The sequence below is a fragment of the Camelus ferus genome, chromosome 14, assembly GCF_009834535.1.
Source record: "Camelus ferus isolate YT-003-E chromosome 14, BCGSAC_Cfer_1.0, whole genome shotgun sequence".
NCBI classification, from domain to species: domain Eukaryota; kingdom Metazoa; phylum Chordata; class Mammalia; order Artiodactyla; family Camelidae; genus Camelus; species Camelus ferus.
In genome coordinates this window covers 9,045,336-9,286,926 of record NC_045709.1, presented here as the reverse complement: position 1 = coordinate 9,286,926, position 241,591 = coordinate 9,045,336, and the positions used below count along the sequence as shown (strand labels likewise).

Genomic DNA, 241,591 nt, shown 5'->3' with positions numbered 1-241,591 from the left:
GATATTTGGGATCTGGGAGAAAATTCTCTGAAAATAGCCAAGACTCTTGGGTTTTTGTAAAAGCATTTAGAGGAGGAGTTTGCATTTCTCTTCCTGTGCCTTTGAGATGTAGGTGATGTACCTGGGCTCTCAAGGAAAAAAAAATTGTTTTAATTCAAGCAGAATTAAACAGATCTCTGGTTCTACCTTTACGTAAAAATTGTAAGAGAGCTCTATTTAATTGACTTAAAAGTAAGCACTTACATAACAGGGAAGAACAAATCTGACTATTAAGTCTGTTTCTTTTATTTTAACCTTTGTATTCTATTACTTGTTAATCACTAAAGGGATGTTGCTTATAAGCTTGAGTTATGCACAGTGGCTCATTTCTGGGAACCCGGCCTCCAGGTAATGAGAGTTAAGCTAAAATACCTTTGTTAAGGAAACATCCTGACCAGGCCCACCTGTGAATGGCTGCAGGGAGGAAGAAATGTACGTCTCCCCTCCCTGGAGTCTGGCCAGAACCAGGTCTGTGCTCCCTCTTTAGTCTAAAAGAAGCCTGAATTCAAACTCGGGGGTAGATGGTTCTCTGACACATTAGTCCACCATCTTCCTGGTCTGCTGGCTTTTTGAATAAAAGTCATTATTCCTTTCCCCAACACTTTGTCTCCCGATTTACTGGCCTGTCGTGCAACAAGCAGAATGAGTGTGGCTTCAGTAACACAAATTAAATATGTCTAAGTATAAAAAAAGCTAGACAGAATGAATTTCAGGCTCGTGTGATCTAGGAAATAGTCAACATTTAATTAATATCTGATATTAAAGCTAGCTTAAGCTTGTTGGTATAATTAATTCAGATATGTTTTTCATTGTAACTAGGTTTACTGAAGATCAGCGAGTTTTTTTTATTTCTGTTGCAGAGTTTATCAGGAGAAACAGAAAAAAAAATTAACTTGTATGATGAAATTTTTGAAGGTAGATTAGATGCAAATGAGATGGGAGCTTTTGGGTGAACTCTTTGGAAATAGTTATGTTTTGGCAATGTCCACTTAAAAAGGATCTCTCCAGATATTTGGTGACTTGAAGTTTTAGAGTTGTGCTGGACTGGGTTAAATGATGGTGGTTTGTCATCCCCAAACAGAATAAATTACTGAAATATTAATTACTGAACGTTGGCTTACCTTTGCAGAGACTCTAAAGGTATTTAAGACTGTTGATGATAAATGTTTGCCACCCTGAGATATTTTCTATAAAAAGCGCATGCTTTTGGAAATTATTGGTATTTGTGTTTGCCAGTCTACAGAATGCTAATGTAAAGGTCAGTTCGTAATTGCTTACTTCTTGGTTTTTACTGGAAATTGAGGTTTTTAATTCTTGGTTTTCACTGGAAATTGAGGTTTTTAAGAGTCGAGGATTCTAATTTAAATATGTAATTAAAGCTACCAAAAGTAACAAAGGGAACATTTCAGTATACAGTATGAAAGTAGGATATATATTTTGAGTAAAAGACAGTATGAGGAATGGAATTGGGTTTTTTTTTAAGAGGAGGGAAAAAACATTTTGCTCTGAAGTTGGTTGTTTCTAGATGAGGAAAAAACAAGGGACAAACTAATGTGTATACAGAGGATTGTGGAAGGTTGGGGGCTGGGGGCAGCTCTGGGAAAGGAGTTTTGTGCATGGTTGGGCTGAGATTGAACTTGGTTGGGTAAATGGATTTTGTTATTAAAGGTAGGCTGGTGCAGGACTGGATTTGGTTCCTCTCTGAAGAGAACAAGTTTACTTTTTATGCTGCTTTTGATAACAGATTATGTGACTTCCTTGCATTTTAAGTGATCCATATTTGCTTTTGAAATCTTTGTCACTTTAAGTGAATAAATATTCACAGTGACCTATGATTCTATCTGACCAAATATTTTTAAAACTTTTTTATTTTATTTATTTATTTTTTGACAAACTTCCTATCAGATTCTGATTATTAAAGTTCTTTTAACTCCCAGATGACTTTGGGATACTTCAGGGGGTCCCTGAGGCATCTCAGAGAAAAATATTAAACTAACTAGGATTGGCTGGTGTGTTGGATTCCACAGGAAGCATTGTCAAATGAGTGATAAGCTGCCTTAGATTGTACAATATGAATAAATGTTATTAATATAGATATTCTAGAAATTATATAAAGTTTCTGAAATTTGGATATGTCCTGATAGAATGCTGTTAATCATGGTTTTGGTTGTCATCTTGAGATGTTTTATGTCACAGCAACTTGGTGAAGCTTCTATGTCTAGAGCATTGTAGTCAGGTCTTTTGACCTTGCTGTTTTGGCATCTTCCGTCGTCCATGGATGGTTAAGCTGATGCTTTGCAGGGTTGCTTCATCTTCAGGAGGGTTTGTAGAGAGGACTTTTTGAAAAGTGCAAGTTTCTTTTGAATCATAGTGCTGAACTAGGTAAGATATTTAAAAAGTTTTAATAGAGACTGATTTTGTAGAACTATTAGTAAAAAGGGTTGGTTACATGGCATTGAATGAATTGGTGAATATAGTTTTTTGGTTTTGTCTGGAATGATGATGGTTTCTAATCTGTTTTCTAATTGAGCTGTTTACCAGGTGTTTGTCTCTCTATCAAAATATCTCCCAATGTTTGGGATAGAAAGAGGATTCTCTAATGAAGTTGTCACAGAATATAACTTCTCATGATGTATAACAATGCTTGTTTCAAGTCTTACTAACCTCAATGTTCATAGCAGCACTATTTACAATAGCCAAGAAATGGAAACAACCTAAATGTCCATTGACAGATGACTATATAAGAAGCTGTGGTATATTTATACAATGGAATACTACTCAGCCATAAAAAATAATAAAATAATGCCATTTGCAGCAACATAGATGGACCTGGAGAATGTCATTCTAAGTGAAGTAAGCCAGAAAGAAAAAGAAAAATACCATATGGTATCACTTATATGTGGAATTTGAAAAAAAGAGACACAAATGAACTCTACCCTACGAGTGCCCTATGCCTGGACCATGGTACATACTGGTCCCAACCGGCATCCCAGGTGCAGCCTCCCCTCACCCTGCTTGGTCTGCTTTGTGGGCTCCAGCTCCTGGTTACACCAGTGCCCTTGCCTCCCTCTTCTCCTCTTCCTCAGAACCCCATTCTCTGTCCCCTTCAGCACCCGCTCCCCACATGTGTCATTGTCCCTCCTGTCCTGTGCTTCCCTTGAGCTGTCTGGTGGCTCAGGATGGACACTGCAGTCATCTGCTTACTCAGCTTCCATCTCTGTCCATCCACTGGGGTGCAGATCCCGTCCAGTTGAGTTCAACACATATTGTCTACCTGGCAAGAGATGCCAAGGGGAATGAAACAAAAGTCTGTCCTTAGGGAGCAAGTTACAAACCCTGGGAACCAGCCCCCATGATGTGCTAAGTCTCATGGAAAAGATTCCCACAGATCATCACCCTACTGTCTGTCCATGCTCAGTTCTTCAGGTCCAGCTGGCACTTTTTAGCTCTTATTACACAAGAAACTTAATCTTTAAAAGTTTGTTTTCCTAAGCAGGTGGCGAGTAGCTTCTGCCTCTGTCACGTCCTTGTAGCTTACACGGAGCAAGGGACACTGAGTGACAGGGCACGAGGTGTGTCCACAGAGCACACGCTTCTCAATGAGAAATGTTCCTGTGCTCCTAGAGGGAGATGCTGGTTTTGGAAGGTTGCTCAGAGTTGACCAGGGTCTATGTAATATTTACAGTTCGGCTTCTATAGAAAGTTGGTTTACAGTGGAAAACTGCTTCACATATCTGCTTAAGAAAAGCCCTTTTAAGGCTCCACTTAAAACCCTCGACCTGTACAGTCACTAACATTTGTACGTGAAGAGCTTCTGCGTAGCAGCAAATGTTTCTGTGACATGAGTAGAAATGTTGGGAGAGGCCGTGTTCAAACTTTCAAACATCAGCTGCATGTTGCTCTTGCATCCCTTAAGGACCTTGTACAGGGGACTCCTGGTCCTCGGAGGGGCTGCACAATCCCTTCTTTGAACATCTCCTTCGGAAGTGGAGACGTCCCCTGTGGGAAGGGGAGGAGTGTGGTGTGGATGACACTAGCCTGATACCCTGCAGGCCTGTTGGATGCGAGTGCTTCCATGAGCTGTGAGCTGAGCTGTGGTTAGTCTGGATAACGTATCACATGTTTCAAGGCACAAAGGCCATTAGGAAGTTGATTTGGATACCATGACATGGACTAGTGTTTCCAGGGTATTTTGTCATAGACATCTAGCACTTAGCAGTTGCTTAGTAAATATTTGTGGAGTGAACGAATGAAACACAAACCTTTCCCCAAGGTTGGTACCTCACTTACTAAAAGCCACTTGCCGGCGCAGAATCGAGGGACTCAGCACATGTCTCCATCCGGGGGCAGCGAGGGCTCCAGGTCTCAGCATCCATGATTTCATCCCCAGGGAGCGGGGAGGCCCAGGACTGAAACCACAGCCCAACTGTCCCTCTCCAGTGATCCCTGACTTGGCCACCCAGGTCTTCCCAGGATAACCTCCCCGCCCCTTTATAGCCAGCTGTCCACGCAGGAGGATGCTTTCTGCCAAGGTAGAGAACAATTTTAGGTCTTAGAACAACTTTTCAAATATTTTTTGAAATGTTGACTTACAATAAGAGCACATTTTATTTTATGAACCAGGAAAGATAACCAAACAATATATAGTTAAAAGTTTCACAACACAACAGTTAGCCTTACTACATGTGATGCACTGATTTTTCTCTTCCAGTTGCGTCCACTCATCCCAGTAAAGAAACATATGACACCCCACTCATCTCACAATTCATACTGGTTGAGACTGGTATTTTGAAAACAAGCACACAGTGATCCAGAGGAGGGATGGAATTCAGACACTCCACCTCAGGGCCCGGCAGCTCAGGATGGTGGTCTCCCCATGCGCACACCAGGGAACACACTTGGGTCACAGGAAAGTGTGATGTAAATCCCTCTCCTCTAGAATCTGAACAAGAAAGGTCAAAGGAGATATCTTTGCTTCTATATCTAAAATACTATAAATAAAATACCAGTAAGGTTCTTAACCATGACCTTCCACAGGAAAGCGGTTGCTTCTGACTGCCCAAGAGGAACTCTCGAGAGCAGAAAGACTGTGTGGCTGCAGTTCCAGCCTGTCCCCACTTAGTGCTACCAAGCAGGGGAATGGCTGGACCCTGGGCCGTGAGCCCTCTCCATCAGTGTCCCCACCAACAACTTCTCAGCCTCAGATGTGATATCTTGTGATGCTTGGGGAAGCGGGTAGAGTGTGCAGTGTTCTGCTACCATATATGACCACTGAATCCTTTTTAAAAATACTCCCTGAAAATCTGCAGAACACAGTGTCCGGACTAACCCAAGTGAGCATTGTCTGCTTCTTCCACGAGTCGGAAGAAACATGGTATGGACCGGAGATGGCAGGACCAGGGTGTTAGGATGCTTCAAGGGGACTTGAAGGCATCACTGTGTATAACTCTTCACACGAAAAAGTAACAGAACCTTGTCAGCACGTGGAGCGTCCCTTTGTTTGTGGAGCCACCATTTGTAGTTGACAACTGAGCAAGTTGTATCCTGCCCACCTCCTGGGGGTGCCATTCATACACACCCTGGCGTGACTGAGGCCCTTTGGAGTTGAGCGAGGCAGCAGCAGCCCTCTGAAAACAGGTTTATATTTAACACTGTAAAACAAAACAGAGTTACAGAATTGTTGTTCAGAATGCCCAGCACAGTCCTGTCACCCTTGACTACATCCATCGGCTTGGGCGTTTCTCAGGGTGGGAGTGGGTGAAGCTCTTAAAGACTGGAGTTCAGACTCAGACCCAGGACTCGGTTCCATCACCATTGAAACGGGAATGATGAGAACCCTTATCCCACGAAGCCGAGGTGAGTAAGGCATGTTCAAGCTCTTGTCATCAGCAGTCACTTTGTTGGGAAGCTACGTCCGCTGCAGCTCCCTGCCTTCACACTTGTGACCATATACCTTCAGCCAGCGGTGCTGAGAGAGCCCCAGGGGCAGTGTCAGCGAGAAGTGGGTTGCAACACACTCATTCATACACAGTAGTTCTGAAAGAGGGTATTGTGCCTAAACTTTTTGATTTGTTCTGAACCTGAGAGAGGTGGGACCCCTGAACACTGGGCTCTACCTAGAATTCCTTTCACTTGCTTCTAAACATTTTTGCTGCCAAATATAGACATTAGGTAGTTTTTGGATCAAAACTCTCATCCTGGATTCCTTGTATATGTACCATCACACTTACATCCAAGACATAAAACCAAAATACACCCCTGATCTCTCACATGACCATTTTTTTGGCAGCATGTCTCTGGATCACTTGTTAACCAGAATATGAACAGTCATATTTCCCAAGAGTAGGAGAATGGGGACTTACGAAAGCTCCCCAGAGCACGTTTTGTGATGTGGGATTTCAGGAGAGTAAAATGAATGTCCCCAAGGAGGTACATGAAAGGAAAACCAGAGAGATTGATAGGTACATTTCCTACCTTTATTTTGTTTGTTTGGTTTTGTCTTTAAATCATGCTAAGTTGTTGACCAACCTGCAAAATATCAACCATTTTTTCCATTTCTTCCTAACAGCATCTGGTTCCCCTCTTGCGGTTATCTCCCTACAGACCAGTTTTCCCTTAAGTCCCAGCACTGTGGGACGAGGCACGGTGCTTGGCCGCGCTGGTTGCCGATGTCTGTGGGTTAGCGCTGGTCTCTGTGCAGCCAGCCGTGTTGCCTCCGGAGTCCTTCTCAGCCTCCCCGCTTCTGCAGAAACCTTCGGTATTTATGTAAATGATTCTGCCCACGTGGAAAGGCAACCAGCAAACTAAACGCCAGAACCACCACCACTGCAAAACAAGACACAGGCACCAGAAATTAACTAAAGCATCCAAAAACAAATAAGCGTCCCTGGAAACTATCTGCAGTAATAAATGACAGCAAAATAAATAAAACTCTTACCTAGCCAAATCCCCACCCCAGAAATACTGTCAGTCTGCAGACAGCATTGATATTTGCTTTAGAACTGATATGCTCATACATGTGCTATCAAGGCTGGACATAAACCAGAAGGAGCGGTTTCTACTAACAAGCTGTTTTGGCCGGCTTCCTTCCACAAAACCACTTCAGAGACATGTTCTCTGTTTTCCGTTGAAAAGAATTCTGCAACAAGTCTGCACCACTTTTTATTTTTTGACTTTAGTCTTGGGATAACTTAACAGTAAGTAAACTTTATCTTAACGTGATCTACCCCAACTTCTCCAGGGGACTGTGTGTAATTCCACATCTGCTCCATCTAACAGAGACAGGCAGTTGGCTTAGGATCCTCCAGTTACCCATTTTGGATCAGCTCAGCCCGCTGATCACAGTTGCTTTGGAAAACCGTTGTTTACCGGAGCCGAGTATCTCACCCTCAGAGAGTGGGAGGCTTGAAGTGACCCAGACCTCCTGCAGGACGGGAGATGGTTTTCTCTGGAGACTAGAGGGACAGACAGGTGGAGGCTGGGGTAGAACGACAGAAAGAAGCATGGCTAGAAAAGGTGCCCAAGTGCTGGGAGACCAGGGGAAGGGGGCACAGCCTGGACCGCGAGTTGGGATGTCAGAAACAGGCAGCGCCACTTACGCAGGACGCGGACCGTCTGCCGGTGACCCTTCTCCCGCCCGGAGGCGGCCGAGCCTCGCAGACGCCCACGGCTCCTCCACAGCTCCCGCCCGATGAGCCCGTAGAGGACGCTGAGGCACAGGAAGGCAGGAAGAAGTAGGCGGTGGTGACCCACAGCATGATGCGCAGCGCGCCCAGCTGTCCGGGGTTCAGCCGGCACTCGCGGCTGAACAGCGCGGCGGCCACCGCCGCCTCGGGTCCCGACGGCGGGAACAGCAGTGGAGCTCCCGAGGACCCGAGGGGTAGCGGCGAGGTGCGGGGCGAGGGGATGAGCTGTGTGGTGCCGTTGAAGTCCTGGACTGCGAAGCGGCTGGGGTCCTGCTCGACGCCCACCAGAAAGAAGAAGGGCCCAGCGGAGAGCAGCGCCACGGCCCAGAGCGCAACGATGAGCGCGCGGACCCGGCGCCGGGTGACGAGGACGCCGGCCCGGAGCGGGAGACAGATGGCGAGGTAGCGCTCGACGCTGAGCGCAGTCATGTGCAGCAGCGTGGCGTAGGTGCAGCCCTCGCCCACGTAGAGCGAGAGGCACCCAGGGCCGGGAAGCGCCAGAGGCGGTAGAGGTCGAAGGGGAGCCCGAGCAGGATGAGCAGGTCGGACACAGCCATGCTGCCCAGGTACAAGTTGGTGGTGGTCCGCATGTCCCGGTAGCGCCCGGTCAGCAGCACCGTCACCACGTTCCCGCTCACCCCGACGGCGAACAGCCCTAGGCACACGGCGGTCACGGGCACCAGCGCCCGCAGGGGGAAGGGCGAGCAGCGGCGCTCGTCGCACGGCAGTAGCTCTGCCCACGGCGGCTCCACCGCGCCCTCTGCACCGCCGCTGCGGTTCCCGGGGCTGCCCATGGGTGCGCCGCGGGGGGTCCCTCTGCGCCGCCTCGCCCCCGGGCTGGGCCGGGAGACTAGCCCATGGCCCCGCTGCAAAAGCGCTTCCTTTGGCGGAGGGCGCGCCCTGCCCCTGCCCCTGCCCGCCCGGGCCAAGCCTTGTGGCACCGCGCCCCGGAACGCGGCTCCGCAGGGTTGGCTTTGAGGATTCCGGAGCCGAGCGGGTGGCGCGCAGTCCCCGCCCCCCGCCACCTCCCTGCCCGCCCCGGCCCCGTGCCCACTCCCAGGCTCCTCCTATTACAGGGCTCTTCCCTTCCCACGAACCGAACGCAGGAGGCGAGGCGGCCGCAGCGCAAGGGCCCTGTCCCGTCGCGGGAAGCGATTTCTGAACCCCAGCCAAGCTGGTTACTAGAGTGGAGCGCGGGCGCCTTTGTTGGTCAGGTTCAGAGGGGGACCTTCTAAGGGACCTCAGCTGGTTACTGCGCCCTGGTCCTGACAGTTGGAAGGTGGTGCGATATAGGAGAGGAGCTTAGGCCAGAATCTAGAGCCCCTCCCGAGTTCCGGTCGTGGCTTAGAATGGCATGGCCTTGGATCGGTCCCAGCCTCGCCCAGCCCGGTTCTCCTCTTCTGTAAATTCTCGAATTTGGAGTTGATCGAATGATTTCAAGGCTCTCTTACGACTTTTTTATGTGTACATTTGAGCACCAAAACGTGTGTTACATTGTTCCTAGGTACAAAACATTTTATAAACTTGATAAAGCAGAGAGCATTGTCCAACACCAGAAAGAACTAAAATTCTGGGGAAAAGACTAAAACTGATTTATAAGTCAATTCATTATTATTTTAATGACAGTAGGTGAGACTGAGGGCTCAGGATGTGTTTGGCGCTGTGCTTTCCATTTAACGCTCATGTCTTTGGGACTGAGGGGTTTTTTTGTTTGTTTGTTTGTTTGTTTTATCTCTGTAGGTGGACACAGGTCTAGCAGTTTTTCTATCCATCCTACTGTGGTTTAAATCCTCATCTTCTTTTCCCAAGGTTCCCTTCCTCTTTCTGAAACTGAAACGAGGCTTTGCCCTAGGGCTGGCTTCCCCCAGTCCTGTCTCACAGGCAGAGTTACGGGCTTGGAGGAAGGGTACCCGTCAACCTTCCTCATAGTCACCTTACTCATCATTGCTGCTCCCAGCCATCCTAAAACCTAGCTTTGAATCTAACTTCCTCACACCCTGCCCTCTCCACCCCTCCCGCATCACTCATCCTCATTTTTGAGAATTTTGATGCCTGCCCCTCATTCTCTCAAGCACTTCTCTTGAAGTTTACACCCTGACACCATTCCTCTGCCTCTTCTTTCTGTCAGTGATCTTGTCCTCCACCCCATCTCAGGCAGTGGCTCCTGTGGACATCCCTTACACTTTATCATTACCAGGACCTGGGAGCCCTCCTTCATCTCAATTCCAGCCCTCCCAATCTCTGACTTCCACCCTTTGTCTTTTTAGCTCACTTTCTCCCAGGCTGGGATGTTCTGGAGAAAACTAAAGCTAACATGTGCTGTGTGCAAGGCGCTGTTCTGAGTACCTGCAGATGGCAACTCACTGAGTCTTTGACAACAGCCTTTTGAGTGGACACTTTCAGTACATCCATTTTATGGATGAGAAGACCAAGGCCCAGAGAAGCTGCCTCAGGTCATGGAGCCAGGAAGTGGAAATACTGTCTGCGTCCCAAGGCCGTGGGCACGACCTCTGTACTGCTGTGTAGACCCTAGCACGACCAACCTTAGGAGTGCTTGGTGTGATCAGCTTTGCAAGGAAAGTGTCTTTCAGCTCAAATTCCAGAAACCAGCTTTTGTGGACAAATGGAAGGATACGGAAGTAAGGTTGTAAAGGGCATTGAGATACACCGTAATTTTCCATGTACTTGTTGAAACTTGCAAAAACTCCATCGGTTTTACACTTTTCTCTCCACGGAAGAGCAGGATGTGAAGAAGTTGAAAGTGAGTTTGCACAGCAAATGACCCACATCTCATAACACCTTGAGCCCACCTTATATAGTTGGGACATTTCACCTCGAGTTCTGGAATGCCAGCTTGTCTTGCAAAAGGGGAAGATCTGGTCCCTCTAGGCTCCCCCCCACCCCCACAGGCCATGGAATCCAGGCTGAGGAGCGGCTGCCCTGGTGGACAGGCCCACACCATGCACACTCCTCATGGCCCTCCTCACTCTCAAGGTGCCTGTGGGCTGCACGCCCAGCCCCTCCTTCCTTGGCACAGCCTGCTGGTGCCTCGAGACTCCAGGTGCCAGGAAGCAGCATCTTATTTAATCCAACACTGAAATGGCAAAGCTAGCCCATGGCAGAGAAGACCAGGGGCCAGTTCTGGCCAAATCTCACCTTCAGGGCTCGACGACTACAAGGACCCAGGCTTTCCTGGGTTTCTCTTTGCAGAGCAGGGACATGGCAGAGCAAATTCAGGCTAGACTTGGGGACTACGCAGATTCCTATTACTCTGCAACTGTTGCTTTAGCAGTTTTCTTTTGGTCTCCATTTCTCCGGAGAGAGAGAGACAGAGACAGAGACAGGCTCACCATGGCAACAGTGATCAAGGGTAGCAGTGGACAGGGAGCAAGGCCCTGAGAGGAGGGTTTAGGACCTGGAAATACCCTCCTGGAGATTCCAGGACCCTCTTCTGGCCCCAGTTGACAGTCCATGGTCAAAAATGACCATCTTCCTCCCACAAGACAGCGGCTCACCCTGGGCCCAGTTTAAGCATCCCTCACATGCCCTCTCTGCCATCAGGGGGTTGGTGGCATCTTCCGCAGCCATCAGCCACAGAGACACACTTAGCTGCCTGGATGCCGTCACATCTAGGTTTGGAGAACTGGGCCGCCGCTGCTTGGAGTGTAGCGCTGCCCTCAAAGTTAAGGAGGTGGGGAGATGTAAGCCTTAAGTCTCTCTGCTCTGTAGTAGCAGAAATCTCAGAGTGTTCTGGAAGGTGAAAATAAAAAACACTATAACCATTGTTTATGATGCAACTGACTTGAATTGCAACATGTGGAAAGACCTCCAAGTGCTCCCCCTGAGTCATCTGTTCCCACCTCCCCTCCTTCCAAGTTTGAAAAAACACCATCTGCCCTTCAGACCTCAGTGGAGGCCAGTGGGAAGACACCCCAGTGGCCATGCACACACAATAAGGAATACTTGCATAAAGTAACAAGGAGAGATTTCTGGGCATCCTTGGTCCGATATTCATCTTCTAGGGGGACAGGGTTATTGTTGATTATTTCTACCTTTTAAGGGGGCCCCTTGGGTGTAGCTTTCGGTCTCAGGAACTAGGACTATGAGTGTGCTCACTCCATTTCTGGGGGATGAAACGGAGACAGAAGCAAGTTTGTTGGTGGGGAATCCCCCATATTCCATGCCGGGGTCAGGGTGGGGTGTTTCCTCAGGGAACCCTGAACAGAGTGATGAAGAGTGTGGATGCGAAAGTCCTCCCAGGAGCAAGGTCCACCACTTAGTATGTGAACTTGGGCAACTCACTTAATGCCTCTGAGTCTCCTACTCCTTGTCTGTAAATAGGGGTGCTGACACCAGGACCCATCTCACTGCGTTGCTCCAGCGAGACAACACAAACTCCTTAGCATGGTGTCTGGCACATAGCGAGCCCTCTATAATTGTTAGTTCTTATTAGTCATGATAATAGCAAGAGAAGGAAGAGTTTGTCCTTGGGTTGAAACTACCCCCCATGTAGTTCTTTCTCTGGCCAAATCTTATGCTTTCTGGCCCTCGTGCCTTGGCTCCTGCTGTTGGCTCTCCTTCCTTCTCTCTGTGTCAAGAGCCCAACCCATTTGCCCTTCAAGGTCACCTAAAATGTCACTCTTTCCAGGTCACGCTTCCCAAGCCCCTCAGTGGGATGAGAGTGTGTCCCCGATACTCCCAGAACCCTTGTTGCCTCCCAACACCGCTGACACGTATGGTTGAGGAGGGTCTTACCGCTCACTTTCGCCTCCCTAGGGAGCTGCCCCTACGTCCAGCCCCTCACACCTGCGCAGGTGCTTGGGGGCGGGGCCACAGTAACCTGGCCAGGTCTGCAGGGGGAGCGCGGGTCAGCGCGGAGGAGAGGAGAGAGATTCCTCTCCCCATACGTCCCTAGCTTTCTTGCTCCCGCAGCCTGCCTCGAGCCTGGGGGACAGTCCAGAGCAGCTGTCTCCCCTTGATGGCTCAGTGTTCCTCCAGTTCCAAGGCTGTTTTGATCACATGGCATCTCCATGAGAGCAGATGCTCCCATAATCTCTGAGGCAGGGGAAGAGAGACAATAGAGGCCACCTCTTAAATGCTCCCACAGAACCGGGGAAGCTTTAAGCTGTTGTGTCTGGGCTCCAAACCCTCCCTTCTGGGATTCTGTCAACTGCTCGCCTCGCCTGCCTTAGGCTTGTGAGTGGGGGTGCCGGAGGCCAGGGATCAGAGAAGGCGCCTGCTCCTTCCTCTCTGTCCTGTGTCCTCCCAGCAGCATGGGCTCCAGTCTCCAGCTCCTTTGGGCACAAACAGAAGCCCCCCAGCAGCAGCCAGGCAGCAGCTCTACCCCAGGGGTCTCACTCCCAGTGTTACTGTGGCTTCTCTTACCATCTTTTAGGCTGGAAACCCTCAGCATCTTCCCTTTGCTCCCAACTCCCAAAGTGGCAGCTTTTTAGTATGGTTATTACCTCTATGTCAGCCTAGTGTCATCTGATTGCTTTTTCAGTCTTCTAACACTTGCTGCCCTATGCCCAAAGTTGAATGATCTGTGTTGAGTATTGTGTTGAATAACTAGCGTCGCATCTGTTTTCCTGACTAAATCCCAGCGAATACAGGGACGAGTGTCTTTTCTGCTCACATTTCATTGGTGAAAAGACACCACCTGGCCTCTTTTCAGCCTCAGTTGAAAGAGGGTGGGGTGGGTGGGGAATGCCCTGAAGGAGGAGAACCAGTATTTGGCCAAGGACTATGTATTAGGAATTTGAATCATGTGTTCTAGTAACTACTGCTACATAATTTCTGACCACTCTGTGGCTTAAAACAACCATTTTATTTGCTAATTCTGTGAATCAGGAATTGAGGGAGGGTTGGTGTCTGCTCCATGATGTCTGGGTCCTCAGCTGCCAGGACCCAAAGGCTGGGAGACAGCGGGGCTGGCATCATCTGAAGACTCATTCATTTACCTGTCTGGCCTGGGTCCAGGAGACGTGGAGAACAGGACACCTGACTGGAGAGACAGCATTATTCTGCTCTTTGTTTTTTAACTTAATGATGTATCTTGGCGTTCCCTCCAGATCAGTAAATAGAAGGCTACCGTCATCTTTTTGCTACAGCTGCATAGTATTCCATTGCACTGAGTGTGCAGTTTATTGCACCGGTTTCCCATTGTTTCTCATTTAGGTGACTTCCAGTCTTTCGCTGTTACAAACAGGTCTGCAGTGAATAGTGTTGTCACACATCACAGTGGGTGATTAGATCTGTAGGATAAATATTTGTCAGTGGATTTGCCTGATCAAAGAGCCTGTGTAGTGTGTAATTTCTCTTCACAGGGGTGTGTCTTGTTTTTCTATAGTGTTACCAGCATAATATGTGATCAGTTTTGCATTTTTGCCAATGAAAGTGAAAAATGGCTTTTCGGTGTTTTACTTTGCATTTCTCTTGCGTGTGAGATCGACCATCTTGTCATATGTTTGAATTCCTTGTATAACCTTTTATTCATTCATTTATTTTTTGGTGGTGGGAGGTAATTAGGTTTCCTTATTTATTTACTATTAGAGGAGGCACTGGGGATTGAACCCAGGACCTCACCCACGCTAAACATGTGCTCTGTCACTTGAGCTATACCCTCCCCCCTTGCATATTCTTTTCTGTGAACTGTCTGTATCCTTTGCTTGTTTTTGTACTCTGTTATTAGTCCTTTTGTCTCCATAGTTCAGAATTTATTACATTTTCCTATATTAGAGAAATTAGATTAACCCTTTTCTGGGATGAGTGCCAATATTTTTTCCCTGTTTGCCATTTGCTTTAACTCTTTTTTTAAACTGCTGTACAAAAGTTTTTTTTATTATGACATTAAAATGATTCTTTCCTTTTGTGGCCTCTATATTTTGAGGTGTGACTTAAAAGGCCACCACCACTCCAAGATTATAAAAGAATTATCTCCCATCTTCTAGTTTACTGTTTCATTGTTTACATTTAACTTTATTTTTATTCATTTGGACTTCATCCTGGTGTAAGCTGTGTTTGAGATATGGATCCAACTTTAATTTTTAGGTGGCTACCCAGTTGTACCAATATCATTTATAGAATTGTTCATTTTTACTCCATTGACTTGAGGTGTCAGCTTTATTAAGCACTAAATTGCTGTATGTACTTGGGACTCTGGGCTTTCTAATCGATTCCTTTATTATTTCATGCTGGTATTATCAGTTATCGAGGCTTTATCATATAGTGCAGTTAGTCCCCCTCTCATTGAGCTTTTTCAGAGTTTTTCTATTTTTATTTTCCCAAATGAATGGCAGTACCATACTAATTTACTTACAGTATCTTTTATAATTTGGTATCCCTTTAAAAAAAAAATCTTAATGATATTGTCATGAACTGTGTGTGCTTTTTCTGGAAATGGGTACTCTCTGGACCCTTTGCAGTTTTATACTCTTCACCCCTCTGAGGTCATTTTGAGCCATATTTATATGAATGGACTCCAAGTTTTTTTATAGCATGAGTGGATACTAGACTTCATGCTGGTTTTAATGGTCTGAATAAAATGTAGAGAATCATACATTAATTTTATTAGTATTAGCACTTGAGCAGCTAATACACTAATTTTTCTCAAATGTTGTTTTCTAGATTGCTGTTGAGAATATAGGCTGTGAGGAAAAAGGCCTTGTACTGCTTTACATGAACAGTCTTACTGTATAGCTGCTGTCATTGATAAAATGCAGAACTGTCAAATATAATTTCTTCTCCAAGACAAGCGGGTCATCCTAGAAGTGTTAGGAGTCAGATAGAGCTGTTAACTTAGGCCTGGGCAGGCCAAGTCATTTACTAGCTATCAAAGACATCCATAAAAGATTCGGTTGTGAGCCAGGCACAGCCCAACCACAGGAGGTGGGAACACCCAAGGCAGTCTGGGAAGTTTGGAAAGGAAGTGAGAAGTTGGTCTGTGTCCTCAGAAACACGGATTTAATGACAAGCTAAGTTTATCTTATTGACTTAATGATGTCCAGGATTCTCTTGTCCAGTGCTGTCTGTATGTTGGTCTTCAGGTCTGTCTTATAGTCCCTTTTGGAAATTGAGGTGAACACTCACATAAAACTAACCATTTTAAAGTGAGTATTTCAGTGGTATTTAGTGCATTCACGATGTTGTGGAGCGGCCACCTGCCTCTATCAAGTTCTAAAACATTTCCCCTCAAAACCTCATACACATTAAGCACTTTCTTCCCATTTCCTCCTCTCTCCAGCTCCTTGCAACCACTCATCTTTCTGTCTTTACCTAGCCTCCATATTTCCTATGAATAGAATCATACGATGTATGATCTGCTGTGTCTAGTTTCTTTCCCTTAGCATGTTTTTGAGCTTCATCCACATTGTAGCTATATTTCCCCTTTAAACATGTTAGCTTGTCTCATTTGTGGATGAATGAGTATTTAAGAGAATGGGTTATTTCCAGGGCAGAGTGGAGGCTCAAAATGGGAATCTTAAGTATCAAAGGATAAAATTATATAGGAAAGAAATTGGAGCTTCACATTTAGTCTAATATGCTTGTACCAGATTCTCCTTGTCTGACTTGCTTCTGTTCAGTCCTTAGGGGGCTGTGGGTTGTTTTGGATATGAGGAAGTATTTAACACAATGCCTGTCATACAGTAACTACTCAATAGTAATAAAGGCTATCATAAATGCAATATTAAAGTCAATTATTATTTTGATTTCCTTCCTAGAATTCAGGACTTCTCCGGGAGATAGCAGAGGATGGTGGTCAAGGTGGGGGGGCACCAGACCAATCACGTGGTCTCAAATCTCAGCTCCATCACTTGTTAGCCATGTGATCTTTGGCAGGTGCTTTTCTATGTGCTTTAGTTTATACTTACTAGAGCAATTAAGAGGATTATATGGGATAACTAGGGTGAAGCCCTGAACATAATACCAGCACATACTGAGTGGTCAATAGATGCTATTATGATTTGAATGGGTCATGTGGCTTCAAAATCTATCCAGTTTTGAAACTTTTCTCTTGGCAAATTTCCCATAGCATCCTGTTTATTATATAAGATGAAAAATAGTCCTTACAGCATCTAAACATTTGAAGGCACCACTCCAGACATTGAATGTTTGATGATCATAACTATTAAAATCTTAGTTCTTCTCTCAACTTCCAAGAATATCAGGGAGAAAATAACGAATGAAGAGCATATGCATTATCCTAAAACTGTATGTGAAAATGGAATATTTAAGAAGAGTTAAAAAACATGAAGCACTATCATCACCTATATTGAAGGTAGGTGATTGATTAGACTGTAGGATGACTGGTTTTAGGTTTTGGGGACCCATTTCCTTTTGCAGTCTGTTTGCCTAACTGAGCCACCATACACATGGGATCCTCTTCAGAGAAGCTGCTTGTGAGAAGATACTTGTGTTGGAAACCAACCCACAGAATGCTCAAGCACAGTATGTAACATTTCCTATTTCCAACCAATAGAAAAAAAATGAGGTGATGTGCACCATTGTAAATCAGTATCATGTTCTTCTCAAGGCTGGACTCCAACCTGGTTGCTCCCACGGAGTGATGCTCCTACATCCATAGTGTCTCCTCTTCCCCGGGATAACATTTTAGATCTTTATGTGGTGTCTACAGTTGTAGCAATGAGAGATCCACTTGGATTTTAAAAAGCAATGTATCCCTGGATGAGGTCTATGGAACAGAACTTTTAACGGGGTGAGAGGGAACACTGAAAGTCCAGGTACAGGTGAGAACTTTCTTGCATGGTTTAAGTAGGAGGGAATGTTGACCTGTCCAGTGGAGGGCAAACCTGGGGGAAGACGGCAGGGCCGGTGACAGGAAGGTTCTGGGCCCCTGTAGGTGGGAGAAAGAAAATAATAAGAAGTAGGTGGAGAATGAAGGATAGGTGAGGAGAGGTCAGAGAGTTTCTTTTCAATGGGATGTTTACCTCATCCTTATTCTTTATATATACATAAAAGCAGCAAGGTATCTAATGAATTCCACAAAGTCAGGTCACTAGAATAAAACTTGACATTCTTGAATATAGATCCTTTCATACTGAAGATTAAAACATTTTGGGAAAGTTGTTGTAAGTCAGTTGCAAGAGGGGAGACCTTAACATTTCATTTTCCAAAAGAGGCAGCAAATAATTAATGTATATGAATACAATAAACAAATCTCACAAAAGAATGATACAACTTTTATTTTCCATGGATTTTAAAGATACTTTTGCTACATAGTTTATGTATTTTTATGAGATTATATTTTTTCATTTGTATGAAGTTCAACCTTATACAATTTTAAGGTGATATGTTTGGTAGTGTATCTATAATCTTTAAAAAGTTTAGAGTTTTTGGAATGTACAGTATATGAGGTAAAGTCAAGATTACATTAAAAATTGTTTTCTCCTCTGCACTAATTTTGCAGTGAGGCTCAAATGGCAAGTACACTATTAAATGACATTTACTATCAAAAATAGGAGTTCATTTGAGTTACTATGAAAAACATAAGCCACTGTAACTGCCATAGTGGCACATTTTACCATTTTAGACATTCAACTATATAGAAATCTCTGGGCTATTACACTCAAACTCATTTGTACTGCCAAATGTGGCACTTTTAAGAAGTTTCTAGAAAACAATCTCAATCACTGTTGTTCTGGGGGAAAGTCATCAGCCTATACATAAGAGATTAAATTTAAATAAAATGTAAACATACAGTATTTTATAGTGACAGATCATTCTTAACCACTTGGGAAGGCCAAGTTTATCCATTTCTTTTTTGAACAAAGGTTAATGTTTTTTTCTACAGCACAGATCATCTGACATAAAACAATTACAATACATGCCCATTCTAATATAAGAGAAATTCTTCAGAGATCTTCAAAGCACAAAACATATGTCCTTTTTTCAAAGACTGACAGAAGTGCTTAATAATCACTAAAATGCTAACCTCAGCAACTAAAATTAGTGATTCACTATCCTAAAATTCAAATAATAAATTAAAAAGGCTAGTTACAAGTGTTTTACAGATAACAGATGTGATAAAACAAGAAATTTTAGATAGTTTCATTACAGACTGTATTATTACTGGCAGTCATGGACATCTATGCCAGATGTACAATGTGATACCTGACAAAATTCAATCTGATCATCTGATAACTCACAAATGCAAGCTCACAAAACATTAATGAATTATGCAATTGCAAAGTGCTCTAATGCAACATTAACCACATGCAATCAACAACTGGAACGGTATCCAAACAGACATTACATTAAACATTAGTTTTTCAAGAAAGAAAGCAGCTCAAAGTTTACTGGTGCAAATTAATTTTGTCTTCAGATTTGGTGCCCCAAACAAAAAGGTTAGGTTTGATTATGAATTCTGATGGTGATGGCAGTAGTTACGGGAGAAGCAGCAAAACTTATGGGAGTTTTTCAAAATTAGCCTATACCAGATAGATGGAGTAAGAGAGAGAGTGTGTGTGTCTATATATATATATTTCTACACTTGATATATATAAAGCCATATATGTATGTGCATGTCCTTATACCCATACATATAGTTCAAAGGCTCACAAAACCAAATTAAATAGGATTTGAAATTCAGAATTGATTATGATTACTTTAAAAAAGTAACTATCTAAAAAGCCCTCCATTCTTTTCCATATTCTCAAGACCTGAAGATGTATTTTTTGAGTAAACATTAAAATATTTTTAGGCCAAGTAAACTGTGCTTTCTTTAAGTGACTTCTCTGTGAATTCATGAATATATACCTGTAATGAAGAACTCCACATTTATCAAACAAAACGCTTCTTTTTTCCATGCATATTCTTTCATCCAGTTTTTGTTTGCTAAGCCCCTCCAGTTATTCATCATAATCCCACTTACCAAATAATTAAGACAAATGAGGAGGTAGAAATATAGCACTAGATTGCTTTCACAGCATCATACTTTTAACATTTTTATGTAGCATGTTAGTGTAAATTTTAATCGTTCTGAAATTTTCACTAGGTAATAATCTTTAAAACAAACAGATCAGGTCGTCACTGTTACACTCATGCTGACTGGTCAAAATATCAATTATATATTGTTGCCTCTTAGAAAGTTTGTTTCACAAGAAGCCGTGTCAAAAAAGAAAAGAAAAAAAAAAAAAGAAAAAGAAAAAAGAGGAAAAAAAAGAAAGAAAAAAGAAAAAAAGAGAAAAAAAAAGAGCCCCAACCAAATAAAAATTCAAAAATTGCTATTTCTGTGGCTTTCATTCTAATAAGGTGCCAGCCTCTACCTAACAATATAAGCATTGAAAATGGCAAAAATGATGTACTATAGTCTCAATGCCAGTGCTAAATGTCACTGTTTTTGTAAAAGCAATACAGAAATAATTTTAGTACATGACAAAATAAAATGTAATACAGTATTAAAAATATATTTTCACTTGATTACAAAGTACTGAATGATAAAGGCAATCAAAATGGAAAAGAAAGCAAACAGCACAAGGATGACGGCTGCACACAGCTCGTCACTAAGTGCCCCCCGGGTCCTTGTGCTTTCCACAGTGTCTCTGTTGGTGCTAGCTGGTGGGTCCGTCCTCTGAGAGATGAAGAGCACTGTTGTGCTGTAGGGACCTACGAGGTCCTGATGCCCCACAGGGTCTTGGCACTGGCGAATGGCACACACACGGAAACGATATTCACAGTTCAGCTGAAGGCTTGAATACCGGAATGAAGAGTCAGGACCTTTGTAAATCTGACAGGAAGACATTAGAAAAAGAATCATATGTGAAGGCTGGGCATAAAATCTATGTCGAAACTGGCTAGTTTTAGAATTATTTTTGACATGGAAGCTAGTGAGTATCACTGCTTGTATCTTCAAGTGGTAATTTAAAAATATCTATTCATTAAGAAACTCATCTGTCTGCTGTATAACGGCAAACAACTCTCTTGAAATCACAACAGTAACTTAATAATAATGTAGCCCCTCCAAATTCTTTATGTGTAGTATTTAATACATGTGTGTTGAATATGAAGTAAATTTTAAGTAAAATATTAAATTCCATGAATAAAATTGAACTCCTAAAAATTGACCTTCAAACTTCTGGAATATAACTTGTCAATAAATTGTAAAATTTTATCAACATTTCAGAGATTTAGATGAGCATATATATGATGAAGTTCTAAGGAAATCAGTTTAAGTTTTACAGTATGCTTACAATGTAAAGTAAGGGTGATGATAGGGTTAATTTAGCTTTTAAACTAAATTAGAATTAACACTGCTGTTTCATGTAGTGATATGTTTATTAAAATTCATACACTACTCAAATATGGGGTCCCTACTGCCTTTAAACATGTAATATAATTACATTTTCTTTAATATTAACTTTGCTTCTTCCTTGGAAGGAAACCTGCTTATCTGTAAATTATATTCAAATCTAATTATCATGTCAATTTGCAGATGGCTTAATAAAGAAAAACAATCACATGCCAAATTTAATGTCTCTGGGGCCTTTTGTAATTTCAGTTAAGAAATTATGCTTCCATACCTAGCAAAACTTGAAAGAAAAATATTATACCTGTATTGAAAAATATTAATAGTTATAACAGCATAAGAGTGAAATAAAACAGATGAATGACTGATTTCTCTAGTGGTTAAAGAAAATACAAGATAAGATACTAAAATGAAAACAACCCATCTTAAAAGCCCTCAAATTCAAGAAGGTTGACAGCAAAAGAGAGAAGCAGATGAAATGCTTATAGAAATAAAGCTTCTGAGTTACATAAAAGCTTCTGTATAAAAGTTACAATGAACACTGCCACTCCACACTTCATTGCTTATTCACCCTCTGCCAGGAACCTATCTGAAATTTCTCAGCCAGGAAGGTGATACTTCCTCTAGGCGTCCATAATAACTTTGTCTGTTGTCATATTTACAACACTGCATTATAACTATGACTATTACTATCCTTGTAAAAGCCTCCTCAATGGTCTCTCTGCTTCTGTCCTTGTTCCACTAGTCACAAGAAGCCATACTGGCCTTCTTGTTGCCCATTAAATGCCTCAGGGCCTTTGCAACTACTGTTTCTTCTTCTTGAAACACTCTTCTATTCACTTCCTTTGGGTCTGTGTTCAAATGTCACCTGACTGCTCTGTATGAAACAGTACTAACTATGCCTTGCCCTAGTACTCCCTATTCCTTTTATCCAGGTTTTTATCAATTGTGGTTATCACTATCAAACACATGATACACTGATGTGTTTATTTGCTTTATCTCTTTTTCTCCTGGAATGTAAGCTGTATGGAGGCAAGGACTATTTGTTCAGTGCTGTATTCTGAGTGCCTGGCACAGAGTTCAATAAATACTTGTCAAATGAATAAATACTCTAAGTGCAGTTCACACCCAAAAGATTATGAATCCTGAGATACTATGTAGTTACTAATCTCTGGAACACAGTAAGCAGTGAACAAATATTTTTGAATTAGGAACATAAAGGTAGTCAAATCTTGCATTGAAAATACATAAAAATGAAAAAGGTAAAAATATGTATCTATAGAATTGTTATCTTGGCACATACCTGTTTGAATTCTGAATCTTTTCCCACCATAACTTGAAGACTGTAAATAACTGGATCACCTTTCATTGGCTGTAGACACTCCCATGTAATTTCACAAATGTGATTTACTTTCTCTATTTTGGGGGCTGTAGAGAATACATATAAATAAAATATGCTTTACTTGAATTTTAACTTGGCACAAGACACTTGTTTTAGCCAAAATCAACAGATTTTAAAACCCAGTTATAAACTTGAAATAAGTATCAGTGAATTTTTGAAGTTTGCAGAGAAATGGTCAATGTCTCACTCTTAAAATCGCCAGGCCTTACTATCTATAAGTGCTACAATGACCAGACTGATTAAAAGATACATTAGGGTAAGCACTATTTTCACTGAGCTAAAAAGCCAATGGTAGTTCTAAAACATTGTTTATGGTACTTCAAAGAGCATAACTGAACATGAAATTTTATAATTTAAGAAATCTAAGAGAATGAGTTGAAAAATACCCCTAGCTGCTTTACCACATACTACTGCTTCACTCAACAGTGGGGTACAAAGGTGTTAAAATCAGCAATCGTCTTAAGGCTAAGAGACACTTAACCAGATAAAGGAACAGAAAAATAACTCAGTGAAATGCATCAACATTATTAGAAAGACTATTCAAGAACACTCTTATACTAATTATGGATCTGCTTAACAAATGATACATTAAAGTATATGATCCAGGACACTGTACTAGCAGTCTTTGTGATTTGTCCTCAAAGGGTAAGAAATTTTATTATTTGGGGCTAAATGCACTAAGTGAAATACCTACCAGGGTCTTTTTAAAATAAGAATCCTGCTGAAATTAATTTTAAAGATATATGTATATACAAATGTATGTGTAAATTTGATTTAAAAATTCAAGTTAGCTAAGTATTTATTTATGTTTTGCTCAACAGATGACCTGGTTCTTTCCCTGAAATCCAAATGAATGAAACAGCAACAACTCAAAACAACCAGAATTGTGATCTTTTTAAAGTAACAATAGTGGAAATAGCAAATGAACCTATTAGAAAACCAGGCTGTCTACTTAAGTTAGATTATTAAAAGATCAGTGATAAAAAAAAAACAGCACTTGTCTGACTATCAGTGTGCCAGATACAACAGCTATTATTATTAAGTGAAACTCCCAGAAGGTAGGCTTGTCTATACAATTTCCTTCTTATAATTTAAATGTTGGACACATACAGGATAAAATTTTAATAATAGTACAAATAAAGTACTTGATGAAAATACACTGAAAATAACTTAAGGATGTATACCTTACCTTTCAAGGCAGCTGGGACAGATTTTGTAGTAGTGAAAATATATTCTTGGGAGAGAGGACCCTCCCCTGCTTCATTACAAGCTTGAATACAGAATTTATAGGATGTCGACTCATTAAGTCTTTGGACTTTGTATGTATGACACGGACCTCTGTACAAGGATACAAACCTAAAATGGAAATGACTCTTATGAAAAATAAACCTTGATTATGTTATGAAAAATGTTTAAATACTAAAAAAGTATAGTTCTGGAGGGAGGGTATAGCTCAGTGGTAGAGTGTGTGCTTAACATGTACGAGGTCCTGGGCTCAATCCCCAGTACTTCTGTTTAAATAAATAAATACACATAATTACCATCCCCCTAAACAAAAGAAAACACAACAAAAAATTTAAAAAATAAAACAAAATATTAAAAAAAAGTATAGTTCGGTTATTATTTAGGAGTAATAAGTTACTCCTAGAATTTAATACCAGCAATGGTTTGTCACATCTCATCAGAAGATGAAAATCACAGAATTAGTAAATTTCCCAATTTGACATGGTTTCCTAAATATTTATTGCTAAATATCATATCCAACCATAGTAACTTTCTTTTTAGGCTTCTGGTATAGCTTTGCTTCTGACCACTGTCTTTGTAAAGTACACTTTTTACTCTAAGCATCACAATTTTCATTATAAATTATTTCTAACTAGAGTCAGAGGCATATAATTTGTCACATAAAAAAAGAGAATTCCTCTTCCCAGGCACAATTTCAATTGATTTGGTGAGGTTTTCTTAAGATTTACACAACAGTATGAGATAATATATAATTTCCCATAAATTATCCACTTGAACTGTTCAATAGAAAATTTAGTATCATGTATGTTATCTATAAGCTGACTGTTCCCCAGTATTTTTGATTGGCTGTTTAAAAAGTTTTTGGAAATTGAGAAATGAATAATGAATACTCATGTATTCTTATAGTTTGAAAACTGTAGTTAAGTTAAAAATGAAGAAATATTCAATGACTGGAAGTAACAGTATATCCAAGAAGCAGTGACTGGATAAGCCTTAACTCTTGATTCACCAATTTTTTTTTTTTTCCTTTAATGATAGGAAAAAAACCAGTGGCAAAACCACTGTTGAAAAAAACTGAACAATGACAAAACCTGTAGTCAGGGAACAGCTGAAGTAGCATCCTGACACTATCCCACAGCAAGTGAAAAGAGTTGTGAAAAATCAAAGGGAAGAAAAGTAACTAAAGATATTAAATTGACTTAATTAAATTTTATAATAAACTGATAATATTATGAAAGGTTTTAATTTCTTTATTTTCCACAGCCAAAGGCCACTAGCCATACCCTACAATTCTCTAGATACTAGCTAAATATTAATTATACTTGAAGTACTATAACAGAATGCAGACTATAATATAATCTATATTTAACAGAATCTTTGTTCTATTATCTTTCAACCAAACACCAATTAAACCTGTTTCTAGTAAACCTTGCACTACCCCAAATGCAAATGACAGAAGGATAACAATAACTTAAAGAATTAATTCACCTAATAACACATATTAAAGATAAATGGCTATACCAAAAACTTGTGAAAAGGCAAACAACTTCCTTCTAGAGATAAGGCTACAAAGAGTACGTAAAACTCTGCCAAAATAAAAGCTAACCCTCATAGAGGCGCAGATTTCAGGAAATGATCAATACTTTTGCTCTGTGTACTGTTTACTGTTGATATGGTTATGTTTAATTCTGTATGCTATTTTAAATGTGCAAGAATTTTTTTTTAAATTTTTAATTGAAGTGTAATTTATTTTTTCTTCCTTTTTTTTAATTGTCAGTTTACAGTGTCCTATCAACTTCTGGTGTACTGCATAATGTTTAAGTCATACATATTCACATATATATTTGTTTTCATATTTTTTCATTACAGGTTACTACAAGATATTTAATATAGTTCCCTGTGCTATACAGAAATGTAGTTGATATACAGTGTTGGTTTCAGGTGTATAGCAAAGCCATTCAATTATACATATACATATTTTTTTTCAGATTCTTTTCCATTATATATTATAAGAAACTGAATATAGTTCCCTGTGCTATATAGTAGGTTCTTGTTTTTTATCTCTTTTATATATAGTAATGTGTATCTGTTAATCCCAAACTCCTAATTTATCCCCCGCATCCCGCCCTTTTCCCTTTGGTAACCATAGTTTGTTTTCTATGTCCATGAGTCTATTTTTGGTTTGTAAATAAAATTGGTATCTTTTCTTTTAGATTCCACGTATAAGTGATATCATATGATATTTGTCTTTCTCTGATTTACTTCACTTAAGATGGTAATCTCTAGGTCCACCCATGTTGCTGCAAATGGCATTATTTCTTTCTTTTTTATAATAGTAATATTCCATTGTGTGTGTGTGTGTATGTGTATATATGATATATACATGATATATATGTATAAGTATTTCTGATAGAGAGTACTTGTATACAAGCACCTTGAATATTCCATTATTGAATACTTGGCTAAGATACAAACCCAACACAAAAAGCAAAGTAATCTTGGGAAGAATCACTAGTACTCTGAATCTATCAGATATACAAATTATTTCTAATACATAGAGTGAAAAGTAAAAAACAAAAAAACAAACAACCCTAAAAACTCAAATTCTTAAAATATCATAAGAGTAACATCTGTGGAAGATATATGGCATTGTTTATTTTGGATATAATATCAAAAACAACTGCCCGTGATTGGAATTGAGTAATTTACATCACAATTATTTTGAGTAACGTTGTAATTGAAGTGTATGATGTAGTGGGCACTGTGTGGCACGGATGTTTGAACCTGCAAAGGACGGCAGCACAGATGAGAACCTGAGTATCGGGGGTTCTGAACTAAGACCTGGTGGTGAGGAAGTGAGCTACTGTATTCACTTGGTGTGCAGGCCCTGTGAGGCTGTGGAGGAGGGTGAGACGTAATTCCTGCCCTCAAGGATCTCAAAAGCCAATCAATCATTTACTGCACATATTGCCTCTTGCTGGAAATAAGCATTGAAGAACTTATTTTGTAGCAAAGGTTATGTTCTTTTACTAGCTTGAAGAGAGTAAATGGGTTAGAGATGAGAGCCAAAGAAAAGCTCACTTAATTTTTTCTCTCTTGTATCCCCCTCACAGTTATAAACAGGAAATCTTCATTATGTCTTCTGATGTTTCAAAACAGCATACTTAAATTATTTCTTACAAGAACGCCTTTTGAAAACTTAATTCTACTGTTAAAATTTTTTATATATTTAAGACCTATGGAACTATGTAAAGAAGCAATTAAAAACACCTACCTTCCATTCTTATCCTCCATCTGAAGGTGGTACTGAACAGAATCTGTTGACAGTGTCTTTGGGGTTCCTTCTCCCCATTTCAGTTTAAGGTTCTGGTGGCTGAAGGCAACACATTCCAGACGAGGTGGATCAGGAGGGAGGGGTTTAGTTTTCAATTTTATCATATGGCTGAAAGGACCAGCTCCAAGGCTATTCAAGGCTTGAATTCGTATTCTAAGTGCCACATTAAAAAAAAAAAGTTTAGTTTATGATTATTCTATTTAAAGTGTCTCTCTGGTCTAGGCAAAAATTAAAATAGTTTTTACTGTGTACCTGTATGTTGTATCTGGTTGCAAATTGTCTATAATGTAGCTTGTAATTTTTCCCACTGTCAAGGGCTGTTTTTCTCCAAAGTCTATGCTGTAGGCAAGGATTTCTGAACCATGATCACAAGGCTTTTCCCAACTTATTGCAAGGCATGTAGAAGGTGAATAATTGGGATTTTCTATTTCATCGTCACTTATTTCTTGAAGACAAGTCACAACAGCAGGGACTGATGGTGGAGTCACACAGGCTACTACTTCACTGAAAGGGCCTGCACCCACAATACTCAGAGCCTACAAATTAATAAAGCCCATAAGTTAGCAAAGACATGACCATGAAAATGCTCATAAAACACAAAACTCTGGATATATAAGTGACAAGGCCTTGATCATCTTTACCTGGACTCTACAATAATAGGTAGTTGCTGGTGAAAGTCCTTTTAATTCATAACTGAGACCTGGCCCACAGTAACATATCTGCATACTTCCTTCAACTCCTCCCCACTCCAATCGATATTCAGTGACATCAGTTCCATTACTCAAAGGGACCTTTAAGAAAAGGATAAAGGTCTTAGGTCTTGACATTGATTAAATAGCTTTTGGGCAAAAATGTTCTTTACCTGAGCATATAAAAAACTGGATTTTTGGGGGGGATTTCTTTAAAATGTTTAATAGAATCAAAACTGTTCAATATTACATTTTTGTTTATTAAGGCCACCTGAATTTAAGATTGGTCAAAAAATATAACTTAGTTTTCAATTAAAAGTAGAAATATGACTGAATCACTTTAGAAAGAGAATTTTAAGGTAAATATACTTCAAAATAATTCTATTAAGTAATATAAAATGTTAAATAATAAAAGGACATTTTCTGTTAAATTTCAAAAGGGAAACTGGAAATGTAATTATTATTGATTATTACTATAAGCAAGAAATGCAGTGAAGATAAGAGACATAAGAGAAACAGTATTATACTAATTCCTATGAACGTCTGAACATTAAAGCTCACCAGTGGCTGAATATCTCAATACTGAGACAGAGCCTTTGAAAAAATACAAAGCACATCATGAACAAGAATCTAAATACTTGTAAATACACCTTATTTAAATGCTTCAAAGAGAAAAAAGAATTCACTTTCTACCAAGTGGATTTAACTAGGACTTACTCTTTGTATAATTTATGGAGATGAAATGAATAGTATTTTTATTCTTTTATATAAACTATTCTAATCAGTTAAAGTAAATGTAAGTCAAGGAAGTTATAATACCTCCCAATTCACTTGTGCACAAGTTGCAGATCTGCACATCACTTGAGGGGGCTTGCACTGATCTGGTGGTCCAGGGGCTGTAGTAATATCACATTTTTCCGAAAATGGTCCAAACTAGAAAAACAAATATTAATCAGTGTTTTCATTTTTCACTTACCAATTTCAGAGCTCTCCATAAATATTCACAAAAAATTGAATGCATCATCCCTCTCCTTTAAGACTACTTGGTCATAAGAAAATTCTGAAAGCAATCACAGAAAGCTAAGATAGATCAAGGACATAAATATGTAGGGTATTTTAAAATTTCATTCACTGTTCTTCTCCTGCCCCTTATTCCTTCATGAATTGGTTTTTGTAAGAAGGGCAAGGCATTCAGAAATTAGGTAGGTAGAATATGTGAGAAGAAATTATGTGAGGAGTAAAGAAATGGATACCAATTAAATACATGAGAGACGGTAGGCATAAATTATATCTTAAAACTTAGGATAGCTTTAGAAGGGTCTAAAATGTATATTCTCTGGAAATATGAAGAGCAGATATTTACTTAAGATTTTGACAAACTATTACAAACCTGAAAATATATATTAAAGACATTAGTATTAAAGATGCTATCCCAGTGTACTACAGACTTGTGGGACTGACAAGATGATGGCTTCAGACAGGAAGGAATGACTTATATAATGACTGCCAACAAAGGATATGATTTGACATATAGGGAATTTAAAAATAAGTTTACAGATAATAATTACTTAATTCAGTTGGAGAATGGGATGTAAAACATAGCACAGTTTACTAAAATCTTAAGTAATGGGAGAGGAGAGACTTGGCAGTTTAATTTTATGAAATTTTAATTATAGAGTAGTTTAAAGAAACACAATGTTACTCAATTAAAGAAAGAAATTACTGCTTTGTCCTTCAAGAACTTATAATTCAGAGAGATGAGAGGTGTCATAGTTGAGTGGAAAAGGCTTTGGCTCTGGAGTCTGACAAAGTGGCTTCTCTCTACCTGTTTGTGTAACCGTTGGGGCAAGACATTTAGCTTTTCTGAGCCTTAGCTTCCTCAGCTGTAAAATGGAGCTACCACTTATTTTGTCCATTTTATTATGGAGCTGTACAGATACACAGATAATATTTAAAAAATAACCCACACAAAATCAGCCTCAAAACAATTATTCCAAGTATTTCATCTTATGACCTTGTTTCTACTCTTGAATTTGGTAAGTATACCCTATTAGCACTGCCTGAAAGGCAAACTAGCTCAGCTGAAGTCCAAAGTGTCACATATAGTAAGTGGTATTTGAAAATACTGAGATTCTGTAACAATCAAGTTACAGTATGACTTTCCCCATTTATCAACACAGGCTAATTAAAAATGGTAAAATTTGGAGTCACATGTCAAAATCAAAATGCTCATATAAATGAATGGGTACAATTATACATGTTACATGAAACACCACTATGATTATAATTCAGTCAGCACAGTCTTCCTACCCCCATTTTGTTAGCTGCACGGAGTCTGAAGCTGTAAGTCTTTCCAGGAAGAAGGTTGCTCACTGTACATTCTACTTCAGAACCTTGGTAAACTTCTCTGGGTTCATCTTTTTCTACAGTAGACATTTCCACACCATAGCAAGAAATGGGTGATCCACCATCGACCAAAGGGGGTCCTAAAAGTGGAAAGATTCATGCAATTTAACAAGAGGAATATATTTAGTACTAACTTAATTATAATGTATTACCAGAATGAAAATTACCCCATCGTAACTGTACTTCTTTTGCTTTGGGTCTGCCCTGTAATCTGGGAGGGAGGCATGGGCCAGGAGGCACAGCTGGAGTCTGCACAAGTAAAGACTCTGATACCTGCCAAAACAAAAGCAAAAACAAAACAAAAATGCCCCAAAACAAATAATCAGGCTGCTTTTGTTAAAGAAAAATAAGACAAACATATAGATTGCACCAATAATTTGAAATTGTACTTGAATATCAACAGAAAAGGAATAAAGTTCTGACTAAAACCAAAACCCAATTAAATCACTGAAACTCAAATTTTATATAGGCAAATAAAGACACGTACTATGTGACTATCAGATACAAAGAAAGTTACCAGAAACCACCCCCACCCAAATCTCCCCCCAAAACCCTTTTCCTTCTTTCCATAATTTAAAATACAAAACCTCCAACATAACCTAATTGACATTACTTTTGGTCATGTCCAAATGAATCTACAAATACCTTCTAGAGAAGGATGTTTTAACATTCTGTAAATGCTATTTGCTGTGTTTTCAGGTTTAGTCTATTTTGGCTACTTGACTACTGAATACTTATTTACTTATTTATTTAAAAAATCTTTCCTTCTTCCTTTCACCTGAAAAGTAATTTAAAAACCAGGTACATTTTTCCAAATATTTGCCATTCCAGGTATTTGGTATTACTTTTAGTTTCTGTGCTATTTTAAAAAAATCTTTTATTTTAAAAGACATTCTCTTAAAAACACTGACACAACTCAGTGCCATATTCCTTACTTGCACTGTAATTAAAGTTTATACTTAACATTTTTTCTAAACATAAACAAAATATTTGGTCATCATCTTATTCAGAAAGGTATTCATATATGCTATAATGCTGTATTAGACAGTTTGTTTTTTTTTTGGTGGGAAGAGAAGGGGGAGGGTTTTGTTTTTTTAATCTAGAAAGATTTTTTATTAGAGAAAATAAAGCAATTGGATTAAAAGTCTATTGGGCAGGACATGTAACAGTTTTACAATACTCCCATTTTCAACAAAATGCTTATAATTCATTAAAAAATTACTTCTACTGCATTAAATCCCATTTGAAAAATAGTAACAATTATGAGTGATCCAAGAAACATTCTGGTTGAATTCATTTAAAAAAAAATCACTTCTATTAAAAAACATACTTCTCTATAACATTACAAATGTCTTATATAATCAATGACACATTTAAGTCTATTTTAGTTTTTGGGTCTCTAATAAGCAAAATAATTGCCAAATGTTTCTGAAATAAGTGGATATTAGAATTTGTGTTAAAATAGTAAATGGTATTTTATGGTTTGTCCTAATACACATAATTTATGGTGCAGTAAATCAGTCAACAGTTATTTTGTTTCTATTTCTGTTAGGTAGGGTTATTAAGCATCATCCTAAAATTTATCTTTATAAAATTTTCGGCAGTGTTTTCGTGTATTTGTTTCTCCAAAGCTAAATAGCAACCAGATAATAGCTATTCGCTGAATTCTGACTATAAGCTAAGTACTATGTTAGAATATTCTTAACTATAAATTTAACCACCTGGGTTAACAGAAATGACTTTTTATAATTTGTGGATACATTTCAATATTTGAGGTGGTACCTGGTGATCTCATCTCATTTGACCAAACTTGGAAAAAAAAAAATCTACATTACCGCACTCTGTCCTCCATCACTGATGCAGTAAACTCGAAAACGATAGAAACAGCCTGGATTCAGTCGATCACAAAGATATTCCCTAGTAGCTCCACTGTATATCATATCCCATTTGTTTCCTGTAAGGTAAAGAATTATGTTCAATCAGCTGCAATGTAATGTTTAACATTTTGGTATCACAGACACGGCAGGTATCCTAGATTTACTAAGTAAGTGTTTATGTAATTTGTTAGAAACAACTTAAGCTTGTTTTGAGTTTCCTGGAAATGATCTAATTTTCTTTTCTTGTGCAGCTTCCTAGACAAATTTGCGTGGCTTGGCTGAAGTGAAATATCTCTGTAACTCTGTACAGACTGTGGCTCAGATTGATAATTTGCTTTTAATTAAGTGTGTTTACTGTCCAGTAATAACATTATAGCACACAAAAAGTAGAAAGAACCAATACCATAGGAAGTTTAGTCTTAATTAAAGACATCCTTATTTTATGCAAGGAAATAGGTCATTTGATAGAAATAAAGATTGTTACTTGTGTGACTCAAGAATAAGGCATAGAATTTATTACTAAAACTAGTATAATAGATATTTTAGAAGATAATTTTCCTCTGATACATCTGGGTATAAATCTAACTGAATAAACTAACCTTCAGAAGACTTAAGATATGCTGGAAACCAAGCAATGAAAACAAATGAGAAAAAAATTAGAAAACGTAAATATAATATAATATAGGTGTACAGCAGTCTTACATTTGAGTCACTGTTATTTCTGAAGATTACAACTTAAAGTGGGTCATAAGAGGCAAAATCTTAACTGCTACAAACAAAGGAAAAAACAAGAGGAAAGAAAAGAGATCATATAAAATTTAAAATAATGAAGAGGACAGGTAGAATGACTGGTACAAATCTATCAATTTTTAATAGTTATTCTTACCATTAGAACCTTCTGCCATCTCTACCACATATTTATTGATGGCTGCCCCTCCACTGTCTTTTGGTGGGTCTATCCAAAGAAGCAAAAGTGGTATTAGGCAAAGTACAATTAAAAACTGACATAAACTCATAATAAACAGAGTATCAAACCTAGGATTGATTTAAAAGAAAAAAGAATCACCTGCAATAATTTTTAAAAATTAATTCCAGCATCTCATTTACACTCTCGTTTTTGCATAAGGTAATACATAAACAGATAGATGCTCAATAAATATTTTAAATGAGTAAGTAATTTTGGTCTCTTGTGAACGCCCGGATGACCCAGGAGACTTTAGCTGCAAGTTCAGTAACCTTTCATTTCACACACTGCTGCCCCTGTTCATAGTTCTACAGTAGACCCCAAGTTCTTCCTGCATCAAATCTGAGTTTAGCATATGTGAGTACAATGCTTTCCACAAAAAAAGATCCTCAAACAATGAATGAGTCTTACATTTCTTATTGAACTTACTTGAGCTAACAAATTTACTCAAATATCTTAAAAATTATCTAGATATTCAAATCTTTTAAATTAAATATAAAAGTAATGATGTACAAATATGCATATTATCTTACCCCAAGTTATTTTAAAACTATGTGAATGTATCTTTCCTTTAACTGAGGGCTTTATAGGTACTCCCGGTTTATCAGGGCATGTAGTAAATTCTACTACTTCACTTGGATTACTTTTACCTTCAGAGTTGTAAGCAATAACCTGTGATGAGAACACAAAGACACAAAATAATTAACATTTGAAACCTAATGATACTGGCTTAATGAACAAAGTGATGAGAGAAAACAGTCTCAATCAAATGTGAGAATTGTTTGTCTTTAAAAGGGACTCAGTATATATGAAGAAAATTGAGTTATGATCCCCTTTTAGAGTCAGCCCTGGGAAGACGAGTACAAGTCTAACATTTTGATACTAAACAAGAGTCAGCACAGGAACAAACTATAATCTGGTGACACTTGATGGGCTTTAGGTTTGCTTTACTTATTCTTTTAAAATTCTTCAGGGGTTTAAAAAAAAAGTCCACAAATTCTCTGAATTTCCTCTCTTCAAAAGATAAAGAAAGGTTAATTCATCTTCCTTTTGAATTGTACCTAATGACTTGCTTCTAACAAACAAAATGCAGCAGAATGATGGTGTGTGTAGCTTCCCTATTGAGAAACCCACGTGGTGAGGAACTGAAACCTCTGACCAAGAGACAGCAAGGAACTGAGGGCTCCTGGTAACAACCACTTGATTGAACTTGGAAGCACATCCTCCAGCCAGTCAAGCCTTCAGGTGACTGTAGCTCCAGATGACATCTTGATTGCAACCTCATAGAAACCCTGCATCAGAACCGCCCAGTCAAGCTGGTCCTGAATTCCTGACCTATAGAAACTGTTGAGATAATAAGTGCTTGTTTGTTTTTTTCAAGCTATTAAGTTGTACAGCAAGATACATATGATTTTATATACAAGTATTATATTTGACTTTAGAAATTTAATATTTGTATGTTTACCTATCTCTTCGACTGAACTTAAAGCTCAAGTCCAATATTAACTTGATATACTCTTCTCTTAATCTGATTGCTCCATCTGTTCTTCCCATCAATGAAAAGCACTACTACCATCCACCTAGTTACTCAAGTCAAAAATCTAGAAGGATCCTTGATCCTTTCTCTAAACATATTTATCAAATCTATTAGTAAATCCTGTCAACTCTACCTTCACTTCTCTGTTTTTCACTACTACCACCATCTTAATCAAAGTCTCCTTTATCGTATCTTTACTGAATTACCGTAATACTACTAATTAGTTTCCCAGCTTTCCCAGATTTCCTCAGTCCCATCTATTCTCTACATGGTGGCCACAGGGACTTTATCAATTCTCAGCTTGGAACCCTCCAAGGCTTCTCATCTTACCCAGAATAAAATCTAAATTCGTCATCATGGCCTACAAAGCCCTATGTGATTTCACTTTTGGGTCTTTTACATTAGCAGTTATTTCCCCGGCCTGGAATGTTCTTTTTGATCATGACATGTTACCTCCTTCTTTTATTCATATCTGTTTAAATGTCATTTCCAAGAAGACTTCCTTGACTACCCAGTCATTCTGTCAACTTACCATAGTTTAGTTAACCTGCATAGCACTTATCACTAATATTTGTTTGCTTGTTTATTGTCTATTTCTTCCACTACAGTATTAACTATTTTAATCACTACTGAATTCTTATTGTATAGAACAGATGCTCAATTATTGGTTGAATGAATGAGCCACAGATGGGGATCTCCATCACATGACATGATACTAAATCTAAATAGGATCTAAATAAATCTATTACCCCAAATAACTCATGCAACCCATGAAAACTCAAATCCAATTGTTCAGTTTGCTCAGGCTTCCTCAGTCCTCCCACATATTCAGACAGATTTGCAGGATGTTTTCTCACTCTGCTGCTTTATAAGTTAGACTACAAAGGGAATCAAAACATTTCTCAACATGGTACAGTGTGTACTTAAACCTCCTAACAAGATGAAGCATTTTTTTTTTTAAAAACTAAAGTAAAGCTGATGTATAATATGATATATTACAGGTGTACAATATAGGGTTCACAATTTTTAAAGATTATACTCCGTTTATAGTTATTATAAAATATTTGCTATATTCCCCATATTGTACAATACATCTTTGTAGCTTATTTTATACCTAATAGTTTGTACCTCTTCGTCCCCTACCCCTATTGTCCCTCCCCATCCCTTCTCCTCTAGAGTAGCTTTTAAAGTAAAAGCAGACTCCCTAAATACCATAAAGATGCACTAATTATGTGTTTCAGGCTATATATTTCAGCATTGCCTCCTTTTACTTGAGTTAGCCATTAAAGTTTTAAAGGTATAAAACCATTATTTCCCCCCAAATTTTACAAATAATCAAAGCATTCATTTAGTGCCCACCACAGAGTGTGGTGCACTTCTTACCTTCAAAGAGTTTAGAATTTTTATGCAGATTCTATGCAGACAGGCAATACACAAATCAAAAGAATCAGGCAACAGAAGAAAGATTACTCTGGCCTAAAATTGTCCAGGAAGGCTTTGAAAAGGCAAATTAAAGTGATAATGGGGTCTTCAAACAAGAGCAGTGAAAAAAGGAAGCTTGGGTAAGAGAGAAAAGAAAGCTCTGAGTACAAGAGCAGAAGGGAATAATATATAGCTCTGCTCAGGGAAGGATGAGTATTCAATCTGGTGAGGCAGCCAGTTCAAGTAAGAAGTGAAAGGCAGTACATTTAAAAACTGAATAGGTCAGAATATAAAGAACCTTGTATCAAATTAAGAAAATTGTTCTTTGGAGGAGAAGCTGTTTCAGAAAGATTAATCTAGGTATAAAATAGACTTGGATTAGAAGGTAAGAGAATAGCCTGAAAGTGATAAAAAGAACAGGTTGGAGATTTAGTACTCTTCAGGGCAGAAATGACAGCTGGTATAAGGCAAACAGATGATATATCCAAGGGAGAGAGGGATATACCACGAAGAACTAAGGACTAAACTTGGGCACACCTAGACAGGGCAGAGGAGAAAGGAAGAAGTCATAAAATGACATCAGACAAGATGAGAAGGAAGAGGGAACATGACTATGTGCTGTCAGAGATGCTGACATATGTGTAAATTTCAAGGATGGAAGATAACAGAAGTTGATGGATCCAGCTACTGTTTTGATTTTTTACCACCTTTCAAAAGGCCTCAAAAACAAGTAACAAGCTAAAGTAAAGGTATCTAAGAGCTCAAGGTACTCAGACCTTGACTTTAAGAAGCCCTGCTACTTGAAAACCTATTTTTCAAGAACTTCAGGAAGTAAGGCATCAGCTTTCTATTGTCCCAGAGTCATAGTGACTGGCCATTGGTCTCTGAAACCTTCAATTCTTTTATTAAAAATTTGGACACTAGGTCCTAGCCCAGGTTCCAAGTGGCCCATCTGGTGGAATTAGCATTGTTTGCTTGTTTATCCCTCTGAACTTTTAAATGATTTTAAGAATTCTGATTGCTTTCTTATGCTTTAAAGTTTTATTTTCATTTTTCTTTTGTCCTCTAAAGTTTTTCATTGTTTCAGTATTCTGAGTGTGCTAGAATTGTTCTTAGTGTAGTGCCTAGAACTCTGGCATTTGGTAAACTTGGTCATATCAAAATTTTATGTTAAATCATACCTTTATTGTTTCTTTACAAACAACGATACACTATTTAAGTCAGTACTTTCTGCATTATAATATTTTTATTGCTTTTGCTTAGTATTCTAAGAATTCTTTATAGAGTGTTAAGATTTTATTATATACATTTGCTTGAAAGAGGAGACTGCAATGTCAAGCTAGAAAAGAAAAACTTAAGACATGGAAATAGGATTTTATGATTCAACCCCACCTCAGCTGGCATTCAGTACATGGCAGATTCAAAATAAATATCTGACAGAGAAAACAAACATATGGTTACCAGGCGGGGAAGGGGGTGGGATGGGATAAATCGGGAGTTTGAGATTTGTAGATACTAATATATATAAAATAGACAACCAGTTCATATTGTATAGCACAGGGAACTATATTCAGTATCTTGTAGTAACTTAAGGAGAAAAGGAATATGAAAACGAATATATGTATGTTCACGTATGACTGAAGCATTATGCTGCACACCAGAAATAGACACAACGTCAATAAAAAATATATATATACAACCCCCCCAAACCCCAAAATAAATGTCTGAACTTCTAGAAAACTTCACAGTCATCATTTTCTATTTCCTAATATTTTTTCCCCTCCTTTAGATCAGTTCTCAAATTTCAGCAAGCATCAGAATGACCTGGAAGGCCTACTGAGATACAGATTGCTAGGCTTTACCCCCAGAATTTCTGATTCTGTAGATCTGGGGGCGGGGGCAGAGGATTTACATTTCTAAGTTTCCAGGTGATGCTGATAGCATGCTCTGGTGATCACACGTTAAAAACTACTGCTCTAGATCTTCTCACTATTTTAATTTGTTATTTAATAAACCAGTATATAATCCCTTCTTATAATCCTATAATCCAGTGATTTGTTAAGAGGTAGTTTAGGGACATATTGTTTCCCACTTCCTCTCTAGTTACTTGGGGGTGCTTTTTTGGAAAAGCCTATTATTGTCTCCTTGGAGATTCTAATTCTATACCCTGCATTGAGAGTGACTGCCACAGTGGGAATTTTAAATAGAAATTTGTGATTTTTTAAAAAAAGTGAATCAGCAAGGAACCTAACTCCTATTGGTGTGTATACATTTTTGTTTGTATGTGGCAATAACACCATGGTGTTACACGGTAGAATTCTAAGAATTTGAATAAACTTACCAAACTATAAAGACCTGAACAACTTTCCCTTAAAAGACCTGCTGGTATGATAATCACTACTGAAGCGAAAATGCAATCCAACATCATAAGAGGAAAACTGGAATAAATGTACCTACATACTTCTTAGGTATTTTATAAATCTTGTCAATATAAAAGTTGTATTAGAAAATTGAAATGACCCAGTGTTATCAGTTTTAAAAATGACGCTAATATACAAACCATAACACATATGATGATTATGTACTGCATAATCAAGTTTTCCATTATCATAAAAATTTTCTTTATTAGGTTCTTGAGGAGTAATAAAATTTATCTTTGCTTTTTAATGGTGAAAACAATTTACAGTGGCTTTGATCATTTATTTGGAAGAAGCTGACAAACAAGCACTGGTAGGGAAATTCATATGTTGAATTTAATCAACTAATAGGCATCCTGTTATATTTTTGGAAAAACCTCTGCAGAAAAATGTAGGCTGGCTTATATTACCTGGTATATTAACTAATTCACACACCATTTGCCAAGAAATAGCAGTATCACCAAGCAAGTCAGAGCTAAAATATATCCTAGAATGGATGCTATACTAGGAAAGATACAGAATTTCAGCAATATCCATAGAAGACTTTTCAAGCTTTCTACTGCTTCAGGTGAGGAAGAATGATACATAGAGTATCCCCACTTTTCTCCTGAAATAATTCAGTCCAAAGGCCAACAGGAAAACTATATGAGGCAAGTATGTGTGCTGAGGGATGGAGGTGGGTTGAACAGAGGCAGCAGCATTTCCTAGTAGAAACTTAAGTACCCTGAATAGGACTTTAGGGAAGGATATGAGGGAAGGAGGAGTTTCACCCAATAAGTATTTTGAACATAAATAGGGCAAAGTTTCTCACTGATGATGAAGGGACATAGAAATAAGGAAAGGGAAAAAATTAGAATTAACCTGTGGCACTGGATTAAAATGGAGGTATTTGGTATGAACCCATGATTTAAAATATATATATATATAGGAATAAGAATATAAATGTGTTGTGCATGTAAACTGCATGTGTGTACACATGCACATAAAACATACATACATACGTCTAACTCTTAGCTTTGTCTACTGAGAGGATGCCCAAGAATAGCACCATTATAGCATTAAGTATACTTACAACCCAGATCTTGACTTCTAAATATCACCGTCCACCTTAAGGACCCAGGTGCTTTGAGAAAAGGCCAATTCCAAGGTTGAAGAAGGGAAAGTACAAGATGAGAATGGAGTATCATGTGCCAGAAAGGGCGGGCTCTAAGAATGACTGGGGCAGGGGACGTCAAAAGGATTCAGAAGCCAGCTTGACAGGGCTCCTAAATCTGAGACATCTGAGCCTCATAATTGATAACCACAGCAACAAAATATAACCCACTCAGTAAACAGGAGTCTATGAGTTCATACTGATATAAATGAGAAGAGAAAGCTTTTCCTTATAGTATAATGCCAACTAATAAATGTAGAAGGAATGACACAATTAAAAAAATCACCACTTGGCAACCATTAATCATAGTAATAACTGATTCAGGCAAGAATTATCAATGGGTGTTTAAACTAGTGGGTGAAAATTTGATGAGGAAGAAGTTTACAAAATACTTATTACCAAGGGAAAACAAACAACTTTACAGTGAAGAAACATGCTAGATATCACCTTCATCAAGTGACTACCAGTAATTGGACAATTGAAATTGTATATCCCTTGACAGAGCATTTAAATATCATTACTATTTTCTGATATACCTACCAAAAAAAGCATATTCTGACTATGTTCAATAACATCTACATTTTAAAAGATGATTTTGCAAGAGTTCTATAAAACATTAAGATTGTTTTGAATTTAGGTACATAAAGTTTTGAGAAACATTATCATATAGTAAGAAGTAAAACAATAAAGCTCATTAGAAAGGCCAAAATTTAAGATCTGAAACCAAGTGAGTGAGGCATGTGCTTGGCTTTAAAACAGGAACAATGAGAACAACAAACAAATCTTTCAAGGGCTTTCAAAGCTTACCTTAAATTTATATTTTGTACTACGTCTGAGATTTTTCACTGTGTAAGCAAGGTCTTCTCCATCATATTTAGGTTTAAAACCATATCCCTGGAAAGGGAAAATAAGTCTTCATTAGATGTCTGACAGCAGAAATATGAGGAATAAGGAATATGCGAAAAGACCCAGGTCTTCTTCATCTTCTACTGTGTGCAATGTAGTTGATGCTTGGCTGAGTGTATTCTGCACCTTGATACTTCTACCTTGAGTAGATGGATCCAGAAATGCTACTGAACATTTGTAGGAGGATGAAGACTACTTATTCTTAGTAAGTACAGTAGCCAAGAGAAGATCTTCGTGTTGAGGGTAAGTCAGAGCCAATGGTAACTCCACCATCAGTAAGCTTATCCCTAGAACGGGAATTTTCCAGACAGATGTTGCAAGAGCTATACAGAAACTATTTAACATATTTAACTTTCCTTGAACACACAGTTGTGTTTGGTGAATAGCTAAATGGTCGGTTGTGCTAGCAGGTAGGGATGTCACTTAGGTTTAGCACTGTTATTTATAGCTCCAGGGACAATGCTTCACTACTTTCCCAATGTTATTTAAAAAATTTTAAAAACAGACATAATTCACAAACCATAAAATTCCCGTTTTAAAGTATAAAATTCAACAGGTTTTAGTATATTTACAAGCTTGTGCGACTATCATTTAATTCCTACTTCCAGAATAGAGCCTATACTTTGTTTTTGGTTAGCAGTCGCTTCCTCTCTTCTCTCATACACTAATACACTCTCTGTCTCTATGGATTTGCCTATATCCATGTAAATGGTATCACACAATATGTGGTCTTTGTGACTGGGTTCCTTTATTTAGCACAATGTCCTTAAGGCTCCTTTATGTTGTGGCATAGGTAAGTACTCCATTCCTTTGTATGGCTGAATGATATTTTACTGAATGGATATATTACATTCTGTTTATCCATTCATCAATTGATGGCCATTTCAGTTTTCCTGCTTTTTGCTTATTGTGAATAATGCTGCTACGAATATTCATGTACAAATTTTTGTACAAATGTGTTTTCAATTCTCCTGCGTATATACCTAGGAAGGACCATGCTATTTTTGACTCATATTGCTTCAAAGTAACTCTGAAAAGCTATGGAACTACATGTAACTATATATAACTAACAGAAACAGCCTAACTCTTGTTTAGCTTAGGTTTAGCTCATAAGAGATGAGCCACTGGTAACTAGATTCAGGCTGAACTATATATAGTTTCATGTGACGCTCTTCAAGTTTTCCGTGGCACTTGGGGAAGCAGTGTATGAACACAGCTGGAGGAGACAGACATGCTTTTTTCTTATCTTTTACAGCTGCTTAGTCTAAGGCTGTGGTGATCCTCCCCTTTCTTAACTTTTCCCAAAGCATACATATTTAAAATGTAGTCTGTGTTGTTCCCAGCTTCAAAATGCATTCAAACACACATAAAAAACAAAACCCGTCCAATGTATCAAGAAAACAGAAGACTGAGTTCTCCCTCACTTCTAGTCCTTCCCAAACAATTACCAACCAAGGTTTCAAAGGATTTGGAGAAGGATTTAACTATTGTGACAATATTTAACTGTGTTATGACTAATATCACACTGAAATATGTTTTAAATACCCTATTTAAAATACATATTCATACTTACTGAAGTTTCTTCCTCCATCTCTAAAATGTAAGAAATTCCTTCATCTGATGGTGTTCCTGAGGGTTTACTCCATTGTAAGGATAACCAAGTAACCCCTGCTTTAGTTAATACAGGACTTGCTGGCATAGAAGGGGCACAGCCTGAGGTGTAATATAAGACTTCTTCACTAAAACCACTGTTGAAACAAATGGTTTTTAAGAAGGAATGAAAAAAAATTATTTTCTATAGCCAAAGACATTTTTTGAGAAATGACGTATTTTGGGAAAATTACAACTAATTATAATCCAAATAATAAATCTTGTATTTGATAATATCTTTATGGTAACCAGGTCAGATATCTAAAAAACTGAATTACCATTCTTTTAAAACTGCAGTTTATGTAATTAACAAATTTTCTTATAGCTTCTGCTAGGCTAGTAACACATCTTAACTATATTAACAAAGTGGTAATTAAGGAAAATTTTAATGGGTAATTTGGACTGTGAGTAATTTATACAAATAAATGTATATAAATAGTCTAAAATATCTACATTAAAATGTGTCTTACCTTGTACCATAGTCATTCTTGGCTGACAGTCTAAATTTACAACCCATTGCTGGTGACAGTTTAGTAATTTTAAATTGCTTCTGTAAGCCCATATAACACTGACAAAACTCTCCATTTCCTTTTCCCTAAAAGAAATAGCTGGTTATTATATATTATGTATATTATTGTAAAAAGAGGAATCCACATTAATTCGTACTTGATAGTAACATGTTAGCCTAGTATACATTAAAAAGTTATCTTTATTTTATATGCATGTCATGAATCTCAAGAGAAAGTTGAGATAACATATCTTTTATATGATACTCAGTGTTCATTAATGCAGAATTCAAAAACTGAAGGGTAGGCATCTCTGTATAGCTTCTTGAACTAAGCACCCTTTTTTACAGCTGACGCTAAACCTCTCTGGCTTTTAGTAGAAGAAACTCTTTCCTGGTATGGACCCCACAATCTCTATGGGGGAACTGGTAGTGGTGGAAATAGAGTTATCTCTGATATGCATAACTGGCAGCATTCCTCAACCTATGAAAAGTTCTATGCAACGGTTTTAAGAAAAGGTCCCTTACCCACCCCCAAACCACCTAGATAGCTGCTAAGCTTCTTATAATAAAGATTTTAATAAAGAGCTACTACCACTTAGATTTAACACAGAAAGAGTATAAACAGAAAGGAAAAACCCAAATTACAGGCATTAAGATGGGAGAGAGAAAAGTCTGTAGTTCAGGACAATTAAAGAGTTTTAGAAATTTAAGGTGCTACAGAAAACAGACAAGTTTTTCATTTTCTACCCATTTCTCTTTATTGTATTGGTAGAGGTAAAGGGCAGTCAGGGTGACCTCTGCTTCAGAGAAAATCTTTAGTCTGTATCTGGTTGTTTTATTGAACTCTCTTGCTAGTTTTAATAGTGCTTATAGTTGGTTCTATTGGGTTTTCTAAACAGAAAATCGTATCATCTCTAAATAATAATAATTTTGCCCACCAACCCACCCACCACAGCTCCACCTTTTGTTTTGATTCCAAATCATACTGTATTAACCATATTTAATTAACCATTATTCCTGAATAATGTCAAATAAAGGTGGATGTAACTGGCAACTTTGACTTGTTTTTGCTTTGACTAGAAATGACATTATTTAGTGATGGTACTTCACTTAATATAAAACTATCATATAAGGAATTACCTTTCTATTTCTAATTTGTTTTGAGTTTTAACTGAGATGGGTGATAAAGTTTATCAAATACCTTCCATAATTTGTCAAAATGGTTAAACTAAGGCTCTTGAGATGGAGAGATTATCCTTGATTATTTGGGCGGGTCCTAAATGGAATTACAAATTGCCTTTTTAGAGGGAGGTAGAGAAGGACTTGAAAACAGAAGGGGAAGAAGGCGATGTGCAGCAGGGGGAGAAAAGGCAATCTGATGCCACCATGAACCAAAAAATGAGGACAGACTCCAGAAGCTGGAAAGGCAAGGAAATGGATACTCCTCTAGGAAATGGAAGCAGGGCTGTGGTGACACCATGATTTTGGCCCAGTGAAAGCCATTTTGGATTTCTGGCTTCTAGAACTATAGGAGAATAAAAGTGTTGTTTTAAGCCATCCAGTTTGCGGTTAATTTGTTAAAGCAGCCACAGTAAATGAACATCCTTGCCTTTAAAGCTGATGTGAAAGAAAATATTCCTTCATCAAGGTAATTAACCAGTTAAAAGAGGAGGGTATAGCTCAGTGGTAGAGTGCATGCCTAGCATGCATAAGGTCCTAGGTTCAAACCTCAGCACCTCCGTTAAAAGTAAGTAAAAAAAAAAAAAGTACCTCCCCCTCAAAATAAAAACTAATTAATTAAGGTAATTAACCAAGTGACAGCTCTGATGCTGGTTTAGTTGAAAAAAACATAGGGAGGTTCAGTCAGTAATGTTTTCTAAACACAATCAATCGACACATACCACAGAAAACCATTCATATTGTTTTTAAAGAGGAAAAAACCTATTAAACAAAAATGTTATTTCTGCCTGATGATATGCATACATTTTTAGCCTAACTTAAAAAGTTTAAATTTACTTACCTCATCCCACTCTAAAATAAAGCTTTGGATTTTAGAACCATTGTCACTAGGTGCCTAAAACAAACACCAAAAAACAAACAAAATGAGTACAAATTAGTACCTTTATAAAAGACATTGTGATGATCTAATCTAAGGCATCTATTGTGTCACACATATTCTCTGGGATTTAGCCCTGGAAAAATCTGCACAGGGAATACAGAAATACATGTATCCTCCCATAATCCTTTGAATGCAAGAAAACAAAGCAAGAGGCTACACAAACTTTTCTGAACACTGAACAATCTCTTTTATTAAGAACTATCTTAACTTTTATAATCCTTTTTAAAAAAATCTTTTTGCCTTTTATCAAAAGGTCTTACAGCTTTAAGCTCCTCAGGTTGATCCTGTCATTTTCATTAAAACTCAGTTTACAATCTGAAAGTAATATTACATAATACAACCAAAGAGAAAGAACTAGGATGCTGAAAGGAACTCCAAGAAGGCATACAGTCTGGATCTCTGTTTCTAGACTCCGTGTGTCAACTGCCCAAGATTGCTAATTCATCAACCTGTTAATCTTCAGTGGTAACAATTTCAGTCTTTTTGTCATTTTATTCCAGTATTTAATCACTCTAGAACTAAAGAATTTCACTTTTATTTCAGTGCAATGAAGAATTGTTCTTTTCCTCTATGACTTTTGAATGTGCTCCTGGACATCCACATAGGTGAAATATGTTTATAATTATTACAGTCTAGAACCTAATTCTATTTTACAAGGTATTTTTGGTATAATTTTAACAGTTATTATATTCCCTCAAATGCAACTACTGTGCAAGGGAAAGACTGTACTCAATTTTGTTCAGAAATTTACCAATATCTATGTATCATTTCAGAAAATCATATCACCAATGACAATGATTTTTGTGGTATTTGAATTACCAGTTCTGTCTAGTGTCTATCCAGTTCATTACATCTTCCTGTGTAGCTGGGCCCAAATATCTATATATTACAAAATACATTATTCTGTTAAAAATAATTTTATTCCTCGTTTACGGCATCATATTAATGTTTTTAGAACTACGAGTCCAGTTAAGTTATTATTAATCTCATTTTAGGATAAAACTCAGGATATAAAGGTGTCATTATAAAATATTAGAGAAAGCAGTAATGAGCTTGAGAATTACTGTTGTGACCTGCTGTGTTACCACATATTCAGTATAAAGACTGCTAATTATAAATCAATCTTTTCTGCTATATTTACATAAAACATGGAAAAACTGATAGAGTGTTATTTTAAGGTATAAGAAGCAAATGCCTATTTACCATATGTAAAGAACAAGAACAAATTAGGTTAAACCTCTTTTGACTCCAAAAACAACTGAAGTTTAATACTACAGGGAAAAAAAAAAAAAGGAAACAAATATCCAGTTGGAAATACTCCATAGAGAATATTCTTACCTTCCATTGCAAAGTGAGTGAATTTTTGGTCCGATTGGCTATCCTCGGAGGATTAGGTATGTCAGGCTCACAGCTCAAGGTAGTAAAGGTTTCAACTTCTGAAGGAGTTCCCTTTATAGAATTGTATTCTGCCTGAACTCTAAGGTGATAAAAAATAAACATTTATCCTGCAGAATCACTATATCCTACCGTTCTACAGTGTTACCTTTAAGTACCTGCAAGTCAGTAAGGTGCCCTCTAAATGTTCTATTGAGAAAATATGCATATCAGAAATAAAAGGTGACCCTTAAAAAAAAAAGAAAAATAGAACAGACCAGTGGCTTTCATCTTGTTCTTTTCTTCTTAAAATTTTTGTCTTCTTTTCTTTTTTCTTGGGGGGGGACAGTAATTTGGTTTATTTTTTTATTTAATGGAGGTATTGGCGATTGAACCCAGGACCTCGTGCATGCTAGGCATGCGCTCTACCACTGAGCTGAGCTGTCCGCCCCCCTCGGCTTTCATCTTTTTCTGACTGCCCCAAGTGAGAAATTCATTTTAAACTGTGACTGTGTTTCTGTGATATGTATTTATACACACACACACACACACACAAGTATCCTGAAACACTATAAGAAGGATAATATACTGATACTTTTTACTCCTTTTGATTATACTTAATTAAAAATTCTGAATATAACTCACAAAATTAATTTCATGATTCAATAATAGTTGCAATCCACAGTTTGAAAAGCATTAAGTTGGACAATACTTTGGGTTCATTCATAGGCTGTATAATTGAAGACTTAATTTAATAGTTCAATAGGAATAATCCCAACTACAAGTGTTCTTTTTATAAACAGAGGTGACTGACTAAATCATTATACTGAGTTACAGCTGGGGAGGCCCTAGAGTCTACAAATAATTTCAGTAAATTATAACAGAAGAATTGTGCAGAGTAAAACAGCAGTTTCTAAGTTACCCCAATTAAATGTTATGAAATTCTAAGAGTTTTAATATGCCAAACTCTAACAAAATAGGATGGAGTAAAAATACATAAGTAGGAACCAAATATTATTTATGATTCTATTTTATAAAAATTTCTAAAGCTGGAATAATTTTCCAGCGCTAAATTAGATCCTACAGACATATTATACACATTATCTGTATATTCGTTCTAATTCCTATATCCTACAAACAGGGTGATTAACCCTTCAATATAACATTTGAGTTAAATGTTTTTGTTTTTTGGGGAAAGTACTGATATTTACACCAAAAGAAAAATAAAAGTCCACAAAGTCCATGTTTTCAATCCGAAATTAATATTTAAATTATATCCTAGACTTTTAAAGAAATCATTAAAAACAAACAATCTCTATGCTATATTATATAAAAGCAACATATAGGAATTTCTTACTTTGCATGGTAATCTGTAGCTGGTTTGAGATCATTTAAAGTGACATTTGTTTCTTCTCCTCTGGGGGAAAAAAAGGTAACATTTCATTGTCTGATAAACAAAGCATTTCCAGAGGATATGTATTATATACACTACAGTTGTGGTACTTTATAAAATTACACTGCTTCTTACTTAACCAACTGGAACCACATCCAGATTGTACTAATACGGAATTTGTGTAATTAGGATATGTGACAAACTTAAGTATGTTCCTGTATACCACTTTAAAACAAAAAGGTGTGCTAAACAAATCAGTTGTGTAAGCCAGATTTTTTTTTTTTTTGGTAGAATTAGGGAAGATAGTTTATTGGAGAAATGCAACTATTTTTAATTGTTTTAAAATCCATTTGCATATACTGAAAACACCAAATAACATATGTACTACTGAAATAAAAATTACCAAATTTTTACAAGGAGTCTGCCACTACTGAATTTTATTTAAAATAGAACATAGAACTTTTAAAAAAATGTTTAATGACTAGGTAAGAAAAAAAGTGAATCATAATTTAAAGTAAAGTATTTCCCATGGCCACTATTACATTTTCAAATATAACAGCATACATTTTCTTAAATAATCATTTGATACTACTATTATTTGGGTAAGTAGTCAACAAAACAGCCTCTTTTCTCTTTTTTTTTTGAAACCCTTGTTCTCTGTTCCATTTCCTTCAGCCAAGTTCCTCTCCTCTCTACTTTACGGACTTCTTCCTCTTACCTTCTATCCCACTCCTACTTGCCTTCCAGCTATCCTGTTTCTCAAATCAAAACCAGTGATTATGAGAAAGAAAACATATCTCATTGATGGAAGTACACCTTAATGAATTGAGCAATTGTAGCAGCAGCCTCAGAGAGAGACCTTAATTGGTGTACAGTAAACCAGGTGACTAAGGTTGATTAATGTTCCTCTTGTGCTCTCTGGTCAGGCTGCAAATGGAGATAAATCCTTCTTCTTAGGAAGCAGCCATATCGAACTAGAACAGCCATTTAACATCAAAAGAAACCTTTATTTTGATGGACTTTATTCCCTGGTTTACCCTTTAGGTAGGTTTGCTTCTTTTAAGAAAAAGAAACAGAAGAAACACAAGGAAGTCTCAATAGAGAGAAGGAGATGTGGTATTTTTATAACCTGTTACTAGATGACAGTCACTGGAGCAGTTTCACTTTCCTTTCTTCCCCATACTAGCTATTTTTTTTGAAAAAAGGCACCAGGAAGTCTGATGTATCTAGTGTTCTGTGTTAATTATGATCATTCAAATGGCTAACCACCTCTTTTACAATCTTCCTGGGGCTGAAATTATACCTAGTAATTGACTTTACTCTTTTTCATCAGAATAAGCAATTCCTATATGGATAAGAACAGGAAAATACTTTACAACTGTTAGTCATGAATGTCATAATTTTAGCCACTGACACTTTCTAAGGCTTCTTGGTATATAATGCACTTTTTAACCAAGAAAAGAGGACTATGATGTTTTCAAAATATTATTATTAACATACCAATACACAAATGAAGAACAATGGTACTAAATTCATTTTACAATAGGACATGAGCTTGTACATATAAGAATTAAGTCCAACTCCTTAAAGGAGCAATACCACACTGCATGAGTTCACAATATAAGAGTTCTCCATTTCTGGTCCTAGCTTCTACATGATACAATTTAAATTTATGTCTTTATTTAAATTTATGACTATTAGGAAGCCTACTGAAAAATAAAAAAGTTGAATGTGGCTGATGAAGGTGATTAGTCCAAGGGAGTGTAGACAGAAATGTGAACCAGCTGACATTTGGACTATTTACATTGAAATTACTATCACCGGTCAATTTATAGATGCAAAACAAAAGCATGAAGAGGGAAAATAGCACAAAATCAGTATTAAACTCTTTATTAACTTATATAACGGGAAGGAGTAAAACATAACAAATACCTACGCATATACACTTTTATATTTCCCATCTTTTCCAGTACTTGAGACCAGAATTTCATAACCATAGACCTCTGGTACAGTAGTCTCATCAGTTTCACCATTAATGAGGCTGGAAGGAGGTGACCAGGTAAGTACTACTGTCCTTGCCTGGATGTCTGAGGCCTGCAAAAACATAACATTTAAAAGCTCTTTGAAACAACTGAAATGTACACAAAAAACTGAAAAATCAAGTGGGGTTTCAAGATTAAATAAAATATATCTGTAACTACCTACATAAAATGGCCACAAATAGAAACCTGTCCGTTTGTAGATGAGATATAATTTACTGTGAAAGGGCAGATGGGTTCAACAAAAGTTTAAAGACCATTTTGGGCTATTTAAAACTATTAGAGTAAACATCCTATAGTCAAGAGAAAGAATGGCAGAAAAAACCCACTTGTAATATATCTGAGAGGGTTCATTTCCTCACTTTAGAAAGTGTCCAACAGTAAGAAAAAGACCAAAAACTCAAGAGAAAAATGAGCAAAGAACGTGGACTGTCCAAAGAAATAAAATATAAATGAATAATATTTAAAATAAAAATATATAAAATAAAATAAATCTAACTACATTCATAACTAAGTAAATATAAATTAAAACAAGATGCCACTTTTCATCCACTGGGCTAGGGAAGATTAAAAAACTGATAATATCCAGCGTGTTGAGGGTTTGGAGAAATGGGTACTCTCTTAAACGGAGATAGGAGTATATACTGGTACAATCCCTGCATAGAGCTACTTAGGAACCACTATAAAAATTTAAAATGTGTTTACTTTTTGACTCAGGAATTCTATTTTCAGGAATTTTTTTCCAGGATAATATTCCATAAACTTACATCAGTACATAAATATATGCAATTAAGAATACTCATCACAGCATTGTTAGTAATGGTAAGAAATCGGAAATATTGGTATAGCTTAACATTACTATGCAGCTACTCACAAAAGAATGAGGTAGACATGTTATGTGCTGACATTTTAAAGATGCCCTCAATATATCGGTGCTATGGCACTATTTACAATGGCCAAGACATGGAAACAACCCAAATTAATGTCCGTTGACAGATGACTGAATAAAGAAGATGTGGTATATACATGCAATGGAATGCTAATTGGCCATAAAAAAGAATAAAATAATGCCATTTGCAGCAACATGGATGGATCTGGAGACTGTCATTCTAACTAAAGTAAGCCAGAAAGGGAAAGAAAAAATGCCATATGGTATCACTTGTATGTGGAATCTAAAAAAAAAGGGGATACAAACAAACTTATCTACAAAACAGAAATAGACTCACAGACATAGAGAACAAACCCACGGTTACCAGGGTTAAAGGGGGTTGGAAGGGATAAATTGGGAGTTTGAAAATTGCACCTCTTGGGGAGTGTGGAAATGTTAGCTACCTTGATTGTAGTAGTGGTTTCATGGGTGCATACATCTATCAAAATTCATCAAAGTGTACAACTCAAACGTGCAGTTTACTGTACAGGAACCATACCACGATAAAGGTGTTAAAAAATTAAAAAAATATATATGCTATGTAATAGTGGGAAAAAAAGTTGCAAAGCAGTATATATGCTATGATCTCAGCTGTGTTAAAGAAATTTAAAAATACATACAAATATCGGAAAATGTACTGTAAAAATGTACTAATTCTTACCTTTGAGGATTTTGTATGTATATGTAGTAGGATGCAGGGAGAATTGTGAGAGAAAAACAGGTTTTAATAGTGTTCTATAATATTTTGGATTACTTTTATAATAAAAGTCTAATTAAGAGAAAAAAAAAGTCTCGGGATTAGATTTAAACTAAAATTTGGTAACAAAGGTATCAGATTATACCTGGACATTAATGTAAAAGCATACTTTAAAATTACCTTCATTTAATGGCTATCTTAGTCAAAGATAACAAAACAAACAGAAACAAAATAAAATCACCAACCACTAGGATGAAGAGCACCCTATCTTGAATCTGTACACAAGCATAACTTTCTCTCCTTTTCACAGATCCTAAAGCTTGAATAAATTCAGAAGACTATTACTGTATTTAATCTGCTTCTATTGAGTCACAGGAAATGTAGTATTTACCATCATACTGTCTTTAAAAAATCTTAGTACAGCACTATGTTTCATTTATAGTGGACTTAAAAATGATTCCTTGTTTTAACCAGTGTCCTCTGGCTATTAACCTGTAACTGCAAGATTATGTTTAACGTTAACATATGTGTGTATGTATATATATGCATACCCTTTAGAGTTTCTTGATTTTATGGGAGGATCATAACTGTGTTAAACTGTGAAAATACGTAATTGAACAGTACCCTGAAGATAAGTCAGTCAGTAGCATTAACTGGTATCTACATTATAAAGCTTATTTTATTAGGCACTGTGGGTACTGACTACATCATCAGAAGTATAGGCGGTAGAGACAAGATTAAGTATGGAGGCACCAGACTTGTCGCTAATTTGCTTGATGATACTAAACTCTCAACCTTTTAGGTTCCAAGTTTCATCTATAAAATAGGTGAGATGATCTGTTTACCATAATTAATCAAATACAGTATTTTTAAAAGGCTTTTTAGAGGAATAAATCTAGATTTACAGAAAAGTGGGGAAGATAATATATACAGAGTTCTTGTATACTTTTTACCTGGCTTCTTCTAATGTTAACATCTTATATAACAATGTATTTCTTTGTCAAAATTAAGAAATTAACACTGGTAGAATATTGTTATTAAAAATTTAACTAAACTATACTTTTAATTATTAACTAAATAGACTTTTCCAGGATACCATGTTGAATTTACCAAGTATAGTTAAAAAAAATTAGGACACACTGTTAATTTCAACTTTTCTAGACAATCTGTTTTTACAGAAAACTCTTAGTCTCAACTCATTCTATAAAAAAGATATTTTGTTACTTGCAAATAAATGTTAAGGCACAAAAGAAGTGATTACACTGGGGATGCTATGGAAAACTTCATGACAAGTGAATTTTGAATAGAATTTTAACGATTTTGGGATGGGATGGGATATAATTTGGCAGAAAAGAAATGGGTAAGCTGTCGGAACATGTGTGAGTGTGTATTTTAAAAAGTTCCCTAGTAATTTCATGCTCATGAGAACAACAGATTAAGGGAGAAAGAGAGAGAGAGATAATGGACCATTAAAAGGATCATAGGAGAAAAAGGAAGTGATCAACAGTGTCAAATACTGCAGGGAGAAGGAGAATTAATGTAGTCTCAAAAATGCCTCAAAATGCTATTTTCTACACCATACAGAAAAATAAACTCAAAATGGCTTAAAGACAATATAAGACAAGACACGATAAACCTCCTAGAGAAAACACAGACAAAACACTCTCTGACATAAATCTTAACAGTGTTTTCCTAGGGCACTCTATCCAGGCAATAGAAATTAAAGCAAAAATTAATAAATGGGACCTAATTAAACTTATAAGTTTTTGCACAGCAAAGGAACCACAAGCAAAACAAAACAAAAACCTACAGCATGGGAGAAAATATTTGCAAATGATGTGACTCACAAAGGTTTAATTTCCAGAATACATAAACAGCTCATAAAATTTAATAACAGAAAAACAATCCAATTCAAAAATGGGCAGAAAATCTAAACAAGCAATTCTCCAATGAAGACATACAAATGGCCAACAGGCACATGAAAAATGCTCAATATCACTAATTAGGGGAGAAATGCAAATCAAAACTACGAGGTATCATCTCACACCAGTCAGAACAGCCATCATTAAAAAGTCCACAAACAATAAATGCTGAAGAGGGTGTGAAGAAAAGGGAACCCTCCTACACTGTTGGTGGGAATGTGATTTGGTGCAGCCATTAGAGAAAACAGTATGGAGATTCCTTAAAAAACTAAAAATAGATTTCTATCATATGATCGAGCAATCCCACTTCTGGGTATATATCCAGAAGGACCTTAATTCAAAAAGATACATGCACTCCAATGTTCACGCAACACTATATGCAATAGCCAAGACATGGAAACAACCTAAATGTCCATCGACAGATGACTGGATAAAGAAGTTGTGGTATATTTATACATTGGAATACTACTCAGCCATAAAAAATAAAATAATGCCATTTGTAGCAACATGGATGAATCTGGAGATCGTCATACTAAGTGAAGTAAGCCAGAAAGAGAAAGAAAAATACCATATGATATAACTCATATGTGGAATCTAAAAAAAGAGAAAAAGAGAGGACACTAATGAACTCATCTACAAAACAGAAACAGACTCACAGACATAACAATCTTATGGTTACCAGAGGAAGGGGGGTGGAAAGGGATAAATTTGGGAGTTTGAGATTACAGATGTTAGCCACATATATAAAAATAGATACAAAAACCAAGTTTCTTCTGTATAGCACAGGAAACTATATTCAATATCTTGTAATGACCTTTAATGGAAAAGAGTATGAAAATGAATACATGTATGTCTATGCATGACTGGAATATTGTGCTGTATACCAGAAACTGACACACTGTAACTGACTGTACTTCAATTTAAAAAATGCTATTTTCTGGTGCTGGTTTCAGATGGATTATAATGAGTTGTAAAGAAGCGGACTGCAATACAGCTACTGTGAAATTCCTGTGAATTCCTTTGACATTCCTGTCAAGTTTTATTTCCTCTGTTAGTATATATTCTTATAGCACTAAATCACTTTGTTCTGGTACTTCACAGACACAACTTTATATTTATTGCATTATGGTGACTCCTACACTCTGCAGGCAGGGGCCATGTATGTCCTTTGCTTTCTAGACTGTCTGCAGCTTCTACGCAGCATCTGACATTTTGTAAATGGTCAAATATTTATGGAATGATTAAGTGAATGAATTCATTTAATTTGGTGCCCTAACTGAACTAGAGCATGCAAAAACAACCATACACACAAAAATAATATAAAACCCTGACCTGTACTTCACAGTTCACAAGAAATTTAATAAAAAAGACATAGCTACCCAAACTGTAAAAACAAACTAAAACAAAACAAAGCAAAACAAAACCATCAGCATTACTTTGTTTTATGACACAGGGCTTATTCTTTTACTAAGTTATATCTTCCTCATAATATTGAGCAAGAAATTCTTTAAAAGAATTATTTCATGCTTTATGTGTCTGAAAAATTATACTTTTAATATTATAAGTAACTATTATAACAAGTAAATGCTACTAGCATTAGCTATTATGTCATTCAAGTATCATTTCTATTAAGGCTACCAAATTCCTTTTGTTCCAAATCTAGTGATACACGTTTGGATATACAGAGATCTTGGAAGGATACTGCCTGAATTTCAACCCCAGTTTCAACACTACTTAGAGAACCTACTTTTGCTTCAGTTTCCTCATCTGTAGGATAGGGAAAATAATATATAGAGAGGGTTGTTGTAGGAATTAAAGAAAATAATGCACATAGGTATTCAAAGCACTTTGAACAAAGTCTGACACTAGTAAACTTGTGTTAGCTATTACTGTGAAATAATTCTGTATATGTTCATATTAATTTACAAGCATATGCTCAATCTTAAGAGAAAACAAACTGGAATGAAAATAACTAGAGCATCCAAATCTATTATTTAGGGTTATCAGAAAAAGTAGGACCATGGGATATTAATGGGCTTAAAAAAATTCAGTTTATATGAGCACTTTACTTAATATTAATCCTTTGTCTTACCTGATGTAAATACTTTTCTTATTAGAATGACAGCCTTTATTTAGGCTATTTTAAAAATACACAAAAAATTTTATGTGCCAGTTTTGTTGTCATACCTTTTTCTGGTTTTCTGATTTCTTCTATTATATCTACACTTACAAAAGGACTGGGGAATATTAACTTTCTTCTATGGTTTGATTTTGACTCTTTTTGCATTTGTAGTTAACTGGACATACTTTATATGGAAATAATAAAAATGGGTTTTGAAAAAACTGGTAATCAGTCATGCCTCTTTATTTGATCTTTACTTGGTCCAATGATTTTCAATGTCATTTAGAATATATTAAAACCTTGTTTTAAAAACGAACTCTTGGCTGAGCATTCTGCTTCAGTAATTAACCTATTTCTCCTTATGTCAGATATGTATCGATCCATTACTAATCTCATGTTCCTTACATATAGTTAAGTTTTAAGTAAGGCCTGAATATACCGAAATCCTATATGAATATATTAAATATAAATGTCAAGAAAATACATGAGCTACTTACCACCGGTTTGACAATGTTGGAAAGAAGTGCTTCAAAGGCTTTAGTTTCTTCATCTTTTTCTTACAAAAAAAAAAAAAAAAAAAAAAAAAAAAGGACTTAAATGCAGTCATTCTGCTCCCTTCACAATATGTTGTCTAAAACAAATACCAATAGGGTTCATATTTGAGATTTTTATTGTCTAGCTTTACTCCTTAGTTCATATTCAGCAGTTTGTGCCTCTTTAGAGTTCTTCTGCCTCAGTTTGTTTCCATTTTAGCCATGATTACTAATTATAATACCACTATATATATCTGAACTAGTCAGTAAGTTTTTCTTATAGAAAGTGTTATTTTTTATTCATAGTTGTCAAAAATACTCTCTATGGAAAGTTCTTATTTGCCAATCTCATACCTCTTAAAATGACAAGTTAACTGAGTATTTGTGTCATGACATGCCTTTAAATGTGGTTCCCAAAATAGGAATATAATTGACTTGACCATAACTTATAGCTACCACTGATGTATCTGAAACTTTAGCTTAACTCTTCTGAAACATTAGTGCTGGAAAGAATGATCAGGAGGTCTCAAAAACATGGGAGAATATTTTTATAAACGTTAATATACAAGCCATGAGGTTGTTAAAGCATTACATTTGTTGACGGGGAATGGAAATTTTAAAAAGTAGTGCTCAGAGTTCATATGTGGAAGTCACAAGTTAGCGGAGGATTCCAAGGGAAACATGGGGATTTTAAGAGAAGAGAACTTTTGAACAAAGGAATGGGCAATACTGTATCCTAACTATAGAGTATATAAATAGACTGGTGAATGACATTAACTAGTTACTATCAGGGACTTGCATATAATGAAACTGGGAGAAATAAAGAGTTTTGATAAAAATCGACATAGCCTTATTCAGGTCCAGAAAGAGAAGAAAAGGAATCTGGAGGAACTTTAATTTTAAGCTCTCCTATCTGGTAGAAATTTCTCTTTGTTAGTAAAATTTATGATATAGGTGAAATTATTAATTGAGCTTTCCTAAAATGTAAAAAGAAGTACCCTAGTAAATAGTTAGGTTCTCAAACTTTGCCCTCACATTTAGAAAGTGTTAGGCTATTAATCAATAGTTTAAACGAAGCATGATGAAATGACTGAAAGGTTAGAATATACTTTTCATAGGTTAAATAATGATGAAAAGCACTAATTATAACATATTTTATTTTAAATAGTTACCTTCTATTTCTGTATCAATTTGTGCACCACCTTTCCCTTTTCCTGACTTGTTCTTCACTGATCCTGTGTTTCCACCGCTAGCATTCTGCCCTTTTATAAGTCCATTATGTTCATTTATGGGAGAAGGGCATTTCTGAGGTGATGATGGTGGACTGCTCACTTTATCTTTCTGTGTTCCTTGGCGATCCTTTAATTTTTTCTGCAAACGTTCATATGTTTTACTAGATCTTTCATCTCTAAAGTTGGACCTTCCATGTGTAGAGTGAGCATCTAAGAAGAAATCAGAAAAAATATTTTAAAAGGTTACTTTCTCCAAACACGTTTATGGCATGAGAAACGAATACGAAATAAATCTATCATTATATTATATAAAACTTATTATAAAATATTTCAAAACATAACTGCACAACAAAGCAAAATTTCTGTGTCTCTACCAACTGAGGGAACTAAACTTTGTAACTTGATTATAATTATAATCTTACAGACATTTCTTTCCTTCATTTTTCATCAACTATTAATCTTCATAGAAACAGCTTGGTGTGGTATACTAAGACTATCACAGGTCGGTGATAAGATCTGAACTAAGCTGTGCACAGTTCTTCTTTCACTTTTTTGTAGCCATCACTTTTAGCATCTCTTTCAACTTCAAACATATAAAAAAGATAAAAAGAAAAATCACCACCTGCCTAAATTCCCTCATGTGACTTAAAAAAGCAAATCATCACTAAACTTACAGGGTTTTAAGTTAGCAAAAAGAAGTGAGTGTGATTACTTACTACTGACAGAATTTAGGTACAAAGTATTACATCTTCAGATATTGTAAACTCAAGGCTGTGACTTAGAAGAATGTATTTGTTCTAATAAAAAGTCATACAGCAATATAATAAAATCAATACATTCGTAAATACTGTTACTCCAATTGTCCTCAGTTTTTCCTTTTAAATTTAAAATCTGTAGTGAGGAAAATATTTCTAAAAAGAAGCCTCAAATATCTCAATAAAAAAGTCTTATTTTACTAGTGATTTAAGAAAATTAATATTCTTAACATGTATAATAATATTAAAATATAAACATAGGAATTTGGATATATACAAATAAAAGAGTAAGTTTAGAGCCTTACCTAACATTATATATAAATATTAACTCAAAATGATTCAAAGACTTAAATGTAGAAGCTAAAACTATAACACTTAAAGAAGGAAACAGGTACAAATCTGCGTGACTTTGGATTAGATAAGTTTCTTAGATATTATACCAATAGTAAGAGGAATCAAAGAAAAAGTCAGGTAGACTTCATCAAAATTAAAAACCTTTCTGCATCAAAGGATATCATTAAGAAGGTAACAAGACAATATGAAAGAAAATATCTGCAAATCATTTATCTGATAAAGGGCTTGTATCCAGAATATAAAAACTCTTTACAACTTAACAATAAAAAGACAACCCAATTAAAAACAGGTAAAGGATTTAAATAGACATCTTTATAAAGAAGATTTAAAAACTGCCAATAAGCAAATGAAAAGATGCTTAACACCAGTAGTTATCAGGGACAATTAAATCAAAACCATAATGAGATAACACTTCACACTCACTGGGATGGCTAGAATCAAAAGACAGACAGTAACAAGTTTTGGCAAGGATAGGGGAGAAATCAGAAGCCTCATACATTGTTGGTGGGGATGTAAAATAGTGCATTCACTATGGAAAACAATTTTGCAGTTCCTCAAAAAGTTAAACACAGAATTACCATGTAAGCTGGCAATTCCACTCTTAGGTATATATCCAGGAGACATGAAACCATACATCTACACAAAAACTTGTACACAAATGTCACAGCACCATTATTCAGAATAGACAAAAAGGAGAAACAACCCAAATATCTATCAACTAATTAATGGATAAGCAAAATTACAGCCACATAATAGAATATTTTTCAGCCATAAAAAGGAATGGAATACTGATCATGTTACAAGCTTGAACTAAACCTTGAAAATAATAAGCTAAGTGAAAAATGCTAAATACAAAAGGCCATATAATGTATGAATGCTTACATGAAATGTCTAGAATAGACTAATCCACAGAGGTAGAAAGTAGACTAGGAAATGGGTAAAAAGAGGGAATTAGGACTGACTCTTAATAGACACAGTTTCTTTTTTGGGATGACAGAAACATTCTGGAATTAGATAGCCATAGTGAAAATGGTACTTAGTGAATATACTAAAAACCACTGAATTGTACACTTTAAAATGGTGAATTCTGTTACATGAATTATTGCAATAAAAAAAGAAAAAACATAGGAAATGTAATTAGTGCATACTTTTAAAATGTGGTTGTCCAAATGTTTTAGTATTTCATTTATTACTCAAATATAATGATAAACTAATCATGCAGGGGAAATAAAAATATGTTGTAGTAAAACAGAGCAGGAAATTATCAAACAGATCTCAAAGGGTTAAAATTCTCAGCAATGAACTAGCTGTGTCCCTACAGAAATTACTTATTTAACATTCCTGAGCTTCAGTTTCTTCATCTCTATTTTGCAGGTTTTTATTAAGTGAGGTAATACATGTATGAGCACAGTGTGTAGCAAAGTTCAGGCTTAATAACTGTAGTAGTTGAAGTAAAATGCTGGATTAGGTCCCACTATGGGAAGCCATACAAAATATGCATGGAAAAGGGGTCATGGAGACAGCTACTGGTTATAAACTATTGTAAGTCATTAGGATTCAGTGGTAAATTCCTTGGCTTATAACCTCAAATACAATATGACTCTTGTCTTCCATCGTTGGGTAGCTGGTTTTTAGATTTATGCTCTTTGTACATTTGTATGCTTCACTTTCCTTCTCATCACTGTGAATCATACTCACATATTCTAATGCATATCCCTTTTGAATTAATAAAGGATTTTAACAATGAAAAATAGTTGTAATTGTACTATTTAGCTTTTCCTTATATTTTTTAAAACTATGTTTGAGAAAATTAAGTCATACTTAGGAATAAAAAAATGGAAGAGACTAATTTATAATATAAATGCTTGCTACTCAAAAGTATGCTCATTGGACCATGGCATGAGCCTTACCTGGAAATTTGTTAGAAATGCAGAAAACCAAACCACATTTAGACCTGCAGAACTGATAAGCTTTACCTGGGTAATAGAAATAAGCTTGGAAAAAATTATAATGTATGAGATAATATATATATCTACTACTTACAGGTTGTACTGAATAATTTAAATTCTGTATTGAGAGTTATTTTTTCTACAAATTTACTAAGCATAGATGATAGGTATTGATTAAGTGCAAGAAAAACAGTGATGAATAAAACAGATTCAGTTCTTAGGGGGTTTACAGTCAAATAAAGGAGAAAGACATACAAATAAACAACAAAAAAATCCAATTGTGTTAAGTTCTATGAAAGAAACAGGTTTCAGTGCTAGAGACTGATAAGGAAAGGTTACAGAAGGTCTCTCCGAAACCTAACGGGGAAAAAAAGGCCTTCCATTCCACAGGAAAAGGGGAAGAGCATTTCTAGCAGAGAGAACATCATTTGTAGAGGCACTGAAGCAAGGAAGAGCTTGGAGGGTCTGAAAAACTGAACGTGGGGGCGCGTGTGTGGAAACAACTGAGACAAGGCAGTCTGAGGCCACAGGGCAGGATCTTGTTGAGGGCAGTCAGTTTTGGCCCCCAGGAATCATTGGGCAATATCCAGAGATATTTTTAATTGTTGAACTGAGTGGGGGTGAGGGGAAAGGCTGAAGTTGTGTGCTACCGGCATCTAGCGGTAGATGGCAGGGATCCTTCTCAACATCCTATAATGTAGAGTTCTGTCCTCCACAACAGACTTGCCCTTCCTCAAATATCAAGAGTGCTGAGGTTGAGAAATCCTGGTCTAGGGGAAAGGTTTACGATTTCATTCTAAACGCAATGGAAAGTCACTGAAATCTATTAAATAGGAGAATGGTCTGATTTATATTTTAAAATAATTACTCTGGCTGAGCCTGGATGGTTGGGGGCAAGAATGACAGCAGAAAACTAACTGGAAGGCTGCTGTTGCAGTTGCTCTGACAAGAGGTGATGGTGGACTAGATGTAAGTAGCACTGGGAAAAAAGTAAATAAATCTGGGAAACTTCTGTAAATAGATACCAATTGATGTGGGGGTTGAAAGAGGAGGAATCAAGTTTGGCCATCTAGTTTTCACTTGCCAAATTGAGTGGACAGTGGTACCACCTTTCAAGATGAAGATGACAGAGAAAAACAGGTTCCATAATTGAGATTTGTTTTCAAATGCTGTAACTGAGATGCATGAGACACTTAAGTGAAGTCATCAAGACAGCAGTTAGAAATGAAAGTCTGGGGCTCAGGAGACGTTTGACTGAAGATACAAATTTGAGAATATTGAAGGTATTTAAAGCAATAGGAAAAATAAGAGTGAGAGTGAGTGAGTGAGTGAGTGAGTGAGTGAGTGTGTGTGTGTGTGTGTGTGTGTGTGTGTGTGTGCGCGTGCGCGCAGTTAGCTATATCAGCTTCCTGAGGGCAGAGGTTATGTCTTATTCTGTTTTTCTCGATCTCTTACGGAACCTAACAACTTTGTAAGTGGCACCAGACCCTTCACGATTTAACAGTAGCATGATTGTTCCAGGATAAAAAATTTCCTCAGAGCCTAGAGAGCAGCAGGACAGAGGAGAAGACCTCTTGTTTGAATGTGTCCCCACTAAATATTGCTGCATGATTACGTGTCCTATTTGATATTCTGTTTACTCATCTGCCTTGAAGGGTGATCATGAGGATGAAAACTTTAACATAGTGTTTGAGTTAACAGAAAATGATTGTGATATTGTTACCATTTTTTTGTTTCTTTTATATACTATAACAGCCTCTATTATACCAAGCAAAGAATAGTCAACTCCATGAAACAGGAATGTTTTTAGATGTCTTACCTACATCTCCATATACTTGTGAAGACGGATACTGTGGCATATACTGTGTTGCCATGTCTCCAGCTCCAGCTACTGGTGAGTACATATGGCGTGGCGGAGGGGGCATCATGGTTGGGACAGGAATAAAACCAGGCAGAGGAGGATGTGGAGAACGGTGGATGACGGTGTGACCACCAGGATGAAACTCTGGTGCCTGAGGAACCACAACAACTCTTCGAACACCATTGTCTTCAATGACCTACAAAATGAACAACAGATTAAAAGTTTCTTTCATAGGATGTAAGCATTTTTTCTGAAATATGTTGAGTAAGAATTTTTACACCAATATAAGTTAATTAAGAAATTTTAAAGAATCAACAAGAAAAGATTTTATTAAATACATTGCATACATATGAGTCAGCACTGACCGACATGAAATAGTTTTTGTTATACAATGGAATATAAATCTTAAAATGCTGATGAGACTAGCTAAATAATAATATAAACAATGAGTATGATATTTGATATTTATCTTAGGTGTTACATGCATTTAGCAATACAGTAAAAATGAACAGAGTCTCAAAGGAACTTTTGGTTTGAACATAATAGGAACAGGAATTACCTTTTCCAGATTACGGTGGGTGGGGTGGGAGAAACAAGATGTGGAAACAACAGAAACCGTGAAATAGAAATGGGGGGAAAAACCTAGATCCAGACTCCTAAGATCAATCATATATTGAATTTATGTATAAAACTCTTAGGATCATGACCAGGACAATTTTAATATTGAAGATCATTTCAAGAGAGGCAAACACCTAATATACTAACTCTCAGGCAAGAAGAATATCTGTGGCTCTGAGCTTTAGAAATTACACACTTTTAAACAGGGGTCACACTGTGGAAAAGGATTTTTTTAAATGACAGATTTATTCCCTTTGAACCTCACTGGAACAACAAGGACAACAACAAGGTCTAGAAAGATACAGAATTTTATCTTAAAATTAGAACTCCTTCTACTAAAATAGGGCCCTTAACCTTGTAGACTCAAATGCTTACTACTGAGGTGTAGTAGCAAATGTATTAGCAAATGGCTAATAATGCCTTTCCTATGGAAATAGAAAATGGTCAAAGTGTAAAGTGCTAACTTAAAGGCAGATCCCGGTATTTTTCAGGCAGGACACATCTACCATGCTTAAAAGAATAGTAAATTTTGTATATAAACATATATGCTTGGTAGGAATGTTAGAAAACACACTTATCTGGGTACAGATAAGCATAAATTACAAATAAATTACTGCTTTAGAAGGAATATGGTTGCTATTAAATAGCCTATTAAACTAACCTTACCTGCTGGAGTGTGAGATGACTTGTCTGTAATATGGGACCAGAAGAGCAAATGAATCACTGTTTGTATACACTAGCTCTACAACTACAATGCCTTGCTTCTAGCAAAATGGATGCCTCATATGCCACCTCTCTTCCTATGTAACTCAGTTCTGGATTCAGGCCTCAGACAAGTGCATATATGATTTAGTAGAAACTAAATCATATCTGGAACCCTAGCTGAAGGTAATCTGAAAACTGTTTACAGCCTCTAATCTATAGGAAGGGACATTAGAAGGAGTTTGGAATGGATTTTGAGTAAGCCAAACCAGTGTCTGTCATAATATGCTACTTTCACCTTTATCAACTCTCTAACTCACAAATCTTAAATGATTCCCCCGCATTTCTGATTGGCTTGTGTAGTCCATACTCTCCAACCTAGCATCCCATCTGGTTCCAACCTATCTACAGCTGTATCTCTTCTACACCGAATCCTGAACCTTTAACTCCATCTAGCCTTTGTATACTAAAAAACCTATCTTCATACTTATCTATACATTTCTTTATCTTGTACTTTTGTTTGTGCCATCGAATTTCCTCTTCATTTTGCTTCCCCTTAATTTACAGCCATGCAAATCCCATCTATCCTTCCAAATCTAGCTCTAACCTCCTCCATTCATTTAAAAAAAATTGTTTTTGAATAAAACAGAGACATTGGTAATTTAGAAAAGAAAAAGGAGTATGTGTTTGTGCGGGCACAAATACTAGTAGGGGCAAACATTATTTAGCATGTTGCACAGTGATAAACACTACGGAAAGCTGTAGGTAAGGCATACTATGTTTGGGGCACAGGTTGTAATATAAAACAGAATTATCAGGATAGGCCTTACTGGCAAAATCAAATTTGAGCAGAGACTTGAAAGAACTGAAGGAGTCAGCCATGCAAAAACCTGGAAGAGTGTTCTGGGTAGAGGGAACAGTTAGAACAAAACCTCTAAGATAGAAGTGGCTAGAAGGAAGCTGGTGTGACTGGATTAGCATAACGGAGGAGGAAGGACAGAAGCAGATGAGATCAAAGAGGTACAAAATGGTAGAGGAGGTGGCCAGGTCAGGCAGGGCTATATAGGCAATTAAGGACTTGCATTTACTCAGTGAAATGGGGAACTATCACAGTGTTTTGGGCAGAAGAGTGATATAAACCAGTGGTTCTCATCTAGGGGTGATTTTGCCCCCTAGGGGACATTTGACAGTATCTGGAGTCATTTTTGTTTGTCATACCTGGAGCAGAAGGTACCACTAGCATCTAGTGAGTAGAGGTCAGGGATGCTGCTAAATACCCTACAACACAGAGGACAAACCCCCATAACAAAAAATTATTGAGCCTAAAATCTCCATAGTGCTGAGACTGAGAAATCCTGACATACCCTCACGTTTTAATAGGATTACTCTGGCTGCTGAGATGTGAAGAGACTGCAGGGCAAGGGCAAAAATGGGGAAACTGTTCAGGAAGTTACTGTAGAAATCTAGGCAAGAGATTAAGAGATGGTGGTGGCTTGGACCACAGTGGCAGCAGTGGAGGTGGTGAGAAGTGGTCCACATTCGGGCAGAAACAATAACATTAGCTGATGATTCTATCAGGAGAAGTGTGAAGAAGATGTTTGGAAAGATGGTATTTCATTAACGGTGATAGGGAAAGCTGTAGGTTAGAAGAAATTATTTTTGGAGGGGGGACATTTGGAGTTTTAGGTTTTGCACATGTGAGTTTGGTAATTTGTACATGTGAGTTTGGTAAGTCTATACAAGACATCTAGGTGGAAATGTTGAGTATGCAGTTAGATATAGTAGTCCATGGTTCCCAAAACACTGGGAAAGGACAACCAAATGAGGGCAGGAAGAAAACTGAGAGTGTGGAGTCTAGAAGTTTGGTTAAGTGTATCAGGAGGATCAACTTTGTCAAATGTTGCTGACAGGCTAAATAAGATGAAGACTAAGGACTGATCACTGGATATAGCAGTGTGGAAGTCACTGGGATCCCAATGATAGCAGTTTTACTGTAATCACAGGGGCAAAGCCTGACTGAACTGGATTTAAGGAAGAAAGTGAGGAGGAGAATTAGAGCTAATAGTACAATTCTGGAAAGTTTTCCTGCAGAGAAGAATACAGGAATAGGGTGGTGGCTGATTAATAGTGGAGTCAAGAAACTTTAGAAGTTTGTTGTTTTTACTGAGAGCAATTACAACATGCTGATACACTAAATGAGCATGATCCATCAGAGGGTGAGAAACTGATGACGTAGGAGAGAGAGAGAGAAGAAAAATGCTAAGAGTGATGACTTTAAGCGGCAAAAGGGAACGAAATCCAGGACTCCAGTAGGGGCACAGGATCTAGACAGGAGCAGGAAGGTTTAATCTAGCTGAAAAAAGTATGGGTTGATGGGATGAGAAGGTACAGTATGTAACTCCAGATGCTGGTAGAGATGTGGGGCTAGGAGTCTCAGGAAGGTTTCATTTGACTGCTCTCTGTGAACATTTTCCCAGGCACCACAAACTCACTGATTTCTCCCTCTTATCGATTCTACTGCATTATTCTCTATTACTTGTTTGATATCCATAACACTGTAGTATTTGTTAATTTTCCAGATGCATGTCTTCCTCTATAACTTAATCGAAAGTTTCTCAAGGGACATGTATTAACTATTTAATCCTCAGAAACAATGCTACAAATAGGTAGTATTATTATCTCCATTTTTAGATGGGGAAACTGAGGTGTAGAGACGTTAAATAACTTGCTAAGGTCACACAGGTAGTACGTGGAGGAGCTAGTACTTGAACTCAGGTTATCTGGCTTCAATTCTATGTTCTTACTCACTTTGTGGCACAGAATCCACAAATACCTGCCTTCTAGTGCCTTGTAAAGTTTCACAAGCACAAGTGAGATCTCACTGATTAAAAAAGAAATGGCTAAATTACATATGAAATTAAAACCACTATTCTCCTGAAAACGAACATTTCAAATATAAAGATAAGCTGAGGGAAGGGACATTGGGAAGTTATTTTTTAATAGGTTGTGAGAATGAATAAAATTAAGTCAGGAGGCCCTGCAGGGGCAGCTCTCACACACTGCCACTTGCTGCCCCTTGCTGCCCCTTGCAGACACTAGCAGGAAGAAGCATACCAAGCATTCCCCACCAGGAGAAGCTTACTCTACATACCCCAGCAGGAGGCAGGAAGACTTTTCTCCTTGCCCAGCAACTGCCCAACCAAGTGAGAAGCCACCACAACTAGCCTAATGAGAAGTAGCCACAACCCTGAACTCTCTTTCCAATGGACTTTGCTCATAAATCACCAGTTCCCAACTCCCCCCTTTTCTCTATAAAAGAATGGTCCTCTTCTTTGAGTTTGGCATTAGCCTGTGGTTTGTAACAGTTAGCATGCTCTGAACTGCAATTCCTCTGCTATTCCTGAATACTCTCATTTTGCTGGTAAAATAACTGTGTATTTTATTTTTAAGGCTGCCAAGGTACAGAGTTTCAGTTTTGCAAGATGAAAAGAGTTCTGCAGATGTATAGTAGTGCAACAGTGTGAACGTACTTAATGTCACTTAACTGTACATTTAAAACAGTTGTGATGGTAAATTTTTAATGTGTATTTTACCACAATTAAAAAAAAAAGCTAAAATGCAGAGATTAAAAATAAAAAAATTAATCAGACCAGGACCAAGCGAGTGTGGAGAACTGCACCACTTTAAGTAACCATCTGATCAGCCAGTGACTTCAGAGTAAGGCCAGAGACCTCAAAACTATCTGAGTCTCTAGCCTCTGAGAAACAGCCAAGACATTGACTTTTACACAGACAGGGTACGCCGATGGTGATGATTAAAATAAAATCAACAAGTTGTGAAAAGAAAAGAAAAAAGGTAAAATATAATCCCAATTAGTCTATGTTAATAAAAATAAAAGACAATGAGATAAAATAAAATAGATCTATCAGCATAGTCTGACTACCTAACCACATATGCCACACAATTTCTAATTAGCCAAATTCCTGTTTTCTTTTCTTTATGGAACACAGACATAATTGAGAGAGGCTACAGAGAAAGGAGGCTGTGTTTACTGTTTGACATTTTATACTGTGCACCAGAATATACATTCTATGACAAATCTGTTCTGTATGTTTTTTCTCCCCAGTATCTGGTACTGTACACGTAGCAAATTACAGATGCTCAAAAAATATTTATTTAATGAAAGCTATGACCAGAGATAAATTCTATTAGTTCTACTTGAATGCCATATTTCCTTCCCTGCTCTTAACAACACTGAACTACTAGGGTTTTGTGCCTTCTTTAATTCCTACAACCTTTTACTTTTAGCAACATACTTCTATTGTCTCACCTGCAACCACTCCAACTTTAAGCTATTGAACAATACTATAGATATTTCTGGCCATTCATCCAACAGATTTTCATTTTATATATCTAATCGTACACACATCTTCAGTAAGTGACTACATTTCTCTCCAGCTCTTACTGTGATGCTTCATCCTCATCTAAACCTCTAAGTCCCCCTATCTCCCAGTCTGTTACACTGCTGCATGTGTTTCTGGCTGTTCTCTCCAGAAAAGACAGAGAAGATTGAGATCAGCCTGGTTTGTACACTCTATAAAACTTACTGACCTCACTGCTGTGTGCTGACATAAAGGCACAGTCAAATACCAAGCCAAACTCGAAGGAGTAATCTGAAACTTTTCATAAAGTTGATATAGGCTCTTCCCCCACATTATGATATCTGCAATCCCCTCCATTAGGTACCCTCTCATTACAGTAACAACCCACATTCCATAGAAAACAGGGGAGCCATTACAAGAAAGGCAGGAGGAGAGAACTTTTTATTATCTTTCAGGAGTCCCATTCAGGTAATCTGTATTTTCTTGGTAATTCATTATCACTAAAATATCAACTATTATTCTGTGCTGCAATGCCCTTAGGGACTGTAAGTTATTATCATTTGCTAGGAAATTAAGTTCTTTCTACCCTTGTCACCTTTTGTTTTCTGTGTCATCATTTGCTTTGTGTTTGAGTTTTACAATTTCTGTTTGATTCTCCATTTGACATCTCAGTTCAGCTGGCATATATTTCTGCTTCTATGCAGTATGTCAATCTCTCACAAATCTCCCTCTTACTTGTTAAACTGCAATAATAAAGTTCATTAAGGTTATGTCTAAGATTATGTTTGCAATTTTGTAATTAAAAAAAAGGCTAAAGGGAAATATACTAAATGTTTACAGAGAGTATCTCTGGGTTATAAGATTCAATGTAATTTTTTCCCTACCCTTTTACATATTTTCCAAGTTTTCTACATAATAATGATTAGAAAAATTATTTAAAATATACTGTATTTGTTCTTTATCACATATGTCTCATCAGATTGTTAGCAAAATTAATATTCCTTTATATTTAAGTTTCTTGTGAACAATTTCATTTTGCTTTATGCATATCACTTTAATTAGCTTTAGGTTTCCTTATCATATAGGACAGTATCTTATAAAGTTTCATGGTTAGTAAAAATTATTTTTTAAATGATCATCCATTTTTCTGATCCAACAATAAAAGTTATGCTTGTAACTAAAAAATCTTATGTCTGTAACTAAAAAGTCTGACTAGTCTCATTATTGCTGAGTAAAATGCTTAAAGTATCAGGGCAATAAGGTATAAATACTATAAAGTAAACAATACTGCAGAACTCTTGAATAAAAATGCTAAGGAAGTACAATTGGTGATTTTAATGCCAAGTTTGGGCTTTGCAAATTGCAAAGGAGAATCAATTACTCCCAAAGTTACCCAATGTATGATACCCTGACGGTTATTCTCAAAAATGAAGTTAGAATATATGTATGTGTTAATGATGAGTTCACATTTGAAGTGCTTCTTCATGGGGACATGTCATTAGTACAAACATAAAAAATTTAAAGGTTGATTTATCCTAGGTAAATCATGATTTCTTCATGTTTCTACTAATAAGTACTTTTGTTAAATCTCGATTTTCATCTTAAATAAAGATCTATTTATCTTTTGGATCTTTCATTTTTCGGCCTCAATATTCTCTTAGGTAGTAGTGTTATTATTTCCTCTGTGGTAGAATTAAACAGACCCAATACTGGATTTTAATTTTTGCAGTCCTTCCTTGCCTGACCAAACTTTTTAGGATGCATACATTTGCTGAATCCTATTAGTATGTACTGAACTACATGATCATACAGCAAAAACATTACTTGACCCTCTTTGGATCACTGGCCTTCAACAACAGATATACATAAGGCAGGGATGGAGGTGATTAATTCTGTTGCCATGAAGGGAGATCAGTGTACAAAAGTCTAAAAGGAGACTGCAGATAACAGCTATTCATATGGATTTAAAGTGTGTGTGCTACTTGGTGCCTGCTGAGCCAAACATAACTTGCACTTTATTACAGCCATCTTTGTGTCTTAACATTTGGTTCAACCCCTAGCTTCTATATTTGCTAATATAATTATGCTTGGTTATGTGTCCAGTTCTGGACAATTATCAAGCTCTTAGCTGTGTCTAGAACTTGGCTTTTAATAAGTATTTTCCAACATCAGAAATCGTGTGTGTAAGGCAATGGGGGATGTATTTCAAAAGTGATGTCAAAATGTTAGACAGAATCCATTATTACATTTGGGTACTTGAATTATTTCAATAATGATAAGACTAGATTTTAATCTTTGGATTACCTCTGTGTACTTAAAACTGATACATTTCCTAGACATAACCTTAGATTAAGGCTGATTAATAGTTAATAATTAGCCTCACATAATCCTTCCAGTACGATTATTGTTATAGTTACTTGACAAATATTTATGAAACACCTACTATAATTGAGTTACCATGGAACAAAAATAAATAATTAAAATATCTCCATACTATGCTCAAGGAACTTAAAATTTCATATAAGAAAGAATATATATACACACAATTATAATAACCACTATCAGCACAAATAACTTGACCTAGGTTCTCAAGGAAGGAGAGAATTTCAAAAGGCAGAAATGAGGGAAGGAATAACATTCTCCACGTAACAGTGTTAACAAAACCACAGAGAAAGAAAAACATCAAGTGAGCACATGAGTAGTCACGTTTGGCTGCAAAAATGGAATGTGATTAGATGTATCAAGAAAAGGGTACAAAGACAAACTAGAACAGAACTATGTAAGGCCTTATATGTCAAGAAACCTAGACTTCATTGAGTGGACAAGCCAATTAAGGGCTCTTTATGAGCACAGAAGTGAAAAGATCAAAGAAATAATACAGGAAGATTATTTTAGTGGCTCTTGGCCTAAAGATACAGAACCTCAACTTGGATGATTATTTGATTGATTTACTAATATTTATTGAGCCCATACTATAGGATAGGCACTATACTCAGTACTGAGGAAATAAAGATGCATAAGAATCCTATATGATCTAGTCCCATTACCTCTCTGACCTCTTTACTTATTACTATTCTGCCTTGAGGCCTCGACGGTCATCTTGTTGTTCCCAAGCATGTTCTATCGTCTTAGGCCTTTTGCATTGGCTATTCCTGTTTTCAGAATCTTCTTTGCCCAAATAAATGAATGGCTAACTGTCCTTCAAGACTTGGTGCAAATGTTACCTTTCCAATGAAGCCTAGTCTGACCACCCTATTTTAAAATGTAACCAGCTCTATTTTCTTTCTTTATTCCCCATATCACTTACCACTTAATACATTATATAATTTAACAACTTATTATGCTTATTGTTTGGTTTTCCCCTCAAGAATGTAAACCACAGAAGTACAGAGGTCTTTGCCTCTTTTTATTCAAACACCTAGAAGAGTGTCTGACATATATGAACTCAGTATGTATCTGTTGAACACTGCTGAGTATAGGAACTGTAAGAATTCACAATCTTCTCAGGAAGGAGGATTTATTACCGAAACAGTGTGATAAATTCATTAAAAGAGGGATATACATAATGTGCCATGAGAACCCAAGGAGAGACACCTGAAAAGGTTCAAGAAAAGCTAATTCTAGAAGGTCATGATTTAGTGAAATAAGGAGAGAAATTTGCCATAAGAATAAAAATAAAAGGTACTGTTAGCTGAGAAAATAGTAGGACACCCTATAATTGCACTGAAAGATTTTGTCTTAATCATCTTTATGTCACTAGAACCCAATACAGAGCTTGGCACATGGTGCCATTCAACACGTTTGTTAAATTGAGCTACGCTAAAGAGAAAAGATCAAGTATAGTTTTTTTGTAAATGGAAAAAGGACCGACAAGGAGCAACCAGAGAAGCAGAAAGAATCAGACCAGCATTACTTCAAGGAATAGTGTCAAATGTTTAGAGGTCAAAGAGGATCAGGCTGGAAAAAAAGGCCTTTGGTTTGGTATATACCAGGGAGCAGATTTTTTAGTAGGGTGAAAAATGCAGAATACAGGCTAAGGAGTCAATGTGCTAAACAAAAGTAGAAGTGGTGAGCAGATTATTCTTCTGAAAAGTTTACAAAGTGCTTTCAAACATGTTATCATCTTATCTTTCAGTGAAGACACTGAGGCTCAAACAAGTTGATCTGTCCAAGGCCATGTAGCCAGCAATGGTCTTAAACATGATATGGATTCAGCTTTTCTGACTCTAATTCTCATACCACTTCTATTCTCCCCACCATCGCAGTCTTCTTTTACTGTCATTCGTATAGTGGTGGGTTTCACAGAGTGGGCAGTGAATCCACCACAATATCCTACCAACATTGGTATAATGGAGGAGGAGGTAAAAAATGGCCTGAAGAAAATTTCAAGTATAAATTCAGTGCTAGGATAAGAAACTGGATGGAAGAAATGAGTGCTGACTACATACAGTCTCAGTAGCAGAAGACAGTGAACACCACTAGATGTAACAGTTTAATTCAGTTTGCCTGTGCAAGTAAACTAGCTATACTTTTTTCTTTAAGCCAGAGCTTCCCAACTGGTATGCAGGGAAGGGCTACAAGTGTGCAGTGATATTGATTCCCTTAGCCTTTAGTGCTGCAGTTCTAAATTCTCTTCTGTTGACCACAATGTGCCATACAATTATCATAGGTGTCAGTGAACCACTGTAAGAATAAAGTTGGAAGCACTGTCTTGGATTACTCTTAAACAAATGATTAACTTAAAAAAGTTAGTGTAGGTACCTGTAAACCATAAGATATTACTTACATCATTCACATATTCAGAGAGAAAATACTCTAAAATTCATTCTCTATTATAATTTAACACCCAAAGACAAGGCCAAATGATGAGTGATGCTAATTTTTTTTGAGTGATGCTAATTTAATTTTTCCTCCTTTCCAAATATACTAAATGTACTAAAATATTTGAAATAGATTTACCAAAGATATATTGTCCTGATAAACTTCAGCACTTAAATGGTACTTTTTATCTGAATTAAACAGTAACATTACAATCAATATTATGTAGATATAAAAAGAAAAATAACAAAAACATACCTGTGGGGCATATCCAGGAGGCACATAAATAGGAGGCACAGAACCATTTGGGGACATCATTGGAACCTGAGCAGGACCTGAATGGGTCACAGAAATGATGTATTAATCCAAGATTACTTAGCAAGGTAAATTGAAAACCATTTGAATTGTACTTTGAATTCTTCATCCAAACTAACATTCAAACTAAGAGCGACTGTATTACTATGAAAAGAAATCCAGATGATTCACCTGTTATACAGTAGAAAAGGTTATCTTGTCAAGTGCACTGATTGCTTTTTACTTGCATTTGTGTTTCTCAAACTCATCTAGTGATCATAATAGTCACTGAGGTATCTTTTTAAAACACACAGATTTCAAAGCTCTCCTACAGGTTCTTATTTAGTATGCTTACAGTAAATAGAGGTCTTGAATCACCATATATACTTCACAAATATCTCAGGTAATTCTTAGAATCGTGCAAGTTAAGAAACACTGACCTATGACACAACATTGTAAAATTATTATAAATCAATAAAAAATGTTGAAAAAAAAAGGAACACTGACCTAGAGGAAAATCAAACTAAACTTTGCATATAAAATCAATGAAAAATATAAAAGGCAAAATTTTGAAAAGCAATAGGAAAAATCAAGAAAAAGTCAAGAGGGAAAAGCAGTAAGAGGAAGAACAGTTAGAAATTCGGAACTTGCTTAGTTAGGGTTAAAAGCCTCTTGTGTAATGTGTAACTCATGTTTGTGAGGGCTTGAGAACAAAGTCTGAGAAATTATGTATGTATATTTACCCAAGGAAAATTTTTTGTTTCTTACCCCAAACAGTTCTTAAAAACAAACATACAAAACCCTCAGCTTGTCATACTCTGCATTAAAAAAATTTTTTATAGTGATATCCTTTCTAAACAACTTTAAAAATATTATCTCTTGTCTGCCTTCTCCTAATCAGACACTCCTAGAAGGTGTGTTTTATTCTTTCTAGGAACTAAAATCTTACTTGTTTTATGTAACTTAAAAAAAAGAATATCTTACCTTCAAATCCCTTTTTCCCCTGTAACTTTAGACTGCATTGTTCCCTCACCCACTAGTTTTTAATAAATTGAAATGAAACCTTCTCAGAGAGCTTTACTCATTTCTAAGGAAATAAAGGTACCCAAGAGTCTGATAAAGAATGTAATGGAGGAACAGTTCCCTTTATATGTAGATTTCAACCTGCAGAGTATATATATTTGATCTCAGTCATAAAAGAAACCGAGGAAGAAGAGATAAATCGTAGAACAAAAAAGAAATAATGGTATCATTATACATACTTCAGAAAAACAGAATAAAGAGCATGGAGACTACAGCAAATAGAAATTACAGCCACTCTCCTCTTACTAGGGAAGGAGGAGGGGTGAGGACCAAACAACAAAGTAATGATAAAGGTACGGGGAGGAAGGTGAGAGGTGGGGAGGAAAGAGAATGTAGGAAAAAGGAGGGTGTGGGAGGGGAAATAAACAGTGGTATGGAAATGGGGAAGAGAGGAGAGTGAGAAGGAAGGGAGGAGGGGAGAGAGTACAGGCAAGAGTGGCAGGAGCACTGGAAAAGGAGGAGAAATAGGAGAAAGGAGAGAATAAGAGAGAAGACAGGAGGAGAGTGAACAGGGCTGGAAGGAGGGTGAGAAGGGGAGGGGAAAGAAAAGGGTGGAAGAATGGGGGTGGGGTGGGGAGGAGGAGGGTAAAGAAAGAAGAGGCAGGTAGGGGAAGGAAGAAAGCAGGAAAAATCCTCAAGTGGTTAAGAGGAAGTAAGGAGTGATGTCTATGTGGGCAGACTACCAAATTATGCTATATATCACTAAAAAATAAATTTTCAACAAAACTCTTCCCATCCAAAACAAGCCCACCAAATATATGAAGTTTTTCAGAACATTACCTTACAACAGCTAATTATGCAGATAATATTAACTTACTATGTGCCAGGCCTTTAATGTAATTTTTTCTCCTCATAATCATTCTATTAGGTAAATGTTATTATTACTCCCATTATTGAGATGTGAAAATTGAGGCAGAGAGGTTAATATTGACCAAGCAGTAGAACTAGGATTCAAAACCAGGGAGTTACATTTCTAAGGCTGTATCTCTACTATGTATTTAGTAAACATTAAAATACTATGCATTTTTGTCAACGGATGTAATTTGAGCCTTAAGAACTATGCTCTGATGCTTCTAAGGAAAACCAAGGCCTTCTTTATTTTCATATACTTGAAAAACAAGAGCGAAATGAATAACAAAATTTTCCTACACTGAAACTACCATTATCTATAAATTTATTAAATAAGACTTGTGAGGTGCTTTATAGCTTTAGGCAAGAAAGGCTTCATTCCAAAACTCACCTTTTAACTTCTATACGGTGGACTCAAGAAAAAAAAGACAATGGTTTTAAACTAATGTTGGTTTACTTCTATTAGCTAATTTATATAAAACTACAGTATATTAGCTTTCTGAACCCTGAGAGCTGGTTTAGAAATTACCCAGAATATGTAAAATTTAGCTGAGAATCAGAAAAAGAATTCACTGAAAATCATATTAGTAATCTTAATAAAGGAAATTATTTTGTTGAACTTCTACTATATATGCCAGAGATGTGGTTCCTCACACATTCTGTCAAATCTAATTCCTATTTCAAGTCATCAGAACAGGTTTTTTAATCCTGTTTTTCAGCCAACAGAGTAAAAAATAAGTTACTGCTGATTACATTTAAACTTGTAAAACTACATAACTGCTTCATGTTGCCCTTTGTTTACTAAAAATTTGAATATATAAATACTATGTAGTTATAATTCAAACCATACTGTACTTTGAAAGACGCTAAAATTGTTTATAATTTAGTAGTACAAAATTCTACTTTATCCTTTAATTATATTTAAGTGTGATAATGAAGAGGGAACAAAACAAACCCAATCTAAAATAAACCATCCGTAAATCCATTACGAGTTGCAGTCCAGAAATAATGATTAACTCATTCCCCTATGAAGTAATCATTTCACTCTAGCAAGTGAATTTTCTTATCCTGAGGCAGAAATGGTACAAGGTTAGATTTTTTAAAAAAGACAATTCATAGATATCATTATTTAATATTTAAAATACTGGTGTGAAGTAACGTTCAATACTGAACAAAAACTGCCACCATATAAACATAGTAAATACAAGTATTCACATTTAAAACTGCAATATTTACAGCACCATTTCTGTTGCTATTCCTGTCTATAGCAGCAAGACTCTAAAACCTTGCATACTTAATGCTGCAAATATTCAATTACCTCCTTAGTTCCAACAATACTTTTTAATTTAGAAAGTACTGAAAGATTAACTATGAACCCTGATTAAAGGCAGCCAGGTGATTCTGTCCCAATGAAGAAGCTAAAACTGTTACATATTGTACCATATTGTACATCTGTTCAGCTATTATCTGAACAACTGTAGATACCTCTAGTGGCTCCTTAAGAATCTACATGATCTGAGCAAAATCTACCCTAAACCATACAGCTATTGATTTTTAAGGGCATATTTCCTTCTCCAAAATCTTGCAGAAGAGTAAACAATTCTATTCACCAATTGTCTTAAGAAATTTGAGAAGCCCCTCACCTCAATTCCTTAAAAAGTGCTGTCAATGATTAAAAAAACAGTATTTTATCTAGTACTTTCTTTATTAGTAATTTATTAATAATCTTCTTTATTAGCATACATTCACAGTTGAGCTTTTTAAAAGACGAAATTAGAAATCTGAGTTTAAATTCTTAAAATGCAACGGCCTGCTGACGTGCCACACGTTCTCTTTACAACCAGGCTTTCACAATGGCTTCCAAATAATCTGATGTCAGTTTTCAGATTTTAGTTGTAAAAAGAAAAGCCTAGTAAAGTAAAAGCGCTGGAAAGGAAGATTCTGTGGAATATAAAATCAGCCCAACTCTATTAAACAGAGTCTGATCTTTTTATAACTACACGGCGACAATTTAAAATATTTTTACAGCGACAGATCTGGCATCTATTGAAAAAAACACACAGCATGACTTTAGATTAATACAATGCTTTCTATGTTTTAAAACAAAAGCAGAATGTTCAAAACAGTCAGCAAATCTTACCACTCATTTTGTTTTTACAGTAGCAGCAGAGAACAAGAAAATCCAACAAGGAAACAGCGTAGTACACGTTAACAGCTTTAATTGGAGAACGGCAGCTACGGTTTTTTTTTTTTTTTTTTGGGGGGGCAAAGCTATGAGAGGAAAAGATCCTTTGACCGAGTCACGTGACACCTATCACATGACCTGCTGTGACCCGCGGAAAGGGGGAAAAAAAAAGCAAACGTTCTTGCTGGCAGTGTTTCTCCGATATAGTAAATAATTAAATGATTTCTACTGCTGCTGCCTTCAATTTGACCATTTTTTCAGACTCCCTTATGAACAAATGAAAAAGCTCATCAAACTATATAGTTGATGTAAAATGATTCTCTTTGTTTTCACTTTCCTTTGATAACATCATGGGCACTGTGTACTAACTGAAATTTTATTACCCAGCCAGTTGCTTTTCATTTAGAGTTTAGGATACATATAACACTAATTGAGAAGATTAGGTCTGAAATGCCCTTCTGTAACTTTACCCACTCTCCATACTCAACCCTTAAGGAATGCCCACAGTACACAAAAGAACTGTCTATAGAATACACAGGCTTGGTCAATGTGTTCCTCAAACATGGGATTTCTATATCAGGCTGGCATTTAACCTGTCGAGCTAATAAAGACTACCACTTTCATTGCTGGTTTTTCTTTCTTTTTATTTTTTTCCTGATTTTGTTGTCGTTTCCAAAGATCTAACCTGGACATCAATACAGATACTTGGTGATGGCATTCTCACTCATATCCATGAAATCTGAAAAGACAGATCATAACGCAGGCTTAACACTGTACTCAAGCATGTGTGGAACCCAGGAAGGAGACTAGAGATGTTCAGTTACAAGGGAGGGGAATGAGACAGTAAGAACTTTTGGGGGTCTTTTTATTACTTTATGGTGGCTGTTACGTAGTTAAGGCATTTATTAATAGTTAATACAAATATACAGGTAATGATAATGATTGTGATTTGTAACAAGCTGCACAGTGGAAAGAAAATGGATTTTGGTATCGAAATACGTAAGTTTTAATAACAGCTTCAATATTTGTTAGCAAGACAATTTATTGCTCTTCTGTGAGTCTGTTTCCTTCTGTAAAAAGGTTAAAAGAATCAACCTCATAGCATTGTTGTGAGAATCAAGTTAGATCAATTTAAAGTACCAAGTACACTAGTTGGCACCACTCAATAAATGATACTACTATAAGTAAAAGTATGATCACTGTATGTTTTCAAAAATAATAATTACATATACAGGGCACTATTCAGGGTTTTACATGTGTTAACTCACTTACAGTCCTCACAATAACTTAAATAGGCATCATTTATGGGTAAGGAAATTGAAGGAGAATGCAGTTAAGTAACTTGCCAAGGACACACAATGAGGCAAAGCCAGGATTATCTAACAATAAGGCAAAAACCATGTTCAAAGGCCCAGTCTCCCCAAAAGGTGGAAAAAACTGGCAAGGGATAACCTGGAGCAGTGAGTTTCAATAAATACATGCCAGATACCCCGGAGGAGGTAAGACACTAAAGGACCATTCTCACAAGTGGGGAAGGGTAATTGTTACCTTCTAAGTTCCTACTAAAAGGCAAGACTGCCCCGAAGAGCATGGCTTAACAGCAAAGTCTCCTGGTCTTAACAGAATCTCCTCATAAATGTTGGACTCAGACTCCCAGTAAATCCAACCATGCCTCTCATCTTCAGCCTCTAAACAAAAAGCAAGCCCCTGCAGCCCACTTCCTCATTTTGGCTCACGTTCTCACACAGCTGTGTTTCCATTTCTTGACTCTTTCTTTAACTGATCTCCTCAATTCTTTTCATTGTGCTCACTAGAACCTTTTCCCTGTTATAAATAAATTCCCTTCTATACTCAGCCTTTTCAGAGAACACCTGTTCATGTGCTTTCTTTAAATGAAACCTGTTTCTCCAGCAACCACAGGGAGCAGAGGCTTCCCATTCTCTTCTGAGGCAGTCCTCAGATACCCCAAGGCTGCTTCCCATGACCACTGTTGTTTCTGTTTCATGCTTAAGTTTCTTTTTCCTTGAGATTATGTCATAGGAATGTACTACCCTCTACCCCTTCTCACTGCTGTCATGCTCAGTCCTCATTTATTGAGAACTTTGGCACCACATTCACAGTGTTTTCTCCTCTATTCCAACTCTCGCCCACCAGCACAATGACTTTATGTCCAAAAAACCCCTAACCTCAACCTTTTTTGAACTCTCCTCTTCCATTATTTTTAGTAACCCAGGTTCAAAGACAAATCTTGGAATTTATCACTTAGAATTCCACTATCTCATCTTTGAAATATTAAACTTTCATGTTTCAGATTCTGGACACCATATCTATCTTTCATCTCTTCAGTTCTCTTTCTTCTACAACATTTGGTCTTCTTTATAATGATCTCCCTTTTCTCCTGATTGAACACTACCTTCAGGGTCTGATTTTCTTTCCCATCTATGTCTTCCTTTTACTTCCCCTCCATTAAAAATTCCTAATTTTAATCAGTCAGATAATTATCTTCTCTTTCCATAGACTGGCACTGTAGAAATCAAATGGTACTCAGACTGAGATGTTTATAAATTCAGTTATACCCAACCTTAACTTAGCCACTAGCATTGCTCAGGAATCTTTTCAGGAATTTATCCCTGGTTAACAACTTACTCTGTTTTCAGAGTGATTATGAGAGAGCCTCACCACTCTTTTAAAGACCTTCCCCAACCCAACCTCAACTACTTATCTCAGTATGAAACTGAAATTTTTCAATGTTTTTTTACAAACTTTTCATACCTCTTCCTTCTATTTTCAGAAGAATCACTGTTCCTTCAATATGTCAAAGCTATTTCTCCACTTCTACTCTTGATCTGATCTCCACTTCCTCCTCTACTGGGTCTTTGCCTTATTAGTCATTTCTGTCCTGTTCAGTATTTTCAACTGCTTTCAGTATCCTTCTAACAAGACTTAGCTCTATACCTTTACTATCCTCAACTATCCACACAATTGCCACAGAGTTCTATCGCCCAGGATTAGTGACAGAGTCCATATTTCCAGGACCCTTTAGTTATAATAAGGAAAATATAAGTTAAATGTATTTTACGTTTCCTAAAGAACTTGTTAATTCAAGAATGTGCATCGAACAATTTTCCCATAGAAATAAACAAAGTGAGAGGATAATTGAGAACACCACAATTATAGGGATGCATTATACAGCAATGAGTGTATTTTTAATTTTTCCTTTTGTACCTGATTATATGACAATTTTAACAAACTTAAAATACCCCTGCTTTTTATTTTCACAACACTGTCTCAAATGTTTTGCAGAGGGCTCTCTTAAATTAGGAGCATGGCATGTCACAGTAATCATATGGACTTCTTGGTAACATTTTAACACGTTATTAACATTTCTAAACTACTGATTTTCGGGTAGACTTGTCAATATAGCACTATACTTGGGTGATGTTTATAAGCACTTAGTGGGTACTAGACACTGGTCTACTATACGGATATTAACTCGTTTAATCTGCATAATATCCCTATGAAGTAGAATAACTATTATTTCTATTTTATAGCTGAGGAAACTAAGACAAAAGAGGTTAAGTAAGTAACTCACAGTCACAGCTAATAAGCGATCAATATAATTAAGTGGCCTAGCTCTGAAATCCATACTTTTCACCATGACATTATGTTACCTCTGTTGTTTAGGATATAACAAATATTACAAATTATAAAATGAATGAGAAAGTTGCAGCACAATAATACTAAAATTCTCTTAAAGATAAACCACAAATAGAAAAGCAATGAACATTTGGATAGAAGATCCCTCCACACAATACACCCCAAATATGTTAGTTACATATAATGGTAACAAAGCAAAATGTACCTAAATTATCTCACTGAAATTACTGAGAAAATCCTAAAAATTTCTAGTAAGTGAAGGGTATCATATGGAAAACAGTGAATTACTTAATAACCAAACCTGTTCCAAAATATAATTTAAGGAGATTTAAAAGACATACACAGCACCAAAACCAAAAGCTAAAAAAAAAACAAAAAAAACTAAAAAACTAACCAACCAAACAACCAAACAAAAAGAAACCAAAACAGATGACAAACTGAAGAAAAGGGAAAAGTAACATAGAGAAAATTAAGATAGAAAATAATAATATAAGTAAGGAGTAAGGCTTGTATTATATGCCCTTTCTAGAGTTGGGCCACAAAACATCTCTGATTTGTATGAGCTGAAATGTGGTTAAGATATCAAGGACCAACACTATCAAGCTAGTCATCATTTTCTGTAGCTCAAGTACATCTCAAACTGCCATAGAGCATGGTCACAGAGATTTGGTCTGAAAAAGACTAAAGAAGGTATAAGCTAATGCTGACTTTTGCCATATGTGAAAATTAATAAAGCATCAATAATGTTAAATTTAAGCAATGTATCCTCAAAAATAACTATTAGTTGCAAAATGAACAGCTAAGCCAGTAGGAGACACAACTGATTTGCAGAAAGGGATTATTAGCTATGAGGCAAATTAAAAGTTGGAAGAGTCGACTTTGATTTTATAAAGTTCTTTTTGGCAATAAATAAGATCAGTTGCTTATTAAGGCTGCTCTTAAATTGTAATAATAAGTCCAGGTCATTTGCATGTCAGAAACTTTAAGAGGAAGACTCATTCAGCTCAGCAAAAAGTGGTTTCAAATCATTAAGATGTCAATTCAAAAGAACAGGGATGTGAAATAATGTCCCTCTTCTACTCCTCTACAAATAGATATCTAATCCTCCAAAAGACTGACTCTGACCATGACAGTGATCCTGATTCCTGCGGCAGTATTAAGGTACAGGTTCTGAGTAAGAATCTAAAGAATGTATGTTAAGCTTATGTGGCTCAGGCCATAACTAGTGCACGTCCATAGAGTCAAGGGACCAAGGAAAGATTAATGAAATCTGTGACTAATCAAGTACTCTGTGGGAAGGAGTCTATTAAAGGGGAGTGGCTGACGATGATCTATGCAAATAATCTCAGGAAGATAAGGGAAGCAAAGATTAGAACCTGTAACTTTTTTCTTGGGTACAAATCAAAACTTGTTTATACTGTCTCGCTTATTTGCTTGCCCATGTTTTTCCTTTTTCGCCTTTCAGGGGCCTTAGTCACCTTACAGATCCAGCCACACAGTAGCATTTTCTTTATCTAAAATTTCCCTCTTTACATATATTAAGGTATCAATTTAACAAAAGTTTTACTCTATATGATGCATGCCAATAGGAAACAAATGTGAGGATCATCCTAAGACCAAGGCATGTTTTGAACTGATTGGGTTGTGAGGGTGGCTGGGGGTTAGATACTAGACAGGGAATGGTCAATTCAGACATCTGTGTTCAGTGTTTAGATTTATGTGCCAATAAAATTTCAAAACAAATTCTGGGGACTCATTAAGGTAACCCCAACTTTTTTATTAGACCAAGTAAGGACATTAAAAGGAAAGAGGAGGGAAATGAAGGACAGGTGGAAGAAAGTCTATCCTATATTATCACATCATTTCATAAAGAAAAGATACTCAAAACAGAAGGAATTTAACTTCAGAACTTGGAAAAGTCTTTAAGGCAAATAAATTTAGCTTAACAAGTAACAACTACATTATCCTTATTTTTGCATTTCCTAGACTGGTGAAACATCCCCAAATCTATGGACAAGAATTTGGGAATAAGTCTTAGTAGTAAGAGAGAGAATTTGTCCTCAAGGCTGGCTATTGCTAGCTCTGGTGAGGGAAGAGGGAGAAAACAGAGCAGAAGTAGGGCAATCATATTATCATCACCTGATCTGGAATACTTCTGAAAAGTGAAAGAGGTAGCTGAAAAAAAAAATTAAAATTATATAATTTGGAATTATTCTTTACTGATTGACAATTTGCTTTTATTATATTGAGGAATAGGAACAGGAGTTTTAAAAAAATTTTTTTAAATAAAATGCTTTATTAAAATATATATGCAAGTACATTAAAGAATATTTTACAGATTTTTTTAAATTGAATATTTGAATACTAAAGAGTGGTGTAAGAGTAATTATTTAGTACATACATATGTATTTTAATCAATTTGTTAGCTGTATCTGTCTGTATCTCCATATTTAACTGAATTTTCTTTTTTCAATGTAGTCATTTTAAATTTTTTCACAGAAATGCCTGCGACTGTTGTATTTTATGGTTAATAAATTTGAAGTTATTCATTCCTTCACTCAACTCTTTTCTATAGTATTTAAGACTATGATGTTTATATTAAGAAAATACTCTGATTCTGAGGTTTGGTAAGCTGGGAGCAAATTCTGTTAAGTGGAGGATATTCTCAGTTCTATTTCTTTTCTTATTGTAACATTCAAATATTTTCACTGGTATTATAATACCTTAAAATATTTTTACAAACAAAATTCACTGAATTCTCTCTATGATTTTTTGAAAGCTTCACCAAAGTTAGTTTTTTTTTTTAGCTCATTTTTGCTGAAAGGGCCTACTGCAAAATAAAAAAGCACTGCCAATAATAAAGTTATAGATTTATATAATAAATGACAAAACCATTCAGACTATTTTTAATATATTCTGAGGCAGGGGTGTTTAAATTTTATTTCCTGCATATTATTTCACATTCATCTAACCAATATGCGTCCCACTGATCCCTCCAATTGGTGGCCTGGTGACACCAAGTGGCTATCAGGGACATTAGCAATCACCACCAGCAGGAGTCTAGAAGGAGTCTGCAGTCCCTAGTCTTCTTTATCTAAGAGTACTTTGCTCTACTACTAAGTACCTTAACTACTATCTTTGATTTGCTTCTGGCAAGGGTCAGGGAAAGAGAAATGGTTTATTCTGGTTGCCTTTAAGTTTAATCACCGGCTAAAGTGAAAACAAGAGATGGGTAAACTGCTTGCCTAGAGGAGATTGTGGCAAAGCTGGAAATACAAAATGATGGCTGATGGTATACATCAGAGCTTATTTTTAATGGAACTAGTAATTACACTCTGTCAAAAATGAAAAGTCTGGGACAAATGTTAAACCGGTTAGATACCAAGATGAGAGGCATAAACTGGGACTGCCCTAGACAAAAATGGGATACAAGGCCATCCTATTGATAAGAGCTGCTTATTTGTTAAGGCTACAAACACCTGGCAGCATTTATTCACATGAGGCAGGCAATTAGCACAGTCCTTGGGTCTAGGAATTTAACAAGCTGGCGATCGTAATTCGGGAACAGAATGAGGCAGGAAGTTACAGAAGAAAGAAAAGATCAAGGTTATTATTCATTGCTTTAGGGGCTTTTCTTTCCCTTGAAAATTTATTTTTCATTTTTAAGGTTGGATAAAGCAGACTGTTTCAATCAGGGGCCTAAGTATGATTCAGAATTATAGGTGATTTCATTTATTTGTATACAGATAATTGAAAATTTCTGTAATTAGATCTGCTAAGTATTTACATAGATCAGCAATAATAAGCACACTAAGTAGAAAAAGGGTGAAGAGTGACTATCATATTATGGTTAGAATCTACCTCTAGCACTAAATCGAACTGTATATAGATAGAAAACTTAAAGAAGATATGTTTATCAAGCACCTGCTTCTAAACAAGAGTTATTTTTAGTGCTCTTGTTTAGAAAGCTGCAAAGGCTCTGGTATTACCATGCATGGAAGCAGCAGGTTGTGAACATTACTATCTTTAGTATCATTCTTTGTTATCCTAGTAGGAAACAGTGCTTGGGATTTACTGCAGCACATTAGGTTAACTATGTCTCACTAACTGCACACCCACATGCTGACATCACACAGGCAGTGATATGGATCAATGACGCAAATCCTGTCAAGAACAAACATTAAGGCCACAGGGGTTGAAAAAAAAGTGCCCACATGACAGGGCAGACCAGTCATCCAACATGCACAGACTGCATTATATCAGCATTGCTGATGTTGAAAAGGGTTGTTTTAGATTCTTTTTATATAATAACTAAGGTTTTTTACTTTAATTATAGATTTCCCACATACAGACTCTACATTTATCTTTAAGTTTCCTCATAGCTTCTGTGGTTTAAGGTCTGGACCTTTAGAAACATGTCTTAAGGCTCCATCAGCCCTGTGAGTTATCTGGAAAATGGCCTCTGTAGCCAGGATCTTTAGACAAATCTTTGGAAGAGAATGCCACCATTGATTAAGCATTTTATATAATATGTTGTGCTTGACAAACAACATTTAGATTTAGATTTACCATACTGTGGCCTCAAAACATTGCTACCTCAGAGTCTTCTTCTATCGTTACCTGGTTCTTTGAGCTTTTACTGTTTTTAGTTTTATTGGCATCAAAATATTAATTTTTACGGTTACAGATAGATCAGAGAAGATGGCTTATTATAAGTAACCATCTACAAGGTTTCAAAGTATCCTCACCTTGAATTACATGTACCTGCCTGGAATTAGAGATTTCCTGTCCTTAACAGGAACAGAACCTATCCCTGGAGGCTTGCCACAGAACATTCACATCCTGCTGTAGGTTCTTCTGAAAGGAAACAGGGTCTGCGCTTAAAACGTTACCCTTCCTCCTAGTTACGTTCTCCTCAAAGACTATCACTTCCCAGGAGAACTCGAAAGCTGGAAGGAGAGGTGTTTTATTCTATCATTATTCTGACAGAATCAAACTAACATGCTCTCAGGCACCCGCTTTCATGTTGTTTCCTTAACGAGTGTTGTTTCTTATGAGAACTTGAAAATAAAGAAGGAAAAGCAAGGGTTTACCCTCATCCTAAGGTTGGTTAGTTTTTTTAAACTGTTAATCATCTTAAAGAAATACTTGGAAAACATAAAAATTACTGAGATAGTTGTCTTCATAGTTTGTTTTGAGGGATAATCTTTAAATCTAGATTTTCCATAGTAGAAACCAAAATGCTATTTCACAGTTGAAAATATTTCTATACTTTTCACTGCACATCAACTTTCATCAGGAGACTGAACTGCAAGGTCTTATTTTTCTCTATCACGATTTATATATTTTTATCATCTGCTATTAGCTTCTATTTTACCCTACTCATTTTATTTCAGCCTTCTCAGGGCAAGTCCCTATCAGCTAACACAGTTTTATATGGAAAAAAGGAGATTAAAAACTCACTGTGTTGATGGCATGCTAAAGACTTCAAAGAGTTAGGAAAAAACTCCACAAAGTCAAAGACAGACAAAAACAGAGGCATTGTCTCCCTCTCATTCTCTTCAGGTTCAAACATTACCAGACTGGGAAGTAGAATCTTGTTTATGTAGATCATTTATAATAAGATTAAGCAGAGAAAGGTAGAAGACAGGGCTTTTCCCAGGCTCTTTGCCTGTGGCTATGAAGCATTTTGAAGATATTTAGATTGCAGGTTTGAGGCTTTCATTTTCAACCCTGTCCCACAGCTATAATTTCCCTCCCCAAAGCAATCATTCTTTGTTTCTTATAAATCTTTTCTGAGGTATTCTATGCATACAAAAGCAATTATGTGTATATTCTTTTAAAAATATGTGTATATTCTTTATGTGATACTATACTATATACACACTGTTCTGTACCTTTACATTAATATAGCTTAGAGATCTTTCCATATTGGTCCATGCACAGGCTGCTTTAATCTCTAAAGGATGCATGGTACTCCTCTATAACAACGTATCATAATTTATTTAACTATTCTCTTATTGGTAGATACTCAAGTTATTTTCAACTTTTTGCTATTACAAACAATGCTGCAATGAATATCTGTATAAAAATCTTACAGATATGTCAGTATGTCTGCAGGATGAATTATTAGAAGCAGGACTGCTGTATCAAATTTACATTTTTTTTTTGAAATTAGCAAACCTTAATGTTGGTACTAATATATATTCTCACAACACACCCTCACTAGCAGTTACCAAACTTTTTGATATTTGCCAATTTGAAAGAGGAAAACAGTGTCTCTGAGTAAGGTTGAATATTCATATTAAATGTTTAAGAGCCACTTATTTTTCCTCTTCTGTGATTTGTCTGTTCTTAGCCCTTGCCTATTTTTCTACTGGGTTTGCAAGGACTCTTTGTATATTTAAGAAGTTAGCTCTTTCTGATAAGCTGCAAATATTTCTCCTATTTCTTTGTCTTTTACCTTTATGTTGTTCTTTCCTCCCTGCTCCTTTCCCAAGAATATAATATTTATATTCTTGGATACTAAGAGGATAGACTAGGGTGGCATTGGGGATGAGTATCAAAATGTTACAAGTTGGAAGCTAAAACTCAACAGTTTGCACAAAGACAGTGTTTTTGAAAATGTGTTTTATAAAATCTGATTTCATAAGGTGTCTCTAAAAAAGGATTCAATGTTCAGAAGAATTTAGAACATGATGTAAACAACAAACACCTTCTTGAAAACTCATGATGAATATTACTAGCATGGTAGTCTCTTCATAACTTTATATAAATGTTCACTGAAGATCCTAGCCTCGCCTTATCCCAGCTATGCTTTGGGAAAAAAACAGAAAGGTTTATGCCGAGGTTAGATCGCTTAATTGGTACTTCCCTGAGTCCAAATTGTGGTTGCAGTTACTACAAGGCTAAAATAAGGTAAATCTCTGTATATCTGTAATTCAGTTGCTCTTCTCACCAGGAGATCCTTCTAGTGAAGCTAACTTTAGAGTCTGGTTTTTGTTTTTAATAAGGAAAATGATCTTTCTAGATATTCTTACATAGGGTTATGAAATATATAGGTTTGTAGTAAATAGTGGGTTTCTTTCCTAGCATCCCAATGGTTTGGTTAGAGAAGATCCAAACAAATACATCTTTTTTCATAAATACAGGCTCGCTTATACCGGTACTTTTTGAGGTTGACAAAATCTTGAACATCTAATGTTTTTTTGCCTTAGGGTTTTTATCTGTCCTTCGGAATGTTAGACTTCTTTGAGCCATTTCTAAATTACAGTATCTATACATTTCTGCTTCTTCTACCCCCCTTGATTTCAAATATTGTCAAACTACTATTTTGTACTTATAAGCTTGGTATAACCCATTTTTTTTTTTAGTTTTCACTAGTTAAGAAAAATCTACTTATCTGCACCAAAATACATTGTATGGTCCACCATTTTCCTTAGTGACCCCAGGGCCTCAGCTTAAAAAAATCAAGAAATTTTGTGAAATAAAATTGGGACTAAATTTAAAAGAGGTTAAAACAACATTTATATGATTATTTAAGCAATTAATATTTGTCAAAATTATCAAATTATACAGAAAGTATACAGAAGGAAAAAGATTCCTGTAATCCTACCATACAGCAGCAAGCATTTGAAGGAAATGTGCTCAAATAATTTTTGATGCATATATATTCATTAAAAGTAATATTTTTCCTCATTACAAAAAGAGCTAATTCTGTTGACATCCTTGGTAATGTATAATCAAATAAACAGTCTTCAAGATTCAAGTTCTGATTAAATCAAACCACTAATTAATACAACTTTTAAATCTTCCCTTTCTGGGAGGTGAAAAATAAAAAACAGAACTCATCTTTGCGTGTCCTCTAGGAAGTAGTTCCTCATCCCTGGCCTGGTCTGGATGTTCCTGCTAGAGCTTCTATAGTTTCCTTCGTGTTCTCTCTAATCACAGCACTCTTCTCACTTCACTGAATATTTTCACTGTCTTCCTTATGAGATTGTAAACTTCACGGAGCGCAGGAATCAGGTCTATCCTACTCATCACTAAACCTCCAGAGTTTTGGAATAGCGACTGTACATATTAAATTGCAGTAAGTATATGAAAGTACTTTAGACAGAAATATGTGGTTGATAGGAACCAATTACTGTTAAGCTATGAATAGAGTGCCACCTTAGGTACTTTATGTTTGAGAAGCAGCTGCAAAGTGTGGACTCTGCAGCCAGACTACCAGAGTTCAGGTCCCAGGTCAGCCACTCAGTAACTGGTAACTCCAGGCAAGTTATTAACCTGTTTCAGTTTCCTTATCTATAAAATGAAGATAGTAATAGGTATCTCACAGGGTTGATGGGAGAATTAAGTAGGTTAGTTACATGTAGAATGTTTATAAAAGTAATTGGTACAGTGATTATTCAATAACCATTAGTATCATATATGTTAATTAAATTACAAAAAGGAAGAATGGAGAAATACTAATCCCAAAGGGACAGGTGAAATGTGGCTGAGAGAAGGCAGACAAGTATCTTTTGGATAAAAAGAAAGGAGGGAGAAGGAAGTTTCTTATACACAGCCCTTATTTTTAATAGGAAATACATGTACAAGGTTCAAAAATTAAAAAAATACAAAAAGGTAAAGAGGAAAAACTTTCACTCCATCCCTGTTTCCTATTTCATGCACCATCAACCCGTAAGTAAACACTGTAATTACTTTTTGGAGGGTCTTTCAAGATTTTTAATTACCATTATCATTTAAAAAAATAGTCTGTGGCACCTACTAGTTACCTTCTAGTATCTGTTCTTCCCTTTTTCCACAGTAATAATCCCCTGAAATTCTGGTCAGAACAATGGTCACCCCAACCAAAGGCATTTTTAGCTCTCTTTTCTAGCTATAAGCAGTCAACTAAGCTATGGCCAATAAGAAGGTGAGGAGAAGTGATCTGTATAATTTCCAGAGTGTGTCCTTAAAGAAAGAGGGCATATCTTAGAGCTCTTCTTTTCTTCTTTTCCATTCTGTCTGGGACATGGACATAGTGGTGAGCCATCTTGGATCATGCAGATGAGTGTTAACATCCTAGAGATGGCAGCTCAAGACAGAAATGACCTGGGTCACTTTATTACCTGTGGGGCAAACAATTCCATACAAGCACTAACTGACCTTTGAACAAATGCGTAAGAGAAAAAAAAGTCGTATTACAATTATCTTAGTTTTCTATTGCTCTGTAACATTAGCACAAACTTAGTTATTTAAAAAAAAAACCCATTTGTTAGCTCACAGCTCTGTAGTTTATAACTCTGATAATAGTATGAATTGGGTTCTCTATTCAGGGTCTCACAAAGTGAAAATTAAAGTACTGGCTAGGGTGTGTTCTCATTTGGAGTTCTCTTCCAACCTCACGTGGTGGTGGCAGAATTCAAATTCTTGTGGCTATAGGACTAAGACCCTCATTTCCTTGCTGGCTGTCAGCCACCAGCTATTCCCAGGTCCTAGAGGCCACCCACATTCCTTGTCATGTGGCCCTAAATCTCTTACTTCCGAAAGAGTTCAGTCCCTTTTTAAGGGCTCACTTGATTAGGTGAGGTTCACTGCAGACCATCCTTCTTTCTTAAAATTCAACTGCCCCATATAATATAACTCAATCATGGAAGTAAAATCAATCATAATTACAGTCCTAGTGATTATGTACAGGTGTGTACAATAGGGGGCAATGATCTTGAGGGTCATCTTAGAATTCAGCCTACCACATCATTTAGGCTTCAGGTCTCCCCTCCATATCTTTTTTTGGGTTAAAAATAAAAATAAAAATTTAAAACTTATTTTTTAAAATCTTAGTTAAAAAATATATACACATACACACACACACTTAAAGTTTATCATTTTAACCATTTTTAAGCACACAGTTTAGGGGCATTAATGCAATCAGGTGGCATTGTCACAATGTAACAATGGTCACACTGTTGTGCAACTATCACCACCTTCCATCTCCAGAACTGTTTCATCTTCTAAATCTGAAACTCTACCCATTAAACAACTCCTCATTTCCCCTCTGGCCCCTAACAATCGCAATTATACTTTCTGTCTCTGTAAATTTGACTACTGTAAGTGGAATCATATAGTGTTTGTCCTTTTGTGACTGGTTTTCACTTATTTGCTAGCACTTTTGATCTTAAGGTCTTAATTAATACACATCAAAAACACTGAGCAGGAGTTGCCAGTGAAACAGGAGAAAAACCAAGAGAGTATGTAAACTATAGAAGGAGAAGTGAAGAGAACAGTGTTCCAAGAAGGAGGGAATAACATACTGTGTCAAATGCTGCTGGAGAGGTCAAGTATGATGAGAACCAAGACCACTCATTTTGGCAACACTGAGGTCACTGGTGTGTGACACAGTAATTCTCCAGAAGTAGTAGTATTATATGATCACCATGGCTACTACTGTTATGAATTATTTTCCCATAGTATGAGAATCCCAGAATCAAGCTGAGCAGTATAAAGCTGAGTAAAAATCAATATAGTCCAAACAAAATCCCTTTAGCCTCAGTTTCTAAGTCATTCATGATTGGATGGAATTTTAAGAGAAATATTTCAAGTAAAGACATGGGTAGTAGAAAAAATAAGTGTTTACCTATGTTGCACATACCTATCTACTGAGATCATTTATTCAATTAACAAATACTATTCACTGAATGCTTACATAGTGCCAGGAATAGACTTCATTATAATTGCACATTTCCTTGTTTTAGATATAAATGTTTAAAAATGTCAAGACCTTCAAGAAATTTGAACGGTCAGTAAAGTCAGTATATCTCTTGGGCTAACCTTAACCTAAGCAATTAAGTAATGATGCTAATTCTAATCAAAGGCCTTCAAAAAATCTGACTCTAATAAAAATTCAATTATCACAATCGAGGGATATGCAAGTGTCTGAGAAATTAAGATCAGAGAGCAAAATTTTTCTTCTATAGAAAACAGATTATTTCTAATTTTCTATCCATTACCTAGAATATAACAACTACTTAAAAAAAAAAAAACCTGACCAATGTATGGTCATTTAATTTTGAAAACCAACCAACATCTCACTCACGAAAACATGTTACCTTTTTTCTTTAACTAAAACATACTTACAACTGTTTAGTATTAGACATTCAGAAGGGAGCTTTAACAATCAAACTAAACAGAAACTGTACTAGATATATAGTTTTTAAGAGTTATTAGCTTAAAATCTGCTTAAAATAAAGATCTTTTAGCTCTTCTTTTATTTTTGACTCTCCTAATTACTTAAAGCATCCAAATTCACTTTTCTTTCTTGCCTTTAAAATTATTTAATCTTCCCATTTTTTCCCATTCTAAGTCAATCTATTTTCCTATCCTCATTTCTCAGCTCTTACCTGCCTTTACTAGATGGCTTCTTTCCTAAAAGGAAAAGAGACACTTGAAAGGAAGAGAGAATTGCACCTCAAACAAAGATTTTATATTCATGTTTCTGCCTACTTAATAAAATACCATTTTGTGAAGCCAGTTCAGGAAAGATATAGATCCTGATAGGTCCATTTTAGTCTCTAACCAATATAAAAAGTGTCAGAATGCAATAGGTTTATAAATGTTTACTGAAAAGTTAATACAAGCTATTTTACATACTCATATTTCTAGGTCTTAATTTCCTTTCGTCATCACTCATTAAAATTTTTTAATTGAGATTTTTATTACTTATTTTAATGGAACTCACTAAACTGGTTTAGATTTCCTATTTCTAAGAGAGTAGCTTTAACAATGATATTTTATTCATTAGAAACGTAAAGAATTGAAGACAGCTTAATTTGCCTATATTTTCCTTTTTAGCACAACCAGTGCAATTTTCTCTTAACTAAGTCATATTATATTGAAAAGTAACATTCAATAGTGATTTAGGGACAACCTGAGACTATTACACAATGTACTCAGGATGAGTCATAGTTATTCACTTAACCTAAAATGGACTGAATTTATGAATGGATGATCTATTATGATTCATTTTCACAAACAAGACTTATTAATGTTTCAAAATGAGTATTTTGAGCCTCTCTACTGGAACTGATATTTTCATCTTAGAAGGAGAAAGTGTAAATGGCAAACTTTTTAATATAATAATGTGACTTCCACCAGTATGAAAAATAATTACCCATGCTTTTAGAGCATTTTCTAAGGGTAGTTAAGATTTTCTAAATAATGTATAAAGGATATAATTTTTCCATGGTTCAGTTTGATAAAATTTTGAAAAAAACTGAACAATGGCTATTCACAGGCAATGAGAATCTACTACATATGATTTTGACTTGAGTTACTTATAATTTCTGTAGAACATACAGAGCTTCAGTAAGTTCAGTCAGATTTGAAGCAATGGAAAGTCATTAGTCCAAAGATAACCAGTGGTCTTATAAACAATTCTTAGAATATTAATCCCTTTAATATTGTTTTTAAAAAATTATTTAATAGAGGTCCCGGGGATTGAGCCCAAGATCTTCTGCATGCTAAGCACGCACTCTACCACTGAGCTATTTCTCTCCCCACAAAAGATCTCTTTATTATTAATAAAAATCTAAGATATAGCATAAGATATTAGCATAAAATATGAGCATAGTTGTGAATACCTAAAAACTAGAGAGCTGGTGGAAATTTGTTGAATTTCATTCACACTAGCCCATCCTCATTTCACATATGTGCAAAATAATGGCCAGATTTAAGTAATCTACCTCAATGATATAAAATTATAAAATTTTAGACTTGTGAAGAACTTTAAAAGGGCATCAACTCCAACCATCCACTCAAAAGAAATTAAACCTCCTAATGGCACCATCAAGTAGAGTCAGCATATGTATTATCACCTACAAAAACATTGTTCCTGAGCCTCTTCAACAGTTCTGTTTATTACAAAGTTGTTCCTTATACTGAACTAAATCTGTTTTCCTGTAACTCCCACCCACTAGTCCTAGAACCCAAGTTGACCTACTCCCAGACCCGTACCTTTAAAAATGTGCCATTCACATATTTTGTTATTTCTTTAATGCTTTATTGTTGTGAATTTAGGAAGAAAAGTTATATTTTATACTGCCAGTAACTGTAACAATGTAGTAACCATGATATATAAAACAACAGACATTTAACTTGTAATAAATTTTGAGAGGTATTTTTAATATCAAAGGCCTGACATATCTAACAAGATTCATGGGGCCTAAGGTGCAGTTTGTATATATGTCTCAGAGATTCCAGGACATTAGAGCAGGTCACAAGAAGTCCTACTTGCATGAAAACTCCATCTTCCTCTCCTATCTCCAATAATGGACATCCTGGGATAAAAGGGCTTTGATAAGATCTGATGAGCATAAGTATTCAGACTAGAACACAGAGAAAAGCAAGGCCAGGAGTGCCAACTTTTGGAGTGCAAAGAACTCACTCTGAGGTAACACAGCTGGGATTAATGGGATACAGGGATTATAAGTATTTAACAAAATTTTGTTTTATTAAGGACCTTAAAAGTCATCTGGCTCAGTCTAGGAGATTTGCTAGTAAAATACTCTGCAAAGGAGATGGCAAATATGAAACAATAGACCAATTGTGGGAAGGAGGACAGACATGTGGGATTATATACATCATGTTCCCAAAACACACAGAGACGGACAGAGCAGTACTTACTGGTGGGGACAAACTTTCCCTTAACTTCAAAAACCCCTACAATGGCTGAAGAGTCAGGATCACGTGCATGAGGAGATAAGGTAAGAGCAGAAAAATAGTGAAAAATAGCAGGAGCAAGTAAAGGGAAGAAAAATAGGAATAGAGGTGCTGACAATAACTGCTCCAGGAGTGACAGTGCTGGTCACTCCTTGAATGCGGTGACAGTAGAAGCAACAGGGGCACAATAACCTCCCACTGGCAGACTGGTAAGTGACACCAGCAGCAACAATGGTGAAAAAAATATCAGTAACTGCTGAGAAGCTGGTCAGAGCCATCTGGAAAGCAGGAAGATTTAGAGGTAGTACTGATGTCATACTAACTCCAGTGTTTGAAGGGGCTCAGAATCAACACACTCTGGGATTGTTAGTTAGGTTCTTGACTTCCCTGACTAAAGTGAGATATGAGAAAACAAAGGTTAGTACCTTTCAACAAATCCAAATTCACTTTGACAATTTTTCTACATGTAAAGGTCAAATAATAAAAACAGGTAGAAATCCAGGATTTGGCCAAATAATCAACATCAAGGCATTATCTATGGCTCACTACATTTACATTTTTTACATTTATAAATTTAAAATTTTCATAGTACTCTACAATCTTAACTGGTGCTCATATTGAAGACTGGGAGGCACTAAAATATCCCTAAGTATAAAAGTATATTTTTAGCATATAGTAGTTACCAGGCAAACAAGTGTACCGATATGTTTAAAAATATTTCAGTAGTTAATTTTAATAAATATCGACAGCATGCCCACTAAGGCATTATTTTAGCACACAAAAAATCAAACATAAAAAAGAGTTAATTTTTGTTGTTAAGGAAACAAAATAGAATGAAGCTAACATTTCTTAAACATTTTCGTTAAGCAAAGTTTCAGGTACCAAGATAAAGACAGCAGCATTGTTTCTGCCCCGTAAGATTTAGAAGTTTAGTGGAAGTTTCTCACTCAAGTGTTTACTTCATTAGGAATGTGGATTAATAAATTAGTTAGCTGGCATCTTATTTATAGGTCTATTATGAGCAGTAGCTATTCACTAGCTTGATTACTTTACGAAATGTGCCTGTGCACAGTATACTTGTTAAATTTAAGACTCTCATTCAGAATACTCATTTCCAAAAGTAACGTAACATCTCATTTTAATTAACAGGTTATTTTGGAATCAAAGTATCTTTTAGTTAGAATAAATGTTGGAACTTGCACAATCAAAATTCTTTTGCTAAGCAAGAATTACTTTTATAATATCATCCAACCAGAACATGAGCACACATAACGATGGGACGCTGGTATGACAAAACATGGGCTCCAGTTTCTATTGCTGGACAGTTCTCCCCTGTGAGACAAAATTTACTTCCCTGTAACTCTCGGTTGTTAGTCTAAATTCTGCCCTCTACAGGTGCAGAGAATAATGCAATCTTCCAAGGCAGCTTTCTTTTTTATGTTAAACATCCTTCAAGTATTTACAATGTTTTTTGTAAGAATGATTTCTCCTGATTACTTTCCTGGGTTCAACCTCAGTTTGTTAATACTTCTTTCAAACATATTAAAAAGATATCATACAACTAGAAGACTACACCATCTGTTTTGAACATACATTTCTGTTTTTGCAGTCTAAGATTTCATTTGTTTTCACTTTTGCAAATGAGATTCAACAGAGGACTCATATTTAGCTCTAGTTCTACTAAAATAAGCAAGGTCTAGTCATAAAGTTAAGTCTTCTCTCTTGTACTGTAGTGGACAGTGTCATTTGTTTTGATGCATATGATCGCTAGTCCCACTGTATGCTGGAGGAGTCACCTTGGTGTGAAGTAAAGAACACTGCTCATATAGGTGCTGATAACCTAGCAGGCAGTGGTGGGTAGCTACAAGGTTCCTGTTGCAGAAGGAGTATCTTTGCTGGAAGCAAGTTAACACTAAGTTCTTAATGAAGTCAGGGCATAAGTACAATCATGGCATTCATGATGATTTCCTTAATCAAACTAGTTCTGTGCATGGTTTTGGAGCACTGTTCCTGAAGCTTAGGCTTGAGTCTGGTTCTCTAATCCTCCCAAAGTTTCTATAAGATATCCAGTATCTTTTTTTTACAGTAATACTTAAAAAAAATTTGAAACAACCATAAACTTACAAAAAAAAAAAAAAAAAAGCTGCATGTCCAGCTGGCACAAAGAACTTTCTTCCCTAAATCACTTGAAAGTAAGTTGCTGACATGATGACCCATTACCCATGGCATACTTTAGTATGCATTTCTTATAAATAAGGGCATTCTCTGATATAACCAGATAACCATCAAAACCAGGAAATTAACATTAATACCTATCACTATCTCATCACTATCAGTTTGGGGGAACTGTGTTCCCCTAAAAAGATATGTTTAAGTACTAGTACTTCAGAGTGTGACTTTATTTGGGAATTTTGAGCATTTTATTTGGGAATAAGGTCACTGTAGATATAATAATTAAGATGAGGTGATGCTGGAGTAAAGTGTGGTATTAATCCAATATGGTATTCTTTCAAGAAGACAGCCATGTGAAGACACAGAGACACAAGGAGAATACCATGTGAAGATGAAGACAGAGATTGGAGTGATGGATCTACAAGCCAAGAAATCCTAAGGATTACTGGCGATCACTAGAAGTTAGGAAAGAGACATAAAGTCTCTGTCAGAAGGAGATCCTACTGATACACCCCGACTTTGAACTTCTAGCCTCCAGGATTGTGAGACATTAAATTTCTGTTCAGTTTGTGGTCCTGTGCTATGGAAGCCCTAAAAAACTATAAACCATCTAATTTTCAAACCCCATTTAAGATTCACCAATTGTCCTAATAATGTGCTTTCCAGAAAAAGGATCTAGTTCAGAATTACATACTGCATTTAGTTGGCATGTCCCTTTAGTCTATCATCCTGAACAGTTCCTTGGTCTTTCCTTGACTTTCATGATCTCAACTTTTGAAGACTATGAGCTAGTTATTTTGTAGAATGTCTCTTGATTTGAGTTTGTACTGTTTCCTTATGTTTAAATTCAGATCAAGCATTTTTGGCAGAAATATCGCAGAAGTGACACCATGTTCCTCTTAATGCATCATATCAGGTAGCACACAATTTTGATTTCTGACTTTACTGATGACATACAATTTGATCATGATTGAGATGGTGTATGCCAGGCTTCATCACCGTAAAGTTACTATATTTTTTATTATTATTTTTTTTGCCTTTAATCAATAAGTATCCTGTGGGGAGTTTTTTTTTTTTTAAATCTTTGAATGCCAAGTGTCTTCTGTACTCCTTTATTATCATCATAGAAGAAGCATCAAGAAGCACAGCAATGATAGCAGATTTCTTTTTAAAACTTAGTATTAAATATCTTTCCCCATTTTAATTTTACATTACTCTGACAAGAAAAAAAATTAAAACTCAAATTATTTAAGGCCTGGACATACTTCCATGATTAGCCTGTGTAAAAGTTGGTGGCTTTGCTCTTCCTGCTGTGTGAGCAGGTCCAGGACAGAGAAAGATGGGACCAGGTTACAGCTGTTTTGAAAAGTGTGCCACAATATTGGATAGCCTGTTATAAGCCAGGTTACAAAGTAAGGATGGGGGTAAGTGAGGGACATTTTCTTCCAGAAACAGAATTTCTAAAGAGTCTCAATCTATCATTTTTACCCAGATGGTTGTAGGAGGGGTAAAACTCCAACATGAGCTTCAAAGTCCTGTCTCTGCGAGGGGTTAGGAGTTGCCTTACTGAGGGGGATGGCTAAGTTTAACCATAGGGAATGGAGAGTTTATTGCCCAGCGAATGTGAAGTGGACTGAAACTTGGTTGGTACTGAATTCTCTAAGAGGTTTCTTTTGGAAACAGATAATTCAGACTCTTTCTCTCACTTCAGCAAAGAAGTTATTGTAAAAGCACCTCGGAAGTTCCTCCTATGCCCTGAGGGGTGGCTCCAAGGAAGGAGTTGTCAGTGCAGCCACCTTCTAGGCCATAATGAAACTCCTGAAGGTTGGAGACCTCACAGAAGTGGACAAAAGCTACTGCCACCACCAGGATGTGGAAGATCTGAAGAGACTGGAACCAAATGTCAAATTTTCCAGGGAAGAAGCGCTCAGGAATCTGCAGAACATAAAGGCCAGCTCCAGTGATGTTCATCACAGCCATGAAGAAGACTCAGCCCACCTGGCCCACTGTGGTAGCCTTGATGAAGCCCTCTGCGATTGTGAAGTGCATGGTGGCGCAACATTACTCAAGCCAAACCCCAAGAAACTGTGTAAACAGTCCATTTTTCATCAGACCTTCAATTTATTCATTTATTTATTCATATTTGTGTGAACTTAGTTTTCCCTTTTTATTCAGTGGGCTTTAATCCATTTCTAACATTATTTTTATACTCAAATTATGCCCAATTTTGCTAGTGGAAGCTCCTCCAAGCAGGCCATGATGTCCTTTTGACATGGCTCCATCCATTTTTGAGCACTTTCTTCTTTCTGGGATAACAATATGTTCTAGTCTCATCTTGAATGTTCTCTGCCCCAGACCAAGAATCAGAAATGTATGATTTTTCTGACTCAGCTTGCCACAGGATTCATTCCTGTTTCCTCCCTTTCCACATCTATGACTCCTTCTCTGCTCTCATAATTCTTAATATAACGGCTTCTTTCATTTTGTCCCCTGTGTATGTAATCAGTCTTCCGTCTCTGCTACCATTCTTGCTCCTGGCAGATGTTCTCCTCACCTCACCTTGTCTCCCCACACCCCCACACTGGGTGACCTTCCTAGCGGGGTTGCAGGCCTCACCCAACTCAGACTCTGACATCCCATGTTGAGCTCCCTGCCCCCCACCCCCATGTGGATGTCCTTCTCTCCTTGGCTCCGTGCGGTCACACACAATCTCGAATGCCCTTTGCTGGGCCGCCCACTCCAGTTTTGTGTATATTCTCTTCTCACCACATTTGGGATCTGACTTCCCACATCAGGCCATGCTACCCTTCAGCCCACCATGTGGATTACCTCCTTACTCTGCTTGGGCTCTAATCCACACCAGGACCAGTCCTCTATGAGGATAACTTCCCTACTCAACTGAGGCTCTCATTTCCTATGCTAGGCTGCCCCCCAGTGTGGATGGGGCTTCCTTGGGTTCTGATACCTCCTGTCATGCCATGAGGATCCCTTCCTCACACGCTCAGGTTCTGATTCTCCTTGCCGGACCCCACTGTCTACCTCCCATGTAGACAAGATCCTCATCACCTCATTTGGGCTCTGGCTCCTCAAACCAAGTCATCCTTGGTAACTGTCTCATATCTGATAATTTTATAAACATGTCATTTATTTTTGTCAAAGCTTACTGATTAAAAATGCAGAGAAAGAGAGCCTTAAAGAACAAAGTCCTGGATAATATAACATAAGACAAAGCTTCAGACTGGCAGTGGGCCAGTGATCAAATTTTATTTTATCTTTCCATAAAGATGTATGAGAAAGTCTGTCAAACAAGCTTGAGGAAATAAGTAAAGAGTGCTTGCTTATTTGACTTTTGTCTCTTACTGAATACTGAATGAATGAATGAAGAATATAAGGTCCTCACTGGTGCTGAAACGCAACTGTGGAAGCAATGTTGCAAAACAAATCATCAAAATGGAGATCGGTTAATCCATGATCAATATAACTTGGGTTGATATATCTGATGTAGGTCTTTGGGTTTTATAATATAAATAGTATATCCAAAAGGTATGGTCTAATTTCTTATAATAATCTCTATGACTAATTATAGTCCAAGTTCTATATAATGAACGGACACACACACACACACTCTGTCTTTCTCCCAATAAACAAGTATAAGACAGATGTAAAAATAATCACTGAATTGCTTAATATAATCTGACTGATATAACAGTAAGTGGTAGAACTAAAACTCAAACCCAGGTAGCATGCACTTAACTACTGCCTTATTAGGTTAATAAAATTAAATAATAATGAATATCTTTTTCTCCTAAAAATATATCATTTGAAGGAGCCAGAGTATATAAAAACTGTTCAAGCATAACTGGTCTAAATATTTATATATATATATATAAATTTCTATCTGGCATGGGCAGCATGGAATCACACCACAGTAGAAGTCCCATAACAATGTAAAACCATTAGATTTTTAATTAACAAATTCTTATTCTTTAGTCCTATTTATTCATTTTGAGGTGTCAAGAAAGAAAAGGGGGAAGAAAAAAGAAAGCTAAACCTGCCTCTCAGTAAGTAGGATATTTAGATAAAACTGTCTATAAAGACTTCATATACTTGTCACATAGAAATGCTCAAGAAAGATTAGTTTTTTCTCTTTCTCATTCAATTTAATTAAACATTTACTGATCATTCTCTATGTGCTGTGTGCTAAGCAAGGCACTAGGTCTACAAACATATATAAAACTTAATTTCTGCCCTCAATTATTTCTGTATGTGTATCCACAGGTAGGAGGGGAGAGAAACTGAAGAAAGATCTTGTCTGCACACACTTCACAGAACAGATGATGTCTGAAGGGTGGGTAGCAATGTTTTGCCAGGAAAGCCAGCTCTACAACAGGGATCTTAAGAGTTCATCACATACTCTCTAAAAAATATGCTTTTAGGACCTTACAAGTAACCCAAACTCAGAAACTTTGATTAACTCTCTGTTCTGTATAACTCCCCACAAAACAAAACTAAGAAGGGCTCTTTAGGTACTTGTTACAAAGAGCTTTTAATACTAAACCTTAAGCTTACAGAGAAAAAAAATGTGACAATGAATATATGTATGTTCATGTATAATTGAAAAATTGTGCTCTACACTGGAATTTGACACAACATTGTAAAATGACTATTACTCAATAAAAAATGTTAAAAAATACTGAACCTTAAGATTTATTCACTCAATGAATTTTTACATTCTTATACACAATTACCAGACAAAAATGAATTTTCAGTAATATCTACCATTATACAAGACAATTTGTTGACATGCTATCAATGTACTTCACTAAAAAAACCATAAAAACATCAAGTTGTTAGGTATTTCAAAATAACTTTTAATAGAAAAAAGAACAGATTCAAGATAGTACTTTGATTTCAAAAGTGATGATGAATTTGTTTTAAAACCGATGAGTAATGGCTTAAGATGGCAAAAATGAAGTATAGGTTAGAATCAGGTAGTATAACTAAATAAACCAATGAGCAGAATGGCAAACTGGAAAGTGGTAAAAGGCAGGGAACTATACTTTTAGATATTTAAAGAGCTGTGCATTGTCTAAAAGAACATAAAATAAGGCAAAGGGTAAGGAAAGACAGGCATCAAATCCTGCATTAGACTCAGAAAGAATGGTATGGAACAATTAAAAATGATCAAATCAAATAAAGTATATTATTTTCATTATAAATATGAAATGTATTTTAAAAATAAATATTAAAAAGTCCTTATTTCTGGACAATTTCTACCCCCCCCCCCTTTTTAGGGGTGGAGGGAAAAGAGAAGCTATACAATGCATTTAAAAGAATACTTGTTACATTTTATTGAACTTTTCCAGATGTCTGAAGTAGGGAGATTTTCAGGTTAACCAATGACCTCATATTAACAGAATAGGAAGATGTCATTTATCTTTCCAAACTGTAAATTGGATTTTACCTCTCTTGCATAATCTCCTTCGATGGCACTTCCTCACCTTTATAATAGTTAAAGTTCTTAGTTTGGCAGTCAAGCCATTTCAAAAGCTGACTATATTTTCAGATCTTCTCTGTCCACATTCCCTTTATACAACTTTTTAGCAATTCTGACCTCTTTACAGTTATTCAAATAAGTTGTTCTTTCCTTCTGTTGCTTTTTGTACACTATTCCCTCTGCCTAAGATGCTTTCTTGAGACCCCTTTTGTCCATTTGGCCAACTGTTATTTTCCTTAAAGACAGGGCATGTCACTTTTTCTTTGAATAGTTTTTTCCTGACGTAATCACTCTGTGATTACATCCCACTATGCTCCCACAATACCCTATGCATATCTCTAATGGTTCTTTTTACACTGTGATACAACTGTCAGTCTCCCTACCTTTCCCCTCCTACATACACTGTGTTCTTGAATGGCAGGAACTGTGTCATAGTTTTCTTTGAAGCCCTTGCAGCTGGCACAGAATACCTCAGCAGAGACTTAGTAAATTCATGAAAAAAAATATTAGCAATTTGTCTATCCAAGCAGTATGCTATATGTAGAAAAAAGTACTATATTGAGCTCTACCCATAACTAGTTATAACTCACAAATTCTGAATCTCCAGTAAAATATGGGGATTATTTAGATATCTAATGTTCCCTGTGATCCTTTAACTTGGTTTTTGTTTCTATAATTTCTTGACAGGTTATAAAACTATTTTAAAGAAGTCTTTAATTCAAATGCTTATTAACTTACACTGGATTTATCTTAATTCTTTAGGTTTTACTATAGAGGTTTGTTTTATTAACATGGTGGCTATGAAGAGAAAAGAAAAGCTTTCCTAACTTGATGCCTTAGGGACCCTATTTTTTATCAGTTTCAAAGGTATATGATTTTCCTCCCTTAAGACTTTCTCTTTCTCATATGTTGCCCCCACTTCTATTTATACTTTTACTTTTCACCTAGCTCAAGAATTAGGTCAAGAAGATGATTTCCATGTGATAGAAACTAGTGAGGGCAAAGAGCAAGAAAAGCGAGGAAAGGATGAGCTCTAGCAGTCCTTAGTCTTTTCTCCTCCTGTCTTCTCTTGCTTGGAGTGAGGGCACATTGGGCTTTACAAAGACTTCAAGCCCAGTCTTTTGTTCACTATTACCTTCCATCTATATCTCAGTTTTAAAATTTGGAACAGACAAAAATATAAAGAGGGGAGAGCTTTTTTACTTTCTGTATGGCTCCCTCTAAATTTTCCTGTGTTTTTAAAACTCTGTCCAGCAGTAACTTTAAAACAGTCCCCACTCTTACAATCTAACAAAGCAAAGGGTATGTCCCTGCCTAAAAATATCTTCATATGGTAGTCAATTCCTACTACTAGGATATCGTTAGTACCACAGACACATTATAAACTAGACAGGTTTTTTGGTCCTGACTTAAGGGATAACTGCTACATAAAAAAATCAATTTAATTGATTTTATGAGAGAGGGGGTTTACAAATTACAGTTACAAACTGACTTTTAAAATGTAAGTTATTAGGGGGAGGGTATAGTTCAGTAGTAGAGTGCGTGCTTAGCATGCATGAGGTCCTGGGTGCAATCCCTAAAGACCTCCATTTAAATAAGATTAAAAAAAAAACTAATTACCTCTCCTTGCCAAAAAAATTAAAAAAAAAATAAGTTATTTAAAATTCAAAGTCTGGTATCCAATGGCAACCATCAGTTTTTGCACTTTAAGTCACACTAAAACAATAAATGAGTATCCCCATTAGCAGACATGTTTGAAAAGATGAATGTTATATTACCTAAAATGCTTCCATCATATGAATGTTCTCTACACTTACTGTGGTAATTATTTCATGATGTATCTAAGTCAAGTTGTTACACTGTATACCTTAAACTTACAGAGTGCTATATGCCAATTATATCTCAATAAAACTGGAAGAAAAAAATGCTTCCATCATAAACAGTATGTATTGAAAATAATTTGAAAAGAGATGTACAAATAAACCTAAGGTGTGTGTTCTATTAAAAACTTACATTCTAAGAGGTACCAAGTATAAAAATAAAATTATTTTTATGAAAACCTAATTGACATGTAAAGACTGGCGAAGTTTATTATACTGCTTATAAATTCTACTACCTGGTTTCTTTGAAGTCCATAATACGTGGACCCTTCCAAATAACTTCATTATTTGTGAACTTACCAAATGACTGCTGCTCAAAAGACTTAAATTAACTTAGAGAAAGTGCTAACTCTAAGATGTCTGTAAGGTTTAGATGGCAAAAGTTTTAATTGTAATTATTGGGCCAGCTGCTTCTCTAGAAAGCGTTAGGTCTATTTCTTTGATTAAATCGATTTGACAGCCCAGGTTAAATAGGGAGTGAGGGATAATCTTGGCTGACACCAATCGTCTTGGAGTAATTGCTAGGGTCCACTTCCACTCTTAGAGTATCCTGGTTTGGACAATAAAGCATATGGTCACTCTACTCCTAACATGCTCTTTTCAAATGAAAGCAGAAACTATTAGGTACCCAATATGCAAAAGGCCAAGAACTGAAAGCAATACAAAGAAATGTAAGAAATGGCATCTGCCCATAAAGTGCTTAAAACTTAGTTGGAGAGACTGAATAAACATACTAAGCTAAACATACAAAATTTATTTTAATTAATTAATTAATTAACTTATTTATTTATTTATATTGAGTTATAGCCAGTTTACAATGTTGTGTCAATTCCCAGTGTAGAGCACAACTTTTCAGTCATACATAAACATGCATATATTCATTGCCGCATTCTTTTTCACTGTGAGCTACCACAAGATCTTGTATATATTTCCCTGTGCCATACAGTATAGTCTTGTTTATCTATTCTACATACGCCCGTTAGTATCTACAAATTTCAAACTCCCAGTCTGTCTCTTCCCATCCCACTAAACATACAAAATTTAAATAGCTTTAAAAATATTAACTAGAAGAAGTATTACAAGAAGTGTTTTGGGGTTTTATGAGATGAGTTCATTTTCTATTAAACACCATCACAGCATCCGTCGTCACCATCTACTGAATGCATCATATGTGCGAGGTCTAGTTTAGAGTACTTTATATGTATATTAATTAACCCTCACAACTATCCTATGAGGTGTGCTATTATTAACAGGGATAGGAAACTCACAGATGAGAAACATGTATGATGAAGTTAAATAACCACTATGCATGCAAAAGTTCACACACCTAATAAGTGGCAGAGTTGAGATTTAAATCTAGGTTCTCTAATTCCAAAGCTGGTGACCTTTTTGTTGTTCTTATCTTCGCATAGGGTAGTGGTTCTCAACTGGGGGTGATTTTTCGCTTCCCAGGGAACCTTTGATGATACCTGGAGACATTCTTGTTTGGCACAAATGTGGGGAGGGGGTTGGCTACAGAGTGGAAGGGATGCTTACTAAAGACTTTACAAAAAACCTTTAAAAAGATAAGATCTGAGCGCAGTCTGAAAGCATCTGTATAGGCTGGAAGTGATAGAAATATGGGTAAATTCTAGATAAGAAGAATAGTACAGAAAGTATAAGAAAGGTTCAGAGACAGTGGAATAAGCTAACTTAGCAAGACTGAAGGGAAACAGTATTGAAAGGAAAGTGGGAACCAAGACAAGAAAGATGAAATGATCTTCCAAAAAGACTAATGAGCCTAAACTGAATTCACTGAAGATTTCCAAGCAGAAAAGTGACATCAACAATATAGTAAGATTAATCAAGAAATCAGGGCAGAGACTAATTAGGATGCTACTGCAATAGTTAAGCCATAAGGTATTCAGAGTTTGTGCCTTGGTGTGGTGGTAGAGGGAATGAAAGGAAGAGACCACAAGCACACACTTTTAGGCATCATGAATTTTAGTCTTTTCTCAAACGATAATAAATTATCATTCTTACCTGCAATGCACTGAAATTGTCCATCTTCTCTTCTTATTGTAAATGCTTCCCCTGGGTTAACTTGTACCAGAATAACCTTAAAATGAGGGGAAGAAATATTAATCAAAAGAATAATAGAATAAATCAGTTCATCAACACATTAAATGTGAGTAATGTGAGCTATTCAATCATATGAAACTGGGAAGGAAAATGGGGATTACACATTTGTTTAAAAAAGTATTACTTCACTTTTCTGGAGGTCAGACTTAAGCCAAAAGTAAAGGAATTAAAAAAAAAAAGAGGACTTTATTGGAAAGTCAGTAAACTTCACCCTGAAACAAGGATGGAGGCAAATCACACAATATCTGGATCATCTATGCTTACTTCATCAGTTATCAAGTATTGTGTTTTTCTAAAAGTATAAGTTGATAGTAAAGCATGAGAAGAGCACATCTGAATTAGTCTGACACCTCAAATTATACATGAAAATGTTAAATTAATCCCGTAATTGTGAGTAGTTTTCTTTTCATTACAGAGGTAATACACACTAATTTTCTGACATCTGAAAAACAGAAACACAAAACACTGGAAAAAATCTGAAGTTCTTCTATCTTAATCCTCATTGTCAACATTCTGATAAATTTCTTAGACTTGTTCTCTATGCGTAGGCTTAGTCTTCCCCCTTATATTTAAGGGGGAAAATAAGACCTCCAATTTTCTATCTTTTTTTGGTTTAATATTATAAAAAAGACTTTTCCATGTTATTACTCAAAGTATGTCATCAAATGACTGACTATACCATAAACTACTTAACCATTATCTTAATTAAGAAATTCAGGAAGTTCTCCATTTTTCCATGATTATACACAGCGCCAAAGTGAGCACTCTGGTATGCAGTTTTCCCCTCTCTATAATTAGTACTGTTTCCTTATGATATATTATTCCCAGAAACAGAAATAGTGTCTGTTGCTAAAGTGCTTTTTAAAGGGGTTTTATGAATTCTCAAACACCCTTTAACCACATTCTCTGCAATCCTAGAAATTATAGTTTTAAAATCTCTGCTACCTTGATAGATGAAAATAGTACATTACTATTGTTTTAATTTGCACTTCTTTGATTATTAGTGCAGTTAAATGCTACCTTTACATTTGCTACTAGCTTTTTTATAAACTGGCTGTTTGTCATCTTACCCTTTATCTTTTGGGGTCTTACGTGTTCTTAGCAATTCATATAAATTCTTTGCATCATCATCATCAAAAACAACTATATTATACTGCAAATATTCTCCCATTTTGTATTCTTAATTTTTTAATACAACTGTTTATTTTTCCTGTAGCTGATATTCCCTGTTTTTTCCTTTGTGACATCCTCTGTTGCTTTTAAATTTAATCTGTGGTTGGTTAATTAGCACTTGAAATGTGGCTTGTTTTTGTCTATATGGACATTGCTGTAAGTGTAAAGTATACGCTGGCTTTCAAAGGCAGTACAAAAAACTCAACAATGCAAAATACTCTGTCAATAATTTTTATATTGATTACATATTGAAATAATATTTTGAACATATTGGGTTAAATAAAACATCATTACAATTAATTTCTCCTGTGTTTACTTTTCTTAATGTGGCTACTAAATTTTTTAAAATTACTTATGTGATTGGCATTATATTTCCATTGGACAATAATGACCTAGAGGTTTTGATAAAAATGCTAGGTTCTCTTTTCTTCTAGTTTTATATAATTTAATTGCTTATATTTAGTTCTTTAATGCACCTAAAATTTATCTGGAGAAGACCCAAAAGTATTTCTTTCCCCAGAGAGCTAACCAATACAATTTACTAAATTTAAGACACTTTCCTTAGCACACAAAATATTCTTCTGGTCTGAAATATGTTCTTATTTTAATCATTTTAAATACTGTAACTTTAGAAACATGTTTTCTGATGGTGTATCTCAATTACTACTCTTCTTCAAATATTTCTTTGATATTGACTGGTGGTAAGTGCTATGAGAGAAGTTAAGTACTATCAGAGCACACAGGACCAAGTATCTTAGTCTGTTACCTGAGCATATGTGTGTGCAAGTGTGTGTTTGTGTTTAATGGCTTTCTAGAGAATGTAAACTTTAAGCTGAGTTCTGAAGCCTGAGCAGGAACTAGCTAGGCAAGAAGAAAGGGAAGGCCTTTAAGGTACAGAGAAGAACAAATACAAAGCTCCAGGAGAGGAAATCTCATCAACGGTTTATCATATTCAATGCACCAAAAGAAGTTCTTTTGTTCTATATAGTTGGAGAGTAGTGCAGGCGGAGATTAACGGTTGGGGAAAAAGGGTTACAAGAAAAAGGTGAGAAATGTGGGGAAAAGTAGTCAGGAGTCGGGTTATGAAGGGTCTTGTGAGCAAGTAGTGCTATGAAGGATCACCCTGGCTGCAGTGTAGACACCAGATACAGGAAGACCTGTCAGGAGGTTACAGTAGTCATCTAAGTAGGTTTCTTTTAATGCATTAATTTCTATTCTCAACTTGTATTATCCCCTTTCTTTTGTTTTCCGTAGGCTTACCATGTTGTTTCTAACCTTTTCAGTTGAATAACCTATTTTATTCTTTCTTTAGTAATATGTGCACTTCAAACTATGAATTTTACTCAGTTTAACTATAATAGAATGCTTTCACTATCGTTTTTTATATTTTCTGCTATTTTCTTCTTGATTACCACTGTGATCCAATAGTTGTTTACAGAAACTTACAATTTTGAAAGTGGGCTGAAGGACCTTCAGTTTGCTTTTATTTCGAAAACATTTTTTTAAAATCAATCTCAAACAAATCCATGGTCCTTTAAAACTTTTTTAACCCATTTTGTTTCTTTCACTCCTTTCCTTATTAGTGTTAGAATTTGGTAGAGGTAGTGAATTACTGAAGGATGTTACCTGAGGCCAGCACTGGTTTAAGGCAAGGAGTTCTTAACCTGGGGGCCACAGACATCCACTCAAAGGGTCTGTGAACCATCCAGAATTGTACATAAAACTTTCTGTAGATATTACAGTCTTCTAGGAAAGGATTCACTATTTTCACTAGATTTCATTAAATTCTTAATGGGGTCCAAGACCCAATGTACTGCTTGCTGTGTCACACCATGCTGTGTGCTTTACATACATGTTATCTCTTTCAATTATGATCATCTATCAGTGCTGGTTGTACTATGGAGCCCTATAAAATACTAGTAATTCCTTCACTACACTACTGTAGTGAATGAATTCATTCACTACAAACTTGGGGAAAAGAAATCAAACTAAGGAAACCAAACAGCATACACACAACTAAGGATATCCTGGTATTAACTAAAAAAGGATAAACAAGCTCTTTTAAACTATAATAAGATGCTCAGGAAAATGGCAGGAAGTTAAGTTTATTCATTCATCTAAAAAATCATTTATTAAACACCCACTGTGTGACACCTACTCTTGTATGTACTGAGGACACTAAGAAGAAAAATAAATCACAGTCCCAGTCCAAGGCCTCAAGGAGTACACAGTCTAGTAAGGGAGGCAGACAAGTATTCAACCAATAAATTGTACAGTGTAATAAATGGTATGACAAAGATATGAATAATGTACTACAGCCTCCACTCAGCCCAGGATGATCAGGAAAGATTCCAGGAAGAGATGATAGCTACATAATGTTTAGAGGGATAACCAAGAGCTAACGAGCTAAAGATGGGGAGAGAACACACATACCATGTATAAAATCATGAGGGTAAAAAGAGATCATGGTCAATTTGAAAATGGGAAGAAGTGTGGCATAGATGAAGTTTAAACTAGTTTGAGAAATGCAACTGAAACAGATACAATTGGGAGGATAAGGAGGGGCTAAATCATGAAGATCCTTAAATGTAAAGCTAAGAAGTTAAATCTTCAGGCAAGGCTATTAAACAGGGAAGCTTCTACAAATCAAAAGAAATGATCCATTATGGTATGTCCTCTACGTACAATTAAGTTAGAAACCAGCAATTTTTAAGAAGTTTAAAAATGTTTACAAATTTTAAAAAGTTTCAATAATTTGTGGAGTAAGGAAGAAATTACAATTTTAAAAAGCAACAGAAGTAAAAAATATAAAATAAATAAATAAATAAATAAATAAATAAATAAAATAAAATAAAATAAAATAAAATAAAAACTGGAACAGAAGTAAATTGTAACCAAAACATTAAAACCCTGGAATGCAGGCAAAACTGTGTTTGTCAAAAAACACAGACTTTTAAAAACTTACAAAAGACTGAAAATTAATATACTAATTCAAAGAAAATAAAAGGAAGGAAACAAAAGAGCAGAAATAATGAAGCAGAAAACAAAAAAAATGCTGGAGGATGAGAAACTAGCTCTAACAGGAGTCAGAGTATAAGATAACCAAGAGAAAAATTGCAAGAGGAAAAAATAATCACCTTTTTCAGTGTGGAATTTTTTTCCCCAAAAAGATTCTCAAACCTTGGGAGATTTTATGCAAGTAGATGACTACAAAATGCATATTACAAAATCTAGGAATTTATTCCTCTACATAGTTTTATTTGGAGGAATAATGAAATCATGGTTTTTCTCCCAAGATCTTTACAAGTCTAGCTCCTTATTACTCAGGTATCTCAAATATCATCTCCTCAGAGAGATCTTCCTTGCCCATCAAATTCTAGGGTATATATACCCTTACACATTTTCTACCAAATCAATCTATTTTGTTTTAATCTAGCACTTATCACTATCTGAAATTATTCTGTGCAGTTATTTGGTTAGTTGTATACTGAGCCATTTCCACTCCACTAGAACAAGAGCTCATCTCAAAGTAAACACCTTTAACTTGTCTTTTAAAATGCTATACTTTAGGGCCTGGCTCATAACAGATTTTAGGTAACTTTTGTTCAATGAATAAACAGCTGAACAGTGAGGACTGAGAAATACATAGAATTCATTCACTCAACAAACACTTATAGAGGTCTTATTACAATGTAAGGCTCTATTCTAGGTAATGGAGCTAAAGTAGTAAACAAAACAGACAAAAATTCTGCCTTCATGTTATGGCAGAAAAAGGAAGTAATAGGATTCAAGTTACACCACTGAGTAATACGAGTTGAGATAATTATTTTGAGAAGTCTAAAAGAAAATGTAAGCTGATTAGAAGAAACATATACATACATACATATATATACATATATATATATATGGTTAAGAATAATTTCATTGTTGCCAATATCACAGATCAAACCAGGGCTATTTTATAATAAGGTGCCTAACTGAATTCTAAGCCCACTCATAGATTTCTGGCAAATAATCAACAGAGATTTTTGTCCAGCTTCAAAATGTAGAATTCACATATCTTCAAATTATCTGGATTACTATGCCATTTTACATTGCTCTGCACAAATGCAGTAGAATTTCCCATAATCTCATCATAAAAATTGTACAATATGATAAGGAGAAAGAGAACAACTACATATGATAAACTAGTAACTTTACCTGAGATAAAATATGCCCCCAAACTGTTTCCAGCTCTATCATAAATGAATTAGTACAGCTTCTTGACATACATTATCTAATTTGGTGCACACAGAAATCTTAAAAACAAAGTAACTCTCAGAAGTGTGACAGGTGAGGAACCCTGGTAAATTATCCATCATTTTGTGATTCATATCATTGATGTCTCTATTAGCATAGAGGAATATTACAGAGCATATTTTACAAATATAGTAACATAAAATGATTATGAAATACTTGATTGTACTTTTAAAAATGAGATTCTTCATTTTAAAATCCCAGTCTGTCCCTTCCCACCCCCCGCCCCCTTGGCAACCACAAGTTTGTATTCTATGTCTATGAGTCTGTTTCTGTTTTGTATTTATGCTTTTGTTTTTGTTTGTTCGTTCATTTTGTTTTTTAGATTCCACATATGAGCGATCTCATATGGTATTTTTTCTTTCTCTTTCTGGCTTACTTCACTTAGAATGACATTATCCAGGAACATCTATGTTGCTGCAAATGGAGTTATGTTGTCAGTTTTTATGGCTGAATAGTATTCCATTGTATAAATATACCACAGCTTCTTTATCCAGCCATCTGTTCATGGACATTTAGGCTGTTTCCATGTCTTGGCTCTTGTAAATAGTGCTGCTATGAACACTGGGGTGCAGGTGTCATTTTGAAGTAGGGTTCCTTCTGAATATATGCCCAGGAGCAGGATTCCTGGGTCATATGGTAAGTCTATTCCTAGTCTTTTTGAGGAATCTCCATACTGTTTTCCACTATGGCTGTACCAAACTGCATTCCCACTAGCAGTGTAGGAGGGTTCCCTTTTCTCCACAGCCTCTCCAGCATTTGTCATTTGTGGAGTTTTGAATGATGGCCACTCTAACTGGTGTGAGGTGATACCTCATTGTAGTTTTAATTTGCATTTCTCTGATATTAGTGATATTGAACATTTTTTCATGTGCCTATGGATTATTTGTATTTCTTCCTTGGAGAATTGCATGTTTACGTCTTTGGCCCATTTTTGGATTGGGTTTTTTTTTCTTATTAAGTTGTATAAGCTGCTTATAAAATGTAGAATAGATAAGCAAGATTATACTGTATAGCACAGGGAAATAATATACAAGATCTTATGGTAGCTCACAGAGAAAAAAATGTGACAATAAATATATATATGTTCATGTATAACTGAAAAATTGTGCTCTACACTGGAATTTGACACATTATAAAATGATTATAAATCAATTAAAAATGTTAAAACAGAATATAAACAGAAAAAATAAAAATGAGATTCTTCAACATCTTCAAATTTCACAAAAACAAATGATCATTCTCATATATATATATCTCTAATGCACTGATCTTTCAATTCCTAACCCCTTTAAAAAATCAGAGTTCAGACCTGACAGTTTCATTACAATCTTTGTAAAACTACTCAAAAGTAGGTGTTCCTCTTCTCCACTCAGTTTCTTTCACTTCTTACATCCCCATATCCATAATAGATTTGGTGCTGTGCTCAAGACCTCACTCTACTCCCAGGATAGATCAGTCAGTTTTCTTTTGTTATTCATTAGTGAAAATGCTTTTAATATCTGGTTTGAGTTAACAGTATCAACAGGGGGTGAGTAGACAAGTGATAAAAGCCAATTGCCTGAACATGTGCCAACAGTTCAACTTCTGGCATTCTGAACAGAGATACGCAGAGCTATTGCACATTTTAAGTGTATTCTGAACTTAAATATTTAATACTACTAATATTTACATTACTTCTTGAATAACAGATAAACATATGCTTGAAACATATATTTTGGATAAGACAGCTACCACCAAAGGGCAGATTAAAGCTGACAATGACTGTAAATAATGTCATATCATGTAGACTTTTAAATTATTCTTACAAGTAGGCTACTCTGATACATGGAAATACTTACACAAAATGTACATTAAACAGTAACACAAAAAATGTACTATAAAGAAATGTCACTACTTAAAGTTGTAACTATGCATAGTACATACATTAATGAACACTAGAAAAATCTAGAAAAATGTGATTAAAATTTAATGCTCCCTAAATTCCCTAATAAATACAATGGCTTGGAGAAGTTATGAGGACGACAGAAAAAATTTAAGAGGATCAAATATAAAATTATTTCCTTAGAGAAAGAAATAATTTTCAAAAAAAGAAGGAAAGCAGAAAAAGACATCTCTGAAATGAGGAAGGAAAGAGAAAGGCCAACGTGCATAGGTAGATATCAGAAATCAGCAAGCCTGACATGAACACCCCTAAACAAACAGAGCATATAGCCTGGGGAAAGTTAGAGCAAAGATAACCTGAGATAACATTTAGTCCAATGCAGATTTATTTTTTAAAAAGTAAACTAAGAGATGATTATTGGTGCTATTGAAAAAGTTACTTTATTTTACCATTTAAACTGTTCTGTAAACTCCCAGTGCTTTGGACTTAAAACTTAATTTATATCAGGTAACAACTTAAAGTGAGGCAAATTCAAATGAACATTTATAATAAAAAATACATGACCTAGGTACCACCTTGGAATCTGAACTACTAAACGTAAGTCCCAAAATTCATTATTTATGCTTTGTTATATAAAAATTGACTATTCAAATGTCAGGGCATAATGATTTATTAATAATATCTGCACATATTTTAAAGGAAACACAATAATGCATGAAGAATATTTTAAAAACAAACACACAGGTATAACTTGTACCTTATTACCTAATATTCAACAGATACTAATCACTGCTAAATATAACTTTGAAAATATTCTTTTGCATTTAAAAATAATATAAAATTCCCTGGCCAAATACTTCAATTTTACTTAATTGTTGTCATGTAAAATGAGAACAAGAAAAAGCAATTTTTCACATGACCCACAGCATCAAAAAAGTGTATTACGTGAGAAGATGTGCACTAGATGAAAGGGAACACCTCTTAGAATCACTCTGGAAATTTTCAAAACACTATGTAGATATTTAGGTCTGTCTCCAGAGGATGAAGAGTCTGGTATTTTTCTCCTAACCTGAATTTCAGGGAAATAATCAGTAATTATTGTCTAATGTAATTACTCATAAGTTGCTAAGATGGACATAAGAAAAATCATGTTCTTATAATACTGTTCCAGAAAGTATCACTACTTTAAATTCTGGTTCAGAACATCTGCTTGTCTCTTTACTTTCTGTATTTTCCTGTACTGACCACCTATAGCTTTCCAGCTATTCATTTACTCTATTCCTTTCAATCTAGTACTTCACAGTCAACAGTTTCATCTTCATTTCCTGGTCTTTGATTTATTTACTATTCTCTAGCAAGACATTTGATTCACACTTGACTTCTGCTGACATTTTCCTTTACTTCCTTCTTCAGGAAATATTACTCATCCTTCAAGATGCTGACATTCTAAAGCAGAGTTAGATTACTCCTACATTAGAGCCAACAACACTTTGTACATCCTTCTATTATAACACTTAGCACAAGACTGTTTGCATGTTTTCAACTCCACTCAAGATGAACCCTTCTTGACTTCAGTCTTTTTAAAAAAAAAAAGTATTAGTGAGAGAGACTGAAGTTTGAAAAATGTTTGCTGAAGTAACTACTGTCCAATCTCTAAATGGCTCCTAAAATCTTTTCCTCTGGCTTTGAGACCAGCGCTAGCTGACAGGACTTTCTGTGATGATGGAAATGTTCTACATGGTGTTGCCTTATAATGGTCTCTAGCTACATTTGGCTACTGAGCATTTGGAATGTGACTAGTGAGAATGAGGAACTAAATCTGTCATCTTATTTAATTTTTACTTAGTTTAAATAGGCACATGTAGTTAATGGCTACTATATTAGGCAGTACAGCTCTAGATTCCCCAAGCTCCAAAATTAATTTCCAACTGATTTCTGGATTTATTCACCTTGATAAACTGCAGGCACCCCAATTTTATTATGTCTAAAATTTTTTTACTCATTATCTGATTTTCCTCAGAAATTAAGCTGGGAAATTCATTTCACCCGAATACACTATCAATTCACATACAAGTCTGAATTATTTATACATTGAAGTGTTATCAAACTGACTTCACTGTAAGAACTCTGAATCATGCTTTGTCTGCACTTCACTAGATCTTGTCAACGTGTAAATGGGCTGGCTGATGTAACATATTTCAGCTGAAATCTAAGTAGAAATTAATGACTGTAAATAAAAGGACAATGATTAAACTAATGAATCTGAGTTTAATTTTTAGTCCTATGAAGGAAAATAATCTTCAAACTTAGATAAGAATATATGCTTGATACCAGCATATAGAAAAACAACTGAGATCTGTCAACCATCTACTAATTTATTTATTTGACAATTAGTGAGCAAACACTGTAGGTTAGGCACTTTTTGCAGAGTTGGGGGCACAAGAATGAGTCAGTAAGGGAGACAGTTACAGCCAATTACAATGCTAAGATAAAAATACAACATATAATATGTGATAATTAGAAAATACTTAAAAAAATTTTTTTTCTGTTAGGGTCATTAGGCTTCCTAATTGTTTTTTAGAAATAAAAGTACTGTGACAGAAAAAATATGAATTTTGAATCAGGCAATTCTATGTTTAAATTCTCCTCTATTACTTAAATGTGTGATTTTTAGGCGAATTAAATAAACTGTGAACTTTAGTGTCTTCTTTCCTAAAATGTAGTGTTTTTGAAGGATTATGGAAAACACGGTATATAAATTTCCAGCACAATGCCTGACATACAGCAGACCCTCAAAAATAATTAGTATTTTCTTTAAATCTAATACGAAGAAAATCCTAATTAATTACCTAGACTACGTGGATTATTTCACTTACTGACAATGGTAGAAAAAGGACATAACATCCCCTACACAAAAATACACAATGTGTGCACATATGTGTATATTCAGATTGTGTGTACACACACACGCCATACTTTTGTGTACATATGCAACTAAGGATTTGTGTCTTCACCTACTTTTGAATGGCTTATAAAATGATCTGTTCATTCTCTTACTAATCCTACTAACAAGGGTCATCTTGTACATGTGCACTTTGTATCCCATTGAAGATATATGTGAGGATTGGCAACAATTAAATCTTTCGTTTCTAAAGCCAGTTCTCCTAAAAGGTCATATTTAAAATTTTTATCATTTTTAAATAAAATGAAATTATTTTGAAAGAAAATTATATGGACTTTCCTAATAACTAAAATATCACAGTCACTTCAGATTTCCAGATGTTCATTTGGGTTTGCATGCCCATATATTTTTAATCACTCTACTGTTCTTTAAGAACTGGCATTCAGAGAAAGTTCAGGGTATCAAGGGGATGATTACAACACCACTTTAAAAGTTGTATTGTGTGTTTTACTCTATTATTAACAAAACATTTGCATACTTATCATCTGTTCTGTTCATTTTAGGTTTGAGTTTAAAATATGAATTCACTTTTCATATAGATTATATGTGAATGATATCATATACCATCTTAATATGAACACTCCCAGTACAAACTTGCCTATATCTGAAAATGAACTAATTTATCTTTTTAATAAGTTACTGCTTTATGTTTAAAAAACAAAAGAAGTTTATCTTATATGCTGACAGTTTCCTCACAGAAGTTTTCTTACATAAACTGTATTAGTATTTTGAAATCAATTCATTATGCTCATTAAAATCAAACACAAGTTTTTATACTGAGATTTAGAATTAAAATGAGGATTACTGAAATAAAACAATGTCTCACTATATGATAGCATCAAGTAAAATAAGATGCTTAAATAATTAGTTTCAAAAGTTTTATGACAAAGTTATATAGATATCAAATGTTATCAGGTTATTCTGAACTTTGCAATAAATTATTCAAACAAAAAGCATTCGTGTATATGTATGAAATAACATTTGAAATATATTAACAAATTAACTAAAATGTATTCTGAGAACACTCTTTAAAGATGAATGCTAATTAGTGCCTGAAGAGTTACTTTCTTTCTGGTGTATTACAACAGTTTGTCATAGCTTTCCTTTTTCCTAAAACAGTTTCTAAAAGTCTCCACATTTATAATTTCACAAACAGTGCACCTGGACTGATTATTCTTAAATAATCTCTGAAATTCTATATTCAAATTATAAAGATTTTAAATAGACTAGTAAAACACAAAAGTTATGAAAACTCCATAAATTTTAACTTTATGGTAAAATGTCAAAATATAATTATCTTAGCAATAAATGTAAGCAACAGACTAAAATAACTTCATTTATATATAATTTACCTATTTAAAATATCGGTGTCCTAGTAGTTTTAACTCCAAAGTTTGTAACTTTTTTTCCATTTAAATTGTAGTATAACTACAAATTTAATAAAATTATTCTAGGGCAAATACAATCAGTAATTTCAAGTTTACTGTGAAACTGGCAAATTTGTAGCTTTTATTCCCTATCAGAACCTGTATTTTATTTAAAGTATCATGATTTTACTCTCTTAACATGTAAGTACATAAGTTTTAGATATCAATTATAAAATCTGATTAAAGTGCTAAATCATAAACATGCTTATCAGTAAAGCCACTTCCAAAACCTGAGCCCTTTATTCTTACTTGCATCCTCTTTAATTTCTTCATTCAACTACTGCTACTATAGCTACCAAGGACTGCCGTAAGATTCAACAGTTTCTCCTCCAAGTATTCTAATGTATTGCATTCACTAAATACTGAGGTAATCTTTATTGGCAAGTTGGACCTCAGATTGCCTTTAGCTTAGTTAAGTCAACTTTTATAACCCCGTTCTACGTAGAATCTTGGTATTTTTGCGTGAAAATACACGTGGAGGCGGGATGTTAAAGGTACTACCAATTATCAGTATACTCATCAATACCTACCTCAAGCCTTGTTTCCAATCAAATTAGTCAATGTATAGTAAGCTTACTATTGTACAGGAATTTATCAGGTTGCCATCACAACTAATCAACTAAGAGCTGCAGTAGCATCTGCTTTTGGATCATAGGCTGTCAGTCATCAAGTTGGGATTTAAGAATATGCTTCTTCCAAAGTCATAGTTTTAGTTGTTTTATTTATTTTGCTCTCTGACCCTGGAGTATGTCAGTATATTTACAGTTTATAAACACTATATGCAGATAAATATGTAAGGAAGTAGACAGTGTCCCTATGCAAACAATTTAACATCATATATTTAGAGATGTTTTAATTCTGAAATCCATTCTATAAATTTAACTAATTTCTCAAAGAAAGATTGGTAAGTCTTGGAACAATAATTTATTTCTGGATTATCAGCAATCACATTCATGTTACATAAACATATATTTTAAAATGCAGAGGGCTTTTAAGATATATAATCCATATACCACAAAATTTACCCTTAAAAGAGTATAATTCAGTAGTTTCTAGTATATACACAGATTTGTACAACCATCACCAAAGTAAATTTTAGAATATTTTCATCATCTCAAAAGAAATTTTTGTAGACTTCTTTAACTGGCTTCTTTCACTCAGCACTAAATTTTTTAGGTTCATCCAAGTTGTAGCACATACTGAAGTACTTTTTGAAGTATTCCAGTTTATGGCAGAGTAACATTTCACTGTATGGATAGATCGATCACATTCTGTTTATCTATTCACTTGCTGATGGACATTTGGATTGTTACCACCTTCTAGCTATTATGAATAAAGCTGTATAAAGTTTTTATATTTCATTTCTCTTGAATAAATACCTAGGAGTAGAACTGCTGGGTCATATGATAACTGTATGTTTAACTGTTTGAGGAGCTACTAGACTGTCTTCAAAGTGGATTCCTCAGGTTACATTCCTACCAGTAGCCTATGAAGGTTCCAGTTTTTCCGTATCTTTATTAACACTTGTTATTGTCTGACTTTTTGATTCTAGCCATTCTGGTGGGTGTGAAGTTGTATCTAATTGTGGTTTTCATTTGCATTTCCCTAAAGATTAATGATGTTGAACAACTTTTCATGTACTTACTGGATATGCACATAACTTCTTTAAAGAAGTGACTTTAAAATCTTGGCTCACCTTTTAATTGGGTTGCCTTATTTATTGTTGAGTTGTAAGAGTTCTGTATATACTCTGAATACAAGCCACTTATCAGATACATGATTTGCAAATATTTTCTCTTATTTTGTGGGCTGTCTTTTCAATTTCTTGTTAGTGTCCCTTGAAACAAAATTTTTCAATTCTGGTGAAGTATTCTGTATTTCATTTTTTCTCTTACTTTTGCTACTGGTAACATATTGAGAAAACTACTGTCTAATTCACGGTCATGAAGTTTTACCCCTTTGTCTTATTCTAAGAGTTTTATAGTTCAACTCTTATTTTAAGTCTTTGATTCATTTTGAGTTAATTTTTATATACTGTATGTGGTAGGAGTCCAAATTCATGCTTTTGCACGTGGATATCCAATAGTCTCAGCACCATTTGTTGAAAAGACTATTCTTTTCCCGTTGAATCACCTAGGCATCCTTCTCAAAAGTCAACTAACCATAAATGTAAGGGTTTGTTTTAGGTCTGTCAATTTCAGTACACTGACATATATCTCTATGTTAGACAGTACTATGCTGCTTTGTTCACTGTAGCTTTACAGCAATTTTTGAAATTAGAAAGTACTGAGTCCTCCAACTTCATTCTTCTTTTTCAAGACTGTTTTGGCTATCCTGGGTTCTCTCCATTTCCATATGAATTTTAGGATCTACTTGACAACTTTTACAGATAAAGCAGCTGGGATTTTGGTAGGTAATGCATCAAATCTGTACAATTTAGAGAGCACAGTCATCTTAACAATATTAAGTCTTCTGATCTACTATCAGATGATGTCTTTCTTTACTGAAGCCTTCCTTTCAGTGCCATTTTACAATTCTCAGCATACAAGTCTTGCACTTTTGTTAAGTTTATTCCTAAGTGTTTTATTCTTTTTGGTACTATTGTAAATGGAAATGTTTTCTTAATTTAATTTTCAGGTTGTTCACTGCTAGTACAGAAATACAATTGATTTTTCTATACTGAATATCTTGCTGTTCTAACAGTTTAGTGGATTCTTTAGGAACTTCTTTTTACAAAATCATGTCACCTACAAATAGAGATAGTTTTATTCCTTTTCCAATCTGGATGCCTTTTGAGTCCTTTATTTGCTTATTTGCTTGGGTTAGAACTTCCAGCATAATGTTGAACAGAAATAGTGAGAGCAGGACATCCACATCTTATTCTTGATCTTAGGGGAAAAGTATTCAGTCTTTCACCATTAAGTACAATCTGTTTGTTTTTTTTTTCTTTTTAAATAGATGTCCTGTATGAGGTTGAGGTAATTTCTTTCTGTTCCTAGTTTACTGAGTGTTTTATTTTTTTTTATCTATCATGAAAGGGTGTTGAGTTTTGTCCAATTCTTTTTCTGAGTATACTAAGATGACCATGTGGTTTTTGCCCTTTTTCTATTACATAGCATATTACACTGATCGCTTTATGTATGTTGAACCCATTTTGCATTCCTGGGATAAATCCCACTTAGTTTTGGTGTATGATCCATTTTACATGTTGCTGGATTTGGTTTCCTAATATTTTGTGGAAGATTTTGTCCCTATATTCATAAGGGATATTGGTCTGTAGTTTCCTTGTGATGTCTTTGTCGATTTGGCTCTGGTGTAAACTCTCCTTTAAATATTCAGTGGAATTCATTAGTGAAGCCATCTGGGTGTAGCCTTTCCTTTGTAGAGTTTTTTTGGTTACAAATTCAATTGCTTTACTTGGTATATCTCTATGCAGATTTTGTATTTTTTTCAAAGTCAGTTTTTGTAGTTTTGTGTTTTTCTAGGTACTTATTCAGTTCATCTAGGTTATCTACTTGTTAGTGTATAACTGTTCATGGTAGTCCCTAATAATCCTTTTTATTTCTATAAAATCTGCAGTAGTATTTCCACTTTCATTCTTGATTTTAATAAACTGAGTCTTTTTTTCTTCTTGATCAGTCTGTCTAAAGGGATAGCAATTTTGTCATTTTCTCAAAGAATTAACTTTTGGTCTTGCTGATTTTTCTCTATTCTATTCAGTTATTCCCACTCTAATCTTTACTATTTCCTTCCTTTTGCTTGCTTTGGGTCTAGATTCCTCTTCTTTCTCTAGTTTCTTAAGATAGAAGATTAGGTTATTGATTTGAAATCTTTCTTTAACAGGCTTTCAAAATTATACATTTTCACTAAAGCACTACTTTAGTTGTATCCCATAAATTTTGGTATGGTGTGTTTCTGTTTTCACTCATCCCAAAGCATTTTCTAATCACTTGTGATTTATTCTTTGGCCCCCTGGTTATTTAGGAATGTACTATTAAATTTCCACATATTTGTGAATTTCCTAGATTTCCTTCTTTTATTGGTTTCCAATTTTATTCCTGTGTGGTTGGAGAATATACTTTGCATTATTTCTTTTAAAGTTACTGAAATTTGTTTTATGGCACAAACTATAATCTATTGTGGACAAAGATCCATGTGTACTTAATATTATATGCTGTTGGGTGAAGTGTTCTTTAATGCTTTACAGTTTTGTTCATGTCTTCTATTTCCTTGTTCATCTTCTGCCTAGTTGTTCTATTTATCATTGAAAGTGGGGCACTGCCAACTTCACCTATTATTGTTCAGTTCTCTATTTCCTCAATTCTGTCAATTTTTACTTCAGGTATCTTGGGCTCTGTTGTTAGACTGGCCTTTTTATCACTGTAAAAGGTCCTTTAAGTCTCTAGAGACATTTTTTGTTACTAGCTATGAGTATATTAATAGTCACTTCACCTTTCTTTGGTTACAGTTTGCATGATTCGTTTTTTTCCATTTTTTTCCCATTTCAACCTATTTGTATCTTTGATTTAAAGAGTGTTCCTTGGATAACCAGCACATAGTTCATGGGTTTTTACCCATTCTGTCAATCGCTGTCTTTTCACTGTCATGTATAATTCATTTACATTTAGTGGAATGGGTATAATTTATATCTGCTACTTTGCTGTTTGTGTTCTTTATGTAATTATGTCTTTTTTATTCAGTTCTTCCATTACTGCCCTTTTTGTGTGTTAAAACATTTTCAACTACTCCGTTTAAATCCTAGTTTCTTTTATTACATTTTTTTAGTTATTTTCTTAGTAGATGCCCTAAGAGTTACAACTTCTTGATTTATAACAATCTAGATTAGATTAATTCCAATTTAATATCAATTGTATATAAAAACTTTGTTCCTCTATTAATTCAGTTCCTTGTCCCTTCCTTTGTGCTATTATGTAATACTAATTACATCTTTATACTTTATAAGTCAGTAACAGTTTGTAATTATTGCCTTTCGCGATTGTCATTTGACTCAGACAGGAGAGGAAAGGAATTAAAAACAAAACATGTATTTATACTGTCTTTAAAATTTACCTATCTAGTTTCTTTCACTAGTGATTTTTATTTCTTCATATGGGTTCAGTTACTGTCTTGTGAACAGCCCTAATGAATGCAAGGGAAGTGTTGAAAAAGCATTCACTAATCATTTCTATGAGCCAAGTGCTACCATTTCTAAACTGCTTTATTAGCATCAACTGAATCACCATTTATCCAGAATCACGTGTTTTCAAACTGTGAATTTATATTCAACTTCCCTAATCCAAAGTGACTCACAGTCGGGATCCAAAGACCTAGATTCTTGTGTCAGCTGTGCCACTCTCTCTGTACCCTTAGCTAAGCTGGTTAACTGTGAGCTTTCTTTAGTTTTTCCATGTGTAAAAATGTAGATTATTTTTTCTGTACTGTCAGTTTGGAAATCCCATCATACTCGTTCAATTATTTTTCCTAAAAAAATTATAAGGACTTCCCCTTTATTTCCATTTTCACAGTTGGTATTCTCTAAATACTCATTATTTATGCCTGATGGGGTGGACAGATAAGCCAATCAACCCTTTTTTTGTTGTCTCTCTACTTCATCTCACTTAAATTTAATAAAATAAATTTCCTCAAGGGTTATTTTTATCATCTCATTGATCTACTTTGGAACTTATTGATTACCTACTGCTAATTATCTTAAATCTAAAACTTGAAATATAGCATTCAAAACTCTTTATCACCTACCCTATCTGTAATGTGTAAGCCTATGTCTTCCATTTCAAACATACAGAAAAGTAGGGAGAATTATACCCAGTACTTCCCCAAATCAACCAGATTTATAATGTTACATCAGATGCTCTTTTGAGAAAGAAATATGTTTATAGCTCATTTCTCCCCCTGAACTTGGAGTATATCAAACCATGTTTTAGACATCCAATAGCAGTATATACTATTGATGTGTGAGGCTTATCTTTTTCAGTTTCTGTCATGTGGCATGTATTATATGTCCCTTTCTAATTTGCTGTTTTATTCAATATCATACTTTTAAGATTTATCCTTAGTATAGACTCATACAATGGAACACTGGTATACAGTATTTTAGCATTCTGTTGTATGAATCCCTCAAATTCCATTCCTTTCTCTACTGCTGGATATTAACACTGTTTCCAGTTCTTCCATTATTATAAAAAAGGCAATGAACTGTCATGCATATGTACCCTTGTACACATGTATAAGACTTTCTATAGGATAAATACCTGATGTAAATTATGTTAGATTTTTAAGTATGCACTTTTTCAGCTTTATTAAATATTGCCAGATCATTCCCCAAAATGGTTGTGCCAGCAGTGTATAAGGGATTCCACTACTCCACAGCCTTACTATATTTCAGATTTCTTAACACTTATATCTTCAAAGAGGTTTTAATTTGCATTTCCCTCCTTCAAAAGATAGTTCCAATCTTCTTTCTTCCCCAAAACCTTTAATTAGTCCTGTTAATCATCCTAAGAAGATAGGGTACTTTGTTGTATATAGGCACTTTGCTGTCAACTTTGCAGCTTAACACGAAATTCTTTCTTTATAAAGCAAGCACTCATTAAAGTGCCAGTTAAGCTTACTAGCTTTTTAGCTTTTAAATGACAGTTTCTATATTATATAGGTATACAGACCATTAAGTGGTCAGTAATATGTTTACAGACACATATGAGACACTGGAATTGATGCTAATTAAATGATAGGTATTTTATAAGATATTCCCCAAGAGGAAGGCGTATTTACTTTTGTTCACACAGGAGCTATGCGGATCTTTCCTCTAAAATTCAAATACTATGTACAACCACCATAATAACAGATAAAATGAAAGAGACAATTCCAAACGTTGATCTTCCCTGTAGAGCAACTGCCAATAATATACTGCTTGTGGAAGTATAAACTGGTAGAGCCTCTTTGAAGACCTTTTTTGCCATCAGTGGGGTAGGAAAGAATAATCTTACCCAGAAGGAGACAGCAGTTATTTGGGGAAAATAATAGTCCTCTACAATAAGGAAGACAGAAGTAGTAGCAAAAGTTTGGTGTTTGAGGGAATACAGGAAAAGTTCAATTGTAAGTAGAGATAAAATTTTAAAAATAATAGCAGTTACTATTTGAACAAATATATTCCCTATGACCCATGCATTTCACTACTAGGAATATACCCAAAAGAAATACATGTACATGTACAAAAGCCATGGACAAGAATGTTCTTGAAGAATTATCTGTGATAATCAAAACCTGTAAACAACCCAAGTTTCCATCAATAATAAGTTGAAGCAATTAAGGTATATTTATAGAATGGAATACAATGCAGCAAATACTATGCTACAGGTGGTAACATTGATGACTCTTAAATACATAATATCAAGCAAAAGAAACCAGAGACGAAATAATTCATATTGTGTAATTCTATTTACATAAAATTCAAAAACAGACAAAACTAATCTTTGGTTTTGGGAGAAAAAGGAGGATCCTGCTTGAGAGAGAGGAGGTACCTCTTCGGAAGGTAAAGCCTCTTAGGGGTGCTAGTAAAGCTCTATGTCTTGCCCTGAGGGTGATCACAGGGGTTATGTTCACCTTTTTTAAAAAATTGGGCTGTAGAGAACTGATTTGTGCACTTTTCTGATGTATGCTGGTTTTAAATAAAGACATTCTTAAAATTTTAAACAGTTCAGATAAAGCAAAATTTCCATCTCTTGCCAACAAATCCCTCTTTCCTGAGAAGAACCACTGTTAACAAATGGGTATGTATCTGTCCAGAGTCTTTTTCCTATGATAAATGTGTATGTATACTTGGAACTGCATTTTCCCCCTCTTCTTTCAACTGTTAGAACTTTTCTAAAATTGAAAAAGTAATAAATTCATGAGATTAAAAAGTATTTAAGAAGTACAAAACGTTGTATAGTAAAATGTAAACTCTTTTTCTGGAGTCAGTCGCTGATTATAATTTCTTGTATAATTTTCTGTCATGTGTTTATATGTGTGTGCATATTTGTCCTATTTTTAAAATGTTCTTTTTTGAAAAATCACCCTAATGCATTTCAGCAATCTAAATTCTGAGCAGTCTAACTGGTGCTAAGAAGATATATAACAGTACTTTGAATATTCAATCACCATAGTTTATTATTGAAAGGGAAATGTTATAGTTGAAAAAGCAGAGTTCAATGTCTATTTCTACATACATCTATATAATTTTTGACAAAAAAAATCTTGCTTAGTATTAAGCTAATGTAAGAACATACAAAAGACAATGGGAAAATCATCTTCGTAAGAAGCCTCCTTTTCATTTAATATTTTTTACTACAGAAGTTTATAATCAGATTCACTTTAAAGAATTTTCAGTATTCTGTGGATAATTTTCAGTTGGATGCATTTCCCTATTTACTTAGTGCTGCTTATAAGTTATTCTTTATTTCCTTCTCACTTTAGCCCAAATTACATTTCTTAAAAGTCAACAATTTCTACAGGATTCTGGGGCACAGAAATTGACTAACCATGGAGTCACTTAACTAGAGAACTAGGAATTACTATAACTGTAGCATATTTAGGAGTTAATTTAAAAGAATATAAATTATTTTTAGACCAGAATAATTCCATGACCATTATGTTTCATTTCTTTAAAATGTTGTTTCCTTTAGAGTTTGGTGATCTTGTCTTTCACAATAGATTTAAGAGTCAGTGTATATGTGTGTGTATACTTACATATGTTTCATTAAAATCTATAAAATATTTAACATTTTAGTTTATAATTTAGTCATAACAGCTTGAATTACAATAGAAACATTTTGCTATTGACTTTTCAGATGAAATAATTTGTCAATAAATTACAAAATAATTTGTCAATTTTATTTTCTTGGAAATGGGACAAGAAACATGCTTTAAAAATGAACAAATGAAATAATATTGGTCTCAGTCATTCCATAAGAATACTCACTACTTTACTGTTCTGTGCCAAACATAAAAATAAACTCTAGTTTTTTACATTCTCTGGAACTTTTTGTTTATTTTCTTACTGATATTTTAGGAAGCTTTTTTGTTTAAATAGACCATCTTAAAACTTACACCCAATTTATAAGTCTCATTTTATTATCTCTTAGAACAAGAACCAGCACAATATTTTGCACACAGATAGTACCTGAATATGTGAAGTTGATTTTTTTTCAGAACAGCATACCTGAATCTTTATCATAAAATTAACTTTTAAAAAGGTGTTCTTATAAACAATGTGATAATAAAAGCAGGTTTCCAGATATGTATCTAGTGTGTAAGGCTTTCTGTATCTCTAAGGAAAAATTAATAATTACTGCTGGAATTTTAAAAAAATATTTAATTTTCTCATGAAACACCACAGAAAAGTGGCATAGTGTAGACATGTAGGAGAAACAAACTCTAGTGGGAAAGAGAAGACTGGCTTAACGTTTAAATTCCAGTCTTTCCAAAAATGTCTAAGAATGAGGAATCTAGCAAATAGCTGTATTATTTGCCAGGCAAAGATACAGAGCAGTTAAAAGAATAATTTAGGCTCTAAGTAACAGAATAATTCAAATCGTGAAATTTTTATCATTGAGGACCTAGATTAGAATTTTAGGGCACAAAATTATTGCCACAAAGCTGTGAGCTATTATTTTAGTCTCAGTAATCTCACCTCTAAAATTTACTAAATGTTCATGGAGTTTGGTATTTTAGCTATCAGAATTTTTAATTCAAATATTTATAAATTTATAACTTTTCAAACTTAAAAATATAATCACTCTTTAAAGTTGCTTATATCTGATTTTTGTTTATTAGCAAAGAATTTTCCTTATTTCCATTTAAACCAAACACAGTTTCCAAGGAGATAAATTTTTATCCAAAGCAGCAGTACATTAAAGCTAATCTCAGAAACTAACATTTTAGAGTTTGTGTTAGGTGGCACAGAAAGAGAGCGGCACCTTTACTTCCACTTGCTCTACTTTTTGGTTTGCCCCTAGTGTCCACGAATATTTCTGAAACAATTCTCAATCAAGAGTGTAACCAAAGAGCCTGATGCAAGAGAGCTTATCACAGATCAACACAAAAGATGAAAGCCCCTAAGTAAAAACAGTGACCTGTGGCTTATTTATTCTGAATCTCTGAAGTGAAAATCTGAGTCAGATGAAAAGAATATCTAATTTTACAATTATTTGTTCAGCAGGCTTTGAACTGAGTTTTATTCTATACATATAGTCATGTATTTATATAATGTGGAAATTGATTATTTTGTATATGTTGGTAAAAAAACACTTTGGTTTCCAAAGTAAGTTTAGATGTCAACTAAAAAAATCCAACACTAGAAAAATGTTATAGTCTATGCAGACAAAAACCTGTTCTCTGATCATTCTCCATGTTTTATTTCATTAAAACCCTATTTTTGGATGATGCCACCAGGAATGGCAGAGTATGAATCTTCAAAAATCCACTCCTCCATAAAAGAAATGAGAATAAAGGCAAAAATTGCCAAAAGCATTTCTTTTAGAACTCCAGAAATAAACTACAGGTTTGCAACAATTCATTCAAGGAAAACAGCTGAATCCTGGTATGGACAGTAAGCTCTGTGCCATTTTAATTTGCCCTATTTCCTTCTCTCTCTCCCCAGCTTCATGAGTAGCCTTGAAACCAACAGCCTCAAAATCATAGCAGCAACAAAAACCAGCAGACCTACAGCCCCTTGGAGGGGCCAAAATAGGTTTGGAGCTCCACACAAGTCCCATCTCCAGAGAATTACCGTTATGTGACTTATTTGGCAGTTCCCTGGAAACACCCACTTCCAGGGCTTGCATTTGACAGGTCTAAGAACTCTCCCAAGGCAAACAGATTTCACTCCAGGGAGTATGTCTCAATCAGTGGCAGGTGGCTAAAATCACAGTTGCCTAAGGTGATAACAACTGGGGAAAACAAGAAGTTGACCAAAAACCTTGAAAGGAAAAGCTAGAGAATAAAATGTCTATAGGGAGCTTTAAAAAGCTCCGAGAAGCCCAAGTCAAGGTACAGTATAAACCTAATTTTATTTTGACATCATAAACCTACTCACTAGGGTGCTCTATCAGAAATTACTAACATTTTTCCTCCACATCAAAATTCCATCAGTACAAACTATCTCATGAATTTCTGTCTTCACTACCTCTAATACACTGATGACTTCTGTATCTCAGATCTTTCTCACGACCTCTCATCTGTTAATTTGCTTATATTTACAGTAATTAAGACCATGACATATGATTAGTGGCTTTATAAACTTGGTTTTGAATCCTAGTTTTGCCTTTCAGAAGCTATGTTAATAACTTAGTAACAAGTAATTTAACACCTTTCTAATTCTTAGTTTCTATAAAATGGGAACACAGCTGACCCTTGAACAATACAGGGGTTACGGGAGTCAACCTTCTCCACAGTCAAAAATGTACACATAACTCATAGTAACCCTTTGTATCCATGATTCCTCTGAGCCCTTGGATTCAACCAACTGTGGATCATGTAGTACTGTAGTATTTACTATTGAAAAAATTCACGTGTAAGCAACCCATGCAGTGCATGTTGTTCAGCAAACCCATATTGTTCAAGGGTCAACTGTATTAAAGCACTTCTTAGGACTGTTAGGAAGATTAAACAAAATAATGCATGTAAAGGGCTTGACTTAGTATCTGACACATAGCAAGGGCTCAAATGGTAGCTGCTATTATTTTTATTATTTCTACTTATACATCCTCAAAACACCTTAAATTCAACTGATTCTCTCATACTCAAACACCAAACTTGCTGCTATTTCTCTTCTCCTTTTTGGGAAAAAACTGTATTATTTTCCCAAATATTTGCCGCCTCTCCCTAGGGTAAGATTATCCTTCCCCACCCAATTAATGACAGATTTGGCCATGTGAAACATTGGTCAGTGAAACATGGATGGAAGTCAGCATGTAGTTCACCATGATCTCTGCCATGATACCAGCAACACTCTACATAGAGGTTTGGTCTCAAGTGAAAATTACGTGGAGCATAACTACCGATGACCTTTGAAGGACGTTGTATAAGCAATAAACCTTTCAGTAAACTATTCAGATTTATAGGCTGTTTGTTACCAAGAAATAACCTTGCCAATCCTGACTGCTCAGATTTATCTTAGTGAATAACACTGCCAATCACCTAAGTATTCAAAAAGCCTGGGAAAATTTTTATCCTCTGTCTGATTCTATGACCAGTTGTTCCACTAATTCTGGTCAATTTTACCTCCCTAATATTTCTCAAATTGTGCATCATTAATATGACCTTAATTCAAGTTTTCTTTTTTTTTTATCTTTAACTACAATATTTTCTTTCTCCAGCTTTGCTTTCTTTAAACATTTTAATCTGCATTATTAAGATTGATTAATGTATTTATTTTCTTTTAAATGCTCCAAATGCCTGATCACAATCATAAAAAGTACTTAAGTAGTTCTTATTAAACTTACAAGTACAATAAAACTCAAATTTTCTTCAACATTTTAATAGTGTTTAAATAACAAATACATACAGATTATCTCAGAAATGGCAACATTTACTTTCAAATTTAACACGGAAGTATTAACAGCATGAGTCTGATTTACTTCATCATTTCTATACTTAAGTCAAAGAAAACCCTAGGCCCAGAAGGCTTCATTTAGTAAGTTATATCAAATATTCAAAAAAGAAATAATTTTAAGCTTACACAAATCACCCAGGGAATAAGGAAAAAGGGTATACTACCTAATTCATTTTATGAGACTAGAATATCTTTGATACCAAAAACGGATTAAGGAAAAAATCAAATTATAGGTCAATCTCACTCATGCACATAGACTAACTAAACATAAAATCCTAGAGAAAATATTAGCATACCCTAATCCAGCATTATATAAAAAAGACAACATATCACAATGAAGTTAGGTTTATCCCAGGACTATAATATCAGTTAAACATTAGAGAATTGATGCAAATTATCGCATCAAAATTTAAACGAGAAATATATGATCATCTCAAGAGATGCAGAAAAAGAAACTAAAAATATTCAACACCCACTTAAGGAAAAAAAATTCCTAAGACACAAGAAATAGAATGGAACTTCTTTAATCTTATAAAGGATATCTATAAAAATTTATAATAAACATCATGCTTAATGACAAAAATGCTAAAAATATTCTCTTTCAGAACTGAATGAGGATGCCTACCACTATTACCACCTCTAGTCAGCATTACACTGAATATCTCAGTGTAGCAATGAAAAAAAAAAGTAGTATATGATTATAAAGAAAAAAATCCAATCATTATTTGCAGATGATTTTATACATAGAAAACTCAAAAGAATCTACAAATTGTTATAAGTAAAAATATAAGAGAATATTATCCTCCAAAGTTGCTAGCTATTAAAGCAATATACAAGAATAAACTATTTCTATTTACCAACAACAGAACATGAAATTTCATACACACACACACACACCCCAATTTATAATAGCATAGATAATACCAACTTCAACTTCAAGGATTGAAAGATTCAATAAAGATGTCAATTCTTTCCTAAGTTGATCTACAGATTCAAAGTAATCCAAATCCAAATCTCAGGAGGTTCAATAAGCTAATTCTAAAATTTATACGTAAATGCAAGGGCCAAGAATATCAAGACTCTCAAAGCATAACAAAGTGGGATGTTTGCCCTACCAGATATCAATATTTCATTTAAAGTCTTGATGTATTCTTGGAATAGGGATAATCAAACAGACCAATGGAATAGAATTTACAATCCAGAACAATTCCACAAATATATGATCATTTAATTTGTGACACAAATATCACCATAGAGCAATAGGAAATGGCAGTCATTTCAATAAATGGTGTTGAGGTAACTGGATATACATATGGAAAAATAATCAAAGTGAACCCATGCTTTACACAATTCACAAAAATCAATTCCAGTGGATTTTAAAATTAAATGTTCAAAGCAAAACTATACTTTTTAGAAGATAATGTAGAAAATATCTTCATTGCCTCAGTGCAGGAAAGAATCTTTAAAAACCACACACTAACTCTAGATGGAAAGAACTGATAAATCTGACCACATTAAAATTAAGAAATGTTCATCAAGAGAAAACACTGAAGTGTGGTTATAAGGATAAGAGTCACCACATTGGTGACTAACAAAAGGCTTATATTCCAAATACATACCAAGAGTTTTGACAAGTCTAAAAGAAAAAACAGCATCAAACTAGAAACCAACCAGATGTCCATCAAGAATAAAAGAGATAAATGGAAATACTGTGGTATATTCATACATGGAATCCTATACAGCAATGAAAAGAACAAATTTCAGCAACATACAACAGTAAGTATGAATCTTAAAAGCAATGTTGGACAAAACCAGCAAGACACAAAAGTATATTCACAGGAAAGGTTAATTCATGTAAAGATCAAGAATAGGCAAATCTAAACTATTACTGTGTACAGAAATAAAACTTTTTTAAAAAAGCTAGTAACTCTCATAAAAGTAAGGATAGTGATAAGCTCCAACTAGAGAGGGTATTGTGATGCAGAAGGAACAAACGGGATTTCTAGGGTGTTGGCAGTATTCTATCTCAGTCTGGCTGGCAGTTATAAGATTTATGCTTTATAATCATATGCTATATTACATATTTATTTTATGTACTTTTCTATATATGTATGTTACAGCTTACAATTTAAAACAGATTTCATAAATACTAAGCTGAGGGTATGTTCGGTGTTTCCTTAGATTCTGTTTTTGTCTATTTCGCATCTGTTCATCACAGGGCCAATTATATTAACTATATTTTCTGTGTTCTTGCTCTGCCATTTGCAGCTGAGCTGGCCCTAGCCTCCCAGTGCCAACCAATTCTTAGAGATAGCAGAGCTCAGCCAGGAGCACACCTCTCTTATGCAAACCAACCAATTACAAATCTACAGCTCCAACTAACCGCCTTACCGAACTCTTACACACCAAGACAACTACCTCCTCTGTCCTAAATCATCCCAGGACCAAGTAACAGGCAACTAAAGACTGTCTGTGGAGCCCAAAGTCTGCCAGAATTTTTTAAAAAATTGATAATATAACTGGCATAATATTGTATTAGTTTTAAATATACAATATAATTATTTGATACATGAATATATTACAAAATAACTACCACAGTAAGTTTAGTTAATATCTACCACCACACAGTTACACATTTTTTCTTCTGATGAGAAAAAACTTTTAAGATCTACTCTCAGGGGAGGGTATAGCTCAAGTGGTAGAGCACATGCTTAGCATGCACAAAGTCCTGGGTTCAATCCCCAGTACCTCCATTAAAAGAAATAATAAATAATTACCTCCCTCATAAAATAAATAAATAAATAAACCTAATAACCCTGCCAAAAAATCCAAAAAAAAATTAATTAAAATCTATTCTCTTAGCAACTTTCAAACACACAATACACTGTTGTCAATTATGGTCACCATATTGTACATTACATTCCCAGGACTTATAACTGAAAGTCTGCACCTTTTGGCCATCTTCACCCATTTTGCCCACTCCCCTCCACCCCCCTCTCTCGCAACCAGCAACCTGTTCTCTGTATCTATGAGTTCATTTTTTAAAAAATAATCCATATGTAAGTGACACCATATAGTATGTGTCTTTCTCTGTCTGACTTATTTCACTTAGCATAATGCCCTCAAAAGTACATTCATGTTATGGCAAATGGTAAGACTTTCTTCTTTTTTTTAATGACTGAATAATATTCCTGTGTGTGTGTGTGTGTGTGTGTGTGTGTGTGTTTGTATATATATACCCCACAACTCTTTATCCTTTCATCTACTGATGGATACACAGGCTGTTTCCATGTCCTTGCCATTATAAATAATGCTGCAATGGAAACGGGGGTATGGATACCTTTTCAAGATAGTGATTTCATGTCCTTCAGATAAATACCAAGAAGTAGAATTGCTGGATTATATGGTAATTCTATTTTTAATTTTTTGAGGAACCTCCATACTGTTTTCCATAGTGCCTGCACTAATCTACATTCCTATCAACAGTCTGCAAGGTTTCCCTACTCTCCACATCTTTGCCAACACTTGTTATTTCTTTTCTGCCACAACTATTATTAAATAGCCAATCCTGAGCTATTTACTCTACCCCACTGTGCCTTTACTGAGAAAACACCAATTAACGTCTTTGGCCTAGGCTTTCCTCTTGCTTCAGCTTCTGTCTCCCGTCCAAAACTTGATGTTTCCTATGTGGCCCAGCATGGTATGGCATAGCCCCTTCTTTCAGGAAACTTTAAGTAATAAAAATTTGCCTTCAATGGCTTTAGCCTCTTCATGTCATTACTCAGTCACTGCCAAAATTAAAACCCCTCAGGTACAAATGAGATTAAATAATAGTAGCTTCAAAATAATAATTTAAAAATTAATGAAATGGAGAAGATTCTAATAAAGAAGTTAGATAGGTGCTGAGTTTTGAAAGACCTTAACCAAAATTTAAATGCATTCAATACTTTTGGAAGGTAAATGAGTAGAAATTAGAGAAGGTAAAGTTAAATCAGGAAAGTGCTGAACCACACAAGAAACCAAAATATCTGAACTTTTCTTTTGATGGTGGAATAGTGAATATAGCTGGGAGCATTCCACTTGTGCTTGAAGCTCAAATTCCCTGACACATATTTGGGAGTTCTAACAGGGCCGCACAAGCACTTGTAAATGCTTAACCCGCTCTACCAATAAAGAATACAATCTCACATCAAACATGCTTGAGAATACAAAGTGGTACAGCCACTTTGGAAAACAGTTTGGTAGTTTCTTACAAAGTCAAACATAGTCTTACCATATGATCCAGCAATGATGTTCCTAGATATTTATCCAATCGAGTGAAAACTCATGTCTACCGAAAAACCTACACATGAATTTTTAAAGCAACTTATTTATACTGCCAAAATGCTAGAACAGTACTTCAAGCAGGACTTCAATAGGTGAATGAATAAACTGGTACATTCATACAATGAAGTATTACACAATAATAAAAAGAAATGAACTACTGAAATAGCCAAAAAAGAAAATTTCTAGACCATAGTACTAAGTGAAAGAAGTTGGTATGGAAAGGCTACATACTGTATGAATCAAACTATATGATATTCTAAAAAAAAAAATTATAGGGACAGTAAAAATATCAGTGGTTGCCAAAGATTTGCGGTTGGGGAATGAGGGAGGGATTATAGAGCACTGGGGAGTTTTAGAGCAGTTAAACTATTCTGTGTAATATTCTAATGGTGAAATACAACATTACACATGTGTTAAAACACAAAGGACTATACAATATGAAGAATGAATTCTATAAACTATGGAACTCAAAAATAATGTTATCAATATTGGTTTATTAATTGTAACAAATGTACCAACACCAATACAAGATATTAATAATAAGGAAACTCTGTGGAAGAGATATTATGAGAGAACCTCTCTACTCAATTTTTCTATTAACCTAAAACACTTAAAAAATAGTCTATTACTGATGACTAGATAAAGAAGATGTGGTATACTTACACAATGGAATACTACTCAGCCATAAAAAGAATAAAATAATGCCATTTGCAGCAACATGGATGGACTAGAGATCATCATTCTAAGTGAAGTAAGCCAGAAAGAGAAAGAAAAATACCATATGATGTCACTTGTATGTGGAATCTAAAAAAAAAAAGACACTATGAACTCATCTATAAAACAGAAACAGACTTCCATACATAGTAAACAATCTTACGGGTTACTGGGGAACGAAGGTGGGAAGGGATAAATTTGGGAGTTTGAAATTTACAAATGTTAGCCACTCTATATAAGATAGATTTTAAAGAAGTTTCTTCTGCATAGCACAGGGAACCATGTTCAGTATCTTGTAATAACCTTTAATGAAAAAAAACTATGAAAACGAATACATGTATGTATATGCATGACTAGGACATTGTGCTTACACCAGAAATTGACACATTGTAATTGACTGAACTTCAATAAAAAAATTAATTAAAAAATTAAGTCTATTAATAGAAAAAAAAAGGAATGAAATTCTTCAAACACAAAAAATGGTTCAGATGCCGCCAGTCAAAATGAATGATAAATGTGTATTATAGCTTCCCTAAAGGTAACATTAACAGTAATGATGTCAGGAGGGAGTCTCTCTAGAATAATTCATAAGCCAAAAGACCCACTATGTATAATAATAATGTGACATAGTAGAAACTATGTTTGCTATAAAAAATAAGAAAATACTGGTGAGGAGATAGATAATCTGGATGGCCAACCATAAGAAAATTAATTTGATATCAAGAGGTGGGACAGAAATCATCTCATAATACATTCCCAAGAAATAGTATAATATTCCCAAGAGAGTAAATATAAGGGACAAACTAGTTAGCCTGAGTTTTTAACATCATGCATGTCCATGAGACTTCCTTCTGTCAGGAACTGACTTTAGCTTGTCTCTTTACTCTGGGTACCAACCAGGTGGTGTCATGTCACCACAGGCAAGCTCTAACTTGGCCATAGTTTGCATACCTGTAAGTTCCCAAGTCAAGAAAAAGAAATGCTTGTTGTCAACTGTTACCTGCTTATTGTTATTTACCACCTCTAATTGTTATCTACTTTCGTTCAGTTCCTTACATTCTACCACAGCTATTGGTCCACTCTCTTACACTTACATTTTAGTATGTATCCTCCATAATTATGTCTTAGTTATAGTAAGCAGTGGATCAAAAAACTCTCTTGATTTAAGTCCTGACTGGCATATCTATAGAGTCTCCTCAGTCTTTTAAACTATTTATTGAGTACTTCAATTCAAATTCAGCAAATATTTACTGAGCTCCTTCAGGCTCATTTCTCCCTCATAGCTAAAGCTACTCTAAAAAGCTATTACCTTCATTTTATAGAGAAACAAACATACAAAGAAGTTAAATAATTTTTCTTAAGTCACGCAAATCAAATATAAATCATCCAAATCCTGTGCTCTTTCCACTCATCTGTATCTCTCTCCCTATCGAATTACAAACTACAAGGCACTCTGCTGGTTAGAATTTAAGGCTTTATTCCACCTCCTGAAACTTGTTTTTCAAAACCTACATAAAAACCTGTCCGCTAGACCTACTGACCCCACCTGATCCTTCAAATCTTGCTCTCATGTGCCCCTCTAATCTCAGGTCCTCTCTCTACATCCATCTATACCACCACTGCTACATGTCAGCCATGGTGTCCTCAAGATTTCAAGAAAAATTTGGCCAATAGAATCTACTTTTTGGGGAGAAGAGAGAAATAAGTCTTGGGAGGGCATCATGGTCTTGCTTCAGCCCTCCCTTGAACAGACTATACACTGTGACAACTATGTCCATGAACTGTAATTAACTGCTTAATAGATTCTTTTGTGTATTACATTATAAACAACTTGAAGCCAATGATCTCCCTGAGACAATAATGATAACTGAAGACACTCCCAAGGCCCCAAAATAAATGAATATCTGCCACATCTATTACTTTTAAGAGAAAAAAAAATCTTAACAGATTTAAACTTGACCTTAAAAAGCAAATTTAGTGAAATGAAGTTGCTGCTGAAAGCTATCAGAATACATGTGAAAATCAAAACTAGTATATACTTTTAAAGCTATCTTCATTCAAAACAGAAAAATTTAGAACTCAAGCTAATCACTCTTGATTTTTGATTTTTCAATAGCAAAATCAAAGTAACCCCTTATATCTTGTAAGCAAATAATAATTATTCAAATACAAAGTTTGTAAAGTAACAAAACACGATTATTTTTTTCTCAGTTTCCCAAGGAAGCAGTATGAGTAACGGAGCAAAAAAGCTTTGTGTGATCTTGAGCCTTTCTGAAACTCATTTGTTTCATTTACAATAGGGATAGGATTTTGAAAGAATTTAGTAAGATCATAAAGTTCTTAGCACATATTTTTTACATAGTGAGAACTCAAATTGTTTCTTCTCCTTATTATTATTATGTCCTTAGTCTTTGTTTCCTCACTTGCAATATTAAATCCTTACCATATAGGGTAGTTGTGAAAATTAAGCACAATGTTTGGTGCATAATAGGTACTTATGAAAGCCCATCATTCCCATCCCTTTAGGATTACTGGAGGAATGAGGTGTCAATGAAATAAAAGAACTATATTTATAAAGCCCTGTGTTATGAGAAAAACACACCAGGAATTGTGTGTTTGCTTTTGGGGAGGGGGGGAAGTCTGGTGAGGAGAGTAGGAAAAAAAAGAAGATAAAGTTTTACTATAATATAATGCAGGCAGTCATTTTAATCACATAGTTAAGTCATGACTTCATAATAATTTGAAGTAAGGATTTATAATAATCGTTAATGCACAAGATTAAACTTAGTTAAAAAAAACACTCAGGGACTAGTATATCGTCTAAAGTAAAACAAAAACAACTTTAGTGGCAATTAAATATACACACAAGAAATTTAATAATTAAAGATACATTTTAGAAGTGACTTCAAAAATAGTCTCATTTCTTCATAGTCTTATGAAACCAAAACAACATTTAGAACTGGAGTTTAAAACACGAGTTAACAGGAACCAACTATTGCGATGCCTCATTCTGTTCTAAATTTTGCATTCTTTTGAAAGAATACACGTGTACTAGACAAAAGAAAATAAGTATTTTGGTTTCCTTACCTGTTGTGTTCCATCTGCACTTACAATAGGGGCAGACAGAAGAGAAATATCACTACTTAAAATCTGAGTTGTATCCAGTAGTGGTGGATGTTCTGCCATTATCAATAAGACATTAATATACCGGATTAACCCTCCAACTCTGAAAAACAAAAATATATAGCCATTTGTGTGTACATTCTTAAAAACACATTAAAATATGATACATTCAAGATCTGTCTCATTCTTTAACCTAAAAAGATACTCTTGTTAAAAGAAATTTTGTAATACTCTGTTGGACAGAGCTTCTTTCTGTCAACAGATCATTTAAGGAAATAAAATTTCTTATTAATCAACTCTCTGTCAACGTAGATAGCAAACCAAAATATTTTAAAGCCAATGTATCAGCAGCTTCTATTTAAATTCCATGTCTATCTGTCTCTCTATCCCTTCCATCTCTATACAACATTTATTTAATTTAACCACCACTACTTAAGCTAACCACTAGGATAGGTACTAAAATGCAGTAATTGAGTGAGGCAGCTCTACCACTGGTTTTTTAATTAGAGCTGAGAAGGTGTTTCTGAAGACCCAAGTCCCCCTCATCACCCTATCGGGAACTACACAAGAAGTATGATTTTTCATTGATTCCTCAGACATAGCAAAACTGTAAAAAATTTGCTCAGGATTAGAATAAGAACCTTCAAGTTTTAAGTATTAAACTCTGACTTAGGTCTTCTGTCATTCTAGTTTATTTTTTTCTAAGTACTTTACAATAAACGAAATCATTTAAGTGATAAAAGCACATACATTTAGAAACCTTTAACTGTAGACATAGTATCATCACTTATATTAAAATTAAAGGATTCGATGTAAACAATATTATCTACCATATATAAAATCAACCAATAAACTGTCAGCAAATTACATGTCAAAATGAGTACAACTGAGCTCAGTCATAAATCTTACCAAATCTACACCGAACGGCAAAATAAGAAACATTTTTGGAAACTGTAATATTCTACAATTCAGTAGTGTCAAAATTTTTAACTTTTATAAGACATTAAATTCATGTTATTTATTTTAAAATCTTGAATCTTTGCAGAAAACTCTCACACAAGTTGATTTAACCTAAAATCAATTTTCTGTTTAAATATATAAATACACTTTAAGATTTTAAAAAAAATTCAAGTATCTATTTCAAGCTTTTATACTTAAGACTATACTATGAAACATTTTATATCATTTAACTATCTCATAAAAATACATGCCACTTAAACATAACATATATAAACATTTATATAATGCATACATATTATATAAATATTTATGTATATTATATACATAATACATAAATATTTTAATATACACATGTAAATGAAGGGACAAATCTAAATTCTGGATTAATTTGTATTGCTGTATTTCTTAAGGTCCAATAAAATCAGAGTAATTTAAATCATGTCAAATAATTTCACTCTGTGGAATACATAAAGAAATTATAAGATGGAAAAGAGTCGATGTATTTTTCCTCTGGCATGTCACATAATTTAGTTTAAGAAGAAATATTTTAGGGAAGCTAACTCAGGATTAACTAGAGAAAGTTTATAAGTAATTCATCTTTTAAAATTAATAAATCAAAAAATAACAACCACAGAGAATTTTTCTTCTGTTATTGTTACTCTATTTATAATATTTTATTTAATATGTTTAGCTAAAACTGCAAACCACCATTGTTATAAAAACTTTAGAATGTAATGCTAAAGATACAACCATAGTTTGGTTTCAAGAGCTGGAATGGAAGCTTTACAAACAGAAATAAAAATTTCTTCTGAATCTCCAGTTAATTCCAAGAACAGTAGTATTATTACACAATGAATCTGAAGCCATGTGCTGTTTTAATATTATCATTCCACTTAAGGTATTACCTCTGATTTTAACCTTTTCAAAGTTGTAATATCAAAAGTTTCACTTATGAATTGCTTTCTTGTATGGACATATAACACTATATGCAAAGCAGCTGGTTTTATTTCAGCTTGCAAATTGGAAGCTTCAGCCATGCACTAAAATGTTGCATTTAAAGCCTAAAAATTCCTTTCATTGCTGCACAGAGAACAGTCAGCTTCTTTCAATTAATTTGTTCAAATTTTGTTAATACTCAGTTCCTATGTTCTCATCTTATCTTGTGACTACAAATACCCACTCGTTTTATTAAGTTATGCATCTATTTTTGCTTGGTTTTTCAATGTAGTTTTTGATACGTGCAAAAAAGGGGAGAAGTGATTTGTTGTGTTTGCTAATTTCCATTGGAATACACACTCCCCCATGGCCCATTTCAAGCCATCATGGTTTAAAAATCGATCTGAAAATGCCTGAATTTTAACAATCAACTTTTGTATACAAGATGGCTCCAGCACATCACTATTTATATCTATATATCAGTATTTGTATCTGTATCAGTATGTAGTAATAATATAAAATTAACATTTGGGGAGCGTGGGTGAAGAATAGCTGGATACCTTTGTACTATTCTTGCAAATCTCTAATTAGAAATTCAAATTAATGTCAAATTAAACAATGTTTTAAAAAATTAATGCCAGGTAGATTACAGATCTGAATGTAAAAAGTAAAACAAAAGAGCTTCTAAAGATAACAAAAACACTTCATAACCATGGGACAGAGATTTTTAAAATAGGGTATAAATTATGTTTCTTAAATCATAAAGGAAAAGAATGACATTGAAATTCACTAAAATTAAGAAGTACTATTTATTTTTAAAAATACCTTTAAGAGAATGAAAAAGCAAGCCACATACTGAAAGATATTTACAATACATATAACTGGAAAAGAATATGTATTTAGCATACATACAGGTCTACAAATTACTTTTTTAAAAAACTAAAATGAGAAGAGACATGAATATCTTCACAAAAGTGGAAATTAAAGAGACCAATAAACATATGAAAAGATTCTCAAATTCATTATTAGGAAAAAGCTAATTAAAAATCGTAATGAAATACCACAACATACTAGGATAAAAATGGAAAAGACTGATAATATCAAGTATTAGTGAGGCTACAGAGCAACTGGCACAATCTTGTGGAATGTAAATGAAACTCATAAAATCACTTCGGAAACAAGTTTGATATTATCTATAAAAATCGAACATATATTCTATGACCCAGTTATGATCCAGCTATTAGACTTCCTAGTATATACTAAAAAGAAATGCATGCACATGTGCACCAAAAGATAAGTACAGAAGGTATACAGCAGCATTATTCTTTACTAGCCCCAAACTGTAAACAACCGAAATGTCCCTCAACAGTTAATGGTAAACTGTATTTGATTTATCCAACGAACTATTATACAGCTATGAAAAATAATTAATGTGTGATACAGGAAACAACACAAATTGCACAAATACAATGTGAGTGAAAAAAGACACAGAAGACTACATTTTTATTTACAGAAAGTTTAAAAACCAATAAAACTAGTCTATAACATTTTTAAAAAACAAGATAATTATTCTTTGGAGAGGAAGAAAGAATGGGGACCAACAGGGGCATGAAGGCAGTTTTTGGGGTGCTGGTACTGTTCTATGTCTTGACCTGGGAGGCTGTTATATTGTAATTACCAGTGTATTACAAAGTGAGCTGTACACTATGTATGTGCTTCACCGCAAATACTTCAATAAAAGCACTTTTTAGAGTTTTAAAAATGAATACATGATCATCTTAATTGATGCAGAAAAAGCATCTGAAAAGATTCAACACCCTTTCATGACAAAAACAACCAACAAACTAGGAACAGAAACTACTTCAACATAATAAAGGCCACATATGAAAATCCCACAGCTAACATCATACTCAGTGGTGAAAGACTGAAAGCTTTTCCTCTAATCAGGAATCAGGCTAGGATTCCCACTCTCACGTTCATTCATAGTATTGAACATAGCACTTGAAGTCCTAGGCAGAGAAATCAGGCGTGAAAAAGAAATAAAAGGCATACAAATTGAGAAGAAATAAGAAAAACTGTCTTTGTTCAAAGATGACAGGATCTTACAGATAGAAAACCCTTAAGATTAAAAAAGAAAACTACTAGAAGTAGTAAATTCAGTAAAAATGCATGATACCAAAACAACACGCAAAAATCAGTTACATTTCTATACACTAACTGAAAAATCTGATATCTGTTCCACTTACGATAGCATTAAAAAGAATAAAATACTTAGGAATAAGTCTAACCAAGGAGATCAAAGATTTGTATACTGAAAACCACAAAATATTCCTATAAGAAATTAAAGGAGAAACAAATAAATAGAAAGACATCCTGTGTTCATGCACTGGAAGATTTAATATTGTTAAGATGTCCATACTGCCCAAAGCACTCTACAGAGTCAATGCAATCCCTATCAAAATATCAATGGCATTTTTTGCAGAAATAGAAAAATTCATCCTAAAATTCATACAGAATATCAAGGGATCCCAAATAACCACTACTCCATTATCTTCTAGCCTACATTGCTTCTGATGAGAAATCTGCTATTGTCTTTATCTTTGTTCTGTATTAATGTTGGCTGCTTTTAATAATTTTTTCCTCTTTAACACTTTTGTTTAAGTGATTTGATTATAATGATCCTTGGAGACCTTTTATTCATCTTTCTTGTGCTTATTGTGTTTCTTATAGTTTTCATCAAATTCAGAAAAATTCTGGCCATTATTTCTTCAAATATTTTTTCAGTTCCCCTTTGAAAACAATTCTCTTTTCTCTGTGTGTTTCATTTTTGATAGTTTCTATTGCTGTCTCTTCAAGTCCACTAATCTTTTCTTTGGCAACGTCTAATGTGCCATTAATGTCATCCAATGCGTCTTTTCTTTGACACTATAATTTTAATCTAGAAGATACTTCTACTTAACATGTTCAGTCTTTCTTCTAGCTTCTCCAACATACTCAATACAGTCATAACGTTTAATGTTCTTGACTATTGATTCATCATCAGTATCACTTTTGGGCCAGTTTCAAGAGACTGATTTTTTTCTCATGATTATGGTTTGTATTCTCCCTCCTCTTTAAAAGCATGGTAGTTTTGACCGAATGTCAAACATTGTAAATTTTACGTTGTTGGCCGCTGGATATTTTTTGTATTCCTGTAAGTATTCTTGAGCTTTGCTGTGAGATGTGGCTAAGTGACTTGGAAACAGTTTGATCCTTTTGGGTCTTGCTTTAGGCAAGAATACTTATGTTCCTGCTCTTGCGTTAGGCAGAAACAGCTGCATTTAATCTAGGGTTGCTTTTTCGCCACAACTGGGCCAAGACCCTCCAGAATACTCTACCAAATACCCTGGGAATTATTAGGCTTTCTAGTCTGGTTAGTGGGAACAGGCACTATTTCGAGTCCTGCATGAGCCTGAATACTGTTTTATATAATGCTTTTCAGTGGCTCTTTCTCTAGCTCTGGTCAGTCTCCTTACATGTATGTACTTGTCAGTACTCTGCTGAATACTTAAGGGGGACCTTTTCCAGGTCATTGAGGCCCTTTTTGTTTAGCACTGTCTTCTCTGGTACTCAGACCTGCACACTCCGTTGTCTTTGGATTGTTAGTACCTCTCAAGTCAGGGAGTCAGCTGGGACCTACTTGGGATCTCCCTCAATGTGCTGTGCCCTGAAAACTTTCTCCAGCCAATAAGCAGGGCCATTCATAAGGATGGCCTTATTCTCCCTCTTCCATTGAGTGATGCCTAACATCTTGAGTGCCACTGTTTCATATTTCATATTTTTTTCCTAGTTTTTTTTTTTTTAGTTGTTTCAAACAGAAGAGAAAATGTAGTGCTTTTTACTCCATCTTGACAGGGAACCAAATTCGCTACTCTTAATTTTTAAAGTACCAAATGGGCAGTAGAAAGGTAAATGAATGTATCACAAGTAGAACACAAATGGCAATGCTTTAAAAGCATGATTTTTAAAAAAGTTCTGGCTTTTACGGTGTCTTCAATTGGTCACAGTTTTAAATGTAATAGCTTTTATTTACAAATTACTACATGTTAAACTTTATCATTCTCATATTTAATTTAGTTTTTGGAGATGGTTTACTGATTAACCCTATAGTGTACAATGATGTATATATACATTAACAATATCTTTGGCTTATCACTTTACCCTTGTTTCTAAAGTATGTATATTCATAAACCATCCAATTTGGCTCATATGGTGACACTTCATAGGCAATGTGCTGTTTATGAAGTTATATTAAATACCTTAAAATATATTTTCCTGGTAAGTGCAATAACACATTTTTATATAGAGAGCAGGGTTTATAGGGCATAATATAACAGGTTGAAACATATGAAACTGCCACTTAAGGTCAAAAACTTTAAAATAACAATTTCATATGGCTTAATCTAATAAAAGCAAATATATATACTCACTTTCTTATAAGGCAAATCGCAATTTATATAGATTGTTAGCAACAAACTTATAACTTATTTATCTTTCTCTTCTCCAATTCCTTGTTCACTGAAAAGGTGGAAGTGAGCAGGATGGGTGGGCCTCAGTCTTTAACTAAGTGAACAGAGGTTTAAAACAGGGGCTGGAAGTTTGAGAACCACTGCCAATCACTCTCCTTAGTCAGATAAACTAAATATAGCTTAATTTAATAAACAGTCAGGAGATACAGCTCCAGCACCCCCACTAAGAAATCACACCTTAATACCAACATGAAAATCTGCTTAAAATAGATTTCAAAGGCAATTTAGATGAAAAAGACATCACAAAGATACTTCCATTCAGGAAACCACAGAAACAGAGAGCAGGAATTGTTTCCAAGAAATCAACCCCAATCTATTAAAGGACAGATAATGTGCACATAAATAAGACCAATAGATTTTTTTTTTAAGTACAGTTGGCCTTCCATTATATGTAGGTGTGGAACCCATGGATATACAACTCTATTGTACTATGCCATTTTATATAAAGAACTTGAGCAACTGCAGGGGTCCTGGAACCAATCCTCTGTGGATGCTGAGTGACAACTGTACCATCTTAAATCCTATTTTACAGCTCTGTTTGGTGCTATTTTCAGAGCACTTGGGTTACCTTTAGAGCACAAGGTAATTGCATCCAGGACAATTCTATTTTCATCCACAAATATTTTACTGTCGTTTTGTAAAGTACTAGCTTATATATTTAGATTGTTTACTTTTTCAAAATTTCAGATTCTTAGTTATGTCTATCAGAGCAACTTTGGATTCAAGACTAAAACAGCAGTTTCTGAGTATTTTCTGGATAAAGAAACATCTTAGCATCTAGGTTCACAACCAAAAGGTTTGAATTCCTCTGTAAAAGCTACTGTTTTTGTATAACTTCACCATATTTAACATGTTGCCTTCATTAATTTCTCCCAAATAGAGAATTTTATCAAAAGATATAAGGAAATCAAGAAACATTTCTGTATTTTCCATGAGAAGATTTGTCTATAACATTGTAAAATGATTATAAATCAATAAAAAATGTTAAAAAAAGAGAAAGATTTGTCTATAGACCCCAATATTTTAATGTTGTCCTTTCTGAGATAACCAGATTCTTTGTTTATAAGTCTATAATTATTCCTGAGTTAAAAATTTTTGCCTAAATATGCTCATCTTCCCTGATCTTATTTTTTAAAAATCTTTCTTTTCTTTACTCTATATTCAGCTTAAGCTGACATCTCTCCTGAAATTTATTACCAACTTTCCTAAAATATTAGGTTCTAATAGTAAAAGGGAAGATCAAAATATCCAGACATACGAGACTTGAAAACCATTATATTCAAAATTATAATTTTATATTTGAAAAAAAAATTACTTTTATAATAGAAACTCAGAAAATAAAGTATACTAAAATTGTCCCAGTTGGCAAATATGGTTATATAAAGGTTGAGAATCACTAGCCTACAATTCTCACTTCTTTAACCTGCTGCAACACAGCTTCCAACCCAATACTACACTGAAATTGCTCTATTTAAAAGCACCAATGACATCAGACACCAAAACTGACAGATACAGCTAAATTTTTACCCTAAAAAGATGAAGCTATGTATACTCTGTTCAATAGTTTTTGAGTGCCTACTTTCCAATTTGATACTTAACTAAGGTTTTCCAATTTTTGACAATTTGATTAAGAAAATTAAAAAAAATCTTATCTCCTTGATATTTTAATTTGAATTTCTCATGTTACTGGTGTGGTTGAGTATCTTTTCCAAATTTTATAGGTTATATTTCTACTTCTATAAATTTTCTACTTACATTCTTTCTCCTTTTCTACCAGGTTATCTTTTTAATACTGATTTGTAGGCATAGCTTGTATACTTTGAATATTAACTTTGTCATGTCAAATATGTCAAATATTTTATCCCCATTTATTGCCTGCCTTTTTAAATGGCATCTAAGTTTAATGACACATTAAAACTTTCATCACCCTGACATTTAAAACCAAAATTCATTTCTAGAATTTTTGCCGTTTTTTACTTACATTTAGTCCAACTGGAATTTAGTTTTGTGAGTAACACAAAGTGGGTACCTAACTATTTTTACCTCAACTGGATAGTCAGTTGTCCCACACCATTTATAGGTTAGCTCTTCCATTACTCACTTGTTTGTATCATATAATGAATTCTTCTGTTTCCATGGAGCTCCACCTGAATTCCTTATTCTGTTCCTTTGATCAGCATGCTCATTCTTACTCCAAATTCTTATTATTTTAAAAACTGTAATTTTACAGTATGTTTTAATCTTTGATGTCTAAGTTCCCCTTTGTTATGCTTCTTTTTGTAATTTACTTGGCTATTCTTGTGCATTTTTCCTTTTCAAAACTTGAAACATAAGTTTGTCTACTTCCATTTTAAAAATCCTGTTGGATTTCTAATTAGGATTATACTGACCTTATTGACTAATTTAGTGAGAACTGCCAATTTTATAGTATTAAGTTCTCACATTCAGGAATATACTATTCATTCATTCAGCTCTTCTTGTAGTTTTCTTCAGATAAAGCTGCATAGTTTAAAAATTTAAGTATTTTACAATTTAGGCTTTGATTTTTTCTTATTGTTTTCATAGTTGGTTATGCTGGTGTATAAGAGAGCTAATGAATCTTCTAAGTTTATCTCATAGCCAGTTGGTTTACTGAAATCTCTTTTTGACTCAAATCATTTTCTATTGCCTGTCTATATTTTCTAAGTAGAAAATCATATCAACTAAAACAGTAACAGTGATAATACCACCTCACTCCCCTCCCCATTATTTAGAGGTTAGTAATTTTTCTTGTTTGTTAATGCATCAAGACTTGGACCAATGTTATGTTCCTATCTTTTTTTTTTTTTTTTTTTAAATTTCTTTTTTAATGGAGGTACTGAGGTTTGAACCCAGGACCTCATTCATTCTAAGTATGTGCTCTACCACTGAGCTATACCTTCCCCCCAACGTTATGTTCCTATCTTTTAATGAAAGTACTTCTAATATTTCACTATGACATTTAATATAGGTTTCTAGTAGAAACCCTTTACAAGGTTATTTCTTGTTGATGAAAAGTTGTCGGACAACTGAATTTTAGAAAATGATTTTTCTTAGCACCAAAAAGATTATATATAATTTTCTCATTTAATCTATTAATACAGTAAATTACATTAATATGTTTCCTAATACTGAATCAACATTATACTCCTGGGATTTAACATACCAGAACTGATATAATTTAATGATTCAAAGCCTATGCTTTGGAGTCACAATGCCTAGGTTCAAATCCCAAATCTTTCACTAACTAGTTGTATGATTTTAGGCATGTTATTTAACTTCTCTGTGCTTCAGTTTCCTCATTTTTAAAATGATGACAATAATACCTACCTCAGAGGGTTATTTTAAGGATTAAGTAAACTAATGCATGGAAAGTTGTTTGGAATAGCACACAGAACATAGAAAGCATTTAATATATATGAATTATCATTATTTACTGAGTCCCTTGTATTTGCCAGGCATAGGGTATGCAGCATTGCAGAGGTCAGCAAACTAAGGCTTGTGTGCTAAATCTGGCCTCCTGCCTGTTTTTAGAAATAAAGCTTTTTTGGAAGACAGTTATACCCAATGTTTATAATTTATCTATGGCTATTTTTATGCTCCTACACCACAGTTAAATAGTTGCAACAGAGTCCATATGGCCACAAAGCCTAAAATATTTGCTATCTGCTCCTTTACAGAAAAAGAAAAAAAAAAAAAAAAAAGCCAATCCAAGAAGTACTGTTCAAATTCAAGGAGTTCACTAGAAATCAACTATAGAAAGAAAAATGGAAAAAAAAAAAAAAAAGAAAAAGACTGCACGGAGACTAAACAACATGCTACTAAAAATTAAAAATCAAATGTGTCAATGATGAAATCAAAGAAGAAATTTAAAAATTCCTTGAGACAAATGACAAGGAAAACACAACCATATAGCAAAATGCAGCAAAAGGAGTCCTAAGAGGAAAGTTCATAGCAATACAGGCCTTCCTCAAAAAACAAGAACAATCTCAAATAAATAACCTAAACTACCATCTAAAAGAATCAGAAAAAGAAGAACAAACAAAACTTAAAGTTAGCAGAAGGAAAGACATATTAAAGATCAGGGAGGAAACAAATTCAAGGAGCTCATAGTCTAATAGCTGAAACAGGCAAGTAAAGAAATATATGTATGCTACAGTATGATAGATACACAATCATGATATTATGAGGGTATTACAGAAACATACAGCAGTTCAGTAATAAACTACAGGAGGGATTCACACAAGTGAAAAGAGGCAAGAGAAGAGATTTTATTTTCTTTTAATTATTTTAAAATATGTATTTGTTTACATGTCTTTATCTCTCATCCTAGTGTGTGAATTACTAGAGAAAAAATATAATACTCATTTTTGTGACATTGTTATTCTAAGTATCTAGGACATTTATGGTTTTTAACAAATGTTAGATGAATAAATAAATAAATAAATGGTGAAAACAAGAATTTGGATACCTGAGTGATAATGATTAGAAATGTTTATCAAAGTTCTAGATATAAATATCCTATGGCAAGTATTTTACTTGCCAAATTAAATGGGCTCTTTTAATCCTTTTAACAGCCAGTTCTAGGAGATAAATCCTATATTACACCTCTTTACAGTGAAGAAACTACGACTCACAGAAGTGAACTAATATGAAGTACCATGTTCATGTTCACATACAGCCAGTAAGAGAAGAAGCCAACAAACAAACCTCTATCTGCCTAATGTAAAACATGCTCTTTATACTAGAAAGCTGCAAAGTAGCTGGAAATGGTACAGTCACAGGATATCAAGAGAGTATAAACTCTAAAACAAAGATAGGAGACATAATTGATGCAACAGAAATTTCAGTATAATTTTAGTTTCTAAAATTGAGCAATGATTTGAACAAATTTATATTTTTGAAATATTTATCTGGAAGCAGCCTGAAAGATGAACTAAAGGGACAGTTGCCCCTACATTTTATCCAAAGACTACTCTATCACACGTCAGGCCAGTTGTAGTAAGGTTCAAGTGAAAGTTAAAAAAATAAAATTGCTAGCATATTACGGCATTTGAGGATTAATGATTTATCTGCTAATTTGAAGTACTGGGAATAGTTGGTCCTAACAGAAAAAACAAAAAGGTATTTCATACACTATTAATTAAAATGTAAGAAAAAAGTATATATTGCAAATGAAAATATTACATAGAAAAAATCAAGTCTTAATAACAAAACTATATCTGAGAATGGCTGTCACAAGCAAGCCAAAAGAATCTAGAAAATGTAACTATAATGAAATCTCAAGTTATAAATTATGTTTTCACTTTTATTTTTATTTAAGCCAATCTTAAAAGAAGCTGATTTTGAAGTAAATAAAATGACTTCTCATTCAAGCTAGATCTCAACAAAAGTATACAGTAGTTGTATATGACATCTATTACTGCAAAAGAAAGCATACAACTACTTTTTTAAGAAACATCCTAACTGTGCTTTAAAATGTACTTAAACATCTGTTTAGAACCCCCAGAGAAGTGGGAAGATTTTTTTTCTCCTCACTGGGGAATTGGATTTCACTAAGGAATCACTTAAATTGTCTAAATCATTCTGTTCAAAAATATATTAAAATGTGGGTTCTGAATTAGGAAAACAGATAACAGTAACTTTCAGACATTTCTGATAGAGACTGCTTAACACAATCTAATTTATCATATATTTAGACAACCTTTACACTAAGGTTTACTTCGAAGCACACATCAAACTTACTTTGTATTTCTAACAACTAGCACATAAGAGATCTCAAGAAGTGAGGGAGGAAGAGAGACATGGAAGTCAGAAGTAATAGTTCATCTGTAAAATGAGAGTACCACCACATATATGGCAGGTCTATATAAGATTTTAAAACATAATCAACTTTCCAGTGAGAATTCAAGTGGATCTTATTATTACAGATACAGAAATAGTATTCCACTTGAAAAAAAGAAAACCATAAGGAATTCACTTTTGCATATTTTCTACCCCACTGCGGAAAGAAAAGCTCAATTTCCTTGGAATAGGAGGAGATCAGTATTCTCTTGCAAAGAGAAACAGAGGTACTGGATATGTACTGCACTGAAAGATTAATAAGAATGGAAAAAAAGCTCTTAAAATGTGCATTCTCTTTGCCAAGAAGGCAGTTAAAAGTTTTGAGTAAACTAAATGTTTACTGGAAGTGCTATATTTACAGAACTTTGGAGGAAAAACTTGAACTCATGGTTTCTGGTCTTATTAAAAAAGGCTGCATTGCTTCCAATATAGCAGTACTAATGTAAACACTCACACGGTACTTTAATGTTTTTCACGGTTTCCAACATTTCTTTGAGTGCTCACAACATTTCTATGGGGAAAACATGATAGATACTATTCTCTATTTTAAGAATTGGGAATCTAAGATTGAAAAAAACTAATCTGAGATCAGATGGCTAATAAGGCTGAAGTTGGAACTAATATCCAAGGTACTTTATCTCCTATCTAGGAAACGGAAACAGCTGGAATAATGAAGCTGCTACTGACAAAAGGAGGGTAGGAGAGTGAACTGTTAATTTCTCCTTAAAGTAAAATTTAAGAAACCAAACTTTTATTAGGTAGCAATTTATGAAGGCTGGAATTTAGCTCAAAAGCTTTGTACTGCCCTAAAAACCTAAGACGGTATACACACTTACCAAGTATAGAAAATGCTAGTATAAACAAAAGACAAAAGTTAACTTTAAGTTTTGGAGTTTTGTCTGGTTGGTTTTAATGTTTTTAAGAGGGTAAAATGAAACACTACCATTTTATCCAGACAGCTCTCCATCTTATACATCTTTACTTTTCCCAGCACCTAATATTATCCCTGATACACAGAGTGTATTTACTAATGCCTGTTGAACGAAAGAATCCTCTTAAGGTATATTCTTACTTTCTCGATAATACAAAATATAGAGTAACCCTAGCCAATTCATTCATGCAATCATAACCTTAGGCACAACTATTTACCTGGTAACGGGACATGAAACACAATGTGCTGAAGGAAACAGAACTGCCTTAGAAGTACACACCTGTAAATTTAGAAACTTCAGAGATATTTCATGTAAATAATTTTTCAAAATAACTGATACTCATCCCTTAAATCACCATAACTTATCTTTAAACAATCTTAATGAAAATATTTTAAAAGAGATTCCTAGGTCTTCTTTCTTGGCCTTAATCTACACATGATACATCTTTTCTTGATGACCCAAACTCATCAGTGTAAATACCAATTATTAGACTATTCTATAACACAGTGACTTTTGGAGTTATTGAGGGATGTCCAACTGTTTTTCCTCTTCACTAACTCATCCCAAACTACTTTTAAAAGCAAGGTTTCCTACTGCTGGCTCCCCTGTTGTCACTTACAGAACACCAGTACCCGAGCCAAGGTTTCTAAAATGCCAACTGCAGTTTAAAATACGTACAACCAGAACAGGCAGCAGATATACTTAACCTTATAGGAATTCTAAATCAAGCCATGCTGTAGCTATTTTCACTGCTCTAAGGTCTAGCTCAAAGGCTTTTTCTTCTTTCACTTCCTAGTTCTGAGACCCAGTCTAGGCAGATGCTAGAAGTTTGGCCACAAAATGACAAATATAATAGTAGTTGTTTCTGCATGTTCTCTTTATATTTACTATAAGGAAAAAAACCATAAATGATACTCATAACAAACACAGAAAACAATGATGTAGACAAATGATGGAAGGCAGCTCACATTATGTGCTATATGGACAATTACCTAGCCAATTATTAGCCAAGAGTCAGCAAACTAGGCCTGCTGGCCAAATCCTACAATTGTTAAAAAAAAAAAACAAACAAAAAAGAATATTCAACAGAGACTGTAAGTGGCCCACAAGGCCTAAAATATTAACTGTCTGGCACTCTACCAAAAAAGTCTGCTGTCCCCTGATCTAAGCTATAATAAACACACATATAAAATATATAATCTATCTCTCATACATAAAGCTTAAGCTATTAATATGTCAAAGTAGATGTAGTGTTCTTTTACAGATGGGTTCATAATGATACAGCCAAACTGTCTTATCCAGTCCTGCCTACTCCGCTCTTGACCATGCTTACCCAAAATCTCAACTTTAACCTTCTTTTTTTCTCCTTCCTGATACTTGTCCTTAGATGCTCTCAGACTTGTCTTGCTATTATTTCCAGCTCTGGCTGTCAATCTTTTGTGGAATGTCTTTCCTTTTGCTATCTAAATCCTTCCTAAGCTTCAAGTCTGACTTCCTCTAAATGCCTTCCCGGATCATTTGAGCCCTCAGTGGCCTCACTTTCCTTTAAATCACATTCCTTGCCACAGGATTTAATAATACCATCTTATATTTTTGTTAATCACTTCCTGTGTCTAATATCCTCAACTAGTCTGTAAACTACTTGAAGGAAGGAAACACATCACATCGCTTTTGTATCCCTACTTTTAATAGCAGCTCATCATCCTCTGAACACATGTCATCTCCCAAGTGCATCTGGGAGAAAAAATAGCCTGATGACTGGTAATGGGTGATAAGTGATTGGAAATATCAAAGGAAGACACCTACAAAGCAACTTGATGGAAGACCATAGGCTACACTGAATACTTAGAAAGTGTATGTGAAAGACAAACAAAACTACAATAGTGGGAGAAAAGAGATAAAGATCAAAGGATAAAGAGACCACAGCATAATACTCAAATAAAATGAGACCAAAATATTAAGAAAATAATAAAAGCTCCTAATACAGGTAAAAAAATTGCCTTTCAACACCACTGGTCATTAAGTTCTTTTTAACAAGCAGCTCTCGACTCTGATATCCACAAGGAGCCATTTTTCTTCTTCTTTTTGCAATGTGATAAACTGAAGCACTAAAAGACTCAATGGAATAGATATGCAGGGTATTCTAAATCTCTAAATTTAAAATACTGTGAATTTATTTGAAGTCTGCTAGAGATTGCTGGGGGGGAAAAAAGCAATCATTTATCTTTTGATTACCTGGCTAATAAAATTGGAAATCACATGCATATCTCTACATCATGCTCAAAGACATCATCTAGACTCATTTTCACAGAAAAATGCACCAAGAATATTAAAAACAAAAACAAAACCTTTAGGTTACTTCATCAAATTGTATTTTAAAAATATAGGCAAAATAGAAGATGCAAAAACCTTGCATGTATGTACATTAAAAAAATACAAATATTTTTAAACAGGCATAACTATTACTCATGAGTCTAAACTAAAAGAAATTATAAATTAAATGCTCTTTACCTAAGTAGAACTACAAAAGACAATGAGAATATTAATTATGCATCCCTTCTTTTTTTTCTGGGTTTTATAGTCCTGACCTCTGCCTGGCTGGTCTGAGAAGAGGATGAAATTTTTTCTTAATTAGTAATAAAATATGCTCAATATTATACTGTAGAACTTTAAAAATTAAAACATAATTATTAAATGCATGATAAAAGAAAACAGCTCTCAATTAGTCACACAAAAGGGGTAAGTGATGACACAGATGACACCAAAAGATAATTCTAGAATCTGTTTTTTTAAATGCATAGCATTAATTTGGGAGAAGCCAATTACCCTTATAATAATTATGTTTGATTGAAGCCAGTGCTAACCAGAATTATTTTTCCTGAACAGTCGATGATTTTTCAGGCTTCAGACAAAAGGGGAAAAGAGGGAGTTCATTCAGAAGCATACAGGTGGTTAAAAGCAGCCACCCTGGGATAAAAAAATTTTCAGTTACTCTACACAAGAAAACTGAAATATATTCTACTAAAAGAAAGAGGAAAATCAGTGAAATTTACGGTGATAGTGCTAAAAATCTTAAATATAAAATTATTTATAAAAAATTTAACAAGATTTTTTTCCTGTCAAGTCATCATCCCTTCTTCCCACTAACTGGTACAAGTAGAGATGGCACAAATTATCAGTGAGCTGAAAAACTGAAAGCAAAATTTTAGGTTCTATGTTACAAAAGATGTGTTAAAAATCCTTTTTATCACTGTTTTAAGCCCACCATCTGGGCACTTTATCTCATTACTTGAGAACAAACAATTCGACCAAGAAAATATCAAAAAAACCAGGGGGGTCATTTCTCTGGAATATTTTTAGGTGATTTAAACAAAGCTTACACGATGGCAAGAATAACAGATTTAGCAAACACACAAAAACTAAATATTTATCTAAATACAAGCGCATAGCCACAAAACTCAATCAGCTTCTGCCTAACATATGGCTCCAACTCCTGGGTGGCATATGTTTAGCACTAGTGCTGGTAATATCATGGTGATAAAATATTATAGTAACAGTTCAACTTTTGTTATTTCATTCTTATAATACGAAAAACACACACCATCTTGGCTTTCAAGAACTAAAAAAACAGACCACGGAAGAAGCAAAATAATTATGCTGCTCAGTTTTAAGAGTCTACAGTCTACCCATACAAGAGGATTATACAGTAAAAAAAAAAAAAATCTTGTCAGCCTGGTATTCTTAGTTAATAGATACTCAGACACAAAGGTGTCCAAAGGAACTTAACAGGAAATTTCACAAACGAAAATCTCGGATTTACGATTCCTAGCACCCTAGCAACCATGACACCCCCTCTCCCCCCACAAAAATTATCCCAAGACTTTTAACGCTCACAGTTTAATAAAAGAACGATAAAAGGCTACATTGATCAAAAGGCCGCCGTCTTGCCCGCGATTTTATGGCTAAATTATGTGTTCATTTTCTTTTACCTAACGCATGACGTCCTTCCACAGCCGTGTCAAAAGTTCAAAGATCCAGGTTGTTAAACAGGGCGAGGGCTGCAGCCCGGAGTCCACCCCCCGACTGAACAGGTGGTTACCTACTCCGGCTGGAGGAACGGCCAGGTACCGGCACCAGCCAAACAGGATCAAACACACAAGAGCGGGTTTTCGAGGTTTTAACCCCAACGAGAGCGGGGGAAACTCTGTTCCCGGAGCGTTCAAGTTCGGCGGCTGCCGGGCGGCAAAAGCCGAAGGCGCGGCGGCCGCTCGGCGATCCTCTCCGGAGGGATCCGCACTCGACCCCCGCGCCTCCCGCAGCCGCACTCCTCGCCACGGGCCGCGGGCCAGCGGGGCGGAGGGAGGGCCGCTCGCGCCCCCGCGCCGCCTCCTCCGGCTAGTGGCGGAGCAGCAGCCGCGCCCCCGCGAGCGCCTCCCGGCGAGACTCGGCCCAGCAGGTGCCCGACGAGTGGACGAGTCCGGCCCGCGGCCCACTCCCCTCGGGCCAGGGCGCGCTCACAGGACGGGGTGGGCCGGGCCCCTCGACGGGCCCAAGCCCTGCTTGGTGCCCGGGCCCCTCAGACCCAGCCTAACGGTTTCCGCGACGCCTGCTGCAGGGCGGGGCGGGATGGGACCGGTACTGGGATCGGGACGCTCGGTTTCCCCCGCCTTTCCCGGAGGGAGCGCCCGCGCTCTCACCTCCGAGTCACGCCGCTCTTAGGCGGAGGAAGGCGGCTACCCCGGCGCCTCTTCTCCGGGTTCCTGGTCGTTCTCGCTCTACCTCAGCGGCAGAGCCAGCTCTCGGGGCCGCCGCGGCTGCCGGCGCACTGACTGTTGGGGTGGTTTCCCGGCAGTGACGGCGCCGCCTCAGCCCCGCTCTTCGCTCCCTCTCCGCGTAGCTCCCGCTTTCTGTTTCACCCGAGGGACCACGAACGCCGCCGCCGCCATGCTTACTACGGAGCCGGGAGGAGGAGCCCGGAGTCGGCGCGCCGAGTGCGGCTGCGCGAGCCCCGCCGACGGCGCCCCAGGCCGGCCCGGACCCGCGTCCCCGCCCCGCGCCCGCGCCCCGCCGCCCCGCGGGTCTTTCCCGGGAGCGCGACGCGCCCGTGGTGCTGCCCGCTCTGGGCGTTCGAACGCCCCTCACTTCCCCCGGGGCACCCACCGCCCTCCCGGGGCTGCAGCCTCTCTCCTGAGGCCCGGCTGCACTTGGGTCGTCTTGGCCCCCGCCGCGGCCAGGCTGCGAGCGACCTGAGGGAAATGCAGAGTTAATTAACGTTCCTGGGGCCACTCACACAGTTCTCAGTCCGGATGGTACAAGGGCCCTCTGAGGCGTACCGGGTGAGCCTCTTTATGAAAACACAAAACTTAACGCCGGCAGGTGCTTTAAAGACACTCCTCCCAGGAATAGGAAGCCAACCGAAGTGGGCTTGGATGGTTTCAATCCCAAACACTTAGAGCCCAGGGTCTCTCTAGAGCAAGCAAAAATATTTAGGTAATTACTTAAGCTGAAAACGTGGGGTTTGGTTTCTTGAGTTCTTCCCCAGTCAAATAGTGTGGAAACCCATTACCTTAATTTGTACAACAGCCCGAAGATTCACAAGTGAAAGCAGCCGAGATTCCCTCGAACCTCCAGCGACTGGGGGCGCTGTACTAATGCCTGAGGGCCAGTCCGGGCTGCTTCCTTTCGCGGTTTCCACTGGAGGACTTGGGAAGGGGGTAGTCTGAGACGGCGAGTCCAACCCCAGTAACTGGCCCTTCAGAAACACTGATGGGTAAAACCAGTCTCCTCGTTTTGGCTTTATTTCAGTTTATTAATTGTGCTGCCTTTAAAAATAGCAGTGCTTTTATTTTCACCTTTTTAAAGAAATCCTTTTAAAATGTACTTATTCCCTACGTTCTTAAGGAACACAATGGTTAATAAAATCCTTTGTTGATGACTGACCATCAAACACTGATACCTTGGCCAGACCTAAAGTCACAAGGAATTGCTAAGGTACGTAGGATCTCTACTTAAGTGATCTCTTTTTTCTCTTTGGAATGTTCTCATCACCTTTTCTAATATCTTTCAGTTTCTCATCTCATTTGCCTCTTGATCCACTCAGATACTTCCTCTCGTACTTTCTACTTTTTTTTTTTTTTTTTTTTTTACTCTTTTCTCCTTTCTTGACTGCTTTTCTCTGACTCCAGGTGATGATTGATTAGATGTTTCTAAACACAGTCAGCCAATGAGAGATTTCCTTTCTTCTTTTTCTTCCCATCCGTAAATAGGAAGGTGATTCTATATTAAGTGATGTCTTGAGATATTTTCATTGCTGTTCACTCTCAAAAGTTTTTTTTTTCCTGCGAGAGGGGTTTCCTTTTCTTGCAGATTTGGCCCTCTTCCAGACAAAATTGCTGGAAAGCTGATCTCTGAATAGCTGAAGCATAACTGTATATTCTTTTAAAATATGAGAAGTTATCAGAGTGTGGGCGAGTTGGGTGGCTTCTCCATATTGCTGCTCCTGCTCTTGTTTGGTCTGAGACTAAGCTAGCTGTTTCCAAACCTGACTCTAAGCTAGTACTTTCCAAAGCTTCCTACCTGGGAGCTTTTTAAAAAGACGGAACCTTGTAATCCACCTCTCAACATTTTGATTACTTTGGGGTAATGGGGCGGGGTGGCGTTTTTTAAAAACTATATTTTTAAAAATTATATTTTGGGCATACCTACATGTATAGGCACAACAAGAAGGAATGGCTATTTTGAGGGAAACTAAGACATAATTCAAAAATATCATTGAAGTAGACCTAGATTAGTCAACAATATGCAATGCTGTAAAGTTGAGTCAAGTGAGGACTGGAGAATTTATGTTCTGTGGAAAGAATGAATCACACACGTAAATAACCCTAGCATGGGCACCGGTATGAATTATCTGGGAACCCAGAGAGGGACGAGAATTTATATTGACTTTGAACAAGTCACTTCTCAGTGCTTCATTTTTGTTATCAATAAAATAAGGGTCATTTTCAATCCTATCTTTCTTGAGATCTCAATAATACTCAACGCTTTGACCACTTATTTCCTTGAATGGTTCTTCCTTTGGCACTATACTCTCTTGGCTTTTCCCCTACATTGCTGGGTATTGCTTCTCTAATTCCCTTGCAAACGATTCTCCTCTCTCTAGCTATTGAATATCGGAGTACCTCACAGTTCAGTCTAGGTTCTTTTCTGTTTTCATTATAATCTTTTGCCCTAAACATTATCACCCGCACCACTGGCTTTAGTTATCATCTATATGCTGATGATTTCCACATCTGTGTCTCTAGCCCATACCCTCCCCCTAATTCCAAATACCTGAATTCTGATAACACGTGCTTCATGGACATATTCACATAATGTCTCAGAGTTACAAAGTTTAGTCGAAATGAGTTCATAAACTCTTGTTCTCCTTTCCCCTTATCTATCCAGGTGTTCAAATCAGACGGGCAATAGTTATCCCTGATATCTCCCTCACTCTCATTTGCCATATTTATTGTAGCATCAAATCCTGGCAACTTTATCTGCAAAATCTTTCAAACTGGCCCACTTCTTTCCAGTTGCCACCAATCTAATACAGTCTCACTGCATACAACCTGAGCCCTTCCATTCCTTCTCCACTTTGCAGCCAAAACAATCTTTCTAAAGGCAAATAAGACTATGCCACTTCTCTTAAACCCTTAAACAGCATCTCATTGCTCTAAGATAAGACTAGAATTCCGAACGTAGCCTACCAGAACATGTGAGGTCTTGCCTTTTCCAGTCTGATCTCATACCACTCTCCCCTGGCTTCCTGTGTGGAAGACCTCCTGGCCTTCTTTTATTTTCTCAAATGTGCTGTAATCCCAACAGCCACAGGCTCTCTGCACATGACCTTCTTCTCTCTTTTAACTTGAGTAAGGAAAAACATTTCTGACTTCCCAGACAAGTTCAAGACCCCTTGTTGATGTTAGCCCTCCTATCACCATGTACCTTTCCCTCTGTGACTTTCCACAGACTGTCACAATTTGCTGTGGGTAAATACTAGGTATGAGCCTGTTGCTCCCTTTATGAGGAGGAGGACTGAGGCTATTTTTCCTTACACAGTGCCTGGCACTGAGTAGGTGCCCAATAAATACTTCTTAAATGACTGAATGTTGTTCTTTGAGGTCCCTTCCAGCATTCTAGAAAGTGTTTGAATCATGCAGTTAGGAGATTACTGATCACTTTAGAGAGAGCAAGCTTCTGTATGATTAGTGGAAAGTGATTTAGGAATATGTTGGGAGACCATTCCTCGTGGAGCTGTCACATTCAGGACATCTCGTAAGCAGAGGCATCAGCTTTTTCTTCTAGACTATCTTTTCCAGGATGCTTGAAAAGCAGACAGACTTAGAAGATAGAGACAGTGTTTCCCACTAGAGTAGAAGGCACATTTGTTTACCATCCAATATACTAACATCTCCTTTTGTGGCAAAGTTTGAGCAGGTTTGCTTGTAGCCCATTATGAAAATTGGAGGTTTCCTAAGCTTGGGGTTCATCAGCTGTGATGCAAACCCGTGGCATATGCAGCATCACCTGGGATCACTCCATGTTGTCCCTGGGTGAGACCAGGAGGCAAGGGAACTGCTGTGACCAGGAAGCTGGTTGCTGTTTGCTGTGTGTGTGTAATACCCGGAAGACTCAGATCTTCTGCTAGCATCCAAGGAACCGTAGGCAGGCTAAGTGATTAGCTTGCAAGGAGCATGAAATCTTGGACCCTTCACAGCTCTTAACAAGATACAGGAGGGTGAAAAGAAAGAAAGAGATGCAAAAGTCAAACAGCAAATGGAAACTTGTCTTTTAGGAAATTTGAGGGGAAAGTCTGATGAGGAAGAGAGCTGGGACAGCAGGCTGAGGTGGAAGAGTTATGCTGGCTGAATTCTCTGAGCAGCATTGGGGGTTAGAATTCAGAACAGAGCCGGAGGGAACACTACTTGTCAAAGCTCTCCTCTCTGGATTGGGAACTGGTGTGAGTCTGGAAGAGGAGAGGGAGATCAAAGCAGTTGATCTGGAGGTATACCAGTTAAAGCAGCCAGAGGCTTTTTGTCTCTGAGGAGTGTGGTGTAATGTGGGTGTGGAGCGAAAGGCTTTGGAGTCAGGTAAATCTGGGCTTGAATATCTTCTCTGTTACTGACTGATTGCTTGATCTTGGGCATGTTATTCTCCTGAGACTCAACTTACCACCTGTAAACCTACTTTGCAGGATTAAATGGCAGAGTGCATGAAAATGCCGGATGCTCAATGAATAAATAATAGCTATATAATTAGGATATCCTGGCTAATTGTGACCTGGTGAGGTTAGGGAAGTCCAGAACCTTCCTTGATATTTCCAAAGATATTTCGGAAGGGACTTGGCCAGAGTCAACTTTTGCTTCAAATTCTTGATCCTGCTGCAATCTCCATCCTTCACTGTGCTGTCCCAGTCATGTTTTACTCCATGGATGAAATAGTTTCTTCCCTAAAACAGAGGAAACAAGGCATAAAATAGGAAGCAACTTGACGTTGAACGTTGGCCATCATTACCGGGAATTTCTCGCTGACTGTCATTCTCCTGAGACCCCACCCTGCCCACTATGTTGCTTTGGTATGGACCCTCACTCTACCAAGAAACTTCTCTACATTTTTCTAAATTTCTGGGGCCTCTTAAAGCTACCTCCCTTTAAATCTATCTGGGGACAATTCCCAAATTCTTAACTAATTTATTACTCAGAGCAATTGGGGGGCTTTTTTCCTGTCTTCGTTTTATCCAGAATAGCCTTGGAAGCCTTAGCTTTCTTTTAAAAATCACAAAGATCCATTCAGTGGCTTGCTAAAAAGTAATTCAGTCCTAGAGAACTACTTCTTAACCTTTGACATGAGTAGAAATCACCTGGGGTGCTTGTTTAAGATATAATGGTTCTACCATGAGTCCCTCACTCCAAGATTTGGATTCAGAGATCTGCATTTTATAAGCACTCCACAAGTTTCTGATGAAGGTAGTCAATGGGCCATACTTTGAACATCTTAGAACAGCTCAAACAGCACATGATTTTCACAAATAAGATGAGTTTTCTCTCCGTGACGTGGAATTAAACTAGGATTGACTCGGTTGTTGAAGAAAACTGCTCATCTATGGTTCAGTTCTTTTATGTTGTCTCTTTATAGAGAGACCAATTAGGAAAGACTACGGAATTCCTTAATCACAAAATGATATCCTAATAGTCCAAATTTGTCAATGTTAATGATACGGGTTCAAAGCAATGCTACTGGAGATAGTCTTACTTCCAAAGAGGGGAAAGTCTTATCTGGTTACTGGCCAGGACTTATTAAATAGGTTCCTGACCTGAAGGGGCAATACAATAATAGACAGATTATAAGGATTTTCTCTAGGTAGAAAAAATAAGGTTTCTCTATCTGTCTTTTAGACTGTCAACAGCTCTTTGATGTTTTGTACGGCTTTAGGAGGCTCTGATAGCAGCCCTGGGGTTGAACACACCATGATCATTATCCAGCATAACCAGATGACACATGAATCAATTTTAAAGACAGAAGAAGGAGATAGGCATCTATAAGGATAATAAGGCCAAAGATGACTTGGGATTGGGAAAAAACTATCTCCAAACTACCTGCCTTTTTTTTTTTCAAAAATGAAAAGTTCAAAACCAGAGCAATACTTTATCAAAATAACAAAGAGATTTTAATCTGGGAAATATAAAATTTAAATGAGTTAGGAAATGAAAATTTAGATAATCTAAATTCAGTTGTCACCAAATTTAAAGTTCTTCCACAAATTTCAATAGTAAATATTTAAACCAAATTCCATTTTAAAATTACCAGGCAAATCAACAATTCATGGAAAGTAGAGTATCTTTATACAATAAACTGCCTTTAATTTTTACATATAATAAACAAATGAAGTAGGCATCTTTAAAATAAGGACAATGATGTATGCTAATGGGAAAAACTAGGGAAATTGTTTATAAATTGAATACTTTTAATGAAGTAAACAAAATACTAATTTAATTTCTAATTTCAAGTGTTTATAAAATTTTTCTAAAAATCAAGCCCATCTGAACTTTAATCTTATTTTCTTTTTACACTGTACATATAAGATAAAGACACAGTACTATTCTATTGAAAAGACAAAAACTAAAATTAATTACTAATAGTAATTACCATTACTAAAAGAAAGTAAAATAAAGATACTCTTATTTTTAAAATAATGTAAGATGACTTTACCAAATAACTACTCATCTTTGAATTAGAGAAGCTAGTGACCTAAAACATTGGAAATGCAAATACAGCCCATTTCCCCAAGTTACAGCAGATTAAGCAAAAAAATGGGGTTGTGGGAGAACTCTCTAAGAGTAGACTCACATTCTTCCCCCATCCACACTCAGATTTCTTCCAGATGATGCTGAGAATCTCCAGGGATTTGCATAGGTACACTCTAAGAATGAGCCCTCTGAGAAACTCCATGGCATTCACTGTCTTCCTCCTCCCCTCCTCTGGCGTATTGAGGTATTTTCGCCAGTTGTTTCCAAAGCCAACAAAACTTCCCCACTGTAGTTCTGTCTGTGCCAAGACAACCAACCCCAAACTTGAAGGGCATTCATGTCTGTACCAAGATACAGTTTTCCCTGGGCACCATCTCCTGTTGCTCTTGTCTTCAGGTCCAAAACTCCTGTGTACATCATAGTGAAGCATATAATTATATAATTTATTTGTAGCTCCAGGACCGGAGTCCTAGGCATGAGTTCATGGAATAGACAACATGCCCCACGAAGCCTTTTCCTCTAACACTGGGCAATTGACCTTGAAACGAACTTTTTGTACTTCTCTTCGCTTAGGATGAATTTTTTTTCTTCCTCTGTAAATAGGCTGCTCTACTGCTCTGTAAATGTGCCCCAACATGCTCAAATCCTAGAGCAAAAAGCAGTTTAAACTCAAACTGTGACCCCAGCTACAAAAACATTTCTGTACTTCTGATGAGGGACTTGGATGTTGAAATGATTTACTATATTAATTTTCTTAGAAACAGTGTCTATTGAACACTGACATTACACTAGGCATCTTACTCAACATAGAATAAGAGCAACTCCTTTCTTGTAAGAATCTAATCCAAATTGATAATCCAAATATGCTTCAGGGAGGGGTCCATTGCAAAGGAATCAGTCAGGAAATATTTATAGAATACCTTTTATATTGAAGTCTGTACAAAGAACAAATGCCTTGACCTTAACAAATTTACTTTTTGTGCTGATCATTTATCTTTTGCTCTCAGCTCCAAGCTCACCCTTTTAATTCTGCTCTGGGATGCTGAGGCTAGGTCTGGAAACTACATTTCCCAGACTCCTTTACCAGCTGACTTCCTGTTAGGATTGGCCAGTGGAGACTGTGGTAATTAGAGATTGGAAGGCAGGTGAAAGAAAGGACTTACTTGCTATTTGCAATTACTGTCAAAAGATAACAGCTACAAAATAGCTTCAGTGGCTTTTGGCATATTTAGCACCAGCTGTGCCCCATCCCTCCAGTGCTACCAGGACTAAGCAACTGTGCCCCTTGTTAGCATAAACACTAGCCATACAACACCTCCAGCAGAGACCTAGGTACTAACCATATGAAGACTCTTCCTCCAGGCAACGAAGTTTTTTCATTTAGTTCTCTACCCTGCCCTAGCCTACCCCAGCAGGTGTTATCTACTTCCTCCAACATCTCCATTGCCCTTTCAGTTTTTCAAAATCTATGTGGCAAATTCCTTGAATTAAATCCCTCTGTCTGAAATACCTAGCATGGTTTCTGATTTCCTGCCTGGACTTTGATTGATAGATTTTAACCAGGTAAATTTAAACTAATCTGGTTAAGGAGACAAAATTTACTTGTGCAAAAAGATATTCAGGGATACAACATTTGAAATGAATAGCTCTGATAAAATTTGGTGCTCGCTTCGGCAGCACATATACTAAAATTGGAATGATACAGAGAAGATTAGCATGGCCCCTGTGCAAGGATGACACGCAAATTCGTGAAGCGTTCCAAAATAAAAAAAAAAAATTTTGCTACCAGGGTTCAAAAAGACAACTGATCAGTTGCTATGGGTTGCTCAAACACAGGCATTATGCTTTTTAAACTTAACTTTTTGGATTTAACCTTCAACAGTGTAATTAAAATACTGTTAGTTCGTATTCTAGAGATGAGAAACATTGGTTCTGAGAAGCTAAACATATGTTCACATACATACAGCTAAAAAGGTAGCAGAGCTGAGATTCATACCTAGATCTGAGTAACTCTAATGCATCCTTTCCATTATTCCCTATTAGTTCAGAAGATGTGAAATTTGAGGGGAATCTTGAAGAATAGGCTTCAAATAGAATGGTCAGAGGAGACCACTATAATGGGAAAGATCCCTAACAATGGCATGAGACTAGGAAAATGCCTAGAGTGCTGGGGGTAAGAAATAAACCTGTGCAAAATGTTGTGTGGAAGTTATCAGATGGGGCAGAGAAAGTAGTTGGGGCCAGGTTAAGAGGGACCCTGACTGGCACCTGAGGAATTTAGGAACCACATATTTTTCATCGGGGTTGGAGAAGTGAAATGGCAAAAGTGAAAAGCCATTTGGTGTTGTTGATCAATGGACTCCGTCACTGATATTTGTCAAGCTACTCTTGTTATCAAAGGCTTTTAAAATAATCAACAAATAAAAACAAAACAAGAGAAAAATCTTCATAGATTACTGCCAACAAAACAAATGATTAGAAAAGGAATTTTAATTTGTGTACATTTCAGGTTAAACAAAAAACAAACATCAAGAAAAAAAACCTTCTAGAAAAAAATTGAGGTTTTTAATCACAGAAAAAATAATACTTATTTATCCTTTGCTTTAAGATAAATCAAAGTCCTAAAATAATCCACATGGTTATGAGGAATGAGTTAAATACTTTTTGACAGAAATGTGTTATTATTTGACTAATACATCTTTAGGGGATAAAATGAAGAAATATTAAAATGACAAGTCAACAACCCTAAATTGAGAGATACCCATAAAGTGAGCCACCCATCAGCCTGTCAGTGGACTATTATGTCCTATTACAAACCTCTCCTTGAAGCAATTGGATTCAGACACATTACAGGTTAGGTAGACTTTTGTGGCTAGCCTGGAAATTCAACTGTCATTTATAACTTTGTTTCCATGGCAAAATGCCTTTGCAAGTTCTAAACAGCAGACTTTCAAATTAACTTTTGGAATATAACCCATTTGCAACTTAGGGACTGCCTGTGCTTTGAATGTAGATTGTCTATTATAACCAGGGCTTTAACACTACTGAATCTCAGAGGATTTCAAATTAGTATCTTTCAAATCCATTCCCTTATTTGAAAAAAGGGGATTTAAAAAAGAAACCCACCCAGTGTGAAGAAAAGGCAAATCCAATGACTTTTTTCCACTAAGGGCCTGATTCTAAAGAAGCAAAGAAACATTTTGTCCATAAGAAGAAAGAGCAAAATGATGAATTAAAAAATACCTGAGTATTTACATAATGGATGACAGTATTTGTTATTTTTTTGCATACAATTTGTCTCTACAGTGCAAACGTAACACAATGAATGGAGTCTATTAACCTCAAAATGCCTGCTTAAACTATTCTTAATGATGAACTTTGTGTACTGTAGGTAAAATATTTCTAGACTAGAATTGTAAGGATTATTACAGTAATTTTCCATTGAATGGTACACACAAAAATGCAGGCAAAGTCCTATAAATGAAACCTGGTGTTAAAAACTGTTTCTTTCCAAGTGAATGAAATATTTGTTGTTCTGGAAGAGGGTATAAAACATTTGATTTGCTTTCCCGTTAATTTTACTCTTCCAAATAATTCCTTTTTTTCCTCTTTAAGAAGAAAATAATTGAAATAGATACAATAAGCAAAATAAGAAATATTTCTCTGTTTTATCAACTCATACTTTATTGAAGACCTTAGTTAAGCTATTAAATGCAGAGCTGATAGGTTTGGGACTCTATGCATGACATAAAGTTCTGGTTTTCGGTTAGTTAAGTAAGCTAATGAATGCTGGTGTTCTTAATAATGGCTCACTTATTATTGTACCCCCTAGAATTCTTGTTTGTTTGCTGCTTTTATAAACCGGATTTCTTCCTGGTCCATTTATCGCATAAGTGGTAAGAATAATGCCATTCATAGTGAGGTCTTAAAAATATTTTTTCTATTAGATAGCCTAGGTATCTTTTGAAGTCTTAGCCTAGCAGGTTGAAAGTTGTTATCTTTATTTAGAATTTACCTGGTCCTATATTTTTACCTATTGTTTTTTCAAATACTTCACTTTGTATTTCTCATAATGACAACTGAAAGCCATCAGCCTAGGGGTCAGAAACTCTGGATGCTAGTTTACTCATTCAGCGAGTACTTCCTGAGGGCCTTTTGTGTAGTGCATTTATTGCCATTCAGTTCTACAAGTGTTTTAATTTCTATTATTATTTTCTCTATGATTCATAGAAGTTTTAAGGAGTACATTTGTGTTTCTTTCCAAACATTTCAAATTCACATTTTATTTTTGAATTCTGATCTTTTTTTCTTTTTTATCCTGGGCAAAGAACATGTTTTAAACAATAGCTGTTCTTTGAAGTTGCTGAACTCTCTTTGGTAATGTAATTTGTGGTCATTTGTAAAAGATGTGCACTTGGAAAGAATATATATTTTCCATTTGATGTAAAAGTCTATTCATATCTACTGGATCAAGCTTGTTAGTTTTGTTGTTCAACTCCTCAATATTCTTATTAGTCATTTTGAGTTAGAGCTCTCAGTTTCAAATCTCCCACTGAGGTTGTCAATTTATCCTTTTCTCCTAGTAATTCAGTAAGATATTGCTTTGTATATCTGGGGGCTATGCTTTTAAGTACATACACGTTGAAGACTGCTATATTTTCTTGGTGTAGCATTCTTAGTATTATTTAATGTCTCACTTTATCTTATTAATACTTTTTGCCTTCAATTCTGTTATGGCTCATTTTATTTTTGCTATTACAATGTTTTTCTGTTTGTCTGGTTTAGCATATATCATTTTTCTATCTCTTTATTTTTTGTCTCTGTGCAGTTATGTTTTATGTGTGTCATGCATATGCATCATAGAGTTGGACTATACTTTCTGATAATCTCTACCATTTTATAGGTGAGTAAAATCTATTTACATTTATTGTATTATTCATCTATTTAGACATGTTTCTACACTCTGTTGTATGTACCATGTTTTTATTTGCTTTCTCCCCTATTTCTGCTTTCTAATGGATTAAATAAAGTTTTCCATGTGCCCCATAATTTTCTCTGTTGGCTTAGAAATTATAAGTTATTTTTCTGTCCTTTTAATGTATTTACTTATTTATTTCTATTTCTATTTCTGTCCTCTTGCTGAGCACACCACCAGTTCTGGCACACTTCACTCTTTAGTGTATGTAACTCCGCTGTCTCCTCAATGCTCCCATTTTGTTACATCTAAAGTTTTAATGTATTTCTTAATTAAACATAAAAAAATCTGTGTATTAATTTGTACTTAGTTATTCACATTTACTGACATATTTTTAGCTATTTCTGTGCTCCTTGTTGCTTCTCAGCTCCTATACTTTCCCTCTATGTTCATTTTTCTTCTTGTGGAACGAAGCATGTAGTTTAACAGCTCTTTTAGAGAAGTTCTGTGAAAATTGTGGACTGGATCAAATGGTTCCTAACTGTATCTTACCCAGATACATCTTTTTGTAATAAATATCTTATAATGCCTTCTTTACCTCATGAAATAAAATGCATAGCTAATGTCACTTAACAATATATAGAATGTCTAAGCAATCAATATAATGTCGTAACTGCTATATAATGTATTAGTAAAAGGATAGTAAGTTATCAAAAATAATGTACTTTTTGACATGTAAATAAATGTTTGAATATGACCACACTAGAAGACATTAAGAAGTAGTTACATGCTTTCATCTACTTACACTGTTCAAGTTTGGATTTAAGAGAAGGAAAACAATATTCAGCTCAATATTATCAGTATTGTTACTTTCTATTTTTATTTTACATTTTATCATTTATCTTATTAACTACTAATTTTATATGTTACTTGATGTTTGACATTTAAATAAATATGGCTATGCACACCTACTTATGCACATCCATACGTAGAGTCATATGAATATAATAGCTACAATATGCAGGTGTTTTGTTATTTGAGACTCAGATTCCTTCAGTGGCTTTGCTACCGGTGACATAATTTTCCAAAATGGTGAACAATCCTTAGTAAAGTTTTTAACAAAACAAATGACAAGTATCCCTCCCTCAATTTACATCATAGTTGCCTTCCTAGATAATTCAGCATGTATTATTTTTATGTTCCTGTGTAAAACAGAGATAGATTTTAGGTTCAGGAGACTATAGAGAGGATTTTCACCTACCTGTGTATATGGTAGGACATTAGAGAGTCATGCAGGACAGTGCAGTGTTTTGTAGTATGAGACTTCCTCTGCACACTACTGACCATCCAACATTCCTGGCCCTCCTGTCCTCTAATGGCCAATAGCATCCCCCCAACTATTGTCGTAATTCAAATTGCCCCTTCACATTTCTCACATGCATCCATCTGAGGCCAACTCAACTCAGTTATCTCCTAGATAGGGGCTCTTAATGTGGGGTCCACAGAGACACATGTGATTTCAGAAACTTCCATGAACTTGGAAGGAAAAAAAAATACCTATGCTTTCATGCTTGATATGACAAACAAGTTGCTTTGTCAAAGACCTCTGTTAATATTCTATTCAAGCTGAGCAACCATAACCTTCACAGTAGTGTAGCTCTGTATATATAATTTATTATACATTTGCTTGTTATTTAGTGCATTAAGAAAAGCACATAACAGTGCTGAAAATTTACTTCTTTTTTCCAAGATGTTGATAACTGTATTTCAATATAATTGTTTTATGTATTTAAAAACATTATTTTTAGAAGTGAGGTTTATAGCTTCATTAGATTACCTAAGAGGTCTTTCACACAAAAAGTGGATAAAGTCTCAGACCCAGGGCTTCAACGTCTTTGTATTGTTTTGCCTACATCAGCACCATGGGATGGATTCAGAGCCAGGACCTCAGGGAGGGAGTGTCCAAGAAGGGGTTAAAAATAAACATAATTCAGAAATGTAGTTAGACTGCTACAAGGCAGGAATACCAGAAAATGTTGATAGGGTCCTGGATAGTCTTTTTGATCCAGTTTCCCTTCCATCAAGCTAGACCTGGGGTTCTCAAATTTTGATGTGCATAAGAGTTCTGAAGAGCACATTCAGAAGCACTGATTTAACTGAATAAAAATCACAGGGGGTAGAGTATCGTACTTGTGGTGCATAGTATTCATAGACCAAACTCTGAGCAACCTGGGCTACATGTGAACCTCTTGTACAGTGTTTTAAAAGGGCCAGTTAGCACCTGACACACATGGCATTTTACCACTCTGTTGCTGTGAAAAATCCTTCCCTTATTTTATCGTCTTGGTGTAGTTTTACATATCTTTTAAGCCTAGGGCACAGGTAGGCTTCTCTACATTCCTTTCCAAAGCTCTCTCACCCCTCTCATATTCCTTTATGCATTTCTCAGTGTATTAGGGATTTTTATATTATATTAAATTGTTTATTTGAACATCTGTCACTAGACTGAGATCCTTGAGGGCAGGAAAATATTTCTATGATTGGTTTTTTTCCTGTCACACCTTAGATATTTGTTAACTTGCACTGAAAATGAAAAAAAATTCTCTTTTCGTTGAGAATTCTCATAGACTTAATTCTAAAATCAATCTCTTATACATTTGGACTTCTCTTTCTATATAAAAGTTATTCATCTTATCTTTTCCTCTCTTAGATCAAATTTCTTGGGAATATGTACGTATACATTCACCTACGTACGTAAAAAAATACCACTTATTAGTTACTGTGGCAGGGATGGTTGCCTTCCTAATGTGCATTGTCCCCTCCTTACATGCAAGCCAACAAAACAAAACAAAAACTTGTATTTCTCAGTCCTCCTTGCAGAAGAAGTCAATTATGTTCCCAATTCTGAGGTGGGAGCAGAAATTTTTGAGTAGGACCTCCAGGAAAACCCATAAAAGGAGTTAGCTGGTTTGAACATTTTTGCCCTTTTCCCTCCCATCTTGACCTTCTTTCCACCTGGAGCATGGATACAGCATTGGGAGGTGAAGTGGTCATCTTGGGACTAGGATGGCTGAGTGGAAGGATGAAGGAATTTGGATACTGATTGCATCATGGAGCTGCTGACCAGCCCTACATTTTCTACTTCTAGACTTCTTGCAGTTAGAGAAAAATGAAAACCTAATTTATTCAAGCTACTCTTCCCTTTTGCTCTTGCCTGCCTGCCTGCCTTCTTTTCTTCTTTCTGTCTTTCTTCCTTCTTTTCTTCTTTCTTTCTTCTTCTTTCTTTCTTTCTTTCTTTCTTTCTTTCTTTCTTTCTTTCTTTCTTTCTTTCTTTTCTTTCTTTCTTTCTTTCTTTTCCTTTCTTATCTTTCTTCTCTTCTTTCTTCTTCTTTCCTTCTTTCTTTCTTTCTTTCCTCGGGGCCTCTCCAAGACTAAGTTATAAAGTGGCATCAATGTCATGTTTATAAAGTCATATATATGTGTATATATATATAAAATAATATATCTATACACAGCTAACTATGAAGATGTTTACCATGGGATTTTAGATTATTTTTACTTCATTCCTTATACTTTTATATTTTGTTTGCATCTCTTTCATGACTGTATGTGTGATCTTTATAATAGCAAAAACAGTAACACAACTTTAAAAAGTGAGGTATAATAATAGTAAGAACGTTCTTATTAAAAACAAAACATCTTTTCCTAAGAATATTATTTAATGAAACAACACTTCTTTGGTAATGAAGCAAAGGACAAACTTTTAAGTCGTCAGAAAGGATTTGTACTTGTTCTTTCATTTTTTTAAAAATTTTTTTGGGGAGGGGATGTAATAAGGTCTATCTATTTACCTATTTTTAGAGGAGGTATGGGGGAATTGAACCCAGGACCTCATTCATGCTAAGCATGTGCTCTACCACTTGGATTATACCCTCCCCCCTGTACTTGTTCTTGTATTTGGTACTCCCTCTGGGAGCCCCAAGATGCCACATTAAAGTCTGACTGGACCACTGTGATGGAAAGAAAGGCCACATACAGGTGTATGTCCTACCTGAGTCTGGCTTCCCAGCCATTGCCACCAAGGCACCAGGAGGTAATTGAAAGCATCTTGGACCCTGTCACCTCCACATAGAACAAAAAAACCACCCAGCTGATCTCTGGCCCACAACATCATGATGAATAATAAAATGATTTTTTTGTTAGAGGGAAAAAAAAAGGTCTTGAATTTTCACCATTCTCCTCTCTTGGGACAGTGGTCCTGCCTATCCTGGTGTCCATGTCTAAGACTGAAGCCTTACCATCTAAGGGTGGCTCTCCTACACGGTGTCTGGAGCCTGCCTGGGAATGAGGCGATTGTGTCTGTGTTACTCTTTGTCCTATCCCACCTCGTTTACAAGTAGCCATTTAAAAATCTTCTTATTGTTAAACACAGGAAGCCACAAAATGATCAGTATTTTTAAGAAGAAGAAAGGGGACCTTGACTAAAGTAGACAGGATTTAGTGTAGTTTTAAAGAGAACGTGTACTGAGGTATACAATCAGCACTGTGAAAATCACCAGGGCTGCTGCATTGCAGCATCTTAGGATTTAGGTTGATAGAACCCCTTGCTGTTACGTAGCAGTAATAGCAGTAGTGGTTTGGGAGGCACTTTGGGAAAATATAATGAAATGTAAGGGAGACAGCTGGATTAGGCGGGGTTCTCTAGAGAAACAGAACCAAAAGGATATATGTGGCTATGTAGATATAAGAGGAGATTTATTATATGAATTGGCTCACATGATTTATTATGGAAAGTCCCATAAACTGCGTCTGCAAGCTGGAGAACCAGGAAAGCCTGTGGGGTAATTTCTGGGGTAAAGACCCAGGAACCAGAGGAAGCCAATGGTATAAGTCCTGATCTGAACAGAAGGCTCCAGAACCAGAAGCACTGATGTGTGAGGGCAGGAGAAAATAGATACCCCAGCTCTGGCAAAGAGAGAAAAAGTTTGCCCTTCCTCTCCCTTTCTGTTCTATTTCAGGCCCTCAGTGGATTGGATGATGCCCGTCCACAGGGTGATTTCCCTTACTCAGTCTTTTCAAATGATAATCTCTTCCAGAAACACCTTCACAGACATATTCAGAAATCATTTTTTTTTTTTCTTTTAACATTATCCATCACCACAGCCTTTCCTCAGAGCACTTATAATCTAGCCTGGGAAGGCAAATATATTCAGACAGCAAGGTAACCAATAACATTTTCATCTTACATGCATATCTTATATGTGACATGTGTATAATAAGTGCCTTCGGATTTCACAGATGGGAGATAATCACTGACCCAGGAAGCTCCTGGAGAGAGTGTTATCCTATTGGTCCTTGAAGGTAGGCAGGAAGTCTTATAGGCACATATTAGGAAAAAAAAAATGTCTTCTCTCTTCCAGAGGAGTTCATTGAACTAGAAATTCTTTACTTAGTAAGTTAAGTAAAATTTTTTAACCTTTAAAATTTCTTTTTCCTACCCCATAATTTGTATAATGTTTCTTTTAGAGGTGAAATTTATATTATAAGAAGTATTATACATAGATATTGTAGTTAGCTTCTCAGTGGAGAAAGCAGGTTTATGTAGTTTTGATAAGGCTCAAGTTTGTGGTATGAAAAATAAATTCTTAAGTTAGCTTGATCTAGAATCTGTTGTGAAATATAACATTTATAAATGAAACGAGAAATCTAAGCTCTTTAAAGGTTTTTATTTTCTAGGTACTTATTCAAATCTTTCTTCATATATTAGTGTTATTTAATTATGATGTTAAAAATTAGGTGAGTCCAACTCAGGAATAAGGAGCCAGGTTCTCAGGCTTTTCTTGGTTTAAATAACTTCTTCAGCTCCTAGCACAAAGCTGTTCACACATCATAGTCTCAATACTTAATTGCTGAATGAATGATTACATGAATAAAGAACAAAGAAGGTTCAGAGGGAAAAAAATTAGCAAAACCTGGTGAACACATTCTAGTAAATATTTTGGCTGCTAAAGCTGAAACCAAACCATCTTGTTTAAGAATAGATGGCTTAAAATTACACACACAAAATCAAGTTGCTTGTTTTTAAATGTACCTTGCTCTTTCCATTTCTTTACAGACTCATTGTATTCCCTGGTTATGCTAGAACTAGTTGTTTATTCTCTGGTTAAGCTTAAACTTCAGGCTTAAACTTCTCATAGTTCATTGTGACTCACTGCACTCTTTAAAAACAAAGAAATGACAAAGGTCCTGAAGACAACCATCACAAAATGTAAAGAGAATTAGCAATTAACTAAAATGTTTTTTTCCTTGCTTGCATTTTCTAAGGTTTTTGCAAGAAGCATATATTTCTTTTGTAATAATAATAAAAAGAATATTAAACTTTATTGAAAAACATAGTAGATCTGAAAGGACATAAAAGGGCTCAGGATTTTAACTAGTCACTCTACGATTTTATGGGGTGATTGCAGATCAATTATTTTCTTGGTATTTTCCACTCTCACTGCATTTTAACATGTGTCATTCAACAATTTAGCTAGGTTGGAGGTAAGAGGCTCTCCTGGCCTGCTGAGAACAGATTCAAGCATGTAGTTACTGTATTTAAAACTCTTTGAAGAAGAAAGCCATTATTTAAGTATTAAGCATTATTATGAACATCCTGCCTTTTAAAAGCTCAAAGAGAAAGACAAAAGGACCTGTCCTTATTAGTATTTCCAATTGAACTGGGAAGGATAAATTATTTCCAAACCATCTAATCTTTCCTCTGTGCCCCCACCACTCCCTCTGCTATATTTCAGTCACAGCTACACTTGGGGAGAGACATGAATCCAACCTCTAATTTTCCTTTTAGCTCCAATAAACACATTCATCACAGGGTCTCCCTGCATGTTGGTTTGTACGCACAATCTTAGAGGAATCAGTTTGCTTCTGCTAATGAGGTTTAACAATATTCCCATAAGCGGTACTACTTGCCCCGCACCCCCCACCCCCAACCCAGTTGAGTGGGTAATACGAGAACATGTGGCTGTTTAGTTGAGGGTCTCATAAAGCATTGCGCCAAGTCCTTTAACTGTGATATGGTGATGTCAATTTGTCTGGGTATAATAATCATTCCTAAAAGGGTCATCAACTATACCTCTAGAGATTACTTACTGGGAAGTTTTTATCCTTTTTCAGGAAATTAGCAACTATCTTAATATGATTGCCAGTTTAATTGAATTATTAGACCCTTTGCATGAAGCCATTTTTTGTTTGGGGTTTTTTAGGTGGGATAATTAGGTTTATTCATTTATTTATTTAATAGAGGTACTGGTGGTTGAACCTAGGACCCCACGCATGCTAGGCAAACACTCTACCACTGAGCTACACCCTTTCCTGAAGTCAATTATTTTTACTTGTGTGCTTGATGCTGAACCAGCCATCCCCCATAGCTTTCAACTTCCTGAGTTATAATGCCAAAGTTCTCCAGCTTTAAACTGACCAAAGAGTTCATGACTTGACATAAATTACATTTTGAGGGGTATAAATTGAATTTCAAAATGATGTTAAGGATCCCCAAATAACAACTTTGAATTTCTGTCACAAGTACAATGATTCAAAAAAGGGTATGTCTAAATAGATTAGAGACTCAGCAGAGACCATCATAAATTTAGACCGGATAATTAGAGGATAAAATTTTTGGCCCAGTGGGATGTGTTTTGAATTTAACACCAGTTATTTTTGGTAGAAGGTTGAGTGTGAATATTTCAAATGAAATGGCACCCACCATGTTAAATTACCTGTTCTAAAATGAGAACCTTCGTTCTCTTCATGAGACTCCCTTTTAGAAGTACAGTGTGATAAATTAAATTTTAGACTGCTTTCTAAATTGAAAGTATGAAATCCCATCTTTAATTACTTGAGAAATCAAGGGTTTGCAAAATCATGGTTACTCAAAGGCTGTTTTGCTTCACACGTGTAAATGTATAGATTCCATAAAGACCAAACTTCTTAAGTACAAGGGTAAAGAGTTTCAGTTAAAAATATAATTTCTTTCTGAGTGTATGAATTTAAAAGCCTGAACTCATTGCATGTGGGGTAGTTTGGCACCTGTAACAGCAGCCTCAGATGAGAAGTCCACTGCATTCCTCAAGAAGGATCATCAAGAGCCTGGTGGCATCATCTAGAATATCTAGGGACCATGTTACTGTCACCTGGGAGCTCTACTAAGGTGATTGAGACAAGCCATCATGAGTCATCGAACTTAGTTTATTGATCACAGAATATAAATGTAGGCTACATAGAAGGGAATATATCAGCGTCCACTCAATTAGTGTGGGAAACCTAGTCTTAAAAAGAACTCGGGTGTTGAGGGCGCCCTAATACTGACAGACACTCCCCCAACCTTGCCCTCATACTTTGGTCCCCACTCAGATTCTCTCTTCAGGAATAACACGCCCCTCCCCCAGCTGCTGGGCGTATTGGCTGCTGTGAGCTCACACTTTGTTTCTCACGGGAACTGCCACAGAGCACTGTTCCTTTACCAAGGAACTACTCCCACTAAGTGCCAGCTTGTGGTCAATGACTGGATGGTATGTGGAGAAAAGGTCCAGCCCCAATCCGTCAGCATGGGACAACCCCCTAGTTCCAGAGCTCCTTAGAGGATTGGCTGAGGCCTCAACTGCAACAACTTGGCAGGTCAGCTCCTCTGCTTTCAACTTCCGTCTTCATGTCCTACATGTGTGTTTCCCGAGAGCACTCTCCAAATGAAATTTTGCAGTCGACACCTCATCTATCCCTATTTTCAGGGAAGCTGATTTAATACAGATATTGTCATCATGGGCTGGCCTATTGTGTTGGCACAGCATGTGGTTACATATATTGACCTTCTGGTCAAAAGCTTGCCCAATTTGATGTTCAATATTACCATGGTCAAACCATTTCTTCGATTTAGTCCTAAAAGCCTATGTTTTGCAGGAAAGTTTCATAGCAGAAAACAAGCCCCCACATAGAAGACAGTCTAACGTATAGATAAGATTGGATGAGCTGCAGGCAAAGGGGAGGGAGCAAAGATCTCCTGCAGCCTGCTCGGGAGGAGAGTGCATAATGGGGTTCCCTGAGCTAACTGGTATTGTGTTTGTGTAGGAGGTTGTATTTGTGGGAGGAAGGAGGAAAGTCGTGGAGGACAGTGGGTACCTGGAGTCAGAGATACTGAGAGGACAGCAGTGGAAAGGGAGCAACTTTGACAATTCTGGCTTTAGGGTAACGCTAAAGTGAATTTACTGTTGACCACTACAGCCCACAGAAGAAGTTTCCTCTTTTGGACTCCTTTTCCCACTCATTTTAGTACTAAATCTTTTGTCTTATGTCATTTAAATCTTTAATAGGAGTATCCTTTCCTCATACTTCTTTTGAACACTTACAGGACCAGCACAGAACTATGCACATCACAAGGGTTCAATAAGTACCTGCTGAATGAATGAGTGAGTGAATGACAAGGTAAATGTAAGATGGAAAGATTACCAGGTTAGAAACAAACACACATTTATGATCCAAAGGTCCTATAGCTATAGTTTCAGAAACATTTAAAATGTGGGATTTAATACAATGTTTTTTGATAGGAAGCAATGGATAGATAGAGTTCTATGCTGACTGACTCCAAATGGTATTTTTGAGATGGCACTTTTAGTCGCAAATTGCTAATCATAGAACTATCTTGTCACAGGAGATAACAGAATTCATGTAATTTCAGTACATGCCACAGCTCAGTGTGAGAAAAGAGACCCACTGAAGTTTTACATACGTTCTCTAAACTCTGAGCCCTAAATGAATTCTTTTTGTTCAGGTGGTTCCGGAGGCCCCTTCTCCGATTGAACACAAGGTTCTGCCTTGAAAGAGAACAGAGGTGCGGGCTGCAGAGCACTTCTGGAGGCTGACATGGCTGTAAAATGACTCCATTTCCAGATGAACCAACTGGGCTCCTGTTTCTCTTGGACAAAGTCTTGATACATTCCTTTGTTCTGCCTAATCCCATGGACCAAATACTCAGGTGAAAACATTTTTAGGAATAGTCTGAAATGAGGATAATAACCATTTCCTTTTACCACGCTCCACTTTTCCAGGAAAGATATTTCTTCTTTAACTGATGCTTATTAAGAACATTCCATACTTGCTTCTTCCTCCAAATCAAATGTTGAACTAAAAAATATTAAAATCAGTTTGCATGGATTCGCAAAGTAAAAACCTGTGGGCTAAATCTTCTATAGGATTACTTAAAACAGATAGAAATGTGAATGAGTGTAATCACGAACTGAATAATGATCTCTTTTTAAAAGGTTAAAGCATTTCTGTTTGCAGCGCCTCCCCTGTAGCCACAACCCTTGAGGTGGTCTGCAGTGACATTATTCATTTGAAGTGGGACAAGCTATTTAAAAAATGCATATTTAAAATCACATTCAATACATGGAATCTATGTTGAAAAATTATTAATCATTTATAATAGTAAGAGCTTGATTAGCTAGAAACATTAGTTAACCTGAAATGCATTTGTCACACTCTGTGGTTCGGTAGGACAGATGTTACAGAGAGCTGGTGAGGATAGTGACAATATCAAAAGCAACTTCCAGAGGAAAAGTTTTCTTCAACAAAGAGTATGGCCTCTTTGGCTCATGAAAAATATATGATTGAACTCTCCAAAGTTTTAACCCAGTGAGCATGACTGAAGTAATTTTGGCCAAGAAAAATCTCAATAATGCTCCCATAGAATATTTCTTTTTTTTAAACAAAATAGCTTTCTGATGAACTCACCATGTAATTCAAGTTACTATGTGGATGAATGTTTTGTTTGGAACTAAGATACAGGAGTCAATTATCTTTTGGAGGACATATTTTAAAGACAGTTTTAGTTTCAAAGACTTGTATGAAGTCTTTTTTTTCCTGAAGATAATCAGGTACCAGAAACATTTAAGTAAAATAAACAAGTAAACAAGTAGAATACAGCAAAACAAAATAAAAATATCATTAGCACTATTGGAGGAGAGTGGAAACCATGCATTTAAATAATTGAAATATAAGTTGAATTATCTCATCTAAACTGTAAGGGGATTGTCCATTTGACCAGTAATATTAAAACACAGGCTGATCATTAAAAAGTCCACAAACGATAAATGCTGGAGAGGGTGTGGAGAAAAGGGAACCCTCCTACACTGCTGGTGGGAATGTAGTTTGGTGCACCCATAATAGAAAGCAGTATGGAGATTCCTCAAAAAACCAGAAATAGACTTATTCTATCATCCAGCAATCCCATTCCTGGGCATATATCCACGGGGAACTCTAATTCTAAAAGATATTTGCACCTGCATGTTCATAGCAGCACTATGTATAATAGCCAACACATGGAAGGAACCTAAATGTTCATTGCCAGATGACTGGATAAAGAAGTTGTGGTATATTAAAACGATGGAATACTACTCAGCCATAAAAAGAATAAAATAATGCTATTTGCAGCAATATGGATGGACCTGGAGATTGTCATTCTAAGTGAGGCAAGCCAGAAAGAGAAAGAAAAATACCATATGGTATCACTCATATGTGGAATCTAAAAAAACAAAAAAGAAGACACTAATGAACTCATCTACAAAACAGAAACAGTCTCACAGACATAGTAAACAATCTTATGGTTACAGGGGAAAGCAGGTGGGAAGGAATAAATTTGGGAATTCGAGATTTGCAAATATTAACTACCATATATAAAAATAGATAAAAACAAATTTCTTCTGTATAGCACAGAGAACTATATTCAATATCTAAAAAGCTTTAATGAAAAAGAATATGAAAATGAATATATGTGTATGTATGTATAACTGAGATATTATGCTGTATACTAGAAGTTGACACATTGTAACTGTCTATACTTCAAATTTTAATAAAAGTCATAAAAAAACAGGCTGTATATGAGGACCAATAACTTAAATTGCGTTCATGTTGCATTGTCCATAACCAGCTCTTGTTTCTCAAACCAATGCAAACTAAAGGGAGCAAGAGGTTTTTAGATTTATGTTATTCTTTTTTTAAAATATATTTTTATTGAAGTACAGTCAGTTTACAACGTTTTGTCAATTTCTGGTGTACAGCACAATACTTCAGTCACATAGGAACATACATATATTTGTTTTCATATTCTTTTTCACCATAAGTTACTACAAGATATTGAATATAGCTCCCTGTGCTATACAGTATAAATTTGTTGTTTATCTATTTTATATATATATTACTTAGTATCTGCAAATCTCGAACTCCCAGTTTATCCCTTCCTCCCCTGGTAACCATAAGTTTGTTTTCTATGTCTTGAATCTGTTTCTGTTTTGTAAATTAGTTCATTTGCCTTTTCTTTTTTTTTTTTTTTGGATTCCACATATAAGTGATATGTGGTATTTTTATTTCTCTTTCTGGCTTACTTCACTTAGAATGACATTCTTCAGGTTCATCCAGATTTATGTTATTCTTGACAGCTTTCTCTGCAAGGTAAATAATATGACAATAATCAGTAAATATCTAATAGTGCTTGAATCCTTTTGCTTCTCCAACAAGAACAATACAATGAACTGACGAACCCAGATCTGAAGTTTGAGAAGGAAAAGTGATCTAATTTTTGGACAGAATGTTCAACAAACTGATACATTTGAATTTTTTGGGAGGGAGGCATGCTGAGAATTTTCCCTTTGAAGAACAGAGAGACCACATTTGCATCCTTCTATATGGATCATACCTGTGAAGGCAGTTGAGGTGAACAGCTAAGTGCTACAGTTTATTTATTGATTGGCGCAACTTTGAATGGTTCTGTGAGACAGAAGTCTTTAGCTATGTGTGCCATTTAATTTGAAAATTTTAATCAAATGAGCAATTAAAATGGCTCTCTTCTAAAAGAAAACTCATTATTTTCCCCAAATTCTTAATTTTTACTTATGTGATTGCTCAGAATTTAAGCATGTATTTTAAAGGTAAGTAGATGAAGTTACTTCCCTTCACTATGATCTATAAAATAGATCAGGGAATAGTTTTCTTCTCTGTGTGACTCTCTACCTTTTCTATCTTTAATTGAATTGTTCTGGCTAGCTGCTGTGATCTGTTGTGTCACGGGGATGAGTAGAATAATTTCTTAATTGGGGTCTGAACTGAAAACAGCTTTTCCATCAGGCAGAAACAAAGGTGCCACAGCAACTTCTGGGTCAGATTATGAAACACAGTTGTGGTTACCCAAGGACATTTATGCTTAAACTCTTCCATGGCCAGTGTCACTCACAAAGTTAGTGTGTTATGACCCTTTCTTTTTGAAGCCGTTTCCCGAATAACAATATCTCCAAGTCTGTCATTAATTGCTTCTTATGGTCAGAACCAGGACCTCCCACACTGACTTATTACAGATCTTTGCAGATGATAATGAGATTCAGACATAGCATGATCCATATGCAGTATCCTGTCAAGAAGCTGGGTACCCAAGGATGGAAATGCATGTCTTGAGTTGTCTCTTTCAATTCCCATTTTGCATGCACCTTTGCTGTCGTGACTTCCAACAGTCTTGTACATGAAGAAATAGGTCTGCAAGGCTTATGTTTGGGGAGAAGGAGGAAAGCATCACTCTCAAGGCAAGCAAAAGGAAAACTGCAAAACAAGTGCCACTGAACTCATATACTTAGAAGTTTCTGATGGAATTGGAGAGCTTTTTTTTTCAAGACAACGTTTGTATTGTGTTGCAAGACAGTCAATACAGGGTTCAACTTTATTACCTGTACTCTGTTTACTCAGAAAGTAGATCATATGTACATAAAATCCCAAGTTCTTCTCTTCTCTCAAGCCTACTCTTTTCTCAAGAATCCTAACTCAGATGATGACATCAGCATCACGTAGTCCCCAGGTCATCGCCTCCAGTGTTGGTCCCTGAATCATGGCGATTCTACCACCCAAACATCTTTTGAGTCTGTTTGCTGTTTTCTACCCTCACTGCCATAGAGAAGATTCAGGTCCTCATCATCTCTGTCCTGGACTACTGCATAGACTCGGGTTGTCCTGATTGGCTCCATTTACCTCCAATGCACCCCTCTTCAGTCTGTTCTCTACTCAGATTTGTCTTTTCAGGACAAAAGATTGATGGTGTCCCTTCTCTCTTTTAGAACCTTCCTCAGCTCCTCACTGATGACATAGCCTTTTGTTCCATCTTTCATATTCATTTCCCACCCCTTCTCCACACACCTAAGTCACATATTATGCTCTTTGTACTTCTCTCCCCCTCTTGTGTATGCATCTGTCTGTGTGGAATGCCTTTCACCTTGTTGGTCTTGTTTTGTTTTAAGATGCTGTTCCAGTATCACATCCTCTAATTCTTTTGCTGTTTTCTCTAAGCAGAGCAGGTTGTGCTTTTCTCGGTTCTTCCAGTGTAGTTCGTATGTCTTTCCAATTTTACTAATCATTTTATCTTCCAATTATTTGATTATGTTTTGTTTTTCTCTTCTATGTACTAAACTACTGGAGAGAAGGGGCTATCTTATTTATTATTGTATCTCCAGGCGTAGCACATTGACTGATCCAGAGCTGCCACTCCATAAATGTTTGATGAATGAAGAAATAAGAGTTGATACGTTCCTGCAATTTATTTATTAGGTTTGTATAGGCTATGGCATCAGCAGCAATGTGCTGTTATGCACAATAGTGATAACAATAACATAACCAGAATTTTCTTACTACTTTGTAGTCCACAGAGGAAAGCCACGGATATGCATCTAATTTGCCTGAATTCTGGAGATGAAGTCGCATAATTCCCCAAAATACTGGATGAGAAAATTGTACATGGCTCAGGAGAACAATGTATTCTTTGACATTAGCTACGAAAGCTTTCTCAAAACAAAAATGTAAATTCTCCTCGCCTCTGAGCTTTTTTCCCCTGTCCCTTTCCTACAAGAGATCACATTTTTCTTTTTGTACACACAGTATTTTTAGAGCACTCTGCTGTTACGAAGCATTCCACAATCCCTAGTTAACCTATTTAGATCTCAGTGTTCTTATCTGTATAATGAGGCTAATGGTACTAAGCTGTTCTCCCAAGGGATGTTTGATTAAATATGTTTTTTGACATTGCACAGACCTTGCACATATCAGCAAAGATTTTCAAAATAAAATGTTCTATATGCACAGAAAATTGTTTCGTTTGGCATTGTCTTAAAAGCAAGCACATTTCCGAGAGGAATGTTTGCACCATCAGCAAACATTTCTAAATGGATCTAAGGTAAAAATTGTTATGACTGCAGTGAAAATTTTATTTGGGGTTGATAAGATAGGCAAGTATTTCAAAACATCTCCACCCATAATTTTTAATGGGAAAAGCAAGGCTTGGGGGAATGTGAGATAATTCTATCTTTGCTCAGTATACTGGCTGTTACAGGGGATTTTCTAATATTTTTTACTCCAAGACAGGCCTCTGTTGGGTTGTGTCTTCACACAGGACCTTGACAATTCCAGTGGGAACAGAGCCCAGAATTCCTGATGGCATGCCCTGCTCTGACAATTTTCCTGTCATTCATGTGGCAAGAAGGCCTGGGTTGATCTCCCACACATGCAGAGCTAGACTGACTTCAGTAGATGGGGTCTCTTTTTCTATAACTGGTTATTCTGTCCATCTGACCTCTCTTTTGCCTCTACTACTTTTTTGGTGACAATCGCCAGTTTTTCTCCTAGCAAGAGATAGACCAGACAGACAGAGAGGAGAACCCTATAGAAAAGGAGAAAATGAATGGAAACCAAGAAAAAAATATAAACAAAACATATCCTAAAATGCTTCTGAGAGGCTGAAAAGTGATAGCATGAATTTAGATCCCTGCCCCCCCCACCCAAATTACAGGGTAATATTCCAACTCACACTTTCTTATCATCTGTCTCAAACCTAGAGTCAATTGTCAACAGGTGAATAAATGAATACTTGCTTCAGTAAAGCTGATGTGAAAAACAATGGCAGTCTAGTCAGCGGATGTAGCAGAGAGAAATGTTCTGACTCCAGGAACTGGTTATTGTCAAGCTCTGACCAAGCCTCTTTTCTGTGCTTCCGTAACTTGCCATGCAACAGAATCATCTGGAAAGATCTCTAAACATTAAGAGAAACCCTTTTCATTGAAGCAAAATATACATTAAAAATACATATATTGTAAGTATAAACTTGATGAATTTTCAAATTACTGAACTCATTACCCAGCATAGTTTAGAGAGTTTTTGGTTTTGTTTTTAAGATGTAGCTTTCAGGACTTTCTTCCAGACCCACTGAATCAGAATCTCAAATTTGAGGCCCAAGAATCTGTATTTTTAAGTAAATTCCTCAGGAGACTCTTTTGAATCCAGCTGGGCACTGGGTCATATATGGGAACCACTGTCTGGATCTCTAGGCATGCGAACTGAGCAGGGAGAGAGAGATTAGGGTAAGTCATGGAGTCCTGGAGAAGGAAAAATAGGGAATTCCTCGCTTTGGGAAGAGTTCTAACAGTTGTCTGAAGAAGAAACTATGGCAAAAAAAATTTCCTCTTAATTCTCAGTATTAATTTACCCTTTATTATTTAGTGACAGAGCACTAATTTTCAAAAGAGGCATATAGTTTACCTGGAATAAAGACTAAATCTTGGCCTCTCTTGCAGCTAGATGTGGTTATGTAACTAAAATTTAGCCAATGGGATAAAAGTGAAAGTGTCATATAGGTTGAAGTTGAGGTGTCCTCTTCTTGACCCTTTCATTCTAGCTAGTGGCTGGAATATGGAAGTACTGGCTGGGGCTCTAACAGCCCTTTTGATCCAGGTGGATAAAGGCAATATGTTATGGATGATAGAACAGAAAGCTGCAAGGAGCTTAGGTTCCTTACAATTGTATGGATTTCATAGCAACTCTATAGTACCAATTCAGAACTTATAATAGAATAAAATATTTTATATTTTGGCTACTATTAATTTGAGTTTTCTAATACTACAGCAGAACCTAACCCTAGCGTACAGAGGGTTTTCCTGTTCTATATATCTATGTCTGAAGGACCCCAAGAAGAGGTGGTGATTGCTCAAGAACATGGTGTTCTATTATTTGTCAAGAAACAATTGAGAGCAAGTTTGGGTTCTGATAATCAATTCTTAAATAAGATAAATGTGTTCAATTTTGTATAGTAGGAGCTTTCTTTATAGGAGCTATTTCTGTGATTATCCCTTTCATTGGCTTCACGTGGACCAGGTCCTATCTGGCGTCTGGAGATCTTTGATGGGATTCTCCAAAGAGTGGCTTGTCTTTGCAGGTGAGTGTCAGCCTTATCGTATCATACTTTTAGGGGAATTCTCTGAGTTACGGCAAGTTTCTAGCAGCAGCTAAGGGTACTAGGCCCAATTCCTAAAGAGGTGAAGCTGGCACAGGTTTGGTGTGTTGTCAGATCTTAAGCCAAGATAAGCAGGAGTGGGCTCTCATGGCAGCTCCAGTGCCATTGGGAGGCCTGAGACGTGAACTGATTATTGGGATGGAGCTGGGGCAGAGATAGGGAAGAGCAGCAGGTCCCTGGGCATCAGAACTGACTCCAGCCTATAACAGAACCAACTTGAAGGCCCTACTAGCTAGTGCCTCAGGTTCCTAGTGCACATATGTTCTCTACCTTGGTTGGATATCAAACAGGGCTGAGGTTACTAGTAGAAGATAGCACTGCCTGAGGCTGAAATGGGTAAGAGAATGATCATTGTCTGACTTTTTGCAAGTTACTTAACTCTTCCTAGCCTCGATTCCCTCTTCTGTAAAATTGGGATTAATAATAGCTGGCTCAGAGGTAGGTATTCCATCATGGATTAAAAAAAATTATGTGCAAGGAATTTGCAAATTGTGATGAGTTATACAAATGTAAATTATTATTACTATCTGGGGAGAAGGATAGCAGCAATTTAACTGTGCAGTGCGAATCTCCATAGCATTTAAGGTGAGATGAGTATAATTCATTCATTTGCAATGAAAGAAGGTAGATTTATAGAGTCAGGATATAATTACTAGATTTGTAAGCTGGTCAGGAAATTTTGTCAGAGAGATACTGTATTCTTATTTGAGAAGATGGAAGGCTTTTAAAGAGAGCATGTGACGGATTTGTTTGCTTTTTAATCATTTCATAGGCCATATGTTTTATCTTAGGGAAGCCATGATTCATAAAAGTACAGTTATGATCCATGAGAATGAAGAACGGCATGTTGAGAGCTATTAAATATTGTGTGATGTTCAAGACAACCGTTAAGGATCAAATACAAGAGTCAAGAGTGCTTGCTTTTTGCCGTAAAAGCAGCATTGGGGCATATAGGTTTACAATTGTATTTGTGGTAATAAACCACATTTTATAGGCAACAGGTGTAGCTGACTTACAGCCTAAATTGTGTGAGGCTGTGCTGTCAGGCTGGCTCTAAAGGGATTTGGAAAGATTTATGAGACTGAGTGACAGCCAAGGTGATTCTTGAAATTGACTTTTTAAGGTGTCATTTTGGTGAATGACAGGTTATAGTTACTAAAAAAAAAAAACCCTCATAATAATAAGGAGTTTGCATTTAAATGGCAGTAAGGCTGTTGAGTTTTAAAAAGCTCATTATTTAACTAGAGGTTGCTACATTTTGGACATTCGGCAAATCTAATTGGCTCTGAGCATGTGGCCTGACTTCCTCAGCCATTCAGAATCACTTCTTCCCCCAGCCAAAGGCCACATGTTCCTTCAAACAGGGTTGTAATCTACCCTCACTGCTTAAACAGACTTTGCTCTTAATTAGTGTCTTTTCTAACTATTGCAATTAATTTCAAGACAAAGAAATCAGCTATGCATCAAAGGAAGAGAAGGAGGAAGAAAAAAAGAAGGATGAATGTATTCCATGCTCCTGTCAGAAGAGCTGCTTCTCTTTTCTTCCCTCTCCTTTTACCAGGCGTCCCGCTTAGGGGCCCCCACACTTGCTCCTCTCCCTGAGATAAATCATTTAATCTCTGCCCTCCTCTCATGTTTCAGACCAGTCAGCTAGTCTCACAGAGGCTGGCAGCATTTGAACTTCGCATTTTCAGGTTAAATAACTATTCTTTTCTTGCTTCTTCTTCTTCTTCTTCTTTTTTTTTTTTTTTGATTGGCTGTTAAATACAATATCGTAATCCTCAAGAACATTTTAGAGGGAAAAAAAAAGCCTGTAATTCTCCTCAACATAGTTGTTTCTTTTTTGTTTACTTCATGCTGTTAATTCACTTGTTTATGTGACAAATAAAGATTGAGAGGCTTCAAGAGCCCAAGCTCTGTTCTAGACGCTGGGGATATAGCAGGGAATAAGCCACCCTGCCTTCCTGAGGTTTTCATCTGAATGTGGGGAGAGAGCAAGTAAACAAACAAATGTTATGTCAGATGGTGTTGAGGTCTAAGGAGACAAATAAAACAGGGTGAGGGTTGGGAATGTGGGGTTGGGTGGAGAGGCTCTGATTTCCTTTCTGTCTTCTTCCAACCACACACATCCCCTGACTCTCTACTCTGTAAGACCATGTATTCTTCCCCCTGAAAAATGCCAACTCCCTCCAGTCCCCTCTGCCCCCTACAAAACCCAACCCATAAATATACATTTAGTGATATGGAAACTTTATCATTTCATAGTATTCTAGGGCATTTAATGCAACTAACACTAACAAGAGGCTTGATGCTAACTCTTAAATGGAGAAAATTGGAGGACATAGACATAGAAAGAGAAGGCATCAAATAAGAGAGGAAACTGGCAAAAGACAGAGGAGGAAAATTTCTAGTCATTAAAAGTTTGCACTCATATATTAACCTCTGAGGATTTGGGGCAAGATGAGATTGTAGGGTAGAGGAATCCTGAGATAAAGTTAGAAACAAATCAAGTAAGATTAAAAGCAGTTTATGTCAGTGTTAATAGTCTTAGCCAACCTGTGTACCATTGATTGTTCCTATTTTGTATAAAGTTCCTGGGTTCCCTCTTTCACTCTCTTGTCCTATAAAACAGTCAAAAAATTAAAAATAGGAAGTCCTGCCTACCTAGAGATGTCAAGACTAGTAACAGTGTGAGAGACACAGAAACACCTTAACTGAACAGTCTAAACCAGAAGATACTAAGCTCTGATTTGAGCCCTTTTAAGAGTCTACTCCAAGTTGAAAACGAGTGGTCCAATTTACCCTGTCCTCTTTAAAAACAAGTATAATTTTACATGACTAATAGGCATAAAAATAATGATGAGAATCATTACGTGTAAAATTCAGGAGCCCCATTTAGTCTGGGAGCCCATGTGCACCAGCAGAATCAGCTCAGCATTTGCAATAGGCAGATTTGGATTTGAATTCTGGCTTTACTAGGTACTCACCGACCTTAGGCAACTCAGTTAATCTTGCTGGGCCAGTTTTCTAGCTGGTGGGGGGACCTTCCTGGTGATGAAGGTGACTTGTATTCAAGGGCCTAGTCTTGACTTAGATTGAACCATACGACGTTGCCATTTCGTACCTCACAGGCTGTCAGATGCAGCAGTTTCATGCGGTATACACAGGTTGGTATATAGTGGACACTCAATTAAAAGTAGCCTTTATTACTGCCATGCTCATTCAGTATTTTAAAGATTTATTTACTTGAAAACATTAGAACATTTATATATTGATGAAGGCCTTTAGGTGTCCAAAAGATAATCATACATAGTACTTTATTCTTTTCTTTTTTAAATAGCAGCTTCACTGAGATGTAACCCACATTTCATAAAATTGATCCTTTCAAACTGTACGATTCAGTAGTTCTTAGCATGTTCACAGAATAATGCCACTCTCATCACCGTCTAATTTTGGAAATTTTCATCACCACCCCACCAAAGAAACCCCATAACTACTAAGTTACTCCCTGTTCCCCACTCCGCTGAACCTCTGGCAACTACTTATCTACCTTCTGTGTCTGTGGATTGGCTTATTTTGGACATTTCATATAAATGGAGTCAGACTACATGTGGCCTTTTGTGACTGATTTCTTTCACTTAGCATAATAGTTTCAAGGTTTCTACATGCTATAGCATATATCAGTATTTCATTCCTTTTTATACTGAATAATATTCCATTGTACAGTTATACCACGTTGGGTTTATCCATTCATCAGCTGACGGACATTTGGATTGTTTCCATTTTGGGGCTTATCATGAATAATGCTGCTGTGAACATTTGTGTACAAGTTTTAATGTAGACATACGTTTTCAATTCTCTTAGGAAGGGAATTGCTGGATCATATGGTAACTATATGTGTCACACTTTAAGCACTTTAAACAACAAGGTCCTACTGTATAGCACAGGGAATTATATTCAATATCTTGTAATAACCTATAATGAAAATAATATGAAAGGGAACATATAGAATATTCTTCATTCTAAATAGCTAAAAATTGAGTGATTCTAGCAGAGAAAATACAAGATGAGCTTGGGACATCTGTTTGCAAGAAAGCACAGGGTTAAAAATATAAAAGATGGGGGTTAGGGACTGAGACATTATGCTGGACACCAGAAATTGACACAACATTATAAAATGACTACACTTCAATAAAAAAGGGGGGAGGGGAAAGATGGGGGCATATCAAAGGGACACAGGAGCCAACCTAGAAGAGCCACCAAGGACCAAACCTGGAACAATCTGAACAGCAAAGGAAATAGCATGGTATTGGATCACAATCCAGTTATAAAATAAATATGCATTAGTCTGCACTGATATGAATGAATGATTGAATAAACAAATAAATGGGAGAGAAGAGACAAATCTTCCCTAATGAAGAATTCCAAATAACATAGGATATTCCTCTGTCTAGAAGGTGAAGCTTGAGTGTGGGCTGGACTTAGTGGCTTGCTGCCAAAGAATAAAGTATGGAAAGGAGAAAAATAGTAACTTTCTAGAGAAGTCTGGCAACGGTAGCTTAACCAAGTGATCCAGGTTAATCTCACCAGCAATGTCATGTTGAGATTATGTGTCCCATGATGTGATATGACTTCACCTATGAGGTATTCTTCCCCAAGTTCCATAACCCTAATTTAATCACGAGAAAATGTCATGAATGCAAATGGAGGCACATTCTGCAAAATGCCTGATCAGTACTCCACAAAAACGTCAAGGTTACAAAAGATAAGGAACACCTGGAAAACCATCCCAGCGCAGAAAAGACTAAGGAAGCAGGACGACTGAATGCAATGTGGTATCCTGCCTGGGATTCTGGATCAGGAAAAGAACACTAGTGGGGAAACTAGTGACATCCAAACAGTAACATACCAATGTTGGTTTCTTAGTTTTGGCAAATGTACTGCTGTAATGTCACATGTTAACATCAGGGCAAACTGAGTGAGGGGTATACAGGAAGTCTGTACTATCTTTGTAACTTTGCTGTAAGTGTAAAATCATTCCAAAATTTAAAAGTTTATTTAAAAATTAGGCTGCTACATGTAAACACAAGTAATACATTTTAATTGAAATATAACTATACACTCCAAACACGTAAAAATTGTTTAATGAAAAAAATTGAGTATAGGAATGTTTAGCCAGGAAATTCAGATGAAAGAATTTCTTATTGAGACTAAATGTTGAGATTGATCTAAACTGGTGGTTTCCCTGGATTAAATTCACCAGGGAATTGTTTATCTTTCTATCAAACTGTCTAAAGTTACAAGGTTGGCTGCCTAAAGCAGCAGCAAGCTACTGCAGCAACAAAGATTTTTAGCATTTGATCCCCGGCACCGAGCACTTAGGGCAGAGTTCTGTTGTCTTCTTCTGTGGATTAACTTATCTCTTCTTAAGCAGTATCAGCATTTACCAAATTAGTGAGTTAGGGTTACGACGAAGAAGATATTCATTTCCCTTAGTCTCCTTTACCTGGAGCTGCTAAAATACACCTCCCACATGCCTGCTGGCTGATCTCATTCCTAGTTCCAGACTCAGTTCTCCTGTCAACAGTGCTGACTCCCACAGCTGTACTCTCACGCTTCTCCCTGGAGTTTCAGCCTTGCATATCTGACTCTTTTCTGCACATAAACTAGCTGTTCCCCTGGTATACATTTGAGAAGATTGCAAAGTTAAACAGAATCTCTTGCCACTTTTATGTTAAAATTATTCCTCCACCTATATTCTCTTCCTCAAGTAAGGAGTATCAATCTCTCAGGGCAAAAAAGAAAGCTGAGAGTCTTCTGAGTGACTCTGAGTGACATCCTGGTATAGACATTGGTTGTTTCGCCTCACTCCTGCCTTTTCGGTCATGGACTGAACCGTCTGCCTGCTCACGGATTTTTGACTTTAATCCTGGATATCCGCAGGCTTTACTTTTTGCTTCTTCCCAGTCTCCCACTGAGCGAGGTGCAAGTCTCCATCATCAATGTAGAAGGGATTGTTTAAACCAGGGGTAACCCATTTTTTTCTGTAAGGGGCCAGATAGTGAAGAGTTGAGGCTTTACAGACGATATGGTCTCACTACTCAACTGCTGTTGTAGCACAAAAACAGCCACAGACAACACATAAATAAAGGAATGTGGCCAGTTCCAATAATACTTTACAAAAACAGGCAGCGGGTTAGATTGTGAGACATAGTTTGCTGATGCCTTATTTAAATGATAGCATTGGAGGAGACTGTCTATGATAGTAGGCTGAGAAGACCAGGGGCTCTGGGAAGAATCTAGAAGAACATCAATGTTAAAGTAGTTGTCTGGGGAAAAGGAGAATAGGAAGAGTATTCAGAGGGGCAGGGAGAAAATTAGGATATAGATGTCTCCTCAAAGTCCAAGAAACAGTGTACCGGCATCATTACTAAATGCTTGCAGAGAGACGAAGCAGGATGTGCTGAAATCTGGATGCGCTTGGGCATAAGCCATCCTGAGACCACAGTGCTTTGCAACAAAGGTAAACAGAAAGCTAGAAGTAGGGCAATGTAAGCAGAAGTCCAATCTTGGGGAAGATTAAGGGTAGAAGGAGGAATAAGTGAACTTCTCAGGGTATCTAAGACCCAGGGCTTCCTCAGTTCTGGATAGCAAATCGGTGTTTTAGAGCAGTGGGATTGTGAGCTACATTGCTTTACTTTTTAACCTAAAAATGTAGATACATGTCCTGAAAAAACATATAGACGCTGGCTTCTTGATAAGTTATTACTGTAAGACATCACATCTCAGTTCTGTGTCTACTTTCTGATGGGGAAACTGGAAATAGAAAGTTTCTGGAAAGCTTGACATCATGGATAAAACCAACCAACAACCAAGCAACCCCTAATTGTGACTCTTAATTTCCTTCCCTGGCCCTGCTTTTGTGGGGGTGAGGGGGGCAATCAGACAATTTGAGAAGAATTTAATTCCATGCAATGTATCTAAAAACCCTTTTCTGTTGTCATTATCTAAGAACATGATTGCACTTGGTGTATCATAATTAGATTACAATAACATATATCCACTGAATTTACTTTTAAATGTTTTTACTTTTTTGACCACAGAAATACACCATTCATCTTTAGAGTATAAAGACTGAAGTAATTTCACATAATTAATGGTTTTGAATATAAATCTTTCTTTTCATAGATTTTAGAAATAATTTCAGAAAGAAAGAGCTAATAGCATTCACTGGAAATCTCACCTTGAACATTTTATTCATCATTCATATGATTACATTTTTCAATTAAAAAACATACTTAAGATGGAATTCTTGTTTTTCCTTTATCTTCTTTTTCCATGCCCTTATACTTCTGGGGCATAGACTTGAAAGATTAACCACTCCAGAAACATCCTGGAGCTCAAATCATGGTAAATGACCAAGAAAACCCCATGACCTTGCTACTTCTTTGTTCTAGGAATTCTGCTCTTTAGTTCTTGGAAAACATGAGAAGTGGATTAGTGTTACAGTCCAAGGTTTACTTGAGAGTCAAAACAGAGACACTGAGAGAAGCCTGTGACTGCTCGTTTTGCCTTTTAATCAGTGGGAATAGAGCCTGGAACTGACCGTTTTACCTCATTAGTGGAGCTCTCTGACCACACCTCTCTCTTTAATTCTTTCTTGAGTGAATTTGTAATTTGCCTTTGGTTTCTGTTTTTAAAACAACAGATTGTGAAGGATCAAAGAGAAACTGGATAATGACAAGGAATAAGAGGTAAGTTAGTGACATCTTTGTAGAAGGAATAGTAGCTATCTATACACAGTGTGATTATTCAGAAGTAGTCTTTTGAGAAATGACTACAGAATAAATTCCGGTACAATGAACTAAGACCAAGTATCTTTTTTATTCTTTAATTCTTATTCAGCCAGGAAGCTTTTATTGAGCATCTACTATATGTAAGACTTGGTAAAAAGAGAAGTATAAAATAATGGATAAGAGATTGAGATCTTAAAGTCAAACAGAACTGTATGTAAGTCCCTGGCTCTACTACTAACTAGCTGTAATGAGTTGAATCATGACCCCCAAAAGATGGGTCAACCAGAAACTTCAGAATGTGACCTTACTTGGAATAAGTCTTTGCAAATGTAATTAAGGTGAGGCTCTTAAGATATGATTATCCAGGATAAGGGTGGGCCCTAAATCTAATGACCGAGTGTCCTCAGAAGAGACAGAAAAGGAGAAGACACGGAGGTACATAAGAAAGCTACAGGAGGTTGGAGGCAGAGGCTGTGGCTTCTGCAGCCCCAGGGCAAAGAACATCAAGGGCTATGAACCACAGGAAGCTAGGAGGGCAGCTTGGAACGGGTTCTCCCTTGGAGCCTTCAGAGGGAACCAATTTTGCCAACATCTTGATTTTTGGACTTCTAGCCTCCAGAACTGCAAAAGAATAAATTTGTGTTGTCTTGAGCCACCAAGTTTGCAATAATTTGTTATGAAAGCCCGAGGAAATCAATACATGAGCTGTGTGACTTTGGGGTTAACCTTCTATATCTTAGTTTCTGCCTCTATAAAATGAAGAGAATAGTATTACCTACTCACAGAGTTATTGTGATGACTCAGTGAGATGGGACATGTAAAGAGCTTTGCACAAAATCTGGTACAAAGTAAGAACTCTGAGTGAGCTGGCAGTTATTATTAAGGTACTTATGGTTCAGGTTAAATTTCTCATTTATCAAAATTGAGGTTACTTGGATAATTACCTACCCTGACTTTGTTTGTTTGGGAGATCTTTTACCTTTAAAAAAGGAAGAAAAAGGAAAGAGAGGGGATAACATGAAGATGAATTGCTCCTCCCAATATAGCTCATTGCAGGAACCATATGGACCATAGAACATCTGCTCTTGTGACAAAAGCATAGTGTATATTCCCCGAGGGGCTGCCAAAGGCTTGGTTAGATCAGTAAGGACTTGCAAATATTGTTTACAGACTCTAATGCACTTCTATCAAACTAGGTCATTAGTGTCTCTCCAAGATTATGGGAATCCCAATAGCCCTTCAGGGCAAAAATGTGTAGAATTACACCCCCACCTCTCAAAAAAAAAAAAAAAAAACCAACACCCTCAACATATTTAGTCTTAAAATTGTGCTTGTGGGAACTATTTCCTTTACTTAAGTCTGTTTTAAAAATTATCTTTAATAATGTGTTAAAATTTTCTCCATAAAGTTCTTATAGATATGTGTTAGATTTATTTCTAAGTTTCTAGCTTGCTTCTATTTTTAAGCTATGTTTTCTGGTTTGCTAAGTTTTTTTGTTTTTTGTTGTTTTTGTTTTTGTGTTTTTTAGTGACTGGGGTAATGGATTTTACCAGATTCTTTTACTGCATCTACTGAAGTGACGTGTGTTCTTCTTTGATCAGTTAATGTAGTGAAATACATTTATGTGTTTACTGTTGTTAAACAGCCCTTGTGTTCCTGGGATACATCTATTTTGGTGATTCATTCATTCAAAAAATAACATTGATGCCTATGTATGTTCCATGTGGTATTCAAGGTGTTGGGATACAATAATGGGGGGGAAATAAAACCAGAAATGACTACTTTCATGGTAGTATTTGAAAGTATTAGTGTTTTATACACAGCTGGATTAACTTGGCTAAATTTTGTTTACAATTTCTGCATCTATGCTCTTGAATGGAATTGACCTGTAATTTCACTTGTTTGTCTTTCTCATCTGTGTAGTTGCTCTCTGCTGGGTCATAAAGCCCAGTTGGAAAGTCAGCTTGCATATAAGCCCGGGTTTGATTTAGAGCCTCTCTCACCAGGTTCTGCACTCAGGACTGACAGTCTTACAAGTATTTTGTCAATGATTGAAGTAGCACACTCAAAAGTTATAAAGATTGCCTCCAAAATCCAAAATGAAGCCCCACCCAGTGTCACACCACTTTTTGAGTGGTAGGGGCGAAAGATGCAGCAACTTGTTTTTCTCTTCAGAGGGGACGGATAGCTCAGTGTGTTCTAGATCACGGGAATCCAGAAACTTTACTGAGGTGATGGGCTGCGGGATTTTCACGGGGTTTACCTTCCACCTTCTGGTTCGCGTTCTCACACGTGTTCTCCAGGCCTGTGTCAGCACAATTAGCATCACTTGCACTTCTTCCGATTTATAAGCCGTTTTCTCCCAAATCAGACTGTGTACTTTTGAACGTGATGAGATTGATCTTTGTTATGAACCTGGTGACAACAAGGAATATTCAGGCTAATTTTTCAGGAGAATGAGTGCCACCTTGTAAGGCAGCTGCCTCAGATGAGGTTATTACAGGGTGTTCAGGCAAGGAACAGATAATCTCCCTAGACATGTAGGGCAGGCTCCTTCCGCTGGCAAGAGACTCTCAGAGTGACTTGGTGGTGGTGATGGTGGATGGAGGGGGTGGTTAAGATTCTCAGTGTCTTCTGAACCCAAGCAGATGTCCCTATTGCAAATTTCAAGTCTCATCCCTATCCAATTAGTGCCTTCACTTTTACATGAAAGACTAAGGGAGGCTATGAATACAATTTACATTGTAATTCTGCAACTAGTGTTGTTAAATTTTGTGTTTAACTTTCAACAATATTTGCCCTGTGGCTACCAGTAATAAGAGATTATTATAGGGATACTAGAAATTCTCTGATAATCTGTGACTTAAGCTGAGTGTGTAAAGGCCATAATTTCCTTTCTGCAAATGCTCCAATGCACTCAGAAGAATCCATTCAACGCCACAATTCTTGTAGTCAACATTACTTCATTAACGATCAAGTAAAGCAATCACTTATTTCTCCAAAGTACTTAATCCAGTAAGAACTTCATCTTAACCAATCACAGGCATAATTTGATTAATTGTAATGCCAACACATGAATCACTAGTATTCCATATTCCATTGTCAAGGCACTACATTCAAGGCCAAGGACACAACCAAATCAATACCCCAGATCATATTTTTAAAAACTTTCCCTTAGAAATACTTCTGGTATTAATTTGTATGTAGTTGGTGTCTCAGGAGACAGAAATGATACCAGTTATTTTAACAGAGATAATTTAATATAAAGAATTATTAACTAGGTATTAAATTGATAATTAGGGAACTGAAGAGGCAGAAAGAGAACACTAATACATCATGAAAGTAGCAACTGTGGGAGCAACTGCCATCCTTATGGCTGGGCAATCAAAGGGGTGACCTTGGAATTATTAAAATTTAAAAACTTGTGGGGAGAGGCCCCCACAGAGCTGGAACTCAGTCCTTTGGGAAGGGGGCACAGCTGGACTGCCTCTGACCTGACATGTCTGAACTTGAAGGGGAAGCCCTGTGGAGGTGGGGCCCAGACCTCTGAGGTGGGGACACTAGCCAGTTGGTGCTGGTGTCTCTGAGGGAGTGTAATGAAGTTCGTCTTGCAAGGGCTGGAAGAATTGCAAACTGAATCCAACTGCTGCTACAGGAAGGACAAGGTTGCCAGGGTGTAAGGTGATATTTACAGGAACCAGAAGCAGAGAGGAAGCAAACAGGAAGTGCAAGTCCTTTCTCCCTCCTCCAGCCTTGCACCCTCCCTCTAGTGTTGCCTGATGGCAGTCTGACTGACTCCCTGAGCAGAAATGAGGTTTGCAGGGTCCTGGCGTGGGCACCACAAAGCAGAGAATGGAAGGATGGGTTTGGAGTTACGGGACAACAGTACAGACCCCTGTTTGACTCTCTTTCTTCCAATTTTCTATTACTCTGAGTGTAGGAGATGGCAAAGCAATGAGAGAACTAAAGAAACATATTTAATAACTATTAGAAATAATTATTACTTTGATAAAAGTAGCTATTTGTTCAGAAAAATCCAATATTAAAAAACAAAAGCCTTTGCAGGGAGGGTATAGCTCAGTGGTAGAATGTGTGCCTAGCGTGCATGAGGTCCTGGGTTCGATCCCAGTACCGCCATCAAAAAAATAAACAAATAAACCTGATTACCCCCCTTAAAAAACCAAACCAAAACAAAACAGAAACAAAAAACAAAAGCCTTTAAAGGATTGTGCCTATTGATTATAAGAACTGGAATTTATATCCCAATGATGGAAATACTGAAAGCTGGAAAAAGATAGGATTGAATGGTTTAACTGAAGGGAAAATAATTTTAAAAAATGAGACTTGGAGTTTAGATTAAATATAGATTTATTTGTGTCCTTATTCTATACTTTGCAGACATTTTACATTCTACTGATTCCTTATAAAATCTTGATGCTTACTGTGAGAAAACTCTTTTTAAAGGCAAAATTCAACTTTAATTGATACCACACTAGTTAAAAGAGACTGTCGTTCTTACTAACTTAAGATACATTTGTTCCAATTCAGTGATTCATAATAGATTCATGGCTGATGAAGTTGGCCTTAAAAATAGGGAACAAAATATGGAAACATTTTACTCAGGAATAAGTTTCCTACTGGGTCTAATTGCAAGGATTCTCTATAATTAAACTGTTCTGAATGTTGGCTTAAGTTTTAATCAGCTGATGTCTAACTTTCCCATGATTGTCCTCATTCAAAACAAATCAGACTTAAGAAAAATATTTTTTCCCCTGAAACTGCAATGCATTTCAAAGGCAAATATACTTAAAATGCATTCAAATCGTAAAAAAATGCAGTACCAAATGCTGCATTTAGCCTTTAATGTGTTTAGTATTTCCAAAGCAGTCTAACAGCCTTTTTTAAAAAAAACATTGTCATAAATCATAACACAGATGGTGTTTCTTGATATCTTTCAGTCAGATTTCAGTCCTGTGCCACAGAAGCATCCTCTATCAATATGGCTTTTTGGTAAATGGCTTCATTTTGCTGTTGACAAGGCTGATATAAACAAGTTGTGTAATTTACTCTACTATGAAATATATCATATGTGAACATGTAAGTTTAACTGTGCTAGCCTGATAGTCTGGCAAGTACTTTTGTCTGTATGGAGAATATTTGACATTTAAACTCAACCCAGAAAAACAAAAACAGAAGCCTGAGGTTATTCTTCTGTGTCTGAGGGGAGGATTTGTGCGAGCAAAAGGTGGTTTAACTATGCCCAATAGGAGGTTAAAGAGTCATCTTTTCTAAGGGTCTTTCTACACAAAGATGTTTGTAAAGAAATCCTGAGCCTTCTCCTGATAAACTAAATGACATCACAGGGTAGTTTTAATGTAAGTCAGAGCCTGTGACCAAAACCTAAAAACTCGTGATTCCATACTGGTGAAATGTGTATATTCTTAACATCTCCTGCTAGGAGAATTTAGTTAAGCACCTTCGGTGGGTAGGAGAGACACAGGACAGGTATGCCAAGAGTCTCTTACATTATCAAGGAGATATTTTTACCTTCCTTCTTTCTTTAGATTCCAAATGATGGCTGCGTGGTAAGTGGGTTGAAAAGGTGCTCAACATCATTAGTCATTAGGGAGATGCAAACCAAAATAATAACAAGATAATGCATTACACCAACTAGGTTGGCTGTAATGAAAAGGAAAGAAAAACAAGTGTTGGTAAAGATATAGGGCAGTTGGAACCTTCATATATTGCTGGTGGGAATGCAAAGTGATACAGCTGCTTTGGAAAACACTTCAGCAGTTCCTCAAAAAATTAAACATAGAGTTATTGTATGATCCTAGGTACATACTCAAGAGAACTGAAAATTAATGTACACGTAAAAACTTGTACATGAATGGTCAGAGCAGTAATATTCATAAGGGCCCAAAAGTAGGGACACTGAAATGTCCATTGGTGGATGAATGGCTAGAGAAAAGGTAGATCCACACAATGGAACATTACTTAGCAATAAAGAGGAAAGAAGCATGGATACACGCTACATTATGGATGAACACTGGAAACAGCATTCTGAGTGAAAGAAGCCAGACATAGTGTCGAATTCCATTTACATGAAATGTCCAGATAGGCAAATTCAGAAAGACAGAAAATAGATAAACGGTTTCCATGGATTTGGGGATGGGTGGGCGAAAGGAGGGTGACTGCTAAGGGGTATGATGTTTCTTGGTGGGGTAATGAAAGTGTTCTGGGGTTAGTGGAAATGGAGGCACAACTCTGTGAATATACTAAGATTCAAAGTTCACAATTTAAGAGGATGAACTTTATGGTAGTGAATGATATCTTAATAAAGCTTTTATTTAAAAGAAAAATTTAAGGAGCCATTCATTTTCAGGTGTGAATCCCATACTTGGATGAGCCTAAGAGTAAATATCTCATTAAAGTTTGACCCCCTGCTTGCTTTACCCTAGTCCAGACCCTGCAAATACCCGATGGAACTCTGCCACTGTCCCGGGCTTATACTTCATTTGAGTCTTACACTTCATTTCCTTGCATTGCTTCATTTTTGTACCCCCAGTTCCCCACACTGCTATCTGCTGATTGGCCCTACCCAAAAACCTATGACCCCTTCCTCCTTGCCAATCCTGATGGAAGCTGGAAGGTGGGGTTTGTGTCTGTCTTGTTTTGAGGCAGCCAGAGTGCCTGGTGTGTAGTAGGTGCTCTAACACCTGTTGAAAAGATGCCATGTCTTAGAAAATATCACCCAATGACTTCCCATCGCTTTTGGATTAAAGTCCAAACTTCTTCCTGGGATGGCATCCCCTTACCATGCCTTCCTTTGGGGCCACACTCTTACCCACCTGCTCAGTCTCCCCCTGCCTTGCTGTGTGGAGCTCCCTGCACAATATTCCTGTTGTACGGAACTTTTTGCAAGTCATAGAATGCTTCATGAGCTCTCTCTCCTCTCTGGCTTTGTACTTGTCCCTCTTTTTCCTGAACATCCTCCCCCAATAATAGCTTAGATCCTACCCAATCCTCCTTCCTTCCCCTGCCCTTCACAGGTGTCAGACCCACATCAGAGTTCGGAGCTTCTTTCTTCTTTCTCCAGACTTCAGCCCTGTTCTCCTTCATAGACATTTCCCCCAACAAACCTCTTGCATTTCTAATCCTGTCTTGGCATCTGCTTCTCCGTGAACTTGAACTCACACACTAGCTTGACAGTCACACCTTCACTGTTTTCCTTTCAGTGTTTTTTTACTCCAGAAATTACACCATGAACCCTAACTTACCTAATTCTAAACTTAATATCTTTACTTTCTTTCCAAACAATACAAAGACTTCAGATTCTTAAACTGCATTTGTTTACTCTCCTGACGAAAACGATATAAATGTTAAATAATTTAGTTTGTGTTTTGTTTTAAACATTATATGATAACATTACCATTATTTTATATGATGTTCATTTGTATTTATGCACATATTTACCTTTTCTTTCACTTGAAATCACTTTCTTTTGGCCTAAAGTACATCGTTTAGAATTTCCATCTATGAGGTCCTGCTGGTGGCAAACTCCCTCTGTTTTTGTTTGTATGAGGTCTTCATTTTGACTTCAATGTTGATTGATAATTTCCTTAGGTATAGAATTCTGGATGGTAGTTATTTTCAGTGATTAAGGATGGTGAAAACTGGAGAGCTAGAAAACGTGCATGAATAGATACACTTCAAGCTTGGTTGTCACCTTCCTGGACCCCTAGTTGACTCAACAGACAAAGATGCCCTCCAGATGGATTAAAGATGTGAAAGATTAATCTATTAATTTAATAAGATAACATGTAGGAGAATATTTCTGTGACTCAAACACGTCTAAACCATGAGGCAAAATTCTGATAGATTTGATGACATAAAAAGAAAAGATTTCTATTTAGCACAGGACACACTGATAGATTTAACAGACATGACAAACCAAGAGATGCCAATCGCAATGTCAAAACTCACTGATGTATTATTATTTGTTAATCAATAAGACGACTAAAAAACGGACAAAGGAGTCTGTGCAGGAGTCTAGGAAGGACAGTGTGGGGCTATGTATGGCACTGTTGTTTGAGGTGGTGAGGAGCTGGAAGCAAGCTCAGTGTCACATAGGCAAATGATAGGTTAATGATTGAGTACTATGCAATGATTAGAAGCAATGAGATAGGTGCAGTGCACATTACATCTGCCTTCCTGATGGGTCTTAAAAACATAGTTGAGACAAGAAAGAACAAAACAGAAATATATCAATAGCATGATACTATTTGTGTGAATTATAAAACATATAAACACAAAATAACACTTCAAATTTTACAGGGATGCATATATATAATGGAGGACAAATATCAAACACCTCAAAGTGAATGTTTGTGAAAGAGAGGAATCTGGGAGTAATTAACAGGAGTAAAGGGGAAAAAGCAAAACAGGGAGGGAGTCATAAACTGAAGGGAACAAACAATTCATCTCCTTGTCCCTGAGGTCCAATACTCACCCCTACCCACACTCCACTCCCTCAAATTACCAAATGTCATCTTCTCTGTCAAGTCTTGCTTGACTCCTCCATGTAGATGGAGTTCACAGCTGCTTCCTCTGGTCTCTTCCATGTCCCTCTCATTGTACTGTGCTTCAGGGTCTATTTTAATACACATCCCACTCTATCGTAATTCTTGTGTTACTGTTTTCCTTCCCTAACTAAGTGGTGAGAATTTCCAAGGTGGGAGCTGAGTCCTATTCATCCCTGCATCCATAGCAATCAGCTCAATGCATGGCATTGTTTTTGTGTTTGAGTCAATAAACTAGTAAAGCAAAGGGATTGTGATGAAGAACAACTTGCTGACATCAAGGAAAATCAGCAATGTCAGTCAGTTAGGAAATGGGGGGAAAGTAGGTTACATGTCTGAGTTGCTATGGGCAGACAGGAAAAAAACCGCTTGGGTGTGGGTGGGTGAAGGAAGAGGATCAAAGAATTTCAGTGAGAGATGTCTGTCTATTCTTAGAGTGGGAGAATAAGAGCCCAGCTGGAACTCCTGTCTAGGCCAACCTATTACCTGCACACAGACCTCATCCCCTCCATCCTTCTCAGGGATATTTCTCCAGAAATCTCTCCTCTTCTCTCATCCATCATCAATTTTCTCCTCACCATTGGTTCATTCTCTTTAGCATGCAGGGAAGTTATAGTGTCTTCCATCAAAATAGTCCCCCCATAACTTCCACATCCCTCCCAACTACCACTGTATTTCTCTGTTCCCATTATCAGCAAAGCTGTTTTGCAGAATTGTCTCCACTCACTGTCTCTACTTTTCTTCCCGTTCTTTTTCAAATTCATCTCAACCAGGCTTTTGCCCCATTACTCCACTGGACAGTTCTTGTAAAGTCCATTAGTGACCTGAAAGTTGCCAAATCTGAAGTCCAATTCTCAGTCCTTATTTTCCAGACTCTCTCAGCAATATTTGAAAACAACACTCCTTCCTCCTTGAACCAGTGACTTCCAGTAAACTGCTTTCTTAGTTCCCCTATTTAACAGTACCCCTTGAATGACTAATGGGTGTTTCACACTTAACATGTACAAAACTTCACTTCTGATTTTTCACCTTCTAACTTGATATTTCTCCATCCCTCCAGATGCCCAGGCCCCAAAATGTGAATTCATCTTTGAGTCTTTCTTCATCTCACACCACTCATCATATCCATCAGCCAAATCCAACTGGTACCAACTTCCATACAAATTCAGAATTTGATCACTTCATCACCTCAGCTGATGTTACCCTGGTCCCAGCCACCATGACCTCCTTCTTGGGTTATTGCTAGTGTCCCCTAACTGATTTTCCTGGTATTACTCTTGCCACCTCCTCCCAGCCCCTTGTCTCAGTCTATTCTCAGTACAGCAGCCTTTTAAGACCTAAAGTTTTTTTTAAAAATCCAAATCAGGTTTTATCTTTTCTCTTTCCAGCATCTTCCATTGGTTTCCCATCTACTCCAGAATAAAAGCCTCTGCACTGCACCGCCTCCTCCCTCCCTATTATCTCTTTGATCTTATCTCCTGCAAATTATCTCTGGTCCCTCTGGTCTCTCTAGTCTCCTGATTGTTCCTTGACCACACCAAGCCCACTTTTGTCTCAGGGTCTTTACATTTGCAGTTCTCTGCCTGGAAGGATTTTTGCCCTCTCGTAACCTCATGGCTTACACTCTCACTCTTTCAGTTCTGCTCAAATGTCACATAGTCAAAGAAATTTTGCTCCTTAACCCTTTCTAAAATAACATCTCCTCACTTTCACTCTCTTACATTGCTTCATGGTTGTTTGTAGCATTACCACACGTTGTAGTTGTGTATATTCTGACCCCTTCTTCTACTATGACTTTGTCTTTCTTGTTTGCTGCTATATCTCCAAAGCCTAGAATAGTTCAAGGTACATGTTGGGTGCTTCAAAAGTGTTTGTTGAATGAACAAATGATTCCCTTCAGAGGGGAAAACAACATTGCAAAGACCATTGAAGTCCTTCTGGGTGCAGTATCCAGGGAAATATCCATGGTGCAAGATTTTCCAGCCATGGCCATTCCATGGACTTGGAATCCAGCAAAATGAACTAAGAGCCTGAGGCCAAAAGGTGATGGGCGGTCCAAGTGTTAGTAAAATAGATCAGAACTAAACTAGCCCAGTGGAAATCTGATGCACCTCATGCCAGCCTGTCTGCTTGTGTCATGTGTGTGCTGAGTGTGGCTTCTGAGATTCCCCCCTGCAGAACCAGTGTCCCTCCTGCTGTGACCTAGGGATGTTTGGCTGCCAGTACCATTTTGTGTAGGACTTGGGAATAGGGTATGGAGGGGATGGAGTTGAGTTAATCCCAAACATAGATTCTTCTTTATTCCTCTGGGGATGAGATAAAGGACGAGCAAGAAGAGTAAAAAAGGTAGTTCCTTCTTATCAAATAAATATGCTGAGTCTTCTTTCTCTGTTTTAAACATTTCAGTGCCATATTTAGGTGCTTTAAAATGATCAAATATTATTGGAATTTGATAGTTTAAGGCAATTAATATTTATTGAGTAATTAGCCTTCAACTGGAAATTATGGGAGTAGGAATAGAATCTCTCAAAATCAATAAATACTGTTCTGAACAAGGCAATATGGTAAGTTTTTTTTAAAAAACTGAAATAGGATCTGCATCATTGATTCATGCAGTCACTGGGTGTCCACTGTGGAGATCTCTGTAAGACTGACTGTTGACTTTTTTTGGTTCCTGGTGCACAGAACCTTGAATATGGTAGAATTATTTGTGAAATTGTTTTCTAGTTTCTCCTGTTCATGGAGAAGCTGTTAGACACTGAAGCAAATCTCTGCAGTGGAGAATGGCTCTCTCTCTGGGACTTCATAATCTTGAGCAAGAAAACCCGATTACTCAAAATCTTTTTCCTCTGTTTCTCTGTAATGTTTTTAGAGATCTACCAACATATATTTTTGATCTACTGGTAACCATTTACTGTATTTTTCGGAGGTTCTACCAAGTTCTTTTCTAAAGCTGTTGATAAATAAAGTAACAATATAAACAAACCACATCTCTAGCTCATTCCACTCCTGGAGAAAGGTCCAGGGAACTACAGAATAGACAAAATCTGGTCAGGTGAGGCCAAGGGAAAATAGCTACAAGCAGGGCATAAGCTATCACCTGAAGCTAAAAAATGTGTGCCCTCTGGGTGAGACAATTAGAAAAATAGGCACCCTCCCTGCAAGGTGTTCAGAGCCCTGCCTTGAGCACACAGCTTGGTGAGTGGAGCCAGGCCTGAATTTCGCAACCCTTTTACCCTTTCTGGGCATCCTCGAGATCCCCTTGGCTGGGTGCGGTCACTTTGGTGCTGTTACCAAACTGAGCTTAGGTCTGTTTGCTCAACTTGCAACAACTTACTGACACCAGAAGTGGTAAAGGAAAGCGCAGCATTTATTGCGGCGTCCAGCAAGGAGTCTAGGAAGCGCACGCTCAAAAGATCTCAACTCCTCGATGGTTTTCAGGGAAGAGTTCCTAAAAGGCAAAATTTGGGATAAGGGCTGCAGGGTGTGTGACTTTCTTCTGATTGGTTGGTGGTGAGGTAACAGGGAGGTGCTGTGGGACTTGTGCTCAGCCTGAAGTCACCATCCTCCACCTGGGTGGCGGCCTTAGTTTCTGCAGAAAAATTCAAAGATATGTGGTTATGTGTATCCCTTGAGGAGGAAATAGGACTCTGCTTCACTGCTGCACTGTTGTTTGCCTGCTGTTCCTCTGTTCTGCATCCCCTCATTTTCTAATTAGTAACTGTTTGAATCTGCCCTTTGGAACTCAGGGAAGGTCTAGGAGGCTGAAGACTTTTTCCTACGAACAAGAGACAGGAGACACAGAAAGGCTTTTGTACTGGTAGGGTCCCACAGGGTCCTGCTTGATTTCAGTGCTGGGAAGTCTGAGTGGAACTAGAGAGCTCCTTGGATGGGGAGCAGAGAGCTGCAAGTTGAAGCTCCTTCGCTGCTTTGCTGCCTTTCTCTCCAAGAGAAAGCTGAAGTGGGGAGACTTCAGGTTTCAGGCTGCACTGTGTCCAACACGTGGTGCAGGGATCAAGGGAGTGAGAGGAGAGCACTGTTCTCAAGACTGTGTTTAAAGAAGATGTCAGCTACTCTCTCCTCTTGATCTTTCTTGCAAAATCTTTCCATTAAGCTCCTGCATTTGATGCTCCACTATATGGTTCAGTCTTGTAATTTATGCTTTTTTCTGGTTTCCTTGGAGGTCTGGACAGGTAGATCTCACTTGACCAGCACATGGTTTACCAATGATTGTACACCTAGTGAGTGTACAGTCCATGGGAACAGGCGCCCCTGAGTGTCTTATTCAGAATATCAAGAGGTGTTTGACCTAAGAGCCAGGGTTCTTGGTGAGACAGACCAGAGTTCAAGTCTCGGGTGTGTCTCTTCCTCACTGTGCCATCCTGGGAAGCTGCTTAACTCCTGGAGCCTTACTTTCTTCATCATGAGGATTAAATAAGAATGCCTGCAAGTGCTTAATTAAGCCAGGGCCTGGTTCACAGTGAGCATGCAAACTTACTTTAATACTAAAAGTACCTTGCTTGTGGCAGATTTTGCCAATCAGTCATCAACTGCATGAACTGCAGGCTAGCCTCAGAATACTTTTCCAAACTGGATTTTAAAACAGTCACTACAAAGAGGTTGGCCTGGTCATCCTTGGCTTGGAAAGTTATCTGTACTTGTGTAATTATAAGACATACTATTTTGGGGATGGTAGACTAGGGTAGGACCAAGCCAGGAGGGGTTGGAGCTAGGAGCTCACTCAGTGGCAAGAAGGTCTGTTGGCACGAATGGTAGGAGATGAACTCAGAACTATGAATCAAGTTCAAGAGGATGAAGCCATGTCCTTAAAAAACTAAAAATAGAGCTACCATGTGATCCAGCAATCCCATGCTTGGACATACATCCAGAAAAGATGAAAACTCTAACTCAAAAAGATACATGAACTCCAATGTTCATAGCAGCACTATTTACAATAGCCAAGACTTGGAAAAAACCAAGTGCCCATCAACAGACGATTGTTTTAAGAAGATGTGGTGTGTATATACACAATGGAATATTACTCAGCCATAAAAAATAATGAAGTACTGCATTTGCAGCAACATGGATGGATCTAAAGATTATCATACTAAGTGAAATCAAGTCAGATAAAGACAAATAAATATCATATGATGTCGCTTATACGTGGAATCTAAAATATAATACAAACAAATCTATATACAAAACAGAAACAGACTCAAAGACATAGAAAATAAACTTATGGTTACCAAAGGGGAAAGGGAGAGCAAGAAGAGATTAATGAGAAATATGGGAGTAACAGATACAAACTATTATACATAAAATGGATAAGCAACAAGGATTTACTGTATAGCACAGGGAACTATATTCAACATCTTGTAATAACTTGGAAAATAATCTGAAAAATATATATATAATTGAATCACTTTGCTGTACACTTCAAACTAACACAATATTGTAAATCAACTATACGTCACTTAAAAAACACAAAGAGTATGAAGCCATGATCAGGGGCCAAACCAGAGGAAACAAATTAAAATTAAAAAAGGAATCTGAGATGGAGAGCCAGAAAGGACTTTCCAACTTCCAGTGGCGACAGGGAGTCTGGATACCCAGAGTTGACTCCAGGTCCAAGGGAGAAGGAGGAGGATGGAATCCAGATAAAGAAAGCCAAGCATGGTGACTCTCAGCTGTTGACACTTCCTTCCAACAGTGCCCCGAGCTATAACGACTTGAAGACAGGTGATGCTGGTCCTCCAACCTTGTTTTTGAGGAGTCTCCCAAGGATTGCGCATTACTCTACAGTGTAAAGCAGGGCTCCTCACATGACTGGGTTACTGTGAACCCATTTTATTGGTCATAGGTGAAATAGTATTTGTTTAAGGTAAATATTCCCTTATCTGCCTAGATCCTCAGTTCCAAAAAGAATCCGAACACCTGATGAAACAACCCATGGTGAATTTCACAATGGATAGAAATGTGTTTTGGTATTTTGAGCTTATTGCAATGCATTTTTCTATGGACACACATTCTACTTAGAATTGGGAGCAAATGTAATGTTAGTGGAAGAATCTTACATTTAAAAAGTTCGAGGACTGTGTAACTCAAGTATTTTATCCCATTGTCCTTGTGAATTCTAATAATTTTAATATCCCAGATTATCTTAAATCCTGAAGAAGCATATAATTCCTTTGAAAGACTGGGGCTGTGGGAAAATATGGTTACTATAATTATAGTTTAAAGGAGTTCCTGAAAATGTTTATTTGACAAGTTAACCATTGTGTAATATTGGTTGGTTGGAAGAATGATCATGAAGTCATGAGCAAGTGACTTTCAAAGAAGCGTTGTAAAGACAATCTGTTCATTTGGAGAAGAAATTGTAAATTTTCTCTCATAGGCTACATAACTCCATCTGAAGCTAGTTTATTGAAAATGCAGGAACATCACATGAGAAAGAAACCTCTAACTTGTGTGTCCTTGACTGTCTATAGGACAATCCCTTTCCCTACAAGCTAGTTAGACAGCTCTGGGAGTTGGCCAGGACACATAGCTTGAGTGTGTCCCAGGCTAGGTTGCCCTGCCCTGCTCTATATCCCAGGGGCTGACCCCAAAGGCTGTGTCTCCCAGGCTGTCTTGTCAGCTGGTCTCTGGCCGGATTTGGCTCGTGGGAGTCAGTGGTGGGAGACAGATGAGAAAGGGGAAGGAAAAGCAAGGCTACTTCTCCCTGCTCCATCCTGACAGTGTCTCGCCAGTGGCTGTATCTCTCCAACTTCTACAGGACAGGCCTGGATTGGTCCCAGTTTCCACTGGCCCCAAGCGCTGGGAACACTATCTTCTCCCTTTGTCCCTTCAGCCTAGGGGTGGTGGCAGCTTCCTGTAGTTGCTAATCACTGATTGCTTCACAGTTCCCTGGTCGGATTCCTAGCCTCCTTTGTCACTTGTTAACCAATTTGATGCATTAAATTCCTTCTGTTTTGAATTCTCTGTTTTCTGGTTGGACTCTCACTGACAGTGTATTGTATTACTTTCTATTTTTTTTTTTTCTGCTTTACTTATATAGATCAAGTGCCCAGGTGGTGCTGGGCCAAGAGTGACATTCCAAGGTCAAGATGTGAGAAGAGATTGTTGCAAATTAAGAACAAGGCGGAACTGTCAAGTCAGCAGTTGCTTTTGTCCCCTTCTCTTCCCCCTCCTTTTCTGTATCTTTCTTCATTGTATTCCTTCCCAATTGGAATACCTGGGCTATTCTCTCTCTATTCACTTCTCTCCCTGCTACCCCCACCCTCCTCACACCTCGACCTGTCTCATTCTTCAAAGTTAGCCCAGGAGCTTGGAATGCAGGGAAAGGGGACAGGGTGGCGCTGTTAATTGGTGAAGTAACCAGAAAAGCTGCACCCTTTGCCTTCTTTTCTATTTTTTTTTCCTGATCTGCCTTCTGATGCTCCATTGTGTACTTTACTGTTTCCTCTGAAGTTTTTATTATTTTAAGGTAAACATTTTGAAAGAGGAGCTTGCCTATGGAACTCAACTTGGTAAATGTGTACTGAGCACCTATAACTACAAGGCAAGTCCACAAAGCGTGGCGAGGTCATAAAAGGAAGAACATATCATTCTTTAGAGTATGTGCTAGGGGTGGGAGAAACCATTCCTCATTGTGCTTCTGGTACAGGGGTGACCAGCTATCTGTTGTAGGATGTTGGAATTTGGAATTTGACTCTTCTCACTTGTCACCCTTCTTCCCCAGGAGCATGCATTTCCCAGGCAACTGCCCAAAGGAAAAGTACTGCTTATCAACAGAGGGTAAGCACCCAACACTCTCCAAAGCAAGCTTCTCCAGTCAAAAGCTGTATTTTCAAAAGTGGCTTAGGCTAGGAGGCTTCAACAATGCTTTTTAAATTAAAAAAAAGTGGTTTTCCTTTTTAAAAAATTGAAGTATAGCCAGTTTACAGTGTTGTGTCAATTTCTGGTATACGGCATAATGTTTCAATCATACATATACATACATATATTTCTTTTCATATTCTTTTTCATTATAGGCTACTACAGGATTTTGAATATAGTTCCCTGTGCTATACAGAAGAAACTTGTTGTGTATCTATTTTACATATAGTAGTTAGTATCTGCAAATCTCGAACTCCCAGTTTATCTCTTCCCACCCTCTTTCTCCACTGGTAACCATAAATTTGTTTTCCATGTCTGTGAGTCTATTTCTGTTTTGTAAATATGTTCATTTGTTTCTTTTTTTTTTTTTTAAGGTTTCACATATAAGTCATATCATATGGTATTTTTCTTCCTCTTTCTGGCTTACTTCACTTAGAATGACGATCTCTACGTCTATCCATGTTGCTGCAAATGGCATTATTTTGTTCTTTTTTATGGCTGAGTAGTATTCCATTGTATAAATAATACCACAACTTCTTTATCTAGTCATCTGTCAATAGATACTTAGGTTGTTTCCATGTCTTGGCTATTGCAAATAGTGCTGCTATGAACACTGTGGTGCATGTGTCTTTTCGATTTAGAGTTCCTTCTGGATATATCCAACAAGGCTTTTGATTCATTTCTACTTTAAAATAGAAAGGCAGTGACTGTGTCCATTTGAAATAGAAAAGAATGGGCCTGAGAGAGGCCTTGGCTAGGCTCTTCCAGTGGCAAACCTTGCAGGCTAGCTTACATCACAGATACAGCAAGGGAAAAAGCAGGACAGTGAGCCCGCCCAGTGGTAGAACAGAACCCAATCAGCATTTAGTCTCTGATTAGGTCCCCTTTTGGGAGGAGCTTGTAATAAACTGGAGAGAAGAATAAGAAATGTTATTGGACATTCCTTCATCTACAGGAGAATTTGACTTCCCAAAAGGGATGAAAGTGACTTTGTACGTTTGAAGAGAGGAACTCTAAAGGATATTAACCCATGTTAGTACTTCCTGGCTTTATGGCAGTAAACATAAATGAATGTCTGTCCCCCAGGCAACTTTGAACAGAGTCCAAAAACTTCATCTCTAATACCTATGCTTGCTACAGAAACATTTTCCAATGAATAGGAGAACGACAAACATAACCCTTGATCAGTTTTCTCAAAAACCCTGGAATGGCCTTAGATCTCCCCTGTAGGTCTCCTCAGAGATAACTGTGAAACCCTTAAGCACTTCTGGAGTGCCTCATAGCCAAATCTGGGACAATTTGAGCAAGAAAATAAATAATGATAGTAATTGATTATAATGCATATAAGAAAATAAATATCCAAGGGTCCATATTGATGTAAATAAATAATTGAATAAATAATAAACAAGAGAGGAAGAACTGTTCTTCCTTACGGAATACCAGTTAAAGAATGTAGAAGGAGTGATCAAAATGGAAAAATCAGTCTTTTGCAAACACCACTGTCATAGTTGGTACAGGTAACATCGGTGGGTAGTAAAATCAGTGGGTAAAGACATTTTGAGAAACAGGTATTTGTATAGTTTTAAAATATATCCCCCTCAAGATTTTCTTAGTGTAAAGGGGAAATAGTAACTTTCAAAAGTAGAAATCTAGCAAGTATTCTTTTAACCAATGATCAAAGTCAACATCATCATAGTAAGAAATACAGATACTGTATACCTCCTGGTGGGATGCACTAAGACGATTGAACTGTGGTAATCTTGGCAAAAATGCCTAAATTCAACTAATCAGGAGAAAAGATCAAATTCAAATTGAGGGACATTCTGCAAAATAACTCTGCCCTATACTCTTCACAAAGTCTGAGCAACGGTACTGAGCTGAGGAGATCAGGTGACTCGACCACTAAACGTCCCGCGGGATCCTGGGCAAAGTCTGCCGAGATTTCCGGTGAAGATGGCAGAGCCGTGGGACCCCGGGCTCGCCTCCTCTCACGACCACGAGGAAGCCACAGCGGACTGCTAAACAACCATCGATTAAAAAGAAGACTGGAACCTAGCAAAAATAGTCTTCTTCAACTGGAAACGTAGAGAGGGAACCACCACAGCCGGAAGGTAGGAGGGGCGCGCTCGTGGTATAATCGCCCGGGCCCGGGTGGGCGACCCACAAGCTGAGGCAAAATTATGTTGCGGAGGCCTTCCCACGGTAGGGAGAGTTCTGGGCTCCACGGGGCTCCTCGGCCTAGGCTTCCCGCCTTTGGAGGACGAGCCCCCAGAGCATCTGGTTTTGAAGGCCATGGGGCCTAAGTGCGGTCTCTCCAAGGGACTGAGGGAAACAGACTGCACCCTCTTGGGAAGCGCACACACAGTCTCCCGCGCGCTGCGCAGGACCGCGGCGGAGGCGGTGACTTCACGGGAACCTGGGCACGACCTGCCTGCTGGTTCTGGAGGGTCTCCTGGGGAGGTGGGGGGCGGCTGCGGCTAACGTGGGATCCTGGATTCGATCTTGGACCAGGAAAAGGATACTAGTAGAACAACTGGTGAAACTCAAATAATATCTATAGATTAGTTTTATTGTATTAGTATCAATTTTCTGGTTTTAACACTTTTACTGTGGTTATATGAAATGATAAGACTGGGGAAACTGAGTGAAGGGGATATGGAACTCCATGTAGTATTTTTGCAACTTTCTTGTAAGTCTAAAACTGTTTCAAAATAAAAAAGTTAGAAAAGAAAGCCCTTCCATATTCTGTGAAGGTATTCCTTCACCTTTAGATTTATGCAGTGAAGTAAGGCAGAAATTATGCAGAAGATGAAAATTTGGTATATGACATTAAATATTTTGTAGCATGTATTAGGTATGCAATTCATAATCAACTAAATATAGTCTTTGGGTTCACTTTAATAAAAAGTTGGATATTGAACATTTAATTAGGAATTTAATGTGCTAACATGACTTCAAATCAGTGGAAAAATAATTTTCAACTTACATAATTTTGACTTATGGCACTGTTTCTAGAAAAGCAATCCTCTGCAAGAGTGAGAATGGTCCACACGCTAATCATATTTATCAGAGACTAAATAGATTGATAGAATCTGACTTTCAGGGAGGTGTTCTTATATATTCATCTTTCTTTTTTTTCTGATTACAAATCATCACTGATTTCAACGGGTAAATTTAATTGCAGCTAAAATATGGCTATCGCACTGAAGGGCTTTGGGGGCATATATCATTATTCAAGAATGCATTGATTAAAAATAATAGAGAAGAAAGACAAGGCCTAGTTCAATTCTGGCTTCTGAGAATAATTTTCAACCCAAAGCCTCAGAATCAACAGGGACATTCTTTAAGCAGATTCATTACCTGAAAGGACACTTTTGTTCATTCAGAAGCCTGTGTTACAGAACCAAGGAAGTTGTATGAGAACATGCATGATTCTCAAAAGGAAATGAGATTGGGCTCAGGTCTGATTTGGGTGATGAATGGATTCCCACCTCCTATGCTATGGAATACCAAACTATTGATTTTGGAAAGCACACAGGCCTAGTACTGGGGAATAGGAATGGAAATGGTGTGGTACTTCGTGTGATAGTCAGTGTGTGTGGAGACACTCAGGTGAATTTGTGGATTTTGTAAAATTACTGGTTCATTTTCTTTGGCAACACTAACGAAGAGTAGAAGCTAACATTTATATAGCGCTTGCTATCTGCTAGGCTGTGTGCTACACACTTTCCGCGTCAACGCATGTGATCATCAGAGCAACCCTACAGGGTCGATACTGATGATCTTCTCCACTTTACACATGAGGAAACTGAGGCACAGCGGTAACCTCACTTGCCAAGTGTCAAACCTGGGCAGTCTGGCTCCAGAGTTATGCTTTTAATCACTATATTATATTTAGTGTAGTTTAGGGTTTTGCTTCCTTGATGTATTATGTTTGCTTTTCTCTTCTGACCACATGCTATTGATTTTCTGTTGGTTCTGGGTACAGAGTAATTACAGCCAACATTTTAGAAGCACTTTATAAAAATTAAGTCATTTAGTTCCCATAACATATGTGTGAATTTCAGTGTCTCTATTTTGCAAACTGAGGTTAAGTAAAAGTCCTAGGTTGAGCAGCTAATAATTGGCCCAGGTGGGAGGGAGTCCCTATTAGAGAACTACTGAGGCCCAGGTCCTGTTCTTAAACTCTGTGCCCTTAACTTTAGAGATTGTGGCAGATTTCTATTCCCCACCCCCTCAGTTTGTCCTCCCTTCTTCCACATCGTGGAGTTTTGGGTGAATACAAGGCCACTCTGCATGGACTTGACAGGATGTCCTTGAAGCTAGATTGGGCCATGCACTTAGCTGTAACCAATGGAATGTAAGCCTAGGGAAGTCTGCAACGTCTAACAAAAAACTGCTTACCCTGGCTGGGCTTCTCTTCTTCCTGTGGGGGAAGGCAGGGCTGCCAGCCTTGCCTGGACCTGCTGAACTGTGATCCCCAATTTCTTCTGACTGAGGATAAGTCACAGCCGTTAAACGACTATTGTCTTCCATCTTATCAACAGTATTCTAACGACAGTTGTTCCTGCATTCTGACAAAGGTCTTTTTTGGTTTGTTTTATTTTCTTATAGAAGTTTAACTTTTACCATAACATTAAATGGTTCAATAGTCATGTACTAGAACCAAATTTAATTTTCCAAGTGATCATCTATGAATCCAGGATCTTAGCATTCTGAGAACAACTGTTGCCTAGAGATGTTCTAGGTTCATTAAAGTTTGTGAACATAAGTATTGCTATTCATTTGACTGTGAGTTACCAATGACCTGTGTAACTTTTATCATGCATCCATTAAGAATTATGTGGCAAGTGGGTGAAGGTGTAGCTCCATGGTAGAGTGAATGCCTAGCATACCTGAGGTCCTGGGTTCAATCCCCAGTACCTCCATCAAAAAAATGAATTACCTAATTACCTCCCCCTGAAAAAGATGAAAAAATAATAAATAAAGAATAAATTAAAAGTTAAAATATGTAGCAGAATACTGTTTCAAGACACAGAAGGAAAGATGTTCACGATATTTTTTTAAGTGAAAAAAGTGCCTTCCAAAATGGTAGGCAAATTGTGATCCCTGTTTTATAACAGTAGATGTCATTATGTTGAATAATTACAGATTTTTATTTCCTCTTTTTTTTTTTTACTTATCTGTATTATAGTATTTTTCTTTAATAAATTTGTAATATTTTTATTAGAAAATTGTAAAGATGAAATAAAGGTGGAATATTATACACATATATGATACATAGGCTACTTTATCAAATAAAACTCCAAAATGTAGTGGCTTAGAGAACCAAACACTCTGTTCTTGCTCCTGTAACAGAGTAGAGTGCAGATTCCAAGTTGGTTAATGATGGCTGTACTCCCTACTGTCATTCAGGGGCTTAGGCCAACAGGGGCTCTGCCATATTGAATAAGTGGCTTCCAAGTCACCATAGTCATCTTCATTCCCATCAGTAGGAATGAAGAAAGAGCATGGAGAAATGTGCATGGCAGATTTTTTTTAGGGCCAGGCACATATTCTACTCACATTCCATTGTCAAGAACTCAGCCTTGCCATATCTGACTGCACACCGTCGTCATTAACCTATGAGGTAATACCATTGTTCCCAGCTATCCATTCTGGTTAAAGAAGTGATTGAACAGTGTGACTTTTTATTTCTAATTCTTAGACTATTTTTTGGTTCAAACTTAGTGCTGCTAAAAGACAATTTATCAGTTTTCCTGTCCAAAAAAAAATTTTTTTTAATCAAGAGCAGTGAATGAGAATCTTCTCTCCTCGAAGATTCAGGACTTAGCCTGTTAATTTTTTTTTTTAGCTTTGTAACAATCATATTGATTCACTTTGGTATTATGCTCTAACTAAGTTTCATTTCAAAGCAAGTGGCACCTATTATTTATAGGTCAGGAAAATAGTTGATATTCAGTCTTGTCTCTGGGGTGAAGCTAATGAATTATAAAATTGGTTCATGGTGAATAAATTAGTTTTGAAACCATGAAATTCAGAAGTTTGATATTTTCTTTTTTAAATCCCAAATTGCTCTCTGTGACTCCCTGCCGTTTGCCGTTTGATTTTATAGATCGAATGAAAGAAGCACTTTTTGTCCTCATATACCCCCTCTTCTTTCTATCCTCTCCTCAAGAAAAGGGGTAGTTTGTTAAATACTGAATACAGTCTAGTGAGTCAAGTGAGACTTATTTACTCAAGTGATGGTCACAACAAATTTCTTCTTATCAAGGATAGCTTACAAGTCTTTAAGTAACTTCTTTCTCTCACCCCATCTGAAGTATTCTGATGACGGAAATGGTTTCTGCGTTCTGATCTTGTTATTCTGATATTGAAACAGAGGAAGCAGTTAAAAGACTTGTAATTCTGAGTCAGGAGAGTAGGTGTGATGGATGAATAGCCTTGAAGCTTTAAGAGTTAAGGTTAGGAAAAATGAAAGGTTCTGAACAATGTTTTGAAAGCTAATTCACATCTCAGGGAACAAGTAAGAAAGGAACTCTGAAATGTATGGCTTAAACAAGTAGAACAGCCATTAGAGTGAGTAATCCAACCCTCAAGAACCTATCAAATCTTGTACTCCTTCTAACACACCCTTCTCCATCATTCCCACATTTTCTTTCTCTTTCTCTTCTCTCCTCCATCCGCTGATTTGCCTGTTCCTCTTACACACATATTTGCTCTGGTACCATTGTCAACTCTCTCTCTTTCTTACATCTTAAGATGACCACAAAATTAAATGGTATAATCTAAAATAACCCACATTTATTCACAAATAATTTTAAGCTCCAAATATCAGTGCTTGTTTTAGGTCCTGGGCATTCAAAGATGAACAAGATGTACTTCCTGACCTCAAATAGCTCACTGTCTATTTGATCAGATACTTCCACTCTTTGGGAGTATGAAGGATAATTTTACCAGGGAGAATCAGGAAAGAAGGAGACACTTCAGCTAGGGTCTTACAGGATAATGAATAATTTTCCAGGTAGTGAAGGAGGGAAGACCCTTTCAGGCAGAGGGGACAGCATGGAAACTTCTTTATTTTTTTCCTTTAAAGAAATTTCCCAGTACTACATGAACATCATCAAGAATTATCAAAGAGAAAGCATTGCCTTCCTTATCTATTCTGAGATATGTTACCATAACTAATGTTGTCAAAGTAAGCTTTTCCTATCCAGAACCCAGTAAGCTAGAATTCCTTTCACTTGAGAACACAGCTGAACACCAAGTGTGAAGTGAGCAAAGGTATCTGAGTAGCCAAGAGTTTCATGGCAGAGTTTCTCTGCTTATGGAAGAACCACTCAGTCAGAGCCTCTTCCTGAATATTATGGACATCACTCTAACAAAGAAACTCCGAGGCAGTCACATGGGATGGGAGAAAGGAAAGGCTTGAGAGTTGAAGGGCTATTTAAGGCAGGCTTACTAGGAGTAGTAAGAAGTAATGGTTAGAATCCTGAGATTATGGAAGGAGTGAGAAAAACTAGCCGTGGGCTCAGAAGCTCCAATCACAGCTGCCCAGGAACACTGAGTGAGAAGGCAAAGAAGGTGGCATGTTTCAGCTCCGCACAGATAGCTAGTTGCCCTGAAGTTCCTAACAGTGATGATGGGTCCCCTTACGAAGTAGGTTAAATTCAGTTTCATGTGCTCTGCCTTAGAAAGAAGTGTACACTTAATTTTAGAAAGATTGCCACTTAAAATTTTCTTTTGAAATGTCTTGCTATAACCTAAAATAGTCTGCTATCTAGCTCCATTAATTCCTTGCAAGGTTTTGTGGTTTTACTAAATATTTCTTAAAATCATTACTACTTACATTTTGCCTTAAAAAAAACAAACTCTTTTCTTTTTTGAAAATTATTTTAACTGTCTTTACAACTTAAACCAAACAGTTAGTTCTTTTGTTTACCCCATTTGGTGACCAATGCAGAGTAGGCTTGCAGAGGAAAGGCCCTATTAATTATAGCAGCCCACTCTCTTCCCCACAAAATGGCTGAATAAAGAGTATTAATATAGCAAGCTACTTAATCCTTTGGAGATTCCTAAGTAGAAAGCTCTAAGTAGTCAGCAGATAACTCAGATGTTTTCTTTAAATTAGCAAAACTGGTTACATGGGTATTTTTAGTATTTTTAGATTTCTATTCAAGGTACAGAAATCTCCAGAGTGCCAGTGGCTGCCTACACCCACTTCTTGGCCAATATTTTACCAGGCCCTGAGTCATAGCTCTGAAATCAATTCTGCCCTTTACTGCAAAATCATTACAGAAAAGAAAAACGACCCTTGCTGTTTAATCAGTGGGGGTGCTGGAAGTAAGGGGACATTGGTGCTGTGCTGTGTGATAAGGATCTGAATGAAGGATGCCAACCAGAGATGCGGAGAATGTGATCATGTTCAATCTCAAGCCTGGCTCTAAAATGAACTCAAAGGAAAGGATGTTCTGATGCACTCTCTGTAATTCATAGGATCACAAAATGTTTGCACATTCAGTTTTCTCACAGAATCTTTTAAATCTTTCCTTCCCAAATAAAAAGAACATTCTAAAGATGAAACATGTGTGATAATAAGAAACTGAACCTAGGTATAAAATGATGTCAGTCTATTGCCAATTTTTTTTTTTTTGGTGTGCTATCCTTCTTACTTTAAAAACAAAATCTGACTTCAAGAAAACGATGACAGAAGAGAGAAAATATTTACCATGCAGTCAGTTAGAGTGCAGAACTGAGGAGACTCCAGTAGGAAGACGTTCTTCTTGCTGTACCACACGCACCAAAATCTGTAAGACCAAGGCACCCGGCAAGAAGGGAATTCAAGGGCTGTGGGGGTGGAAATGGGTCCTTTTGTTTCATCTTTTCTTGGAGACCCTGACAGTGGTGCCTTTAATGGAGGCCCTGAGGGGACACTTCTTGCTCATTTGCATATCTTCAGGCTTGGTTACCAATTCCCAGGTCCAGCACATGGGAACCAGGATGAAAGGGTCACAAGACACAAAGCCTGATGGTTTAAATAAGGACCTGCTTCTGGCCTCTTTGTTTGGGGGTATTTTGGGGGCCGGTAGAATCAGAACCTCTGTTCCTGTGGTCAGGCTATGAGTGCTTCAGGCCCGTGTGATTTCCTGCTGTTTTCATTGTGAATCCCTGAGACCGGTGCCTCTTTTACCAACACCGCTTTCTAGGTTGCTCCCCATCGCCCAGTGTCTTGCCTTGACTAACTTAGGTCTGTGCAGCCAGTGTTCATTTAGTGCTCTGTGGGACACACGTACTAGGAACGAGGGAGACGATGAGGCAGTTTTTGCCTCTCAGTAGGTTCGGAGTTTTTTATATAGTAGGGTTTAATAAAAGTATTCACCAATAATTAGATCCCTGTCATTACCCCCAAAGCTGAATAAGTTAAGTTGTGTCCCTGGTGCTTTGCAAGAGGCAGGTGCTCCCGCACAGTCAAGGCTGGTTTCTCCTCCAGATGGTGACAATGTTGGAGTCCGTCAGAGCGGTGAGGTAGGTGAAGGTGGAGTTGGCCACTACCATGTTCACCATAGTCCTGGTCACTGCCTGGCCCAGGGCCTGGGGCTGGGGCCACTTAAGGATCTGCATGGGGGGCTGTGGGGCTGCGAGCAGCAGAGGCTGCTGCGCCAGGATGTGCCGGACATCGTAGAGCCACACGTTGCCCTCCTCGTCCCCACAGAGCACAGTCCCCTCATCAGGACAGGTGCTGAGTGAGAAGTAGGCCAGCTCGGTGAGCGACCACTGCAGCCGAGCCAGGACCACCACCGCCACCGTGGACTGGCTGCCTCCGGCTCCCCCATGTCTGGCTCCAGCTCCACAGGCAGATGGTGCCCAGGCCACTCCCCTTGGAGGCCACGACATCCTCATTAACAAACGCCAGCCCATCTACTCTCCGTCCAGATGCCTCGGAGCCCTCAGAGAAGACGAACTCCCCTTCACACACCCTCCTCTTTTGAGGCTGGTCCAGCCGCACGTCCCAGCAGCAGCAGCCACCCTCACAGCCGGCCAGCAGGTAGGTATCTGGGCAGGAGGCGACGGGGCAGAGGCGCAGGGCGATGGAGGTGGCATCCAGTGTAAGCAGCTGGCTGGCCTGGAATTCGTAATCACGGTTGGGCACCCCGATGTCCCAGAGGATGATCCGCTTGTCATAGGAGGCCGTGAAGAGGTGGGTCTCATGGGGGGGCTGAAGCAGAGGGTGGCGATGGCCTTCTTGTGGGCCCGGATGACCCCACAGCAGAAGCCAGCACGCACGTGCAGCAGCCGGACCAAGCCACGCAGGCCAGCAGCTGCCAGCACGCTCCAGCGCTTCTTGTGGCCAGCCTGTGTGACCACCATCAGGGCCGTCCAGGCCACTGAGAAGAACTCCTCGCCAGGCGCCTTGTATTTGTGCAGCACCATGCCCGTCTGGCAGTCGATCACACACGTGGCCTCCCTGCCACACGTGGCCACGGTCTGGGAAGTGGCCCCTGCCTGTCCCTCCTCCCAGGCCGGCTCGAAGGCGCAGGCCCAGAGCTGGGTGTCCAGGTCCTGAGGACTGTTGTTCTTGCTGTGGCATTGCAGGAAGTGCAGGGGCTCCAGCTGTAGGGCAGGCTGGCTGCCATCAGGGCCCATGGGGCTGCCCTCCACCTGGGCCAACGGGGAGGTGCACACCCGCTTGTTGGGAGAGAGGCTGAGTGGGACATCGCCCAGCCATTTCGAGGCCACTGGCCTGACCCTGGGTTCCAGTGTAGCTGTAGCTTGGGGGGGCTTCTCTGAGATGTCAGCCTCATGCACCTGAGCCCTACCAGAGGCCACCAGTTCCTCAGAGATCATCCGCACCCGCCACTGGGTGAAGTCACTGAGAGAGTCGGGCCCGTAGCGGACATCCCGGACAGCAGACTTCACAAAGTCTGCCTGGGCCTTTTCCGCCCCCTCCTCTGGGCTCAGTGCGGCCATGAACTTCTCCCAGTGAGCTGTAACCCTGATGGTCAACTCCCAGTTCAAGTTCTCCACCTGAGAGCAAGTTGAGGAAACATCCTTGCCGTTGACCTTACGGAGCTTGGGCAGGAGGAAGGAAACTTTCAGGTTGTCACTGACTGTCAGGAAGGGGTTGCCCTCCAAGCTGAGCTCCTCGAGCTGTGGGAACTGGCACAGCGCGGTGACATCACCCAGCTGGTTGTTGGCACAATGGAGGATGCGCAGGTGGGACAGGACCAGGTTTGTGGGCAGCGTCTCCAGTTGGTTGTTGGAGAGGTCCAGCTCTTGCAGCTGCTTCAGGCGGCTCAGGAGCTTGGGGTCCAAGTGCTCTGAGAGCAGCTTCAGCCCTGATAGGTCCAGGCTCCGGATCTTTCCCAGCCAGTCGCTCTTGGGTCGCCCCCGCTGGATCAGCAGCCGCGCCGAGAGGGGGCCCATGGCGAGGAGGCACGGCCCGCGTTGACTGGATCGGCGGCGCTGGAGTCCTCAATGTTCACAGACAATTCAGTACAAGTACCTCTGTAACTAACCGTCTTCCCTGATGTACCCTCTCTTACGGGCCCAGGAGGCATACTCTCTTTGAGGATCTTGTCTCTGGAGCACGTGGAGAGAGAGGCACAACAGAGTGGTCTGGAAGCTTGTTCATTTCCCCTACTGGACTATGAGGTCCTACTCTTGCTTATCTTCATTGGTGCAGCTCTGTGGGCAGTGATGTCACATAGTGGTCTCTCAGTAATTATTAGCAGTTGCTAATAATAATAATAATAATAATAATAATAATAATAATAATAATAATAATGAACTGTTTAATGAAAATTCACTATGTGCCCAGAGCTTTGCATGCATTATTTTCAGCAAATCATTATGACAACTTTTCTGAGGTAGATACCATTATTTTCATTTTTCAGATGAGTCTCTGAGAGATCAGGTACCCAACAAATATCTGAATAGTATGTCCTCCTCATCATAGACAAACGAAGAGTATGCTTTAGAGAATAAAAAAGCATTATTTTCTATGTTCTTTCCTCCATGTATGCATTTAGCAAACCCTCACTGAGCACCTACTAAGTGCTAGGAGGCCCCAAGACAGGCAATAGAGATTTAACAAAGTGTTTTAAGACACGGTTACTTGTTTTGAGAAATTCCTTTTTGTACAAAGGAGATAGACACATGAACCAACAATTTTATTTCAAAGCCCTAACAGGACTATTGATCATGGTGTTTCTGGTTTAGAGAAAGAACTTGATGGAAACCCAATAGTTCTATCTCAACACTTGCTATTTAAATTTTCTCCTTGTCATTCTTCCAAATACTTTCTCTCAGCACATTTAGTCTTTCAGATATTTTACAGTCAGCATTTTAGAGACAGCTTCCTTTTTAATTTGGACCTTGGCACCTTAAAAATAGGACTTGATCAAGGAAAGCGCTACAGTTCCTTTCCCAATCTGGAAGTGCCTAAGACTGCCCTCTTAATAACACTTCATGTCTATCGTAGCACTTAAGAGCTTTCCAAGTGCCTTCTTACACTTTATCCTAATTAACCCTTTTAGTTGCTTAATATGATAGGCTGGAAAGTATTCCTACTGCCATTTTTATTAGTGCTACAAAAGCAACACATGTGGAGGACAGAAGAACCCTCCCCCCAACAATACAGACAGTTACAAAATTAAGAAAATTACTGCTTCTTTATCCCTTTCCACACGACTTCTCGGACATAACCATTTTCAATTGTTTGTCTTTTCACTTCTGGTATTTATCTCCGTAACTCCAAATAATCATGTCTGGTCATTTCTTGATTTATCAGCCTTAGGTAGAATCTAAATTGATTCCTTTCTGTGAAAGTGAGAAATATATCTTATTTGTATTACCTTCCTCTTTCCTTCAAATTTTTGTTAGTTATATATTTATTTTTAGTTCTTTCATTATGTATCTTTATAATATTAAATACCATTGTGCTTATATCTATATTTCTTCATATCTCAACTTTAGAAAATACATATGAAAAAGAAAAAAAGAAAATATATATGTATTAACTCCATTTGTGGCAGATGAAGAATTTTTACTCTTATGCTTTCCTTCAACTCATCTCTTCTCCGTCTATTCCTAACTTCTTTTTTCTTTTGGTGGGGGGGTGCAGTTATTTATTTATTTATGGAGGAGGTACTGGGGATTGAACCCAGGACCTCATGCATGCTAATCATATGCTCTACCACTTGAGCTATACCTTCCCCCTATTCCTAACTTCTGTCAGCTCTACCATTACTTTAATACTGTTAAGGTTTAAAATTTTAACCTTCTATCCTGTAACTATAAGTCTTACATGCTTTGTTTATAGGTTGATTAAAAAATAAAACAATATTTATGTTAATATGATTATGAAATTATGATATACTACAGGTCTAATTAGTGATTAGTTCCACAAAGGAGAAAATGTAGTCTTGTTACTAAACCTATATAATTTAAAGGAGAATGTTTCAAGCATCAAAGTCAAGTGAGTCTTAGATAATATTGCTTGTCCAAAATTAGACTATCAGGCTCCAATTTGCATCACATTTGGATCTATGGCTTTTTTATACAGCTTTTTGTTTTTCCTGGAACTTTAAATTGCTTAACTCTTTCCCTATGCTATTGATTCACTGTACAGCCATGTCTCAGCTGTAATGAGTGTTAACATCTAATAGCTCACAGCTGGCCGCTTTTCCAGAGAACTGCCCTGGGCCTAGTGGAAGCTGCTTTTCTGGGGAAGTTACCCATTCCCACACAGGCCTGTGGCTGAATGACTGATGCAGGGGTCAGCCGACCAGCTTGCCTCAAGATAGGACCCATTCTCTGGTGCAATTTGTGTTCCCCTTTTCCCTATGGAGTCAGTGTACAGCTCATACTCAGCAGAGCCACATTCTTGCTTAGCTTTTTTCTTGCTCTTTATAGTTTCCCTCATCCCCTTTCCCCCAAGAGCATTTTCTCAATAAATCACTTATAAAAGAATCTTCATCTTAGGCTCCGCTAGTATTATCAGCTAAAGGTTTTCCCTCTCTAGAATTCTATTTTGAAGTCCTAACCCCCAATGTGATGGTATTAGGAGGCAGGGCCTTTGGGAGGTAATTAGGTTTAGATGAGGTCATAAGTTTGGAGCCCTCATGAGGGTATTAGTGTCCTTTTAAGAAGAGGAAAAGACCAGAGTCCTTCCTCTCTCTCCATGAAAATACACCAAGAAAGGCATGTGAGCACATAGCAAGAAGTCTTCTGTCTGCATGCCAGGAAGAGGGCTTTCACCAGACACCAAATCTGCTGGCACCTCAATCTCAAACTTCCCAGCCTCCAGAACTGTAAGGGATAAGTGTCTGTTGTTTGTCACCCAGTCTATGATATTTTGTAATAGCAGCCCAAGCTGAGGAAGACAGCCAGGAAACCCAACCTAAGACACTTGTTGATAGAAGATCACAAGTCTTCATCAAATCACTAATGATTATATAGTTGTTTTTTTTTTTTTTTACCTTTTTTTCCTTTTTTAAAGGGAAACCACTTTCTTTTTTGAATACATTTTTCTTCAAATCCTCTGACTTCCTGATGAAACTTGCTCTCTAGATTTATTGTGCACCTAAAATATTGAAATTTCTTTGATTATCTCACTTCTGGATTAGAGCCCCTAATATTTGTATCATATGTCTCTTTTTTGGGTTCCTTTTTGTGTTAACAACATGCAATAAAATTTAAGGCAGTTGTCACAAAAGTTGGACAGGGGGCTAATTTTATGAGTCATAACAAGTCTGAAAATCTGTTTTCACTAATTTTATGATTGACAGTTTGGCCCAACATATAATTCTTGTTTCAAAATAATTTCCCTTCATTCTTTTAAAGGCAATTCTGCATTATATTCTAGTTTCTAAGATTTTTCAGCAGAACATTCCAATGTCAATCTGATTCTTTGGTGAGGGGAGGGAGGTGCATGAGGGATGGGTACGAAATCTATTATTTGTCCCTGAAGTTTTTAGCATTTTTTTTCCCTTTGGGTTTTCTGAGAGTCCATCTGTTTGGACACTCAATGGACTTTTTCAATCTGACAACTTCAGTCTTTCTTCAGCTCTGGGAAATTATCTTGAATTGTTTCTTTGATTGTTAAACCTCCTTTCTTTCCTCTATTCTTTTTCTGGAATTCCTATTAGATGCACAATGGCTCTCCTAGATTTATCTTCTGTATTTCTCTCAGTCTTCCCCCTCCCCTTTTTTGAAGTTATGCTCTACTTTCTGGGAGGTTTTTACAACTGTACCTTCATTTTGGTTCCTCTCTTTGGGGCTGGATTTTTTTCCCCCTTAAATATGAGACATCTTTATCTTTCCATTTATATTTATGAATAAAGTACTAGATTATTATTGTGAGGACCTGGTATGACAGTCTCTGCTAGTCTCTCTGGGTGTGTGGGTTTCATGGAGAGGGAGAAAACGTCTGTTTCAATAGTGGATGTTTAGTGAATCATGCTTATTGTCATCCTCAGGTCACTTTTGCTCTCACACCTGCTCCCTCTGGGTGTGGAGCCTCTCCTGGTCTTTTAGGGGAGGAACGACTCTCACTCCTGTCTCTGTTTCAGTCTCCTGTCGGGGTCCTGGGCCATGACTTCCTCTCTCAACATGAGTCATTTCAAAGTCTTCAGTTCTAGTTGTGTCCCCTCTCGTACTATCTTTATTGTTGATCTATGGAATGTCTGGGAGGAGACTGAGGTCAGTGCACCTACGTTGTCTGCCCTCCTGAACCAAAACTCCATCATCGCCATTTTCTGGTTCCTGAAACACAGAGGGATTAAATGCTTTGTCAAATGACTAGTGAGCTGTGGAGGTGAAGGCAGGAATCCCAGTTTTCTGTCACCCAGTCTGATGTTATTTCCATTTCTCTGTACCTCTTTGTCACATCTTGTCCTCTCAGTTCTTATCAGTGGAATTCAAGACAGTTGAGCAGGAATGTTTACAAGCAGATTTTTGAGCATGTACCTCATTAGAGCCAGATGTGAGGACAGATAGCATTTGTATTTGCTTTGAATGTTTTCCCCAAGTCAGTGTTGCTCTCACTCTTATCTTTGGCTTTCACAGAAACATCAGAGGTAAACAGATTTGGAAAGTTTTTAGTTTTAAAACCCAGTGTAAGTCACTTTCAGTAAGAGTTTTAAAATAAATTAGTTGACTGGGGTGGGGGAAAGCACTTTTAGAAATTTTCATTATAACCTGTGAACATCACATTTATTAGTGCCTAGTTTGGTTCCAGTTTTGAAACCTGGTGGTGTGAGGGGTGAAGGAAAGATGTATAAATTACTTTTGTCTACTCTGGAGTCAAAACCCTCAACCTTAGCCTCATTCAGACTCACCTGTATTTTCTCTCTTGTTGCCAGCTTTTGTATTCTTTAACCATTGTTTTAAAAATCTGGTAGCATGGAACTATGGCTGTTACACACACAAGGCCTGTTAAGCAAGGCAAATTAAAATTTAATTTCTCACCTTCATTTTCTGAAAACCATAGTCAATATTACCAGAGAGAAATAGGTGCAAAGTAGGGATTTCCTTTTAAAATTAGGAAATCTGAGGGGAGAGAGAAACAAGTAACTCATTCAGTGAGCAAGTATCCATTGAGTATCTCCTACGATATTCAGGCATTGTTGGAAGTTTGGGATGAAAACAGATACAATGGTGAGCATCTTGGCGAGGAGGCAGGCCATGACCAGATAACAGAAATAATAAATTGTTAAAAGCACCACAAGGGGAAAGTTCACATACAGGCAGGGAACACTTTTCTGAAGGCCTTGAGATGGGTTCTTAATGTATGAGAACAAGCTCTAAAGGGAAGAGAATTTTAGGCAGAGGGACTGGAAGGTAGAAGGGCCACATTGTAGGAGAGGGTGTGGTACAGATTGAAAAAGGCCAGGGCAGCTATAGGTGCAGGCAGAGTGCAGATCACAAGGGCCTGCACCTTGGGCACCATGGAAAGGCATGGAAGGGGAGGTCTGACTGGATTTGTGTTCAGGAAAACCATTCTATGTGTATTGTGAGGCACAACCTGGAGACCCAGGAGGTCAGCTAAGAAGACCACATTGGTAGCCCAAGTGAAAAAATGGTGCTAACTTGGACAAAGGTCTTATAGTGGAGATAAAGAAAAATGGATGTATACAAGCGATATTGAGAAAGTACAATTTGGGGGATTAGTGGTAGACTAAATACAGAGAGTGAAAGAGAGCATCTGTATGTCAAGGACAGCTGGTCTCTCCCAGGTGGGTGGACACTGGAGCAAACACTATATTCTGGGAATATGATACTTGAGATGGGTTTGAGAATGAGCTCTAGATCAACAGTTAAAGATGAGAAATGGCCCTTAAGGTGAGGGAAAAGATGGAAATGAAAGATACGGGAGTGATATAACCCAGGACACAGTGAAGGTGGAACAGCATGAGGAAAGGATTAAGGTATGTGGGAGGAGAAAAATGTGAGCTAGAAGCTAGAAAAGATAGAAAGATAGGTTGGGGCTAGATTGTCTAGAGCTGTGAATACTATGTAAAGAGTTTGGCCTTTATCCTCTAGATAGTGGGCTGAGGAGATGAAGAAGATGAAAGGAAATGGAGTCATGACTCCAAGTTTTCAAGCCTGGGTGGGTAGGAGGCTGTTGGCCTATTATCAAGAACAGAGAAGCCAACAAAAGCACATGAGTTAGAGGGGCTGATAGGACTTCCAAGGAAAAATATTTACCAGGCATTTGAAAATATATGACTTGAAGTTCAGGGCTGGAGATGTGGATTTGGAAGTCACCTCCAAATAGTGAAAGCTGGGAAAAGGGGAGAGTTGATGAGATCACCAAGGAAATCAGAGTAAGGATTTTAGAAGATAGGCCCAGAGTGAGACCCTTAGGAAATGTATGATTCAAAGGGCATAAAGAAGAAATGTTGTCAATGACAGGGGCGGAGAAGAAGCTATCGGGGGGGGGGGGGGGATAAATGAGAGGAATGTGACATCTGGGAAAGCAGAGGTACTGAGAATTGTAGGAGGAACAGAGGGGTTAATAGTGTTAAATTTCCTACTCTTTGAGCCATAAATTAATACTGAGAGACCTGGGGAAAGCTCATTAGGCTTGAGGAAGAGAAACAGAAAATACATAAACAAAAAGAACTGTAGGGAGAGAGGGGCGGGCTCAGGAAATGCTTGCTGATCAAAAGGAGGCTGAAAAGTGGATCGACCTTACCATACCAGGAAAGCTCTTGGTTGTACCTCTAGAGTTTTAATTGACATCTGTGCATCTTCCATTGTTTTCCATTGTGTTCTGAAGACCATCAAATAAGGCAGCTGGAATGATTATTCACCCCTAGGTCTTTTCTGGTCACTGATGTTCAATGTAGAGTTATTTTAAAGCATTTAACCCACTTGCTCAGCTTCCATTTTAGGGCTGCACGAATGACTGGTTGGGCTCCCAGTCTCAGTGGAGTTGACCTACTGATGCCTGCCGCTTCCTCCCACACACACTCCCTGGGGAGCACAGAAAACAGTCAGGGGGCCCAAGGTAGTTGTATAAGGAGGGCACACCTGACAGGTTGCGTTCTTTTAGGGTAGATTACAGGAGGGAGGAAGGGAACTTTCAGAAGATATTACTAGATTTCTCTCAGTTTAACAGATACTTCTTGTGGAAAACTTATCCAAAGGACAAGGGTAAGTAGCTGATTGCTTGTCAGTAGGTAATTTGGTGGCTGCACAAGCTGCAGAATGTATATAGCCATATAATTAAGACATAGTTATATTTCTCTATATTTTCTAGAAATGGAAATTAAAGAGCATGGTTCTGCTGCAGCATCTCCCTGTCACTCCTGATCAAAGCACATCATTTCAGCTGCAAGTCCCTATGGAAAGGGGGTTTAAATCTTTGCTCTGCACCTCTTGGTATGACCCGGAGCATGTTACTTCACATTTCTATGTCTCAGATTCATCATCTAAAAGCAGGAAGTAATATGCTGATGACTCACAAATCTACATTTCAGCCGGGATCACTCTCCTAAGCTCTTTGTCCTTATGTTTGATTGCCTCTCGGACACTATGTAGGTGTCTCATGGACAACTCAAATTAATTTGTCCAAAACCAAACTTATCTCCACCTCCACTCCCAAAAAACAAAACATTGCTCTTCCGGCAGGGTTCCTAGGTTTCCAGCTAATCCCATAAGGCAAAAATTTAGACAACATCCCTGACTTCATCTTACGCTTCACTCTGTTTTCAGTTCGTCACCATGTCTTGTCAATGCTATCTGCAAACTATCTCTCTATCCTTGCTTTCCCCATACTACTGATATCTTTCTGTCTAGACCTCTCACCTCCTGCCACTTGCCCTCTTATATCTTACATTGCAACCTCACTGAGCTGCTTTTAGTCCCTGAGATGTGCCATGGACTTGCTTTCCACTTGGCCTTTCAAAAGGTGTTTCTGTTTGGCTGGAATGCTGTGGCTATATCACATCCCTTTCTTCCACTTAAATGCCATTTCCTTTGGGAGCCTTCCCTTATTCCCACCACCCTCTGGCCCGGGTTAGGATGGAGAGGTCCTTGCTCACCCTGAATGAAGCTGAGGCTGTATGGGATGTTAGGTTTCCCTCCATACCTCAGGTTAGGAGCCCCTGCTCAGCAGTTCCATAATGCCAGGTACCGCCCCTACTATAGCACTTATCAAAGTATATTCTGAAGCCTTGCGTAATTGTTTATTTCCTTCCTACAACCTTAGCTCCTTAAAATAGGGATTGTATCCATCTTGTTCACCAGCACTCAATAGATATTTGTGGAAAGAAGAAAGGAAAAGGAAGATAGGGAAGAAATGAGCAAGAGAAGAATTGATTAAAAATAACATAAGAAAAATAACTTGGTAAAAGTAATCTATCATTATGGCTATTCCAGGGACAAGAAGTTTCAGAAGGGGATTCTTGTATATTAAGACTTCTTATCAGCTTGGAAGGGGATCTGGGGGCAGAGCATTCCCTGAACTTGGGATGGAGAGGCCCCTGCCCACCCTATACAAAGCTGAGGCTGTGTGAGAAGCAAGGTTCCCTACTTCTATACTTCCACTGGCTTGTGAGAGGGCTGTATACAGCCATTGATAATGTACTTTTGGGAAATTGCTTAATTTCTTTGAGCTTTGATTTGCTTATATATAACATGAGGAGATTGGACAAGACCATCTCTAGGGTTTCTTCTAACTCCATCATGGTTTGATTTTATCTCATAACCCACCCTTTCTTCCTTAAGACTTTTGGATCTCATTTATTTCTTTTGGCTTCTTGTCTCCCCACCCCCTCACCTAGGTTCATCAGTGGTGAAAAAAAAGTGGTTGAAAAGTTTGGGGAAAGTAGACAGCATTATATATGTTACTGTTCTATACATTGGTCTTCTGTTATCACAGGCTTTATTTGATCTTCCAGATCATCTAGGATATTTTCAGAGTGGCCCAGATTCAGACCTAATTTTTAACTTGAGGATATTAGTTTCAGCCACACCATCTACTGGCAATTCGATTGATTTTTGTTTTTCAAAAGATTGGCTCTGGTCAGCAACTTAGGCCGAATGTCCTTATGCAGATGAATAATCAAAGACACACAGGTCTATCCTGGGTATCCTTCAAACCTCATTCAAAGACTTTAATGAACAGTGAGACTTCCCTTGGGATGAGGTTGTCTGGTGGCTCAGTCTTCCCAAGGTGCCATGTTAGCACAAGTCTATGAATTCTTCTCTCAGTTCTTGTTATGGCTGGTTCCTTCTCATTGTTCATATCTCAGCTCAGATATCACCTCCTTGTGGGAGATTCCCTTGACTACTTGGTTAAATCAGTCCTCCTACTCCCCAGTTACTTTACCACATTGCTGTGTTTCATGATCACCATAGCATTTATCACTGCCTAAAATTATGGTGTTTATTTATGTGTTTAGTCTATGTTTTCTCCTTGATTAAAATGTAAGTTTTATGGAAGATGGGACTCTATCCATCTTGTTTGGTGCTATATACCCAGCAATAAGGACAGTGCATTCACAAAATAGATGCTTGAATAAATACCATAGTGAATGGATCCTTTGGGATGTAGCAGAGTTCACTCAATCCATTTATCCAGCAACCAATAAATGTCAGCATCTCTGTGGCATTACTGTGGAAAATGAGTGGATTAATTTAAGGTTTTTAACACTGGACTTGGTGGTCTCTTATGGGCTTTTCAATCTGATATTCTCTGCTTTTCAGTCACATTATATATCTTTTAGCTAGATAATACTATCTATATGGAAATTATATCACACATACACACATATATTTATATATGTATTTATATATCCTATATACATATAGATATTTATGCATATTTATCTACCCTAAAAATTCCTAATATTTAAAATAAATAATGACTTACAGCAGGGTTTACCTTTTTTTCAAGCTAAGAAGTACCTTCTTCAAGTAAAAATCTTATGAAGAAACTTAGTATATATGAGATAAAATGGAGTCCACTGGAAGAAGAAAGAATGTGGGGAGGAAGAAGGCAGTTTATAGCTCTGTCTGCTTCCCAGAATAACACCTTCTTCCTCATGACAGCTCCTGGAATATTTTGACTATTACTGAATTGTAATGATACTAAGTAATATTTTTTGAAAAACTTTATTATGTACTAAGTACTTTACATGCATCATCTCATCTAATTCTCATAACAATCCTATGAAGTATTTACATTATTATTGTCTAATATATTGTACAATAGGCACATAAGAAGAACAAGGTTTAAAGAACTAAAAAAATAACCTTGGTCAATGTCTTCATGGTAGTCATTTTCTAAGATAGCTGCCAGTGATCCTACCTCCTGGTGTTAGTATCCTTATGTAGTCCCCTCTCACATTGGGTCAAGGCTGACCACTGTGACCAGTAGAAAATGGCAGAGGTGATAGTATGTCACTTCTAAGGCAAGATCATAAAGGCATTGTGGTCTCTGCCTTGCTCTCTCGGATCACCCACTCTATGGTAAGCCAGTTGCCATGTCATCAGAACACTCAAGCAGCCTGAGGAGCTCACAGGAAAGGAAACTGAGTCTCCCTGCCAGCAGCCTACATCATCTTGCCATGTGCATGAGGTACCACGGCAGCAGATTTCCCATCCCCAGTCTAGCCTTCAGCTGACTGCAACCTCATGAGAGACCTTGTGCCAGAACCATCAAGTCAGGGAGCCCCCAAATTTCTGACCTACAGAAACTGTGAAAGATAAAAATGATTATTACTATTGTAAGGCAGACAGTTTGGGAGTGATTTGTTACACAGCATTAGATAACTGGTGTAGTATTGTAGATGGTTCAATAGCAGAACCAGGGTTTTATCCCAGTTCTGACTCCAGAGCCCACGCTCTTAACCATGAATGCTCTGTTTTCTTACACACTCATTTCTAACACAAAGTTAAAATAAAAGTTGTGCAAGCATCCTACAAACTCCGTGTCACAGATGAAAAAAATGAGGCATAGAGAGATTAAACAGTAAATTGGCAAATCCAAGATTTGACATCAGGTGATCTGATTTCTAGATCTGTGCTCTTTGTTACCATGCTAAGTAAACATCATAATCAGAACAATCTTTTAGGAGAATTAATCTGGAGTTGGGATTCCAGATGGAATGGGAAGGAAAGAGCCTGGAAATGTGGTCCTTGACTGGAATAATTGAAGAGAATAGTTATTTGGGGGAAATCAAGACCTCTGTCATGGAGAGTAACTATTAAACTATTTCTCAAAGTATCTTTGTTACTATTATTGGCTACTGAAGATTTGGATGGGCAGGTCATTGATCTTTAACAGTAAGATATTTCTCATATTACAATAATCTCTACTTAGTGGTCAGTATTCCAGACGGAAAGTGACCATGATCATTGTCCAACATGACCTCCCAAATGGTGGGAGTTGGGCCAGCTGAAGATTATTCTCAGCGTTCATTATAGTATTTAATCTCTATTTTCCTGAAGCACTTCAATATTTATTTTTATATTAAAACATATACTACTGGTTTTAGAACAGAAAGTGGAATGGACCAAGATTTCCTGCCTTTGAGGTAAGCTAACAAATCAGTGATAATTGAAATGAGGAAGCCTGGTGCAGGAAGAGAGAACTGATTGTGCTCTGTCCTTGGTAGAATTAGAGTCATTCATGCAGTATAGTGTCTGGAGAGTTCTAGTGAGTCATGCATTGCTAACTGTGGAAGAAAAATGTATTTTCTAAAGCTGTCTGTTATTACTCATGTCTTTCAGTGAGCATCAGCAGATGCTGGTACCCTGTTGACTGGTGATCTAATAGAAAGTTTCTCAGAGACAGGCAGATCTGATACAATTTCCCTCTAACTTTGATAAATTTGGCACAAGTCCTTTTATTTGGCTTGCAAGACGTTTGCATTAACATTGTGACTTATTTTTGGCTTGGTGTTAAAAGAATTGTTTAGTAACAAAAATAGAGCATTTGGATTTTGTGGCAGCTGGGAGGAACGCTCTTACTGTATAATGAAACAACCGAACAAATGTCTTTTTCAGTGATTCATTCCTCATGTGAGAAAAATTTCTGTTTATATATATTCTCTCTCTACTGGATACATGAAGCTGTTTTGCCTTCAATATTTAGGCAGAATTTCTAGCGAGGGATTTGGGAACAATATCTGTAAATTATAAAGATAAGCCTCTCTGTAAAATAAGCAGTATTGAAACTATAGGATTGAATGTTAGGAACCACTTGGGTTCCATTCCTAAATGGGTCAGAGTTTGCGTATAACCTTGAGCTATTCACTTGATTTTTTTAAAACTGAGGTTTTCTGTCTGAAATAGTCAGAAAATTGCTTACCTATTTAGCCAAGGCAGAAACAATTTCCTGATAGGAAGATGACTCAGCAGCCTAGGGAGGCTGCATAACCTCTTGTCCTGGAAGTCTTCAGGCAGATGGAGGCAGCCAGCTGCCTGGATGGATTAGAGGATGGTGCTCGAAGACTGGAGACCAGACCGCACAAATGAAGCCTGACCTTTAGGAACAGCAGAGACTGAGTCATGGAGGTCATGCTGTTCGCCAGTCACTGAGCTGGATCCTGGGAGATAATGGTGAACCAGACATACCCAAAGTTTCTGCCCTTCGGAAGTTTTCTGTTGAGGCCGCTTTGTGCAGGTTTGAGATTGTTCAGAGAGAGGTTCTGTTATTTTATTATCTGAATCTGAGTTTTTTGTTCTTTTTTAAATATGGGCTCATGCAGGATTACTGTTCAAGAAATAGAATTGGGGGAGTCTTATGGGAGAGGAGTCTGATATTGTATGTGGTGGTGTTAAAACAGGGCTTGACCCTTCAGCTCAGATGGGAGCCATGGAGTCAAGTTCGCACTGCCTGTTTCCTGAGATGAGCGTGTGGGGAGAGTTTTCAAATGCCTTGCGTGGACCTTCAGGTCAAAGTTAACAGGCCCTCCTCTTCACTGCCCTCGAGGGGCTTTTTACCAACCTGCTGATGCTCAACTTGGATGATGATTGATGGGGCCGCAGCAATTGAACAATGGATTCTGAACACACGAGTTACTCCTATTCTGTGATCAGGGGCAGGTTCGCTGGTGGTGTATAGGCAGTATAATGGCATCATTGGTCTTGCACCAAGATTTTGTTTATAGCTCACGTCTTACAAAGCACTGATTCTTCCCACCATAAGACATTTGAAATGCCCCTTCTCTTGCCATTGTGTGTGTTGCTTCTGCAGGGGAAACGCTGCCACAGGTGCCGAGATTAGGGAGGTAGAGAGAGAGCTGCAGCATCACACAGTAGGTCTTTTGAGCAGATGTCAACTGTCTTGGGTACCTCAAGACTTTCAGTGTTATCGGCTCATCTGTTCTATTATAATTTTTAAATTGAAATGATTCAAAAGCCTACCCTCCTTTGAGAGGTGTCCCAGAAGCCTTGTCATACCTCTCATGATTCATAAGGATTTACATTTCTTCAAGTCATCTCTGAATCAAAGTTTCTGCCTGATTTCTTCATCACCACTCTTATTACCCACTGCATGCGGTGTCTACCTCCTACCCTCAGTGTTACACCCTGTTAGGAACTGCTTTCATATCCCAAAGCACCACTGATCCAAGGCTTCAAGGGAGACCACATCACAGCCAACAACTTCAAACCAACGTTGCTTAATCCTGATCTTAGAAATCTTTGGGTTATTCTTGCTCAATAAATTTCTTGCTGGCTCTGTTCTCGGTTTTTCCCCCATCTTGTAGAACTCTCTTCTTGCTCCTAAAGCTCAACTTCCCTCTCACTGTGTTATTCTAAGCAATTTGATTCTTTGTTGACCCTAGCCCCAAACTCAGCTCTGGGCCTCATAGCAAAAGGCTGGGAGAAATAATTCATTAAGCTACTCAGCCAAACTCACCTACCCGGGTACTCAAAGTAACTTGCAGGCTTCCCTTTAATAGGATCAAAGACAGGCGTGGCTTCCTTTCTCATGAGTCTCTGTACACAGAAGGGAGTAGGTAGGTAGGAATTTATCTTCCCTCTGGGATAGTTGTGCCAGTTCAGTGCCCATAAGGAGGCAGAAGTAGTTTTCATTCCTACTACACAAGTATGGAGGCAGTCAGCATTTTGAAAAGCATATTGGTAGGAAACTAAGAGGTCCCCTGAAATCCACTGACAAAGATTCAGCATGTAAAGATGATGTCTGCCAATTTCATAAGCAAAGTCTACAAACTTAGCACCACAATCTCTGAAATAAGAAGTGGGCATTCCCAACATGCCTGGCACAGGAGAAGATGGCATGAGGGACACACACAGCAGGTGTTTGGGACCTAAACAAGAGGGATCCAGTCCAGACTAAAATGATTCCTTCAGCCAAGCCCTCAGGGAAATTGAGATCAATATCATTCCTCCATAGTCTTTGTTATTCACATGTAAGTATATTTATATTTAATTTAGAATGAACTGTATCTCCTTCTCATTGTGGCTTCAGTCATTATTAACAAATAATGCTTGTCTTCGGAAAAAGGCTTGTCTCTGTATGGGTCTCACCTGTCAAGAGGGACTATCCCAGGTACCAGCATCCTTTACAGAATGCTGTCTTAACTAGGCTTATTTATAAAGACACAACCCTAAAGTAAGGCCTGAACTTTCTCTGCATCCAGCAGTTTTTGGAAGGAAATATGATAAAGTATAGTGTTTTTTTTAAAAAAACAAACAAACGTGTTTTCAGAACAACTGTATATTATCTTCCCTTTCCAGTGATGTATAGGAGTGTATATTATTTTTCTTCAATCATATAGAGTGTAAGCTCTTTAGATGAAACATAAGGAGGTATGTTGCTGGAATAATGATACATTGCATGGTCCTTTCCATAGGCAGTTCACCACATGACTGTTTGCTGTTTGCTTTCTTCCAGGCCAGCATCTCTCTGCCGCTTTACCTTTTGCTAAAAGACTTTCCAGATTAGGTCAGGCCCACCAAGGATATTTTCCCTTTTAATTAACTTAGTGTCAACTGATTAGGAACCTAATCACAGTAGTGATATTCCAACGTATTCACTGGTCCTGTCCATACTCAAGAGAAAGGGATTATGCTAGACCTGTATACCAGGGTTGGGAGTTTGGGGGACCATCTTGAAATTCTACTTACCACAAATGCTGATTGTCTGATATGAGAGTTTTAAAAAAAAAGTCACATCTCACACCAGGAATCAAATATTAAACTGATACCAAGTCTTTATTCCATAGTGTCTTTGAATTTCCCCTAAAATTGGAAGCATTGAACTGTTTTCTATATTTAGTACATAAGAGAAACTTCCCCAAAACTGTACATAAGAATACATTAGGAAAAGCCCACTCATATCCACCATCTGTAGAGCTGACACATCCTAAGCAGTGATTTATAATTGTGAACTTGAAAAGTTTGGGAAATACCGAATGCTAAATTAAGTCATTCAAACTATAAACTCAGAAGAGTATGCCCATATTAGCCTGTTTATAAATACAGGCAAGTTAATTGGCATTTGCACTGTGTAAAGAAAGATGATTTATATGAGGAAATACATTGCAAAGAACTCAGAAAATGGTTGAAGTGGAGTTGTTGAGTTTGATAATGACAGCCACCAAAATCATCTCACTTATTCCCCTGGCTTTGGTTCCCACATAACAGAGCAATCTTCCCACTTGAATTTGGCTTTTGAGGCACCACACAAAGAATTACTGACCAGTGGGCATGGGAATTCCAATATTTTTGATGATTGTATTTCTCAATGAAAAATAATAGATGTTCCAGTTCATACATTATTCTTTTGTGAATTTGATTAATGTTAATTGGTGTATCTATCAATAGAACTGATCCTCCAGCCATAAAGTTGAGGACTAGACTCTAAATGAGATGACCAAGGACACTGTCATCCCCCAAGTCCCTGACTGGCTCCCAGCATAGACGAGAGCTCTGAGTCAACTTTCTTTTACTGCCGCATGTTGGATTGATAACATGCTTTGAGAAGGCAATGTCAATGACCTTAATGTTCTGAGCCAAAATCATCTGGTGGCTCAGGCTGACAACCTAAGCATGTTTTTCAGCTGAAATGAACACGTGGTTTTAGCAGTCACCACAGCAACAGTGTGGCTGGAACCCTCGGGAGTTTTCAGCTGAGGAATAAGGGCAGCTGTGAGGATGCCTTCAGCTGGAATTAACAGTGACTAACTTTTAGGGTTAGCCTGCTGGGAATCCTTTATGTTATTTCTTGTAAACAGAAATACACAGTGATTGTTCTTCAACATGAAACACTTCTCTTGACTTTCACTCAATACTACTCCTCTTTTTCCTCTTCTGGGTTTTATAAATGCTAAGTAAATCTTCATAATAGGTGGGAGAAAGGTGAAGAACTTGTTTGGGGCTACAGGAAAACATGCACTTTATCTAATTTTCAATTCTACATTCCTGAATTTCCTCTTTGTTATCTACCTGCCAGGCTACTTCTTTCCAAACTGAAAGGAAGACAAAGTAAAATGCTAAGGGGAGTAGAAATGTGAACTTGAGGAGTTGTTTAGAATCTATTCTATGAAGTTAGAGTCTTTTTAAAAACATTTTTTTCACACTATGGATATACCAATGCTAAAATCAAATTGATAAAACTTAAATTCAGGATCCAAAGACTGGGGAAAAAATCAGGAATGCTTTATCACACAGTTCAGACTTGTAGTCAGAATTTTCCATCATAGGCCTATTATTGGGGGGAAAAAAAGGTAAACAAGATAAGAATGTAAAGTGAGATGGTGCCTGCAGAATTATATAATTAACAAGCAATTGTTTTTCACTAGATTAGTGTTTGGAAATACATATGAAGTAAAATTGTTGCTGAAAAATATATTATGTTGGGCAGTTATATTTTTTATGCAGGATAAACATAATTATGATCTGGCTTAATAGAAAATAACTTTGTTTTTCCCCCAGCTTTGTTGAGGTAAAATTGGTAAATAAAAACTGTATATAATTTAGGTGTGCAGTGTGATGTTTGATATATGTACACATTGTGAAATGATTACCATAATCAAGCTAATTAACATATCCATCACTTCATATCCACCCTTTTTTGTGTCTGATGGGAACACTTAAGATCTACTCTCTTACAACACTGTAAATTAACTACAATTTTAAAGAAGGCTAAACAATTAAAAAAAATTATTATTAAAAAATATACTCTCCTAGCAAGTTTCAAGTATACAATAGTGTATTATTAACTATAGTCACCATGTTGTACATGAGATTTCCAGAAATGAAATCAGAGTCTTAACCACTTGCTTATTGGTTGCATTTAGAAATCAGTCACAAAATCACTGCTTGGTTGTTAAGGTTGGATGATACTGCAAGTATTACTTTGGTAAAGGTGGATAAAAATGCTTTACTGGTACTCTAGGAATCGTTTAAATTTTTAAAAACAACTTAAAGGAGGACAGGTCTGAGAATGAAAGTCAAGGACTTCTAGATACAGGGTTTACTGATGGTGTTTATCATATGCAGATAATAAGGTCACAGACTGAAATGAGGGGCCATCTTGGTGAAACAGACTGTGGCCAACAGGGTAGAGCCAAAGGTGGTGATGGACTTGAGGTACTTGCGATTTAGAGCAAATAACTGACCCCTCAAACTGGAAAAAATTTTTTCATAAATATGTGTAGACATTGCTGAGTTAAAGTCACATAGATTTCTTTGCATCAAACCTTCTCAGGGTCTACCCTGTGTGTTGTGAACTGAGTGTTTTTGTCTTCCCCAAATCCACAAGTTGAAGTCCTCACTCTCAATACGATGGTATTTGGATGTGGGACCTTTGGGAGGTAATTAGGTTTAGATGAAGGCATAAGGACTGGGACCTCATGATGGAATTTGTGTTCTTATGAGAAAAAGAGGAGAGATCAGAGCTTTCTCCTTCCCTATCTGCCATGTGAGCATACAGTGAGAAAGCAGATGTCTGTAAGCAAGAAAGAGAGCCCTCTCAAGGGAACTGAATTGGCTGACACCTTACCTTTGTCTTGGACTTCCCAGCTTCCAGAACTGTAAGAAATAATTTCCTGTTGTTTAAGCCCGTCCAATCTATGATATTTTGTTATGGCATCCTGAGCTAAGACACTAATATTTACCGTTACTAACGTTTACAGGCTAACCTCAGAGATATTGTGGGTTTGGTTCCAGACCACTGCAATAAAGCAAACATTATAATAAAGTGAGTCAAAGAAATTTTTTGGCTTCCCAGTGCATATAAAAGTTAAACTATACTGTATACTCTAGTCTACTATACTATACTGTAGTCTACTAAGTGAGCAATAGCATTATGCCTAAAAAAAGAATGTACATACCTTAATTAAAAAAATTTTTTTTTGCTAAAAAATGCTAACCATCATCAGAGCCTTCAGCAAGTCATAATCTTTTTGTTGGTGAAGGGTCTTGCCTCAGTGTTGGTGACTGCTGACTGATCAGGGTGGTGGTTGCTGAAGGTGGGGGTGCTGTGGCAATTTCTTAAAATAAGACAACAAAACGTTTGTCACATCAATTAACTCTTTCTTTCATGAATGATATCTCTGTATCATATGGTACTGTTTGATAGCATTTTACCCACAGTAAACCTTTTCAAAATTGGAGTGTATCATATGGTACTGTTTGATAGCATTTTACCCACAGTAAACCTTTTCAAAATTGGAGTCAGTCCTGTTAGACCCTGCCACTGCTTTATCAACTAAGTTTGTGTAATATTCTAAATCCTTTGCTGTCATTTCAACAATCTTCACATCTTGGTTTAATTACCTGGCTGCATTTAACCGCAAAAGTGAGTCAGAAATAAATCTTTGGCTGGGTAGCCACTTCTCGGTGACAACTCTACAGCATCGAATAGAAAGAGCACAAATGTTTGGTGTACAGTCAGCTACATTGATTCTGATGGGAATCTTCTTAAAATGTATGATTCCTATTCCTGACTGATACATAGGGATGTAATCTTTTCCTGGAAATTTAGTGAAATGTCTCCCAGGGTTTGTTCCTGGGTTAACCCAATCATGTGAAGTGATCCTAAAACTGAAACAAACAAGACAAAAGTTCCGTGGTCAGAAAAATTTAGGAAACCAGCATGCCGTCTTTCCCTCTTCGAAAATCATGGCAAGCTTTTGCATCTTAGGGGTGACGAGAAGTTATAAAGAAACTAGTTTACCTTAATTTGATCCAATACTTTTCATGCTTGCTTTACCACGGAACCGTTTTCTTAGCAGCACATATTGACATCCCAAGGCTGTAAGATTGTCCTTATCATTGTCAGTGACTGCCTTCTGCTTTGACATAGTTGAGAATCTATGGAAGTGGGTAGAGCCTTTTCCCTACACCAAGTGAGCAGGATTTTTATGAGGTTGAGCTCTTCTGTCTTTTGTGTGTGTGTGTGTGTGTGTGTGTGTGTGTGTATTTATTTTTCTATCACCTCTTTCTGTGTTGGGTTATTAGGTCCTTCCTTGAAATAACAACTAGTGTGTTCCCTCTCTCCAGTGCCTCCTCTTTGGCCTCTTCTAATCTTCTTTGGGCTGAGAAAATGATCATCAAGTTTTTTTTGACTGTATTAAAAATAAACTTCTAAGAGAGCTCTTCAGGGAGTAGGGATATATTTGAGTAAGTCCCACGGACTTCAGTGAATATATTTTTTAAAATATCTTTTTGTTTCCGATGTTTCCTCCTTACTTCCAGTTAATTGCCTCTATTCTAGAAAGAATTGTCCTAAGAGGTTGAAACAGGTAAGACTATTCTTCCCTGGCCAATAAACCCTGTTTCACTCCAGGCACACAGCTGTCCTCAAGACACTAGTTAACCAACCTCACCCTCAAAAAACCTTCCCATTGATTCTTCCATAATTCCAATTTCCACACAGGAAACACTTTTAGACATTAAGTTGCATTTTAACATGTGTGGCTTTTTTGATTCATCTTAAGTTACTTAAATGAGTGACTTAAAATACATAGTCAACTCATTCATTGATTCCTCTTCATCTTTCCCAGATGTGTCTAGAGCTGTGAGGTGAGAGAATGAAATATTTGGGGGATGGAGACTTGTAGTTCTAGGCTTCCTTTTTATCGTGCCCAAATTTTCCATTAAAGGATCAAAAACAAACTTCAGGGAAAAGAAGAAACCAACTCTGTTTTAGGCATTAATAATTCTTTGTTGGCATACGTGATGAAGGAGGTCTCACCATTGTTACATTTTTATAAAGAAGATTTCTCTGGAGTTAGAGAAGCTATGAGAGACTGAGACGTGGAAGGCGAGAAGGTGGGGAAGCCCACTGTACTACTTGCTTCAGAGGACGAATGCGTATTTTAGCTCCCCACGCATTGCACAGTCTGTGATTTAAGAGTTTTAGATGACAGGAAGAGAAGGAAAAGCTTCTGTTCTTTTCTATCAGGTATTCTTAGAAATGCCAACTCATTTTGCTGGGGTATATATAGCACAAGTTAACAAGAAAATGAATCACTTCCAGCCCTGCGTGGGAACAATGACACCGTAGTAGCACGGCTTACTGACTGTAGCTTGAAAGCAATAGCCTCTGAGTTTTTAACATTATCATTGGATGACCAAATTGAGGAAGCAAGACCAGGAAGAGGGCTCACACTTCAGCAGAGTTTAGGATTGTCATCAAAGTTAATTGGACACATGTGTATAATAATATATATGAAATTGTTATTGTGCTGAATGGCAATTCAGTATAAAAGTTGTGCAGGCCTATGCAAGAGTCTGTTTTGCCGTAGTCAAATCAAGCATTTCTAGAATTTTAGTGA

General features: G+C 36.8%; 3 protein-coding genes, 2 long non-coding RNA genes and 2 other non-coding genes across 13 annotated transcripts; 3 read left to right on the top strand and 4 right to left on the bottom strand.

Annotated features, from left to right (window-relative positions):
- Positions 1 to 6,493: 6,493 nt before the first annotated feature.
- MLNR (motilin receptor) lies at positions 6,494 to 10,802 on the bottom strand. The gene is given in 6 exon segments (XM_032496796.1): positions 6,494 to 6,844; positions 6,846 to 6,864; positions 7,638 to 7,760; positions 7,763 to 9,025; positions 10,204 to 10,334; positions 10,684 to 10,802. Coding segments are annotated over 6 exon segments (1,845 nt in total). The 3' UTR covers positions 6,494 to 6,654.
- Positions 10,803 to 17,902: 7,100 nt separating this feature from the next.
- FNDC3A (fibronectin type III domain containing 3A) lies at positions 17,903 to 156,478 on the bottom strand. Of its 3 annotated transcripts, none has more exons than XM_032496165.1 (26): positions 156,204 to 156,478; positions 138,213 to 138,351; positions 105,634 to 105,709; positions 72,555 to 72,631; positions 61,735 to 61,972; positions 56,798 to 57,067; positions 55,590 to 55,648; positions 49,321 to 49,478; positions 47,349 to 47,408; positions 45,956 to 46,094; positions 44,519 to 44,572; positions 42,461 to 42,585; positions 41,914 to 42,088; positions 40,242 to 40,328; positions 33,439 to 33,577; positions 32,828 to 32,896; positions 31,900 to 32,018; positions 30,232 to 30,337; positions 29,969 to 30,144; positions 28,478 to 28,591; positions 27,611 to 27,760; positions 27,222 to 27,505; positions 26,910 to 27,122; positions 23,580 to 23,746; positions 22,292 to 22,416; positions 17,903 to 20,469 (listed from the first exon to the last, which is right to left on the bottom strand). In XM_032496165.1, exons 2-26 carry the CDS (start codon positions 138,309 to 138,311, stop codon positions 20,155 to 20,157), a joined length of 3,594 nt encoding a protein of 1,197 aa, XP_032352056.1. In that variant the 5' UTR covers positions 138,312 to 138,351; positions 156,204 to 156,478; the 3' UTR covers positions 17,903 to 20,154. The 3 variants fall into 3 exon arrangements, with proteins under 3 accessions (XP_032352056.1, XP_006184190.1, XP_006184191.1); XM_006184128.3 differs by lacking the exon at positions 156,204 to 156,478 and adding an exon at positions 155,496 to 155,733 and having other exon boundaries at positions 20,155 to 20,469; XM_006184129.2 differs by lacking the exons at positions 105,634 to 105,709; positions 138,213 to 138,351; positions 156,204 to 156,478 and adding an exon at positions 76,663 to 76,791 and having other exon boundaries at positions 20,155 to 20,469.
- On the top strand, positions 112,393 to 132,425 carry LOC116668537. The gene is made up of 3 exons (XR_004325666.1): positions 112,393 to 112,659; positions 118,274 to 118,276; positions 132,414 to 132,425. It is a non-coding gene; the product is annotated as an uncharacterized LOC116668537 (long non-coding RNA).
- On the bottom strand, positions 147,562 to 147,633 carry TRNAS-AGA. The gene has a single exon. It is a non-coding gene; the product is annotated as a tRNA-Ser (tRNA).
- A 323-nt stretch (positions 156,479 to 156,801) lies between the features above and the next one.
- On the top strand, positions 156,802 to 194,637 carry LOC116668535. Of its 5 annotated transcripts, none has more exons than XR_004325661.1 (6): positions 156,802 to 157,276; positions 157,408 to 157,497; positions 167,620 to 167,694; positions 177,527 to 177,730; positions 192,777 to 192,822; positions 194,393 to 194,637. It is a non-coding gene; the product is annotated as an uncharacterized LOC116668535 (long non-coding RNA). The 5 variants fall into 5 exon arrangements; XR_004325664.1 differs by lacking the exons at positions 192,777 to 192,822; positions 194,393 to 194,637 and adding exons at positions 182,244 to 182,337; positions 182,429 to 182,861; XR_004325663.1 differs by lacking the exons at positions 192,777 to 192,822; positions 194,393 to 194,637 and adding an exon at positions 182,429 to 182,861.
- LOC116668759 lies at positions 164,453 to 164,559 on the top strand. The gene has a single exon (XR_004325998.1). It is a non-coding gene; the product is annotated as a U6 spliceosomal RNA (small nuclear RNA).
- Positions 194,638 to 218,668: 24,031 nt separating the features above from the next.
- Positions 218,669 to 220,780, bottom strand: LOC102518610 (leucine-rich repeat and WD repeat-containing protein 1). The gene is given in 4 exon segments (XM_032496164.1): positions 218,669 to 219,143; positions 219,145 to 219,536; positions 219,539 to 220,316; positions 220,350 to 220,780. Coding segments are annotated over 4 exon segments (1,920 nt in total). The 5' UTR covers positions 220,749 to 220,780; the 3' UTR covers positions 218,669 to 218,792.
- Between the last annotated feature and the right edge of the window lie 20,811 nt (positions 220,781 to 241,591).

What these genes read in the sequence shown, in the direction of transcription:
- FNDC3A (XM_032496165.1), bottom strand. Translation starts at nt 138,311, where the DNA reads ATGGCAGAACATCCACCACTACTGGATACAACTCAGATTTTAAGTAGT. An exon ending in GATGGCAGAAGGTTCTAATG is followed by an intron (nt 32,019 to 32,827) that starts GTAAGAATAACT and finishes TTTACCTTACAG; the next exon opens with GAAACAAATGGGATATGATA. An exon ending in AGAAGTACAGTTACGATGGG is followed by an intron (nt 30,145 to 30,231) that starts GTAATTTTCATT and finishes TTCCACTTTTAG; the next exon opens with GACCCCCTTTGGTCGATGGT.